Source organism: Antechinus flavipes, chromosome 1, assembly GCF_016432865.1.
Source record: "Antechinus flavipes isolate AdamAnt ecotype Samford, QLD, Australia chromosome 1, AdamAnt_v2, whole genome shotgun sequence".
NCBI classification, from domain to species: domain Eukaryota; kingdom Metazoa; phylum Chordata; class Mammalia; order Dasyuromorphia; family Dasyuridae; genus Antechinus; species Antechinus flavipes.
In genome coordinates this window covers 445,552,903-445,841,260 of record NC_067398.1, presented here as the reverse complement: position 1 = coordinate 445,841,260, position 288,358 = coordinate 445,552,903, and the positions used below count along the sequence as shown (strand labels likewise).

General features: G+C 33.0%; 1 protein-coding gene and 1 long non-coding RNA gene across 5 annotated transcripts; one reads left to right on the top strand and one right to left on the bottom strand.

The window, feature by feature from the left end:
- Window positions 1-85,886: 85,886 nt before the first annotated feature.
- HNF4G (hepatocyte nuclear factor 4 gamma) lies at window positions 85,887-255,260 on the top strand. 4 transcript variants are annotated; one of them, XM_051970015.1, is made up of 12 exons: window positions 85,887-86,663; window positions 115,364-115,493; window positions 166,717-166,813; window positions 234,246-234,417; window positions 236,247-236,341; window positions 239,200-239,306; window positions 243,594-243,749; window positions 246,516-246,603; window positions 247,780-247,932; window positions 248,615-248,851; window positions 249,875-249,997; window positions 253,160-255,260. In XM_051970015.1, exons 3-12 carry the CDS (start codon window positions 166,735-166,737, stop codon window positions 253,279-253,281), a joined length of 1,332 nt encoding a protein of 443 aa, XP_051825975.1. In that variant the 5' UTR covers window positions 85,887-86,663; window positions 115,364-115,493; window positions 166,717-166,734; the 3' UTR covers window positions 253,282-255,260. The 4 variants fall into 4 exon arrangements, with proteins under 4 accessions (XP_051825975.1, XP_051825977.1, XP_051825976.1 ...); XM_051970016.1 differs by lacking the exon at window positions 166,717-166,813 and having other exon boundaries at window positions 85,890-86,663; XM_051970017.1 differs by lacking the exons at window positions 115,364-115,493; window positions 166,717-166,813 and having other exon boundaries at window positions 85,888-86,663.
- Window positions 118,662-190,258, bottom strand: LOC127543753 (uncharacterized). The gene is made up of 3 exons (XR_007949299.1): window positions 190,175-190,258; window positions 140,987-141,098; window positions 118,662-118,862 (listed from the first exon to the last, which is right to left on the bottom strand). It is a non-coding gene; the product is annotated as an uncharacterized LOC127543753 (long non-coding RNA).
- Window positions 255,261-288,358: the final 33,098 nt, after the last annotated feature.

The window sequence follows — 288,358 nt, the reverse complement described above, 5'->3', positions numbered from 1 at the left end:
GTGCCCTGGGGCAGTGGGATTGTGTCCCAGGACTGAAGCCCTGCCTAGTTCCCTACTCTGGCAATGAATATCTGGTGTCAAAGTAGTGCACACAATTGAAGACATTTGAAGCAGAAGCCAAGACTAAGGAGTGGAGGAAATGAAACAGCTGCATTATTCAAATGTACTGAGGACAAATTTTGCCCCTGGAAAATTGTACTCAGAATTCCAGGTATTTCCATAAAGCCAATTGATTCCAGGTGTTATTGAAGATCATTCATTCATTAATGCAATATTTATTGAGTGCCTACTGTGTACAAATACAAGGCTAAAGCCAGAATGTGTTCGGAGTTTTCCTTCACTTCTGGAATCCTTCCCAATTCCAAATGGTAAGTATTTATTATTGATATATTTTTAGACATTTGCAAACTCAGCATTTTCTCCAGTATAATTATTGGTTGAGAAATTGGTATGTTAACGTGCTACATTTCTGTGTAATTACCATCTACACTCTATTTTGGAGTTTGCTTTTAAGCCACGAAATTGAACTCCAGCTCTCAGTGGTAATGTTTGTGGAAAATTCCATATGTTTTAAAAAGCTTTTGACCCAGATTTCTTAGTGTTTTCTTAAAGTGGATTTTCCAAGCTTTAACTAAAGACCTGTAAAGTAAAATATATTCATAAGAAATCAAGGAAAATTGAATTTCAATACATTGTTTCTTGAAGTAGAAGATCCCCCAATCCTAGGGGAAAAAAATAACCCTGTTGAAAGGTCAGTACAGTCCCTCTCTGATGGTTTATGTCTCCTAGTTCCATGATTAACTGAAAATGTGCAAATAATTCATATGGTTCAAATAGAATAAATCCAAAGTTCAAATATCCAGGTTTATTTTCAAAACCTGTTCAACTAAAACTCAAGACGTTTCAATGAAATAAGGACTTAATGTTTCTATGGGGTTGGGGATAGAGAGGAAAGTGGTATTAACTTCGCAAGTGAGTGTCTTGTTGTTAATCATTTCAATTCCACCGGCTTTTACAAGGCTACTGTAATGACCAAAGCATGAAGCTAGGGGCTGAAGATAAAAACAAACAAACAAACAAAAAGCAGAGCCAGAACTAGGACAAAACAAGGAATCACCTAAGATGCAATGTGAAAGAGATAAAACATGAATGTTTTTATATGGTGGCTAATTTGTAAGAAGTTGCATATGTTGTAGTGAAGATTCTGAAGAACAGAAATCAACAAGTCACAATTTATAAATCTTATACAATGTACAACTCAAACAGCTGTTGTGTTATGGTCATTTCAAAGTGATTTATGTTTTCAAAATGAATCAGTTTCCATCGATTTTATGCACATCTTTTGCAAACTTTTTTCTCTGGCTGCTTCTTTCATTCCCCCCCAGCCCCCACTTTTTCCTCAATGGATTGGGGAAACTCTTTTCTGAAATATCTCCTAAAATAACTCACAGCCCTATTTCTCTCCTTTCAGTCAGATTCATTGAGTCTGCTTAGTGACATTAAAAAAAATTAAAAATCTTTGAAGAAATATTGGAATTTTTGAATCAGAATGGGCATGTAGTTCAAATGGTACTCCAAAATAATTACAACCTCCAATGACAAGTGGACATCCAATGTTTAATTGATACTTCTAATGAAAGAATAAACTTTTTTCTAAAATCTCTTACATGTTAGAATGTGAGCTCCTTAACTTTTTGGACTACCTAGTTTTCTCCTTGAATCTCTTGAATCTAATAAGGGATGTGTAATGTACTTAGTAAGTTCTTTAAAAAATGCCTTTTCATTTATTCATTCACTCATTTACCCATCCATTCATTCCTGAGTTAGCTCATTTACTCATATCTCTAGTTATTAAGTTTTTGTCCTTGAACAAGTTTAAACAGGCCCATTTGCATTGTTCATGGAGAACTATGCGGAATGGTTCTCTTCCCTGTCCCATATGTCAGACGCCTTTCAAATGCTTGAAGATAAGGATTAAAAATAACCATCCCTCATCCTTCAATCTAATCTTCTTCAGGATTACATCTTCAATTCCTTCCTTGTATCTCATATGGCATGATTTCAAGGTCTTTCATTTTTCCAATTGCTCTCCACTTTATTAACATTTTTCCTAAAATGTGATTCCTTGAATTGAACACAATAGACCAAATACAATCTCATCTGGGGAGTATGGATCAAAAGATCAATTCTCAGGTTCTGAACACTGCCTTTTTAAGTACAATCCAGAATATGTCAGGTACTTTTGCTGTCGTAACACATTAATAACTCATATTAAGTTTTCAGTTCACTAAAACAATTAAATGATGCAAAGGATTGGGTGCTGGGCCTGATGTCAAGAAGGCCAGTTTTCAGATTTGACTTAGACATTTATTAGCTGTGTGGTATCCGATAAATCATTCAAATTCTCTGCCTTAGTTTCCTCAGCTGCAAAAATGAGAATAGAAATATTATCTATCTCACAGGTCTCTTGTGAGGAAAAAAAAGTGTAAAGTGCTTAACATGTCTGGCATTTCATAGATAATATAGAAATGCTTATTGTGCACCCTTTCCCCTCTAAAACCTTTAAATAATTTCAGCTGAACGGTTCTCTAGTCACATCCCTCCCATTGTCTCTGTGAATTTTATTTTTAATTAAAGTATAATAGTAATTTGATGAATTTTGATCTCATTTGATTCAATCCAATGTTCTAACCTGCTAAGATCTTTTGTATCCTGATTCTCTTTCTCAAAGTGCCAGTGATTTTTCCCATCTCTATTATCTACTATTATGAAAAGCATGTCATCTATCTTTTTGTCTGAATCATTTATAAGTACATTGAATAGCTTGAGCCAAGTATAGATTGCAAGGACACCATACTGGAGATCTCCTTCCTAAAGGAGACTGAACTATTAATAACTAAATGATTAAATGATAAAGCCCTTTTGACTTCTCACATCTTTCTAATTTTTTGTGGCAAAAATATTCTCAAAGACATTGAGAATTGCTTTTTTAAAATATAAGAAAACAACCTTCTTTTGATCTATTAGTTTAGAAATTATGAATCAGGAAAGAAAATAAAATTCACATGGCCTGACCTATTCTCATAAAAGCCATTCTGAGTCTTTTTGTCCATTTCTTACTTTTCTAGGTCCACTGACCATCCTTTTAATAATACTGGAATTTCCCCTGGACTCAAAGTCAAATTCATTGATCTACAGTTTATAAATTACATATTTCCCCACCTCTAAAAAAAAAAAAAAACACAACATTTAACCTTTTCCAAACCTGCACTATTTTTTGAAAACTTTCATCTGTCAAATGTTGAGATGTTGTCAGGGATCACCTCCTTATTATTCATTTTGTTCTGTCTCTTATAGTCCAAATATCATTGTTCTTAAGAAAGGGGGAAAAACAGAAGCAAAATAATTAATCAGGTCAGCCACCTCTATTTATTTGATTAGCATTAAGTTATCACTGCTATCATTTTTCAAGTGACAGTTTCCAAATGTTTTCACTTCTATAATTAGAATTTTAAAATAGATTTTTCGTTGTTTTTTTCATCTTCACTTAATTGAAGTTTAGCATCCCAACACTATTATTATAAGACTGAATCATGCATTTGTATTATTTTTCCATTTTCTGTTATTTCCCCTATTATCTAAAATCTTTCATAATCTAAGTTGTAAGAATTCCCTGGTCTCCTTAGATAACTTTGTCTTTTCCTCCATGTTAATATTTTTCTTCTTTGCATCTTCAGAATTTCATTTTTAAAAGCTTCCCATTAAATAGTCCATGTTTGAGTGGTTGTGGGAAAGTTCATTACTGGTAATATTATGAATTGGTATAATCATTTGCAAAGCAAATTGGAATTATATAAAATGACAATGAAATAAATGATTATTATATTAATGACCAATAATTTTAGAAGATCCAGAGTTCTTCCCTTCTACTAAAATCCTGATTTTTAAAAGTTCAGTCTCTTGAGGGACATTGCCGATGATGAAATTGAACTACCTTTGTTGTTCAGATCCCATTTAGGTAGAGTAACCATTGTTTCTGCTCCACTTGGATAGTACACATTTTTTTTTTAACAAACTGCTGATAGCTGGAGGTAGTCTGAGTATAGCAATTAAATCTCTCTGTTCAAGAGTGACATGATGTCACTCTCAGTGTCTCATTGAACACCTATTCTTCAAAAGATATACAAACTATCAGTCTGCCATGATTGTTTTTGGTTTAAGAGAGTCAGCCAAATGACCATCCTTTTATTAATAGTGTGCTAGCCTTATTAATAAAATGATTAAATTATCTAGAAACTGTATCTAAACATTACAATTTTTTTAAACATCACAACTTACTGTGTTTCCGCGATAATAAGACACTGTCTTATTATTTTTTTGGACAGAAAAACACCAGAGGACTTATTTTCAGAGGAGGGCTTATTTTAATGAACATTGACAGCAATTTTAATTAACAGGTAAATGTGAACAAAAAAAAGTACCTTTATTCAATAATGATCATGTCATCTTCTTCAACAACATCGTCATAAGTGTCCATACCCTGAATTCCGTCCTGAATGTCTTGCACCTCTATTTCCTTCAGAAGAAGTGGACCCAATCTGTCATGTCCAGCAATATAGCTCTCTTTAAATGAACATGTCTTGTCCAGGTCACCTGCTCGTAGTGCCTTGGCGACACAGCTGTCGGTAATTTTATCCCATGACTTCTTCACCCAAGTCACGACTTCTTGCAGACAGGGCTTCACAAAGTTTCCACGCTGATTTCTTTCCATTCTATTTTCAATGTAATCATTGACTTCCATGTGCAAATGGTCCTTGAATGGCTTATGCAATATCAAGGGTCTGGAGATAGGCAGTCATTCCTGCAGGAATCATTACTTGGTCTATTCTTCTCTCTGCAAGGAAGTTCTTCATTTCTTTAGTGCGGTGAGTGCTGGCTGAGTTCTTCTTTTATCCTCCATCATGCCCCCTCACTCCCGCTTACATACCGGGTTTTTATGTTGTCCTGCCTCAGCTCTCCTCCGCGGCACTGCTCTCAATGGCTCCAGCAAGCAAATCACTGGGGAAGAACAGGATGACGCGCTCACTACTGCAGCTCTGATTGGATGCAGCTAGGAGCAGCGTGCATTTCACCCAGGGAGGGGGAAGGTGGGGTAGGGGGAGCGGTGCATAAAGAGGGTACAATAATGTAGTGTGTAGCGCAGGGGATCCCCTTCATTACAGTAGCAATCTCAATAGGGCTTATTTTCGGGGGAGGGCTTATTTTGGTTGAATCTTACACAGTAAGGGGAGGGCTTATTTTCAGGATAGGTCTTATTATCGGGGAAACACGGTAGAATGTCATATCTTATGACCTAGAGATTACATTATTGTGTTTATATCTCCAAATAGGCTATTGATAAGAAAATCCCCACATATACCAAAATATTTATAATAACCTTTTTGTGATAGTAAATAATTGGAAATAAAGTAAATGTCCATCACTTAGAGATTGATTAAACAAACTGTGGTGTTTGCATGTAACTAATATTACGGTGCTTTACAAAAGATGCATGTATTGAATACATAGAAGCATGGAAAGATATACACAACTGTTATAGAAAGAAGTAAGCAGAACCAAAAAAATCAGTACATGTAATGACTACAACAATATAAATGGAAAGAAAACAGGCACACACATATATACACATCAAAGAGGAATGCTGCTATACTTTAACATATTTAACATGTATGGGAGAACCTGCCATTTAAGGGAGGGGATGGAGGGAAGGAGGGGAAAGATTGAAACAGGTTTTTGCAAGGGTCAGTGTTGAAAAATTACCCATGCATATGTTTTGTAAAACATATAAAAAGCAATAATAAAAAAGAAAGGCACCATAATAAAAAAAAAGAAGAATGCTGCAAAATTATAAAGAACATGTGTAATTTAAAAGAAGAGATATTAAAGAATATTTCCACTCCATGTTTGTGGAAGTAGGAGGTCCACAAGTATTGTACATTGCTCATATTTTTAGAACTTTTTTGACTTACTGATTATTATGCTTGTGTGTGCTTATATGTTTGTGTGTGTATCTGTCTTTAAAACATACTATTTATTATATGGGCTTTTTAAAAGGTGAAAATAGTATTTGTTCTCAGGGAATTCACAATGTAATGGGGAAGACGAATTTGTACAATCATGTACAAATTACATATAATAACAGGAAGACAAAGAATGTCTCCTTAAAGAAGGAGACATTTTAATTGAAACTTGAAGGAAGATAAGGGAAGCCTGAGGTGAGGAGGGAGAGCACGTTAGGCATTGAAGAGAGATAGTGAAAATGTCCAGAGTTGGGAGATTAAGTTTCTTATGGAGGCCATTGTTACTAAACTGCTCCATATATGAAGAGGAATAAAGTTTAAGAACATAGGGAAATTAGGAATGGGCCAAGTAATGAAGGATTTTAAAATCCAAAATATTTTGTACTTAATGTTTAGGGTAATCTAGCATTAAGGAAATTTATTAAATGAACAGTGGTTAGGCTTGCACTTTAGGAATGTCGCATTAATAGCTGAGAGTAAGATGTACTAGGGAGAGACTTAAGTTAGGGTGACGAATCAGAAGGCTCCAGAATTAGTTCACAAGTTAATTATGATGACTTGTACCAGTTGGCAATGTCAAAAGAGAGGTGGAATACAGAAGACATTTTATAAAAATAAAATAATTAGGAAATAGCAATCTGCAAATAGGAGCTGAAAGAAAATAAGAAACCAAGGATGATATTTAGAGTTGAGCCTAAATAGCTGAAAATATTGTGGTATCTTTCACAGTAATAAGAGGATAATGATGATGATGACAATGATGAATGACTGGAAAGAGGAATGTTTTCGGGAAAGGAAAATGAGTTCAGTTTGGGATGTATTGAGTTTCAGGTATATACAAGACAACCTGTTGGTTATGGCCAACAGCAAATAAGCAGTTGTGGTCAACTCAGAAATTAAAATTAGATAAGTATATCTATAATCATCAGTATAAAGATGATCATTAAAACATTGGGAGTTGATGACATCACCAATAAAATAGTATAGAGTGAGAAAAAAAGAGGATCCATCAAGGAACTGGAAACTGAGTGGATGCCCATCAGTTGGAAAATGGTAGAATAAGTTATGATATATCAATGTTATAGAATATTTTTGTTCTATAAGAAACTATCAGCAGGATGATTTCAGAAAGGCCTGGAGAAACTTACATGAACTGATGCTAAGTGAAGTGAGTAGAACTAAGAAAACATAGTACACAGCAACAACGGATTTATGTGGTGATCAACTCTAATGAATGTGGCTCTTTTCAATAAGTTGGTGATTCGGGTCAATTCCAATAGAGTTGAGATGGAGAAAATCATCCTAAAACAGGACCATGGGAACTAAAGTTGAATCACAACATAGTATTTCACCTTTTTCATTGTTGTTTGCTTACTTTTTGTTTTCTTTTTTTCTTTTTCCCTTTTTGATTTGATTTTTTTTTTGTGTGTAGCATGATAATTGTGGAAATATCTATAGAATTAATTGTACATGTTTAATATATATTGGATTACTTGCTGTCTAGGAGAGGAAATGGGGAAAGGAAGAGAGAAAAAAATTGGAACACAAGATTTTTGTTGAAAACTATTTTTGCATATATTTTGAAAATAAAAAGTTATTTTAAAAAAAGGAAAATTGAGAAGGAAAATACAGTGCCAGTGTGGATCAAGAAGAAGTAGATTAAGAATCTGACAGCAACCACAGATAATGAAGCCAAAGCAGACAGATATCCAAATCAGTCATCAAATCAGCTGAGGACTTTAGGTTTATTCAGCAAGCACACATTAATAGGCAACAACAATTGATGTAGTTAAAGCTCTCTAATCTTTCCAAGGTTGGCTTTTGTATAATTGGATTATAATTGTCCAGAAGAATCAAGAAGGGACATGGAATCAACTTTCTAATTTTTAACTGACTGGTATTATAATAAACTAGATACTTACCTTTCAAGTACTCATTGAAAAAAAAAGAAAAGAAAAGAAAAGAAAAGAGGGCCTGGGACAGATTTGGAAGATACCTGTGGTTAATAGGCATAACCTGGATGAGATCAAAGAAGACTAAGAAGTAGTGGTCAGATATATAGAAGGAAAACAGGAGAGAACAGTGTTACAAAAGCCTAGAAAATATCAAAGAGAAAAAAATAATCAATAGTGGCAAAGGATTCAGAGAGGTTCAGAAGGCTAAAGATTCAGCATAGGTAATTAGATTTAATAAGAGATTATTGGTAACTTTGAAGAAAGCAATTTCAGTTTAATGATAAGGTCAGAAGCTAGAAGGCAGAGGCTTTGGTAAAGAATAAGAGGAAATAGAGGAACTGATGGTAGAGGATCTTTGAAAGGACTTTAACCAGATATAGAATGATACCTGGTAGAGATAGAAAAATCAAGTAAGGTTATTGTTTCTTGTTTTTTGTTTTTTTTGGATGGAGAGATATTTTGGAGCAGAGGAGCAGATAGTTTATAAGAACAAATTGAAAGTAAACAAGAATGGGGATGATAAAGAAGCCAATCTGCTAGAGATGAGATGAAGTGGTATTACTTGTGCATGTGAAAGGAAATTGTCGTGATAAAGAGAAAGATCACCAATTTGTGAGACTGAAGTGTTGGAAATCGTGAGAAAAGCCATATTGAATATGAGTTGAAGAGGAGGGAAGAAAGGGAGCTCTTGATGAATTGTCTCATTTTTTCCCCAGAAAATATGATACTAGGTCATGTTCTAGCAAAGGGATGTTTGAGGAGGAATAAAAAGGTTTGTAAAAGTCACTGTACTGAGTGGGATAATGAATTAATGAAGGAAGTATAAGGGTCACTTTGAGAGATTAAGAGACCAGCTGAGATTAGTGACATAAATTTGTAATGGAGTCAATCAGCAAAGTTTTGTGATATTCTCCTGTTTCATTTCTCATTACATGAATAGGAGTAAAGGCTAAGATTTGCAGGAGTCATATAAGGCTGAGGCCTTTCAGAGCAAGACTGGTGGTGGGATAGGAGTCAATTTCTTGGGGGGGACAGAGATAGAGATGAATTGGTTCATTAACAAATCAAGATAGTGAAGGGAAATGAGTATTAACTAGTGTAGGAATCGTGGCCTGAGAAAGAAATGAGGAATAGAAGAGTTAGAGTTTATGAGGAAGACAAAGAACAAGAGTTGTAAGATAGAGGGAAAGATGAAATGGTCAAAGATTATGATCTCATAACGGGATTTTATGGTTCATGAACACAGAATATGGGCAAGTGATGGATAGATCAAGTGTGTAGTTGAGTAGATCATAAAGGCATTGAGTGAGTAGGGTAACTAGAAACTGAAGGTGTTTGAGGAAGTATCTATTTCTTTATATCTCTATATCGTGTGTGTGTGTGTGTGTGTGTGTGTGTATGTGTGTGTGTGTGTGTGTAAGTCACCTGGTCTGAGGACAAAGGAAAAACAGTGAGTCAGTCACTTAACCAATTAAAAAAGGAAGAAGAAAAAGGGCAGCTAGGTGGCACAATGGATAGAGCACCAACCCTGAAGTCAGGAGGATCTGAGCTCAAATCTGACCTCAGATACTTAACACTTCCTAGCTGTGTGACCAAGTGACCAAGTCACTTAACCCCAATTGTCTCAGCGCACGAGTGCGAGAGAGAGAGAGAGAGAGAGAGAGAGAGAGAGAGAGAGAGAGAGAGAGAGAGAGAGAAAGGAAGAATATGTTCAAAATTGGTAGATAGGAACTACCAGAATCTTGACAGAGTGAAAAATATAGATGTGAGTAAGCCACAAAAGAGGAGATGTTAGTGAGTGGTAGTAGAAGGAAATCTGAAAGTGGAAACGGGAAGCAAGAGATTTTTGAGACCTCCACCAGGATTTTTGAGTCTGGGTTGGGAGACAGGTTATCAATGGAAAATGTAACCAGTGCTGAAAAGGGTAGCCAGGGATGTACTTTTATCAGAAGAGAGTCAATTCTCCATTAGTTCACAAAGATGAAAAGCAAAAAAAAAAAAAAAAAAAATGGAAAAGAAATTTAAAATATTTCCTAATTTACTTGCCCCAGTTTTAATTCTCTTTCTTGTCCATTTTCCTTGTACTACCTACTTCATATATCTCTTATAGTCTATTAAAATAAGATGAACTTCTTGAGGATAGAATTTACTTCATTTTCTTCTTTGAGTCCCTATACCTGCACTCTGCACATAGCACATACTTGATAAATGTTTTCTCATTTGCATTTAATTGAATTTACTTGAAGTGCACAAATGATTTTTGTCTTTGTTGCTGCGATCTGTGTTGATAGTTCAAGGATAAAAGATATGGCTGATATAGTAAAAGTACAAGAGAATCTGTAATACACGCTGGTTGCCTATAACATCAGTTTCAAAGTCTTTAGATTGTCAATCTGACTGAGTCCACTTTATTTATCCAACTTTATATTTCATCGCAGCTTAAATATGATGAATTTTCCTGTCTAGTCAAACAATAAGAAGTAAGGATTTAGAGCTAGAAAAGACCTCATGTAGTCCAAACCCCTCATATTACAGGTCTAGAAACTAAGTCAGGCTCACAAGGTGAAGCAATACATAGTACACCTTACACAGTTAAGGGTACATATTACACAGGGCAGAGCTAAGATTCAAATCCTTCTGAATACAAATTCAACATCCTTCTCATTGTACAGTTATTTTCAATTTCCCTTACTTTTTTTCTTCTAGGGATCATTCTCATTACTCATCATAAGTAGGCTACCTTCCCCATGCTCCTCTTTCTTTTGAAAGTATCCTCCCTTTCCCTTTTGGCAAATCCCAATTCCATCTATCCATCACTTTCCTTTCTTGAAACATCTTGATTCTCCACTCCCACAGGTGACTTTGTTCACTGAATATTGTATAGCTTGGACCAAAACAGTTTTTGCTTTGAATTTTCTTTTTTTCTTTTATTTCATCTATAAATATGCTTTCCAGTGAATTATAAGCTTCTTGAGGTCAGGTACTGCATCATCTAGTTGCTTTGGGCACATGGTAAGTGTTTAAATATTTCTTGATTTAACCACACATTTAACAAAATTGAAATGGAGACTGCAGGGGCCAATGACTTGAATATAGAAAAAATATATAAAATAAAAACCTGTTACAATGTATACACTGATAGTCCTTGCAGAGTAGTGGTAATAAATGATAGTGGTCTTTAACTTAATAAAATATTTTTCAAATATTTCTCATGGGATTTTGAAAAATAAAATTGTTAACAATTATTTCTCAGATCAATGACAACATGTGGGGCTGTCTCTGTGTGTGTGCATGTGTGTGTATGTGTGTGTATTTGAAACCCAAAGCTATTCTTTGCTTTATTAAAACCAAAGATTTATTTCCCACAATTCTCATTTTAAGACCTATTCTGAATGAATAGATAATTGCACTGAACTACAGGAAAACATTTAACTCTCTGATTTGAAGTTGATTGAGCTTCTTTCTTTAAAGACTTACTTAATCCTATGATGGTAAACCAGCAAATTAGTTAGTCACTTGAGTGCCCAAGGTCTCTATGTCTTATGTATGTGTGTCTTCTAATTCTTTTTTTTTTAAAGATGTTATTGAATGTATGTATTTACATACACATTGAAATGTGCTCTGAATAACCTTACTATTTTTTTTTCTTTAGAGAATAGCTATACTTTTTTTTGACAGGCTTAGATCATAAATATTCATAACAAGTATTCAATGTTGACAAGATTTTCTTGAATAGTCTGGGGGAGAGTAATTTCCATTTATTTTAGCAATGGCTGGAACTGATAACTGGACTGGTCAAGAATATCTAGAAATATGAAATATTATCCATTTAAAACAACTGAGCCCCAGGTATGACATCTTTGGAGGACAAAAAGATTACAGCCTTGAGATGGTAATGAGAATGGTTTATATTTGTAATTCTTCATTCATACTGCAAGCTTGTCATGAAAATGAATGGCCTGCAGTTCTGTGCCATTTCCCATTCCTGTCTCATCATGATAATAAGACATCAGAAGTTTAATGTCCAATATAATCTGAAATACAATTGCATGTGAAGATGTGGGGGGTACTAAAACACTTGATACTTCTGTTTACCTGTAGATCCTAGTTATATTCATTTCCCTGTAGTTATTCCCCCATCTTTATCCAGAGAGAATTGCTGGAAATTGAATTAGAACTCTATAATATGTAAATTTCAATAACCAAAAGGCAAATGACAGGTGTCTGTTTTTCCCAGGCCTCCCAGAAGGTAGAATATTTGTATTCAAACTCAGAGGTGCAAAAAGGCAACATTTCATACTGTGACCACAAGTAGGATTTAAAGTAAAGATTATTTCTCTAAAAGAATGGAAGTCAGCTTTTAGTAGACTGAAACTCTCTTGCATGTCTATATATCAAGCATTTGGATGTATTAGATTTTATTCTTTCCTGTTAGATAAGATTTCCAGTTAATACTAAATTATCCAAATCAAATTAATATTCAAACCCCTATTATATTTTTAAGCATATATAGAATTAAATTGGAAAAAATCAGAATTTAAAAATAGGCAAAGCTTTACCAATGGCAAATTTCAACAAATCTAAGAAGTATGAAAAATATCTAAAAGGTGGATTTACATACAAGTTAGGGCTCTGATATATATGAAATGGAAAGACAAGTAAAATTACAGGAAAGAAGTAAAAATTTAGAAAGACATCAAAGCACAATAAAGCTTTAAAGCACATGTGGGTAAATTTTGAAATAACATTATTTTAACATTTTGGTTAAGGACAAATGTTGTATTGTTATTATATGACTTTGTTCTTGAAGAGGATCATGACATCAGGGAGATGATACACACAAATGAGTTGAATTTAAGTGAGAGTGAGCTATAGGAAATACCCAGAAAGGATGTTTCAGGGAGGGCTGAGAAAATGTTATCAGATTTACAGCGATAGAATAGTAAGTTTCAACTAGACACGTTTGAACCTGGCCTCTGGCTCCCTCTTCTATTTTGTGTTTCTTTGATTGTAGATTACTGAAGAGCAATCTTAAAATTCTTATTTTCTTGTTAGGTGAAGAGCGGAATTTCTACATCTAATATAAAATGAACTCAAATCCAGGCTTGGCTTCCCAGAAGATATATACCTGAGAGGAACTATTTGGATAGTACAGAGCCAAAGTGAAATGGCACATGCCTGTTTAGCAGTCCCACCAAATGCTTTTTCTTATGGTTTTTAAATGTCAGTCTCTTAAAGGTGTAATAATATATTTTTTTAATTATTAAGCTTTATTTTGATAAATATGGGCTTAGAGGTCTTCAGTGTCTTATTTTCTTTTGTGAAAAGGAAATATATTCTAACTTAATTTATACTATATTTGAAATACCTTTCTCTCTCCCCTTTCAAGGATATGTTAGACCTCAACCAAACTAAACATTTAATTATATTTTCCCTGGGAGAACCAGGATTAGGGTATATTAAGCTAATCAGTATGAGAAAAAGTACCTAATGCTTCTCATTATAAGGCAGGATGCCCTGGAATTGAATTCAATATGATCACATATGTAAGTCTAGAACAAAGAGGTCCCTTAGCTGAGAGTAAAAGAATACAATGACCCCTTAATCTTGGGTATGAGCTACAGTTTTTAATCATTATATTTGCATAATCTTCCACATGAAAATCAGCCTAATTTAGTAGATAGAGAAGTTATCTCCAAATCAGCAAGACCTGGGTTCAAATTCTGAATCAGAAATACTCTGGCTATATAAACACAGGCAAGTTATTTAAATCTCTTAGTACCCCCAAACAATACTCTCAAAATGGATCTTGCTGAAAAGGTTCAGATGGGTATTGATAAAAGTTTCTTACCAGGACTTCCATAAATCCATGAAATGAGAGATCTGATAAAAACAAATAAACAAATACTGCAAATATTTTTATGGTGATCTCTTTGCAAATAGATATCATGAGCATTATAATATAATTTGACCAACTGTCCTAAGTTACTCACTGCTCTTGGACACAGAATAAAAGTAATTTTGCTAATTCCTCCATTTCTAACTGCCAAGGAAAAACCTGTGACCAATCTTTCCATTTAACTTCAACGTCCTAGTTTTTTTTTGTTTTTTTTTTCTGTTTTCAGATTTAAATGATGGTAAGAATGCCAAGATTGAATTAATTCAGTTGGTCTGATAGTATATCTACTTTCTTTCCATTGCATAGTATGAATCCTTTAGGAAGGATTTGTTAAAATGCAATACTACTTGTCATTGAACACATATCTTATCTATAGAAAAGTGACAGCTAACTTTAAGTTTGCAAAAAGTCTAAAAGCTTCCTGATTCTTACTATGCTCTGGCTCCATTTTTGTCATTCTGTGAAAGTGGAAGGGGACTGTATAGAACTCTAGTTTTATCGTATGTCTCTTTATTTCATGAGTAACCATGGTAGAAACACTCATTGCCAAGTATCTACTATGTTCCAAACACTATGCTAAATGCTTTACAAATATTTCAGAGCCTCACAACATTTCTGAGAGATAGGTGCTATTATTATCCCCATTTTACAGTTGAGGAAAGGTATAGCAAACAGAGGTTAAAGTGATTTGCTCAAGATCATGCAACTATTATTCTATTCTGGGAGAATGTTCATACCATGTTGAGTCATCAGTGTAGAACTTTATTGTAGTAATGTCATATATCTTGAAATGGAATAAAAACTCATTTTCTTCACTAATATGTTGCCTTCATTATGAAATAATTTTAAATGAAACTTATAATAAGGAGAAAAAATTAAAATCATGAACTACTGGGCCCTGATTTTAATTTTTGTCAATTAACACATTTCACAAACTAATCTAACGAAAAGTAATATTTCAACTTTTTAAATAGTCTGTGCAATAGACTATTAGCTGACAATCAGTGGTGAGGTTTTCTGATTTAGTCAAATATTCTGGATTTTTAAAATTATATCGATGTTAATTTTCAAGAACAAGGATATCAGAGATTATATTTAACAATAGTATATTTCACCTTTGGCATTTTTGATGAGTCAAAAGATATTTCATTGCATTGCCCTGAGATTATCACTATGAAAACCAATTACCTTCCAGAGGTCAATGTACAGAATTATCATTCAATAGCACATTCTAATGAATAGAACACTAAATAGCACAGAATTTTTTTTACATTTGTAATATTTCCCTAATATGTAATTTCATCCAGGATAATCAGTCCACCAATTCAATCCAGATTATAAGGCAACATAAATTGTCATCTTTTGAAACTTGTTTATATATTTTCATAAATCTTTCACAAAAAGTTTACTAAATGCACAGAGGCTTTTCTCTAGTTCTTTTAGTATCAGGGGAATAATAATGTAGGGCTTAAGTTGTCTACCTGTTGTCTTTCATTCTATGTCCAGCTCAACTTTTTTCTATTTATGCCCTAAATTCTATCTTTTATACAGTTCTTTAAACTCAATTGTTGATAAGATGATGCCACTCACTAATGTGCACTATATGGATTTTCAGGGCTTTGGGGATTAAGTATAATTCTGATTCTTCTGAGATTATGCTGTCACATGATTTGAAGTCATATAGCAGCACAGGGAGAATCATGATATGAAAGACATGGACTTTTCTTTCAGTGAACAATTTTACATCATTTAAAATGGAAGTCAATTTCTCACATGTAATCCAGTTCAATATTTTCTCCCTATAAAATTCTGAATTCATTCTATTATCCATTAACCATAGAAGACACACATGTACATAAACACATATATAGTATATATGTTTGTATGTGTATATAGACACTCTCTATATAGATACACATATATTTACATGTGTACATTATATAGTAAACATGTACACACATGCATAAATATATTATTTGTATGATTGTATATGTGTATGTATTGTATGTGTTTGTATATGGTAACTCACCAAACTGAGCATCCAGAATCATGTTATAATCTGATTGATAAATATTTTTCAACTACTTTGTTTTCCTAATGTGGATAATGGAAGCAATACCTTTCTTGTTACTGTATTTGATACAATCTAAAAATGATAACAGCTTTACTAAAATACTACCTTAGCAATGAGAATACCTTCCATTGAAATCTTTCTAATGTAAACATAGTAGTAATAGTACAATTTATGTGAATACACATAGAATACATGATATTGTTATATGTAAAATAACAAAAAGAAACATTATCAGGTACATAAGATTAACTTTTATGAAGCATAATTTATGTGTACATAAACATATCATTTAATAGTTGATTCTTCCATAGTGTAACCTTCCAATAGTCTAGGATGTTCTTCTAGAGTTCTTGCCATAACTTGAGTACCAAGAGAGCTATCTTTCATTTTCCTCTTGATTTCACTGCATGACTAGCCCTCTTCTTTTTTTCCAAGAAAACATTCATCTGGTTATATCTTTTACATAATATTATTATTACCATGAATTCATATATCATATATTCATAGAAATACCACAAAGGCCAACTCCTCCCCATATTTTAGAGTTAAGAGAACTGAAATCCAGAAAAGTCAGAATTTTTTTCTCTTTACATTTGTTCTAATGCAAATACTCTTCTCATTTATTGTTAGTTTTGTACATTAGACACTGTGATACTGAATCAAAATATTCTTGTTTTATTGTCACTGATGAAGTTATTTAGTTTGCTATCTCAACAAATCATTTTCCATTTTTCATCTTTGATTATTGATTTTTTCAATTCTATCTTAAAATGTCCTCAGAATGATGTGATTTTACCAGGTCTCTTGCCAAGCTTTCAGTAAGCTATACATTTTTTCTTCCTTTTTCCTTCATTTCCTGAAACAAGACTGTTCATAATCCAAACTGGTGTTGCCTCTGGCAGCTTTCTCTTTCCATTTAGCAAGGGAATCAAATATTTGCTGCCTATAATAGTTTCTAAATTTTTTTGGTCTCTTCATTGTGATAATTGATTTACGTTTACTAAATGTCTTAGGAAATGGTAATAATCTATGTTTTATAGGATCTTGTATCTGTTTGCCATCTTTTAACTTTAATTTTAATTCAAACACTTCAGGTTGGAGTTATATGAATTGCATGCCATATAATTTTGCTCTTTAAATTTTTTTTTTCATTTAGACTCAGTATTGATTTTTATCTTTGATGTAAAAGAGCAAAGGTTTGATTGTATGGAAAGAGTTGGTACAACAATGATTATTCTCTCACTGGTAAATAGTTATTTCCTACCTATTATGATAATATAAATTCATTTTTTCTGATGTAAGATTGAAAACTACTGGTGAGCCCAGGGAACTGAGATAATCTCTCTTTCCCAATTCACTAAGGGATCCTCAGCACAATACTTGAGATATTCATTTTGATTTGACTCTACACTAAACTTAAGTAAATAGTTTATAATAGATTGAATCCTGAGGAGGCCTGCCCTCTACAAGGAGGAGCAAGGATCATTTACTGTCACATTTTTGCTTGTTAGATTCCCCACAATTTTCCCAGGAGTAAAAGAATGCCAACAGCTTGTACTCATGTCCAAGGTCTCCATCAAAAAGAGGTAATAGAAAGATTCTCAATGTAGAATATTATTTAGTTGTGGGATACTTCCTAGACATAAGAGAAATGCTAAAAATATATTGATAATAAGCACAAATTTTACAAATAAATTTAAACAGTAGTATTAATTACCATAATATTCTGCCAGGACATCAGTACCTAAAACTATCTATATCTAAAATAGTTTGCATGCCTGTTGATTAGGCATTTTACATTTCATCTTGGCTCTGTACTGTTCAAGCAAATTTTAAGCATCACTTGTCAATCTAGATAAAAAGATAGACTCATCCTCTTGTTGGTGATCATAATTTCCAAGAAGAAATGCTTCTTATTTCAGTCAACTTTGAGCCAGGAATCCAAGATCTGTACAGCTCTCAAACTTCAAGTTATATCTAAAATTGGAAACATTTATTTCAAGATTAATGTTCAATTGCTTACTTGGAAAAAGAAATACAAAGCAGAAAAGGCCTCCAGAATTTCACTTGAAAGTTTAACTAAGTAGAATCTTTTGTATACAACTATGCAAATTACTTGGTACAAGAAATAACTTTGATATAATTTTGTGACTTTAATGGTGATGCATATGTGATCTTACTGACATTGGGCTAATGCAGAAGTCCAATGAGATGAAATCAAATTGAACTTATTTCCTAATATTTACTTCATTTCTCTTGTTTCAGTTCTGGATTTTCTTATTCACACACATATGCAGAGTTTATTACTTTATTTCCATCTTATACTGTATTTTTTGATTCTGTGGTTTTCAAGAATGGATATTTCTTCAAAGAAATATAATAAAGTTATAGCTCTCAGGGTAGCTAGATGCTGCAGTGGATAAAGCACTAGTCCTGGATACTAGAAGACCTGAGTTCCATGATAGACTCATACACTTAATACACTTAATAGTTGTGTGACCCTGGGCAAGTCAATTAACCCCAATTGCCTCTCCAACACCCCCCTCCAAGTTACGGTTCTTAAAGAGTACACTTCAATGACTTATAAATATTGTAGCAGCATGTTAGTGAACATGTCAAAAATGTCAAGTATCGCTAAAAAAAATTAGTCCAATCTAAGTCAAAATGAATGTCTGATTAAAAATGGAAAAAGAACACTAAAAATTAGAAAATTATATTTATAAAACAACTCAATCCTTAATAAACAAAAAATCCTAGATCCTGGAAGGTTTATGTATTGTTTTCTTTTCCTTTTTATTTAGATAGTTCTTTTGAAGTTGGAAGAACAATGGAAAGATTAGTTTTAGGAGGGTTTTTTTCACATTTTTTTTAAAAGCTGCTAACTATTTTTGTAAGAAAAAAGTGTCATGGGTAAAATATTACAAAGACTGAAGTACTAAAAAATAAAAAAAAAAGACTAACATACTCAGAAGTCTTACTTTTTTCTTCAAGACCAATCAAGTAATCCTATAAGATCTAAACAAGAGCTAAACATCTTTATCAAACTGTAAGACACACAGTTAAAAAAAAAAAAAAAAAAAGACTTTTAAGGCTTAAATGTTCAAACTGAAAATTTGACAACTGACTGTACTAAGATATTTTTAGCTAGCTCTCACAAATCAGTGTGAGCTAGTTTCAGTGCATCTATACTTAGAAGCTACAATTATTTGCGTATATGTAAATATATGCATACATACATATATGCTGCAGAAAGAGAGAGATACAGAGAGAGAAAGAAGGGAGGGAGGGAGGGAGAGAAAATTTGAGCATTATAATAAAAGATAAGCAAACATTCCCTGAAAGGGTTCTCAGAAAAAAAGACACGGTGTTTTTCTGCTATCATATAACATAATTTTATGGAGTTATGTACATGTGTATATAAATACATTTAATATATCATATATATCTTATTTATATTTATGTATGCATAAATAGTATCTTATATAAAATGTAAAGTAAATATGAAGAGGCTTATCCTCAAAGATTTTTGTCCCTAAGAAGTGAATTATTTTGGCCATGACAACTCTAGAAATTACAGATATGATGTGATGAAGAAAGTCAGATCAAAATGTTTATGATGATTTTTGATGATAAATTTTTACAGTTTCATATATATAACTTTATTTGAGATACAATTCAAATAACTTTTATTTCTTAAGTGCTCAATGATCAATGTAAAATCTCTGTTAAACTGTCAATTTCCTTGAGATTAATTTTTTCTTCATTTAATTGCATTTATCTCATTGGTCATCTTACTTAAGAGCTATTACATCAATATAGTGCTTAAGTAGGTTGGAATACATGCTGTTTGACTTTACTCTCTGGGCCCAGATTCTAATTGCTGCATTTATTAAGCCATATTTGTAAGGTGCTAATCAAATAACAAATAATTATGCAATCAATTAATTCTATATAGTCCAATGCTAGGGTGGAGAATGAGATGTGCAAAAAAAGACAAAGTCACAGTGGGCAGGAAGCTTCTAATCTACTTGAGAAGACAGCTTAATTCTACAGCCTTTTCTCCATTGATTATTTCCTATTGATTCTGTATATAACTTGTTTGTACATAATGATTTGTATGTTCTCTTCTCCATTATGTTGTTAGTTTGTCAAGGGTTGAAACAGTCTTTTTCTTTGTGCTCCCAGTTCTTAGCACAGTGTGTGGAACTTAATAGAACATAAATGCTTATTCACTGTCAATGGAGACAATGAGCAGTCATGATAAGATAGGTCAATAATGCCTTGCTTATTTGGCATAAGAGAATTACATTTTCAGCAGGAATGAAATTTCCAAGCATCTAAAGCCTTCCTCTTTTTTTTTTTTTTTTCCTTCCCTGTGACTTTTTTCTGGATAAGAAATTCTTCAAAAGATACCTAGAAATTCAGATTAGTAACTAACTCATTTATAATTCACATTCTTAGAGTTGTTGAGATGGCAATGAAGAGTTAAGAGCTATGCTCGAGACATATTGACAACAGTTAATAAGATAAGACTTAAACACAGGTCTTTTTGACTTTGGGCATTTGGGTGGTTCAGTAACTTAACACATGACTTAGCATCAGAAAAAAAAATCAGTTCAAATTTGGCTTTAGATACTATTAACCCTATATTACCTGGGCAAGTCACTTAACACTCTACTTTAGTTTCCTCATTTATAAAATGAGCTAGAGAAGCAAAATGGCAAAGCACTCCAGTGTCTCTGCCAAGAAAATCCCAGATGAGGTCATAAAGAGTTAGACATGACTAAAATGACTAAACAACAATTCCTGACTTCAAGGAAAGATGATTGGTATACAATGCTGTCTCTTTAACAAAACTTCCTCTTTTTAACATGGGTAAAATTTTGAAATAACTGAAACCCATTAAAATGACAAAATGTGTTTGTTTGTTTTTATTAACATAACCATTATAGAGAAGCAGGATTACAGAATGGATAGAGCCTTCATTGGCGCCAGACTAACATAACTCCAAGTCTTCTCTTTGACTGTTGCCCCAGTTAAATCATTTACTTTCTGAATGCTCAATGTACTCAATTCAGCTCTCTGAGACTAAATGGCTCTGAAAGTGCCAATATGCATTTGTGGGAGAGTTTCCTCAGCCAGAAGGAAATTCCCTATACAAGTGAAGTCACATGCCCAGTACCTTTTTTCTGTCTACTATTATAGATGGAGATATTTTTTAAATGTATTATATAATTCTTTCATTTCTTATATGAGAAGATAGGGAATAAACAAATTATACTGAAAATCATTTAACTTTTTTTGGAGATTCTGGGTCAATGTAGACAATATCATTTACTTCACTGTATCACGGTTACCTCAGTGTTTATGGAAGTTTATGGAGTTTCCTCCCCAAGCCAATCTAAACTAAATTGTCCTATGATACTATTCTTTAAATGTACGGACATACACAAACATATATAAAATTTCTCTCTTTGCTTTAATAACTCAAATCATCCACCTTCCATAATCTTATCTCCTAGACCATAGAAGATTGGTTAAAGTCATGAATCTAAAAAAATTGGTTCATAGCAAATTAATTAAATTCCACCTCAACTTGGCCCTCAATGAAAAGTAAAAACTTTTATTTCTCTCTTAAATTCTTCCTATTACCTTATCTTCCCTGCAGTGGTTTCAAATCTTTTCTTCTTTCCTTGCAGACACAACTTAACTATTCACCTATTGTATTAGTAGATATCCAGTCATAAAGTTAAATGATTGCTAGGCTTTTCAGATATAGGCCCTGCATTTGAATTGTCTTCAGCTATCTTCTAGCTGTATAATCATTGACAAGATACTAAAGCTCTCAGTCTTTAATCTCCTCATCACTGAATTGGAAATAATACTATCTACCTTCCAGTACTATTATGAAGAAAATTCCTTGCAAACTATAATTTTATACATTATGTATCAAACATCTATTATGAATTCCCTTCTACTCCCAGCTTCACCAGTCTCTCCATGCTGCCAACAATCTCCTCTACCATTACTGCAGTCTCAGAGAATTAAGTTACTCTTCTCTATGTCAATGCTAACCCTTCTACTTGTGCCTTTGATTCCATCTCATCCCATTTTGAGGGGCCTGACCTATTGAACCTTCCTTCCTTTTCCTTTTCAATTTTTTTCTTTTCCACTGGCTCCTCTTCCATAGTTTACAAATATTCTCAGTTTCTGCTCTTTTGAGTATTTCTTTCCTTTCACTTGCTAGGCTAATTAAAAAAAAAAAAAAAGCATCTGTTTCACTCCTCAACTCCTTGACACTTGATTATATATATATATATTATATATATGTATATATATATACATATATATATGTATATATATATACATATATATACATATATATATATATATTTATATACACACACACACATATATATGTATCTCCATAGACATATAGATTCATATGGATGCAATATGTGTGTATATAGAGTATCCATATCCAAAAGCTATTAAATCTTAAAGCTGTACTTTGGAGTGTTTTGGATAGCCTTTATCTATACCTATGTCTATGTCTTGACATAGAGAGGTATATAAGTTTATATGTGTGTATAAATAATACGTATATATGCATGTGGTCCTTTTTGTTCAGTCATGTCCAACTCTATATGATCCCATGGATTATGTCAATGTTTTCTTGGCAAAGATTAGCTAGCACATAGGATATATAAACATCCTATATTTGTATTATATAGGACATTATATATCCTATATAAATATATATATATGACACATAAATAAATATGGTGCTTAATGATTTTCTTGCTATTATCTCTTTTTCTTGGGCAGTGTTTATGCTATTTGAGGGATCACAGACTTTGACTTGCTTGCAGCTGTTTGATCTACTGAGTATCAAGAAACTTTCCTTACCGATATTCTGCTGGTTCTCCTTCAATCTAGTCATACAGTTGCAAAGGTGTCAGGCTTATATTTACTACCAATTTTATTAGGTTGTTTTTAAGAAGCATCACATAAAGGAAATGTGTTAGGAAATAAAAACAATCAGCTTTTTATTAAAATCACTAAGCAGACCCTCCAATGATAGACAGTTATCCTTATTAAAAAGATGAGCTATCCAAATAATGAAAAATTTTCAGATACTTTGTTATTGGAAATATGGATGTCCCTCACACATTCATCTATTCAATGCTCACAATGTGATTACAGTGGGTGATAAGGGAAACCAGATAATAATGGGTACCATTTTTTTCTTTTCCTTATCATGTAGAAAGGTAGTCTATTAAAGACATATCTGGCATAACAAGGTCTACTGATTATTTCCAGCATCCATTAATCTTTTTAGCTAATTCTAGTTTCTATTATGTTACATTAAAAGAAAATAATATGTCCCTGAAGTGCAAGAGGTGTATGTCCATCCTAGAGAGGAATGTGTACAGCCAAAAGAGAAACTTCTTGTGATTTGCTGGGAGATATTATCTAAAGGGCATATATACCATCCTAGGCTTAAGACTGCTAGTTCTCTTATCTAATTCTACCCCATGAGTAGGGTTTGAACATTTACCATCACAGCAATCTATTTGAAATGCTTGCATGAGGTCAAATTATATTGCATAAAAATCCTTATTACATAACCAGTCATCAGATTTGATATCTGTAGAACATAACAAAAAGTCCAAGAACTTATTGAATATGGCCACTGAGAGCAAATTCAGTTTTCCTCCTTTTTCTTCCTCTTCCCTTTTCTCCTTATTTTGTATGTTTCTCTTTTTTTTTAACTTTCCAAAACCCTTTTGTCTTTCATTTTCAAAAGGGAACTGATGTTATCATAGGGTAATGTCTTGACTCACATATGAATTGGATTTAAGGGAGTCAGAATTACACAAAGTCATCAATCTCACTCTCTCTTCCAGAATCATGAAAGTACAGTTGCAAGACAAAAATCAACACAACTGGTGATGACCTGGGATACAGTGGATGAGCTTGGCATTTTTAATGTCTCTCCAAGCCCTAAGAGCTTTATATCAGCTGTTTCAACTGTCTTCATGGCCATCAGAATAAATAGTTCTCATCTCTCATTGATGAGATGCCCCAGTCTCATTAGACTAGGACAAATCTTCATATGCTTGGGACAGACATACCTCTAACTCACCAAGAGATCTGAGGTCTGTCAAATCTCAACCTGCTTTTCCTGTCTGCAGAGATGGTTTGCCAGGATGTGAATGCTATACATATACAGTATGTTGGAGTTACAGGTAAAAGTTAAATGCCTAATAAACACCAAAAGTGGATGAGCAGCGCTATACAGGCTCAGCAAGCCCCCATCCAAGTGGTGCTAGTCCACTTAGAACATCTCATACATAGTGAATCAACCATTACTAAGTGTTGGGAATAGAAAGAAAAGTTAAAATGCAATGTGGTCCCTTCTATCAAGGAAGTTACATCCAAATAGAAGAGACATGAAGATAACTATGGACATAGAAAATAGAAAAAGTGTAAATAGAAAGTAATCTCAGAGATTAAGGCTTAGTAATAGAAGAGGGTAGGAGAAATGTTAAAAGAAAGACCTCTTGTACACCCTGTGATTTGACCTGAAGCTAAAAAGAACCAGATAAGCAAATGTAGTTCATGTGAACTAAGAGTTTAGCTATGTCTTTACCAAGAGCTACTTCCGAGGTTGGGAGTAAATCTTTAATCCCATTGGCTCAATCCCCAGCAGTGTGCCACCTTTAAATGTTAGCATTTGACAGTAAATCTAGCCAAATATTCTTAAGTAGCTTTTAGAAAAGAGTTTTAAGGTGGTACAATAACAATTGGTACAAAACAGACACATTCCTCAAAGGCCTATGACACATTTTCCCACAAGTATATATTGAGTCTAGGGAATTGTAGGTTCCATTTAGAAACAACAAATGGTGAACTGAAATTCATATCTCCTTGCTGTAGAAGACTTTTTCTCCCACTTATGGGAGAAGTTCCCCTTAATCATGCAGTTTTATCCTTTTCTCTCAATTCACATACTGCTGCCAGGTGATCTAGGACTTCCAGTTAGGGCACTGAAGGGAAGATGGAAAATCAAACGTTTTTCCATTAGACTCTTCAAACTGGAAAGGCCATTCTCTAGTCAAAGGGGAGGAAGAAAGGGATCTGTCCAAGGCCAAAAAGGCCATCAAATCCCCTCTCCTAATGGTTCCTTCTCAGTAGTGTATTAAAAACCCACATTTGTTCCAGTTTTTGGAATTTAATCCCTTCTCAGCTTGTATATTTTTGTAAAGACAGTTTCTGGAACTTGGTCACGATTTCTCTGTGTTTCTGAACATTATTATTGTGAAAACAGCTTTCAAATTCAAAATCTTTTCAAAGTTATTTTAATTGATATATTCTCATCTAGCTAAGTAAAGGGTGTTAAAATGACTGTGGTGAAGATAATAGGGAATCACTCAATTTGTTAAATAGATGGGATATGTAGTCAGACCTACATTTTAGAAAAGTCATTTTAGCAGCTAAGTAGAGGATTAAGTTGGAGTGAGGTGAGGCTTGAGTCAGAGAGATCAATTGCAAGACTACTACAATAGCCAAGGGATGAAATAATAAAGTACATGAGTAGTGGTTATGGAAATGATGAAGGGGATGTGTTTGTGTTTGTGAATGTGTATGTGTGTGCATATATATGTATATGTATGTATATACATATTATTTATTTAGTTTTATTAAGTTAAGATTATTTAGTTATTTAGTTAAGATGAGTGCAAATGACAAATTAAGGATGATGCTAATATAAAGATCTTGGGTGACTAGGAACATGTGGTGTAAGGAAGATGATAGTGTACTTGATGGTAATAGTAAAGTTGGGGAAAATAGGTTTGGTGGGGAATAGGCTCTATTTTAGACATGTTGTTTTTGAGATGGTTATGGGACATCTAATTTGAGGTGTTCAAAGGACAATTGGTGAGGTCATGGACAGAGATTAAGATTGGATATATAGAAATGGAAAACATCTTTAGAGAGATGACAATTAAATCCATGGAAGCTGAGGGGATCTCCAATCAAGTTTATGAAGAGAGAAAAGACAAAACCTTAGAGGACACTCACAGTGTGAAAGATGGTTTCCTTTTCTGAATGGGTTGGATTTATAATTAATGAAATCCCTTCCAGTTCTCAAATGGTGATTCTATAATTCTGTAAAGAGAATTTTAGTCTAATTATTATATAATATCTTATGGTTTGCTGAAATAGGTTAATATAAATATGATATTACTCATTTAATAGATAAGGAAATTCAGTCTCAGAGAGGTTATTTACCCATAGTCCTAGAGCAAAATACCATCGATAGAACTTGAATTTTTATCTTCTGTCCCCAAGATCAATATTAGTTCTCCATTCACCTTCTGGCTCCCCTTTGATTTATCATAAAAATTAGCTCATAATTAGTTTCTCAAAATTATCTTACTAGTTTGGATTCTTTCCTTTTTATTTCCCATTTATTTATTTTATTTCCATTTATCCATTTATTTCCTTTATTTTCCCAAGAAAAATATGCAAGCATTTTTTTGTCTCTTCCTCAAGGTTCTTTAACCTTGCCACTAGGGAGGCAGTTTGCTATAAGGGAAAAAGATTTCAAATTCAGAGATTCAGAGTCAAGAAACAATTCCATTGCCAGCATGGACATGAACAAGTCACTTGTCCTCTCAAAATCTTAGTTTCCTTATAGGTAGAATGTAAATAATATGCATGCAATCTACCTCATGAGGCTGTAAGAAAGCACAAGATAAATTCCTAAAATAATACATAAATGTGAACTGTTTTTATATTGTCAGATTAAAACATACATATCCAGCACAGTGCCTTATACATAGTAGGTGCTTTATGAATGTTTGTGGAAGTGAACACAAAAATCAAATGATCCTTTCTAAGGTACTATATAGCTCCAACAATATTTTAAACTACGGTGATAAGCTCAGTAGTTTTTCTTTAACCATGAACTATAATTACTGTGACTTTCCAGTTTTTATAAAACAGGTCAAAATTACATTTCAAAAGTGAGATGTTGCCTTAATGTTTCCTTAAATGAACTGTTGACAAGCCTTTGGAACTCTCTAATAGTAAATTTGGTTTCTCTTGTGGCAAAGTTTCTTCCATTCAAATTGTTAAAATATAGTCATCACATAAACCTTGGTCCAAAATTTTCATTTCTCTTTTTGAAATGTCACTGAAAGGGTTTTTGTCCCTACAGTCTGACTAAACTTATAGGTGAATATTTTTAAAAACCGATTGCTGAAACATATCTCCTTTGATTCACTGGTAAAGAGAAAAGAAGGGCAAGATGATTCTGCTTTTATTTACCCTGGCATCAACTCAAAATAAGCCTTAAAATTACTTTTTGGTGAACAAATAGTGTGGTTTCTCCATCAAAAGGTTATTTGTTATAAAAGAGCTTTATTCTGTAAGACATCGGGAACATTCACTGTTTAATTGGAGCCACCAAGCTGTTGGCCAGTATGAGGTCAAAGTCATGGCACTTTATGAGGTTTCATGTCCTGATTATAAAAGAAACAGCAAGAGGAACAGAACCAATTTCTTTCCCTGGGGATTCCCTTGAGTTCAGTTACACCAAGAAAAAATAAACCCTAAACTAGAAGACTGAATATGCTTTATTAACAATTTAAGGATTTGCTAAAACACACTGGAGAAGGTTAGACCATAGTGGGGGGAGAAGTTGTTGTTTTGTTGTGACTTAACCCTCTATATTGGGGAGAGGGAAGAATTAAATCCTGCAACTCTAATTTCTTTTCTCAATAGTAACATGAAGACAATTTTAAATTCTTTTTTTTCTATTTGTTGGTCTTATTTATTAAAGAAGATCATAGATTTTAGGTTGAAAAAGAACCATAAAAATAATCTAGTCTTCCTTCTCATTTTATAAAGTGTCTTGCTCAATGTTATCCAAGTAGTATAATTGTCAGAGATGAAATTCAAGTCCAGGCCACAGAATGTTATCAAATAACAAAGTTTTAAATCTATTCCTTACCTGAACAAGAATCCCCATAGAATACTCCATACATAGTCATTCAGCTTCGGCCTGAAAAATCTCTTCAGTGTTAGAGAACAACTACCTACTGAGGCAGTCTCTGTCAGTTTTAATTAGGAAACTAGGTTTAGAGCTAGAAAGAGTTTACCTATCACCCAAGCACTTCATAATATAGATGAGGAGATTGGTCTAGAGAGGCCCAATGATATGCCTAAGGCCACATAAATAGGTACAGTATTGTGGTCCAGTTAATAACAGATATGAAATTTGAATCCAACATCTCTGTCTTTTAACCCATCTCTCTTTCTATTATACCATGATGACCCATGATATAGCTTTCATTGTGTGCTCTAGGGAATTTTCCTTTCACCACTCTTTTTTGGTAGTTCTACATAGAACCCTTAAAATAATATGATAAGGTTACCTCTATTTCCTTGTATTTATAGTCCTACATGGCCATTACTACTGAAGATGTACTACTCTCTCAACTCCAAGAAAACATTGATGATATACATTATCCAACTTCTAATAAATGTTTGACAGACTCAAGCTACAGCTTGAGACATGTGTATATGTATACAAATATGGATATACAAATATGTGTGAATGCATATTGCTATTCACACATATATATGCATTCATAAATACATAGATACATATGTGTGTATATATACATCTGGCAAATATGTCGATTTGTTTTTCTTGGTTATGCTTATTCGCCACAAAGATTATGGTTTTTATTCAGAGGGACAGTTAGAAGGGAGCTAGCAGTAGTACAATAATGTCATATATTTCAGGGGAGGAAGAAAAAAGTCACTGAAGCATTTTAAATGCCCAGCAAAAGGAATTCAAAAGGGAATACAGACAATAAGGATAACTTTGAAAGTAATATGTTAAGATATATTTTTGAGTATATATCTTATGAAGAGTAAGATTCATAAGTAATCACATACTAACATGTGATCCTCTTCTGTTCTACTTTATATATGTCCTCTATACTTTATGTTCATTACAATATATTTTAAATGAATTTTAAAAATGAATAAAATATATATATATATACATATATATATATATTTTAAATGAATTATCATCTTTCTTTCATATAAGTTTCTGAATTCTAGGACCTAGAAAGTCATCATTCTTCCTGCCTAACAGGAACAAAAAGCAATCTGGAAACTCATGACAGTTTAGTGACAGAAAAACTATTTATTGGTAAGTGTAGCCTTTATACAAGAGCATTGTTACCAGATCACTCTTAAGAGTATTGTTTATATCTGTCTGGCATAGCCAGTCTCATAGCTTCACAAGAAGGCATTAGGTATCATTACCATGTGGCAGTTCTATATTCCAGAAATGAGAAGCATTTCCTCCTTACTTATAAAAGTCAAAGGTCTTATAAAGACCCTTTTCTAGTTGATGTTCCATTAAAAAAAAAAAAAGATGTTAAATTAAGGATCACTGGATAAAATTTTATTGTTCTAATTGATAATGATTTGAAAGGGCATTCAAAACCATCTCAATGGGAAAAAAAAAATCTCAATGAATATACACTCATGAAATTAAAAATAAAATCAGAAAAAAATCTCTTACCAAATGTATTCTTTTTTAAAAGTTACAATTAAAATCAATTTTGATTTTGTCAGATAAGTTATATGAACTGATTACATTATACATTATATGTCATTATAATAAGCACGAGGCTCAGTTAACAATGTCCTTAATTTTGAAATTAAACACATGAGCATATGGGGGAATGATAGATTCTTCTTAGGATATATATTTCCGATAAAGTTGCATTGCTCTTATTATATTGCACTTATCATTTAATAATAAATTACTTGGTAGTAACATATATGATTATTCTTCAAAAATTATATTTATTATAGTACCTGCCAAAATGTTTAATCACAAAAATTTCCCCAGTTTTCCTTTTATTTTTGCTTTTTCCCTCTAACTTTGTCAACAAGAAAAAAAAAAAAGGTCAAATAGATAAAATGGAAAATTAAACAATTGTTAAAGGTATTTGATTAATGCAGATAGACTTGTCATGATAATTCAGAATAAAGATTTCTCCTTTTTCTTTAACAGCCTATTTTCCTCTCCTTTCAGGCTTCCCTTTGTCCCTTTAGCCTAGTCCCATTACGATTATTCCCATCAGTTCTTAACATCTTATCCTCACTCATACAAATACAGCCTAAAGTAAGAAACAGTTTTTTGATGGACCTTCATTTCCTCATCTGTAAAATGAAAGGGGCTGTTCCAGATTTTCTCCAGGGTGATTCCATGAAATATGATATAAAACAGTGGGCATGTTGAGGGTTTATAACTATTACACATTTTCATACCAAATTGACCTTACCTGAAAATTCATTACATTTTTTCAGAGCAGTTTTCAAAGATGGGACTACATAAAATCTTTCAGAACTTCATAAATACTGTTGAAGGAAATTAAAATGTGTCCTTTTAGTAGATACTTCTAAAAAGAAAAAGGACACATATGGCCATCTGGTGGTTACTAGAGGAAACACTTCTGAATTTTATCTTCATTCCATTCAAATCTATTGGAAAACATTTTCAAATCTAATATGGAATCATTGCAGTTTTTGGCTAGAATGAAAAATAAGCCAAACCATCATTTTACAAATGGGGAAACTGAGGCCAAGAGATTTTAACATTTGTAATTAAATTTTGTGAATTATTGCCTTGACTGCTGATTTTTTTTTTAAAGGCAAACCAGAAATATATTCCAATATAAAGAAATCTATTTCAAGCTCTACTTTAAAGATAGAATTTATAGAGGGGCATTTTGCAGCTAATTAAGGCATATTTATATCATGTGAATGAGTACACATAATCTTTGCATTATATCATGTAAAATATATTCCGTGATATTTGAACTTGTGATTTACTAAGAATTTAAAATGTTGACATTTGTAGGCTAACATTTTAAAGTGGCATATATTTCCCTGAACTTAATCAATAAAGATGTCTTTTAGTGCACACCATGGATAAGAAATCATGTAAAATTTTGTAGAGGAGACAAAGAGGCATAAGGATAAAAGAACTAAATATAAACTAGCATAGTTAAAATTGACTGCTAAAAAGTATCAGAAATCAGCACAAAAGGAAAATTATAATCATCTATGATGCTAAATAAATATAACTACACATGATAAAATGTTTTATATTACTATTAAATGCTATACTATACATGTAATTTTCAAAAAAATTAAATTGCTGTTGTACTAAGAATTGACATCCCTACCAAAAAGCTCTAAGCGAGGAAAGGAATATGACCATAATGGAATGAAGAAAAATTTGGGAATATACTGAACAAAATTTGAATATAGAGGAATAAACTTTGGGAGGAAAAGTATGCTGTATAAATCTAGAAAGAAATGCCTGAGTAGTGCATGTCAACATATGGAGAAAGGGATTCAAGGGTTATTGTAAATGATGGACCAAATTTGTTAACAGAATGCTCCAGTTTCCTAAAAGGAAGTGATCATCCTGATATATATAAACAAAAAGTTGTTTTGTTTTTTTTTAAGACTAAAAATTAATTACCATTGCATGGATCTTCAAGGGTTTCTGATTTCTTTGCTGCAAGTACTTTCTTCAGTCACAGATTCCATCCTTACTGTATCTTCTATCATTTCCAGAAGGAGTTTTGTCAAAATAAACAAACAAATAAATCAATAAAACAAAACATAGATTTAGTACTTGAAAGAAACTTAAGGGTATTCTAATCCCACAAAGGAAAATTGAGTTTGTAGAATCACCAATCAGAGATATAGAGTTAAACAAGGATCTTAGAAGTCATTTAATCCAATTCTTTCATTTTATAGATAAGGAAACTAAAGTTCAGAAAAGTTGATTCATTTAAGGTTACACATGCACACACATACATGTATGTATGTATATGGGGAGAGAGAGAAAAAATGGGAGAAGTGGGGTTTGAATCCAGGCCATTTGACTCAAAATCAGTTCTTTCAATTTCACTGTTCAATGTTCCCCCATGTGCCTTAGGGTCTGGCACTTCACCAACTAACCACACTGAGGTTCAGATAAGAGGCACACTGAAGTAGTAAAGCCTGTATCTAAAGGCTTTCTGGACAGGTTCCTTTTCAGATTCATAGATCCTGCTAGAGTTTGTTTTCTATTCTGTCCTTCTAGCCTTAGGAGTTCAGGGATACCGCTATTCTGTAATGAAGAATTGTAATAAGATGGCAAAACATTTCAGTGTTATACATTACACATTTTATTAATAATACAATTTTACAATATTATAAAGGCTAAGTAAATCCTCTATGAGCACCCAAGACTTTGTGTGCTATTAGTTAAAAATGGCTATTTTCCTAGAAAGATGATCCTAGTCAAAATGTGCATTGATTTGCTATTTAAATTCAAAAATAAAACAAAAGTATTCCTAGTGAAGTTCATTGTCAACTTAAAGCAGCTAATGGAGAACATATTTTTGGCCAACTAAGAATATATACCATTCTGATGGAGTTTAATCATACAACCTGATGGAGAAAGATTAGTAAATACAACAAAGAACAATGAATGAAAACCCTGAAAGTAAAAATATTATTTTTCTAGATATAATTGAATGACCTAAATGGTATAAAAAAGTAGTCTTGTATAGTTTTTTTAAATGCATTTAATCTCTTCTTTTAGAAATGCTAGCTGCTAAACAGTAATATCTACCCTTTTAAGAGAGTCTCGGGAGAGTAATAAATGCAATAAAATAATTTTTTAAAAAATATTTATAAAAAGGGTTATACTGGCAAATGGTTAAATGAGTTTTCCCAAAAAAATTCACAACATACTTTTTTTTTAGGTGATTATAAATTTTTTTATTAATTTTAAATTTTATTTTATTTAATAATAACTTTGTATTGACAGAATCCATGCCAGGATAATTTTTTTACAACATTATCCCTTGCACTCACTTATGTTTCGTTTTTTTCCCCTCCCTCCCTCCACCCCCCCCAAGATGGCAAGCAGTCCTCTATATATGTTAAATATGCACAACATACTTTTAAGTTTAATTTAATTTTGAATATTTTCTCCATCACTTCTTTAAGTGTAGACAATCAGCAAAACAATAAATTAAGCCCTGATTCATAGTGTTTGCCAATTTCCAAATGAAAATTTAACAATAAGCTCTCTTTCTAATTTGAGCTTTCTGGCACAACCTGGCAAGGGTATTTTTAAAATAACTATCAGAGAAATAAAGCACTTACAAATCACTATTGCCAAAACTGATTAGGTGAGTTCTCTATTATCTCCTCTGGTTCTAGAAACCACCCACTAAGGAAAATATAGCTTTTTTTTTGTCTGTGTATGCAATGGCAAGAAAAGGTGACCGATAAATGAATTCAAGAACATTGGTGAAATAGTGATCCAGAATCAAGTCTCTTCCCTTGGGTGAGCTTACTGCCTTCATCTCTTGGTTGAGCTAGGTTACTGTGCATGCAATAGAAATGTTCCTTTATTCTGTAGTGTCTGGTATATACTCTCTTCAGTATATGTTTTCTTATTTCTTTTTCTTTAATTTTTCCCCCAAGGAGAAGTTCCTCAAAGTTTCTGGTAAAGCAAGCTGGGGATACGAATATGACAGAGTCTGCCAATTCTTTTCATATTGGCTTCTTCACAGAGTCTTTTTCTTCAATAACCTAAATTACATTTGGTATCTTGTATTTTCTCTCTCTGAAAGTCAAAAGTACCTGAAAAAAATGGCAGAGCCCAAAGAGTATGAAGAAATAAAGCTCTCTGTTCTGCACTTCTAAACAGCCTTAGGATATTGATTTCTATCATTGAGGAGAGACTTTTACATCTATGGTCTTTGGAATTTCTGATATACATATACATATATGTGTGTGTGTGTGTGTGTAATTTCTGATATACATACATATATATATATATGTGTGTGTGTGTGTGTGTGTGTGTGTATACATTTCCATATATACTCATTGCCTCCCCAGATAAACTATAAGTTACCAAAAGGAGGAACTATTTTTGCATTATCTTTATATTCCCAAAACCTTGCACAAATAATTGGCATGTGCTTATTTACTTAATAAATGCTTATGTTTTGATATATTTTCCTGATAAAATATTAGTTAATAAAATGCTTTATTAAACATATATTATGCCCTATGTACAAATGAGATACAATAGAATAAAAAGCTGTTTATAAAGTATCTTTTCCTCATTTAAATTATCCCCTAAGTGTTCCTGAAATGTGGTTAAATAGAAAAAAGTTCAAACCCATATTTATTATAGGCTACGTACCTCTTACTAACAATATGTCCTATCTTCTTTTGTTCCCTGCATCATTCTAAGAATATATTGGCATAAATCTGGAACAGAAATGTTGAATTCTAATATATATATATTATATACATATGTGTGTATACATATATGTATATGTAATTCCTATCATAGATAAATACAATATCTTTGAAAATTGAATTACTATTTTAAAAATGGATCCAGGCTATGGTTAAAAGAAAAGAGTAGTGTTCTCAATTCCAAGGGAAAAAAATTATTCTTAAGCTCAGAGAATTAGAAAAAGAAAACAAAATGAAAGAGATTGAGGCAACCTTTACCCTGACCTAAATGTCAGTAGAAAGAACCAGGAACTTATTAAAATAAAATAAAAAATAATAGCAATTAATACTCCTTGAGATCATCCTGACTTTAAAATCAAATGATATTGACTTTGTTCAAAAGATAACAATGATTCAACACTTCTTTTAATATCACCTGATTATGGCCAATTTCAATTGGTATAAGTTTGCTCACAAGCAAAATTAATAAGATAATAATGACTGCCTTCAGTTGAATATTGTAATAAAAGTAAATGAATATATGATTGAAGTTAGGAATGATAGCTAAGGACACTGTTTCTCTGTATAGAAAAGACATCCAAGTGGCTTTTTGCCCATTTTAAAGAAATGCAAGATTAAATATACTTTGCAATTATTCCTTGGCTCAACCTCACCTGAGAGATTCTAGTTTCCAATTCTCTCTCTCTCTCTCTCTCTCTCTCTCTCTCTCTCTCTCTCTCTCTCTCGCAATGAGACTCTTCTCTCCTTTATCCTAAGGTACCTGCTTCTGGATATCCTCATTATTGACTCTCCATTTCAAATGTATCCCTTATACCACAAATCATATTCTCTAACAAGACATAATCCACTTTGTGTCCATCAGCCACATTATACGCTACTTATTCCTAAGGAAGACATATCTTCTCCTGTCTATCAGTGCTTTCCAAGGCCTACTTTTTTTCTCAACTCACAGGCTACTTGTCATAACTACTACTAGTCATAAGTAGCAATGTTAGCACTTAAGGCAAATCCATTTTCAGAGCATGGACATAGCATAAGATTTATGGGAAGGAGCAAGGTCACCTCCATGTTACAATGAAACATCAAAGACTTAACAATAGTGGACCAATGATAGATCTGTTGCCTAAAGTACACTACTAAATTCACGAAACTCATCACCTATATCAAACAATTAATCAACAATCATTCATTAAGTTTTGTATATGTACCAGGTACTTTGCTAACCATTGGGGAAAACCAGCTCCTGCAATTAAAGGAGGTAAGTTTCTACAGAGAAACAATATGTTTGCATATTGCCCCTGGAAATGAGATATTTTTTTAGTTGCTTCTAAATAATTTGGGTATTAAAAACATTATGTAAAAAATGAACAGTTTTCAAGAGGCCTTATTTTCAGAACTAAGTTTACCAAAATATATGGTTTGCAGTCAATTTTTTTAGACCATAATACTCTCAAAGAAAAACTAATAGGGAGCTAAAGGCAGAGAGATTATAATCCGGTCAGTTATGGGCAGTTTGCCCTCATTAACAACCCTTCAAATATGAAAGTAAATATTCCTTCTGATAAGTCTATCATAATTTCTTATTTAGTTACATAGATATAATTTTCTCTTCCCATATTCCAGTGCCTAAGAAATGAACATAATTGTAGTCATGTCTAAATAAGAAAAAGAAGATAATAGAGAGAGAGAGAGATCAAAAAAGATTTTGGTCCTTGTAAATGGTTGAGTAGATGCACTGAGGTCGGACAACCAAGCACTTAAGGCTAACTACTGATAGGAAAATACTCTATTAGCATATGCTTGGAAAATGGTCCTTTCTACTATTCTGTGCTGGATCCATCTTTTGGTGTATACGGATAATTGTAGGAGGGATTAGGAGATGTAATAAGACAAACCAGGGCCACTTTGGTGGTAGATAAGGAGAAGGGAGGTCATGGACAGCTTGTGTCCATTCCCTTCACTTCTACTCCTAAAAACCAAGAATTAAAAACCAAGGACTTTTGCTTTACACAGTAGAATCACTAAAAGTTCCATTCTAGACTTTCTCACAATTGACAGTTAAAACTAGTCACTCTTCTGTCAATCTCATATCCTTGCCCTAGTACTATGGAATGGTGATCTTTATTTCAGATTCTTCAAACATCACTATCTGTTTTGACAATACTTTTTTTTTTAATTATGCACTCATTTTCTTCATTATAAAATTATTTATTAAGAATAATCCTTTCTCAGAAACTTGTCAGCCACATGATTCTGCACAAATCACTTAACCTTTGCCTCCTTGAGTATACTAATCTGAAAAATGGGGATAATTATTGATAATAAATACTTCCCATACAAGATTGTTCTGAGGATCAAATGAAATAATATTTGTAAAGTGTGTTAAAGCATTATAAAAATATTAATTATTATTAATTAGTATTCAGTATGAAAGAAGATCTACAGAGAATAATCAAAAGATAATTCAATCTGAATTGTCTCACAAGAACATTACATTCAGTTAAGATAATTAATAATGAAACATCCAAGATTAGAATCCTGATGTCAAAGTTCTTGATCAAATACTCTATCAAATTCCATGATACTGAACAAATATAATTACTAACAGCCCTAGTTTGCCCATATTTCAAATAAATAAATGCTTTCTAAATGATAATCATTACTGTTCAGTCATTTTTGACTCTTTGGGACCCCATTTGACGTTTTCTTGGAAAAGATTGAGGGAAACAGTTAAGTTATTTACCTTGGTTTACAAACTATTAAAGTCATAGTGTCCAGGACTGGATTTGAACTCAGGTTTTCCCGAGTTAGAATCTAGAGCTCTACCCAGTATGCCACCTAGATGCCTCAAAGTCCAGCCATAATATCTAAGGATATTTCCTGATCCTTATAAAACTAAGAAATACTTTTTCTAGAAAATCATATTGTGTCCCTTTTCAAATAACTCTTATCTCTCTTCAACTTGTGCTACTCTTTAGAATTCAGTAGGATTTCTGGCACTAGATGAGATTGTGATTCATTAGAGTCATACTTTTAGCTCTATACAATTTGCAAAATACTTTCCTCCCAAACACAATGTATTCACAATGTAATGTAAATATTAGGATATTGTCTTTATTTTGTCAATTAATTAAATTTCAATTTAATTAAGTTAAAATTAAATTAATTTGTTACTATGACAGCAAGGACTTCAACACTGATTCCCTATCAGTGGCTGATTTCTCACTCATCTCCCCTGTCCCTCTTGTTCCTCCCTGACTTCAGACTGTTAGGATCCCTGATATTTTAATGTGACTCAGATCCCCAGGTTAGGGGATGAAATGGTGCTTTTGAAGTAAATCTCAGAAGAATGCAGAAAGAGTACTACTGCACTCTAGGGTTTGAGGCAGAGTACTGATTTGAGAGAGAGAGAGAGTAGAAGTCACAAGTTGCTCTCAAGAGAGGAAGAAAGGATGCCCTTTCATTGACATTACTGCCTGAGGCTTAGTTCTGAAATTCTCTTGCTTAAATTCAGCCTTGAAAAGAGACAGCCTACTCCCCCTGTCTCTGGTCATTCGCCTATACTTCAGGAAGTGAAATTAGTAGACCCCGGAATTTAAAGATCATTTCTTTACCCCTAAATAGAGAGGGGAAGAGAAAGATACTAATCAGTGAACAAAACAAGAAGAGGAAGAAAAAAAGAGATTTCTCTGTCCTTTCCTCTTACTGCAGGGACATAAATATCCCAACTCTTGTCTCTGCCACCAAAGTTACTTTTGCTGTGAATTTCCACAGTAACCATGAACACTTCCTTTTCTCTAGAGCTCTTCTTCTAGTTCTTGGAGCTTTGATTAACAGTGGAATTAAGAACTTTTGATATATGTTTCTATCACATTTTTTTTAAACATTGGGCCACATAAACTATACCAGTTTAACTTTACCTTGAGAAAATCCATAATGGGCCCATTGAAATGAGGAAATGATAAAAAAAAAAAAAAAAATAAGATTAGATTAGGAGAGTCAAAGACAGACTTAATTTTATGTGGGACCTAATTTTTTTATTGTTGTTTTCAGTAACATGTTGAAAATATTTAAATAAGAAATGGTTTTTGTTTTTGTTTTTAATGGCTACTTGACTTGGAAGGAACTCTTTCCCTCAGGAATACTAAAATCAGCACATTTAAGTGAGTTCACTTTATATTATCTGAGATGCTTTGTACACTTGAATAATATTGGATTTACTTGAAGTGTTTTTTGAAATGTAAGTACATCTGCTCACTTTATTTTTCATAATACATTTGTTTATCCAACTTATTACAAGTATGAAGTATCTGAAAGACACAAAAAGAAACAATTTTCATTTTTCATGAAAAAAAGAAAAGGAATTGTCTAGAGACATATGTAGATGTCTAATTTACCAAATTAGCTTGAAAAAGAAATATGCTAAAAAAACAAACAAACAAAAAAAAAAAAAAAACGATTTGAGAGCAGGTAACAGAATACAGACATATAAGACAGTTTTTAAAAAATATCAGGAATATTGAGGAAAAAAAGTGGGGGAGGGAATCGTGCGTGTGTGTGTGTGTGTGTGTGTGTGTGTGTGTGTATGTGTGTGTGTGTTTGAAAGGGGGGTTCTGTTGATGAAAGGGGATTTCTACTTGCTTGAAACTTCTTACTACTTCAATTTAATTGTTCAAGCAGACAATAAGAAAGTCTCCATATACATCAAAATATTTATAGCAGCACTTTTTGTGCTAGTAAATAATTGTAAACAGAATAGATACCCATCAACGGAAGAATAGGTAAACAAATTGGCATGCATACAAATAATAGAATATCACTGCACTATAAGAAATGATGGATATAGAAAAGGATGGAAAGATTTTATATACCTTGATGCAGAGTGAAGAAAATAAGAGCCTAAGGAAAAAAATAGTCTCTGACTTCAACACTGTAAATGGAAAAGAAAACTACAAAATAATTGAAACTCAATATTGCAAAATTATAAAGATCATACTTGGCCCCAAAGATGAGATATGAGAAAATACCTCTCTCTCCCTCCCTCACTGCTCCACTTCTTTGTAGAGGGTGATGACCACAGGTGTGGGATACTGCATATACTTTTTGATGTTGATTGGATATTGCTTTTCTTTTTAGAAAATTTTGTTATTTGTCTGGAAGGGGAAAAAAGGAGAGAAAGGAGAAGGTAAGGATTTAGAAGGGAATCAATCTAATCTTTTCTCTTTGTATTTCACAAATATCTAGGTATAACAATCAACTATCTGGCACTTTAATTTGTGGATGGAAGGAACTGTTTTTTAATAAGAGCAAAACCCTCATACTTGAAATGTTTATATAGAAAGCTTAGTTTCTGTCAATGATATTTAATGGCTTTTAAAATCAAAGATTCAAAATAGATACTAGGGCTAAGCTCAGCTAGACTCTGAGACTGGCTATAGCATAATGTCTTTGTCAAAGGAAGAGCGTTATGTATTGAGGCCTATAGATAGTGCAATGGATAGAGCTCTGAAACCTAAGTCAAGAAGAACTGAGTTCAAATATAAACTCAGACACTTACTAGCTAGCTACAGGACTCCAGGCAAGTCACTTAATGCTGTTTGTCTCAGTTTCTTCATCAGTAAAATGATTTGGAGAAGGAAATAGCAAACCACTTAAGCATCTTTGCCACAAATATCCAAATGAGCTCACGTAGAATCATGCACAATGAAAGTAACCAAACAACAACAATAACAAGATGAAGTACAGAAAAATTTCTGGGATTTATAATCTGAGTCCCTGGGAATAAATTTTGAATCTATTACTTACTAATAATTTGACTTTTAAAAATATTCTAGCCTCGCTATGCCTTACTATACTCATAAACAAAATAAGAATAATATTTGCACAATCTACTTCATATAGTTGTTTTAAAGAGTTATGTGATTTATAATGTGTGTGATGTGCTTGGAAGATCTGAAATCTATATACAGTTCAGTAAATCTAAGGCAGCTTTATATAGGATGTAGCTGTAATTTGGAAGTCTGATCTAAAAATAATCACTAGATCTTCTACTTAGTATCAAGAGCTTCTTTACATTTAAAGAATAATTAAATTGAAATGAAATCTAAGAAAATCTTAATTTATAAAACACCCTGACTACTGATATTGGAACAACTTTAAAAGTACTTATAAGAATAATTACTATGTATTGGATTGGGGGAATACAAAAACAAGATAAAATTAGCCTCTACCCTAATTCAAGAAAAATGAATTATCTATTATGTGCAAAGAACTGTGATAGATGCTAGAAGTTCTTTTTTTTTAATTAAAAAAATACATTTTCTCTTTTCATAGAACTTAAATCTAATATAAGGGAGATTATATGCACACAAAATAGACGATACAAAACAGAATGTAGAATGTGTAAAGGAAAAGGCAAGATAGAGCAAAAGTGTGCTGATAAATGTTTTACAACTGGTTCTAGAAAGAAAAATATATGTACAATATGCTTTTGTGTTTAATCTGCTCATCTTTCTTACATCTATACAATTAATAAAACAATAACTGAAGCTCTTATTTGCAGCATTTAGTGATTTTCCGATAGAAATGTGCACAGTGAAAATTTAATATTCAGTTCTTGTGAACCAGTACAATTGCCTCCAGTATATCCCTAGATAAGGTTTTGTAACAGACCACCTAAGATGGAGGGATTGGTGGAGATAGTAAGAATATGCTTCTGTGGGAAGATGTTTTGTGTTCCTTTAGATGGCAGCAGCCTCTTTTCCTTGGATACATAGAGAAAATGGGCTGAGTCTTTAAAATGAGCAGACTGGGATCAGAAAAAAGAAAAGGGGAGAGAGAAATAGAATTTGTAACTCAAAACTTAAAAAAAGAAAAAGAATGTTAATTTTTTTTCCATTCAAGTTGGGGAAAAAATATTATTTTAAAAATTCCAACAGATGGGAACAGTATCTCCTCTTTTTGGAAGTGACCTGCTTAACAGTAAATCTGTTATAGATATATAAAGAATTTCATAGGAGTTAGAACTAGAAAGCTCCTTATAGATTATCTGGTTTAATTATTTCATTTTACACATAAAAATTATGCATGATCATATAAGCAGTAAAAGGCAAAGTTTTCTCATTTATAATCTATTGATCATGAGGAAGGACAGGCCACTTTCTTCTAAGAGGATCAGAAAAGACGTTATGGTAAAACTTAAAATAAAAGAGATATTTCAATATCTTATAAGAGGTAGAGCACATAAAGAGGTAGTGCATTCCAACCCTTAGGAACACATTAATGTCATTTCTGCATCATTACAATCTATGAGCCTAAGCAAAGTCACAAGGTATTATTATTCCTTTTTAACACGTAAGATTGCTTCAGCTTTGGTATTCATACTTATTCAACACTTTCTGCCCCTCTTGTTAACCCGAAGAATAGGACAAAGAACTCCTCCCAAGTTTCCATTTAAAGAAGCCTCACAGAGAAGACAGCCCTTCATTTCCCATCATCTGTATTGCTTTGACTATACTCCATTGTATGCCCCATTGCCACTATGTCTTTCACATAGTACCTTCTCTTTATTTCTTTGTTGTTGTTGTCTTCACTCTGTTAGATGGTAAGCTCTCTGAAAGCAAAGACTACTTTCTTTTCTTTTCTTTTTTGCATGGCCAGAACTTGGCACATGGTAGGGACTTAACATATATTTATTGATAACTAATGAATGAATGAATGAGAAAAATGGAAACTCATAGTTTATTTAATTTGCCAAATCACATAGCTACTAAGAATTTGATTTTATAGATTCCTAACTCCAAGTTCATCATTCTGTCTCAATGCTGCCTTTATGATTTTTTATAGATGCAGAAAAAAAGAAAGAATGAAATCAAGGAAGAGAGTGGATAAGAGGACTTCTGTCAAATAAAACTGTATATATATGTTGGACCTAATTTTCCAGATGGCCTTGCAAAGAAGTCTGCACTTAATCCAGCTGACAATGGAGAAGAAATGATAGCTTTTGAACTTCAGCATTATCAGACACATAAATTAGAAAGTTCATTTTTGCAGACACATGGAAGATGAATATAAGAGGGTAGAGGCTGAAGTCAGAGAGACAATTTAGGAGGTTATCACATTAGAAAGAGATTACTAACAAGACCTCAACTGTAGTGGCCACTGTGTGAACAGGAAGGTGAGAATGGTTGTAAAATCAATATGAACGATTCTTGCTGATAGGAACCCACATAAAACCACCAGAAAGATAGAGATTTTTCTCTTCCCCTTATAGTCCTAGCTCACTTCTGTTAACTCTTGAGTTAAATGTCAAAATTTATCTCTATTCTCAAATTGAACTTTAGTGACTAGATCTATCTTCTTTTAACATCTTGGAACTATGTTCATAAGATCAAGTGCATTAACAATATTTAAATTTAATTAAACAAATATACAGAATTTAAAGTAACAGTTGTAAATTGTTAAATGCAGAATTTCTAAAGTTCTTCCGCTAATTTGCATGAGAAAGTTTTTTTTTTTTTAATAAAGCAAGAATTTTAAACACTTCTAGGATAGGATCCTAAATTCACATAGAATCATTTTCCTAATCTTTCAGAATCTTAATTTTTTTTCTGAACCTGACAACTTAACTAATACGAATATAAGCACTATTTATATGATAGAGCAGGACTTCTTAAACTTTTGCCATTCAAGACCTCTTTTTATTCAAGAAATTTTTATTTGACCCAGGATATATAGATATATAAAATGGATATACCAATCAAACATTTACTGATAATAAATTATAATTTCTTAACACGCACATTCAGTTTTGCAACCCTATATGGGCATGCAACTCACAATTTAAGTAGCTTTGCCATAGAACATGGTAAAGGTGAGGAGCAGGATGAAACATTGTTTGTTTGTTTGTTTCCCAAAAGTTCATTTTTTAAAAAAATTTATTTTAACTGCTCACTAAGGGAAATTGAGTTTGCCCCAAACATAAAGGAATATATATCATTGTCAAGCATTTCAACCAAGAACTTTTTACAGCATTCATAACTTCCAAGGCAATTAATCTCTATTTTCTCTCCCATAATCCATTTAATGGAAGAAAATAGAAGTAGCCAAGCTATCAATATTAATAATCAATAAACATGTATTAAACAGTTAATATATGCCAGTCGTTATGCTAAGTTATGGTGATACAAAAAAGAAGCAAAAGATGTCTATAATATAATATTATACATAATATATATATAATAATATATGATATAATAATCTTATAATATGATGGATATGAAGTTCTCCAGGTGAGATCTCACTTTATGCTGTTTATTTTCCCATGATTAATTTTATTCATTTTTCTTTTATTTGCTAACATAAAAAATGTTGTGAATGTGTATTTTAATTCTTTTATCTTTAGAGTATATATCAGAAATGGAATCATTAAGTCTAAAGATATGGGCAACTAAGTTACTTTTCTTACATAATTTAAAATTATTTTCCTAAGCAGTTGGACCAATTCACAAGTCAAACAATATCGTGTAAGTATGTTTATCCTTTAGTCATCCTTAATTATTTTCATCTTTGTTTGGTGTGAAGTAAATCTCAGATTTGTTTTAATTTGCATTTATCTTAAAATTGGTGATTTTCAGCAATCAACAAATTCAGCAAAAAAACATGTTTGAGTATAGGGGGCAGCGGTAGCAGTAGGAGGGGCGGAGCAGAGGAGGGTTTGTTAACAGCAGCCACAGCTACAATGCATGGGCGCTGGAAACCGCGAATGAACAGCCCTATCACGCTGCTCAAGATCTAAGAGCTATGTCAGCGCCAGAGACAGCGCAGAGTGTGCGCATGCGCAGTCCTCACAGCCTGGTCAGCCGCGCTCGAGCGCATCGCGACTTCAGCCTGTAACAACTGCGCCATTGCCATGGGGGTCGCGCGCACGCCGCGCATTCTGCTCGCCTTCACTGGCAAGTGTTGCACGTGACCATCTTGCTGGTTCTACTGACCCATGGTAGACTGTGGAATATTTGCTGGTGGAGATGCTTCCAGAAGACTAACAGCTAGAAAAAGAGGCATTCAAAGATGTCTATGATGATCTCAACCGCTTGAATGTTACGTAGATGGAGAGTGTTTTAAGAAAGTGAAAAATGTAGTTTAAAGAAAAATGGGATAATGTTGACAGATTCCTAATACCGGGAGGAATCATCAGAATATCCATTCTGTGTCATCAGGATTATGACAAACGGGATCAAACTATTAACCAAAATCAAGGGCTCTTAAAATTGCATCTCTTTTAAATTCCTTTTTACAGAATGCCCTGAATCTTTGGAATTGGCTCGTCTGCTGCAAGAAAAAAAAAAAAAAAAAAGTCAAACATTTTGTACCAAAAAACGTGCAAAATGTGTACAATTTTGTACAAGAAAATGTCTTGCCACAAAGATTTGACTGTTATTCAGCATTGGAGCTGCCAAACATGTGTTGGAGTTGTCTGTAACATCCAGTACTGCTGTAGTGATGAACAAGATGGGACAAGGATTCTGGAAAGTGCTACAAAACCATAAAGCATTTCCTCTTTGTTTGAATCACAAATATTCAGCATGCATTTGTGGCTCTGGAAGTAGTCTCTCTGAAAAGTAGCAGTGTGGTTTTATGTGCTGTATATTTGTTTCAGCTTGACAGGAAAGTTTTGTAAATGTTCCTTTAAGTAGTTGATCTACTGAACTTTAAAATGTGAATTTGTCAACTTTTTCATAGAAATGTTATTAGATATGGCAAAAATAAATAAAATAAGATAAAATAAAAACAAAGTTCTAAGTAGATTAGAAGGGGGTTATCAGGTGAATTTTCTCCAGATGGATTTAAGTCAAAACTATTTTCCCAGCATCAAGAACCCTAAAGCCAGCCTTCATTCCTTTTTTTCAAATTCTACCAAGATGAATTGTGCCTCACTTCACTTACATACACTTACTTGAATTGTTTTAAGGGAGAACACTAGTGATAATGTCAAAAGCCACTATATATGACTGAAGCTAGGAATGTTGTTTTGACTGAAAACTTGTATGTCATTCTGTAGGCATAGAATCTATAGAATGTAAAATAACACATATGAACTTAAATAGCATTGCAATGGCCAAATGAACACTCCATCATCTATTTTTTAAAAAAACTCTTAAAAAAAACAAATAAACAAAAAGAGGGCCCAGCCCTTGTGTTCTCCTAGTGATATGAAGGGGGAAGAAGCTGGTTGTATGGCAGGAGCTCTGTATATGTGTCTGTGGGTCTAAATGGGAGTGCATGTGTGTATGTGTACATGCATGAACAAGGGTCTTAGAAAGGGCTACTTCATTATATGTAAATATGAATGCCACTGTAATAATGCATGCACAATAAACAAAAGAAAAATTTTGGCTATAACTCACAAATCTTCTTTTAAATACTATCCATTTCTATATTGGACAATAGGTCTTGGTAGTCTATTTTGTTTTTTTATCTACAAATATATGTAAAGTTTATACATAATGTTGAATATATACATATGCAAATACATTCATACATACATGTATGTATAAACATATACATACACATATATGTATAAGTTGTGTGTTTATATATAAAATATACATATAGTATCCATAATACACATATATATTTATATATAAAATTCTATAACTTGAATGCCAAATTTTTGCTAGGTATAGTTATCAGTTCTCTGCCATTGACATCTTTTCTTATTGTTCATGTAGAATTCATATTATTCTTGTAAAGAAAAAAAGAACCTTTTCTCTGAAGTCAGAGGTCATGAGTTCAACTTCCATCTTTGAGGTTTATTATCTGTTTGACACAGAACAAGTTATTTAACCTCCCTTACTCTCACTTCATTTGTGAAATGAAGGTCTTTAACTAGCCTGATTCTGAGAATTCTTTCAGCTCTAAGTCTCTTATTCTATGATAAATTCTAAATAGGCAGACTTTGTGCTTAATAAATCCATAAATTCTACTAAACTGAAATAGTTTAAGATATTAGATTGGAGAGGTGACATCCAAAAAATCTTGAGAGACTAGAATGTAGAAATAACTATAATAAATTAAAATTGAAGAAAAAATGTAAAATCTTACCCTTGGGGTCAAAAAATCAGTTTTCCAAATGAAAGATGAACAAAATATGCCTGATCATTGGTTTTAAAAAATCTGTCAGTTTTAGTTAACCACAAGCTCAATATAGGTCACCTTTGAAATAAGATAAGAACAGAACTTGTGATTTGACTTGTATAGTAATTTTCAGATGAGGAAACTCCCCCTAATGATGCAACGTGACACCATTTCTATAATTTAAGAGTTGACTCTAGCACAGGAAGCTTAAGTGATCTGTACAGGTAAATATGTATCTGATATGAGGCTCAAACCAGCTCATATGTGTCTGAGATGAAACTCAAAGTTTCCGGATTTCTAGGCTGGCTCTCCTGCAAGTATAAAATGTTGCCTCTCTTCCATGGTAGCCAAATAGCTTGTTCTTAATCTTAAAAGGCACAGAATTACTGGGACCATGTATATAATACTCCCAACATACTCTGCCTTTGTTATAAACATCACAGAATCAGTGATTTTAAGATGAGACCAATTGCAGAATATAAGGTGCTTGTTGGCAGCAAATGTCATATTTTCATCTTTGTATTCCCAAAATTGAACACAATGGTTTGCATAAAGTAGGAACATATTAATAAGCAGATTATATTCAAGTTGCCTAGAGTACTGAGAGAGTAAATGATTTGTCCAGAGTCATTATGTATAAGGTAGGACATTTGTTTCCCCCAACCTCCAGGGAAATAGTTTTCCTAGTAGCCTCATTATGTATTTTATTCTTATTCTCACTCCTTTATCTCTGTCTCTTTTTATTTTTCTATCTGTCTCTATCGCTCTGTGTCTCTATCACTCTTCCTTCTTCCTCCTCTACTTCTCTCTTCCTCATCTCTCCTCCCTTTCCTTCCCTTCCTCTCTATTTCTATTTTCCCTCACTCTTTCCCTTTCTCCCTCTCACCCATTATTCAGTTAAATTTGTCTCAAAATTTGATTTGAATGCAGGTTTTGTGCTATATGCCCTGTGGTATCAAAATCAATAATTATTGTTTGAGACATGTATCACTGGGTAATGTCCAGAAGATAGTGGTCATGGTGGTATAAGGTGAAAACCCTCAAGATCATGCCATATAAAAATTGATTTATGGAACTAGGGATGTTTAACTGGAGAATCCTTATTGGGAAATGATACCCTGCAATTAAGATTTGTATATTAATATGAAAGAGGGCATTAACTTGTTTTGTTTGGTTTCCACAGAAACAAATGTAGTATATTTTTCAAAGAGGTAAATTTAAATTTGCTATAAAGAAAAATTTCTTAACAATTAGTAACTCAAAAATGGAAATAATTTTCCCAGGGTAAGTGATACCCCCCTCCCTGGAGATATTCAAACGCTTTTTGAAAACTTTTTGGACATAGCATAGAAAAGATTTTTATTTAGATATGAATTGGACCAGATGTCACATAAGGTCTCTTCCAATTTAGATTCAAATTCTTTGCAGCATTGCCTTGATCATTTTTCCTTAGCTTCAGTTTTTCTTACTGTAAAATAGAGGAGTTTAACTAGATGATTTTTAATGTGCCTTCTATTCTTAAATTTTATGAATTGAAAAGGACTTTCCACAAGAATTGTTTAAGTTGAATAGAAGGACGAATTTTCAAGTGGTAATAGCATATGCTTTAATAGTGTTTTACAGGTTGGCAAAGCTTTTTCTCCATGGTGAGACTAAAAGGTAAGTAATGGAAATTTTCTAACTGTCATTTTACATATAAGGAAACTGAGGTTAAGAATTGCCTTTGGTCACAAACCTATTTTTTTTTTCTTCTTTTTCAGAAGGTGCTCAAACCCAATTCTTTCCATAAGGAGAAGGGAAAGAGAATATCATTAATAAAATGAATTAGAGCAGGAAAAGGCAAACCACACTGCAATATATTTGCCAAGACAATCCCAACTGGGCTCAGAAGGAATTGGATACAACCAAAAAGTGATTCAAGTAATGGGTTAATATCATGTTTGAATGAAGACATCAAACTGGTGAGTCTTTGGGAAGTAGAAGTGAAAGTTGAAAAATGTAGTGGATCAAAAACCCCACATTGATGGGATAGAAAGGGTAGGGAAAGAGGAAGAGAAAAGGAGAAATGTAAAAAGAAAGATCATCTTTCTTTGCTGTTGCAGAAACAGACAGGTTTAAAGAGTTTTTAAGGAAAAGCTTGGTTTCTTACTACTTCTGCTGTGTTGGTGGAAAGAGGTCTTTTGTTTTCCAAGGCTATCAGTCCATCCTCCTTTACAACATTAAATTAACTTTTTTTCCTCTTCACTTTAACAGCAAAGGATGTTATTACTTTCACTGAGGTCACTGAAAGGGTAATACTAGTCTTGGTGATGTTAATGAAAAGGTACAGTGGTGACATGAGTTAATTATATAGTTACCACACAATTACCAATTTATGTTCTGCTGATGTTTGGTGAGAGGAGAGTCAAGATCCCATGATGTGCACTGAATGCTATATGACAAAGCTTAATATTTGAAAAGTGCTATGCAGAATGTGTCATCTTTATTAACAGATTTATTTGCATCAATAGAGAATTATAAAAGTGTAAATTTTCTCTTATTTATTGTCTTTCTAATACTACTGCCTCAAGAATAGAACTACACATTTCCTGACTTTTCTTTGGCAATTCATTGTGAATCTATTCTGAGAGATTAAATGTTGTAGAGGAGAGAATGTAGAACCTCAGGTCAAGAAGGATCTAAGTTCTCATCCTACCACTGTTTCCCAATCTACTATTGAAACCTGGTAATTGTATGACCATGGAGAAGTCATCTGATCATTTTCAGTTTCCATGATTTAGCTCATTTGTTAAATGGGTGTAGTGATATGAACTTCACAGATTGCTGAACTTGTATGAGATAAAGTACTCTATCAATATTTAGCTGTTGTTCATAATTCAAACATACAATGACCAGCCTCTAGAAAAAGTTTAAGTCTTTGTTGCACTATAGAAAGCTTTAATTTATCCTTTTATTCAAGGCATTTAAAGAAATTTTCAAGGTGAGCACCACATTGTGCCAAGTATTATATACTATGTTGCGGTGGTTTTCTTCTTTTAAATATTATATATAGATGGTTCTCTCTGGGAGAAAGCAGATTTCTCAGGGAGGTTTTTTGGAGGCATCCTTAGTTGCAGTTGAAAGTAATAATCACCCAAAATGCAGCCAGCTGGTAAAAGTTCAGATCTTTTATTGCCTCCAATATAGCCCAGTTAAGTTAGAGTCCTATCTCTATGCTTGGTTCCAAGAGCTCCCTCCAAATGTCTCCAAATCCAAAGGTTTTGTCCTTCAGCCTCTGCCTCTGCTTTCTTTAGCCTCCAGCCAGCACAAAGATGGAATGAATCTCTTGTCTCCTTCACTTGGGGCTCGGCTAGCTTTCTGGAGAGTCTTTCAGACCAGCTTGGTCTCAGTGGGGAAGTGCAGGAGCCCAGCCACCACAGTTTTGTGAGATGAGGATAAATCTGGCTGTGCCTCTGAGAGAGCCTTCTCAGTCTTCAGCTCCACTCTCCCCAAGAGTGTCTGTCTATTTTATATGAGAGAGAGGAATTGTGGGATACAAGAGAGAGGGATTATGGGTTTTCTCCCATAGTGCTCTCTGGCCCTAAGAACTTCAAGAGTGAATTCACAAAGTTACACAGTTAACTTTGTGAATCTCTCATACTTGTGAACTCCAATGAGTAAAGGTGTAAACACAAGCATTGTACTAATTAGTTCTACTTAGTACCTTGTTTCAGATTCTGGCCCAAAACATCTTCTTGTAAGATCAGATCAATAATCTATCAACTCTAATGAGTTAGCAGTTTGTAAAGATTCCAACATCTCCCCCTTTCTTTTGTTTTAGAACATAAGGTGGTCATGACCTCCCCGACTTCTCAAGGAGGTGAGAACCCCCCAAAAAGGTGATCACGCCTTCCCTGACACCTCAGGAAGGGAGATGAAAACAGCAAAGGAAATAGGAAGATTTCTATTAGTGAGTTTCTGAAGGGGCTCACTTAAAACAGGTACAAATAAATCCATAAATATGGGCCAGAGCTTGAAACAGATATACATGGTATACATGAATTCATCAATAAGGGAGGCATTATACATAATTTACATAAGCACACAGCAATATAACACAGGCTAGAAGTAATGTAACAAAAACATGAATCAACATGAAAATTTAAGTACTGCAATAGTCTCATCAACAATTTTTCATCTCAAGAAATCCAATGATTCTTGCAATTACATAAAACACATTAGCACATAGCAATATAACACAGGCTAGTAGTAATGTAACAAATAACATGAATCAACCTGAGAATTTACACATGTCCATAAATCCTAGAAATAGTGCAAAATAAATCCATTGATCATTAGTTCATGTGCCAGGAATTCAATAGTTCCTGTAAGCTCTGAAGTACTGCAATAGTCTTGTCAACAATTTTTCATCTCAAGGAATCCAATGATTCTTGCTGGTTTTTCAAGAACTAAAAGTCTCATCTTGTGTTAGGAAATCCAATGATTCCTGAAGATTTTAAAATTCCTTTTAACAATCTCATTGTCAGCCATCTGATTCTTTTGCAAACCTCATTGGCATTTTCCTTAGCCAAATGTCTAGTCATTATTTCTGTTGCTGCATTGTCTCCAATGGTTCTTATTACAGCTGTTTAAATTACAGTCTATGGCTTCATGAAGCTTAAAGAACATCACATAATGATGAAGATGATAGGTACATTAAAAACAAGAGTGGTCAGTAACATTGGCCTTCTTATTCTTTGAACGCCAGCCCATCCTCCCACTTTAAATGTTTCAAATGGTTCCCTCCTATTCCTGGAACTTTCTCCCTTATCATCTCTGTCTCCTTGATTTCTTTTGAGTCTCAGCTAAAGTGCTACCTTCTGCAAACAGCCTTTTAAGGTCCTCCCTAATTTTTATGTCTTCCCTCTGATATTATTTCTAATGTATCCTAGAATCCTTTATGTATATAGTTGTTTTTCTCTCTCATTATAAATGTGAGTTCCTTGAGAGCAAGGACTTTTCTGCCTTTCTTCCTATTCCTAGCCCTTAGTACAGTACCTGACACAAAATAGAAGCTTAATAAATGTTTTTATGACTTTACTTAACTGGGTTTGATATCAGGAATCAGTGGCAAAGGAACACTCATCAACTCTAATCATCAATGACCCACCCACTCATTTCCTCTCTCAACTCTTTAAGATGGGAGGAAACTGTCTCATACTTCTTTATTCCTCATATTATTGAGCACAGTCACCTGCAGAGTGAGCACTTAATATAGTTTTGGTTCATTATTTTCAAGACTTGAAATCTTTCCTGACAAAGAAATAACCCCCACACTTCCATTACCTTCTTTTAATTCTCAAAGCAATCACATGAAGGCTGGAGTCAAAGACCAGGAGAAGTGCTTGCCCACTGTCCCAATTAGAACATTGGAATCTTTTTTAGTTTCTTTCTACTTGATCCTTAGCAAGCTAATTCCTACCTCTTGCTCCTCTGATCTTTATGATTCATTACTTCCTTCTACCTAGGTGAAAATCCCCTTTCCCTGCTCTCTCTCTCTCTCTCTCTCTCTCTCTCTCTCTCTCTCTCTCTCTCTCTCTCTCTCTCTCTCTCTCTCTCTCTCTCTCTCTCTCTCTCTCTCTCTCTCTCTCTTTCTCCCCAAATTCCCAGTAGTCCCTATCAGCCCTAGCATTCTCTAATTGCCATCTAGTTCTGTTCTCCATTGCTACTGTGCCCTCTGAAACCCTACTTTATTATCAACAAATGCCCCTTCATCCTAGATCCTTTCCTCCCATTGTTCTTCTTCTAGTACAAGAGATAAATCATAATCATAGAGTTTATAGCCTAAGAATTTTAATATTTACAATACAAGACAAAAATGATAAGTACATTAAGAATAAAGTGGCAGCAAAGCTGAAGGATATAAAATAAACCCATGTAAATCATCAGCATCTCTACATATTACCAACAGTCTACCAGCCAGAACCAGAAAGAGACATTACATTTAAAATAATTGAAAACAATATGAAATACATTAAGTCTATCTGCCAAATCCAGGATCTATATGAACACAACTGTAAAACTTTTTTTCCTACAAATAAAATCAGGTTTAAATGACTAGAAAATGTTTAATTTCTCTAGGGTAGACTGAGCCAGTATATATTATTAGAAATATATTAGAAATAATATACTTATTTCTATGCCATACCAATAAAACTACCAAAAATTATTTTATACAGGTAGAAAAAAATAACAAAATTCATATAGAAGAGTAAAATGTCATGAATTTCGACAGAATTAATGAAAAAATGTGAAGGAAAACAGCCAAATTGCATGTTATTGAACTGTATGACAAATTGCCATCATCAAAACAATCTGGTACTGGTTAAGAAATAAAATGGTAAATCAGTGGAATAGATAAGGTACAATACGCACTAGGAGATGTGACCTTAGCAATCTTGTATTTGATAAACACAAAGGTCCAAACTTTTGGACAAGACCTCACTATTTGAAAAGCTGCTGGGAAAACTAGAAAGCAAATTTAGCAGAAACTAGATATAGGACCAAGGTCAAAATTAGGACATGATTTAAACATAAAGGGTGATACTTTTATCAAATTAGGGTAGCACAAAATAATTTACCTATCAGCTATATGAACAAAGGAAGAATTTATTATCAAACAAGAGTTAGCAAGCATTATGGAATATAAAATGGATAATTTTCATTACATTAAATTAAAAAGTTTATGTGTAAACAAAACAAGTGCAATGAAGATTAGAAGGAAAACAGAAATCTGAGAGGAAGTTTTTTATTTTTTTTTAAATAAAGCCCTCACTTCTCAAATATATAGAGAACTGAGTAAAATTTATAAGAATATAAGTCATTCCTCAATAGATAAATTACTAAAGGATATGAAACTGTTAGTTTTCAAATGGAGAAACCAAAGTTCTCTGTAGTACTATGAAAAAATGCCCTAAATAACTACTGACTAGATAAACAGAAATTAAAACAACTTTGAGCTACTTCACAATTCTTAGATTAGCTAATGGAACAGAAAAGGAAAATGACAAATGTTGAAGGGCATGTGAGAAAATTGAAACACTAAGCATTGTTAATGGAATTGTGAACTGCTCCCAACATTCTGGAGAGCAATTTGGAATTGTTTTTAAAAGGTCATAAAACTATGCATATCCTTTGATGTAGATACCACTAATAGGTCTGTATCCCAAAGATGAAAAATAAAAATAAAAATAAAAAAGGAAAAGGATCTATATGTACAAAAATGTTTATAGCAACTTTTTTGTGGTGGCAAAGAATTGAAAATTGAGGGGATATTCATTAATTGAGGGATGGCTGAACAAGTTGTGGTCTATTATTAGGATGGAATATATCTATAAAAAATGATGAGCAGGATGCTTTCAGAAAAACCTAAAAAGACTTACATGAACTGATGCTAAGTGAAGTGAGTAGAATTAGAACACTGTACACAGTAACACCAATATAATATAATGATTAATTGTGAGTGACTTGGCTAATTTCAATAATACAAAGATGCAAGACAATTCTGAAGGATTTAAGATGAAAAATGCTATCCACTTCCAGAAAAGACTGATGTAATGGAATCTGAATGCAGATTGAAACGTACTTTTTTTTTTTTAATTTTACTTTTATTGTTTTTTTAATCTGTTTCTCCCTACCACATGACTAACATGAAAATACGCTTTGAATGGCTGCCCATTTATAACCTTAATCAAATCACTTGGTCTCTCAATAAAGGGGGAGGGAAAGGAAAAAGAGAAGAAAATTTGAACCTTAGAAATATTATAAAGAAAGGTTAAAAAATTTTACATGTTATTGGAAAGTAAAATATTAAAGCTTTTTTAGTAATTAAAAAAAAGAAAGAAGGAATTTCAGAGAAATGAAAAAATAGAATAGAGTGGCCAGTACTTGGCCTCCTTACTTTTTCTTGAGTATCACATTCCATTTTCCCTTTTCATTGAAATTTAGATTATTTTCCCTAAAGATACCACATCACTTGGTATCCATGTTGGTTCCTCTTTCTTTCCACTGTCATAATACCTTGACATCTTCAGTGAAGAGGAAGTAACAAACTCTGGCTTCTACCTTTTATTTTCAGATAATGCCATTATCACTCATGCATGTCCTTTTCTCATTCATAGTTGGTTCTATTGTCTTCAGTTCTATGTAGTTATCATTTATGAGCCCATAAGCATTTTCCATCCTCCCTAACATGTTTGATTCTAGGATCAATTTCTTCACCACTATCATGTTTGTTTCCTTCAAAAATTTTGCCCTCAAAGATTGTCCTCTTCAATAAGACTTCTGTCTCCAATCTTCTTCAAATATAGTCATTCCTTACCCCTCACTCAGATGAATTTGTCCCAAATGCTATAGTTATTAGTTAATTAAGAAAGATGAATAAAAAATGAAGTACCATGTTTAAAAAAACTTTTTGTAAAACTATTGGTTAATATTTGAGATTATTCCTTTTTTTAATTGTTAAAAAACAACAATTATAATCACTTTTGGAAGGTGTGGAAACATATAAGTTCATATTTAGAAATATTGGCCCTCTATGACCTAGAACAAGAGATTCTACAACTCTGGGCTTCTGTTGTTGCATTGCAAAATAATTGGGGTTGGTCCTGATAATATTTAAAATGAATTCAAAACTTTATGGTTTTATAGCTCTATGTCTCCATGGTGCTTGAACTATGAACTCTTATTTCTAAAGTAACAAAATACTTTGAATGTGTGTGTGTGGGTGTGTGTGGGTGTGTGGGTATGTGTGTGTGGGTGTTTATGGGAATTTGCATTTTTGAGGGTAAAATAGCAGTCAAGAGTTTGAGATTTTTAATTTTTTGTTCACATTTTTTGACTTTTTTTTTTTGGACAAAAAGCACTAATTCTAATGTCAGAAAACTGGTTTAGGATCCCTCCTTTAACAATTATTGCATATGGGATTTAGGGCAAGTCACAAGCCATCTTGAATAAGTTTTCTTAGATGTAAGATGGAAAAAAATAATATTTAAAATACCTCTTGAGTTTGATGTGAAGAGAGCTTTGGAAAATGAATATAAGGTTTTTTATTACTATGAGAATGTGATACTTATCCTCTTATTATTATTCTATTAGTAGTATTTTAATTAGTAAATGTCTATTTCATTTTTAAGATTTTCTTTTTTGTTTTGTTTTTTTACTTTACTGAATGTTCTTATAGAAATGTCCATTCAGTCTGATAACATTTTCATGTATAATATCTTCATGAACATTTGCATGTCAGTGCATCATAGACCAGCAAATAGGGTTCTATATGTATAAAGAATGATTAGGAGTTTTTTTTTTTTTCCCAAACATCCCAAAATTTAGCATAAAAGAACTATCTAATTAGTTTAATTACATTAAAAGTTAATATAGTTATTTTTTTAAAAGCTGAGGGGCCAGAGGACTTTGACAGAACACAGGCAACTTCCAATGATTTGCTGTCTGAAGGATTAGCCGACACCCCTCTTAGTAGATTGTTGGAATCCTTACTAACTGCTAAGTAATTAGAGTTGATCTAATCTTACAAGAAGTTGTTTTGGCCAGAACCTGAAACAAGGTACTAAGTAGAACTAATCAAGACAAGGCTTGTGTTCCCACCTTTACTCATTGGACTCCACAAGTATGCTAGCTTCACAAAGTACACTTTCTAACTTCAAGAGAGTTCACACCTCCCTTAAAGTCATTGGGCCAGAGAGCACTATGGGAGAAAACCCATAATCCCATTCTCTCAGAAGAGGCAGATAAAAAGCCAGCGATGAAGGATCTATGGCAGAATACATTTTTTCCTCTTGGCTGGCTGATCGCGCTAGACTCGAGAGAAACGACTCTGCTGCAGAGAACACTTTTGACGGACTTCAGTGGAGCTACGCCAGAAGCCCTCTCTCTGCGGCAAATTGGTGCCTGGGCCCCCCAGAAGGAGATAAGAGAGATCTTCCATCTCTGTTGGAGGCAGAAGAAGGCAGAGGCAGAGGCTGAAGGACAGAACCTTTGGATTTGGAGACATCCGAAGGGCTCTAAGCCTCTAAACCGGCTGTCCTCTGAGAACAAACTCCAACATTTGAACTCTAACATTTGGCGCCCAAGCGTGGGAACCAAGGACCCTACTTTCACTGAAGAAGTCTCCAGTGACCAGGAACTGAGTGAGTACAACCTTTTTTGGCTGAAATGGGACAGATCCTAGGTAAAGATTCTCCATCCCCCACCCCAACCCCCCCAACCCCAGACCCACCCAGGAGTGGTGCTATAGAAAGCCTGCTTAAGCTGATAGAAGATCAAGGGCTACTTGTAACTTGGGGACAAGCAGCTAGACTTCTGGCTACATTAAAACGCACCTCCCCTTGGCTCTTAGAGGAAGAGAAAATCTCTCTAAAAAACTGGGCATTGGTTGGTCAACAGCTCTCCGCATATTACAATGAAAACGGTCCTCGTTCAGTTTCCATTGAAGTATTCTTTTTATATAATACGATACAGATGGCCTTAAAATACCGTACTTGTTCTAGGAAAAAAGGAAAAAACTCTAGGAATAGCCAAAAGGGGAAGCCTGAGATAAAGGAGGAAGACAAAGAACAGATTAATGGCCATATCCCCACAGGGCAGGGAGACTTAAGTGAGGCTCAAGGGTGGGGTGAATCTGAGGCAGCCTCAGCCCCACCTGAGGAGCAGGTAATTGACTTTCCTTCATCAACTCCACCCTCCTGGATGGAGGGAGGAGGGGTAGTGGGGGGGGCAGTGACAGCACCCAGAGTGGCAGATTTTATTGGCCATGGCTCCAAATTTTGCACATGGATCTCCATTAAAGATAACCAGACTACTGCATAATTGGCAATGGATTTTTGAAGAGAAGGTTTCTAAGGTTCCTCTTGAAGGACCAACCATCTTTACAGATGCAGCCAAACAAAATATTTGTGCTGTATACTCTCATGATCTAACCGTAAAAAGAGTAGTCAGAACTCCTTTTCAGTCCACTCAGCAGAACGAATTATATGCGATCATGCTAGCTCTCACTTATTACCCAGGCGACATAAATATAATATCTGATTCAGCCTATTCAGTAGGTGTGGTACAAAGAATTGCCACAGCCCAAATAAAATTTGCAGCTTCTAATATATATCAGCTCTTTAAGGAACTTCAAGAGCAAGTGAGAAAGCATCCAGGAAAGATTTATATCCTGCATGTCCATTCACATAGTGGACTTCCAGGTCCTATTTTTGATGGAAATTCAAAGGCAGATAGCCTTTTAACTATGTTGGCCAGTACGCCTTTATTTCAGGAGGCCCAGGAATCCCATTCTAAATACCATCAGGCTGCTCGAGCTTTGCGTTTACAGTTTGGGATTACAAAAGAAGAAGCTAGGAGCATAGTGAAAAGCTGTACAGCTTGCCTTCCCTTCCACGCTCCTACACTGCCTCCAGGGAAGAACCCTCGTGGTTTGAGACCCAATGAAATCTGGCAAATGGATGTGACTCATTATAAATCTTTTGGTCGTCTGTCTTTTATCCACGTTGTGGTAGACACCTTTTCAGGATTCACTTTTGCCATACCAGCAGCAAAAGAGACAGCCCGAGTGGTCACTGAATTCCTCATTCAAGCATTCGCAATTATGGGTGTGCCACAAGAAATAAAAACAGATAATGGACCGGCATATACCTCCAAACATTTTGAACACTTTTGTGCACAATATAAGATTCTACACACTACTGGCATACCCTTCAATCCTCAAGGTCAAGCAATAGTAGAAAGAAGAAACAGAGACATTAAGACACTCCTCCAAAAACAAAAGAAAGGAGGAGCCACGGGTAACCCTAGAGAACTTCTAAATTTAGTTCTCTATACCATTAATTTTTTAATCTTTGATAAAGATGCACTGGCTCCAGCAGATAGGTTTTATAACCCACCAGAAGAGCAGTGTCCAGTGCGAGCAGCTCCACTATCTTTAGATAATCGCCAGGTGATGTGGAGAGACCCAGAAAGTGGTGAATGGAAGGGACCAGATAGGCTAACTGCTTGGGGGAGAGGATTTGCTTGCATCTCTACAGGTGGAGAAGGAATCAGATGGGTGCCTACGAGCCGCATTCGCCTTGTCCATCGTAGAAAGATGGAGCAGACCCTTGAAACAAAGGAGAAGACCCAAGAAATATCGGGTGGTTCTGTTGCTGATTGTGCTCATAAGAATTATTAGATTTCTGGCACATGAACTAATGGACAATGGAATCCTATTGGACTGTTTCTAGGACTTATGGACATGTGTAAATTTTCAGATTGATTCTTGTTATTTGTTACATTACTACTAGCCTGTGTTATATTGCTATGTGCTCATGTAAATTATGTATAATGCCTCCCATATTGATGGATTTATGTATACCATGTATATCTGTTACAAAGTTCTGGCCCATATTGATGGATTTATGTGTACCCCCTCAGAAACCCCCTATGTTTTAAAACAAAAGAAAGGGGGAGATGTTGGAATCCTTACTAACTGCTAAGTAATTAGAGTTGATCTAATCTTACAAGAAGTTGTTTTGGCCAGAACCTGAAACAAGGTACTAAGTAGAACTAATCAAGACAAGGCTTGTGTTCCCACCTTTACTCATTGGACTCCACAAGTATGCTAGCTTCACAAAGTACACTTTCTAACTTCAAGAGAGTTCACACCTCCCTTAAAGTCATTGGGCCAGAGAGCACTATGGGAGAAAACCCATAATCCCATTCTCTCAGAAGAGGCAGATAAAAAGCCAGCGATGAAGGATCTATGGCAGAATACATTTTTTCCTCTTGGCTGGCTGATCGCGCTAGACTCGAGAGAAACGACTCTGCTGCAGAGAACACTTTTGACGGACTTCAGTGGAGCTACGCCAGAAGCCCTCTCTCTGCGGCAAATTGGTGCCTGGGCCCCCCAGAAGGAGATAAGAGAGATCTTCCATCTCTGTTGGAGGCAGAAGAAGGCAGAGGCAGAGGCTGAAGGACAGAACCTTTGGATTTGGAGACATCCGAAGGGCTCTAAGCCTCTAAACCGGCTGTCCTCTGAGAACAAACTCCAACATTTGAACTCTAACAGTAGATCAATAAAACAATTTGCTCAGCAAAGAGGGCATCTCAGGAAGATTAATGAGTTCAAGACTTTAAAAAGCTATATAGCACTAGAGATGTAAGTTACCTTGACTTTGTGTGTTCCTTTCATTACTAAACTGAGGGAAGTTACCACCACAATTTTCCCAAGTCCCCAGCCTAGGTTTCATTCTTGACTCTTCACAGTCATCCTTTTACCTTATACCCAATCTATTACTAAAGCTTATAGATTTCATCCTTGTAACATCTCTCAGATGTGCCTTCTTCCCTCTGAGACTGCCAGCCCCAACACTGGACTACTGCAATAATCCATTGATTGTTCTACTTGCCACAAGTCTCTCCCTACTACTCTACTGCATTCTCTATTTAGCTACCAAAGGGATTTTCCAAAAGCTGAGATGTGATATTTTATATTTCATATTCAATAAATTCCAGTGGCTTCTTCTCACATTAGCATTCAAAGTCTTTCATAACCTACACCTCCCATTGTACTTACCTTTCCAGTCTTGAACTTCACAACTCAAATTTCCACATATTCTGATACACTGACTTGACCTACATATATTTTCTTGAGTGAGATGCTCTATCTTTCTCCCTCAGGCATTTTCAATGACTTTCCTCTTTACCTTGGAATGTTCTCCCTCCTCATGTTTTCTTCTTGGATTCCCTGGATTCCTTCAAATTCTAGCTAAAACCCCACTTTCTGCAGAAAGTGTTTCCCATTCACTTTTAATTCTAGTGCTTTCTCTTTGTTGAATTTTTCCTATTTATCCACATAGAGTTGGTTCATATTTGTTATCTATCCCATTAAATGTGAGCTTCTCCATGGCAGGGATAGTTTCTGCCTTTTTTTGTGCTTCCATTATTTAGCTCTGTACCTGGCATGCAATAGGTGCTTGATAAATGCTTACTGACTGACTAAACTGTATGTGCTGATGTGGATGATGTAGACACAGATAACAGTAAGCAGCAAAAGTTACAAAAGTTAGGGTTAGGTCATAATGGTCATTCTCTTTAGCAAAAGATAAACTTATTTAGGGGAAGAGATTACAGACAATCTGAAGGGACAGAATAGACACCAGGAAAAGTAAATACTATGTAATAGGTAACCCACCCAATAAATTTCAGAGATCTCTCAAGGTATAAAGAAAAAGTTTTATTCTTTTCTCATGAGAAGCAGGTGTCAGTCTCACCATGGCCCTGAGCATAAGCAGGATAAGCAATATATATATTATATATTCCCTGATACAACATTAATCTCACCCCTACCCTTCCCCCTCCACTGGCTCATCTTCATTGGCCGAGAATGTGTCCTTACATTCTAAGCACAAAAGCTATTTCCAAACAGTGAATGGGGAAACAGCACATAAATTCAAATTTAAACAAAAATGTCTCTCACTGACTCTGAGATATGTGTTCTCAATGTATAGGCTGGGTAGATAAGAGGTCAGTTTGTTCTGCACATTCCCAGAATTGTTCTGTCCACCCATATCCTGGGAATTATTTGCCAGGGAGAAAAGGCAGGGGAAAACAAGAACTTGCTGCCATCGCTTGGTTAACTTATAGTATCCTTTTGAAGAAATATCAAACTTTTCCCATTCAATATGAAATAGAATGGAGCAACATATGAAAAACAAGTTCCTCAATGGAACTCACAATTACGCAGTAGAAAGGGAGCACTCCATGAGGTTGGAGCATGCCTTAACCAGAAGGCTAAATCCTGAAAGGGACTTAGCATCCTAAAAGTTAGCTGTAAGGAGAAGTGGGGTTGAGAAGCATAAAGGAGTTAGGGGAGATAACCACATAGCATGGGGGAGGTAAGGAGAAAGACAACATGAGGCAGAATGCTGTGGTAGACTAACCTAAAGGAAGATAGCAGCCATGGGATGGCCCATAAGTATATTTATAGGGAAAATGTAACTTCAGGGACATGACTGGGATTTCTGACAAGGCATGGCAAGGTGAGGCTTCTTTGAGACCCCTATAGAGAGTGGGACTCAGGGGTTTGACATAATTTGGCTTTCTGACTGGACAACCTCTCCAGAAGATGGGAACTATGAAGCTAAAAGATTTCTATCAATGCCTTCTCCCTATATGCTTTAGGGATCAACTCTTTATTTCTCTCTGTCCAACACACCATTTGACCTCATTATGTGATTTTCCATTTATGAATTCAATGAACAACTGTACTTCTTATAGTCTCTATATTTATTATTAGGAAAATTGTCCCAAGATTTTCTGAGTTTTTGGTTGTGTCTTGTTTTGTTTTTGATGGGAGGCAAATGTTTTATTGCTACTTTTCCTAATGTGTCATTTAAATAAATGTCTTTACTTTGAATGTCAAAAGACATCTGGAGTCATTCATGAATAATCTTTATAGGAGTAGCAAAACCATAGAACCCTAGATTCTGGGCTTGCCTTCATTTAAGAGAACTTATTTTGCAAGTACAACCTTGGGAGTAGCCCAAAGGATCATGGTTTGACTTCCATATAAGAATATATGCAAGAGGGGGAGATAATGGATGGATGAGATGCTATTCACTAAGCAGGAGAAGCTGTTAAAGCATTCAAGTTACACAAAAAAAGAATTGGTGGTTAGAGACCCTCTGTGGAAAAGAAATGAAGGACTATCTTAGAACAACTACTTTGATGGACTCGTCAACATAAGAAATGGATATAATTTCATGTACAAAAATAATATTAAAGAAGATAGGTTACTATTTGCTTCCACACTGAACCTTAAGGACATTGTTGCCTTTTCTTTTAGTTTGTAACTGAAATCTATATGTACTTGAATTTCCTTGGTTATAATGTGAGCTGCTAAAAAGCTGAGTATACTGCCTCACTTTTTCACATAGCAGTGTTTTTCACATAGGTCACTACTATTATAGATTAGACATACAATAAGTTATAATGGTTTAAAGAAAGGTAACATATAGTCCCTGGTCTTAAGGAACTTACCTTCTAAAGGTAAAAGGTAAAAAAAGTACTTTGGAACATTTGTGTACAAACAAAATGTACACAGGAAAAATGTTTTGGTTTTTGCCCTTTCATTCATTCAACTAGAACTGCAGAAAAAGAACTAACAAAACCTGAGATGAATAGCCCCCAGGCATGTGGTCTGGGTGAGCATTATCTCCGGATATATAGCCTGGGAGATAAGAATTTAAAAGAGCACTTGCCTGAAGCTTAGAAAAGTAGAATGAGTATTCTCCAGCCAGCTTCAAAAGAAGCCTGAGGGAAATGGAAGAAGTAGCTTTAGGACTGAATTATGGCTTCAGGGCCTACCTAGACAATGATTAACATTGTCTCCAGGAAAGCTGACGTGGCTGAAAGCTAGAAGGTGGAGCATTAATGATCAATGGCCACCTAGCCTTGCCCAGTAAGAGTGACAGCTGAGGAGACAAGGAGATGCAATGTCTCTAGAAACTCAATATGACTCTCTGAGATATATTGTCATGTCCTCATAGGTTTAGACTTGGTAGGAATTTCAGAGACTATCCAGGCCCATTTCTCACACTGGACTGCTTGTTTATCTTTGTAGCTTGAATCCCCTCTCCACTCTTAACACTAGAAAATGGTGTTTTTCCCTACTGGAGAGAGGGGGAAAGGATTCTACGAATGGAGTTCTTTTTCACTGGTTTAGGGGGGATTGAGTTATTTTTTTTTTGTTTGCATTTTTCTTGTTAGTTACATTACTTTAAGATAGCATTAAATCCTTTACTATCTGGTTTCTGAGGATTTATCTAATTTTCAAATAGATTCTACAGTGGATAGAGCTTTGAGATAGGGATAAATTTTCTTTCTTTTCTAATAAATATAGCCCCAACATGGAGTTTCCCACGGGTACAGTAGGAAAGCCCTATTAGACTTATATAAGTTTTGTGTTCCTACTTCATACAAAAGAAAAAAAAAATATTGAAAAGGATCATAGACCTGAACTAGAAGGAATTTTAATATGTAATCTAGTACAATCTATTCATTTTACAAATAAGTAAACTAAGGTCCATGTAGACTAAGCAATTTGCCTGTGGTCAAACAAGTACAAAATGAAAGATGAAATTTAATAAATTGTTTTCTGAAAAATGGATTCAGGAGAGATTACAAAGTGGCTGCTGCTATTGTGTCATAAACTTCTTTCTCCTCCTCTTTCTCCTCCTTCTCCGGATGTGGGACAATTGTAATGTGGTACAATTTTTAGGAATACTATACTAATGCAATTTTCTGGAATGCTATCTGACAGGTCCCAGGTATTAAAAGCCCCAGAATGCCAGGTGCTGCCAGATCTTGGGAATGATGTAAAGCAGACTCCAAACTAATGCTGTATTTAGGTTATCTTGCTCAGGTTACCTTGCATGGCCAAGTTGCTAAGCCCAAAAGAATGTCAGCTCTCAAGATACTAGCCAGCTGGTCAGTGATAACCTGGTTTATGAAACAAATGAGTGTCAATAATGAGGTATCCAAAGTTGATGCAGGTGCAGTATAGAATTGGATGCTCACTTGACCTAGTAACATTTCAGGCCCAAAGCACATTTTGGGATGGTTCCTCCAGTGCCCCCAATTCTGCCCAAGAAACTATGAATAATGCAACCGAGCACAATGTAAGAACTTGATCACTCTTCTGCTCCATCTCTAAGCCATTAAATTAGCATATCAGTGACTAAAGACCTGGTATTTCACACTTTTTGGTATAAATTTAACTGCTTACTCCTTGCTTGGTAATTTCTTTTGAAATTTGGCCCATTGTTAATAGTGTAAATAACCTTTGTCTCTTAATTTGGAGATGATTTGAGCCTGAGAATTCTATCACTATACCAGTGACACTGATCTGGAGACGCCAACATTTTTGGATTTTTTTACCCCCATCACTAATAAGAAATACCTATCATTTATTTAGCACTTACTATGTGCCAGTCATTATGCTAAGCAATTTACAATTATTATTTCATTTAATCTAAGACTGTGAACTTACCTTCTTTCACCTCTCTCCCACCATTTAGTTTATCCAAGAATTTTCTTTCGTATGCAAATAACTATTAGGGTCTCATAGTCATTTTATACAAATTCTATATAAATTAGGGTTCTATCTTCTCTGTCCCCAGAACATGAAAATCTCTCTGGAGAGAGCCTAATGCACATTTATCTTTATTAAATGGATGTGCACACTCAGATTACTTACTTTAATCCTCTAATCTCATCCTGAGGGAAACTCCAAACTTTCCAGGAATGGGATTTGGAAACTAACACAAAGCTACTGGAGAACAACACCTAGATACATCAACAAACCAAAGCTTTTGGAATATGGGACACATTCACAAATCATTAGTGTGCAACATGACATGTTCCATATCATCCCTCTGATTCAGGTTACTTTGAAAGCTTGGTCTCTCAAACTGAAACTCCAATTTCTTGTCCTTTCTCTACTCTTTGTACTTGGAATCGTTGTTCTCTACTTTTTGTACTTGGAATATGTAGAACTCCAAACAACCAGGAATCAGAATTCTAATCATACCTTGTATGTATTTTGTAGACAGCATCTCTCATCTTCTCTCTAAAAAGTGAAAGCCAAAAGATGAAGAGAACCTTCTTCAACAAAGCTTTCCCTAATTCCTTCCCTTAAGAAAGCCCAGTGCAATGAGTAATAAATCTTCACCAGAGAAGAGGCCCTTTTGCAAATGGACTTTGAGCATTGGTTTACATTCATTTGTATCTTGTATAAACCTATGTAATGAGAGCAATCAAAGTTTTGTTGCTTCTTTTGTTTCCATAAATGCCTTTGCTTATGTGGAACTGCATCATTAGACTTGACATCAATGCACTGGGTACAGCCCTGAAAAATGCAATTGAAAAATCGAACAGTTTTGAGCCCTGAATTATGTCTAAATAGGGAAATAATAATTCCTGAATGGTCTGATGACATAGAAGAAAAAAGAAGTAATTAGTCAACAAGTCTTTAATTTATTAAACACCTCCTATAGGGACAAGAGATGACACAGTGGATAGAGTCAGGAGGAATACTTCCTAGCTATACAAACCTTGGGCAGGCCATTTAACTCTAATTGATTAACAAAAGAAAAAAAGAAAGATGTATTCATGTAATGCTCTCTTCTCTAAAATATAATGTTCTTTGGGAGCAGATTTCTTGGGGGGCTTCTGAAGGCAGCCTTAGTTTCAGTTCAGTATAATAATCACCTCAAATGTAGCCAGGAGTTAAAGTCCAGATCCTTTATTGTCTCCTTCAAAATAGCTAGGTTAGCTTTCTTAGAGGCCTATCCCTCTCTTTGGTTCTGAGAGCTCTTGCAGCTAGTCCTTTGTCTCTTCCAGCTTCAGCCTCTAGCTCCCTCTGAATCCAAAGCCTCCAGCCAGCACAAAGGTGGAAGTTGGAATGAATCTGACTCCTCCTCCAAGAATGGGCTTGTGGGCTTCTGACTTGTGAATCTCCCGAAATCTCTAGTGGACTTGTCCTTTAGTGGGCTCCTCCTTATATATTCTCTCTTAAAGGTGTGAACTCTAATGTGTGAACTAATTACATAAGCATTGTCTCTATCAATTCCAGTGACTTAGCACCTTGTTTCAAGTTCTAGCCCATAACTTATCCATCTATTAAGAACCTCTCAGGCACTGTGCTAAATGCTGAAGATGAAAACTCAGAAGATTGTTACTGCTTTCAAGGAGCTTTCAGTCTAATGTGGGAAGGTAACATACAAACAACTATGTAGAAACAAGCTGCTGCTATTGTGTCATAGACCCCCTTTCTCCTACTCTTTCTCCTCCTTCTCCTGATGTGGGACAATTGTAATGTGGTACAATTTTTAGGAATACTATGCTAATGCAATTTTCTGGAATGCTATAGTGCTGAGTGATGTTACTATGTGTATGTCACAATAGGTTCTTAAAAATGTTTTTTTTTTTTAATTTATTGATCAGGAAAGGCATTATGTAGAAGATAGGATTTTAAATAGAATTTAGAGGAAGCCAGGAATTAGACATGAGGAGGGAGAAGATTTCAGATATGAGGAACAGCCTTGTTTGGGGAAAAATAAGAGGTCAAGTTTCTTCCCATCTCCTGGCTTTCATTTTTTAGAGAGAAGATGGAGGGTACTACCTACAAAGTACATACAAGATAACTCTAGAGAGGAAGTCACTTACATGGAGTGGAGGAATTAGGCAAGGCCTCTGGCAAAAGGGGCACTGGAGACAAGTATTGAAGGAAAGTGGGGATTCTAATAGAGGTGACCAAGGAAAACATTCCAGACAGGGAGAACAGCAAGGGTAAAGTCAAGGAGATAGGAGATGAAATGTTGAATGTGAAGCACAGCAAGTTAATCACAATGACTGAACTGTGGAGTTTATGGAGGGGAACAATATATGTAGCCAACACATGAACAAAATATGTCTGAGAAGAAGAAAGTCATGACTCCTGATCTGAGAATCCTCTACTGAGAAAAGAGGTGTGCTGTCTATACCAAGTTGCCAAGCTCCTATCTTCCCATTTTTAAGACAGGCACTTGACCTTGTCCCTAAAAGCTACAAGTTGGAGATTGGAGATATTGGTCTGCTCTTTCCTGGCCATCTCCACTATCCCCATTTCCCTCTGAAGATGAGTCCCTAAAAGATTGGAATATTAAATGACTTGTGCTCTGAACTACTAATACTTTGGAGCAGATAATGACACTATTGGGGTGTTTTCTTTTAGTTCTATTGATTTTTTCTTCACTTAGATCACTAGGGAAACCTTTCCTTTGCTGTGCCCAATATTCTACTAGTCTAATTTTCAATAAGTATGTATGTCATTGCATGAAGGTTTTATCAATTTTACCACAGAGTTCTCGCCAAAACATCAATGCCTTAAGAATGACAAGAAAGGGTAACTCCATTTTTATCAACCTAGTAATGACATGTGATCAAGTTTACCTGGAAGGGAACTTTAAGAAAACCTAGTGTTGTCATGGCTTAATGAAGGATAATACAAGTTTATATATTACAACTCCATCTACAAATATTGAGGGAAAGTAGATTATTAAAAGCAGTATTATTTCATAAAACAGCAAAAGAAAAAGGACAAGAAAAATGATGAATCTGCAGAAAAATTAATATGAGACTTAACTGGTTCATTATTTTTAATTGTGTCCAGCTCTTCCTGAACTCATTTGGGGTTTTCTTGACATAGATACTGGAGTGATTTGCTATTGTCTTTTCCAGGTTATTTTACAGATGAGGAAACCATGGCAAGCAGGGTTAAGTGATTTGCCTATAGTCACACAGATGTAAGTGTATAAGACTGAATTTGAACACAGGAAGATAAGTCTTCCAAATTCCAGGCAGAGGGCTCTTTCCATTCAACTTAGAGAATTTAAATAACTTTTCTAGATGAAATTGGAAGATAACAAAGGGAACAAACCTGAAACAGAAATATGTGTTTCATAGTCATATATTGTCATTTTAAATAACATTGGACATACTAGAGTCAGCCTCTAACATTTCAGCACTTGATATGCTATATGAAGAAGAGGAAATTGTAATTTTCAAAGTCCTGAAACTTTTCAAAGTATTTTTATTGGGTAAAATACAAAAATTGTACTAGGTTTTATTCCTACAATTTTTATTTTGTTTATTTGGAAATAAGATCATTGAATATTCTGGGAAATTACATTAGAAATAAAGAATTGAGTACTAAAGAAGGATTAATTGAAGTAATTTAGAATTTTTTTGATTTTTTTATAGATCAATATAATTCTATTAACTCATCCAAAATGAGTCTCCACATCTCCAATTGATAAATGGTCAAAGAATATGTATGAATAGACAATTTTTACATGATGAAATTAAAGCCATCAATAGTCATAAGAAAAAAAATGTTCTAAATCACTATTGATTAGAAAAAATGCAAATTAAAACAATTCTGAGGTACCACTTCACACCTCTCAAATTGTCTAAAATGATAGGAAAAGACAATGATAAATGCTGGAGGGGATAGGGAAAACTGGGATACTAATGCACTGTTGGTGGAATTGTGAAATGATCCAACTATTCTGGAGATCAAGCTGGAACTATGTTCAAAGAGCTACAAAACTGTGCATACCCTTTGACTGCTATTGGGTCCAGGTAACCTAAGGAAATCATAAAAGAGGGAAAAGGACCTACATGTGCAAAAATGTTTGTAGCAGTTCTTTTTGTGGCAACAAAGAATTGGAAAATGAGTAGATACCCAGAACTGGCAAATGGCTGGATAAACTGTGGCATACATGGAATATTATTGTTCTATAATGATAAATTATCATTATAGATGAATTATCAATGAAAAAAATGATGAATAAGCTGATTTTTAGAAAATCCTGGAAAAATTTGTGAATTGATGTTGAGTAAAACATGCAGGGCAATGCTTTGTACATAATAACAGCAAGAATGTGGGATGCTCAACTATGAAAGACTTGGTTGTTCTCAGTGGTTCAATGATCCGTAACAATCCCAATAGACTTTGGACAGAAAATGCCATTTGCATACAGAAAAAGAGCATTGGAGATTGAATGTAAATCGATATATTCTATGTTCTCTTCTTTATTCTGTGTTTTTTTCTTCCCCATGATTTTTCCCTTTTGTTCTGATTTTTCTCTCTTGACATGATTCATAAAGCAGCGTGTATTGAAATAAATGATTTTTTAAACAAATGAATCTCCACATAAAAAGATAAGATTTGGTCAAATATTTCTTTTTGAAAAAAACTTTTTTTTAACAAACAAACTAATTTTATTTTTTTATTTATTTTTAATAATACCTTTTTATTTTTCAAAATACAAAGATAGTTTTAAGCATTTACCCTGGCAAAATCTTGTGCTCCATATTTTTCTCCCTCCCTCCCCATCTTTCCTCTCCTCTTGACAAGTAGTCCAATATAGGTTAAATGTGAATTTTTCTAAAGATATTTCCACATTCCCAGTCTTCCCACATCCCTTCCAACATTTATCTTCTTTTTCTTTTTATTAAGGCTTTTTTATTTACAAAACATATTCATGGGTAATTGTTGGAATCCTTACTAACTGCTAAGTAATTAGAGTTGATCTAATCTTACAAGAAGTTGTTTTGGCCAGAACCTGAAACAAGGTACTAAGTAGAACTAATCAAGACAAGGCTTGTGTTCCCACCTTTACTCAAAGTCCACACCTTAAAGCTCTTTGGGCCAGAGAGCACTATGGGAGAAAACCCATAATCCCATTCTCTCAGAAGGTTCACATATAAGGCGAGACAGCCATTCCAGAATACATTTTTTCCTCTTGGCTGGCTGATCGCGCTAGACTCGAGAGAAACGACTCTGCTGCAGAGAACATTTTTGACGGACTTCAGTGGAGCTACGCCAGAAGCCCTCTCTCCGCGGCAAATTGGTGGCTGGGCCCCCCAGAAGGATATAAGAGAGATCTTCCATCTCTGTTGGAGACAGAAGAAGGCAGAGGCAGAGGCTGAAGGACAGAACCTTTGGATTTGGAGACATCCGAAGGGCTCTAAGCCTCTAAACCGGCTGTCCCCTGAGAACAAACTCCAACATTTGAACTCTAACAGGTAATTTTTACAACATTGACCCTTGCAAAACATTTTGTTCAAATTTTACCCTCCTTTCCTCCACTTTCTCACCTAGCTGGCAGGTAGTCCAATACATTTTAAATCCAATATGTGTGTGTGTGTTTATTTATTTATTTATTTATTTATTTATACAGTTATCTTGCTGCACAAGAAAAATCAGATCAAGAAGAAAAAACTGAAAAAGCAAACAAAATGCAAGCAAATAACAACAGAGAGAGTGAGAATGCTATGTTGTACCCCACACTTTGTTCCCACAGTCCTCTCTCTGGGTGTAGATGGCTCTCTTCTTCACTGAACAAATAGAACTGGTTTGAAACATCTCATTGTTGAAGAAAGTCATGTCCATCAGAATTGATCATTGTATAATCTTGTTGTTGCCATGTATAATGATCTCCTGGTTCTGCTCATTTCACTTAGCATCAGTTCATGTAAGACTCTCCAGTCCTCTCTGAAATCATCCTGCTCTTACAGAACAATAATATTCCATAGCCTTCATATACCATAATTTATTCAGCCATTCTTCAATTGATGGACCACTCAGTTTCCAGTTTCTTTCAACTACAAAAAGGGCTGCCACAAACATTTTTGAACATGTGGGTCCCTTTCTCTCTTTAGGATCTCTTTAGGATATAATCCCAGTAGAAACACTGCTAGATCAAAGGGTATACACAATTTGAAAATTTTTTGAGCATAGTTCCGAAATGCTCTCCAGAATGGCTGGATCCGTTCACAGTTCCACCAACAATCTATCAGTGTCCCAGTTTTCCCACATTCCCTCCAATCTTGGTCATTATCATTTCCTGTCACCTAAGCCAATCTGAGAGGTGTATAGTAGTATCTCAGATTAACATTTATCTTTATTTTTCCTATCATCTTAGTCAATCTGAGAAGTGTGAAGTTGTCTCAATTTGCATTTCTCTAATCAATAGTGATTTTAGAGCCTTTTTCATATGACTAAAAATAGTTTCAATTTCTTCATCTAAAAATGTTCTGCTCATATCTGTTAGCCTTTATCAATTGTAGTATGGCTTTTATTCTTATAAATTTGAGTCAATTTTCTATATATTTTAGAAATGAGGCCATTATTAGAACCCTTGGATATAAAATTTTTTCCCAGTTTTCTGCTTCCCTTCTAATCTTGGCTGCATTAGTTTTGTTTGTACAAAACCTTTTTAACTTAATATAATCAAAATTATCCATTTGGCATTTCAGAATATTCTCTAGTGCTTCTAAGGCTTCTTCACAGATGTGACAAGTAAACTATCCTTTGTTCTCCTAATTTGCTTTATGTTTAAATCATAAAGCCATTTTGGCCTTATTTCAGGATCGGATGTTAGGTCTGGGTTGATGCCTAGTTGCTACCATACAATTTTTTAATTTTCCCAACAATTTTTATCAAATAGCCAGTTATTTTTTTCCATAGCTGAAGTCTGGATCCATTAAATACCAGATTACTAAAGTCATTGATTATTGTGTTTTGTGAACCTAATCTATGCCACTGATCTACTACTGTATTTCTTAACCAATACAAAATTGTTTTGATGACTACTGCTTTATAATATAGTTTTGAGAATTCAAATTATTTCCAAATTCCAGAGAAATTCATATTAAGACAACTCAGATAAAACTGCTCACATCTCAGATTGGCTAAGGTGACAGGAAAAGATAATGATAAATATTGGAGGGGATGTAGGTAAAATGGGACGCTAATAGGTTGTTGGAATTGTGAACTGATCCAACCATAGCATATAGCTATGGGCTATGAAATTGTGCATACCCTTTGGTCCAGCAATGTCTCTACTAGGTCTGTATCCCAAAAAGATCATAAAAAAGGGGAAAAGGATCCACATATGCAAAAAATGTTTGTAGCAGTCCTTTTTTGTAGTGGCAAGGAACTGGAAATTGAGTGGATTACCATCATTTGGAGAATGGCTGAATAAACTATATGAATGTTATGAAATAGTATTGTTCTGTAAGAAATGATCAGCAGGATGATTTTAGAGAGGCTTGGAGAGACTTACATAAATTGATGCTAAGTGAAGTTAGTAGAATCAAGAAAACTTTGTACAGAGCAAAACCAAAATTATATGATGATTAATGATGGACATGACTCTTTTCAACAATGAGGTGATTTAGGCCAATTCCAATAGATTTGTTTGCATCCAGAAAGAGGACTGTGGGAACTGAATGTGTATCACAACATTATTTTCATCTTTTTTATTGTTGTTTGCTTTTTGTTTCCTTTTTCCTTTTTTCCCTTTTTGATCTGATTTTTCTTGTACATCATGATAATTGTGGAAATATGTATAAAAGAAACATGGGAATGGGGGAAAGGGATCTCCGGGAGATCTCCTTCAGGGAGAAAAATTTGGAACACAAGGTTTTGCAAGAGTGAATGTTGAAAAGTATCTTTGCATATATTTTCAAAATAAAAAGCTATTATTTAAAAAAATTTGAAGGTAAAAAAAAATATATTGATCATGTAGCCCATGTTACTCAAGTACAAGTGATTTAAAACACTAAACTGTTTGACTGAATTAGACTTCAAAAAATTAGACTATATAGGAGATATAGATGCTTTGATGGTATATCATGGAAGAGCCAGTATTTATAATTGTATTTATATAGAGTATAGTATTTATAATTCACATTGAGAGAATCAGATGAGAAAACAGATTCAGAGAAGGAAATACAGTAAGTTCATACAGATAGTAAGCCTAAGTGCCAGGATCTGAACCTGGATCTTCTGACAGTAGAGTTGACAAGTAATCTTTTAACCACACTATGCTGACTCTCAAATAATATTGTTGATTTGTAAAATACATATGAAGTCACTTATGGTCTTCAAATGTTTAGTTTTGCTGGACTGGTGGGGAAAAAAGTTAGACCTAAGACATTTAAAGAGTTAATGGCAAAATTAAAGCAATATATTCCTTGTTAAAGAAATTAGGCAATAAAAGGAAGAAAAGAAACCAAATGCAATTACTATCAGGGTCATAATAAAGTTATTGCTGTTGTTTTCTCCAAAATGTTACTGCTGAAAGAAACTTGCCCAGGAAAACACAACTAATAAGTATCTGAGGCCAAATATAGACTCAGATCTTCTGACTCCAGTCCTGGTACTCCTATCCACCGTATCATGTGGCTGCCCAAAATTATATTTGTGGGAAAAGTGAAAAAGTCTTTAGAGAACAAGGTATTTAATATGTCTTCTGGAGAAAGTCAATTCCTATATAATTTAATATTCCATGCAAGGGAAAGCACTGGTGAAAAGATTTGTTTTGGAAAAGTGTTACATGATGTATTGAGAGTGGAGGAAAAGAACAGCATAGTTTAGTTCCATGAAAGTCCTCAATATTTTCTCCTAAAATACATGCTTTTCAGGAATCTAATGAACAACAAAAAATAGAAGAGAAAAACTGGAAACAAATGAGCAGTTTGGCAATTGTTGAAATAATTTAAATTACCTTAGAAACAAAAGATTAGCTCATAGAGCTAAACTATTATAATATGAAAAAGTCAAAGCAATTCTAAATTTCATAAGCAGAACCTACTACATTTTATGTCACTGAAACCAAATTTGTCAAATTTTATTTTGATACTTTCACTATAAAAACAATAATAATAAAATAAAATTTGTAAATCCAGAATGAGATGAACATTTTATTATAAGATGATGGGAGGAAAAAAGGAGAATGTCTGAATCTGTTAAATTATCATTTATCCTCTCTTTTTTAAAAGTTTTTTTTTAATTGATATTTTTTTTCTGTTACCTAGAGTTTCTCTTCCTCTCCACTTTTCCAGGAACCAATCACTTATAACATTTTTAAAGGAAAAAGAAGAAAATATAAATATCAGTAAACTGACCAATCCACTGGGGAAAAAAAATCTCATTTTTGATGCAATGTTCTGCACCCACAGCTCAGCCTTCTAGAAAGAAGGAAGGGGAAGTATTTTTTCATACTTTTTCTTTTGGGCCAACCTTGTTACTTATAATTTTCCAGAATTAACTGAGAATAGGGAAGGAAAATAATAACAGAAAAGAGTTGTATGTGTGTGTATGTATGTGTGTGTGTGTGTGTGGGGGGGGGGTGTCTGTGTATGGAACTACAATGAAAGATTGTTGTTTGTACTTCATTCTCAGAGGACCAAAGACATAAGGTTAGTTATGCCTTGACTTACAAGTGAAATGAATTTAAACGAGGCAGAACTGTGCAAAGTAATCAGCCTTAGTCTCTCCTCCTGACTCATTGGAGGCCAATGACAAGAAGATATGTCAAGACTGTTGGCAATGGTCCCTATTGGAAGAAAAAGAAGTCAAAGAAGGAAGAGTACTTTAATATACAGACACAAGATGATAATAGCTGATCAAAAAAAAAAAAAAAAAAAAAAGGAAGTAACTCCTGGTTGGTCAATTCCTATTCTATTTCTTATTCTCTGCAAAGAATTACCTTTACATTTAAAAAAGAAGAAGAAAAATAAATGGCCAGAGTTAATTCTAATAATAATATTAAGTAGATCATAAGAAAGCATTTATCTGCCCTTGATAAATACAAGTCACTTGGCCCAGACGAAGTACCTTCTTAGGCCCCCAAAATACTAGCATACATGATAGTTGAGTCACTGTCAGTGTTATCTGGAAATATCCTGGAAAATGGAAGTCATTCCCCAAAATGGAAAAGGGTAAAATTTAAAAAGCTTTTTGAAAAAAGAATCTATAAACTACAAAATATTAAGATTTTGATTCCTCGGAAACGCCTACAAAGTATCATTAAAGTAATCATTGTTTAATATCTAGACAGAGACAACTTGGCTTGATCATGATAATTTTCAAACCAAAGAATTTTATTTCCTGAATGAGTAGATGAGCAGAATTCTACAGAAATGATATACAATACTTTGAATTTAACAAAGCTTTCAATAAAGGAATTCCTGCTATTCTCATGGAGAAGATGGAAAAACAAAGATTCCATGATAATAAAATTAAATGGATTTAAAATGATTGAGGTGAGCCCAAAGAGTAAGTTGTTAATGGTTTTAAGTATCAATACTGAAGAAGTTCTACAATGCAATGAAGGGGTTCTGTATTTGATCTTGTGTTACTCAACATTTTAAATCAATGACTTGGATGAAGGTATATATGATATTCTTATGAAATGACACAAAACTGAGAAAAATAACTGACTCATCAGATGATAGTCAACATCCAAAATGATCTTGACAAGTTCCAGTATTGAACTGAATTTAATATAATAAATTCATTGTGGATAGTTCTTCAATTGGTTACCATAAAATCAACTAAACAAAAAAAAAAGGGGGGGGGACTACAGATAAACAGCAAATATTCTAAAAATAATTTGTAAATATTAGAGGACTACAAGCTCAATATGAGTAAAAAGAATAATTTGGAAGTTAAAAATGTCAGAAAAATTGAGTTATTCAATTTTCAAAATTGAAGAGGTGATAATTTCACTCTTTTACCTCATCAATCACTGCAATATTTAATTGAGTTTTGAATATCATAGTATTATAAGATAAATTTTATGTCAAATATTTAACAAAGACAACTAGGACAATTAAGTGAAATGATGTGTTAGCACCCAGGATACCTTAGAATCAGCTGGAGTCAGGATAAGCAAAAGTCCTTAGTCTTTATTCTTGTTTTTTAGGGGTAAAAGCAAAGGGGATGGAAACAGGATCTCCGCAACCTCCTTCTTTGTCCACCACCAAAGTGACTCTGGCTAGTCTTACTCCACCCCCTAGTCCCTCCTACAATTCTCTGTATACGCCAATCATTTAGCCAGCACAGGATAGTGGGAAGGGCCATTTTCCAAGCATATGTCCATACAGTATTGTCCAATTGGTAGTTAGGCTCAAGTGCTCGGCTGTCCTGATCCCAGTGCATGGACTCAAGAGTTTCAGCCCTCTACAATTAAGGGACTTGAGTTTGTGAAATATGATGATGAATTGAAGGAATTGGGGCAGTTTAGACTGAAAAGACACACTCTTTTTTAGTAAGAAAATGCTACCTCCACAGCTGGATAGAGAAAGGGATATATAGATACAAAACAATTCTTCTTGGAGAGATCATGTTTTTTTCAAGGATAAAGACAAGTATTTATTTAGTACCCACTATATGCTAAGTGCTTTACACATAATATCTCATTGACCTTCACAACAAACCTTTATTATCATCATTTTACAATTGAGGAAACTGAGGCAGATAGAAGTTGAGTGACTTACTTAGAATCATGCAATAAGTGCCTGAGACGAGATTTGAACTCAAGTCTTCTTACCTTCAAACTCAGTGCTCTATTCATAATGTCATAATGGGGAAGAGGGGGTATATGACAATTTGCACAAAGATAAATAAGTATAAAACAAAAGCAGTCATTTCAGATTGATAGATCAAATAGGGAGGAGAGGAAGAGCTATGGAAAAGGCCTGGCAAAAGAAAAGATCCTTGATTTGGATCTTGAAAAGATAAATGGATTCTAAAAGATAAGGAGGAAGAGAATTCCATATATTTTCTACACCTTGTACAAAAGGAAGAGGGTGTGCAAGAGATAGCAGGAAACAGAACATCATATTAGAAAACAGATCATAGTGAACTATGGAACTATGATAAAAATATAAAAGGGGGGGCAGGGAGTAGTGTGAAATCAAGAAGAAATCCTGAAGGACTTTAATTTGTCAGAATATTTTATATTTTATCCCAGAGGCAACAGGGAGCCTTGGAATCTTCTTGAGACAGTGGGTGACAGAATCAGACTTGTGTTTTAAGATTATTAATTTGGCATTCATGAGAAAGAGTAGAATAGAAAGGGGGAAAATTGGAAGAGAAAAATAAAGATGTTATTGCAAAAATTTAGGATCTAGTTTATAAATTCCAAGTAGTGTGATGGTTATATAAGTGGAATTATGAAGAAGGAATCTATATAACTTTCTTAAATGGTTTAAATAAAACAAAGTAACAGGCTAAAAACAAAAGTCACAACAATGGCAGTGGTTACAGTAAAAAGTATAGTGCTATAGCAAATCTCTTAACAAATCACCAGATATTTTTAAATCACCTCTTTCTTCAGAAATATGTTTTTCATACAACAATGATATTTTGGATTCAAGAAACATGAAGATTAAAGAAACTGAATATTAGTCATTTAAAAGAAGAACCAGAATTGAAAAGTAAGGACAAAGTTCTTTATCTAAATTTGTATCTAGAAGGGAAAATCTTGTTTTACAAATGTTCCACATATTAGCCTTGAAATTTTAGAAAGCTTTTGTTCTTATTTAAGATCTCTACATTTAAGTAAATGCATATGTATAAAACAATTGTCCTCCAAATAGATACAAAATATCATTTTTTTTTCTTCAATGAAATTCAATTTTGTTATATGATATTCTTTTACTTCAGTGGAAAGAATGTCATACTATAATATTAGCAGAAAACATGGAACAAATTAAAAGATCTAGACTTTGTACCTTTGATTTGTGAGTTGTAATGGCAAGATAGGAGAATTTGCATGAGAAATAAACAAATAAACATTGATATGAGTCATTTAAGGAGAAAACATTCCTGGACTGAATAAGCTAATTTTGTTCAGAGAGAAAATATTTCTGAATAATTAGAAAACTGGGAGCCTGTAGCAGAAGTAAATAATCAGATTAGTATCAACAAAAAGGTAACTAGTCATAGCTAAATTATATCTAGATAAAAATTGTAAGTCAAATTTGAATGAAGAGAATTATGCATTTTTTAAATGCTGATAAAAATAGGGACAAGTAGATGAATGTAACAGTAGTGTTTCCAATCATATACTTGCTGTAATTAAATACCTAAATATCTTACTTTTCAACAGAATATTAAGAATTTTATTTTGCTGGTGATTTTAAAATTAGGATAATTCATGCCTAATTTTCTGATTTTTTTGATGGGGGCTCCTGGAGAAAAGACTGCCTCTACAAATTCAGATTGTTCTACAGTTTTGGGTGTTAGAAGTTATGTGGAAGTTCTAAGAAATTAGATGAATTACATGGAGTCGCATAGTATTGTCAGAAGAAAGTTTTGAATCCATTTCTTTCTGAGATTAATGCTATCTCACTCTCTTACTAACACACAACTTCTCACAGGTCAGTGATATTCAAATAGATCTCTATCATTAATTTGGATATTCTCTCTAAAGATAAAGAACACAGTTCACATATGCCTCTCCAGTCTGTTTGAGTCTTGTCTTTATCCTCCTATAATTTCAACATGGGCATACATCCAAGTTCTGTGTCCTTTCTTGATTCCTTCTGACATAGTGAATATGCCAGTGAAGAATGTGGATTCTCCACTTATTATTCCTTTATCTTGTCACATACCATCTTCTCTATACATTATACATTTCCCTTGATTACAACTGATTTTTTTTTCAATATCCTTTATTTGTCAGAAGATACAGTTCACTTAAAATCACCACAAGTCTTTTCATTGTCATTTAAAGTTCTTTGGAGACTGTTTTTTCAATCTTGTGATCACACAACACCAGTAGAATTCTGGGCTATTGAGTATTCTCTGGCACCTCTCTTTCACAGAAAAAGGTCAGCTACATTTCTTCATAAATATCTTAGAAATTCCCCTGAAGAGAAGCAGTGGGTTTTCTCTAATGATTTTGGCTTCATCTAAGTCTGCTACCCTAACTAGGTGACAGTGGGTGAGTATTAGGTCTGAAGTCAGGAAGATTTCTTCCTAAGATCAAATCTGGCCTCATAGTAGTTGTGTGAATCTGGATTTCAAATTGCTAATTCTAATCGTCTCAGTTTCCCATTTATAAAATGAGCTGGAGAAAAAAAATGGCAAATCGCCCCAGTATCTTTGCCAAGAAAATCTTAAATGGAATCACAAAGAGTTGGATATGCTTGAATGATAACAAACCCTATGTGTTAGCTACTTTCATAATTCCATTTATCCAAATAATAATAAATAGCTTCCATAAAGGCATATTTAATTTAGATAGATAACAATAACAGAAGTATAAACATTTTCCCTACTTACACTTTGAGAAATATGTATTTTTTTTAGTCCCTAGGGAGAATGGGCTCAAACAAGAGAGTTTCTACATATCACTTTTTCAACCAAGTTCATGTCTAACTGCCTGAGTAAGTCCTTGTCTCAGCTAACCTGGGCTGGACTGGAAAATGTACTCTTTGCTCCTTGGTTATTGATGCTGAGCTAGCTCCAATATTTAGTAAGAATAGACTGTCAGAAACCCAGACTCCTCAAATCCCAAATGACACACAGTTTTTTTTTCCTCCTAATTTTCTGAAACCCACAAGGTTAAAGCTTTCAACTTCCTTCACCTAAAATGTAAGAATCAAGGTCAAGTTAGACACTGAGAGGTTATACATGGGTTTATATGTTAACATCAGATGGGGAGAAGACTTGAGGTTTCTCCTTTTTAGTATTGTTTCTCATCATAAATAATCAAGGGGAAAAAAAAAAAAGATGTCATTTGAAGAAGAGAGACCAAACTAAGGAAGGAAGTATAACCAAGAGAGAAGAGGCCAAGACTCTTTTCAGGTCATCTAGTCCTTTTGAAAACAATTGCTTAGCCAATTAAAAATTATTTTACTCATTACCTGGTGATCAGATTGGAATGATTTCTAGCATTTCTACAAATGCACATTAAAGTTTTTTTTTATATTATTTGTTTACATAGTCAATAAATTAAATGGCTACTTCATATAACAACCTTACTACATTACCTTGGACTATCTTTAACATAAACTACCTATAAATGGAGTTTTAAATTCTGATGAGAAAGACTTTTATCCACTATAGTTTCAAGGATTTGTAGAAGCCTTTTTGAAATGAAGTAAATTATAAATATAGCCTTTGAAAACAAGTTAGGGTATGTTAAATTTGGTAAAAAGAAGGATTAGTTGTAGTATTGTCATTTATAAGCATAAGGTTAATTCATTGGCCTCATACTATACATTATTAATGTCATTAAGACATTCATCAATGTAAAGAGGAGATTAACCTACCCACGGGGGGGGAGGGGGACCTTCCACCTTTGACATTTTCTGAATCTTTGCTGCCTGGTTTATAATATGTGGATAATAAATATTTGTGAAATTGAATGAAATGTTTAGTTATCCCAATAAGCATAAAGAGCTTAAGAGAAAGAGCCTGAGTCTGAAAATGTTTACGATGAAAGTTTAGATTGTAAGAACAATAGAGCTATAATACCTTTTTAATACTTTTTTATTTCTTTTACTGGAGCTTCAGAAGGTATTTTCCCCCTTCCTTTCATTTCCCAGACTTGCTTTGATTTGTGCATGTGAAAGCATGGAAAGGATAATGAGTAACTTGAGAAGGATGGCATTAGTGTTTTCCCTTATGCCCACTAGATGGCATGTATAGGTTTCCAAATACCTTTACAAGTAAGAGTTCGTGTCACCTTGGCTTTGCCAGAATTGTACGGGAGAACTGATTTGGTTAAATCAATTCATAAAAATTAGAGTTTTCAAAGTTGGTAACTTCAGAAATCACCATCCTGTTTTCTAACTTCTCAACATTTTAAGGGGGGAGAAGCTGATAAATATAGTTTCTAATAAAGCTTTTAAGTTCATGTTATATCTATCTGGGGGTAGAAGAGCAAAAACAGCTCCTGGGAATACTACTCTCCATCACTAAATTTATAGCTTGAAATCCTCTAAGAAATCCTTGCTTAAATGTGCACATAATTTCCCTATGGGACTTGAAAACTTTTTTTTTTTTTTTCTTGAGGAAGATTGTTCCAAATTTGTGTTTATTATTCATCTAATCTTTTTCTTCTTTTCTTTTCATAGTGTAAGGTTCTGGGGATCCCTGTTAAGCAAGGGGATGTTGGAAATTACATTGCAAATTGATAATCGATTCACTTTTTTTTTTTTTTTTTGATGACAACAGAAAAAAAAAACCTACATGGAATACAAAAATTAGTGTTTATTCTTTCACCTGTACTATTTTGATTATCATTTTATGTTTTCTGCTTTAAAAATTTGGCTTTAAGTAGCTAGTCTCCCCTCGAAGCTTTATGACTTTCTTTGTGGGGACTAGAGAATGGGAAATGCAAAGTCCCAATTTCTATTGTAAAAAGTGTTCATTTCAGAGAAGGGTGTGTTCTGCAAATACAGCACCCACAGATAGTTGCCTAGGGCACACAATACATCTTTGCATTACACCTTGAGCCAGCGTATTCATATCACCTCATTTTTATTACACGTATCATAAATGACTGTAAAAGTTTGCAAATCTTTCAGAAAGACCTTGGCAATTAATTCTTAGGCAGGAAACCTACCAGAAGCCTCCCTCCTCCCCCCCCCCCCCATATTTTCCAACTGTAAGCGTTTAAAAATATGTTTGGGGTATTAGAACTTCTCACTGATACTGATAGTCCATTTTTCTTGTTTGATGTAGAAAACCTTTTAGAGTTTCTATTCAAAACTGTTTCCGGGAACGATTTCCGGTACTGGTTATGAATTCATGTTCACTGGTACACTATATAAAGGACATTTGTGTGGCCCTAGGCAGTCCTTATCATGATGATTCCTGCTCTATTTGTATGCTTGGTAAGGATGAGTGTTTAAAGGGTGTGGAGTAGGGCTAAAGCCCCTGGCTGAAGAATCCTCGCCTTGGAAGCCATGACCACTGCTGTTTACACGTCTTGTTAAGGCCCGACTAGGTCAGGGCACAATTCTGTAAGTGATCGGTGCGTAACAATGGGAACGAGCCCTCTTCTGCCACATTATACAATTTAATGAGAGAAAAGTGACCAAGCTGGGAAAGGCTCTCCAGATCAATGATTGACGAGAGGCAGGGAAAGGGAAATCCAGAAGACCTGGGCACAAGTCACAGACTTCGGCCTCAGGCTCTTGCTACCTGGCTATAAAGAGCTCGCTGGAGGCAATTGATCAGAGAGCCCCTGCACTACAGCGGATTCCGATCCTAGGAAATGGCCCCAAGGCCCTCGTCACCAAGGTGCTGGAGAGACGTGGAAGGCGCCAGACAGTTTTATAGTGCGAGTAGAGCTTTATAGAGGCTTCGAATTGGGCTGTGTTCTCAAGTTAAAGTCGCAATCATTTTTTTGAAAAACGAGTGCATATGTAACATGTATGTTGTATGTATGTGTACATGTATATTTGTGTATATGTATGTGTCTTGTGCACTTACGCAGTGGTTGGGTATTTATGGGAAGGGGAATAAGGGGAGATACAACAAAGTTGTTCACAGCAACGAAGTAAAGGGCGGTCGGCCCAGATTCGAGGTAATCTGGTTTTAACGTGACTGCAAGTGGTCTTTGACTGTTCCCCCATCCCCCAAAGCCTCACTCGGGAAACAAAAGCACACCCCCCTAGTGGCTTGATATCTCTGACTTCTCTCTCTGATGAATAAAACATCCAGAGGCCTCAGGAGGGTTTTCGAAATTCACGCGGAAGCTGGTTCACCAGGCGCTTTGCCCCCAGGGTCAAAACACGACCCCATTCGTTACATTACGGAACCGCCTGATGCTAGACCTCTTACGATTTGGTTAATTTCAATCTGGTCCCCACTGCGGCTTTCCCCTCTCACAGTCTATTAAACCGAAGTCCCTTTGAAGTGATCCAGAGAAAACCTCTTTAGTAGCCAGCCCGCCCGCGGGAAAGGACAGTGTCTGTACCAAACAAACGTTCTCGGTAATTCTTAAAATCTGAGACTGAGCAAGTCAGTCAGTACTGACCCTTCCGTTAGTCTGATATCAAATGTTAAAATGCACTTTCAGAGAAAGGTCAGGCAAGGTATAATGATTCCTTGCAGTGCTTTTATTTATTTATTTGGATGGGGGTGGGGCATATCTGTGCTGAGATCATCGGAAGATTGCGATGTTTCGGTCTTATAAAGCGGCCAATAGTCCTAGACATTTTAATACATTGGAAATTAAGTTTCAAATATGTGTGTGTGGGAGGGCGAGGGGTATATATCGTGCCTTCGCTCTCCTTTCCACACCTGGAGTCTCATTACCTGAACACACTTACCCTTTCCCCTTTATCTTATTTTAATTAACATCTCAATTGTTCTTAGAATAATTAAAAACACTCATTAAAAGAGATGACCCTTGGACTATTCTTTTTGAAAGGCTAACTGAAGTAGGAAAAAAATTTAATAGGCTAAAAAGACTGAAATGAAAAGTATAGTTGCAAGGTGTTTTTTTTTTTTTATAACAAAATTTTGATTCTGTCAATTTTTGACTCAAATTGAGTCAAAGATAGTTTCGCTTTATTTTTTGTTACCCCCTCTGTAACTCCAGTACTAACCAGAAACTAATTTTTTTTTTCCTCAAGGAAATCTTTCCCATTAATAATCATCCCCTTTCCCCCTCCCTAAAGAAAATGAATCAAGGTGCAGCTTTCTCTAGGGAGCAAGATTTTTCATCTGCTGCAGTTTACACCCATGCCCATCTAGAGTGGTAATAAATTATTGTAAGGTTGGAAATAAGTGATGATCGGCAGCGGGTGAGTTGGTCTTAGTTTATTTACTGGAAATTGCCAAATCCAGCAAACAACAGCTGCTTCTCTGATCAGCCTACAGCTTTCCCAATTGTCACAGTGTCAATTCTATGATCTCCGTACTTCCCTCCCATTTTTTAAAAAATTAAACTTATTATTATTATTATTATTTTTGCTACACCCGAATAGTGGATGAACTCTAATAGCTAACCCTTTTAACTTACTTAAAAAAAAAAAACAAAAATAACTAGCCTTTTAAAGAAATGTAACGCGTTAAATATTAATTACCCAATTCTTTTATGCACATTACATCTTAAATTTTAAGTTTTCTGATAATTATAATTCGTACAGTAAATTTATTGGGTGAAATTTGTATTTGTTTTATCAAAGTAATTTTAACCAAACAAAATGATGTTTCTTTTTGAAGAGGATCAATACGTTCATTCAAAAACAAAATGTTTTATTAAGCGTTTCATGTGAAGAATATTGTGCTAGAAACTGACGGTTAGCCCCTAATTTAAATAAGTTAAACACTTTTAAAAAATTAAGTTCCCGTCATATTTAAAGTTTAAAACGTCACTGTTCCCCCCCTCAAGGGGTTTATAATCTACTAGGAGAGTTAGGTTCAATGTATGTGTGTGTATGTATGTATATATATATATAACTATTGACACCAAATTGAACGTGAGATGGCATGGATACAGATCTCAAGTAAATAACAAGACTATATATACTAATATCTATTTTAAGATTAGTGTTCCAAAGTCGCGTAGCAAAATGCTAATATGGAAACAATCCGAATACAAAACTATTTCTTTGCTGGATAAGTCAGACTTTTTTTTGGCATTTAAGTATACATCAGAATGAAATTGGGAGAATAGGTTTTAGATTTAGATTTGTAGCTTTGGTATAGGAAACTTTATCTTTTGCGTTTTGGGATTCATCCCATCATTAATTTCATTATCAAATAGACAATAGCAAATCAAACAATAACACAAACAAACCTAAAATGTCAACAAGAGATATTTAAACAACATTTCCATAAAAATAAAAGCTAAAGATCTCCATAATTAAATATAAGTTGCTAATTTTCATTGAAGATTGCAACTTCCCTCCTGCGACTATTAGGCGTCTCGAAATGGAAAAGCCGCCCCTATTGCATCACAGTTCGTACACAAGGAGGTATTAGTTATGAAGGACCAAAGAATGTGTTTTGTTTAGGGAGTTCAGATGTTCTTAATATGATCTCTCCCCTTTGTTCTGATTTCAAAAACAGCCAACAACTTGTTTTTAAGAGTCTTTCAGCAAGAGATTCAGTGGAGGAAACTGAGAAAGTTTAGTAAACCTGATCTAAAAAGAAAAAGAAAATCCCCTGATCCTTTGATCTACTTGGCATTGTTATATTCGACTTAAAATAACATCCACCTCCGAAATTGGGGGTGGGGGGAACCAAACAAATCTGGAGGATTTTGTTACTATTTATCTCATGAAGATAATTACGCGTTTGACCTAAAGTCACTAATTCTTGCAAACACGCGTTTAAATAGTGAAGTTTTCTCAATGTTCTTGGCATTTTATGTACAGTATGAGAAAGTCTATCTATCTCTTATTGATACTGAGCAATCCTTCTGGACTTCTTTGGTTCCTTGAGTATAGGATAACTCGGAACAAAGGAGGTGAAGAGAGAACAGACATGTAATTAGCCGAATAGGCAAGAGAGACTGCAAAATAACCTGACTCAGAAGACTGAATGGGCCCAGGAAAATCACCCATTCTTGTCAGAAAAGTGACTATTTTCATGTTTGCTGAATGGCGATTCTGCGGGCCCAAGGTGGATTTGGACCATCTTGCTTCAGCTTCAACAGCGGGGTCAGATCATAGATTAGTCTCCAGGGGCCCCCACTTGATACCTTTTATTGATAATTCCACTCCCATAGTGGTAGACTTTATTGAATTGGGATTAAAAAGGTACCTGGGAGGGAATGTCAGGCACCCCCTTTCCCCCAAAAGCCTCAGGAGAGAGGACGAAAGACTCTTCCCTACCACTCCAGAGTTCCCAGAGAATTTCGAATGCATCACTCGAGTAGCGACGACTCACGTGGGCTGGGCAGTGGCGAGCGTATTATGCACCTAGGGCCACTACTTCTGGGCTGAACCTGGAGGCGTGCCTGCGATGGTTGCCCTCAGGAAGTGAGAGCGCTTTACCAAGGTGGGGGAGTTTGGAGTTATGATGGGAAAATGTTGCTCTAGAATGCCCTAGCAGACACATACTTCGGTTTTGTTGGTAATTCTGGAGTGACCGGCGATGTTCGGTGGCAGGTGCAGCAAGGAGGAGCAATTTCTGGACAAGCTCATTCCGTGCACTTGGCAAAGGGAAACTAACAGCACTTGGGGTCCCGGGGCGCTCTAGCCTTCAGAAGGCTAGGGTTGGAACTGGCCGACCCGCCCGCTACTTGCCCAGGGGCCTTGGGAACAGGGAAATGAGCCGGCAGTGGCCACTGCGGCAGCTTTCAGTTTTCATTGAGACTGCTAGTTACTGTTTAACATCCCCACCCACGTTTCAGTTTGTTTAGTAAATCGATCGGTCCGTAGGACTCGGGCTGCTGCCCTGTCGCCATTGAACAAAGCGAATACTCACTAGAGCATATGGTAAAGTCTTTTCTAAAGACTTAAAAAAAAAGAAAGAAAAAGAGAAAAAGGAAAGGGGAAAGGAGAAAGAACGAAACAACTTAACCTTCCCTCTTAGCGCTTTTCCTCCGCGCAAATCCATCCCCCCACCCCAGGTTTCTGCAAACTGCTTCCACCCAGAAAAGAGCAGTGCTGGCCACAGTTGGAGCGGGGGTGGGTAGGGGAATCTACTCCTGGGAGATGCCGCTGCTATTGCCCAGCTGATTGAGACGCCTGAACCCCAAGGAACGAGCGACTCCTCAGTTCAGGTGAGTTTCCTCCGGACATCGGACTGCAGTAGCAGCAGAGTGAGGAGCTTTAAGCAGCTTTCCTCTAGTCTGGGGGCTGAGCCCACGTGCCTTGCGTGGCGCTCCCAGTCTGCCTCCTTGGGACTTGGGAAAGGGAAGCCTACTAAGAGGGGCTGAACGTTTACACAGTGTGCTTCAGATCCGTCCGCAAATGTGAGCGAAGTAACTGGAGCCTACCCTTGTTCCCTCCTATGACGGGCCTGAGGAGGAAGCAGATTTGGGGAAGGGAGTGGGGAGGAGAGATGTTTCCAGAGCAAAACAGAGCAAAGAAAAAGTTGGGTTGCTTGGGTGGAGGTAAGAACAATGGTAGCTGCAGGTGAGTCACGTGCCATTCGGGTAGCTGGGGGAGTTCTTTGGTCTAGGGGAGGAGCAGGGGCACGTGGGTGCCTGGGCCTGGTTGGGGGCGTTGGTTGTGGTGGTGCAGATGTGAGAGCTATGGGGCCCTCGGATACTAACCAGGTAGGCCCGTTTTTCAAGACAAGAGTTGCCTTTCCTTTCACTAAGCACTTTATCATCTCACAAGTAGCTCTTAGAAATGCTCTTGGAAGAGCTTTTGGCAAGAGTACCATTTATAACATATCATACTTTATGCACATATGTATATGTGGACTTTAATGGATTTGAATATGAATACAGACGTTTTCTAAAATCATAGATGTTAAACTTTGCAGAGACAAAAGAGATTATCTAGAGGAAGGGAACAAATATTTATTAAATACTTAATGCTTTACAAATACCTTATTTGATCCTCATAGAAATATTGTGAAGCAGGTGCTGTTGTTATTCCCATTTTACAATTCAAGAAACTAAGGCAGACAGATTCAATGACTTCCCAATGGTTGTATATCTAGTAAGTGTCTAAGGCCTAATTCCAGCTTAGGTTTTTCTGAGTACAGGGCCACTATGGCACCATCTGCTTCCATAGCATTTAGTACAATCTCCTCATGTATAAGGAAATTGGGGTACAAAGAAATCCATTTGTTTGTGTGAAGTAACATGGCTAATTGAGAGGCTAAAATCTGTTTCTTATATGATCTCATTTTCTTTCCACTAGATCATTTCATGGTTATATGTAACTTTTCCCATATGTATGTATATCAAATATATGTCTAATATGTTTGTGATACTTTAGTTTCGCATAGTTTGAAAAACCTTTTAAAAATTTAAACTCGAATATATGGAGAGTGATCACATGTTTACCTGGATGTAAGTCAACATGTGACAAAATGTTAGGATTCCATGAGAAGAATGTGTGTCTGTGTGTGTTGATACATGCACCTTTTAAGGCATACCTCCAGTGAACTCACTGTCCATTGGCAGGAAAGCTTATGTCCATATTTCTTTAAAAAGTAAAATTCACTTCCAATCTGGATTTTATCAACTAGGACTAGAAGATGCAGAATCACAGAAACTTTTAATGTTAATGGGATGTCTTAAAACAATATGTAGTTGCTACCCTTTGTTCTTTTGTTACCTTTCTCATCTGAGTTACAATCCATTATCTCCCTCTTATTTGATTTTTGATACCTTTACTAAGAATTGTTTCTTCTTCCTATATATATATATAGTCATGCTTTCTCCACAAATCAAATATGGATGACTGCACATTTCTTTTCTTTTTCATTGGTGATTATATTAATAATGATAAAGATGAGACAAAGATAATAGTAGTAATAATTATTATGACTGCCTTTTATTTACTAGTTTACATCCATTTAACTTATTGATTCCCAAAACAAGTTGTGAGGTAAATTCAGCATATATTTGCATTTAGCAGATGAGGAATTTGGAAGCAACAAGTTTAAGTGACTTGCTCATAACTATACAAATAGTAAAAACCAGACAGGATTTGATCCTAAATCATGTCATCATCCATAGTCAATACAAATGTTTGTCTTACATCTTTTCCAATCAAATCCAAAGCTGGATTACTCAGAGTATTTACCTGCTGTATACAACACACACACACACACACACACACACACACACACCCCTATCTTTCTTTCCCTCTTTCTCTCTGTCCTCCTGTGTGTGAGACATACACACAGAGGTATACTTTTAAAACTAAAAAGGGAATGGCAATGATCTGTCATTCTGTAAAACTGCTTAATAGCCTGGAAATTTAGGAATTTATAGTGTGTTTTGTGGTATCTGATCTTGACCCTAACTGATGAATTTAATTACCTTCAGACATACTAGTCCTTTCTTGCTGTTAGTGGCACATATACCAACTCACTAGTGTCTAGTATAGCTGTAGAGACTTCTTATTAGCCTTTACCTGGTCTCTAGGAATTTATTTATCCATATATCCTTAAGACCCCAACCTCTTGGCAATTTATCATGCTTCTCCTCCTGGAACATCAATCTAGAAACCAGAGAAATTCACATTACAGGATAGCCTAGTGTTCTGCTACTCACATTCACAGTTAGTTAAAAAAGAAAAACTGTTTTCTTACAATTATTCTGTGCTATTTAGTATGTCTGTGACAGGCAGCAAGTCACAGTCTTCTTGGAGAAATAAATTTCCTTATTCGCAAAATAAAGGTGTAGACTCAGTGATCTCCAGGTTTCCTCTGACCTATAAATCTATGATTCTATTCTCAGGAAGCATATTCCAGGTATTCCTTGTAGCATATTTTTCCATACTTGATCATGTAGGCCCAATTGCCCCTTTTTGTTTCTTCTATAAGAAGAGTGGTGCTGGATCAAATTGTTTCCTTACACTAGAAACTAGAAGTGTTGCTGGGGTAAATGCCCCCCTTATTCCCTTTTGCTTTAATCCACTTAAGTTGGAGAGAGCCAATGGATCACAGCAGTAGGGATATTTGCCTCTCCCTGCCTATATTAGAATCAGTTTCCTGATTGTGAGTAGCCCTTTAAAATTGGTTGATGCAACTTGGTGTACCAAAATGTACATGAATCCCATGTAGAAATGGAAGTCAGAGGAAGTGGAGTACAATATGAAATGTTTTCTTGCAATCTATTTAAATATGATACATCTATAGTATATTGCATTCATATTTGTAGAGGCAATTTGGCAAGGAATAGAGTGCCTGATCTAGAGTAAGAAGTTCTGAGTTCAAATGTGATATCTAATGCTTAATAATTGTGTGACTAGTAAGGACTGTCTCCGTCTTAGCAGTAAAAAAATACTAGCACTTATCTTATGTGTTTGCTTTGAGAATAAAATGAGGCAATATTTGTAAATGTGCTTAGCACAGTGCTTGAAACATAGTAGGTACTAAATAAATGCTGATTCCTTCCCCCCTTTCCTATTGATTGATAGCTTAATTTATATGACCCTTATAACTAACATAACTAATAGCATAAAACATTTACCAAATAGGAAGAAAATAAAAGTAGCCATGAAATAATGGTTATCATACATATTTTAACGCATCCTTCCTTAAATATAACCTTTCATATTTGAACAATATGAATTGTTATTAAAGGCCAGCCTGAAAATAGGGCCTTACTATGCCTTACTAGAAGTCCTTTGTATTTGTAAATATCTGAGGATCCCTGATTGTAGTTGTTGCCATTTGCTGCTTTTTTGGTTGGTCTGTGGTTCTTAGTCTTTTTGATGTTTTTGTGTAGAATGAATCACTCCACTGCCATTTGAAAAACAGTTTCAAATAAGCTGATGCACAACTGTGGAATGCTGGAACTCCTTAGAAACAGAGAGATTTTTAGTCTTTAGTTTTTTGAGTTAGAACTGGATGCTCATCTTGGTAAGATGTATCAAAGTGGATTCTAGAGATTTTAAAGTGCCTTAGCCCTCTGAGTTTCTGTGATTCTGTTAACCCGGCATACAACAATGAGCCCTTTTATATTTTTTCAATCATTTTCTTTACAGGAACTAGTTAAGTAGTCTATTAGTATAATAATAGCTAACGTTTATGTAGCACTTTAAATTTTGCAAATTGTTCATTTTATCCTTACAACCACCCTGGGAAATAAGTGCTGTTATTGTCTCCATTTTACAGATGCTGAAACTAAGGTTATTTCTATAAGTTTCTAGGCCAAATTTGAACTCAAGTTTTCCTGATTCCAATTCTAGTAGTCTATACTTAATTGTCCAAAAGAGCGGCTTCAATATGGTTATATTGGATGCAATATCTATGGTAGGTTCAAGGATCATTACTTCATATAAAATTCAGCATGTGACCACTGTTGTTTTAATCCAGAATTTTATTATATATTTTTGAGAATGGATCTCCTATGATGGAAATACCATGGCCATTCATAAATCTGATTCCACTACTGATTAGTATGGAAGCTTTGACCTGAGACATTTTTTCGATTTAGATCAATTTATTCTTTTTTAGAAATGTTGGGACCTCACCATATTCTAGAATTGGCATGTGATTGACTTTAGTTTTACTGTGGCCCAGAACCCCCAAATTCAAGCAATCTACCAACTATAGTTTCCCTAATAGTCAGTAAACATTGAATCAATAAACATTTATTACATGCTTATTATGTGCCAGGTGTCTTGTCACTATGCCTGCTTGAGCTGAAACTTTAAGAATCTATTTTTCTCAGGCTTAGGGAATATTGTCTTTTCTTGAGTCAGTTTTCTTTTTTTGCTACTTTTTTTTGTATTTTGTATGATGCTTATTTTTGAACAATTCTGAAGATGTGTTGTCAATTCAATTCAACAAATAATTAGTGTTATATAGAATAGTTTCTCAACTTTTTTTGCACTCAGGAACCCTATACAATCTCAAAAATTTTTAAAAGCTCCCCAAAGAGCTTTAGTTTATGTGGGTTTTATCTACAGCTATTTACACATCTTAGAAATCAAAATATATTAGAATTATAATGGAAATAGTTTTGATCTGCTGGATCTGATGAAAGTGTACCTGGACCATACTTTGTGAACCAGTCTTAAGAAGAATTCACAAAACCACAGATTCCTAGAGTTGGATGGCACCTAAATAAACACCTAGTACATATCATCATCTCTTTCCTTCCAAAAAGATCATTGCAAAAACACATTCAACAAGTGGTCATCCAGGTTCCTAGTAAAGATCTTCTATAATGAAGTACCCAGTATACTCATATACATTCAGCCTGTCACACTTTTTGAGTAATATAATAGGAAGTTTTTTTTAATGTTTGTTTCCCCACCCCAGGTCAACTTAAAATTTGCTTCTTAGTAATTTCCTTGTGAGATTAAAAAAGAGTAAACCTACATTACTCTTCTGCCTGATAGTCTTTTAATAAACTAAATATAGTCATCATATTCCTCATGAATTTTCTCTTCTCCAGATTAAACATCTCTTTTTATTTAAATTGATTCTCCTATGACATGGATTCCAGGTGCTTCACCATCTTGAATTATCTTTTTCTGGATATTCTCATTTTATCAAGGGCTTCCTAAATTGTAGTGCCTAAAAATAAACATAACACTCTAGATACCATCTAACCAACACAAAATACAGTAAGAATTATTACTTTCTTATTCTTGGGATGACATCTTTCACATTAGGTTATTGGGTGCCACATCATACTATTGATTCATTGAGCCTAAGAAACTGTTTGTCTAAGCTAGACTCCCTCATTGTGAACAAGCAGCAGAAAAACCTACTTCTTGGAGCAGATGGCTCACTGTAAATAATAGACTAAACAACAACAACAACAACAACATGAAACTACAAAGTCCTACTTTGCATACATTTTCTTGGTTATAGAGAAAAATTTTCACACCAAAAGGCCTGTAATGACAGTGATTAAAAAACAATTGAAGTTCAAGACAGCTAAAAACATCAAATGATTTTATATCACAAATGAATTACATCCTAGGTTGCAGAAATAGTTTTCAGATATAATTGCTGAACTGTTTTAAGTTATACTAAGAAAGGATGGAACAAAGGAGGGGATGGGCTGTGGGATTAGAGAATGATCAATGATTTCCTGAATTTTCCAGAAAAAAGAAGAAATGTTTTACTACTAGCACGTTTTCCTTCTCTAACAAAATTTTAGAATGAATTATTTCCTTTTTTTTTCGTTTGTGAATCCGTAGAAAGGAAATGGGGTAATCTCTTGTACCAATTAGGAACTAGTTATGACATTCTAACTAATTCCTTTTTTCACTTGTTTATAAGACGGGCAGATGAGAGAATGTCTGTAAGTATACTATAACGATTTAAGGAAGGGAGTTGACAGTAGCCATTCAGAATATCTTTAGGGGAGGAATAGAGAAATGTTGCTGTATGCTAAAGTTTAGGGGGTCCCATAGCTGTTTGAAGGACTGGATTTATAGTGATGTCAACCTAGAAGTACAAATAATCATTCTCTCGTGTTGTATTGCAGGATCTTGTCTTTTGGACCATCCTGTTCAACATAGTTACTAGCAATGTGAATGTGGACATAGATTGAAAACTGTTAAATCTATAGAGTCCACAAATCTATGTTAGCTAATTAGTAATTTGAAAGAATCAAGTTTGGTTAAGGTCTCAGCAAAGAAATAAAGGGACTAAATGTAATTTGATGAAATTTTAAGGGGATGAATATTATGATTGATAATTAAATTAATAATCGCATAGTAGAAGAGATATCATCAGATAAAATTCATGGTGGGATTGGGGTAGGGAAGCAATGACAGATCACACTCTAAATTCACTTTGAATAGTGTAATGAAACAGCTTTTAGAAAGTATGAATTTTGGGGGGACCACATTGATAGAAATGAAATTGTAGTTCTATTGTACTTTAACCTAATTAGACCATATATGGAGTATTTTGCATGTAATATTTTACTGGGAATAGTGAAAACAGTAATCTATGTCTAGGTCAGGAGGCAGGTAGGATGACGAAGGAACTAAAAATTTTGTCAATATGATGGTTGAATGAACAATATGGAAGTGTTTAATATGAAGATATATGAGGTAGACAGTAGCTGCCTTCATCTATTCCAAGTCTTGTCACACAGAAGAACAATTACATTTATTTTTTCATCTGCCTGTAGCACAAAACTAAGACTAAAAACTGAGTGTTATAGGAAAACAACTTTATTTTCAATATATGGAAAATCTTAAAATATTTTCCAAAAATGAAATGAAATGGTTTATGAATAATGAGTTCCTTATCATTGGTGATGTTCTAGTAGAATTCATTACTGAGGATGTTTTAGTTGGGATTCATTTGGGGTTAAAAGATTGAACTAGAATTAATCTTTAATTTCAATAATTTCAAGATGCAAATTATTTGATGTGTAGAAGTTGATATATATAATTTGTTTTTTCTTAATAATTCATAATATTTTATTATAACAAAATTTAAGATCTGAAAAGGTTCAGTGTAGACATTTAATTCCGTCCTTGCTTGAAACAAAATTCCTACTACTGATATCTAAAAGTAGTTATCTATCCATTGATTATGGATTTACACTGAGATGCAACTCACCATCTAATTAATTGTTTATAATCTTTAATTGGTGCTTTTCCAGAACAGAGTTATCAGAACACTTTTCACATAATCATCTGCCTTATTGACTTGTAGTAAAACTCATAACCCTCACAACAAGCTTCTCACAGGCCCAGATGCATTGCCTAATAATAACTTTATTTCATTATTTACTTGTTCATTCACTACATTTTTATTTCTTTCATCAATATTTTCCAATTACATGTTTAAAAAATACCTTGAATAATCATTAAATTTTTTTTGAGTTCCAAATTTTTCTCTCCCTTCTGTCTTTACCACCTTCTTGAGAAATAAGCAATTTGATATAAATTATACATGTAAAGTCATGCAAAACATCTTCATTTTAGCCATATTGAAAAAGAAAACAGACACACACCCACGAAAAGTAAAGTAAAAAAAAGTATGCTTTAAACTGCATTCAGAGATGGTTTATTCTCTCTGTAGACTAGATAAAATTTTTCAACATGAGTTCTTCGGATTTGTCTTCATGCATTGTCTTGATCAGAATAGCTAAGTGTTTCACAGGGAATCATCTTAACAATGTTCTAGCAATTCTTTCTTGGTTCTTCTCATTTCATTTTACATGATTTCATGTAAGTCTTCTCAGGTTGTTCTAAAACCATTGTGCTCATCATTTCTTAGAGCATAATAGTATTCAATCATAATTTTGTGTCCTAACTTATCAAATCATTCCTCAATTGATGAACATTCCCTCAATCTCCAATTTTTTGTCACCACTAAAGGAACTGTGGTAAATATTTCTGTATAATACTTTTCCCTTTTCTTTGATCTCTTTAGAATGCTGACTTTGTAGTACTGTTGTGAGTCAAAGAATTGGCACAGTTTTATAGTTCTTTGGGCATAGTTGCAAATAATTTTTCACAATGGTTGAACTAATTGGTAACTCCACCATCACTACATTTGTGTCCTAATTTTTCCATATTCCATTTAACTTTGTACTTTTTATTTTCTGTCATGTAAGCCAATCTGATAGATATGAAGTGATATAGCAGAGTGTTTTAACTGACATTTCTCTAATAAGTACTAATTTAGTGCATTATTTCATGTGACTATTGATAGCTTTGATTTCTTCTAAAAATTGCTTGGTCATATTATCTTTTGACCATTTACCAGCTGGGGAATAGCTCTTATTTTTATACATTTTTCTCAGTTCCCTTTATGTTTGAGAAAGGAGGTTTTTATCAAAGAAACATGTTCTAAAATCCTACTCCCACCCTAATTTCCAGTTTTAATTTTGACTGCACTAATTTTGTTTTTGCAGAGGCTTTTTAATTTTATGTAATCAATATTATCTATTTTACTTTCCATGATTCTCTCTTTTTTTTGGTGGTTTTTGTTTTGTTTACCCCTAGTCTTGATGCTTTTGAAGTTAGTTTGAATTTTAATTCTGATACTTAGCTATGGCCTTGAAGCGGTCCCTTCATTTATCTTTCCCTTAGTTTTAATTGTTATAAACTTTTCTCTTATGCATAAATCTGATGGGTACATGTTTACATACTCCCTAGTTTACTTATGCTATCCATCACTCTTTTTGTCTAGATCATTTATCCATTTTGACCTTATCTTGATACATGAGATACTGATCTGTGCCTAGTTTCTGCTTTCCAGTTTTCTCAGCAATTTTTGTCAGACATTGAGTTGTGATTCTAAAAGCTTGGGTCTTTGTGTTTATCAAACATTAGTACAGTCACCTCCTAACAATAACTTTTACATTAAATTGAACTTTAAAAAATAAAATTATAGCAAAATGAATTTAAGCAGTCTTGACTTAACCATACTTGGATATTCTATATGTGATGCCATAAATTATGTCTTGAATAATACCAAGAATCAGCATTGAAATTGCTGTGATGTTTTTTGGGTAAAGAATTTGATAATTGTGAAAAATTGCTGATCATTATTTTTATTAGGTTAACATGTAGACATTTTGAGACTATTCTATGCACACTATTACTGCTACTAACTGTTAGTGATGTAGCATCTCAGTCGACAACAGACTGAATGAAAGGCAATAGATTGTAATGGCAGTCTTGCTGCCTTTTTTTTTGGGTGAGGCACTTGGGGTTAAGTGACTTGCTCAGGGTCACACAGTCAGGAAGTGTTAAGAGTCTGAGGCCAGATTTGAAATCAGATCCTCCTGACTTCAGGGCTGGTGCTTTCTCTACTACATGAATAGCTGCCCCTAGTCTTGCTAACGTATTAGCATGTATTAGTATTACTTTGAATACTAATTCTGATACTTAGCTATGTCCTTGAGGCAGTCCCTACATTTGTCTTTCCCTTAGTTTTGATAGTTACAAGAGTATATTTGATTATAGTACTTACCGCTCAAACAATGGAAGAATCATAGTCATAGCTATTCTGGAAAAAAAAAAAAAAAACAAGGCTATGGAATAGTCATCTTTTTATCTAATTTGTAAATCTTGGCATGTATGTCTTCAAGTCATGAGCTTTTTCTTATGATTCTAGGCATAGCAGTATAATGTTCCTTACTGTTGAATGATGATGTCTATTATGTTGTACTTTATTTGTGCTCTTGGATTTTCAGGTTGTTAAGAGATCACTGAAGTATCCTTGTTATTCAACTCACAGGGTTATTATATGAATCAGATGAGATAGTGAATGTAAAATACTGCAAACTTTAAAGTTCTTTATACATGTGAGCTATTATTACTATATATTTTTTCTGAACTACTTAAGTGGTCATTGGTATGCTCATCTCTGTAGTTAAGAAAAATACACAGTATATACAATATGTAACTATATACACAAATATACATATATTTACACCCATTTACAAAGTACTTTCAAATTTAAATACATTACATGTATATATTGTATATATTCAAAATTATATGTAATGTATTTAAATTTAAGGTGGTCTCTAATGAATTCCCAAGTTTTTTTTTTAAATTTCAGATTAGCAGCTACACATATTTCTTACCTATATGTGTCAAAAACCAAATTAAAGTGGTGACATATTTTTATATCTTAATCTATAGTTATTGTATTACATTGATAGTGCAGTATTTTCTTAGGTGTAAATAAATACATGATTTCCTGCTCATTTTCATCAATTGGACTTGGTAGCATTAATTTTATTTTATTTTTGTGACACAGGTATCTACCTCAAACAATTTTTGTCTGGATTTCCTTACTACTATTGTCTAATGAGTTGAGGATTTAGATGGAATTAAGATTAGTGCAGAGAAGAGGAGATTCTGTTAGATTGTATTTGTGGCTACACATATGTTCTTGAAAATGGATTACAGAGTTGGAGGAATTGGAAATGAAACATCCTCACAGATTTATGGGTATTTTATGAACTGAAAAATATTGGTGAATATTGGTTTATGATGCTCATAGTATTTATTAGTGCATGAAAAATGAAAAAAAAAGAAAAATAGGGAATTTGTTTCAATTTGGGGAAATACACTTGGGATTCTACAAATCCAGAGGATTGCCTAGATTCTCTAAAGAACCTTTGTAGGTATTCTCATTCTACCCTGTATTCACTTAGATTTGATAGATACCAAAAGTGAATTAAAAATTGGTAAACAGGGGCTAGTTTTCTTTTATTAAAAATAAAAATCACTAATTGCCATCACTAGGATATTAAAAAATCATTATGACCATTTCATGTGCTTTCTTACTTTCGTTTGTTGCTGTCAGAGGTAGAAAGCACTTAAATTCTCTGTTCAGACACAATATGTTTCCATGTCCTTTGCCCTCTCTGGAGTGTTCAAGGAAGAAGAAGAAGAAGAAAAGACTTAAAAGTGCTTTGTATTTTATTTTATTTTTGTCTGGTCTTCAGTACTCTGACTTTTTCTTCTTCCTGTCTCACTGATGCACACCAACCCTGCCTCAGGCTGACTTCAGTAACATGAAAAAAAATCATGGGCAGAACAAGATCTTATTCAGTGATCTCCTGAATGTACTCTTTTTTTTTGTGGCTATGCTGGAAGATTTGAAATTTCCTATTTTACTTCTTTTCATCATTTCTAACCATTCTAAAATAAAAATTTCATGTACTGGCAAATCTGATTCTAATCCAGAATATTTGAATGTTTGCATTTTTAACTCTAATATTTAAAGTAAAACAATATAGTCTCCTTCCAAACAAATATAATAATAGATATTTGTCAGTCAAATTTAAAAAATTGTCCATGTGAATACCTTGATTTTCATTGCTAGTTATCTTATGCATCCTACATGGCAGCTTAGTTTGGAAATAAGTTTATTGATATAGCATCACTCATTTATTTATTGGCATATAATTATACAATTAAATCAGTTCTACAATTTTTACTCATTACTTTTTATGTGGATGGCATAAACACAAAACACAAAAAATGTCATATCTTTTTGGGGAACTTACATTTTAATGAGTTGCAACATGAGTATAGGTATGTATAATTCGGAGTAAGGGGTTGAGGGAAGAAAACAAAGACCTCTAGGAATATTTCAAGAAGAGATCACTAATAGGTTGTGTGATCAGGGAAGACTATTTCAGGACCTAGGATCTGAGCTAACAAACCTTGAAAGAAGTTAGATACTTGGAAAGGTAAATATGTACCTCTAGGCACAGAGGAGAGTTTTCACAAAGTATGAAGTTAGAAAGCAGAACAAAAAGGACACTTTTGTTGGCAAAAAGTGTATGTGAAGATGAGTTGAAAAAGGCTTTAGAGTTAGATAAGAACTATTTTGGGGGAGTTTCTTGACTGTTTTGGAGTAGCATAAACATAGACCTGTGCCCAAGGATGATGATGATGATGATGATGATTTGACAGCTGTATGGAAAAACTGTATTTTATGAATATAGTGTTCCATTTATCCAGATTAAAAAATGGTAAGGGCTGGAAATAAGTGTTAGACATATGAATGGAGAAAAAGGGAGAAATATAAAAACTATTATCAGGATTGGTATTTAGGGAGTGAGGAAGAAGGAAGAGTCAAGGATGATACTGAGAATACAACTTTTGGTGACTGAAAGGATAGTAATGTTCCTTAGACAAACAGTGAATTTTGGAGGTATATATAGAGGAAGAAATCTAGCCTTATAGGTTTAGATTTAAGACCAGGAAATACTTTAGGAATCATCAAGTTTTATCCTTCACTTTATATCTGAGGCAATTTACTCTTAGATAGATTAAGTTGTTTTACCAAGATGCTACACATAAGAACTGGAAAAGCTAAAATGTGAACCCTGATCTTCCGATTCAGAATCCTGCTTTGTTTCATCCATGCTTTGCTGCTTCATTTTCTATGCATTCAGTTTATCAGAGTTATCTAGATTTCAAATATGAGCATTGACATAATAATTCTCATCCTTGTGAGCAGCATAAAGGTTAATAGCTTCACATTACTCATCGTCATTTTGAAATAACATACTGGCAAATAACATATATAAATTATTTCCACATTTTAAATTTATCATTATGTAAAGGTTTAATTTTTACCATCTTTTTGGATAAAATTACAAAGAAATTATAGCTATTAATTTAGATCTATCTTTGGGAATCATTTGTTCTTTTGTGAATCATATTAGAATTTCACTAAAATCAGATGTCCATTTTCATTGCTAGAAAATTAGTATTTATGAAATTTCCCATATAAAACAACTTCTAAAGAGAATTGTGATCCTTGAGACATATTGGAATATTTGGTTAAAAAGTAGAAAAATTAATTGAAAAGCCCATTAATTAATTCATGAATAAGAAAAATCATTGTATGTATGCATGCATTCATGTATGTACTGATGACATAATATCTTTTGGAGAAACTTAAACTTTAATGAATCATATATGTGACTATATACTTATTTAATGGAACCTAGAGTTTCAAACTTGATGATTAGCTAATTCAGTACTCTCTGTGATACATCTCTCCTGTATAAAATATTCCTATTAAATGTCCTTTCATCTTGTCTGAAAAAGCTTTTTTCCGTTTTTTTTTTTTTTTTGATCAGTTGTCCAATGCTTGAGACTAAGAGTTGGGATTTATTCCTATCAAACAACATAAATTGAAAATACATTTTAAAAGTTCAAAATAGTAACTCTGAAAATAAAATTTCCTAATAAGTATCTTATGTCAGCACTTTTCAATCTGCATTTTTGCTTAGGTCTGGTAATATAAAACACTTCCATAGAGCACTAGGGTCTGGATTCAGGATGATATGAGTTTAAATCTTGTCTGTGGGAGTTTGGAAACATCACTTAACCTCAGCCTCTTCAACTGTAAAATGGTCACAGGGTAAGGATTAAATGAGATTATATTTTTAAACCTCTTAGTAAAATTCTTGGCACATATTAGGCATTAGAAAATATTATTCCCTTTCCTTCCTCTTCTCCCACTTCATTTTGCTGAACTCTGTGGGAGACCTTGAAATAGTTAAAATATACTTTAATACTCACAATTACATTTAATTTAAAATTTTTCATAATTTTCTTTATTATTAATTTCTATTTTCAGTATCATTTATAACTGGAAAATGACACAAAGCTGTAGCAATTAAATAACAGAATATAACTAATTTTTTATTAAAGGAAAGGTTGCAGATAAACCTGGAACAGAAAAAACAGAAAGAAAATTAGAGAACAATTTACTTAATAAATGTAGATGCAAAAATTCTAAATAAAATACTAGCCAAAAGATTAAAATAATATGTCACAAAGATAAATGGTAGCCAAGTAGCTTCAAACAAAGAATCCAGTGATTTTTAAGATAAGAAACACCATTGGCATAATCGATAATGTAAAGAACAAAAGTAACAAAAGCATATGCTTATATCAGTAGAGGGAGAAAAGGTTTTTGACAAAATACAATACTCATTCTTATTAAAAACATGTGAAAGCATAGCATAAGTGGAATTTTTCCTTAAAATGATAAGTGTTATCTACCTAACATTATCAACAAGTATTATTTGCAATGGGAATAACATAGAAGCCTTCCCATAAGATCAGGAATGCAACAAAGATGCCCGTTATCACCAATATTTTTTTAATATTGTATTATAAATCCTAACAATAGCAATAAAAGAATGTGAAGAAATAGAAGAAATCAGAATGGTCAGTGAGGTAATAAAATGAATCTCTTTTTGCTCACAATATGATGATATACTTGGAAATTTTTTAGAGTTTCAATTAAAAAGTTAATTGGAATAAAAATTTTATCGTAGTAGCAGAATACAAAATAAACTTACACAAATCACTAACATTTCTATATATCACCAATAAACTCTGCAAGAAGAGATAGTAAGAGATATCCCATTTTAAATAATTATAGACTATCTAAAATATCTATAAGTATATTGCTAAGAAAAGCCCAGGATTACATGACTATAATTATAAAACTTTTTTGATAATAAAAGTTAGATTTAAATAATTAGGGAAATATTAATAGTTGTACATTGGAGAGCAAAGCCAATATAATGAAAATGATATTTCCACCTAAAGTAATCCACTTAGTCAATGGCATCCCATTTAAGTTATCAAACTTATTTTATTGAGCTAAAATAATAAAATTCACTTGGAAGAACAAAAGGTCAAGAATATTAAAGGAATTAATGAACAACAAGGTAAAGAAAGAAGTTTTAGTAGTATGAGATCTTAAACTGTATTATAAGGCAGTAATTATCAAAACTACCAGATAAGAAATAGAAAGGTGGAATCAGTTGAACATAGTAGACATGCAATACATATTAGAAAATGATTATAGTAACCTTTTATCAAGGATGGATGTGATTAAATGAGCAAAACAAGATTTCATGAAGATTTTAAGAAAAGTTATTGAAATAATAAAATAGTGCAGAGATTACTATCTTGCTTCTGTAGCTTTGAGATGGCACCATAGATTCAATTTAAAATATTCTGATCATTCTAATGAGCTAAAGCACAGTATGCATTAATAATAATTAAGATTTTCTATAGCATTTAACATTTAAAATATCATAATAATAGTATCTTCCTCCCAGGAAGGATTTTTAGGATCAAAATGAGATATTTGTGTGGTAATTTGCCAGCCTTAGCTATATAAAATGTTACCTGTCCATCTGGGTATCAATGTTATTATTAGCATGAAAGCATAATAGATAACAAAATTCATCTGGAAGAACAAAAGGTCAAGAATTTCAAGGGAATGAAGGAAAAATAATGCCATGAAGGTGACCTAGCTGTGACAGATCTAAAACTGTATTATATAAAATAGCTGTCAAAAAAAAAAACATTTAGTACTGGCTAAGAAATAGAGTAGTTTATCAGTGAAATAAATTAGGTTCACAGGACAAAATAGTCAATAACTAGAAATCTAGTGTTTGGCAAACCCAAAGGCCTCAGCTTTTGGGATGAGAATTCTCTATTTGACAAAAACTGCTGGGAAATTGGAAATTAATATGGCAGAAACTTGGCATTGATCCACATCTAACATCATATACCAAGATAAGGTTGAAATGGGTTAATGATTTAGACATAAAGAGTGATTTTGAAGCAATTGAAACCATTTCTACTCATATGAAAAGGTGCTCTAAATCATTATTGATCAGAGAAATGGAAATTAAGAGAATCTGAGATAGCCCTACACACCGGTCAGATTGGCTAAGATGACAGGAAAATGATGAATGTTGGAGGGAAATGTGGGAAAACTGGGACACTGATACATTGTTGGTGGAACTGTGAACGGATCCAACCATTGTGGAGTGCAATTTTGGAACTATGCTCAAAAAGTTATCAAACTGTGCATACCCTTTGATCCAGCAGTGTTTCTACTGGGCTTATACCCCAAAGAGATACTAAAGAAGGGAAAGGGACCTGTATGTGCCAAAATGTTTGTGGCAGCCCTGTCTGTAGTGGCTAGAAGCTGGAAAATGAATGGATGCCCATCAATTGGAGAATGGTTGAGTAAATTGTGGTATATGATCGTTATGGAATATTATTGTTCTATAAGAAACAGTCAGCAGGTTGATTTCAGAAAGGCCTGGAGAGACTTTCATGAACTGATACTAAATAAAATGAGCAGAACCAGGAGATCCCTGTATATGGCAACAAGAAGATTCTTCAATGATCAGTTCTCATCGACATGGCTCTTTTCAACAATGAGACGATTCAGGCCAGTTCCAATGATCTCGTGATGAAGAAAATCATTTACACCCAGAAAGAGGACTGTGGGAACTGAGTATGAATCACAACATAGTGTTTTTCACTTCTTTTGTGGTTGTTTCCTAGAATTTTATTTTTCTCATTTTTTTTCTTTTTGATTTGATTTTTCTTGTGCAGCAAGATAATTGTATAAATACGTATGCCTATATTGAATTTACATATATATATATATATTTTAAATGTTTAACATATATTGGATTACTTGCCATCTAGAAGATGGGGTATGGGGAGGGGGGAAATTGGAACACAAGGTTTTGCAGGGGTCAGTGGTAAAAAATTATCCTTGCATATGTTTTGAAAATAAAAAGCTTCAATAAAGAAAGAAAAAATATAATAGAATAAAATATATACTTTTCTCTTTGGATAAGTAGTGTCCAAAGAAGGGCTTTAAGGAAGAACTTCATTTTCCTCCAAAACCTATCGAAACATGAGCAAATGTTAATAAAAAATGAAAGAATGTTGACTTTTAAGAATATCTTATTACTTTGGATGAGAGTTACTGTAATTTTTCTTGCCTTATTTAATCAAAGTATTTGTTTTAAATTGTTATTTTTACTGATACCTTTAGTTTTTATGTCACATTTATTTCTAAGTGTAGGAAATAAATTTAATGAGATTTAAAAAGTAAAGAAGAAAAACATTTGCCAAAACTCACTAAGATATTAACTGTCTAGCATATTCATATTCAAGATATTATAATTTGTGTCAATATTTCATAAAAGTAGAAATTGTTTTATAGAAAAATAAGAACTTTGAATAGTGGTAGAAAGAAAATGAAAAAAAAAGACAAGTTTAATTAGTCATCCAACAAACACTTATTATTTACCTACTACAAACCAGGCCCCATTTAGTCCATTAACCCTAAAAATCTAAGACAATGTATTCAGAACATTAATTGGATTACCATTTACCAATTATCCATTGTTGGAAGCAATCTCATGGGTCACCTAGACTATTCAGTAACTAACCAGAAATCTTTTATACTACATCCAAAGAAAGCAGTTAGAAAGCCTCTTCCTGAGGACTTTTAGGTGGCTTTTGATCAGCCCTAAATAATGAAATATATAGATTAAGGTAAGGAGTTCTAAGGGATAAAGGAAATACGTAAATAGAGAAAACCAGGTTTAATCTACCTTTCTTTATAATTCCCTGAGGAAGTATCCAAAACAATCTTTAGAAAAAAAAATCCCCTCAAAACAGAAAAAAACCCAAAACATTAGTTTGGTAGACATGAGGTTTAGTATAGTTTTATTATCTCTTCCAAATGGAAAATCTTACTAACGTCCAATTTTGAAATCTTATGCACCAAAGGTAACCCCAAGTTCTTGAAATGTATGAACATGACACACATATACTGTTATAGCCTACCAAATAGGGAAAAACTCAAAATACATAAGCTTGACAGTGGATTAGCTCTGTTGTCTGAGGACTAGCCTAGTGAGGTAGAGAATCATTTCCAAAAGGTTTGTTATTATATAATGACTTTTTTACTCTTTGGCAGAGAGGAAATCATGTCAACTTATGAAACGATGCAGATGTAGTAGAATCATAATGTAGGTTGGTGTGAGGGATGCTGCCACAATGAGATAATAGAGACTGAAACAAAGTACTGAAATTTTTTTTCTTCTCCTCATACATTTATGTGTGTGATTTGATATGCATACAGATACATGTTCACATGCATGTGTGATTGAATATATTTGTAGGTATATATATATATATATATGTACACAATATCTATGTATATATACATACACAGCCAGGTCTTGTCATTATATGTTACAGGTAGTTCTGTGTTTAGGAATGTATAGTCTATGTAGATATATGGTTAGGAACTTGAGGTGTGTGTGTATGTGTGTGAAAAGAAAGATCTATAGATATATCTATTATTTATCTATATAGATAGATAATTTGTGGTTGGAGAAATAACAACTCAAATATAACCTGTCATATATGAAAAGTTTTTATTGTAGACATCTGACAAATTTTAAAATTTAAGTTGCTTACATAATTTCTTTCATTAACAAAATTTATATACAGTAAATATATTTAAAGAGAAAGATGAATTATATAAGAATACTCTTATTCTAAACCCAATAAAAAAAAGGCCAGTGACTTTTCATCATCTGAGAATATTTTAGTGTTGAAAGTTTTTATTAATTAATATAAACACAGGAAAAAAGCATTAAAGAAACTGATATCAGGTATAAATGGGAAATATATAGAGTATAGTTTTATATGAGTTTTTGTTAGTATTTTGTTGTGATAAGCTTTTATTTTATTAAAACATGTGCACATTGCATTGTACATGCAAAGGTGAACTTAGCCATCAAATATTTTCCTACAAGCACTTCCCTGAAGTGAAAAACCTTTAACAAAGCTAATTATGACAGCTCTGTAATCACAGTCATACTTTTATGACCCACATGAATCTTCCTGTACCCACATATGAGATGAGGCATTGCAACCATTTTGAATCATTCTAAACTAATTGAAATGTCAATACAATTTTAAAAAATCAAGTGTCAGATCATTTCAGTTATGATAAACAAAGTAAGCAAAACAATGAACCAATTAGGTGTCAACTTAATTTAACAAATGTTGATTGAATGTTTACTATATCTATAAGCTGTTTTGATTGAGGAGTAAGACAGTTCTTACTCTGAAGGAATTTATAAAGAATAAATATGTACACAAATAATAACATATTCCAACTGGTGTTAATAACAATAATAATAGTGACTAGCATTTTGTTCAGTTGTTTTTTTAGTCATGTCTGACTTGATGACCTCATTTGGTTTTTTTCCCCTGGTAGAGATAATTTGATTTGCTTGGTTTTTTTTTTCCTCCAGCTCATTTTACAGATGAGTTAACTTACACAAACAGGGTTAAGTCACTTGCACAGAGTCATGTATCTACTAATTGTCTAAGGCCATATTTGAGCTCAGGAATATTAGTCTTTCTGACTCTACACCCAGAACTCTATCCATTGTGTCATTTAGTGGTCCTGACTTGACCAGAGTCCTATAACTAGTCCAGATTTAAACGTGTAGATAATCCTGAGTCAAAGTCCAGTACTTTATTTGCTAGGCTACCTAACTGCCTCTAGTGTCATGTGATGGGATGATTAAGAGGATAGAGTCATCACATAAGGCAATAGTTTCATTGATGTTTTCATGGAAGTGGGTTACATTTGGCTTGTACTTTGAGGATAGGTACAATTTCAAAAGGCAGAGATGGGGGTAATAATAAGTAGGAGTTATTAATCATTAAAATTTTATTTAGATAATTGTTCAATGATAGGAAATATAGGAGAATTATTTTTTAATTTTTGATCACTATCTTAAATTTAGACAAAACTGAGATCCTTAATGGTTTTTAATAGTACTATATAACTATAATCTTAATCCCAGATCAGCTAAGAAATGACCAAATAGATATATCTCTCTATAAAAAGATGCTAATTTTTGCTAGTTATATATGTGCAATTCTCTCCCTCTTTTCTCCATCCACCCTTGATTCTTTACCTTACGCCTTTCTAATTATAGCATATTATGTTAGGTACAAAATCTTATTGTGGCATTTGAGAAGAAACTGGTTGCCATATCACTGTAGTGATGATGATTACCTAGAATTGACTATGTAAGTTCAATTAAGTATTCCAGATTGATTGTGATAGGTACATGCACGAATTATTCTTTCCAGATCTTTGTTGTTGAAAAAAAGACTTTTTTGTTCATGCAGAAAAGGAGAGAGAAAAAGTATTGTGCCATCAAGTCCTTTTGGAATTAGAAAACAGTGAAAATTCAAGTGACACTCATGACAAAATCATGAACCATGTTTCATTTTGTAGAAATCCTTTTTATTTCTTTTTTATTATACTATTCTTCTGGTGCCTCAAGGCTCTCCATCTAGCTTCTCATATTACCTGAGTAGTTCCATGATTGGGTTTGAATAAATTGACTAAGAAATTGACTAACTTATGCAGAAATATTTTATTATTTTAGGGATAGCTGGACATTATTTCTCTTAGATTGTAGGGAAAAGAGATTTTGAAGTGAATGTAGTCTCTGCCTTGATAGTAAAGTTAGCACAGTGTCAGATGATATTTGAAGATAACTTTTTGCCATGGCCTTGTCAACTTCTGTAAAACCACAAACACACACAGATATTAAAGTACAAAGTACAATATCTTTACTAGAAAGTTTCACATTATTAATATTTATTTAGAGTTTTCCAAGTAGAATCTTAACAAGGACTGCAGTAAAAAAAAATACTAAGCTTTTCACACTTTCAAAAAAAAATCACTCAAAAACACCCCCAACCCAGTCTTATGACAAAAGTTGAAAATAATCAGTCTTTTTTTATAAAGTTATTTCTATGAACAGTATTTTCAAATTGCAGAAGTATAATCATGTAAGAGCTTCAGCTTCTTTAAAATAAAACATTGGAGTAGGATAGGAAACAATTTATTTGCTTTTAAGAAGTCATATTTGCTTTTATTCTTTTTAATATGATTGTATTGCTCTTAACTTTTTTTCCTCTGGAAATTTATTTCTTGATAATTTAAAATGACTCAAATTTATCTGTTTTTATTAATAGCAGTAGTACTCTCTGTATAAATCAAGATACCTTACTTATTTTCTTTTCCTTTGTATGTGCAGGCAATAGGATTGTTAATGTGGAGGGACTTGGATGAGCAGTGTTGAATTTAGAAACACGTTTTAACATCTCCTCTTCCAACTCACTATATATCTCTGGGTATTTTGCACCTTTATGACTAAACCATGCTAGGCCCTGGTTATGTAAAAAGGGATAGTTCAGTAAAATATACAAATTTAAAATCCCCATTAGAAAAAAAACATACAATTAGTGCCTTGACTTCTCTCTTAACTAAAAATCTCTGTAACTAGGCTTCTTTATTTTTATTCAAGTGAAATGGATCTCTTCAAAGTTCACTTAATTCCCAATTTGACCTTTTCTCTATCTTCATCTTAAACTCCCAGCAATATCTGGCATGATCAGTTACCTCCTACTGTATATTTTCTTTTCTTAAGGTTTTTAATGATACTGTTCTCTTCTGGGTTTTCTCCAATCTGGCTGAATGTTTCTCGTAAGGTTCCCTTTCTCATTCTTCATCCATATCATTTAGACTAACAATGAATGTCTCTCAAAGGCCTTTCCTGGATGCCTTCTCTTTTTTTTTGCTATATGTTACTTTGCTTAGTAAACTCATCAGTTCTCATATTATCATGTCTATGTGAATGAATCCAAAACCTATATATCTATTTCTTATCTTCTGAGTTAAAATGCATCTCTAATTGTCTCTTGAACATCTCAAATTAGCTAACCCATAAAGGGTATCTCAAGCTCATCATGTCTAAAACGTGATTAATTATCCTTCCCCCCACCATATACTTCACTATTTTTAACTTCCCTATTACCATCAAAAGCACCACCATTCTCCCCATTACCCAAGCCTATAACTTCACTATTTATCCTAACCTCAGTATAATCCTCTTCATTCTCAAAATTCAAGGAGAGAATATGGTAAATAGCAGAAAAAAATAATTTTCATATTACAGCGCCCCAGTCAGGATTATATAATATTTAGCTCTATTATAGGCAAGGGCAGGAAGTTTAGAACATGATTTTCTGGAAAGCAAATGATATAGGATTACAGCCAAGAATTATCTACCCTATAAAACTGACTATAAACTTATAAAGGGAAAAATTTATATTTAATGAAATAGAAGACTTTCAAACATTTGTAATTGGAAGACCAGATCTTGAATGGAAAATTTGATATTCAAACACAGTTCAAAAACATAAAAAGGTAAATGTGAAAGGAAAAATTATAATGATACCACAATATTAAACTATTTGTGTTTGATAATCTTAGAAGAAGAATGGAAGCTAAAGAAAGAAGAATGCACTTGGAGAATAGGGAAGGGAGAGGAAGAATAGGAAAAATTGATTCCACAGTAAAAAAGACACGCAGGAAAGATCTTTTACAGTAGAAGGGATAGAGGATAGAGCAATTCTTGAATCTTATTCTCATTTGAATTGGTTCAAGAAAAAAACGTATATAAACATATAGTTGGTTTTAGAAATTTATCCTACTCAACTTGGAAAGTAGGAGGGAAGAGACTAAAAGAAATGAAGGTGGTAAAAGCAAGGGAAGATTAAGGGAGGTAAGTGTCAAAGGCTGGATTTAAACTCTTCTCATTCTGACTCCAAGGCTAGTACTCTATCCACTACACCACCCAGACCAATCCCCCCAAAGACAGAAAATAGAACTCTAGTATCTTTAGTCTTTGATCTCAAATCTTTGTAAGCAAAAGAGTTCTGACACTTTGAAGACAATTTCCCATATTTTGCATGATGGTGTCCTGTTTTTGTGCCCCTAGCATAACCTACACTTCTCTCCTGAATTTTGTCTTATTTATTCAGCTGTCATTTACATGCTGATAGAACTTTGTAGTACTGAAAAAAGAGGTTTGCAAGGCTTATCATAGAAATAAATTAACTGTCCTAAAGCATTGTAGGAGCCTGTGATTGTTTCTGTCCCCTCTGTCCCTACTATCAAGTGAATTGTGGCATCTCTTTTTAGCCATGTATTATATTAATGCTAAGACTTTTCATATCATCCTGAGCTCAAGAGTTGAGATTTCTTTGAATATTATGAACACAAATTTTGAATGTTGTTAATATGAAGTGCAATGTAGAGCAAAATTGAAAGCATACAAAGTCCTAACTAATAACCTTCAGGTTATTACTTGAACTCCCTCTACATGATTTCCTTTATTTGGGTGTCAAATTGTTGTATTAGGCTTTTCTAGCATTCAGTGAGTGTTTGCAATCAAATGTAGAAAAAAGGAATTGAGCTATAGCATAAATTTCTATTTTTCTTTTTTGTAATCCAAAAATAATCCTCATGGGCATCATGTACATCCAAGTGAGTCCCTCCTACATTTATTTTCTAGAGACTAAGTTGAGTTTCTGTGACAACCACACTAACACTCCAGATACCTCAGAATCAGCCAGAGTCAGGATAAGCAAAAGTCCTACTCTTTCTTCTTGGTCTTAGACACAGGATTGAATAGGATGGAAGCAGAATCTTCGCAACTGACTTCTCCCTCATCTGTTGCCCAAGAGAATGACCGTGGCTAGTGTTACTCCACCCCCTAGTCCCTCCCACAATCCTCTATACATCAATCATTGAGCCAGCACAGATAGTGGAAAGGACCATTTTCCAAGCATATGCCCATAGAGTATTGTCCATTCGGTAGTTAGCCTCAAGTGCTCGGCAGTCCTGACCTCAGTGCATCGACTCAATAGTTTCAGCCCTCAACAAGTTTCCTTTTTAAAAAGCTCTGTGATAAAATTCAATCACTAAATATTTTTGGAACATCCATAATAAAAAGTTACAGTATTTGGTATTGTTTAGAATACAAAGATGTACAAGACAAAGTCCCTGCACTGCAGTAGCTTATAGATTAGTAAAGGATTATACAAGTAAAGTAAGATTGTTTTTCATATTAATCAGTATATAAAAACCATATAAATAATATAAACTACAAGATACAGGACCATAGAGGAAGATAATACTACTCAACTATTTTGTATATTATTTTCTTGCTCCCAGAAAAGGAAGGGATTTATTACAAAATTATGTGATCCAGTGAACACTTCTGGCCATATAAATTAGGGAACATGTAATGGAAAAAATGGTTTATGTATAAGTCCTTAAAGTTACATGTATAAGATTGTTACATGGAGATGAAAGAGAGAAGACAGGGTTTAAGTTTAAGGGAATGACATGGAAAAAATTTTGAGGAAGGAAAGGATAGTATATGTTCAGGGAATAATGAATGATATAGAGCCCTTTCTTGGGAATTAAGTATATTAAGACTAGAAACAGACTGGGGCCAAATTGCAGAAGGTCTTGGAAGACAGGGTAAGTAAGGTTCTAGATATTTTTCAGGGAAGTTCAGCAGATATCAGAGATTTTTCTTTCTTCTTTTTTTTTTTTTTAAGTAGAGGAGTGACATTCATAGCAACGTGTATTATTCTGGATACATGCACACACATACATATGCATGCACACACATACATATTTATACACAAACATATTTATATACAAACATACACATGCATATATTTGGATTTCGAGCTAAGAAGAGAAGAGGTGGTCCGGAAGCCAGGAGACCATGTGAAAGATTACTGAAATAGTTCAAATATAAAGTGATTATAGATTAAATTAGTGTAATAATGAGAAAATAAAGCAAAGACCTGCAAAAGTAGTTTTATCTACATATCTTTATCTATATATGTATTTCTATTGATGAGAATTAGCTAATTTTTAGGAAGAAGGTAAAAATTAAGAATTGGAAAGAGAAGGATCATTGAAGTTGAAAGTTGTCAGAAGAACAAAGAATTTGACAAGGCAAATTCACAGAGAAAATGGTGGTGATTAGTATCAATTATTGGTTGAAATAGAGGAAAATTAAAGAGGCCAAACCAATTAATATGCTTACAGTTTAGTTAGTCATGTTGCCAGGTCACCGGCTAAAAGTGATGGAAATAGACATTGGATTTGATGTTTAAATATCATAATAAGTACTGTGTATGTACTTAGCATAGAGACAAAACACATGTATAGATGTCCATATGTGCATATGTACACATACAGTTGCTACTTTCTCCAGAGATTCAGACTTATATTTACAAGCATGTATTTGACATTTTATCTTGACCTGGCTGATTTTTTAAAGTTAAAGATGAAAAAATGTTTTTTCTCAAATTGAGCTCATTTTAGCTTTTACATTATTGTTAACAATGACATAATGTTTATATAGTGCTTGAAAGTTCACAAAGTCCTTTCTTCACTAAAACCAGAGGAAATAGTGGTAGTATTAATAGTCCATATTTTATAGAAAGGTTAAGAAATTAGTCCGAAGTTTTCCAGAAATTTCAGTCCTTTAACTAGAATTCTCTTCCTCTTCATCTCCATAGTCGTTGTTTTGGTCTCTATCTCTGTCTTTCAGTCTCTGTCTTAGTCTCTGTGTGTGTCTGTGTCTGTGTCTGTGTTTCTCTGTCTCTTCCTCCCCTCCTTCTCCTGCACACACAAGTACACATCCATACAGACATACACATATACTCTTGCTGGCAGAAATTTGAATTAAACTTTAATGCCAAGTTCAGTGGACATGTTTTCTATTAATAGCTTCTTGGACAGTGGTGGCCAAACAATTGTCCAGAAGTAGTGAAAAAAAAGCAAACTCCTTTCTTAAACAAAGTGAATGAAAGGTATAATTCTTCTATTAAACAGCAATGTAAAAAAAAGTGTTGTCAGCTGAAATTTGAAATTTAGTTAAGATGAAGAAATAAAGGAACCACCCTCTGGAAAACATTGAAGGATATCTGCAAACAATAGAAAAAGAATCCATCAGGCTCAGGGGAATGGGCTGAGAGAACAGAGACAGAATATTGAAATGAATAGGATTAATAAGGAAACATTGTGATAGTAAGAAGGTTGAAACAGGAGTTGCTAATGGGGATGAAGGAAGTATAAAGTTTCCAGGTAGGCCAGTTACATATTTAGAAGAGAAACAAAAACGAGTCTTTAATTGTCTACTTTGAAGAAATAGCTATTATATTGTCATTACAAATTATATTGTAATTATATTATGTTAATTATATTTCTTATATTAATGACAGGAAGAAGGAGAATTATAGGTAAAATAGAAGGAAGTGTTGATCGACTTCTACTCCAGTGATCCAAATGAAATGTTAATGAGGGACAATATTGATTAGGAGTCAATGGGAGACAATCTTCAATGTTTTGAAGTAGGGAAGGGGCAGACTTGAACATGACTACAGTCAGGAAGGTTAGATTTTATCTTGTTCCTATCAAAATTGCATAGCATGGAAAAGTGGATTTGAAATTATTTTGAATAGATGTAGACTCTACTGATAGAAAGTGCTTCTTGAAGGCTTAACCCTCTTTTCTCATAATATAATCAAAATATGAAGGTTGTGTTTTAAAAATAATTTTATGCATTGTTTTCCTTTTAGCAGATAGCACATGAAGCTGTTTTTCTCCCCAGTATTCCTATAAGAATATTCTATGATAAAGCAATTTATATTGCCAGTAATTTCATAAAATGTAAGAGAAAGGTTAGAAAAAGGCAAAAGCCTTTAAGATATTTCCCCTTGTCTTCTAAATGTCATTATGTCATTCATCTTCTAGAAGAAAAAAGAAGATAATTTTGGAGAAATTTGGACTAATCATTATTCTTAATTCCAAATGTCCGATCTGTTGCCAAAAGGTGCTACTATAACATCTTCTAGAACCTATTATTTCCTCTGAACCTCTTTTATACTCCTTCGAAAGTTATCATCGCTATTTGTCATTATGACAAAATAGTAAAATCTCCTCATTTCCTATCATGATAAAGATAAAGATCTTATTTTTAGAAGTAATTACTTAAATTTCTTAAAGAAGACCTGGCATCTTATGAACATAGTTTGAATATTAACCTCATATAGGCTTATGTGGTAGATGACTTTCCCTTTTCACCACGTTCATCTACAGTTACTGCTCTGTAAGAATAAGGGCTTAAAATAATGTATCATTTTGGGGTATCTAGGAATTGACAAATCCACCAACTTTAACCAACTTGCATCTAGATCAGCTGACACAGGAACCAGTCATGATTCCCTGCAGTCAACAGCAATGCACACAAAACAGTGAAGTTACACAAAGAAATGTGAAAGGACCTTGGTATTATGAGGAAATGGAGGCCATCTTAGTTGAAGGGCAAGACATATAGTATTAATAATAGACTAAAGATTCAAATAAAAAAATACATGGGAAACAGGTTTTTTTTTTTTGGACTAACTGGTAAAAAGCATTGGGTTTGCAGTTGGAAAATAAAGTTTGAATTCCATTTCTGTTATATGGTATATATATTTTCTTCATGTAGTCACTTAACATCTCTTGGTCTCATTTTCCTGATCCACTAAAGTAATAGATGTGGCTAGATGGTACCAATAGCTTTAAGGCTATAATGCTATTATCAACCATTTCTTCTTAGATAACTTTAAGCCAATACACAAAGCTGAATGGCTTCCAACTGAATCCTTCTGAGGAGCAAGTTATGAATAATGACCATCTTTAAATGATATGGGAACCTATAAATGGTTCCCATGTTGATTCTTATAGACTGTAGATTGCAATATGAATGCTTTTGATGTTGGCCAAGGGGTAGAGAGGGAAAATCATGACTCACAGGTAGAGAAAGGACACTTTTTCCATTAGTGCCCAGGTGCTGATTCATAAGGACCTAACTGACTCAGAACCATGGATAGCAACAAGTCCTGTGGCTTGATTTAAACAGTCTTGCTTTTAAAATACAGTCTTCAATTTTTGTCAGGATAACATTCCTAGAAAACTACATGAAAGAAAACAATTTGAATGTCATTATGTTGAATTTATAGGAAATAAGGAAATAAGGGATTAGATTTGCATGGTTACTTCAAATAAAAATCTTTTACTAGAGATTGCAAAAAATATACTTTTCTGTATACAATTCTTTATAACAAAATATTAATTTTGATAATATATCCTTTTTTATAACATAGTAAATATGAAATAATCCACAAAAAATACAGTATTTAAAATAAAATTGGTAACAAGGAAAACATTTTTTCTTGCTAGTCATTCCCTAGAATTTCTTTGACTTTTTGTGCTAGCATCTTGATAAAAAAATCAATTTCAGACCACATTCACTATTCATAACATATAAAATTTACCATAACATAAATACTGTACAGCAAGTAAAACTACTAAAATATTTTAAAACTTGAATGTTGACTTCTATTATGTTAGATAGTTGTGTGAGGGTGTTGTACTATACTATATACTTCTATAAGGCTCTCTAGTTGCCTTTTGAAAACCAAAGGAGAGATTGCTAGAATTTTATTTGCTGCTATTAGAAGACACCAAGATTGTAAAGGTCTCAACATCACCTCTTAAACTCTGTCTTTCAAGGCTGATGGATGGCGTTGGAGATAGTGAAGGACATACCTGTGACATACCCATGAAATAATCTGTCAGTGATGTCTGCTTCCTGAACTGTTTGAGATTATTAAGGATCTCTGAGTATGGGAGCATAGAAGAGGTGAGTTGATATGTAATCTTTCTTTGAGAAATGATCCATTTGGATCCCTACTCTATTTCAATCAGTATTAATCATTTTTATATTTTATATAAATCGTATAGAGATGATTAGATAAGACAGGTAATTTTAGTAGGCCTCAAACTTTAATCCCAACAATTATTATGTGTTTACCAGCCACAAGAATGCTAACAAAAATATCTCCATACTGTTGTGCTCAAATTCTGTGTCCAAACTCAGCATAGATTGGCTGCATTTATCACTTGTAAAGTCCCCCAACTTATTTTTGTACTTCCAGATTACCCACTCTAGAATAAGAAAGAGAACATTTTATGACCATTTTATCACCACTTAGTCACCAGAGATGACTTCTGCCTTGCCTATTTTATGACCAGTTAGTCATCTTTCGTCCAACTCTTGACTCCCTAGATAATTTGTTTAGCTAATGCATCATTTTTTGGTTCTCAAAAAACATATGTCAATCAATGAGATTTTGTATTTTATGTAGCCATTCCAGAGCATTCGGGTATTGAATCTGACACTAAATCCTGTCAAAACAAGGTCTTGGGGACCAGGAGCATCTCAGATGATAAGGAAAATGTAAGGATCACTTCATTAGAAAGGGCCACAGACACTAAATAAGTACTATTGATTTGGAGTTCTGCCTCAGTGACTTTTCTTCCAGATAGGACAATTTCAGACCTTTTATTCAGTAGATTGAATGGGCAATTTCAATTAATTTTTAAAAATTTGAACATATCTAATGCAGAATTTATTTTTTAACTTGTCTTCTCAATATGAGGAGGAATATGATTTGGAATTGAAATTAAATAAAATGGAATATAGTTTTAAAACAAACTACAAACTATTCAGTCAGTGGTTAAGAATTTAGAGAATTTAATAAAAAGGATAATGCTAAATCCTCAACATTTAAATGGTTTAATTTTAGCAACTTTAAGCATTCACATTTTATTAGTAATTTCATTTTTACTTTCACATTGTCAACTGCATATATTTGTAGCTTGAGGCTACAATTGAGGATGGAATTGGCAGCCTTGACCTCCCTAGTCAAGCTAGGTCTGGCTAGGGTAATAGCAGCTGCAATCATGCCAGCAGGAAGCTTATATAATGCTAAACCCTATCACTGAAAATCTTTTCAGTGGGCTTAGAGTGCGAAAGAATTGCACTATACTTTAGGGGCATAATTGTTACAAAAAACTAGAGTTTTAACAGCAAAATATGAAAATATGCTGTAACGAATGGGCAAACAAGACCAGTGAAGCTCCTTGTAGGATATCGGCTATTCCACAAACTTGTGCATATCCCGTGTTTCATTTTTCCCTCTGCTGCACATAGCCACAAATGTTTGTGGTATTTTATGAGCTATTTTAATGTGCATCTCTCTAAATTGATTTAGAGTGGTTTATATATAAATATATATGGTTATTGATAACTTGGATTTCTTCTGAGTACTTCATATTTATATCATTTTGGGAAAGGCTCTTATTCTTATAAATTTACTCAGTACTGAACTTATTTTAGAACTGAAACATTTATCAGAGAAACTTGATGTAAGGATTTTTTCCTATTTTTCTACTGTGTTTTATGTTTTGGTTCTGTTAGTTTTGTCTGTACAGAGATTTTAAAAAAATAATTGAAATTGCTCATTCAACCTACTAACAACTTTTTTATCTTTTGTTTGGTATAAAACTCTCCCTTTCATATTTATGACATTTTTTATATGTTCCTCTAATTAGTTTATGATATATTCTCAACGACAACATTAGAAATATAGTAATAATGACTGTATCCAAATTTACTCATTTGGTGCATATCTTGGCACAAGGTTCTAAATTTGAGTTTCTGCAAGAATACTTTCTATTTTCCTAATTTAAAAAAAATAGTTGAGTTTTTGACTCTCTAGCAAGGATCTTTGGGTTTATAAGTTCTAGGATACAACTTTGCTTATTTGCTTTTATATATTGTACACCTAATCTATTCCATGGATCAAACCACTCTGTTTTCTACACAGTACTGTATTTTTTTTTAGTCATCATGGCTTTGAGGAATAGTTTGTGTTCTGGTATTGTTAAACCCTTTCATTCTTGTTATTTTTCATTAATTATTTTATATTTTTTATTTATGTAGATGAATTATTTTATTTTTTTCTCAGTCTATGAAGCAATTCTTTGGTAGCTTAACTGGTATGACATTGAATAAGTAAATTACTTTAGATAGTATTGTCATTTTATCATATTGAGTCAATTTATCCAGAAACAATGACTATTTCTCTAATTATTTAAATCTCTCTTTGCATAAAGAATGCTTGATAATTATGCTCATATAGTTCCTGTATATGTATTAGGAAGTAAACTCCCAAGTAGTTTATGCTGTCTGCAAGCTATTTTAAATGGATTTTCTCTGTCTCTTTCTGTTATATTTTGTTAATAATATACAAAAATGATGATGATTTATGTAGAATTATATTTAAAAGTGATATCTTTGCTGAAGTTAGTTATTTCCATTAATTAACTCTGGGGTTTTTAAATAAGTTTCTCTTTGCCTGTGGTTATTTCTTCTACTAAATATTTAAAGAATAGTTAATTCCAGCATTACATAAACTTTTGGAAAATAGAAGAAAGGGTCCTATTAAATTCCTTCTAAATCATATATGAGAGTTTGATACGAGGGAGATCCAAAATATAAGGGAAATTATAAATCAATATCCTTAATGAATATTGATGCAAAAGTTTTAAATCAAATTTTATTAATTAGACTATAGCAACATATTATATAGATCATATAAAATGACAAGACTATTTTATACAAGGAATGCAGAACTGCTTCTAAATTAGAAAACCTGTCAATATGATTGACAATATTAATAAAAATAATATGATTGTGACAATAAATGCAGGAAAAAAACTATTGACAATATACAATACCCATTTATATTAAAAACAATAGAAAGCATGGGAATAAATGAAATTTAAAAAAAATGATTAATAGTACCCATCTAAAATACAAAGAATCAACCTTATCTATTATGAGAATAAGCTAGATACTTTTCTAAGAAGATTAGGGGTAAAGCAAGGATGTCTTTTTTTCACCATTAGTATTATATGTTCTAGGAATGCTAACTATAGCAAAAAAGCAAAAAAAAACCCTCACTGACTTTTTTCCTTTTGGATTTATTGATCAGAATTTGATGTGGTACATTTTTATATTTTTGTAGGGAGCTTTGTTGAGACAGCTAATTTACATTTATTTCTACTTTGTCATTTTGACTCCTTGTTGGCATAGTTTACAGCAAAGAAGTATATTTTTTAGACAACTTGATATCCTGCAGCTAATACATACTTCATTGGACCCCTGTATTGAAAAAAAAGAAATATCAGTAATTTGTAAAATGCTGTGTTATTTAATCAGTTTCTCAAGAAGATTTTATTACATGACTATTCTGTCCAGAGATTGTATTAGGTAGTGTACATACAAAGATTAAAAACAAAACAATACATTATCTTAGACCCTTATATTTCTTGGTTACTGATATGATGTGTTGTCTAATGATGAGCTCAGATATTGTTGTCACTATGGTGGCAGCAGGGCAATGGATTTTTCAGACAAAATAGCTCATAAATATCACCTATGGAGCAAACAGGAATCAGTGATCTCTGTGTTTTTTGAACTTATGATCTATTTCAATGAGATAATGAATTTTTTGACATTTAAATGTTGTATTAGTTTTTCCCTTTTTTTGGGGGGAGGCATATATAGCTTAGGTGGCTAAGTAAAGATTCATGTAAAAGGTATTGTTTGAAGTAATCTTTGAAGGAGACTAAAGATCCGATGACATAGAGAAGGAAGGATGTTTTTCAAGGAAGGTAGACAACTTATGCAAAGGAATAGAGAGAAGATATGTGAGTATTGTTTGTTAATCATGTCAATAAAAATGCTTGGACTGGATAGTAGAATGCATGAAGGAGAATATTAAATAACAAGATTAGATAGATAAGTTGTAGACAGTTTATAAAAGGCTTTAAATGTCACGCAGAATATTTTTTATTTTAAACTTAGAGAGACAGTGAGCCATTGCTTTTCTTGAGAAAAGAAAGTTACATACTGAGACCTCTTTAGGAAGGTTCTTTTGATGAGATAAAGAGGATGGATTAAAGAGAATGAAATGTTGATAAAGCAATAGTAATTAGAATGCCAGTTAGTAATTGACTATTAGTAAGTCTATGTGAGAGGTGATGAGAATCTAAGTTTTGTGAATAAGATAGTAATGTAAGTGTCCTCTGACAGAACAGAGAAAACGTCAACATATTGGGAGCCATGATTTTGAATAGACATGGACTTAAAATGTATTTTCCACTTTGAGTACTACTTTAGGAGTTCTAAGTATGAAAGGGAATGTTCTAGATCCTGCTTGAAACTCAACTGTAATAGTGATTTCTCATTACTAATAGTAGTGACACATAAGGCATATAAAAATTGGGAATGCTGTGAATTAATGTAGCATATTCAATATGCTACATATCAAACATATTTAGATAGGTTAAGGTTCTGGGAAAATTGGAAAATGGTATGGCAGAAACTAGGTATTGACCAATTGCTAATGCCTTATATCAAGATAAGTTTGAAATGGGTTCATGATTTCTATATAAAGAGTAATAATATAAGCAAATTAGAAAAAAAAAAAAAACAAAGGATAGTCTTCCTTTTGTATCTGTGGAGAAGGAAAAAAATTTATGGCCAAAGAAGAACTAGAGTATATTATGAAAAGCAAAATATGTAATTTTGATTATATTAAATTAAATCTTTTCATACAAATAAAACCAATGCAGACAAGATTAGAAGGGAAGTAGAAAACTGGGGAAAATGTTTACATTTTTTCTGATTAAGGGTTCTGATAAAAGCCTCATTTCTCAAATATATAAAGAATGTGCTCAAATTTATAAGAATACAAGCCTGTATTGATAAATAGTCAAAGGATATGAACCCAATTTTCAGTTGAAGAAATTAAAAACTATTTCTAGCCTTATTAAAAAATGCTCTAAATCACTATTGATCAGAGAAATTAAGACAACTCTGAGGTACCACTACACACCTCTCAGATTGACTAAGATGACAGGAAAAGATAATGACAATTGTTGGAGGGGATGTGGGAAAATGGAAACACAAATATTCGTGGAGCTGTGAACCGATTCATCCAAGGAGATCAATATGGAATTACACCCAAAGGGCTATCCAATTGTGCATATTTTACTTTGATCCAGCAGTGTCTCTACTGGGCCTGTTTCCCAAAAAGATCATTAAAAAAGGAAAAGGACGCACATGTCAAAACTTTTTGTAGTGACTAGGAACTGGAAATTGAATGCATACCCATCAGTTGGAGAATGGTTGAATTAGCTATGGCATATAAATGTTATGGAATGTTACTGTTCTATAAGGAACGATTAGTAGGATGATTTCAAAAGGCCTGGAGAGACTTAAATGAACTGATGCCAGGTGAAGTGAGTAGAACCAAAAGAACACTGTACATAGCAACAACATTATGTATGATCAATTCTGATGGATGTGGTTCTTTTCAATAATCAGGTGATTCAGGCAAATTCCAATAGACTTGTGATGGAGAGAGTCATTTGCATCCGGAAGGACTATGGATACTGAATATGGATCGCAATATAGTATTTTCACTTTTTTGTTATTGTTTGCTTGTTTTTTGCTTTTTTTTCTCATTTTTTCTCCTTTTTGATCTGATTTTTTTGTGCACTATGTTAATTGTGGAAATTTGTACAAAAGAATTGTACATGTTTAGCATATATTGGATTACTTGCTGTTTAGGAGAGAGGGTAGAAGAAAGCTAGGGAGAAAAAAAATGTAACACAAGGTTTTACAAGGGTGAATGTTGGAAGCTGTCTTTGCATAAATTTTGAAATAAAAAGCTGCTATTTAAAAAAAAGATAGGTTAAGGTTTCAAAGAGCAAACACTTATTTAACAGAGTTGACTTCCCTTTTGATAGTATGTTTTTTCTCAGGTACATATGCAGTTTACTGTGGAATTATGAAGTATGTGATATTATTAATAACTCATATTTTTAAGATTTGTGAAATGCCTAAGATAAAATCCACAGCAATATGATAATCAAATTCTGGAACTCTCAGGTCAAGGAGAAAACATTGCAAGCATGCAGTAAGAAATATTTCAAATATAGTGGAACCATAATCAGGACATAAAGTTTAACAGTTTATACATTAAAGGATCAGAGAACTTGAATTATAATATTACAGAAAGCAATGGAGCTAAAATCACAACCAAGAATTACCTATCCAGCAAAACTGAGTATAATCCTTCAAAGGAAAAGACACATATTCAGTGAAATAGAAGACTCTGAAGCATTTGTGATAAAAAACACCAGAGCTGAATAGAAAATTGGACTTTCAAATATAGGACTTAGGAAAAGAATAAGAGGAATAATCAGGGAAAGGAAATCCTAAGGGACTTAAAAGTATAGGTTAATCATGTTCATTCCTACATGGGAGGAAGATACTTGAAACTCATAAAAACTCATTTTTATGGCAATGAGGAGTGTATATAGACAGAGGGCACGGTTGTAAGTTGAATATGAGATGATATCTAAAAAAATTAAGGAGTGAGAGGGCAATTACTGGGAGAGAGGGAAAGGGAGAAGTGGAATGGTATAAATTATCTTCCATAAAAGAGGCAAGAAAAAGCTTTTATAATGGAGAAGAAGAAGAGGAAAGCAAGGGGAGTCAGTGAACCTTACTCTCATCAGATTTGGCTCAAAGAGGAAATATTCAGTCAGTATGGGCATAGAAATCTATCTTTCCCTGCAGGAAAGTAAGAGAGGAAAGGAATGTAAAAAGGGAGGAGAGTTATAGAGGAGAGGGCATAGTGAGTAAGGGAGAAGTCAGAAGCAACACACTTTTGAGGAAGGAGAGAGAGAATAGTACTACACAGATAAGAAAAGCTATAGGAATTGTGAAAAGAATTTTGAAGTAAGTTTCTTTGAAGAAGACCTCATTTCTCAAGTGTATAGGGAACTGAATCAATTTATTAAAAAAAAAGGGGGGGCATTTCCCAGTTGATAAATGATCAAAAGATATGATCTATGTCTAAAAGGTTGTTAAATCATACATATCTTTAGACCCAATAATACCTCTTATAGGCGAACATCCCAGAAAAGATTAAAAAAAAAGAAAATGACTTATATGCACAAAAATATTCATAGCAGCTCTTTTTTCAGAGAAAGAATTGAAAATTGAGGGGATTCCCATCAATTGGGAATGGATGAATAAACTGTGTTATGTTACTATGATAGAATACTATTGTTCTATAAGAAATAATGAGTAGGATGCTTGTAGAAAAACCTGAAAGCCCTCCATGAGCTTATGCAAAGTAAATTGCGTCATATACAAAGTAATAGTAATGTTGTAGAATGATCCACTATGAATGACTGTTATTCTCAGCAATACAACAATCCAGGACTATTCTGAAGTGTTTAAAATGAAAAATGCTATTCATGCTCAGAGAAAGAACTGATTGTGTCTAAATACAGATTGAAGCACACTTTGATTTTTAAAAAATTTTATTTTTCTTGAGTGTTTTTTTGGGGGGGTGTTTTTGTTAGTTTTGCAGCATGACTTTTATGGAAATGTTTTGCATAACTTCACATGTACCTTCTCAACAGGGAGATGGTACAAAGGAAAAGAAAGAATCTGTAACTCAAAAGTTTTAACAAATGTAAATATATATATTATATATGTATTGTGCACACACACACACGTGTGTGTGTGTATGTGTATATGTAAAGTATTTTTCTATGAAATAGGAAGTATAACTGTTATCCACCTTTCTCATTTACACTGTTAAAAACTGCGTTTAAATGGCTCCTCTAGTTAACTGGCTTCAGTGTTTGAATCTAAGTCCTAAGTCTTTTGATAATTCTGGTTAACTTAGAAGTTATATGAACTATATCATCTCTGAAGGAAAAAATTGGGAGGATTTGACTGTTTATTACTTCAATTCTGCATTTGAGATTACATCCATAATCATACTATTAGTGGGTGGTCCCAAAAGGCTCATTAATATGAATACACTTTAATCTCCAGTTATTTTGTCAGAATTTGAAACTTTATCCTGCTTGTATATTTGAGTCTAAATAGCATTTACCTCATGTAAAAGCAACTGGTTATTTCCCTTGGGGAGTAGGGTGAGAAGAAAGTATGCTAAACAATGAGCAGAACCTAAAGATTCTAGATAGAGATTTCACACAAGAACAGATTTTAATCAGTAGATCTGTTTTACATTGGAATAAGTTTTTAATAGTAATGAACTCTCTGTCAATGAAAGTGTCCAAGTAGGGAGAGCATGACCAGAATATTAAAACAGTAGCTCTCTAAGGAACTTAAAAAATAAGAACATAAAATTCCTAGCCTTCTGTAGAAGTTTTTTAGAGTTATGCTGGGAAAACTGGAAAATTGTACTCTTTTCTCTCTGTGTGTATTTGTTTCTTTTTTTAAACTAAGGTTCTCTATATTATATAAACATAGAAAAATTACATTCAAAACAACTGACAACTCAATACTGTTTTCATAGTTGTTTACAGCCAGCATTTAATATTAGTTTTAAAACTTGACATTGAAGATTACACAATAATGTATAGAAATTAATTTTTTGTTTTCAAATGGGGAGTTGGCAAAGTTTTGTCACACACCTCTAAGAAGTGAATCAGGAAGTAAGGCAGTCAGTATTGTTTCTCTCACAATTTTCCTTGTATTCCTGTTCAATATTTACAAACTTCCTCATTATACTAAGCTCAGTGTATTAAAACTGCCTGATCAGATAGCCCTATAGGACTAGCATAGACAGATTGAGGATGAGGAATCCTATGCTTTTACTTATGATCTCTAGTCATATTCTGGTGGCAGGATATTTGAAAATCTCATATAAATAGATCACTAAACTACAAGTTAAGAGACGTATCTGTATGCTACTTCCATTTCTGCTACCAACATTTTTGTGATCTCTTGAAAGCTACATAATCTTTTTTGGGATCTATTTCTTTTATATTTGTCTTAATTTTCTTCAAAATGTTGGGAAAGTTAATTGAAAGATTTATCAATGATTTTGAACTACTTATTAAAGTTCTACAAAATATATGTATTTTAAATAGTTTATTTCATTACATATTTCCCAATTACATTACATTTTTTGACATTCATTTTTTAAAGATTTTGAATTCCAAATTCTCTTTCTCTCTCCTGCCCTTCCCCCAAGCCTTGAGGAGGCAAGAAATGAGTATATATGTGGCCATGCAAAATATATTTCCATATTAGCCTTGTTACAAAAGAAAATACAAAACCCCAAGTAAAATAAACTGGAAAAAACATTAGTAGTTTTATAGTTTTCTTATCTCCTCCTGTCATCAGTGCTGTTACCCATCTTTCTGTTAGTTATCAAGCTAAAGACATATTAAGAGTGGTAGTATCGGAGCAAAATTACTCTGCAGGGAGTGTCTTCTGAAACTAGAACTGGTTTCAACAGGTTATATGAACTTTCCCACCTTATGATTACAGCAGCTAAGTGGTGTATAAGACTATAAAGTACACTCCTTATCTGACCATAGATGAAGGCTCTCTTGTTCAGAAGTACAAATCTTTCTGAACTTTCTGCGTGCCCATTATCTATAAGTCTGAAATGTATTCTGCGTATCACTTAATGAAATCATATAGAACTAATAATAATATTTAGTTTTGCAGCAGTTATGTAGATTTAGCACATAATGAGGTACAGAGAGAATCAAATGAGTATTTATTAAGTGCTTTCTAAGAATAAAAATAATAGTTCATGTTTAATCAGTCCCTTGCAGTTTACAAAGAGCTTTAGTCATATATATATATGTATATAAACACCTGTTTGGTAGTACCACTACTACAACCTCTATTTTGCAGTGTAGAAGTAGGGTTTCAGAGACATAGAATGATTTTTTTCCCCAAATTCACACAGGTAGAACATACCAGAGCTCATTCTAAAAGCATGATCTTTTAACTCCCAATTTAATATTCTTTAAACTACCAATCTAATGAAATTGAAATTTAAACTAGGGGTGAGGAAGAAGTATCTGAAAAGTAGATATTGGACCACTGAAAAAAGATTTTTTTCATGGCACTATATATATATATATATATATATATATATATATTATATATATATATATATATATATATATATATATACATACATACATATATATATGTATTATCATTTTCTTCTTGAAGTACATTTTTCTGATAGAATACTGATAGAATTCTGATAGAATGTGAAAGAGAGAAGATATTTCTCTTTATACATATGGTTTATTTTATACATATTAGCATATCTGGGACTATTTTTTAAAAGATCAGTTCTATTTTTAAGATTTCATAGGAAAGAATCTTAGAAATTTTCCATTAAAAGACATAGAAAGGAATTTCTCTTTGCATCTCTTGCTGTTGGGTTTTGTTGGTGATGTATAAAAATGCTGAGGATTTATGGGGATTTATTTTGTAGCCAGCTACTTTGCTAAAATTATGAATTATTTCCAATAGCTTTTTAGTAGAATCTCTGGGGTTCTCTAGGTATACCATCATATCATCTGCAAAGAGTGAGTTTCCTCATTGCCTACTCTAATTCCTTTAATATCTTTCTCGACTCTTATTGCCGAGGCTAGTGTTTCTAATACGATATTAAATAATAATGGTGATAGTGGGCAACCTTGCTTCACTCCAGATCTTACTGGGAAAGGTTCCAGTTTTTCCCCATTGCATATGATGCTTACTGATGGTTTTAAATATATGCTCCTGACTATTTTAAGGAAAAGTCCATTTATTCCTATGCTCTCAAGTGTTTTTATTAGGAATGGATGTTGGATTTTATCAAATGCTTTTTCTGCATCTATTGAGATGATCATATGGTTTTTGTTAATTTGATTATTAATATGGCCAATTATATTGATAGTTTTCCTAATATTGAACCAGCCCTGCATTCCTGGTATAAATCCTACTTGGTCATTGTTCTGTAAGAAATGACCAGCAGGATGAATATAGAGAGGACTGGCGAGACTTACATGAACTGATGCTAAGTGAAATGAGCAGAACCAGAAGATCATTATACACTTCGACAACGATATTGTATGAGTACATATTTTGATGGAAGTGGATTTCTTTGACAAAGAGACCTGAGTTTCAATTGATAAATAACGGACAAAAGCAGCTACACCCAAAGAAAGAACACTGGGAAACGAATGTGAACTATCTGCATTTTTGTTTTTCTTCCCGGGTTATTTATACCTTCTGAATCCAATTCTCCCTATGCAACAAGAGAACTGTTCGGTTCTGCAAACATATATTGTATCTAGGATATACTGCAACATATCCAACATATAAAAGACTACTTGCCATCTAGGGGAGGGGGTGGAGGGAGGGAGGGAAAAAAAATCAGAACAGAAACGAGTGTCAATATAAAGTAATTATTAAATAAAAAAATAAAAATAAATAAAAATAAAAAAAAGACATAGAAAGATCTCAACTATTTTTGCTAATGTGAATTTTGAATTCTAATGTTACATGTTTTAAAGAGAATAATAATCTCACATGTATAATATGGAATGCAGCTATCTGAGAGAAGCTATTTAAGTGAATGAATGAAAAATAGAATGAATTAAATTTTTACTAATCTGAATTTATAGGATCTATTGAGAGTATATTGCATTTTGACAGTATATTATATATTGTATGTTCCTAAGCATTATGGTAGAGATAAAGAAAGGAATTTTTATATGTTTATGTGCATTAAATTATGAAATGGTAGTTTGAAGGCCCTTTGACTATGGTAGCTATCATATGCTGAAGATATTTTGTGGATCAGGATATTCTATAAACTATATTTCAAAATCCTCTAGCAGCATATTTGCTTTTATTTTATTTTTTTTGAAGCATATGTTTGAAACTAGGTGACATAGAGAATAGGTTGCAGAGCCTGTAGTCAGGAAGGCCTAAGTTTAAATTTTGCTTTTGATATTTACTAGCTGTGTGATCCTGAGTGAGCCACTTAATATAAATTAACCTGTTTTTCATCTCTAAAATAATTATTTAACCTGTACTTCTGAGGGTTATTGTGAAAATCATGTGATGTAATAGTAAAATGTTCTGACTAGTGCCTGACACATGCACAGTAAGAATTATACAGATGTTAGCGACTATTATAACTATTACTTTTTATTGTGCTGAATGGTCACTTGTTAGTTATATTTTCAGGGTTAAGGGAGAGAGACCTTTAGGGGAAGAAGTCATTTCCCCAATAACACTTAACTCCCTCTGATATCTCCATGGCCACCTGATACTCTACTGGAGGAATGATGACTCCATCTATATTGTATAATCCTCCTTCTGTATTGGAACTCCCCTTAGTGAGCTTTCTCAGCTTACAGTTAAAGAGATCTTTCTCTTATCCACTTTACACCAAAAAGGAGAAAATTCTCAGATGAATTTTGCTATATAACTCTTAGAATCCATCAATTCCACATATATTTAAACTGAATTCTTTGACTACTCTCATCTAATGTCTTCTGCTTTGTTTAAATGTCATCTGACTTTTGATCACAAATCTATTTTATTTCATTGATACTGTCATGAAACTCTGGTCAAGCAAGTGTCTCCAGAACTCAAACTTCCTTGATACTAGGGTAAGAGAATCCTTAACCTTTTGATTATTCTATTTTATATAAATAGCAATAGTTATATTCCTTAGAGCAAAAGATAGATGATTCAAATACAGGGACTACAATTTCAGATCAAGTATTATTTCTCTGCTTCCAGAGTTGTCACTATAGCTCCACAGATTTGTTTTTTGATGACAGTCCAAATGTAACCATTTTATTTCCTAATGCTTGGCAACTAGTATTAATATATGTTTATTGATTACTTCACATTATATATGTCACTTAGAATTTGTTTTATGAATGAATGAAACAATAAAACTGCTTTCTTCATAGCATCCTTGTAAGATGGATCAAATCTTTTTTTATCCAAAGTGGATTAATAAAAATACCTGTGCTTTATCCATAGCAAGCAATTAGTGGGTGTTAGAGTTGAGCCTTAAACCAAGGTCTTTTGATCCAACCCTCTTGGCCTATCAGGCCTAATCCATTTCCATTTTTCAAGTGAGGATGGTTTGAAGCCTGCAATACTTGCTTTTGATAGAAATGGGTTAAATTCAGTCAGCTATGACAAGGGTTATTAGTGAAATATTTCTTCCAGGTTAGAGGTCATATGGGCTTAGATCAAAAGATTTTGGTAATAGGCATGTGCATAATAATGGAAAAATAGACAAGACATTATCTTGGGAAGAGAATCAATTGTTGTTGACATGACAAGTGCTAGCTTATTTGTCTACTTCTTTTCTTCCTCCTCCTCTCCCTCTGTCTCCTCATCCTCCTCGTTCTCTTCCTCGTCTAGCTTGGCGTGCTGGAAGTAGTATTTACTTATGGTGTGGAACTGTATTTCTTGATACTGTAGAAAGCTAAGTAGAGCTACAGTAGGGCTAGATCTGATCAAGTGTTCATGGTAGCTCATACTATAATATGATGAGCCTCCAAGAAAAGAGGACTAACAGGCTGTCTAAGGAAGAACAAACCATCTCAACTTGAAAGTGAAATAGGCAATTTTTTTTCTAATTAGTATTAGAATTAGGCACATTCATCAACATGGGTGAATCAAGAAGATCCAGCATAGAATTGTGCCCAGTTCTAATGTCTTAGCATGTAATTTTGGGAAAAAAGAATATAAACTGTTATTAAAAAAACAAAAAAAAACAAAGAAGAATCGGTGAGATCAGATTAAGGAAAGGGACAGAGAAATTAGATACCAAAAAAGAACATTTTCATAGAAAAGCAGATGACATAAAGAAAATTGTATATGAGAATATGAATCTTTATTTCAGACAGCTTGTTTTTAAAGCATATGATAAATTATACATATTGATTTCAAAACTGTTCCCTTTGTATTTCTTTTTGAGTTTCCATCTGTTTTTGATGCATAGTTCTTAAAATGTTTCTGTGTGTGTGTGTGTGTGTGTGTGTGTGTGTGTGTGTTAATCAATAACGACTATTTTGGTGGAAAAGTAAATAGGATTGAAAAAATGTAGGGAGGATATACTGGTAGATAGAAATACATTTATTTAAACTAGGAAAAGGGTAATACTAATTTGTAAAATACATTCATACCATAGTTATGTCCAACAATGTATATCTCTGCACCTTATGCCCATCTTCTATCAGGAGGTGGGTAATATGCTTTATCAGTGAGTCCTTTGGAAATTGCTCATCACCCACATTACCCACATAAAAACTATAATTTTGAACAGTATTCTTACATTTCTCAACACATTTTAAAAAACATTATTATTGGCCTTATTTAAATTGTTTTGCTGGTTCTGCATACTTCATCAGTTCATATTATACAGAATTATTCTCCCTCTCTTCCAGCCGTCTACTAATCACTGGGAAGGCAAACAATATGATGTCAATTATCCATAAGAAGTTATGCAAATCATATTTCTATATTAATAATTTTTAAAAGCAAGAAAAATAAAGAAAATGAAAGACATATACTTCAGTTTGCACTCAAAGTTCATCAATTCTCTTTCTGGAGGTGGATAACGTTTTTTCATCTTGAGCTTTGTGAAATTGTCTTGGATCATTATATCAACAAGAGTAGCCAGATCTTTCACATTTTGTCATCATTACAATATTCTTATTACTGTACACTGTGATCTCCTGGTTTTACTCATGTAACTTTTATTTGTATCAATTCATATAGGCGTTACTAAGATTTTTTTATGAAACTACCCCTCTCATAATTTCTTATAGCACAGTGGTACTCCATCACAATTATATACCACAACTTTGATTTCTAATTCTTTGTCACCACAAAAATAACTGTTGTAAATATTTTTGTATACCTAGGTCTTTTTACTTTTTCTCTGATTTCTTTGGTAGACAAATCAGTAATGGTATTTCTGGATCAAAGAATACACATAGTTTTATGGTCTTTCAGGCATACTTCCAAATTATTTTCTATAATGGCTGGATCTATATACAACTCTCCCAGTAGTTCATTAGTGTAGCTGTTTTTGTTTATTTCTTCCAGCATTTGTCATTTCAGATAGATTTAATGTTGTACCTTAGAATTGTTTCAATTTCCATGTCTTCAAGCAATAGTGACTCAGAGTATTTGTTTTCATATGCCTATAGAGAGCTTTGATTTCTTTTTCTGCAAATTGCCTATTTGTATCCTTTGACTATTTATCATTTGGGGAATAACACTTATTTTTTAAAATAAATTTGACTCAGTTTTTTATTAAATATATGTTTGAGAAATGAGGTCTTTATTAGACAAAAATGCTATAAATGTTTTAAATTACTTCATTGTCTATGAACTTTTTATCAAAATATAATTCCCTGGTTATCTCTATAAATTAGATCTATTTTTATTTTTGCTTTGTATGAGATCATCATTGCCTTTTTTCCTCAGCAAAAGTATATTAGATTTCTCTTCAGCCCTTCATTTTAATTCTGTACATCTTTCTGTTTTGGATTGTCTCTAGTACATAATATTGTTGGATCTTGGTTGCTAATCCATTCTGCTATCTACTTCTGTTTTATGGGTGAGATCATTACTTTGCCACTCATAGTTATGATTGCTGTGTACTTCTCTCTATCCCATTTTCTTCTGTTTTTTTTCTCTCTCCCTCTTTTATCCTGTTTTTTACTCAAAAGTCTATTTTGATTGTAAATATGGTTTACTTTAATCTGCCCTCTCCTTTATTATACTCCTCCTTTTTCCTTTTCCTTTCCACTCCAATTTTCTTTCTGGTTTAAGTTACACTTCTATTCATAGCAGAATGTGTGTGCATATGCATGTGTGTTCAAGAATCATGCGCCATCACCCCATTTTTACCCTCCATTGTAATAGCTACTTATTGAATGCTATTTTATTGAGAAAAGTTTCCTCTTTTTACCTCTCCCTTCTCTCTTTTCTTTGTGCATCTCATTTTCTTACCCTTTCAATTTTTTTGGAGATCATTCTAACATGATCACTTCACATCCATGATTGCTATCTATGTAAACTTCTTTTAACTAATAATGATAAAGTTGTTAGGAATCACATGTATCATCTTTTCCATACAAGAATGCAAACAATTTAATTTTATTGAGACTCATTATTATTCTTTCATGTTTACGTTTTTATGCTTTTCTTGAATCTTGTTTGAATATCAAATTTTTTATTCAGCTCTAGTCATTTTGTCAATAATGCTTGAAAGTCATCTGTGTCCTTCAGTTTATATTTTTCCCACTAAAGGAACACACTCAGTTTTTCTGGATAGATGATTCTTGGTTGTAATCCTAGCTTCTTTGCCCTCCAGAATATCATATTCCAAGCCCCTTGCTCCTTTAATATGGAAATGTTTAAATTTTGTGTGATTTTGACTGTGGCTCCATGATATTTGAATTGTTTCTTTCTGGATGTTTTCACTATTTTTTCTTTGACCTGGGAGCTCTGGAATTTGCTAAAATATTCATAGGAATTTTCATTTTGGGATCTCTGGGAGATGATTGGTACACTTTTACCCTCTGGATCTAATTTATTGGGACAATTTTCCTTGATAATTTCTTAATTATTTTGTCTAGGTTCCTTTTGTGATCATGGCTTTCAGGTTGTTTAACAATTCTTTAATCATCTCTCCTATATTTTTCCATTTTTTATTTTTTAAATTTTGTTTTTCATATACATTGTTTTTATGAATCATGTTGGGAGAGGAAAAAAATGGGAAAAGCCATAAGAGAGGAAAAAAAAGAAAAATGAAATTAACATAATATGTGTTGATTTACAGTCAATCTGCATAGTTCTTTTTCTGAGCACAGATGGCATTTTCTATCTAAAATCTATTGGGATTGCTTTGGGTCACTGAACCACTGAGAAGAACTGTCTTTTATAGTTGATCATTGCACATTCTTACTTTTATTGTGTACAAAATATTCCCGGTTCTGCTTGTTTTGCTCAGCATCAGTTCATGTAAATCCTTCCAGGCCTTTCTAAAATCATCTTATTCATTATTTTTTATAGAACAATAATATTCTATTATCTTCATGTATTACAAATTATTCAGCCATTTCCCAATTGATGGCCGGGACATCTACTCATTTTCCAATTCTTTAATACCAAAAAAAAGAGCTACTACAAACATTTTTGCACATGCAGGTTCTTTCACCTCCTTTATGATTTCCTTGGAATACAAATCCAGTAGTGACACTATTGGATCAAAAGCAATGCACAGTTTGACAGATATTTGGGCAAAGTTCCAGAGTGCTCTCCAGAATGGTTGAATCATCTCATATTTTTCAAGAAAGTTTTTTAATTGAGGTATTTAACATTTTCTTTTATTTTTCCTTTGTTTTATTGTTTTTTGATGACTTATGAAGACATTAACTTTTACTAACCCAGTTCTAATTTTTTAAGGAAATATTTTCTCCAGTGAGATTTTGTATCTTTTTACATTTGGTCAGTTCTATGTTTTTAAAGAGTTCTTTTCTTCAACTCTTTAAAGAGTTCTTTTTTTTTGTGCCTTTTTTTTTTTTTTACCATTGGACAATTTTTATTTTTTAGAGTGTTATCTTTTCCAGTATTTTTTGTGCCTCTTTTTACCAAGCTGTTAATTTTCTCTTAATAATTTTCTTTAATTAGTCTCATTTATTTTTTCAGTTTCTCTGCAGCTATCCTTACTTCTTTCTTTAACTTTTACAGGAATTCTTTTTGGGCTTGATATCAATTCACTTTTCTTTAAGGCTTTGAGTGTAGCAGTTTTGATTTTATTGTCTTCTTTTGAGTTTATGATTTTTTCTGCGTTTTGATCTCCCCTCTCACCACAGTAACTTTCTATGGGCAAGTTGTTGTTATTGCTTGCATGTTCTATTTGGCTGCCCATTGAACTTTATATTTAAGTTGTTCTCTGTTCACCTTAGGTGAGGAGGCACTGTCTCAAGCTTCAGGTTTTTTGTGTAGCCATTTTCAGTACTAGTAGTTTGAAAGTTTTTGTTGTTTCCATTTTTCAGGGGAAAGAATGACACTCACAACTAGGTGAATAAGGAAAAATCCCTTAGAGAAACTGATGATTAAGTTCATCCTGGAAAGGAGGTTAGGGTTTTATATGCAGGGTAGCATATAAAAAGCATAGAATTAAATTTTTAAAAATATGGAATAGAGACTAGCAAGTAATCCAGTTTAGTTCCAAAGTAGAATATGTATTAGAGAGTAATTTATATTCGGTCTGGAAAGATACTTGATGATAATTCTCGGTAAATTTTTTAAAAAATTACTTAACTTGGGATATTATAAATGTCAGATTGAGTGACTGAATTTTCATTGTTGATATTATATATAGGAAACAAAGTATGAAGTAGAATAAGAATGTTGGCCAAAGTTTTGGAATGAGCATAGCTTCATATTTTTTTTCTATATGGTGCATTAAACTGAGATAAGAGAGGGAGAACAGATGTTTGAAAGATTTGTAATTGTTTGCTTTTGTTTTTACTCTATAGCTTATGATAGCAAAACATTTTTCTAAAGAATGAGATATTGTTATAAGGCTTAGTGACAAAGAATCTTTAAATCTGTAAAAGATATCTAGTTGATTTCTCATTTTATAGTCAAAGAAACTGAGTCATAGAGCTTTACCAAAAGGCTCTCAACAAATAAAGTTGATATTTAAAGCTAGGTCTTTTGATTACTATAAACATCCTTTCAGATGTACAGAACACACTTCATTCAGCAATAACTTATTGAGAAAAATAATAGAAAATTGAATCTTTGTCAGAAGAGTTTAGATAACATGATCAAGAGGAAGAAATAAGGTAATAAATTTGGAAAAATAAACTGCGTTGTTTCTTTTTATAAATTGTTTCTCTAAGTTATAACTTAGGAACCAACAATCTTTTTTTTTTTTTCAAGTTGTGCTAGAGGATTTTTCTTTAAGAACCCTACTTATACTTCCTGGGAAAGATGTTTTGGTTCATGTCTGTCCTTTATCATAGATATTTACAGTTGATGACTATCAGTCAGACAATACTCATGAATATTGTTAGCTCCAAAATAACTATATATAGAGAATCTAGCTGTGATCATCTTTATTATAAACTGGATTTACTTTTTTAACAATTTGTATCATCTTGTATCATGCAGAACATTAACAACAGGCTTTACTTGTAGTATATACTCAATTAATATTTGATGAATAGTGAATGAATGAATATCATGTAGTGGATAGAGTACTCCATTATGAGACATACTATACTATGTATAAGCATAAGCAAGCCATTCAGTTTTCCACAAATAAAGTAAATCATGAAAACTTGATCAAATCATATTTCAGACAAGTGTCTGAATGATCGTTTTGTAACTTCGAGCCTGTTAATTTGCTTTTGCCCTTCCAGCTTCCTCATATGTAAAAATAGGGATAATAATAGCACCTAACTTCAAATACTGTTTATGAAGATAAATGATATATTTATCTCACACTCTGTAAACTATAGATTTATAAATCGCTACATAAATATTCTGTTAACATGTGTATTATCTACTCTTTGTATTTTCTATTTCATAGAATTGTGTTAAGAAACAAACCAATGTGTGTGAAGGGTACTGTAATCCTTTGTTGTTCAATAGTTCAATGTTGTCTAGATTCTTCTTGACCATATCATGTCAGTACTGATTATGGAGTTTTCTTGGCAAAGTTACCAGAGTGGTATACGATTTCCTTTTCCAGTGGATTAAAATATAAATTAAGTGATTTATAAAGAATTAGGAAAAAAAACGCAAAACAAAAATTAGAAATAAAATTTAGCCAAACCAAACATTTCACACAGAAATTTGACATTATGCTTCATTCTTATGGACCTCCACTCCTACTTCCACAAAGAAATAGGGGGAAATAGCTTCACATATACCTCTATGGAACCACGCTTGTTAAATCTAATTATGCAATATTCATTATCCTTTTTTTGTGTAATTTTTTCCTGATTATATGTAAAATTAAATTTTAGTAATCAATTAAAAGAAAATTCAAGTTTCAAAGTTTCTTCTTTTCCTCCCATTTGATTGAGAATACCAGTGATTTGTTATAGATTATGTATGTACCACAATGCAAAACTTATTTCCATGTTTTCCATTTTCTAATTTCCAAAACATTACAAAAGAAAACATAGGCCACCCCCCCCCAAATCCACAAAAAATAAATTTTAAAAAAGGATGTTTTGATCTGCATTAAGACTTCATTGATTCTTGGAAATGGATAGTATTTTTCATCCTAAGTCCTTCAAAATTGTCTTCAATCATGGTATTGCTGAGAACAGTTAAGACATATTAGGTTGGCTAATACAAAAGAAAAGAAAAATGACAAATATTGGAAGGCATATGATAAAACTGAGACATTAATGCACTGTTGGTAGAGTTGTAAATTCAGTCATTTTGGAAAGCAATTTGGAACTATAGATAAATGACTTTAAAACCATGTCCAAAATGACTGAATTTACAACTCTACCAGCAGTGCATTAATGTCTCAGTTTTATCATATGCCTTCCAATATTTGTCATTTTTCTTTTCTTTTGTATTAGCCAACCTAATAAGTAGGGGATGGTGTATTAGAGTGGCTTTAATTTGTATTTCTCTGATTAAGAGCATTTATATTTACATTACATTTTTTTGACCATAAATAGCTTTGATTATTTTGTCTGAGAACTGATTGATCACATCCTTTGACCATTTATCAATTGGATAATGATATGAATCCTAATAAGTGTGACTCAAGTCTCTATATAGTTTTAGCGAAACTTGCTGTAAAAAGTTTCAAGTTATGCTTATTGTGTATTTTTCTCCATCCTATTCTTCCCCTCCCCATTTATTCAACTTTCTATTATGTCTTTTCATTCTGTCCAACCTCAAGTATTTTGTTTGTATACCACTTCTCTTCATTTGCGTTCCTTTATATTATATAGCTACTCTCTTTTCTTACTCTTCCCCTCCGACTTTCTTGTGGTGGAAGGTAGGTTTCTATACCCAATTGAGTGTGTATGTTATTCCTTCTTTGAGTCAATTCTGTTGAAAGTAGGGTCGAAGCACTTAAACCATGCCCCCTTCACATTCTCCATCTTCCTTTTCATTATAAAAGCTCTTTTGTGTCTCTTTTATGTAATATAATTTATCTTTCCCCTAACATTAATTCCTCCTTATCCTAGGGCATTCCTCTTTCTCACTCTTGAATTTTATTATTCATATTCAAGTCACATCCGGGGCTTCTGTTTACATAGACTCCTAATTGCCCTATCAATGAGAAACTCCTTAGCAGTTATAAGTATCATCTTCCCAGGAATGTAACAATTTAACCTTTTTGATCTTTTATGGTTTTTCTTTCCTGTTTATCTTTTTAAGGTTTTAAGTCTTGTGTTTCAAAGTCATTTTTAAAAAATCAGCTCTGGTCTTTTAATCAGAAATATTTGAAAGTCCTTTATTTCATTGAATGTGATTTTTCCCCCCTGAGGAGTTATACTCGGTTTTTCAGGGAAGATAATTTTTGGTTTTTAATTCCGGTTCCTTTGTCCTATGAAATAACATATCCCAAGCTCTCTGACCTTTTAATATAGAAGATGCTAAGTTTTATGTTATCCTAACTTTGGATTGAATTGTTTCTTTCTGATTGCTTGCAATATTTTGTTTTAACTTGGAAGTTCTGGAACTTGGCTATTGCTAGCAGTTTTCATTTGGGGATCTTTTTCAGGAGGTGATTGATTTATGGATTTTCTCAGTTTCAGTTTTAGTCTCTGTTTTAGAATATCTGGGAAGTTTTCCTTGATATTTTCTGGAAAGAGTTTATCTAGGCTCTTTTTTTGATCATGGCTTTCAGGCAATTCAGTAATTCTTAATTTACCTCTTCAATCCATTTTCAAGGTCAGTTTTTTTTTTTTCTAATAAGATATTTCAAGTTTTCTTCTTTTTTTTTTCATTCTTTTGATTTTGTTTGATTGTTTCTTGATGTCTTATAGAGTTAGCTTTCACTTGACCAATTCTAATTTTTAAGAATTATTTTCTTCAGTGATATTTAGTACCATTTTTTTCTCTTTGACTAATTCTATTTTTCTTCAGTGAATTTTTGTACAATTTTTTTTTTCATGAGGTCAGTACTGCACTTTAAGGACTTCTCTTCTGCAACTTTTTGGATATCCTTTTCCATTTGGCCAATTCTATTTTTTAAGAATTCCTCTCTTCAGTGGATTTTGTCTTCTTCTTCTTCTTTTTCTTCATCTGCTTCCTTTTTTTCCTTCTGCTTCTTTCTTTTTCTTTTTTCTTCCTTTTTTCTTCCTTTTTTCTTTCTTCTTCTACCTTTTTCTTCCTTCTTCCTTTTTTCTTTCTTTCTCTTCTTCCCTCTAAAACATATCTTTCTTTTTCTTCTTCTACCTTCATCCTTTTTTCATCCTTTTCTTCTTCTTCCTTCTTTCTTCTTCTTCTTCTTCCTCTTCCTCCTCCTTCCTCCTCCTTTGCTCCTTCCTCCTTCCACCTCCTTTTCCTCCTTCTCCTTTTCTTTGTCCTTCTCCTTTTTTTTTCTTTCTTCTTCATATTTCTTCTGGTACTTTTTAGTCCCTCCTTTACCAAGTTGTTGTCTCATTTTTGCTTTACTTTCATTAGTTTTTCTGATTTTCCTCCATCTCTATTATTCGATTTTTAAAATGTTTTAAAATGTTTCTTTTCAGCTTGAGACAGATTTTCTTTCTTTTTCTTTTTTTTTTTTTTTTTTTTTTTGAGGCTTTTGATGTAGCAGCTTTGACTTTTTTTTTTTTTTAACATAGTAACTTTTCATAGAGTGATTTTTTTCCTGGTTGTTTGCTCATTTTCCCTGCCTGTTTACTGACTTTTAAATTCATGTTAAATTTGGCCTCTGTTCACCTTGGGATTGAGAGGGCAATATTCAAAGCCCCAAGTCTTATTGTGCAAGTGTTTTTAGAGCTGAGTATGGGGATCTGTACATTTTCAGTTCTTCTAAGTATGTTCTAAGGAAAGGGCTGTTTATCATATTTGTGTTCTATGAATGACCATGTTGTCTTGGAACTGTGACTAGGGGCTCTTCTATGGCATAAGCTCTGGTGTGCTAGTTCTTCTCACTCTGGTACCCATTACTCTAATCTGGATTTATATATGGGCATTGCATCAGAATCCTACACTCAGTATAGGGACACCTATTATCTCTGTCTCTCTCTCTCTCTTTTTGCAGAGGCATTTGGGATTAAGTGACTTGCCCAGTGTCATACATCTAGGCAATGTTAAGTGTCTGATTCAGATTTGAACTCAGGTCCCCCTGACTTCAGGGCTGGGGCTCTATCCACTGAACCACCTAGCTGCCCCTATAATCTCTTTTTGACTAGTTGTCTGACCTTCTTACTGTCTGTGGGTTTAGTGATCTGGAAATCACTGTAATTCATTTGCCTCCAGAGCATACGGCTGACTTGCTGAGTTGCAGCCAACTTCTATCATATGTGGATACTGCCTTTGCTAGACTAAGCTCTACCCTCACCCTGGCATAATAGATCTTTTTTTGCCAATTTTCTAACTTGTCTTGAGCTGGAAAATTGTTCCATCTATTCTTTTGTGGGTTCTTCCACTCCAGATTTTTATTTTGAATCATAATTTTTAAGTTATTTGGAGAGAAATTTGGGAAGGCTCAGGCAAGTCCCTGCCTTTTTTCTACCATCATAGCTTCTCACTGCAATATTCATTATGGATGATTTAGTGTTTTGTTTTTTTTTTTTTTTTTTCTATTTTCATTGTTTTAGTTATTGTGCATATTGTTTTACTAACTCTATTTAGTTCACTTTATATTAGTTCCTGTAATTTTTTCTGTGTTTATATGTATTTACCATACTTATCATTTCTTGCACCAAAGCAATATTGCATGATAATTTATTTAATTTAATTTTTTTGCATTCTTCATTTAAATACTGCTATAAGTATTTAATGTAATTGGACACTTTCTTTTGTTTTAATTACTTGGTTAGAATTTCTGGGTCAGAGGTTATAGACTTAATTTATTTGCATAATTCCAATTTACTTTTGAAAATGATTATACAAATTCACAGCTTCACCAACAGTGTATGTGTATGCCTGATTTCCATTCCCCCTTCATTTTCATCTTATGTCTTGCTTATGTTTTGCTGAGTGTGAGGCAAAATCTTGGAGTTGTTATCTTGGGTTATAAATGTGGTAATGGTGGCTATAATGTAGATGGTAAGGTTGAGAATAGTTATGGTAGGATTGATATGTACAACAATTGCTATTCAGCCTATGTGTGCGATGGATGAGTAGGCTAGGATTTTTCGTAGATGGGTTTGGTTTAGTCCTCCCCATCCACCTAAGATGGCAGATAAGATTGCAAAAGTGAATTTTCATTTCTTTTAATTTTATTAATTTGGAGTATTTGTCAGTATGGTTGTGGATAGATTTGATAAGTGTTTTGGGCATTGGGATAAGGCAATTGGGATTAAGTGATTTGTCCAAGGTAATATAACTAGTAAATTAGGTGTCTGAATTCAGGTCCTCGTGACTTGAAGTCCTCTATTCTACTCACTGCCCCATCTATCTGCCTTTTGATAACTCTTTTGAGAACTGTTCACATCTTTTGATGAACAGTCAATTGTTAATGTTGTTTAATCTCACTTTTCCGTTCTTTTGCATCTATCACCTAGTAATAATCTTTTCCCCCTAAAAATAGAATTGTTTAATAAATCCTCAATATGTACTAGTATCATATAAAAATAAAATTCTTTGATGATAAGAAAACAGACATTAAGTGTCTGCATGATATAACTTCTGATGAAATATATTTTATATCTAAAATTGCTTGGCTCAGATTTTTCAAGTTTAGTCTAAAGGTTACCTATAGAACAACTATATAGTATATCCTAAAATAAATCATAATAACTTAAAATTACCTTACTTATACTTTGATTAATTATACTTAATTATGCTAAATATACTTTTATTAGTATTTGCAAATAAATAAAATAAGACAAAATTTAATTTAACAAATAATTATCAAATAGCTCTTATGAACAGAGCACTGTAATCGATATTGGGAGGATATTGGAGGCAGTTCTAACCAATACTTTTAATTCAGGTGTGACTTTAGGTAGAAACGAAATATTCCTAAGTCATTGAAAAGTTAACAAAAAGAAGTTTTACTTTTTCCCAATAGCAAATATTTCCAAGAAAGACACGGTAGTTTCCCTCATTACCAAATGGAAATAATACCAATAGCAAATTTTTCCAAGAAAGACACGGTAGTTTCCCTCATTACCAAATGGAAGGATATTGTAAAGGACATGGAAGCTTACCTAATCGTCAGAAATTCATGAAGTTGGAAGATTCTAGATTCCATTTTGCTAAGTTGACCATGCAGTGAGATGCCAGAAGTTACTTTGTTTTCTTCTAGGGAACTCATTCCTACTGTGGGAGAGAAAAAGAAGAGATGGAATTGACTCATATTATGGAGAAATGCTGATAGATATTAGTTTAATTACAGGGGATATATATAACTTAAAGAATAATGAATTTCTCATTTTATGGAACTAAGGGTATAAACTGTTGAAATTTTCAGTGCAAGAAACCAATATTGGGACATTCATAATAATTGGTAGAACTGAATTAATTAATCTATTTTGACAAGCCATCAGGAATTATGCTCAAAAGAATTATAACATCCACATATTTTATATATTATACATATATAATTTGTAATTGACCCAGCAATATTACTATTAGTTTGTTCACAAGGTGATCACAGAAAGGAAAAATAAACTATATGTTTTAAAATATTTATAACAGTCTTTCTTTGTGCTGGCAAAGAACTGAAAATTGACTGAATACCTATCAATTAAGGAATGCCTAAACAGGTTGTGATATAATATTGTGATGGAATACTACAGTGCTGTTAAGAAATGATGAGAAGGTTGATTTTAGACATACTTCCATGAAAGACTTGAATGAAATAATGAAGAATGAAATGAGTAGAGCCAAGACAACATATTAACAGCAATAATTTGGGAAGAACAATTTTGAATGAATGTGTCATTCTGAATATTTGATATATTTAAATAAATTATGAGGGAAGATTTTATTCACCTCCAGAAAAAGAACTGATAAATAAAAGTATGCATAGTATGTTTTTACATATACTTGTCTTGTATGTGTGTGTGTGTGTGTGTGTGTGTGTGTGTAAGAAATGGTGGCCTTCTTTAGACTGAGGTTGGGGAATGAGGGAGAGATGGAGATAGTTTTGAACTTAAAATGTAACAAATAAATAAATTTTTTAAAACGCATGGGAGAGAACAGAAGAAATTTCAAAGGGAGATAGGCAAGCCATCTTTGGAATTAGCATCTTAAATTTATTATGCACTTTAAAGTATTGAACATTAGACAATTTCAAATCATTTTCTATACAATCCTTTTTTCTTCTTTTTAAGTAGTAATATTCACTTTTGATTTATTTATTGATATTTCTCAGATTCAGAAGAATAAATTAAAATACTTAGGGTAAAATTAAATAAAAAAAGAAATTAATATGATGCCAATCTAAAAAAACAGTATTGAGAAGAGAATAAAATAAAAGTCAATAAAAGAATAGATATATAATAACGAGTTACTTCCCTTAGGAGTGGGTATGCTTATTGAAAATTTTCTGTTTTAGTAATGATTCTATTTAAGGAAGGATGAATTAGAAACAAATTTACTCTTAAACACTGCATTAATAATGTTATTAAGAGTTTCCATTAATTATATTTGCCAATTTTCCAGATATACAAACTTCATATCTTAGCTAATTGATATTAAGACAGCACTTTAAGGTTAGCAAAATTCTTCACATGCATAATTTATTTTATTAAATTCACATAACACACTGTGGAGTAGTTTATAAAAATATCTTTTTTTTTTAGCTGTGGAAATGGACACTCAGAGTGTTTGACTAATTTGACTGTGGGTCATATAGCTAGTAAATATCAGAAGATGCATTTGAATACATAGGTCTATTGCTTCGTTAGTAAATTTATTAGTCAAATTTATTGAGAATTCTGTTGTATTTTAACACTTTAAGCCTTTGAAAAGTCATCTTATATGTATTAAGGGAATACCTAATATCCTTAATGAAAATGAAGGCAGAACTGTTTCATATACAGTATATCTATTAGAAATACATTAGTATTCATAGTGACATTTGTATAAAAGTAACTTTTTTTAACCTCTTGAGTAGATAGCATAATTTTGAAAAACCTTTAGTTAACTTTAGAGGTGGTTCATTGAAGTGAATAAGCTCATTTTTATTTAAGAATATCTTTGTAGACTTCCTTGCATTTAAAGTAATAAATACTATTTGTTGTTACTGATTTTTAAAGAGTTAATGTCCACACATTATTTTATTTAATTATCTCAGTCTCTAAATGGGTAGGTGCTACACAAATTAGCATCAAAGCAGGCCTTATTTCATTGGTACAAGGAGCTTCTGTACGAATTAACTCTCTCCAAATGTATGTCAGTACCTTTTCTATAGATTATAATTTGAGAGAGCTTCCTAGAGCATTGAAAAATTAAGTTTCTTGCCTAGGGTCACAGATATTAGCTTTTGCACTCAAATCTTCTTGCTTCTGCATCTAGCCTTCTATATACATTATAGCCTACTTCTTAATATTTTTTACTAAAAAAATTTACTAGTGAGACAATTTCTCCCTTCTTCTAATATTATATAATACAAGTAAATAGGTTCAGAATTAGGAACATAGGACATACCTACAAAAATGAGAAAAAAAATTAAATTGAACCCAAGTACTGATAGTGATTTGTGTACTTATTAGGTTGAGAAATTATGGAGACTCTTTCAGAGCACTTGAGTTCCAGGAATTTTTTGACATGTTTTGCATGTGTTGTAAATTTAAAGATACTATTCATATGTCACATATTCATTTATATATTCTATTATGCATTGTATATTATCATAACACTGAACAAGGTAAATTCATGAGGCAATGCACCTAAGGGAGTGACTATTCCAGTCAGTAAAATATCATAATGAATAATATTTATGTATTATAACGCATATAAATCATGACAATAAATTAATTATCAGGATTTCTTCAGTTTAGAAAACTCTTTTACAATTGAATTTACAACCACTCTATGATTCAATAGTTTTTCTTTGAGATTGCTACAACTGAAAACTACCACAGTTAAACTTAGAGTTAAGCCTATACAAATTTATTTGGATTGGTCCTAGGATAACAAAAATCAGCTACCCCAAACTCCACATTCTTCTAGCTTGTAAGAACCTGTAAGTTACTGTGCCTCATTAGCCTATTAGACCTAAAAATTATTTTACACTCTAATGAAGTATCAGAATATGACATTAATAGGGGAAGTTTCCCTCACTTTTGTGATTATCATCATTAGTGAGAATATCATTTCTAAATCTAACATAGCACTTTAAGGTTTGAGAAGAGCTTTTATTTCTTTTGATCTTATAATAATAATTTAGCCAGATTTCCCTCAGAACCTACTTTACTCTTTCTGCTAATGCTGAATAAGGAACCTTTACTGCATGGCATGTGATACTTTAGTTTGGTGCATCCACAGACTGATACATAGATAAAAACCAAGACAAAGTTCACAATTGACTTCCATACTGCTCTGGACAAACTTAGGATAATTATAGTCTCACAGAAACATCTGAGATTCTTTTCAATCACCCCGTCATAATTGGTCAGGGACTTTTCAGATTTACTTGACTCTTCATGACTTCCATTCAGAATTTTCTTGGCAAAGATGATAACTAGAATAATTTTCCATTTTCCATTTCCTTTTTCAGTTTATTTTATAAATGAGGATATTGATTATGCAGGATAAAATGACTTTCCCAGGTCACACAGCTAGTAAGTATCCGAGGTCAGATTTAAATTCAGGAAGATGAGTCTTCTTGACTGCAGGCTTTGCACATTGTCTACTACACCACCTAGCTGCCCCTGTATAACTGACAATAAAATCTGAGCTAGAAAGTAGTTTGACTATGTAACTTTTCTGCTTAAAAGAAAAGTGACTCCTTATCAAGTAAAAAGACGAGTAGATATTTTTACTGTTCTTATGGCCTCTCAAACCTATTTAAAATGAAAATTATATATGAGATAAAGAATTTCAGATGTTATTGGGTCTGTATCCCAAAGAAATCATAGCAGAGGGAAAAGCACCCAAATGTATAAAAATATTTGTAGCAGCTCTTTTTATAGTGACAAAGAAGTGGAAATTGAGTCTATGCCCACAGTTAGGGTATCGCTGAATAGTTATGATATAAAAATGTGGAATTTGATTGTTCTATAAGAAATGATGAATAGGCTTATTTCAAAAAGGTCTGGAGAATCTTACATTTACTGATAACTGAGTGAAGTGTGCAGAACCAGAACATTGTATGCAGTAACAGTAAGTTTATGTTATGATCAAATATGAAGACTTAGCCCTTCTCAGCAGTTCAATGAACTAATATAATTCCAATAGATTTGGCATAGAAAATGTCATCCACATTTAGAGAGAGAATTATGGAAACTGAATGTGAATCAAAGCATATAATTTTTATCTTTTTTTGTCTTGTCATTTTTTCCCTTTCATTCTGTTTTTCTTTCATAACATGACTAATATGAAATTATATTTAAAAGAATTGCATATATTTAATTTATATCAACTTACTTGCTGTCTTGTGGAGGGGGCAACTAAGGGAGAGAGAGGGAGAAAAATTTGGAATACAAAGTCTTACAAAAATGAAAGTTAAAAATTATTTTTATGCATTTGAAAAATAAAATACTGTTGAAAATTTAACTAGGAAAAGAATTCTAAGTGTCTCTACTCTCTAGAACTTACAGAAAGCTTAATAAGTTAAGCTTGATAGATGGACAAAAATCTAATCCTTAATCATTCCATCTTTCTCTGTCCACTGCAATTTGGCAGTGCTGTAGAAGCTTGACTATGAACTTGCAACAGAATTCAACTGTACTTCTTTTCTTTCTACTGTCTAGAAAACCAAAAGAAAAAAGTTTGCTCTGTTATTACAGGATTCTGCTGCAATTTTATTTAGATACAGAAGTAAGAAAAAAAAATGGAAGTGGGGTGGGAAATCAAAGTAAAGGAAGCTTGTCTAAAACAAAAGGCCTGGAATCCAGCTAAAGCTGATTCCATTCCTCCCCCATCTCCATTCTCACCTCTTCTTTTCCCCTCCTCCCTCCAGATTTTATCTGAGCAAAGACTAAAGTTAGTGGAATTTGGGGAAGGGGGGACTGGAGAGATCTTTAAGATCCAGTCCCCAGGAAAACTAACATCCTAGGTGACAGAAAGTAAGCAGTGGAGGAATATAAAGAGGAAAAAGACTGAAATTGCCAAAGTTCTTAAGAGGTAGAATACCCACTAAAAGACCTGGAGCATAAGCAGAAAAAGCAACAGGGAAGCTAATAATAAAAGAAGAAAAAATGGCTCCACATCAGAGAAAAAAGCTGTCGTTTAAGAATAATATTTTAAGACAAATAAAAATGAATTAAAATCTGATGAGGCAGAACATCCTGTGGATTCGTAAGAGAGCATGGAATCACTGCATGATGTTCTTATATAGTGTAAAACGGAATCATTTTCACATGAGGGAAGCAGAAACAAAAGAGACGATGGAATATTTATAGACAGATTTGTTAAGAAATACATATTATTCTCTTGGTAGCATGATGCTTCCTACCCCTTCTTAAATTTAAATTGTACTGATACTTTACTGTGATTAAAAAAAAGATATCTTATATTCCCAAAGGCTCTCCTGGTGGAGCCCAAACAGTGCTAACTTTTCTCAGGTTGGAAATGCTTTGATTTATGAGCCTATATAGTGACTATATATATATATATATGGCACTATGGAAGAAGCACTATAGCTGAGTTCTCCTAACATTCCCCACTAAGAAACTTTAAAATTGTGCCTCAAATTGAATTCTGGAGAGCCTTACAGAGCATTAGGGTGAAACATTTCTCCATCTCAAGACAATTTTGGAGGCTGGAAAGAGATTTTTGTGACAGTGGTGTGGGGACTGGTTGAGAATGAATGTGGTGGCAATTCCAATCAAAAATACTGGAGGTAACAAAAGCAACAGCATTAGTTTTGGAAGCACTCACACCAGAGACTGTAAGGGGCTCTGGCAATTGTATAGAGACTATTCCAAACCTCTGTGCTAACACTAGATGCAGAATATGGTGACATCTGGCCATCCGATTGCCTATGTCTACCAGATGCCTATAGCCTTATAGTTACAGGGCAACATGGAGCACTTACAATGACAGGGAAACAATAGTCCTGCAGAGATAGCTTGAGGATGCAAGTAAGCAGAAACCACAAATCTCTGTAGATCATACCACTTAGTAGCCTTCCATCTCCCCTCGCCCCCCCCCAATTAATTCTGAAACAGCAGCTTGAAAAATCCCTACCTTGGGAATAGAACTTAGTTTTAGCATAAAGTCCAAGATATAGTCTTGGGATATAGTCTGGGAAAAAGAGAACTTGACCATAAAAAGCTATTGGAAAGATCAAGGCACAAACTTAGAAGAAATGATGTCTAAACAGTGACAAACAAAACCTCAAAGAAAAATGTGAATTGGATACAGAGCCAATGAGAATTCTTGGAAGTACTGAAAAATGACCTTAAAATCAAATAATAGTGATAGATGAAAAATTAGATAAAGAAATTGATGAAAGAAAATTATGAAAACAATTAATAGCTTGGTAAAAGTGGCACAGAAAACACTGAAAAAATCACCTTGAGAAACAAATTTGACCAAATGATGAAAAAGGCACAAAAGGTCATTGAAGAAATTAATTCCATAAGAATTAGAATTGGACAGGTGGAAGCTGACGACTCCATAAAACATTGAGAAACGATCAAAGTCAAAATAATTTATTTTAAAAGAAGAAAAATAGGAAATGTTTCCTTGGAAAATCAACTGGCTTGGAATTTAGATAGAATAGAGATAATTTTATAATTATTAGAATGCTTAAAAACCATCATTTAAAGGAAGCCTAGCAATCATATTTCAAGACCTCTTAATGGAAAATTTCTCCAATAATTTAGCTCCAAAGGGCAAAATAGAAATTGAAAAATTCAAATTAAGTTTTACTTCCAATTGAATTGGTTCAAAGAGAGAAGAATATTTATATATGTTCAATTAGCTGTAGAAATTTCTCTTATCCAGCAGGGAAGTAGAAGGAAAAGGGAATAAGAGAAAGAAGGAATAAAGGGAGGGCAAATAAGGGAGGCAGTGGTCAGAATAAAATGGATATTTGAAGAGAGACAGGGTAAAAAAAAGAGAGAGAAAGATAAATTGAAAAATAAAATGCATAGTTAGGAATCATAATTGTGAACATGAATGGGATGATCTCATCCCTAAAACTGAAGCAGATAGTACAATGGATTTAAAACCAGAATCCAGCCATATGCTGCTTAGAATATATTTGAAAGAGACACACAAAGAGTTAAAATAAAATGCTTCAGCAGAATCTATTATGTTTTTAACTGAGTTTAAAATGTCAAAAGTAGCATTCATAATTTCAGACAAAGCAAAGATGAAAATAGACCTTCTTAAAAGATATAAGCAGGAAAATTACATCTTGCAAATGGCATCATAATCAGTGGATTGAGATCAATGTTAAACATATATACATAGTATATATAGTAAATATATAAATAGTAAAACAAATAGTAAATAGTAAATAGTAAAACATCAGATTTCTTAAAGACAATGTTAAATGAGTCAGGGCATGAAAACAGAATATTATGTGTGTGAGTGTGTGTGTGTGAGTGTGTGTATGTGTGTGTATGTAAACTTTCCCTTCTTTGAACTAGATAAATCTAATTGTAAAGTAAATAGAAAGTTAAGGAGATAAAAATAATTATAGAAAATTTAGTTAGAATAGATTTCTTGAGAAAACCAAATAGGAATAGAAAGAAATATTCCTTTTTCTCACATATAGATGGCACCTTCACAAAAACTGACAATGTATTAGGATATAAAAATCTCAGAAATAAATTTAGAAAAGTAGAACTGTCACATGGGTTTTTTCAAACCACAATGCAATAAAAATTACATTCCATAAAGGGCCATTCAATGTTAAAAGTTAATTGGAAACTAAATAATCTAATACTTAAGAATGAGTGAGTCAATCAGAGAAAAAACTCAAAAATTTCATTAAAGAGAACAACAATATTAAGGCAGCATACCAAAATTTGTGAGATGCAGGACTTATGGGAAAAATTTAAATCTCTAAATTCTTAACCTTAAAAAAAAAAGAAAAAACAGATTAACAAATTGGACATGCAACTAAAGAAACTAGAAAAAGAACAAATTAAATATTCTCAATTAAACTTCAAAATAGAAATCCTGAAAACCAAGGGAGAAATGAATAAGATTGAAAGTTCAAAAAAGTCATTGAACTAATGTAGAAAACTAGGAGCTCATTTTATGAAATAATAAACCAGAACAACAAAATAGATAAATTATGGGCTAATTGGTTAAAAATAAAAAAGAAAATCAAATTACCAATATCAAAAGTGAAAAGGATAACCACATCATCAGAGAAGATAAAATTAAAATATTTGTTAAATTATTTAACCCACTTTCATTCCAGTAAACAAATGTTATAAATTTTTAAATCAATCTGTGAAATGTTCGAATATTTATAAGTATCTTAATTGCCTAGATTAACAGAAAAAGTAGAATATTTGTAAAGGGCTGAAATTCTGAATCAGACAAACAAGCACTTAAGGCTAATTACTTATTGGACAATACTCTATTAGCATATGCTTGGAAAATGGCCCTTCCCACTATTCTGTGCTGGCTCAATCTTTTGGTGTATACAGAGAATTGTAGGAGGGACTGGTGGGGTAGAGTAAGATAAGCCAGAGTCACTTTTGTGGTAGACGAGGAGAAGGGAGGTAGTGGAAAGATTTTGTCCATTTCCTTCAATTCCCCCTACTAAAGACCAAGAATAAAAAGCAAGGACTTTTTGTTTATCCTGACTTCAGCTGATTCTAAGGCATCCAGGGTGCTAACCCGGACTTCACAAATATAAAAAACCCTATTTTAGAAAAAAATTAAATAAACCATAAATGTGTTCTCTAAAAAAAATTGTCCCCAACATCAGAAGAATTCTACCAAATATTTAAAGAACAATTACCTATAATACTATTTTAACTATTAAAAAATATAATAAAGAAGGAAAGCATCCAAATTCATTTTATTATGCAAATACAATTTTGATGCCTAATTCTGGAAGAGGAAAAACAGAGAAAGAAAACAATAAGCCAATTTTTCTAAGGAGGATTAACCCCCCCAAATCTGAACCAAATACTGGCAAGGATATGACAACATATTATCATTATCATGCACTATAATCAGGTGGTTTTATACCAGGAATGCAGGGTTGCATCAATATTAAGAAAACTATGAGTTCACCACATCATTAACAAAAACAACAAAAATTATATGATTATATCAATAGATGCAGAAAAGGCTTTTGACAAAAGACAATATCCATCCCTAATTAAAAAAAACCCACTGGAGAGTATAGAAATCAAAGGAACCTTTCTTAAAATAAGCAATATCCATTTAAAACCAAGAGCAAATATTATCTGTAACAGGGATGAGTTAGAAGCCTTCCCAATAAGATTATAGATAACATAAGATATCAACTAGGCTATCTATGATCACCATTATTATTTAAGATACTAGAAATGCTAGTATTACAATAAGAAAAAGAAATCAAAGGGATTAAAATTAAAAAATGAAACAAAAATAAAATTCAAGTAAACTATCAAAAAGGGTTTCTAGTTCCTGGCCTAGTTTCTACTATACTAGTTTCCAATTTTCCCAGCAGTTTTTGTCAAATAGTGAATTCTTATCCCAAAAGCTGGGCTTTTGGGGTTTGTCAAACACTAGATTACTATAGTTATTGGCTATTTTGTCCTGTGAACCTAATCTATTCCACTGATCAACTACTCTATTTCTTAGCCAGTACCAAATGATTTTGATGACTGCTGCTTTATAATATAGTTCTACGTCTGGCACAGCTAGGCCACCTTTATTTGCATTTTTTCATGAATTCCCTTGAAATTCTTGACCTTTTGTTCTTCCAGATTGTGAAGTATGGATTAGTTCTTTGGAGAGCCTCGGAGTCAGCCAGAGTCAGGATAAATTAAAGTCCTTAGTCTTTAGGGGGAGAATAAAGGAGACAGACAAACTGCCATGTGGTTTGCCAATGATGTATCCTGGATTCTTGAGTCCAAAGTCACCAACTTCTCTCTTTCTTGTCTTGCAGCAAAGTGACTCTTTGGCTCCTCTCCAGACCTTGCCTATGATTGTCTTAACACCAAACATTCAGTAAGCATCAAACAGTGAGAAGAGCCATTTATCCAAATATATGATAATAGAGTCATTTTCTCACATTGAATGGGTAATTAACCTTAAATGCTCAGTTGTCTGATACAAGTACACCTTTTTCAGAGTTTCAACCCTCTACACAGATGAACTTTGTTATTATTTTTTCTAGATGTGAAAGATAATTTCTTGGGAGTTTGATTGGTATGACAGTATTTTTGCATATTTTTTGTTGATAATGCAATAGAATTTCATATAAATTGATAAACTTATCATATCCTAAATCTTGGAATTTTCTAACAATTCTTTTCTTCCTTTGTAATATAGTCATTATATTGATTTAAGAGCTGGAAATAAGTAATGTGAATATAGGCAAAATCAAAGACAGAAAGATGAATGTAGTTTCCCAGATCATCTGAGGCCAAAGGCTAATTATTTTTATTTTAATAACTCATTAGGAAAGGGAAATACTTGAGTCTTTTACTAACGTGTTTCTTTTCATTCTTTTTTCTTTTTTGCTGAGGCAATAGGGGTCAAGTGACTTGCCCAGGGTCACACAGTCAGGAAGTGTTAAGTTTCAGAAATCAAATTTGAACTTGGGTCTTTCTGACTTCAGGGTTGGTGCTCTATCCACTGCACCAAATAGGTGCCCCCAAAATCTTTAATATAGATGTTTAATTGTAATAGACTCAATTAACTAGAAAGGGGCCATTTGTTTAATGGAAGTTTGCACCATGAGGATGAATATAAACTGCTATCCTGAACTTTCTACATGTCTGCTATATAGGACAGTGATATTTAAGTACTCCTTTTCAGTGAATTTTAAGTTGCTTGGTGACTTTGATATCTCCTGGTAATCCTAGATAGCCTAAAAATATCTAGAAATGTGAAGATAAATTGAAAAGAACAACCCCTTTGGATATATGATTATACATTTTGCTGAGATTTTTCTGTTTTATACATAGTTCCTTCACTAATATGTAGTTTTCTTATATCATCAGGGGATTATACAGAATTGGGTATCTGTTGTGGAGGCAGTGTTCCCCTTTTATTTACAACTTTGAGAAAACCGTCAAAACACTTTTATAAAACAATTACCAACTAAATTACTCCAACTTTTTAGACATCCAGGAAACAAAATCAACCTATGTTGATAAAGAAAAATTGAATAAATGGAAAAGATGATCTTATAATATCTGTTAGTTCATGAGTCCTGCAGTGAGCCAGTTAATTGAAATTACAATCTATAGCCACATGTAAATGTAGAAATTACTGCCTGGCTTGTGCCAGAACATTTTGTTACATTAATTGGCTACTAGGTGATCAATGTGTTTAACCACAGTAACTCATGCTGACCATCTATTAAAGCATAGAGAAGTTGTGTTCTGCATCAGTGAAGGAAACACCATCAAGGGAAAAATCATAGATCTTTGAAACATTGAAGTAATTATCTCCTTTAGATATATGATATGATGAGAAGACAAAAATCTTATGCTTTTGATTCTCACGAACATCTGTGGTAAAACTCTAACCCTTAACATACTCTACAATAAAAATACATTTTCTGTAGTAAACTATGAATTTACTATGGTAGAGGGGAAAGACCACCGAGATAAAGAGAGAAAGTGTAACAGAACGAAAATGAGAGAGCCAGGAATATATACATAGAAACAATGTATGTTTAAATGAGAGAGAGAAAGAGAAAGATAAGAGAAATGTGTGCATATATACCTTTATATATGCAGATATTGGAGATTAGCACATAAACTTCTTTGTCATATATAGCAACTATCAACAAATCCCCCCTCCCTAGAAAATTTTGATTGAGTTATACATTTGTAATTACATTTCCCTCAAATCCACCAACATTCAAGGTCCCTTGGATTATAGTTGAAAAATCAGATTTAAAATGAGAATGGGTTAAATCATCCCAGTTTCAGTATTTTCTTTTTTTATCAAAAGACATATTACTTCACTTTCAGCTCTCCTTATGGTCCTTGTCACAACTGCATGGCTTTTAATCACTCATACATTCCATGAGTTACTGTGCTGCTGCAACTTTAATAATGTGCTAGTTTGTTTGGAGGATCTCCCCGATAAAGACCTGACAATCTTTCAGGGGATGATGAGACACTCAAAATAAAGGATGCTCTCAGGGTCAAAGTAGTTTGGCATAGTATTATTTTTCACACATATAAAGAACATTAAAATACTGATTTTTTCATCTTTTTCTTTTATCAAGTTTGTGATGAAAACCAAGAAGATTTGAAATTTGAAATTATTCTAGTGATAGTAACTACTATATATCATGAGAGCAAAGAAACATATGTAACCAGTCCTTGTTCTAATCATAAGATTGTCAACTTGTCCTTTTCTATCAAGTTCTATGCTACATCCATGTCATTAATTTCTTATACAGCTCCTTTGTTATCAAAACAAGCAACATTGTTAAATAAAGCAAATATAACTATATCTTTTATGCAGTAAATATATTACTGAAAGGGTATGTGTGTATATTCATGAACAAACACATATATAAGTATGGATTTGTAGGTGTGCATGTGTATCTATACATATAGATATACACATGTAACTATGGGTAAGTGTGTGCATGTATATAAACATGTGTACGTACACATATATACATGTTCCAATCACAGGTTAAGGGCATTAGCTATTCAGCATATTTTTACCTCCTCAGTGATAGTCATTTTTGTACCTTCTCAGTGATAGTCATGATGTATTTTTCTATTATTTACATCAATAATTTCTCTTTTGTGTTTTCTTAAATGTGTTTGTGAATATATAGCAAGCATGTCATGAAGTTCTATAGATATTTTCATTATATTAAAATTTTAGAATATGTAGTAAATAAATATGGATAATAACAATAAATGAGTACAGAGAGGAAAGTAGGAAGAAAGGAAAGAAGGAAGCAAGGGAGTGAAGAAGGAAGGAGAAAAGAAGAAAAAAGAGAAAGACAGAAGCTACAATTTTTGAAATTATCATATACCACAATTTGTTTAGCTATCTCCCACTTGATGGGTATGCCCTGAGATTCTAATTCTTTGTCTCCACAAAAAAAGAGCTATAAATATTTTGGTACATATTGTTTTTTTTTTCCTTTTTCTTTGATCTCTTTGAGGTACAGGAGTATTTCTGGGTCAAAGAATATGCAGAGTTTTATGACCCTTTGGGCATAGTTACAAATTGTTCTCCAGAAGTGCACCTAATTTTTCAAATAGCTTTCAACATTTGTCATTTTTCTTGTTAGTCAATCTGGTAAACATGGAACAGTACCTGAAAGATGTTTTAATTTACATTTTTAAAACATTTTAGAGCATTTTTTTAATATAGCAATTTATAACTTTGATTTTTTTCTTCTGAAAACCATCTATTTATATCCTTTGACCATTTATCATTTGGAAAGTGGATCTTATTTTTCTAATTTTGGCTCAGTTCCACATATATTTAAGAAATGAGATTTTTATCAGAGATATTTGCTATAATTTCCCTCAGTTTCATGCTTTCTTTTTAAGTTCAATTGTATTGCTTTTGTTTCTGAAAAACCTTTTCAAATTAATGTAATGAAATTTTTTCTTTGAACCTCCTGTAACTCTTTTTGCTTTATTTAATCATGAATTTTCCTTCATCCATAGATCTGAAGATAATTTTCACCTTCTCTAATTTATTTATGATAACCCTTTTAATATCTAAATTGATGGGTTTGTGAAGAGTCAGAGATGACTGAAATGAGTCAATAATGAAGACAAAATGTTCCTAATACCAAACTAACCCTATATTTCTGGTATAAATATCACCTTCTCATGTGATCTTTGTGGTACATTATTGTAATTTCCTTGTTAATATTTTATTTAAATTTTTTTGGTCTAAATTCATTTGTGAAATTGATCTATAGTTTTTTTTTTTTCTCTGATTTTGCTTTCTCTGCTTTAGGATTAAAATCGTATTTGTATCAGAGATAGCATTGGAAGGATTGTTCTTTACTTTTTTTCAAATGGTTTCTGTAGTTTGTGAACAAATTGTTTTTTAAATGTTTGGTAAAATTAACTTGTAAACAGAGTTCATGCATGGCATATTCAACTTATTTTCCTAAGATTAGCTTATTTACATATCCTAGTCCCTCTTCTGTTAATCTGGCCAATTTGTATTTTTTTCAAATATTCAAAAATTTCAGTTTTATTGGCATAATGTTGGGCAAATTACTTTAATTTCATCTTAATTGGTTATATTTACCTTTTTTGATTTTTGATTCTGGTAATTTGATTTTCTTCTTTTTAAAAATTAAATTAACCAATTGTTTATTTTATTTTTTTTGATAAAACAAGTTCCCAATTTCATTTATCAGTTGGCTGTTTTTTATGTAAATTTTATTCATCTCTTCTTTGATTTTCAGAATTTCTATGTGGGTTTAATTGTAAGTTTTCATATAGTATTTTCTAGTGATTTTTTTTTAGTTGCATGCCCCAATTTTTCAGTTTGTTTTTTCTTTCTAAGTGTAAGTGTTGAAGAATACAAAAGTTTTCCTAAGTTCTGTAATGTCTAGCTGGTTAAGTGACGGATCTGGAAAGCTGACTTTAAATCTAGCCTCAGACACTTACTATCAGTGTGATTTAACTTCTGCCTTAGTCCAGTGGGAAAAGAAATAATAAAACACTCCAGTATCATTGCCAATAAAACTCTTATGAATAGTATGGTCCACAAAGTCATTAAGATTTAAAAGTTAATGAACATCAAAAATTTATTTTTCATCATCCTGAAATTTTGGTATGTTGTAACTTTAATGAAATAATTGTTTTTTTTTTTTCTGTCATTTGCTTTTTAATCAACACATTCTTTAGGATAATTAATCCAATTAATTTTTAGTCTATCTTTTTAAGGCCTTTTATTAAATGTAAGTTTTATTGCATCTTCGTTTGAAGTAATTCTTCTATTGATTTCCATTTTATGGATCATATGTTTTTCTTTTGACACTACCTCCCTTATTCCTTATTTTTGCTTTTCTACATTTGTTTTTGAGGTTTGTATTGCCCAAATACATGGTTAATTTTTATAAAAGTACAATTAGAGTTGAGAAAAAGTCATATTCCTCTCTATTCCCATTCAGTATTCTCCAGAGGTCTATCATATATTATTTTTTCTAGGTTTCTATTTAATTTATTAGCTTCTTATGAATATTATCTTAGGTTTTAGAGGCAAAAGTAGATATCCCCTCACTAATTTAATTTTATTGTCTATTTCCTTTTCAAATTTGGAAATTACATCATTTGGTGTATATATGTTCAATATTGATATTAATGCAATTGTCTATAGTACCTTTTAGCAATATATGAGTTTCCTGCCTTTCTTTTTTAATTATGTCTACTTTTGCTTTTTGTTTGTCTGGAATTATAATTGCTAATCTCTTTTTTGAAGCATAATAGATTTTGCTCTAAGCCCTTATTTTAACTTCATGTCAGTGTTTCTGTTTCAGATGTGTCTCTTGAAAACAACACATTTTGGGATTTTGGATTATAATCCATTCTTCTATTGACTTCCATTTTATGGATGATATGTTTTTCTTTTGACACTACCTTCCTTATTCCTCTTTATTTTTTACTATCTTCCTCCTTTTCTTTTATGCCTTTTTTGTTCTATTTCGTTGTTGGGTAGATAGGCTTTATATACCTTTTGAGAGCTGGTGAGAAAGACAGAGGAATGGGGAGAATTGAGAAAGAGAAGTAGAAAGAGAGGGAGAGGGAGAGAGAGAGAGAAGGGGAGAAGAGAGGGAGAGGAAAAGGAAGAATTCAGGCTTGGTTCAATTAGCATTGTTATTTGAAGCTGCAAGTTTGGAATTGTGATCAGGGATCTTACTTTGTGAATTCACACCTCCATAATCCCACTCGCAGAGGAGGAGTCAACCTTTGGGTTCATGTGCAAAAAATGTTTGTAACAGCTCTTTTTGTGATAGCAAAGAATTGAAAAATGTATAGATGCCCATAAATTAGGCAATGGCTGAATAAATTGTCACATATGGAGATAATGGAATATTATTCTACAAGAAATCATGAACGAGATATTTTAGAAGGACCTGGAAAGATCTATATAATGGATGCTGAGCAAAACAAGCAGAACCAGAAATACATTGTCTGCAATAACCACAAAAATGCGTGATTATCATTTATGAAAGAATTGAGTCTTCTCAGTGGTTCAGCCATCCAAAGTAATCCCAATAGACTTTGGACAGAAAATGCCATCTGCATCCATAAAAAAGAACTATGGATACTGAATGTAAATCAACACATGGTATATTCACTTCTTTTTGCTATTGTTGTTGTTGTTTTTTTTTTTTTTTAATCTCCCATGGTTTTTCTTTTTTGCTGATTTTTCTCTCTCAACATGATTCATAAAGCAATGTCTATTAAAAATAAATAAATTTAAAAAATAAAAATTAGAAAAATAAAATAAATAATATCTAGGGGACTTTCTTGACTATGGGTACAGCTGATAGTGGCTGGCAATTCTTTCGCCTCTATGCAGTTATGAGTTATCTTTCCAGGACAGAGAGAATTAGTTGTCAATCACAAGGAAGCAAGATCCCTAATCACAATTCCAAAGCAATTAGCAATTGTGGCAGCAAGGCATGAGTGTCTTGTTAGAAGATGTTAGAATTCTTACAAGGTGCTAAGTTGGGGTGTTCTCTTCTTTTAAATAATATATGATCATTCTCTGGGAGCAGGTTTCTTGGCGAGGTTTCTGGAGGCAGCCTTAGTTTAAGTTCAACGTAATAAACACCTCAAATGCAGGCTTTTGATAAAATCCAAATGTTTATTTTCTCCTTCCAAGTCTTGTTTCTTTCCTTGGGCCCAATTAGCTTTCTTAGAGGCCTCTCTCCCTCCTTGGTTCCAAGAGCTCTTGCAGTTTGTCTTTTGGCTCTTCCAGCTTCTGCCTCTAGCTCAACTCTGACTCAATCTCTTCCACTGACTGACTGACTGACTGAAGCTCTAAGAACTTCTTATATATGATCTCTTAAAGGTGTGAACCCAAAGATTGACTCCTCCTCTGTGAGTGGGATTATGGGAGGTGTGAATTTACAAAGTTACAAAGTTTTGTGTATCTCCCATACTTGTGAACTCCAATGTGTGAGCCAAGGTGTGAATTCTCAAAGGTGTAAACTCAAGCATTGTTTCTACCAATTCCATTGAGTTATCACCTTGTTTCAAGTTCTGGCTCATAACACTAAGTGAGTGGAATTGATAGAGACAATAATTATCTAATTTAGCATGGTACTTAACAGTTCACTAATGTACTTAGTACTTATTAGAGTTCACACCTTTAAGAGAGCATATATAAGGAGGAGCCCACTAAAGGACAAGCCCACTAAGACACAAGCCCATTCTCAGAGGTGGAGTCAGATTCATTCCATATTCCTCCTTTGTGTTGGCTGGAGACTCAGAGGGAGCTAGAGGCTGAAGCTGACAGAGGCAAAGGACTAGGGGCAAGAGCTCTCGGAACCAAGGAGAGAGATAGGCCTCTAAGAAAACTAAACAAGTCCAAGGAAGGTGACAAGACTTAAAAGGAAACAATAAGGAATTGGACTTTAACTCCTTGCTGAATTTGAGGTGATTATTACTTTGAGCTGAAACTAAGGCTGCTCTCAGAAACCCCCCAAGAAACTTGCTGTCAGAGAACATTATATTTTAGAGAAGAACATTGCAAGTGTCCCTTCCTGAATAAAGATCAGAGTAAAGACTAAGAGAGCAATGACCATACTTCTCCAAGAATCAGACCACCTTAAAAGCAAAAACTTTCAGGTTCCTAAAACTATTTCTGAAAATAAGAATATAATAAAGCCTGTAACTTAGAAAGGTATTTCTCTCCCTCTATTTCCCCATCAACTGAACGGAAACCAACTTTAACATAAATTTCAAAGTCAACAAACAGATTGGAAGATGAGCAAAGAACAAATTAATAGTTGATCTTAAAACCAATAACAGTGATAGGATATGAAAAGAGCTGCAAGCAAAGCTTCAAATAACAATGCTAACTGAACCAAGCCTGAACTATCCTGGAAGAGTTAAAAAAAAAAAAAAAAAAGCCTAGTAGAGGAAAAATTAGGAAAAGAAGAAGTGAGCAGGCTGAAATAAAATTATGAAAACAAAATGAACAGTTTGGTGAAAAAAGGCATATATCCATACCCTTGCTCCCAACCCCACACAAATCAATGCTGGAGCAAATAACGCTTTTAAAACCACAATTGATCAAATGGAAAAAAAGAGTACAAAATCTCACCAAAAAACAATTCCTTAAAAATTGGAATTGGGCAAATGAAAATAAATGACTCCATTAAACATCAATAAACAATAAAACAGTTAAAAGAATAAAAAAGAAGAAATGTATAATAGCTTTTTGGGAAAACAACTGATTAGGAAAAATCGATCAAGAAAAAAGTAATTTAAAAATTACTGGACAACTTGAAAGACATGACAAAAAAATGAAAAGCCTAGATATCATATTCCAAGAAATCATCAAGGAAAGTGCCCTAATATTTTAGACTTAGAGGATAAAATAAAATTGAAATAATCCACCATTGAAATAAAAATTGAAAGAATCCCCCAAAGATCTCGTGAAAGAGATTCCAAAATGAAAAACTCCACAAATATTCTAGTCAAATTCCAGAGCTCCTAGGTCAAAAAGAAAATACTTTAAACAATCAGGGAAAAACAAAGAAACAACTATTTAAATATTGTTGAACAATGGTCAGGATCATATAAAATTTAATGACTTTATATTAAAACAGAAGAGGGAAATTTCATTCTGGAAGGCAAATTACAATTATCTGCTTAGAAAAACTGAGTATAGATAAAACTAAGATGGTGGAGAATAGACAGACAGATGAGTAGCATAAACAGGTAAAAATGAAATAAGGAAAAAAAAAAACTGTTTTTTTAAAAGGTTAAACTCTTTACATCCCTACATGGGAAGATGACACATTTAACTCTTGAGAACTACCTTTGTTAAGTGTATACTTAGAGAATATAGGTATAATTTAACTTTACTGTGATGATATAAAAAAAGAAGCTACAGGTGAAAAAGGGATTGTACTGGAAGAACAGGAAGGGGAGAAAAAATGAAGTAAATTACATCACATGAAGAAGCAAAAAAAATCTTTTACAGTTGAGAGAAAGAAAGCAGGGGCATTAGTATTGTGTAATACTAATTGGATTTGGATCAAAGAGAACATCAAACATATTTAGTTTAATACAGAAATTTATCTCATCTTATAGTGAAGTAGAAGGAGAAAGGATAAGGGAAAGAAGAAGCTAAAAGAAGAGATAACAAGTAGAAGGGGAAAGGAATAAGAAAGGGGGAGAGGTTGTAAAAGGGAAGGATAGAATGAGGGAGGTGGTGGTCAAAAGAAAAATATTGATGAGGAGGGAAAGGGGGAAACAGAATAATATAACTTGGGGAAATATAAGGTGGTGGGAAATAAAGAATTAATCATTTTATCTGTGAATGTGAATGAGATGAGCTCTCTCCTAAAATGAAAGCAACTGGATTAAAAGCCAGAATCCTACAATATGTGTTGATTACAAGAAACACATTTCAAATTTCTTCAAATTGAAACCATTTCTAGTCACATGATCAAATGCTCTAAATCATTATTGGTCAGAGAAATATAGCTTTTTTTATCATTATAGCTTTTTATTTCAAGATATATGCATGGGTAATTTTTCAGCATTGACAATTTCAAAACCTTTTATTCCAACTTTTCCCCTCCTTCCTTCCACTCCTTCTCCCAGATGGCAGGTTGACCAATTAATGTTAAATATGTTAAAATATAAGTTAAATACCTTATATGTATACATGTTCAAACAATTATTTTGCTGTTCAAAAAGAATCAGACTTTGAAATAGTATACAATTAGCCTGTGAAGGAAATCAAAAATGCAGGTGGACAAAAATAGAGGGATTGGGAATTCTAGGTGGTGGTTCATAGTCATCTCCCAGAGTTCTTTTGCTGAGAGTAGCTGGTTCAATTTATTACTGCTCTATTGGAACTGATTTGTTGAAGATGGCCACGTCCATCAGAATTGATCATCATATAGTTTCGTTGTTGAGGTATATAATGATCTCCTGGTCCTGCTCATTTCACTCGGAATCAGTTCATGTAAGTCTCTCCAGGCCTTTCTGAAATCCTCCTGCTGGTCATTTCTTACCGAACAATAATATTCCATAATATTCATATACCGCAATTTATTCAGCCATTCTCCAATTGATGGGCATCCATTCAGTTTCCAGTTTTTGACCACTACAAACAGGGTTGCCACAAACATTTTGGCACATACAGATCTCTTTCCCTTCTTTAAGGTCTCTTTGGGACATAAGCCCAGTAGTAACACTGCTGGATCAAAGGGTATGCACAGTTTGATAACTTTTTGAGCATAGTTCCAAATTGCTCTCCAGAATGGCTGGATGTGTTCACAATTCCACCAACAATGTATCAGTGTCCCTGTTTTCCCACATCTCCTCCAACATTCTGCATTATCTTTCCCTGTCATTCTAGCCAGAATGACTAGCCAGTCTGACAGGTGTGTAGTGGTATCTCAGAGTTGTCTTAATTTGCACAGAGAAATATAACTTAAGGCAACTCTGAGGTACCACTATATGTCTCTCAGATAGGCACAGATGACAAGAAAAGATAAATGTTAGAGGGGATGTGCAAAAACTAGGACACTAGTACATTGTTGTTGGTGTCATTATCTGATCCAACTGCTGTGGAGAACAATTTGGAATTATATCTAAAGGACCATCAAATTGTGTATACTCTTTGATCCAGCAGTATCTCTACTAGGCCTGTATTTTTAAAAAAGATCATAAAAAGTGAAAAGAACCCACAAGTGCTAAAACATTTGTAGCAGCCCTTTTTTAGTGACTGGATACTGAAAACTAAGTGAATACCCATCAGTTAGAGAATGGCTGAATAAATTATGGTATAATAATGTTATGGAATATTATTGTTCTATAAGAAACAGCACGTTGATTTCAGAAATGCCTAGAGAGACACGAACTAGTGCTAAGTGAATTGAGTAGATCCAAGAGAGCACTGTACATAGCCACAATATTATAAGATGATCAATTCGGATGGATATGACTGTTTTCAATAGCAAGATGATTCAGGCTAGTTCCAATGGTTTTGGGATGGCTAGAGCCATCTGAACCAGAAAGAAGGTTGTGGGACTCAGTGTGGATCACAACATAGTATATTTTTTTTGTTCTTTGCTTGCCTTTTGTTTTCTTTCTCATTTTTTCCCTTTTTGATCTTATTTTTCTTGTCCAGCATGATAATTGTCGAAACTATGTATAAAAAATTTGTACATATTTAACATATATTGGATTACTTGCTGTCTAAGGGAGATGGTGGGTGGAATGGAGGGAGAAAAAAAATTTGAAGCACAAGGCTTTGCAGGGGTCAATGTTGAAAACTTTCTATGCATATGTTTAAAAATAAAAAGCTTTTTAAAAACTTTAGTATAATTTTTCAGAAGAAAAAAAGTAGATCTTTAATGAAATAGAGAGCTCTGGAGCATTCTTGATGAAAAGACCAGAATCAAATAGAAAATGCAACATTTAAGCACAAGATACAAGAAAAGCATTACAATTTAAATATGCAAGAGTAATTATAAATATATCAATAAAGTTAAACAGTTTACATTTCTATATATGAAGATGATACATATAACTCCTAAGTACTTTACCATTATTAGGGCTGTTAAAAGAGTTTACATAGAAAGCATAGATATGAGTTTCTTATATTGGAATGATCTAAAAAAAAGGAAAGCATGAAAAAGAGAGATGCTCTGGAGATTAAGGAAGGGAGTGTTACAGTGGGGAAGAATTCCTCATGAAAATGGCATTCAATGAAGAGCTTTTACAATGGAGATTGAAAATGGGTGATGGCACATCGTGTTTGAACCTTTCATTAGAATTTGTTCAACATGGGAAGGAAAAAAATATATGCACAAACACACAGATACACACACAGACATGTATACACACACACACACACACACACGTCCACTTGTTATAGAAATGTAACATACCCATTAGGGAAATAGGTGGGGAAGGGAATAAGACAAAGGGAGAGTATGATAAAAGGAAGAGCAGATTAAGGGAAGCAGTAGTTAGAAGCCAGATAAACTTTTTTGGAGGAACAAGATAAAAATAGAAAGAGGAAGAAACTAGAAAATAGAATAGAAGGAAATAATATGTGGTAATTATAAATGTGACTGTTAATGGAATAAGTTTATCCTTAAAATGGAAGCAGATAATAGAATGAATGGTTTAGGAACTGGAATCCCATAATATGTTGCTTGGAAGAGACATATTTGAAATAGAAATGCACACATTAGAAAAAGTGTAATGTTAATATATTGTTGTTGGAATCCTGAACTGATGCATTTATTCTGGAGAGTAATTTTGAACTATACCCAAAGGGATAAAAATGTGCATACAATTTGATCTAGTAATACCATTATTAGGTCTGTATCCTGAAGAGATCATAAAAAGGGAAAAGAACTATGCATAAAACTATTAATAATAGCTATTTTTGGTGGCAAAGAATTGAAAATTGAGTAATTGTCCATCACATGGAGAATGGCTGAACAAGTTGTGGCATAAGAATGTAATGTAAAACTATTCTATAAAAAAATGAACTGATTGATTTCAGAAAAAACTGGAAATACGTGAAATGATGCTGAATGAATTGAACAGAACTAGTAAAACATTGTATGCAATAATGTCAATATTGTTTGGGATCAAGTTTGATAGACTTAGCTCTTCTAAGCAATGCAAATCTCCAAGACAATTACAAAAGATGTATGATGTAAAATGGTATCCACATCCAGAGGAAGAGCTATTAGAGTCTGAATTTAGATTGAAACTATTTTCACTTTTCTTTGTTTTTTCTTTATCATTTTCCCCCCTTATTCTGATTTTTCTTCCACAATAAGACTTAATGTGGAAATATGATTAATATAATTGTTCAAATATAATCTATATCAAATTGTTTTCTGTCTTAGGGAGAGGGGAGAGAGAAAGTCAGAAAGGTTTGGAACTTAAAATTTTATAAAAGTGAATGATGAAAATTATCTTTACATGTAAGTGAAAAAATATCATTCAGTCAAAAACCCCACAAAGACGGAGTTAAAAAAAAGAACTAAAACAGAATCTAATAAGCTTCAGCTGAAACAAAAAAGACAGGGGTAGCAATCATGATCTTAGATAAAGCAAAAGTAAAAATAGACCTAATTAATAGAGATAATTAGGGAAACTATATTTTGATAAAACATACTGAAGACATTGGAGTAAAATACAAAATAGTTAAAGTAAGTTATTTTGAAAAGGGCTCATTTCTCAAATAAATACAGGATATAGAAAAAAATTGACATAATAAAATAAAACCATTACTCTAATCAATAAGTGGTTAGAGGATACAGTTTTCAAAAAGAGAAGTCAAAACTATCAAAAATATATAAAAATACCATAAAATGTATTGACTGAAGAAATGTAGATTAAAACAATCTGAGATACAACTATCAAAGAAATGATAGTTGTTGTAGGGGATGAAGGAAAAATAGGTACACTAATAAATTGTTGGTGGAATTGTGTAGAAGTAGCTATTTTGGAGAATAATTGATACCCACAAGGCTAAAAAATGCTACATAACCTTTGAATCAGTGATATCATTACTAGGTCTATATCCCAAAGATATCAAAGGAAAAGGAAAAGGACCTATTTGTACAAAAATATTTATGGGAATTATTTTTTTTTTGGTGGTAGCAAACAATTGGAAATTGAGAATATGCCCATCAATGGGGAAATGATTGAGCAAGTTGTGGCATATGACTATGAGGGAGTACTGTTTTAAAATTTAATTTATTTTTTCTTCAATTTTAATTCCCAAAGTGTCTTTTTCCTTCACGTCTCATTTTGCACTAAAAAAGGCCATCTCTCTCGCTCTCTCTCTTTTGCTCTCTTGTCTTACTCTCTTTCTCACTCTGGTTCTCTGGCTTGCTCTGGCTCTTTCTGTCTCTCTCTCTTTGTTTCTCTCTCACACACATATACATACCCTCTATTATCATCCATCTATCTATAGGTGTTTTAAATGGTGATGTTTTGTGACCATATGACTCACACACATACTTTTTGTGTGTTTGAGTAGGAAGAGAGAAAGAGCAATAGATCAAAACACACATGCATACATGTGTGTATGTGTATATATATATATCACATATATACACACACATATCCATACACTTATATGCCCTTGGACTTAAACATATATCTATGTATACATTTTACATAGATAAATAGAAGCTCTTCTGTGAGTATGAAAATGGTGACATGTAAAACTATATTATACATACTTCTGTTTCCAGTTTTGTCTCTGAAAGGGCATAACATCTGCATAAGCATTTTGTAATTGATTTGAATATTTATATTACTTAGAATAGCTTAGTTCTTCACAGATATTTTTCAAACAATATTGCTGTTACTATATACATCTTTCTCTTAGTTTTATTCATTTTACTCTTTATTATTTCGTGCACATCTTTCCATGTTTTTTCTAATCAATCTACTAATTTCTTACAGATTCCACTGCAATCATGTATCACAACTTGTTTAGTCATTTCCCAGTTAATGGATATCCCCACAATGCTATCACAAAGAGGGCTGCTATAAATATTTGAGAATATATAAGTTCTTTAGGTTTCTTTTTTCTGGTCATTTTGGGAAATAGACTTAATAGAGTTATTGTTGGGTTAGAGGGTATACACAGTTTTATAACTCCTTAGCCATAATTCCATAATTGTTCTCCAAAATGATTGGCTGAGTTCAGGTTCCACTAATAGTATATTAATGTCCTAGTGAGAGAGTACTATTGCTCTGTAGGAAATAAGGAGACAGGTGGTTTAGAAAAACAAGGGAAGACCTGTGTGAACTGATACAAAGTACACAGTGCTGAAAGTTCATTGTGCACAACAGCAATATTGTATTGATGATCAACAGAAAGACTTGATGACTTTGATCAATACAATGATCCAAGATGATTTCAAAGAACTCATGATAAAAAATAGTGTCTCCACAAAGAGAGAATTCATGAACTATGAATGTTAATTGGAGTATAATTTTCTTACTGTCTTTATTTTTCTTGATTTTTTTGAATATGACTAATATGGAAATATATTTTACATGATTTCATATATATAATTGATATCATCCATCCAATTTCTGGGGTTTTTATGCCACTCTAAAAAGAACTACTACAGATATTTTTGTACATCTTTTTCCTTTTTGATCTCTTTGGAATATTTCAATTTATATTTTCCTTTGAAACTTTGCTTAGAGATTTTTTAGATTATTGTCTTTTAAGTATGTGTATTGAGTTTCCCTTTCAGGCTAAAAACTTTATACATGCAGGTAGTATTATTGTTGTTTGTTTATTTTCCTAGGTAACTTCTTGAATTTGGACTTTATAGTACATTTGAATAATCCTTACCTCAGTATTAGAAAGACAAGGGAGAGATGGCAACTGTACTGTATTTCAGCCTTTAAATTTCCTGTTATTTTCACAGCGAGGTCAAAGGGCCTATATGCTTTCAGTCTTCAAAGGTGGTGTGATTTGGGGAGAAGTCTGCTGTTTTCCTCATCTGTGTTCTGGTTCTTCTTCAGGTAAGGTCTCTGGCAATCATAATCTTTCTTTGTTTTTTAGCTATCAGTGGTCCCCATGTAGTACTTTTACTCTCCTGTGTCCATAAACACTCCTTTCCAATTTCGAACTAAGACCCCTACGTGGTTAAGACTCTTGCTCCCTTGTAATTGCGCCCTTCCTTCCACTTTGGGACTCTAATCCGGAACTTGACAATGGGCAATGAAATGATCAAATGGCACCCTTTTTGGTTTCTAGTACTAGCTTAGGGGAACCCTGTAATCAATTTTTTTTTTCTTTTTTTCCTTATTTTATTTGAAAAAACAGAATAAGAAAAAAAAAGAAAAACAGAAAAGGAATGAAAAACAAATAAATCAAAACAAAAGAGAACATTATTATGTGCTTAGCAAAACATCAGGGAGGATTAAAAATATATAACAACAAATTATCAGATGAAGGAAGTATATATATATATATATATATATATATATATATATATATATATATATATATATATATATGTAGAATACATTATATTCATGAATGTCCATTTTTTCTGTACTTCCTTATAATTTATTCTTTGGTTCTCTGCTAGGCACCTTATTTATTTTATTATTTTTTCCCCTTTTCATTCCTCCCATCATCCCCAAGGAAGCTACAGTTAAGAAAAGATATATTTATATATACTTTTGTAGATATGTACATATACATACTTCCACACAACACCTTATAAACACACATCTTTCCTATTCCTGCTGACACTGCTTAAATTCTGCTCCATAACTTACCTTGCTGTTATTTTACCTCCCTTTAAGGATCCCTCCCATCTTTTTCCCTAACACTTGGCTTCTCCAATCTGCCCATCCCTCTCCTCTTATTTCTTTATTAGTACAATAGTGTTTTTTTTTTTTTTGCTTTCAGTTTTATTAATTTTCCCTCTTATTTTCAGAATTTTAAATTAGATATTTAACTGGGGGTTTTAAATGGGTTCCTTTTCTAGCTTTTTTAGTTGCATGCACAATTCATTGATCTCTTTCTGTTTTAAGCAAGTAAGCCTCTAGTGATATAAAACTTTCCCTAAGAACTGCTTTCTTTGGTTGCATTCCACAAATTTTGGTATGTTGCCTCATTATTGTCATTCTTTTGGATGAAATTATTGATTGTGTCTATGATTTGTTGTTACATCCATTTATTCTTTAGGATCAAATTATTTAATTTCCAATTATTTTTGGTCTATTTTCCCCTGGACTTTTATTACATGCAATTTTTTATTGCAGCATGTCTGAAAAGGATGCATTTACTATTTCTGCCTTTCTGCATTTGATTTTGATGTTTTTATGCTCTAATATATAGTCAATTTTTATGTAGGTTCCATGAACCACTAAGAAAAAGGCGCAATCCTTTCTGTCTCCATTCACTTTCTCCAAAGGTCTATCAAACCTAACTTTTCTAAAATTCTATTTATCTCCTTAACTTCTTTCTTATTTATTTTGTAGTTTGATTCATCTAGTTCTCTGAGAAATAAAGATTGAGATCCCCCACTATTATAGTTTTGCTATTTCTTTTTGCAGCTCTCAATTTCTCCTCTAGGAACTTATATGTTGTATCTGTGTCACTTAGTGCATATATGTTTAATATTGCTATTACTTCATTATCTATGGTACCCTTTAGCAAGATGTAGTTTCCTTCCCTATCTCTTTTAATTAGATCTATTTTTACTTTTGCTTGATCTGAGATCAATATCATTATCCCTGCTTTTTTAATTTCACTTTAATTTCACTTGAATAGATTCTGCTCCAGCCCTTTACCTTCACTCTGTATGTCCCCCTTATTTCTTTATAGATTTTGGAGGATGCTATACCCTTCATGATATATTTGCAGTATTGTCTATTGAACCCATTCCCAATATGAGTAGGTTTTTAGAACTGAGTCTTGCTTCCTCATCTGTCTCTTTGTCCATTCTTCCTCTGAACCTCATTTGTATAATTTGATTACTCTTTTTACCTTAACTCTGCCATTCTTTCTTTTGAGCTACCCTGTTGTTGATGTGAATCTTAAACATTTTTTTTTAAAGCCAACATAAACAATTTGTCCATGTTTAAACACTTTGTCCATGTTGGGTTGCTTAAAATTGATCTTTGATATTGGCTCTTATATGTTCAGTTTTCCATTAAATTCAGGTTTGGTTGATAAAAAGTCCTGAAAATTTGCAAGTTTTTTGATGGTCCATTTTTTCTCATTCAGGATAATATAAATAATTAATTACTGGATATGATATTTTTGGTCACAGGCCTAGCTCTTTTGATTGTCAATAGATATGATTTCAGGACCTACAGTCTTTTACTGAAGCTGCTCATAAGTCTTGTACAATTCTAATTGTAGCTCCAGCATATTTGAATTGGTATTTTTTTTTGTTTGTTTCTTACAAAATTTTCTCTTTGATTTGGGGTTTTTGAAATTTGGAAATAATATTCTTATGTATTTTCCACACAGGATTTCTTTGAAATGATGATTAGCGGATTTTTTCTATTTCTACTTTCTACATGAAGAACTCATGTTCTTCAACTCAAGGACAATTTTCTTGGATTATTTCCTGCATTATTATGTCAAGGTTCTCTTTTTGGTCACAACTTTCTAGCAATCCAATTTTTCTCATATTTTCTCCTCTAGATCTGTTCTTTCCAGATCTGTTGTCTTTCATATAAAACATTTCACATTGTTTTATTTTCTCATTCTTTTTATTTTGTTATTTCTTGATCTCTCATAGCTTCACTGGCTTCTCCTTGCCCAATTCTAAATTTTCAAAGAATTTTTTCATCTCTGAGACTCTATCTTCTTTTCTAGTTGGTTAATTTTTTTTTCATAATCTTGTTTTTCTTGGTTTTAACTTAATTTTTTCCCCTTAATAGCACTCATTTGATTTTTAATTTTTTAAAATTTCTTTTATAAATTCTTTTTGGATAGGGAACCATTTCACATTACTCTTTGGGGTAGAAACTTTTTTTTAACTGAAGTATCCTCTTCTGAAGATGAACCTCGATCTTCCTTGTTCCCATGGTATGTTTCAGTAGTAGGGTTCTTTGTTCTCTGCAAGTTCAGTTTTTTAAATAACAATTATTGGTGTAAATATCTTTAATTGTGGGATGGAAATGATGCCTCAAGCTTTCCTTCAGCTGTCCCCTCTGACCAAGAATCCCAAACGAGGAGCTCCACCCTCCTGCAAGTGATCACAGCCAACAGCATAAATGCCCTGCTGCTACTTTCCTTATGGGTGTTCTGGTTCCTTCTCATTCAGGGCCAAGTCTTTGCAGCACAGCTGGGCCTATTATTACCAATCAGTTGAGGTTCACTAAATGTTCCCCTACTCAAACCCTGACTCTGCAAAATGTCTGAGAAGTGAAAGTCTCTGTGGTTCCTATTGAGAACCACACCTACCTAGCCCGAGGGGTCCCCACTTGACTAGGTGTTTCCATCCAGCTAGCCTGGGAGGTTTTTGCACTTTACAGGGGTTAATCCCAGCCTGGGGGCTTTCTTTAGAAGGATACCTGTTCTGCCCCAAATCTTGTTTTTTCACCTTTCTATCTTCTGCCCTGAAGTGCAAATGTGTTCTATTTGTGGGGAAAACCTGGAGAGCTTGAAATTTACTACCCTAGGCCACAGTCTTTCCAGGATCATCCTATAATCACTTTTTAATCTGGTATACAATACTTTAATTATCTCTGAGTTCTAAGTGCTCCTAGTACCATTGCTTTTGCTGCTATCACTTTAGCATCCTACAAATCTCACAGCAGATAAATCTTTTTGTGATCCAAATTCTTGACTAGCCCCCATCTGACTATTCATGGAGCCTTCTTTCTGTCTATATAAGCGGCTCTGGGTTGTAAAAAAAGATTCCTTGTGGTTTTTATTGTTGTTGTTGGTTTTCCTGCTTACAATCTGCTTTGACATGTTTTTTAAAATTGTTTTGAGGAGAATATTGGTTGAGCACTGGAAAAGTGCTCACTTTATTCCACTATTTGGGTTATACCCTGGAATTACTTTTATAGAGTAAACATTGCATTGAATTATTTGCATTTGTAATTTTCTAAGCAACATTAATTTAGTGTTTACTCTGTACAAATTCCTGTCAAATAAAGAGAAAAAAAACAGTACTTTTCATATCTGCAATGAGCTTTTATTTTGATAGGGCAGGTAACATATATACACATCTATACAATTCTGTATAGGGTTTAAATTACATATATTCCATGATTTTATACTTGGCTTACAGAAACTTAGAAGAAAAGGTATCCTCTTCAGCCATCACTGAGGGAGATTCATTTATAGCCATGGTCATAGCTGAGATATCTTTGGGGGCAGTAGTATGGTCTTGGGGGAATTAGTAGTAGCATGTACTAGATGAAACGTGTGGTGAAAGAGCATCTAATTTTCCTCTACATGAATTACTAAGTGACATATACTTCCTTGTGAAAAGATATATCGACTTTAAGACATGACATGTAAGAAAGAATATGAATAGACATAGGATTATTTTGAGATGATGAGGGTTGGGTTAGCCTGCATCACATCTATTGACTAGAGTTATCAAAAAATGAATCAGAATAATTGACATTAGGCTTCTGAGCCTGGTTAATTTTGTGTAAATTGGTAAGAGCTCTTTTAAAGCTACAGATAATTTTAAAATCACTGCCAAGATTATACTTTATTAGCTTTTTGCAAGACAGAAATTACAATATATTACTGTTATTATATAATATATTATAACAATATTAATTATATATGTATATATTATGACAATATTAATTATATATGTATATATTTATTTATACATATGTATATATGCATACATAATATACATATATATTTTTATATATATATATATAATACACACACATATACATACAAATTAGTGGAAGGAGAAATGTTTTCAGAGCTGATTCTAATACATATTATCTTGTGATCTGGGAACATTTACTGAACTTTTCAGTGCTTTAGGCCTCAATATCTTCCAGGGGTCCTCAAACTTTTTAAAAAGGGGGCCAGTTCACTGTCCCTCAGACTGTTGGAGGGCGGGACTATAGTAAAAACAAAAACTTTGTTTTGTGGGCCTTTCAATAAAGACACTTCATAGCCCTAGGTGAGGGGGATAAACATGCTCAGGTGCTGCATCTGGCCCATGGGCCGTAGTTTGAGGACCCCTGAAATTTCCTAAAGAAAGCCTCTTGCCAAAGAAAAGAGGAAAAATCACCTACCCTACTTTGTAGCTCTTTGAGGAAAAGCTCTTATAACAATGTAACATCTGTTAGTCCTTTTACACCATTTTACTTCTCTCTCTCCTCTTCACTTATGCCATTCTTTTTTTTTTTTAAAGGTAAAGGATATGTATAGGGGCATACATGTACCCACACGTGCAATCATTGACATACAGGCACTAAGTGGTTACTCTCTGGTTCCAGATATGAGCAGGTTCAAAGGTCTCTCATTTAAGTCTCACAACTAAATCAACATGCAGGGTTATCATTATTTTGCTCTTGTTCTTTCATTTTATGACTCTACTAATGGTTTCGGGATTAGCTGTGTTAATGAGTCATGAAAATATCCAGTTTTAAAGAATTGGAAGGTGTAAAGAAAAGTGTCTGCTTACAAGAGAATATTCTTTTTGTTAACCATAAACTACAAAGGTAAAGAAAGCCAATAATATTGCTCTTACCTGTCTCACTTTCTATATATTCTAATGTTGTTTGTAATCACTATGTTGAGGGTGAAGTTTCCAAATTCCCAAAGTGAAAATCCCATTTTTTCTTAGCTTGTGTATACTGGAATACACAATTCTAGCATATAAAATGGGAGGTCACATAGATGCAGCTCAACAAAACTGTTTTGCCATACTTAACTAGTGCAGATGACCATTTCCCTTTCAGATAAAATTGGTTTCTGTCACTTAACTTTCTTCCATATTTATGTTATCAAATAATATTTCATAACCATTTGCAAAGTCATTATTCAGTATATAGCACTGGTCAAAAGATATGCCTTTTAATTCTCAAGGAGATAGTCCTTTGCAAAATAAATTAAATAGTAAGAAAAAGTTTTGGTAATGCAGCTAGCAGGTGTTTCCATCTGGAACAGGTTTAAACATTTAGAATTGAAAGCAAAACCAAAGGTAATATACAGAATTGCTTATTCTAATGATGTATCTTGATCCTGATTCAAAACAATATGTCTTCTGCCCATTTGACTTGCTTTCTCTTTTATCAGAATCTGCCTTTTTAACTGTCTCTCTCTCTAAATTGGAAAACCAAAAAAAATTCTTCTCTTGTCTGCTTCAGTGTAGATCAAAAGTACCAAATATGACAGAAATCAACTCCTACCTCTCAGTTCATGAAACCCAGTACTTCTAGAGTTGTGGGGCTTAAGAAAAGTGGTGTTGGTTTAATACTACAGTTCCTGATATAGATAGATGTTTCAGAATATTTTTTTCCTGGGATAAGGGGAAATCAAGATAATACTTGATTATATTAATCTCCTATAGTGTTAGGTGTAAAGATTTCATTTAGTTGAGTGACCCAGCATAATAGCTTTCTTACTGAATATTGGGATAATAATAATAAATATTATTACTGTTGTGAGTCTTGAATATGTACTAAATTCATGACTGATAACTGTGATTTAAAATGGTCAAAGCTTCCTTCTTTCTGTCACCACCTGACTAATTGTTTAGGTTATTAATATTTATACAGACATGGAATGAGTATATTAAAATAGAATTACTTGCCAATTTTGTCATGCTTGGTATTTTTTTCCCTATCTCCAATTTTGGAAATTGCTTCCATTTGAAGTATCTTGGTACATTGACTTTGAAGTCAGGAAGAGCTGGGTTTGAGTCCTGCCTTTGACACATAGAAGTTGTGTTACACTAATCAAGTAACTTATCTCTCAGCCCTCCAGAAGACTATTATTCTAAGTTGAAGAGAAGAAATTGATCTTCATTGGTAGTTTTCTTTTTGTGATTTTGAGTTTCACTTTAATAATAAAACATATAAACATGTTGTTTCCTAGTTAATGTTAATACACATCTGATGCTGGCACAATACTGTTCAAAATTCTCTAGAGATTTTCCATTGCCTTTCTTTTTTTTTTTTTTCTGTTGTTTGCTCCTTTTTTTTAATATTTTATTTTATTTTATTTAATAATAACTTTATATTGACAGAATCTATGCCAGGGTAATTTTTTCCATTGCCTATCTAATGAAATGGAGATTTCCTTTAGCATTCAAGATTCTATACAATCTAGCTTCAGCTTATTTCTGTTGTAGCTCACACTTCTCCCTTAGCCCATTTCTCATACCCCTTCTTCAAAAATGTGTGTATATATATGTATACACGTATGTATACACACATGTGTGTATGTATGTATATATATGTATGTATGTAGAGGATTCATACCTATGATCTTTTGTAAAGCTTTAAAAAAAATTCTCAGCACCTTTCCTACAGTAGATGTGTTTTTTGTGTATTGACTTATTAATTTGTAACATATGACATCATTTTTCTCTAGGAAAAATAGTTCAAGGAAAGGGGAAGATGGCATCTCTACTTATTGACTATGCTTTTTTTTTCTAGTCTGCATACAAATATATTTATATGTCTCTCTCTCTCTGTATATAAGCATGCATGCAAGTGTATGAGTGTTAGGGATATTGCAGAAGCAACCAGACTCTGATTCCTAAATATTCTACAGACTAAAAGTGAGGATATTCGGTAAGTGGTGATGTCCTCCCTCCCCCCTTTTTGGAACCACTGTCATTATGGAAAAAATGGTGAGAGCACATATTCTAAATTAGCAATTTAATATACAAAGAAATTCATCTACTATAGATAGGGTACTGAGCAACTAAAAAATAACTTTACATCAGTCCTATGTCTGTATCAGCATCCTATCCACCTATCCACCTCTGTCTCTAGTTTATCCTATGCCTAAAATTTTAGTGTAGAAATAGCAAGAACATTTTTTTTTTGTGAGTCAGATTTGCTCAGAGACATTTATTTATGAGTTCTGAAGTAAGGTTTGTCTGTAAATTCTAAATGTCCACCTTATTTTATTATATTTAGTCAGTGTTTGTCTTTCTCAGGTCCTCTTTATTAGGATTACCCAAACTTCCCTTAGTTTAGGGCCATGAGTTCATTGTTCTGGTCTAAAACAATTGGTCTGCAAAATTGAGACTCATTGTCATTGCTGCAGCTCTGTGTGTGTGTGTGTGTGTGTGTGTGTGTGTGTATGTGCACGCGCGCATGTCTGTGCATGTAGGTATGCACTCACCAATGCAATTTACATTAATCTCTTAAACAAAGGAATATGATTTTATTATCTAGAATGATAGTGACTCTTTGCCCTTGAACTAGTAACAGATTCATATATCTAATAATGACTTGCCTAATATGAATTAAATCAACCCCATTTTCATACTTTGCTGATACAAGTTCTATTTTAAAATGCAGATTACACTTCACCTAAGTACTATTGTCTTCGAGAAAAAGGATATTTTTTCATCGTCGCTTCTATGTACACTGTTCAGCAATTTTTTGATACTTTTTTGTCTCTTCATTCTCACATATTATCCTTCCACATTTACTTGAAGATAGTATTTCAAGAAGTGGCAGAAATTCAGCAGTTTCTTTTTTTTTTTTCCCTTCCAAGCAATGAGGAAAAAAAAAAATCCAGCAATATTGTATGATGAGTTAAGCATTTTCTTTAGGATTTCTTTTTTTATCTCAAGTAGAACCTTTACAACTTGAAAGCAGAGCAGAAACTCAGTATTCTTAGTTTTAATAATCCAAGGAGCTTATTTTCATTTTCTCCAGCAGAAGTGAAAAAGATACCTTTCATGAGTTGGAAAATGTAGTTTAGTATTTTGAAATTAATTATAATTTTATATATAGTAATAAAAATATAATAGTCTTACTTGGTTAACTGTAGCCTAGCTTATGGGACTTTTAATTTTCCCCCATTATTGAACTAGGAATTTTAGCCCTTACTTTAGAATGTAGGTGGCTTGTTTACTAGAAGTTGGGTAAGATAGGGAATATATGTCGAGAGATTTATTTCCTCTGAACTACCATTAAAGTGAATGTGATTTTTTGCATGAAATCTAAGCGATTGGGAGTATCTTGGGTTTATGGATTATCTCCAGTTATTTTGAGCAGAATTATAAACTTTGATTTTGAAAATCATGTATAAGGATGATTATATTTATTTTCATAAAATTTCTCTTGATAATTAGCCTTTTCTAAGTGTGTGATATCTAAGAAATTTTTAAAAATTAACTTGAAAATAGAAAATCTTTTATTATGGGCTAAGGAAGATACATTCATGTAAAATTAGAAATTCTTTGATACTTAAATTAATTTCTCCATTTCTCCATTTTATAGTTGAGGAAATTGAGACAGAGGTTAGGTGACTTGCACAGGGTTACATAGCAAGTAAGTGGCTGAGGATTAATTAGAATTTATGTTTTCCTAACTCAAGTTTCAGCACTTTATCTACTTGAACTTTGTGAAAATGCTTAACCTGTAAAATGAGACACTATATGTGTGTATGTAAGTGTGTATATATGTATGTGTATATTACATATATATATGTACATGTCATCTTTTCTCATTCTAAAATTCATAACTGTAGTTTTAATATAAATTATTGTTCATATCATATTTCTCCTATACTAATTCAGTCATAGTCAGTGAACATTTATTAAATGTCTACTGTGTACCTGAAATTTTGCTAAGGGCTGGGGATAAAAATAAAAGACCCTGTTCTTACTGGAGGACATAACACATAAAAAGAAACTGAAAAATCTGATGTGGATTGTTGGGAGAATGTTGTATGGCATTATGATATCATAGGGAAAGGGTAATGATCTAAAATTGTGTGAGTTTCTGAATTTATTAAATTTTGCATAATGAAGCATTTCTGGAAATAATGAAGTCCAGGGAAGTATTATCTTGCTGATCACTTGACTTTTTTTCTCCTCTTGCCTATTATAAACAATTTCAAATGTAAATTTTAGGACATTCAGGTATATGTATCACTTTTATTCCAAGCTTTTCTTATAGTACTACTAATATAGAAAATCTAAAAACTATAGACTATTAAGAAATCTTACTCATTATTTAATCCAATCTATGTATTAAATATGTTGAAAACTGAAATCCAGAGATATGCATTAAGTTGCCCAAAGTCATTTTAGTAGTGATAGGATTAATAGTAAAATCTATGTTTCCTAACTCTAGTGGAATATGTCTTCCACATACAAAATATCAAGTAGCTAGTGTAAATTTATTATCTTTATCTTTTAGTTAAGTATTCACTCTAAACATTATCTTACTCTCCAAAAATATTTTTATAGGTTCCAAGGCATTTCAAAAATTAAATTTGATGCATTCTTATCACATCACTTATCATATCACATCTCTATATTTTTAAATTTAACATCAATAAACATGGAAACCAATTTGTGGCTTTAGAGATTCAATTAGCAAACTTTTATTAAGTGAAATAACACCTAACACTTGACAATATTCTGTGTGTGTGTATTTGACTAGATTTGACTAAAAATAAATCCAAAATCTTTGAGGTACATTGGTTGTCAAAGAAAGACTAACACCTCTGGCATGAGGACTTGTTGAGCTCTTTTCAGGACTGCTTGTCTACCTTTGGTATTTATCATACTAAGCTCTCTTAAGAAGATGTAGCATGTGCTCTGGACTCAACCCCACTGAAATCATCTTAACAGACAGGCTAAAACAAGCTGAGGCAACTGGTGGTCCTTAAATGCAAGTGAGTAAGGGAGAGGTCTACTCCAAGCATGTAAAGACATCTTCCAGCAGAATGAATGGATGGATGAGAACAATTTGTTCCAATGGCTGTGAAGATGGCTGAAGCAGGTGTAATAGAGAGCTTATAGCTTGGTCAGGCATCGGAGAAATCAAGGTCATCCAAAGCATTGCTGGATACCATGACTTTTGTCCTGCCCCTGGACTTTGGTGATTCTGGAAGAGAGAATGAAGCTGATAACTTTGCACAACTGTGTCTCACTTAAATCCAATTCATGAATAAATCAACATATCATCAGTGTTGTCATTGGTCTTCTTCAAAAAAGAAGGATGAAGGACAGTTAGATGGTACAGTGGATAGAGTACCAGTCCTGAAATTAGGAAGGCTTGAGTTCAAATCTGGCCTCAGACATTTAACACTTAGTAGCTATGTGACTCTGGACAAGTCACTTCACTCCAGTTGCTTCTCAAAAACAGAGATAAAACAAAAAGAAAGAATGGACAACAACAATTAAATCTCCATCAAGTAAATGCAAATTAATTTCAATAGGTAGGAGTTAAGCGGAGGGCTGTTTCACTCTGGTGTTCAGAAAAGGCCTCGGGTATGACATAATCCCTGACCCAAGATAGGAATTTCAAGAGTTAGAAATGAGAAAGGAGAAAATGCCATATATAGAAGATAGCTTGTGAGAGAACTCAGAATGATAGCTGGAATGTCATATATAGGGAAGAGTAAATAGATCAATTTGATGGAATGTAGATGAGAATATGAGAAGTAGTGTGGAATCAGCGTGGAAAAGATAGAGATTGTAGAAGGGTTTGAATTTAGTGCAGTCTTTAGTTTTGGCATCTTAGAATTTGCCATATATGGTGTCTAGATATTGTTATTTCATCATGTGCACTTAGCATATAAGTTTGTTTGTCTTAGATCTTGCTATTTAATTATATATATATATATATATATATATATATATATATATATATATATATATATATATAAAGTATGTCAAAATTTTGAGTTTGGACCTGCAATTTAATTTATATATGAGATTCTAAGTGGAACTCATCTTCCAGGCTAATAACATCTCTGCTTCTCATAGTTTTAAACAGGTACCTAGAATGTTGAAAGTTTAGGTGACTTGCTTAGGGTCTCATATTCAGTATGCATTAGATATCAAACTTGAATCCAGTGCTTCCTGCCTCCAAGGCTCTTTCCTTATGCACTATGCCATGCTACCTCTTTCTTCACAGTGGTTTAATGTTGCCTTTTCCTGTCTCTCTCCATATACCTATTGGATCCAAGTCAATCATTTAATCTATGTGACATGTCACTTGGTAGTATATTTTTGGAAATTGTTTCCTCAGGAGCTTCAGTGGAAGCAGCCAACCTGAGATATTGACTCCGTAGAAAAACCTGACAGCTTAGTCTCTATATTGATCCCAGACAAATCCGAGTACAGCTCACTACCACAGTCTTGTAAGTGGCCACTGCCAAGGTTATATACATTGTCTTTGTAAGCTGTTTATGACTAGGATAAAGACTTATTTTTTTCTTGTTAGCCTGTGCATATTACTGGTGTCTCAGGTTATGTCAAAAGCTTTGCAAAACGTTTTCTTTTTCCTATATAATATACTAGTATTCTTTTCTCTTCTTTCTACTTTATATTAAACAGGATGATTTGTACTTCGGTCTGCTACATTTTGTAGGATGTTATATCAAAACAAAATCTCAATTTGAAATTATAGAATTCAGACCTATAAGGGAACCTGGAGATCATCTAGGGTAGTCATCTCATTTTACAGATGATTCAGTTGAGACCCACTGAAATTGTACTTTCAGAGAAGAAGTCATTACTACAGGGATTACATTGATGTCAGACATTGTGCTAAGCCCTGGAGGCCCTACCTATTGGCAGAGTCAAGATTTTCAATTCATTTTCCTTTCTACTATACAACAGTGCCCCCCCTTTTTTTAAGAATATAGATTTGTAGTGTTCTGGTTGGTTTTCTGGAGGTCTTTGGGGCAGCCTTCTTTTCAGCAGAATAATCACTACAAGAATAGCCAGGGATAAAGTCCAAATTCTTTATTATCTCCTTCACAGTCTATTTTCTTTGCTTGGGGCCTGGGCCAGCTTTCTTGAGGTTCTCCAGAATGTGTCTTGGTTTCTCTGGGGGAGGCAGGAGGATCACCACCACAGTCTCTGCCTTGAAGTCTCTCTCAGCTGGAGGGGTTATTCTCTGGTTTCCAGTCACCACAAAGGTGGGAGATAGAATGAATCTGTCTGACTGAGTTTGTCCCAGCTTATATGCAGTTTACTGACTATAAACTAATCATTATATCACTAGGGAACTATTATTTGATGTAAGATTAAATAATTCATAGTGAACTAGAGAACTATTAATTACCATGCTAAACTAGATAATTATTGTCTTATCAATTCCACTGACTTAATACCTTGTAAAAATCCTTGTTTTAAGTACAGAGTCCTGGCCCATAGATTAATTTAAAAAATTATAATTCAAAAAGGCAAAATAAAATTATTTTAATCAACCATCCATGGGGGAAAATGTTGATTTATTAAACAAAACAACAATAAAATAGGCAAGTTGTAATTCTACCATAAAAAAAGAAACATTATTTTAAATTTGAAAATTGTCAACTACATAGGAACTAAAGAATTTCAGTAGGGATATAAGAGGCTGTCTATCTAGTTTGACATACTTCACCTAGAATCTTGTATATAACATCTCTTTTTTGAATTTACTCTGTGCCTTACTCATATTTAAATTCATTCTTATAATCACTAAAACTGTCCTGACCATCAGCACTGTCCTGGACATCTCTTTTTCATATTTTAACACTAATGAATCAGTACAACATATCTGCCTCTCTGCCTTTGAATCCTTGTTTGAATCCCACTTATTCTTTTCTTTCTGAGCCTTAGATAACCCTTTGGTGATCCTACTCTTAAGCTATGGAATTTTGCTGAAGGAAGTCATATAAATATATTGACTGGAAATACTGTAAATTTGCACTGTCTAATCTTAACTGGACCATTACTGTTTCATGAGAATCCTTTTACTCTTTCATGATTGCTCCCTATGGCAACTTGATTCAACATTCTTTTCCTTTTTTTAGCTACTTGTATCTATTCCTGCCCTTTCCTATCACATGGTAATATTCACCAAAAATTTTGACATGATTCCTTTTCTTTCCATTTGAATGATGGATTGAAAGAGGGGATTATTCTCAACATTGAGGCCAGTATCTCTACTTTTGTACTCTTGTGTGCATCCTCTCCCAACTTTTTGGTGGTAGAAACTTGCCCTCATGTCTATTCCTCCTTTCTTACAATCATTTATATTTGTCTCTTCCCTCAAACTATCATGCTATATATTTTTCTATCCTTTAATTGACAAAATCTTACAAATAAACTGCCTATAGCTATAATAAGTTAATGCTATTTTCATCACCACAACATAAGACAGAAATCCCAAGTTGAATTGGAATTTTCAGGTTTAAAAAAAAATACATATTCTTGCTGATCATCTTGATGATGCCCATTTACTGATTATATTTGGACCTGTTAGAGGTCAGTGACTACAACTTCCTCATTCTACACATAGAAAATTGAGGCCCAGTGAGCCAAAGTGACTTGGGCTAAGGACTGTGCAAGTAGTAAATATAAAGTGGAAATTCTATACATTATTCATTTCATAGGAAAGACTTCTCTCTTAGCTAAAAGTAGTTTTTTCTCAACTTTAGAGTCAAGAAATTAAATTGATTGAACTCTTCTTCTATAAATGTTCACTATTAATCTTTAGGAGTTTTTATGACATCACTTTGTGTTTTCAGTCTCCTTGATATAATAGGTTGGTTGATGTTTTTCTCCCCATTTCTTTGTCATAATTACTCTGGGAGAGGAATATATTTGGAAATGAAGATTACATATAATTATATGTAATTTTAAAAATTCATGAAATGTTGTACATTTTATGAATACTCAGCACTTCAATCTTGCTTTTTCTTCAGGCTTTCTTATTTTTTCTAATGTCCCTATCATTCACTTCATCTCAAATGTTTAAAACATTATATTTATCTTTCCCATTTCTCACCACTTCACACATTTTATCACTTAAAATACAATTAAAAAATCCTACCTTTCAATATCCCTAGCATCCCTTTTCCTCTATCTTCAGAGCCACCATCCAAGTGAAGGTCCATATTGCCATCTATTGAGATTATTGCAACATCCATTCTAATTAGCTATACTTCTATTCATACCTTCATCCTTGTAATCCATCTTTACACTATTGCTATATTGTTTTTTTATACATAAATTCATTCACATCAGTCATTTACTCAAAAACTAACTTATTCTTATTCACCAAACCAATTTCCAATGACTGATACTCAAAAATTTCTACTCTTCCTTTTCAGCGTTAATTTCCCTTTTCCCTATTGTATGCTTCCAGGGGAAAATAATAACAACAAATCATGACTTCTTTCCTCTTTACTATAAAAATGCTATATTTTCCCATCCCTGGATCTTGGTTCACACTGTTCCTAATGCCTGGCATATTAGAATTATTTAAATCTTTACCTAGATACTGAGGTATACCTATATATATATACTCTTCACTACTTTGGTGTAGATATGGATCTTATTTGTTAATGTTATTCCTGAAATTGTTCATCTATGAGTTTATTTAGCACACAAGACGTCTTTTCATTAGTTTAATATCTTTGAGTTTCCAGTGTAACTCCTGGTTTGCCTTTCTGCTATTTCTCATTCTTATTCCATGACTAGGCCACCTACTTTTTTTGGATTCCATGTTATTAATAATGTATTTAGTATTAATAATCATAGGTAGCTTTTTAGACCTTTGTAAAATTTATAACACATTATATTCACAACTACCTTAAACCTAGGTTTTCTTGAATTCAAGTCTAGTACTTCATCCACTATACTATTCTTATTAAGGATATATTTTGTTGTTGAATTTGTCCTCAAGCTGTATTTATTTATGAAACTTTTCTTTTTCATTAGCTTGAAAGCAAATTTAGGGGATTTCATCCTTCCCTGTAGAATAATTTCTTTCTTTTAGAGAACAACAAAGATTTTGCCTAAAGCTCCACCAACTATATATAGCAGAAGATAAGCTACAATGACAAACTAGTGCCAATTACTTCTTCAGTTTTCATTTATTCTTCAATTGCTATACTGTTCTCCATCATTAATCTTTTCTCTTCCCCCATAATCCTAACTAAATTATTTTTCATTTGAAAGTACATGCAGATTTATTTTTTTTTTTTGGATTACAAGTAGCTATTTCTTCTTTAGGGTATCTCCCTCCTTCTTCAGGAAAAAAAAAAATCTTTTTTCTACTCAAAGTTCCTGCTGCCCTTCTTGCTCTGTTCTACTCCACAATCTTTCTCTCTTTCTCTCTCTCTCTCTTTCTCTCTCTCTCTCTCTCTCTCTCTCTCTCTCTCTCTCTCTCTCTCTCTCCCTCTCCCCACCCCTCTCTCTCCTCCTTTTTTTTCTTGTAAAAACGAAACAAAATATAACAAAACATACCAATTTTTTTTTGAAACTGAAGTGGAATTCATGAAGAGGTATGATTTTTCCTTATTGAACTTCTTAAGTCAGAAATGATACATGACCATTTATAGTATATGGTATAGCAGGGTTTTATTATTATTATTATAGATTGGATTAAATGGCTAAGATTCCTTTGGATTCTAGAATTCTGGAATTCTGTTCAGAAGTGTTGTTTGACATATAAAAAAATCTGTCTTTAATTGTATCCATTCTGTATACTGGCGAAAAGTCAAAAGCTGTGACTGGAAGAACATTTTGTCATTAGTTAAATGATACCATGTCTTATTACATAACCATGCTTAAAAATCAAGTTCTAACCATTGACTGAGCATGGAATGCTAATCATAATGGAGAAATTGAAAGAGGTGTAAATCACAGGAAACGGTACATCTAACAAATAATCTATTGGGAAAAATAACAATTTATCTAACAGTACAGCTTAAGTGAAGTACAGTATTATTAATTCAGGACAGGAAATCTTTATTTCATCTTAATAAACATCATCAAGTTCTTCCTGTTTTTCTCAGAATTGCTCCCTGATCCTCCCTAGATGTCTTGATCTTTTATTGTCCCATTTATTTTCTCTGGATTCCTAGATGTAGCTGTATTCATGACTGTTCTTTTATTTTTTGCTAACATACATTCATAGGATTTTTATGGTTTGTTTTTAGGAAAGAAGGATCTCTTTATTTGTGAATATTCTAGTTCATTTAATTTCAAATTAGATTTTAAATTAAACAGCATTTAATATTTTCAGATTTTTTGTAATATATAACTGGGGCAAGTTAACATTTACTGTGCTATGTAATTAAACAATTAAACAATTAAATTACAGAACAATTTAAACAATTGTTTTGTTTAACAATTAAACAATTAAACAACAATTAAAAACAGAATTTAGATTTTTTTTTTAGCCATATATACTCTTTATCATATTTAAGATTTTGGAACAGTATATTAATTGTTAGAGGCCACTCAGATTCTTTTACTTCATTGTAAAAATAACAATATTTTTCATTTACAGAACACACACATGCACACTAGATGTATCTCTATTCCCTGTTTTCCCTGTAATATTTTCTGTAAAAATTTTAATTGAATCATTCGTATTGACATCCGTGCTAATTATATACAGAATAAGAATATTTGGGATAGAGATCCATTGTTGTTAGTGGACAAATGATATGATGCTCCTAGGTGATAAAAAGCAATGCTATTAAATTCCTATTTTTCATTTCATCTTTTCCTTCAAGAAAGATATTTCAACTGAAAAATTTGGAACAATTCTAGTTATAAGAGGATTGAAGTCTGTATTGGTTATGGATGACCAAAGTTAAAACACACTTTGTCCTGCCAGTGTTAATTCTTTGATTCATCCAACCTGATATTGTGCATGATATACTCTATATAAATAGATAAGGCAATAATTATACAGTTCTTTTATACTCTTTTCCATTAAAAAAAAAATCAGTTCTTTCATGGTCAGCTCTGTTTCTTCTTAGCCCACATAAAAATTCTCCAGGAGACAAGTAATATTATTTTATACTTCTATCTTTTTTAAGCCTTGCAACTTTTTGTTGTAATCCACACAGTCAAAGTCTTGGTTTAGTTGATCAAATAGATGTATTTTTTTTTAATTTCCTTGCTTTTTCCATAATCTAAAAAATGTTGGCAATTTGGTCTCTAGTTGCTTTGCTTCTTCAGATACCAGTCTGCCCATTTGGTAGTTCTCAGTTCATATCCTGCTTGGTATTTAAAATGAGCAGAGTTATTTGGTAATTTGATTATCATTTGTCATTGCCTTTCTTCATGTTTGAGATGCGAACTGTTTTTTTTTTGTTGTTGTTGTTGTTTTGTTTTCTCACTTCCTTCAAGTCTGAATTTTGCACTAATACATTCATGATTTAAGCCACAGTTAGTTTCGGGTATTGTTTTAACTGAGTGTATGGAGCTTCTCCACCTTTGGAAGCAAAGTATACATACAATCAATCTTTTTTTTTTTTTTTTTCTTCTTGTTGATCATCTGGTGATATACTCATGATGAGTCACTTCTGAGATTTTTGAAAAAGAATATTTGCTATGATCTGCAAGTTTTCTTGACAAAACTCTACTAGTCCCTTCCCTATTAGTCATTTTGGAGAGAGAGGATTTTTGTTATGAAATGATTAATGCTTTAAAAAAATGTAATGATTGAAAAAAAAGTGGGAAAGATAGAAAGTGATCAGCTATTATAAATGAATTAACTTCTTTAGTTCAAGATCTGTTAGCTATGAAGATAATCAAAATATCTATAGATATGATTTTCGTGCAGAATGAGAGAAGGTATAAAAAATTGGATGTATCCAAATTTTTTGCTAGTTTTTAAAATGAGGATAAAAGCAGAACCCACCAATTTTAACTCATGAGCTTGACATCAATTTCTGAAAGAAAAAAAAATTATAGAGAAAAGCATTTAATTGTTTTACCTAAAAGCTTGAAAAGATAGCATTGTTTATTAGCAACCATCATCATCAGATCACTAGGATGAAATCATAGTAATGAAAATTCATTTCTCTTTTATGATATATCAGGAGAATGCATGTATAATATATACATGAATTAAAGGAAAGACTCTCATGATATCCTTGTCAACAAGATTTGAATCTAGATCTTAATGGCATCAAGCCCACCACTATGACATATTTTCTCAAATTGCATAAATCAATATCTTTATTGTCTATTTTGTTTATGTATCTATTTATCATCATAGGAGTCTTTCAAGGTGTCCTGGATCTTTTTCTTAGTCTATAATACTTCACTTAGTGATTTCATCAGTTCCTGTGGATTCGATTATCATTCTATCCTTGATGATTCCCAAATCTACTTCTGCCCCAAACACTCTGCTGACCTTTATTCTCACATCTCTAATTTCCTTTCAGATATCTCTAATTAGAGATCCAGTAGACATCTTAAATTTAATATGTCCAAAATACACTAAGGTACATGATGATCATGATACTCCCCTACTCAATAAATTCCACTGGCTCCTATTTGCCTCAGAATCAAGTATAGAATGTTCTGTTTGATGCTCAAAGCCCTCCATAACCTTCACAACCCTTTCCTACCTTTCTAGTCTTCTTAAATATTACTCCCAATAAACATTCTTCAAATCAGTGAAACTAGCCTACTTGTTATTCCATGATGAAGACAATTAAGTCTCTCAGTTCTTGCCATTCTCTCTGCCCTGCATATTTAGGAAGAACACTTTCCCTCTTGCTCCCACAACTTCCTGACTTTATTTAATTCCCAAGTAAAAGCTCACCTTCTACAAGAAGCTTCCCACAATCCATCATAATTCCAGTACCATCTTTCTCTTAAATATTTCCTGTTTATCCTGCATGTATCTAGCTTTATATATATTTATATGCATGTTGTCTTACCTATCAAAATACAGACTCCTTGAGGAAAGGCAGTGTTTTTATTTATTTATTTATTTTGTACATTCTGTACTTGGCACAAAGCCTGGAACAAAGTAAGTCTTTAACAAATCTTTATTGACACTTAGATGTATATATACATACATGTGTATAATATATATATATAATACACATATATGTACATGTACATGCTTGTATATATGCATATGTATTTTTAAGAAAGGACAAGGGTAAGACAAATACAGATTTGTTCATCAAATCTTAGAATGTTAAAATTAGTGAGTAGTTCATAAACTCTTGATAGATATATGTATGCATCTATCTAATACAAATAAAAGGAGTCATAATTTTGTATGCCAAGAAATAAAATTAAAGAACATTTAACCTGCGTGATGGTAATCTGTCAATTGATAAATATTTATTAAGCAGAAACTGTGTGCCATATAGTGTGTGGGCTCCTGGGAATAACAAGACAGTAAAATGAAATAACCCTTGCCCTTAAGGAGCTTACATTTTATCAAGGGAGATGGCATGTACATCAATGATTATTGCCAAATAAGTGAAAGTTAATTTTGGATGGAAGCACTAACAATTTAGGGAGGAGAATTAGGGCTTGTCTCATCTAGAAGGCATTTAGATGGTGTAGTATTTAAAGTACTGCGCCTAGGGGCAACTAGGATAATACTTTGGATAGAGCACTAACTCAGAAATCTTGAGGACCTTAGCACTTAACACTTCCTACCTGTAGGACTCTGGGCAAGTCACTTAATCTCAATTGCCTCCAGGGGGAAAAACAAATAAAAACAAACAAACAAACAACAACAACAACAAACTCCACCAAAAACCAACCAGATAAGAACAACAAAAAAATAAAGACTTGAGCCTGAAATTAGGTGACAGACATGAGATAAAATTAGTCCAAACCACTAGTTATGTGACCCTGGACTATTCACAGACCCCCTCTGTCTGTTTCCTAAGGTGAGAATAATAATAATAATGTCTCCATAGTCGTGGGGATATTTATAGATAGTTTTGTAAACTTTTAATGTGATATAAAAAGTATTATTTATTGTCATTATTATCACTATCACTGTTGTTATTCTTGAAAGTGCCATTTGAATTGAGCTTTGAAGGATGTGAGGAATTCTAGGATGCAGGAGTTAATGCATTTTGGGCCCATGACAGTGGATAAAACAACACTATATATGAGGAATAGTAAGAAATCCAGTTCAAATGGTTTTTAGAGCATGCAAAATAGGATCATGTATATTAAATCTGGAAAGAGATGTTGGGTTTATTCAGAAGTGACATGGTCATCCACCTATATTTAAGAAACATGGTATTACTAACTATATGCAGAATGAATTAGGCTAATATTGTTTTAGTCTAGGAGGAATCCCTCACTCCATTTTTTTTTTTTGGTCATTTTATTCCTGCATAAATTGAATTTAATTGAAGCAGACTAATAAAATTGTCAGCCTCACTTTTTCTTCCAGAGTCATCACTGTCCAGTGGCAGGACAGAATTAAGGAGACTGATGATGACTCAATACCCTCTTTGCTTGTCTTCGTGGCTGTTGAAGAGAATTGTTCTCATCCACCCATTCCACTAGGGAAGTCTTCACACATTTGTAATAGATAACCCCCTAACTCACCCTGGGTTTTGAATGGTATATTGGAGTATGGCCACTGTGCATGGTACAGCTCACCTTTGTGGCAGCCACAGGGGCATGGAAAGGCAAATTACATACAGATATATATTTTTTTCCTTTTGTTTTTTGACTGGATTTCATCAGTATATAGAGAACTCCCTCTGCAATGTTGATTATGATTTGCTTTATAATCTCAATTAATCTGAAACAAACAAACAACAAGAAACCCAACCCATTTTAAAAGCACTTATATGCTGATGGTTTTCTAAATAATGGAGATACAGAGAAAAAGAAAAAACAATCCTTTTCCTTAGATAATTTAAATTTAATAAGAAGACAAATGTGCACATTAATAGGTACATATGAGATACATTGGACAGTCAAGTAAATAGAGTTTTGGACCTGAAATCAGGAAGATTCATCTTCTTGAATTCAAATATGTCCTTCAATACTTACTAATGGTATGACTCAGTTCCTCATCTGTAAAATGAGGTAAAGAAGGAAGTAGCAAACACTTTAGTAGCTATGCCAAGAAAATCTCAAATGGTGTCAAATGATCTGACATTACTGAATAACAGCAAAATGAGATCCATAGGAGTAAATAAATAGCTTAGAGGGATATTTCTAACTAGAGTGGTATAGAGTAAGGTAGTGGTGCTGCTGGTAGTAGTAGTGATGGTGTAGTGGCTGAGTTTGGCCTCTTATGAAAATTGTAATTTGAACTGAGTCTTGGAGAAAGGTAAGCATTCTTTTTGTACTCCCAGAATAAATTCAAATTTGTAATCTACTAGAGAGAAGAATTTTACCTTTAAATTTTCAGTCCAGGTTATATTGCAGGATGTTCCTTGTATGGATATGAAAGATGAAATAATTTTCACGAGGAACAGCCCATGAACCAGTATTACTGAATAGTAGAATGCAAAGAGGGCAATGCTGTGAAATAATTATAATTATAAAATGGAATGAAATTTAAATATCGGAGGGTCTTATCTTAATTCCAGAAGTAATATATCCCTGGGAGTTGTTGAGTAGGGAGAATGACATGGTTAATATCTGGACTTCAGAAGAATCTCTTTGTAGGCGTGTGGAAGATTAGATTAGAGTTGTGAAGAGATTTGAGAAACCAATTAGAATGCCTTTGAGAGATTGAAGAGCACCTTGTGAATATTTTAGGAATACCCTAACATAATTAAATAAATGAAAAACGGTTTAGAAATTTTAGGAGAAAGGATACGTTTGGAGGATAAAGGGAAAAGGTGAATTGACTTTTTCCCCATCTAAACTCTGAGAGAGCAAAAGAACATATATAGAGAGATGGCTAGCAGATAGAATGGATCTTTAGATTTGACTAGAGTTTAAGGCTGGATGTACAAGCAAACAGGGGATAGAGAAATGTGATATCTTAATTTCTTACAAGTAATATTGAAATTGGGATAAATTTCTATGTATTTTTTCAAAATACTTTATGCTTTTATTAAACCCTTGTTCTGAATAATTATTTCTGTCTTATCGAAGGGTGATTTTTTTGAACAAAACTCTTGGGGATGGGGATGGATGGGTATTGATAGTTTAATTCTGGTAAATTTAGCACCTTGCCTTAGCTTTCATATTCCCTCTAGCTCTGTAAAAACAATACAGAAAGGAGAAAGGCTAGAACCAAACAAAACTATAAAACTTGAAATAATTTTCTTCTAAAAGAAATGTCTTGTGTATACTAAAAATGAAAAATTTATGGTTCCCTAAAAAATGAGAAAAAAATTTTTTTAAATATATCTATAATTAGTCTCTATCTTCCAAATCCTCAGTGTCCCAATCTCAAGTTCATTTCATCGTGCTTCCAGAATAAATTCAAATTTGCAACCTACTAGAGAGAAGAATGTTTTACCTTTAAATTTTCAGTCCAGGTTATACTGCAAGCTTCTGTAACTGGAAAGCAGAAAAGATATTCACTGTGGCATGTACAAGCTTGAGAATTCTTGTTCCTTGTAGTTTACTTAGTATAAAATCTTTAAGGAAGAATGTGATGAGTCTGTCAAACCATTAGTTAAATTTTAAATATTTTCTAGATATAGTAACTTTGAATAATTAACTCTGCTTAACACTCAATGATGTGTCGACTGACCCATATCAGGCTGTTTATAATCCCTGACACAATTCATTTAACTTTAATGAATCAAAAATAAATTGATGAAAAAAGAACTAATGAATCCAGTATCAATGAACATTTAAGATCCTTTGAACAAGCTGTATATTTTAGCTCTGCTCCCCATTCATTATAATGAATTTGAATTTTTCTACTAAGGCAAACATATTTTCATTTATAAAACCTAGACATTTTTATTAAGTTGACAAAGAAAATTTAAACAACAATTTAAATTTAGTTGATTCACATAGGTAAATACATTTCTTTAGCTTTGTAATATAGATACCAGTCAGAGCCCTGCCTAGAAGTCAGATAATTGTTTCTGCAGAAGTCTAAAGGCCACTTTATATAAGCCCAATTTTGGGCTTTACTATGTCCAACTTAACTTTTAAAATGTAAAGATTTTGTTTACAAATTAACTTGAGTAGAATATTATCAGTAGATTTATGAAGTGAAATTCTTATTACTAAATGTTGACTTTAATAAGCAGAAAATTTTATCTTGAGTTGTAAATAGTTGTTTTTATCTTGCTCTTGAACTCTTCCCTCATTTCGCTCCTCTGCATAACTCTGCTAGTGATTCTCTGATTAATTTTTGAATGTGCATGACAGAGAAATAAGTTACCTTATCTGAGGAAATAATTAACAAACCACTGCATTCTCAGGTCCTTTAATTCCTTCAGAAACTTACATTTCCTGGTTGTAACTATGTTTTCTTTATTCAAATCCTTATCAATTTCATAACTGAAAATAAATCCACAAAATTTAATTATAATTACTACAAATTGAGCACAGTGTAAACTTGAGAGTACTTTTTATGTTAACCCCCTCCCAGCCTCTTTTTCCCTTTCTACAACATAGCCAAGAATTGCTATATGGAGATGGTGTTTATCCATAGAACTCTTATTCAAGATTTTTCTGAAGCCAAATAGAGGCAAGAATTCTTTCTGGGCTGACAGCTACTGATTTTGTGCTTTCATGGAAAAGTAAATAGAGTCAAATAGTAAATACAGTGAGGGAATATAGAAAAGCTATTTTGGCAATCAGGAATATACTTCTCTGGACCAGAAAAAAAGAGTAACATTGCTTTACAGCTCTCAGCACTAAATGCTTTTCTAATCTGATAGACTAAATAGAAGTGGCTTTATTATTTATAAACCATTTTTAATCTTAATGCTATAAAACATATGTTGGGAAAATGGAAAGAAATTTATTAGTTTATTATTCATGTAGTTACTTAGGATTTTTATTTTTAATTTTTAAAATTTTGACCAACATTTTTTTTTATGTTTATATATTCTTCTTACATACCCTGATCACTAGGACTAGTAAATCCTATTTCTTTCTTCCTCCTTTCTATACTGAGGTACTCCTCTTTAACTCTTCTTTTTTCTTTCAGTTTATTCAATTTTATTTTTAATTTACATAATAAAGAATGAAGGTACTCTTAGAAGTTTATTCTTTCATTTTTAATTTTATTAGCCATTAATGACATTAAGGTTTTAAAGGAACACTTGTTTATTGTCCCCCTTTAAAAAATATTACAATAGAAACACAGAACTCCTAATTTTTTGTATATTATGTCTTATGTTTTCCTCTGTCTTTCAATATTTTGAGTTCGTTTTAATATTTTGATATCTCATGAAATCATTGATTTCTATTTGTTTTGTTCTAATTTTTAGAGATGTCATTTATTAAGTTTTACCATTTTAAAGTTACTTATTCTCCTTCCAATTATTTTCTTTAGAGTTTTAATATAATTTTAAAAATCACTTGCTTCATTTCTTCTAGGAAATCACATATACCTTTTGAAATTTTTTTTGCCTTGGAATATCTAATTCTAGTTATTATGGAGGTGTTTGTAATACTTGTTTATATCAAGTATATACATATATATATTCCTTTTCTATCAATTGCCCATAAAATAAAATAAAGAATTAGTGTAGTGACACTAGCCTTTATATTTTGGAACAAGGCATTCTTTCTTATGAGTCTGGGCATTTTTACCTGATGCGCTGCAAGTTGGGTCTCTTTCTTCCCATCTATACTTCCTACCTTTTCTGTTTTCCATCATCTCTGATTATATACCAACTGATGTGAAAAGCCTTCCTTAGTCCCTTTTAATACTTATACCTAATTGGAGTGACAACATATAAACAACTCTAGCATAAATTGGGGATACTCTCAGTAGGAATATATTAAAATTAAACAAGACTTTGAAAGGCTTCTTATAGAAAGTAAATCTTTGGCTAAGAGCTGAAGAAAGGCAGAGATAAAGAACAAGAGTAGTCCAGGCATAGGGGAAAGCCAGTGACAATGTTTGGAGTTTGCAAATGGCTTAAGCATATAGTTCAGAGAAAATCATGTCATTGAGCAGAATATTTAGTAGTATGTAAAGTGTAAATGACCAAAAGGATAGGAAAGGTACAGGTTATTGTTGGGATACAGGAGCCACCTGCCAGTGGCTCCTGGAGGTATAACTCAGACCTGTAGAATGGATCTCTTCATGTAAGAGGATAATGATGATGATACAAGGACACTGAGAGGCAGTTGCATTCTCTGACCTCTTTCCTCTTCCCTCTGCCTCCAATTTATTTCATTCCTAATCCACAATATTATATTATATTATTTAATATATATTATACTATTGTCACTCCTTCAAGTGATATGATTTACAGCTGTGGAGGCTCTGAGAGAATTGACCTGACCCTTTACTCAGGCATGGGCCTTAACAGATATAATGATGGACTTTGAAAGTCAGAGGATTTTATATTTGATCCTGGAAGTTTATTGAAAAGAAGGGATGATGTGGTCTGGCTTAAACAAGAGAAATTTAATAGCTGAATATTTGTAATATGGCATAGGGAGAGACAATATGGAGAGTTCAACTAGAAGCTTATTGGAGTAGTCTAGGTGTTGGATAATGAAGGTCTGCACCTAAATGGTCCCATTGTCAGAGGAGTTAAAGGGGCTTATAAGAGATATTTTAAGAAACATTTTAAAAACTTTTGATCTTTTTTTAATTGATTTTGATTAGTGCTATGTCTTACTTTTTAGAATAATTAAAAACACATAATTAAAAACACAACTAAATGAGTATTTAGCAAATCATTTCATCAGTTTTTTTATTTGTTTGTTTGTTTGTTTGTTTTTTGGTTTGTTTGTTTGTTTTTTTTTTTTTTCCCCTTTATAAAACAAGTGTCATAAGATCCTGGAATGGTGTCAGGGAAGGTTGGTAAATTTCAAGCTCTCCTCCCTCATATTTGTGCCTCAGGGCAAACATTGGCTGGGTGGGTGGGGAGAATGGAGAAAACTGGTAGAAGAAGAAAGGCCTGAGGCTGGGTATTAATCTGTCTGAAGTGCAAACAACTCCAGGCTAGCTTCTCAGAAACTTCAGGTGAGGCCCCCTGGGGCTAGCTGAGTATGGCTGGAGCCTCAGCAGGAACCATAGAGACTTTCACCTCAGGACTATTTGTGGATTCTGAGTTTGAGTCTGGGAAACCTGAGAGAACCTCTGCTGATTGGGAATGCCAGACCCAGCTGGGCTGCTGAGATGCCCTGCATGAAAAGGAACCAATGCCTAATAAGTACAGAAACGGAGGGGCAGGGATGCTGCTGACTATGAGCACTTGCAGGAGGGTGGAGCTCTTGGTTTGGTGTTTCTGGTCAGAGTGGAGAGCTGAAGGGAAGCTTGAGGCACCATTCTCCCATCCTTTGATTAGAGATGATTGCAAAGAAGAAAGACCCCCACCTTTGAAACATATGGGAACAGGGAAGACCAGGATTCATCTTCAGAAGAGGACACAGTAATAAAAAAAAAAAAAAGTTTCTGTCCCAAAGAGTAATGTGAAATGGCTCCCTGCTTAGAGATAGTTTATACTGGAACTCAAAAAAGAATTCAAAAGTCAAATGAGAGAGACTGAGAAAAAACTTAAAAAAAAAAAATCCTAGAGAAACAAGAAACTTATGAAAAACTTATGAAAAGTTAAATAACTAGAAAAAGAGATACAGAGTCTCAAAGATGAAAATAATGCTTTCAAAATTAGAATTGGGAGCCAATGAAGGTTTGAGAGACTAAGAAATAACAAAACAGATTATAAAGAATGAGAAAATAGGACAGAATATAAGAAAAATGATAAATCTGGAGAACCAATCAAGAAGAGAAAATATAGGAAATAACTGAACTGCCAGAAAGTTGTGGCCAAAAAGGGAACCTTGAAAGAATAATGCAGGAAATAATCCAAGAACCTTGACCTGGAGTGATATAACATGAGGGGAATTATATACATATGCAACTTATATCTATTGATCACCACCTCAAAGAGATCTTGTGTAGAAAACCCATAGGAATATTATTGCCAAATTTTGAAACCCTCAGATCAAAGAGAAAATTTTGTAATAAATAAGAAAAAACAATTCAAATATGCTGGAGCTACAATTAGAATTATACAGGAATTATCAGCAGCAACAGTAAAAGATCGCAGATCCTGGAATCTTATCTTATTACAATCAAAAGAACCAGGCCTGCTGCCTAAAATATCATATCGAGCAAAATTATCTATAATTCTGAATGAGAAAAAATGGGCATTCAAATGAACTTACAGGTTTTTAGGACTTTCTATCAACCAACCCCAAACTTAGCAGAAAATTTAACATATAACAGCCAATTTGAAAGATCAGTTTTAAGTAATTTAACATGGGCAAAGTGTTTATAGACAAATCATTTATTTTTTTTATATATGTATGTGTATATATATACATGTATGTATATAAGATTCACATCAATAATACAGTAGTTCAACAGAAAGACTGACAGAGTTAAGGTAAAAACAGCAATCGTGTTATACAAATGATGTGCAGAGGAATAATAGACATAGACATTGGATGGGGAAGGAGGGCTCATAGTTCTGAAATCTTACTCATATCAAGAATGAGTTCAATGGGCAACACTGCAAATATATCATAAAGAGTATAGGGCTCTCCAAAATCTATAAAGAAATAAGGGGGGAGGTGGAGCCAAGATGGCAGAGAGGAAACACCCATCTATCAAAGCTCTTCCTTGCCCTCAGACTACTTCTTTTATGAAACAACCTCAGAATTAGTGCTTGACTGAAAAAACCCACAAATATTGGGAGTATAACACATTACCAAAAGAAGGTATCCTTGAAATTCTCCAGAAAAGGTCTGTCTTTGCTCATGGGTGGGGATGGTTGGACCAGGTGCAGCATCAGGGAAGATAGCAGTGAGAGCATGAAAGGCAGCTCACGCTGAGCAGACTGGAGTGGGGGGTGGGGGGTGGTCTCAATTAGTGGAAAATTTAGGGGGAGAACTTTACCACAGTGTGAGCTTTTTTGCTCTGGCAGCAAGCCAGTAGATTAGTAAAGAAGCTATAAACACAGGGGGTAAAGACTATAACCCTAAAACACTAGAGTCTCTTGGGACCTGGCCATATCCACCCAGCACCAGGAGGGACTCAGCATGCGCTGATAACAGCGCAGATGCTGACCACAGCCTAGACGCTAATCCCAGTACAGATACTGATCCCAGTGCAGCCATTGCTGTCCTACTACTGCTTCACTGCTATTTCCTGTTGTTGGTAGAGGAAGCTTGGTAACACCACACTGCCCTAAAAGCAGTTAATTTTTTTTGGTTTTGTTTTTTTTGGTCAAAATGAGTAAAAAGTTGAAGTGGGCTCTAACTATAAATAGCTTCTATATGGATAGAGAGCAGACTACAAACCTTGAGGAGACTAAAAACAGATTGTCTTTAGATGAAACCCCAAAGGGGTATATGATCTAGTCCCCACCACACAAGGCTCTCATAGAAGAAATTAAAAAGGCTCTTAAAAGAGAACTAGAAGAAAAATGGGGAAAGGAAAGGGAAGCTTTGCAAGAGAGTCTGGATAAAGCATGTAACTCATTAAAAGATAGAATGGATAAAGAAATCAACTCTCTGAAAAAAAGAATTAGTGAATTGGAAAAAGAAAATAGCTCTCTAAAAAATAAAATTGGCGAAATGGAAAAAATTCCAAAGAACAAAACAACTCATTTAAAAACTCAATTGGACAATAACAAAAAGAAATAAAAAAGAAAATAAAGAAAATAATACCTTAAAAATCAGAATTGAACAAATGTCAATGAATGACTCAAGGAGACATGAAGAATCAGTCAAGCAACCCCCTCTCCTTTACCCCCCCCCCAAAAAAATGAAAGAATAAAAAAAATGTTAAATATCTATTTGGGAAAACAATACACCTAGAAAATAGATCTAGGAGAGATAATCTGAGAATTATTGAGCTTTCTGAAAATTATAATGAAAAATAAAGAGCCTAGACATCATTTTTCAGGAAATCATCAAAGAGAACTGCCCAGATGTTATAGAAACAAAGGATAAAATAGATATTGAAAGAATTCATTGATTACCTATTGAAAGAGATTCCAAAATCAAAACTCCAAAATTCCAAAATCCAAAACTCCAATTGTGGGTAAATTTCAGAACTACCAGACCAAGGAAAAAATATTACAAACATCTAGGGAAAAAAACAAAAAACAATTCAAATACAGAGGAGCCACAATAAGGATTACTAGCACGTCCACATTAAAGGATTGAAGGGCCTAGAATCTGATATTCCAAAATGCTAAGGAACTTGGTATGCAGGCAAGAATAACTTATCCAGCCAAAATGAGCATTTTTTTCCCAGGAAGAAGAGAGACATTCAATGAAATAAGTGAATTCAATCTATTTCTGAAGAAAAAACTGGAAGTAAACAAAAAGTTTGACTCAAGAGAAACATAAAAAGGAAACAAAAAAGAAATCTTGGAAACTATATTTCTGTTATGAGTATATATAAAGAATACATGTATAATTCGGTTTTACTGTATATTATAAAAAAAGAAGCTAGGTGGAAAGGAAGTTGTACCAGAAAAAGGGAAAAGTGGAGATAATACATTTCATGAAGAGGCAAAGGAAACCTACTATATCTGAGGGGAAAGAAGGGAGGGGGATGAACATAGTCTGTATCTTACTCTCATCAGAATTGGCTCAAAGAGAAAAATATTAGACATATTCAATTTGCAAAGAAACTTCTACCACCTCATTGAAAAGTGGGAGGGGAAAAGTGAAAAGGAAAAGAGTAAACTAAATAGAAGGGAATACAGGAATTGTAAGGAAAAGGTGTAAGAAAAGGGAAGGGACTCTAAGGCAGGGGGAGGGATCCCAAAGAGGGAGAGCTGCATGAGGCAAGTGGTGCTCACAAATTTAATACTGGGGAGGGGGAGAAGGGGGAAAGAAAGGAGAAAAGCATAATCTGGGGTTGACAAGATGGCAGGAAATACCAAATTAGTAATTTTAACCATAAATATGAATGGGGTACCCCCCCCCCATAAAGCAGAGGAGGATAGCAGACTGAATTAAAAGTCAGAATCCTACAATTTGTTGAAACACACCTGAAGAAGGATGATACATAGAGAGTAAAGGTAAAAGGCTGGAGCAGAATCTAATATGTAGCAGTTGAAGTCAAAAAAGCAGGGATAATCATTCTGGTTTCAGATCAAGCAAAAGCAAAAATTGATCTATATAAAAGAGATAAGGAAGAGCACTATATCTGGCTAAAGGATAATACAGATAATGAAGCAATATCAACATTAACCATATGCACCAAGTGGTGTAGCATCTAAATTCTTAAAGGAGAGAATTCTTAAGAGAGTTGCCAGAAGAATTAGACAGCAAAACTATAATAGTGGGAGATCTCAACCTTGCACTCTCAGAACTAGATAAATCCAACCACAAAATAAATAAGAAAGAAGTTAGTGAAGTAAATAGAATACTAAAAAAGTTAGGTATGATAGATCTTTGAAGAAGACTAAATGGAGACAGAAAGGAGTATACTTTCTTTTTAGCACTTCATGGAAACTGTACAAAAATTGACCATATATTAGGACATACACATATCAAATTCAAATGCAGTAAGGCAGAAATAGCAAATGCATCATTTTCAGATCATGGGCAGAGTTATTTTGCCCAACTTTATGCCAATAAATTTGATAACTTAAATGAAATGGATGAATACCTTCAAAAATATAGGTTGCCCAGATTAACAGAGAAAGAAGTAAATTGGTTAAATTTTCCATTTTAGAAAAAGTAGAACAAGCTGTTAATAAACTCCCTAAGAACAAATCCCCAGGACCAGATGGATTTACATGTGAATTCTATCAAACCTTTAAAGAACAATTAACTCCAGATAAAAATCACATTCAATAAAAAGCCATGGGAAAATAGACCAAAAAGTAATTGGAAACTAAATAATCTCATCCTAAAGAATGATTGGGGAAACAGCAAATCATAGACACAATTAATAATTTCACCCAAGAGAATGACAATAAAGAGGCATCATACCAAAATGTGTGGGATGCAGCCAAAGCAGTAATAAGAAGAAATTTTATATCTCTACTTTGCATAAAATAGAGAAAGACAAAATCAATGAATTAGGATTGCAACTAAAAAGCTAGAAAAATATCAAATAAAAACCCCCAGTCAAATACTAAACTTGAAATTCTAAAACTAAAAGGAGAGATTAATAAAGTTGAAAGTTAAAAAAAAAAAGTTGAATTAATAAATGAAACTAAGAGTTGGTTTTATGAAAAAAAATCAACAAAATAGATAAACCCTTGGTAAATTTGAGTAAAAGAAGGAAGGAGGAAAATCAAATTGTTAGTCTTAAAAATGAAAAGGGAGAAATTGCCACTAACGAAGAGGAAATTAGAGCAATAATTAGGAGTTACTTTGCCCAACTTTATGCCAATAAATTTGATAACTTAAATGAAATGGATGAATACCTTCAAAAATATAGATTGCCCAGATTAACAGAGGAAGAAGTAAATTGGTTAAATTTTCCATTTTAGAAAAAGTAGAACAAGCTGTTAATAAACTCCCTAAGAACAAATCCCTGGGACCAGATGGATTTACATATGAGAACAATTAACTCCAATGCTATATAAACTATTTGAAAAAATATGGATTGAAGGAGTCCTACCAGATTACTTTTATGACACAGACATGGTACTGGTACCCAAACCAAGTAGGATGAAAACACTGAAAGAAAATTATAGACAAATCTCCCTAATGAACATTTATGTAAAAATCTTATATAAAATACTAGCAAAAAGACTATGGAAAATCATCTCCAGAATAATACATCATGACCAAGTAGGATTTATGCCAGGAATGCAGGGCTGGTTCAATATTAGGAAAAGTATTAGTATAATTGACTATATCAATAACCAAATTAACAAAAACTATATGATCATCTCAATAGATACAGAAAAAACATTGATAAAATCCAACATCTATTCCTAATAAAAACACTTGCGAGTATAGGAATAAATGGACTGTCAATAAGCATCATATGCAATGGGGAAAACTGGAACCTTTCCCAATAAAATCAGGAGTGAAACAAGGTTGCCTGCTATCACCATTACTATTCAATATTGTATTAGAAATGCTAGCTTTGGCAATAAGAGTTGAGAAAGAGATTAAAGGAATTAGAGTAGGCAATCAGGAAACCAAATTATCTTTGCTGATAATATGATGGTATACTTAGAGAACCCCAGAGATTCTACTAAAAAGTTATTAGAAATAATCCACAACTTTAGCAAAGTTGCAGAATACAAAATAAATCCACACAAAGCCTCAGCATTTTTATACATCACCACAAAATCCAACAGTAAGAGAAACAAAGAGAAATTACATTTAAAATAACTGTTGATAGTATAAAATTTTTGGGAATCCATCTGCCAAAGGAAAGTCAGGAACTATATGAGCAAAACTACAAAACACTTTCCACACAAATAATTCCTCAGATCTAAACAATTGGAAAAATATTAAGTTCTCTTGGATAGGCCAAGTAAATATAATAAAGATGGCAATAATACCTAAACTAATCTATTTATTTAGTGCTATACCAATCAGACTCCCAAGAAACTATTTTAATGAACTAGAAAAAATAACATCAAAATTCATATGGAAGAACAAAAGGTCAATAATATCAAGAGAACTAATGATAAAAAAAAAAAAATGAAGGTGGCCTAGCTGTACCTGATCTAAAACTATATTATAAAGCAGCGGTCACCAAAACCATTTGATATTGGCTAAGAAATAGATTAGTTGATCAGTGGAATAGGTTAGGTTCACAAGACAAAATAGTCAATAAATATAGCAATCTAGTGTTTGACAAACCCAAAGATCCCAACTCTTGGGATAAGAATTCACTATTTGGCAAAAACTCCTGGGAAAACTGGAAATTAGTATGGCAGAAACTAGGCATGTACCCACACTTAATACCATGCACCAAGATAAGATCAAAATGGGTTCATGAGTTAGGCATAAAGAATGAAATTAAAAATAAATTAGAAGAATATAGGGTAGTTTTCCTTTCAGACTTGTGGAGGAGGAAGGAATTTCTAATGAAAGAACTAGAGATTATTATTGATCCCAAAATAGAAAATTTGATTATATCAAGTTAAAAACCTTTTGCACAAACAAAACTAATGCAGACAAGATTAGAAGGGAAGAAATAAACTGGGAAAACATTTTTACAGTTAAAGCTTCTGGTAAAGTCTTCATTTCCAAAATATATAGTGAATTGACTCTAATTTATAAGAAATCAAGCCATTCTCCAATTGATAGTCAATAGATATGAACAGACAATTATCAGATGATGAAATTGAAACTATTTCTGCTCATGTGAGAGAGTGCTCCAAATCATTATTAATCAGAGAAATGCAAATTATGACATTTCTGAGGTACCACTACACACCTGTCAGATTGGCTAAGATGACAGGAAAAGATAATGACGAATGTTGGCAAGGATGCAAGAAAAGTTGGACACTGAGACATTGTTGGTGGAACTGTGAACAGATCCAGCCATTCTGGAGAACAATTTGGAACTATGCTCAAAAAGTTATCAAACTGTGCTTACCCTTTGATACAGCAGTGTTACTACTGTGCTTATATCCCAAAGAGATATTAAAGAAGGGAGAGGGACTTGTATGTACAAAAATGTTTGTGGTAGCCCTTTTCGTAGTGGTTAGAAACTGGAAATTGGCTGGGTAAATCATGGTATATGAACGTTATGGAATATTATTGTTCTGTCAGAAATGACGAATAAGATGAATACAGAGAGTCTTGGAGAGACTTACATAAACTGATGCTAAGTGAAATGAGCCAAACCAGGAGATCATTATACACTTCAACAACAATACTGTATGAGGATTAATTCTGATGGAAGTGGCTATCTTCAGCCATGAGAGGATCTAATTCAGTTCTAGTTGATCACTGATGAACACAACCAGCTATACCCAGAGAAAGAACACTGGGAAATGAGTGTGAACTGCTTGCATTTTTGCTTTTCTTCCCAGGTTATTTTTATCTGTCTAAATTTGATTTTTCTTTTGCAACAAGAGAACTATATAAATATGTACACACATATTGTATTTAAGATATACTTTAACATGTTTAATATGTATGAAACTGCCTGCTATCTAGGGGATGGGGTGGAGGGAAGGAAGGGAAAAGTTGGAACGGAAGTGATCGCAAGGAACAACGTTGAAAAGTTACCCATACATGTGTTCTGTCACTAAAAAGCTATAATAATAAAAAAAAAAGTAAGGGGGGTAGTGGAGCCAAGATGGCAGAGAGTAGGCAGGTCTTTATAAGAGGTCTTCCTGGCATCCTTCAGATCAATACCACATCTAGCTTCAGAACTGGTTTTGAAGTGACAGAATCCACAAATATTTGGAGTGTAAAAAATATCCAGAAGAAGATATTTTAAAAGAACTTCAGAAAAATTCTGTTTCAGTTGGGCACAGGAGGAGGTTGCCTGTGGTATTCTTTTTCTTCTTAAAAATATATAATATAAGATGGTTCTCTGTGGGAGAAGGTTGGGTTTCTCGGGGAGGTTTTCCTGGAGGCAGCCTTAGTTGCAGTTGAAAATAATAATCACCCAAAAATGCAGCCAGCTAGTAAAAAAGCAAATGTTTATTTTCTTCTTTCAAAATAGCCCGGTTAGTTGAGGCCTATCTCTCTGCTTGGTTCTAAGAGCTCTTGCAGCTTTGTCCTTTGCTTCTGCCTCTGCTTTCTTCAGCCTCCAGAGCCAGCACCAAGTTGAATCTGTCTTGCCTCTAAGAGAGGGCTTCTGGCTCTCAATCTCCCAGAGTGCTCCTCTCTGACCCTAGTCAATGTTCTGAAGTAACTCCTCACTCAGAGAGGGCTTCTGGCTGAACTCACTTGACTCTCCCCTCTCAATCTAAATTCAGCTGAATTCGTTCCCAAAGTAACTAACTAATCAGAAGCTAAGAGCCTCTTTATATATGATTTCCCAAAGGTTAACTCCTCCTTCTGGAGGCACACCTAAGGAAGGTGTGAATTCACAAAGTTACAAAGTTTGTTTTGTGAATCTCCCATACTTGTGAACTCCAGTGAGTACTAGTGTGAACACAAGCATTGTATTAATTAGTTCTACTTAGTACCTTGTTTCTTCTGGCCCATAACATCTCCTTATAGGATCAGATTAATCATACTGAACCATGCTAAATTAGATAATTATTGTCTCTATCAACTCTAATGACTTAACAGTTTGTAAAGATTCCAACAGTTGCCAAACATAGGGACCCATGACAGTAGGGTATCTACACACTGAGAAATCTATTGGGAAGTTCTTAACCAAAAAAAAGCACCATTTGCTACTCTGTCCTGATTTAGAAGTCAATGGATTAGCAGATTAACTATGAGATATCCAATGGAAATATAAAAGGCAAATAGTGAGCTTCTGAACCCCAGAATCACATGGGACTTGTCCATGCCTACCCAGTACAGGAAGGAAGTCAGTGGCACCAGCCCGGAGCAGCATAAAGCCACTGTCACTAGTAGGAGAGGCTTGGAACAATCTCCCCTTTGCTCTTAGAGCAGAACTCAGCCTTTAAAAAGTGAGCAAAAAGTACTCTTAGCATAACTAGTATTGATGGAGACAGAACATATTTTAAATCCTGAGGACTCTAAAGACAATCTTTTTCAGATGAAACCCCAAAGTGTAATATGAGTTGGTCCCCAAGTCACAAGACTTTCCTGGAAGAATTAAAAATGAATCTTAAATTACAGAAGAAAATTGGGGAAAGAAAATGAGAACTATGCAAGAGAGTTGGAAAATGAAACAAAAAAATTATTGAAAGAAAATTCCTTAGAAATGGATTTTTGTGCAGTGTAAAATACAAAATATATTTGATGAAATGGAAAAAGCATATCACTCCTTACAAAATAAATTTTAAAAAATCAATTTGCTGAAAAACAGAATTTGTGAAATAGGGAAAAAATGCAATGAATAAAACACTTCATTTAAAAGTTCAGTTGGTCAAATGAAAAAAGATAAAAATGCTAATTGAAGAAAATAATTCACTAAAAATGAGAATTGAACAAATGGAAGTAACTGAATCAGTGATACATCAAGAATCAGTCAAATGAAACAAAAAAGTGAAAAAATAAAAGAAAGTGTAAAATACCTCTTTGGAAAAACAAATGACCTGATCCAGGAGAAAATAAATCCAGGAGAGATAATCTAAGAATTATTGGACTACTTGAAAAAATAATGATCAAGGAAGAACTAGATGGTGCAGTGGATAGAGTACCAGCCCTGAAATTAGGAGGACCTGAATTCAAATCTGGCCTCAGACACTTAACTCTTCCTAGCTGTGTGACCTTAGACAAATCATTTAACCCCAGTTGCCTCAGCAAACAAACAAAGGGAAAAAAATGATGAAAAAAAGAGCCTAGACATCATTTTTCAGGAAATCTTCAATTTTTTAAAAAAAATTACCCTGATGTCCTAGAACAAGAGGATAAAATAACCATTGAAAGGATTTACTAATCACCTCCTAAAAGAAACTCCAAAATGAAAAGTCCAAGGAATATCGTTGCTAAATTTCAGAATTATCAGATTAAGGAGAAAATATTGCAAGAAGCCAGAAAGAAATAATTCAAATATTGAGTAGACACAATTAAGATTACCCAGAACCTAGCGGGTTCCACTTTACATGACCTGGAATCTGATATTCTGAAAGTTAAAGGAAATTGAATTGAACTATCCAGCAAAACTAAGCATTATCTTTCAGGGTAAAAGATGGACATTGAGCGAAACAAGTGAATTTCATTTATTTCTGATGAAAAGACCAGAGTAAAACAGAAAATTATATCTTCAAATATGAAATTCTCAAGAGAAGCCTAAAAAGGTAAAAAGGAAAGAAGAAAAAACCCAACAACTTTCTTTTAACAGTTAAGTTTACATCCCTATATGGGAAGATGATATGTTTAACTCTTGAGAACTGTATCTATGTTATGGGTATACTTAGAGCTTACAGGTATAATTTGATATTATAGTGATGATATAAAAAAGAACTAGAGGTAGAAAGGGTATTGCACTGGAAGAAGAGGAAAATGGAGTTAAAATGGGGTAAATTGCGTTTCATGAAGAGACAAAAAAGACCTATTAAAATTGAGGGAAAGACAGAAGCTGTGTGAGCATTGTATGAATCTTGCTCTCATCAGATTTGGCTCAAAGAGAGAATATCAAACATATTTAGCTTCACAGAGAAACTTGTCTCACTCTAAAAGGAAGTAGGAAGGGAAAGGGAAAAGGAAAGGGGGAGTCTAATAGAAGAAAGAAATGAAATAGAAGGGGAAAGATATATGAAAGAGGGAGGGCACTGATACATTGTTGGTGGAACTGAGAACGGATCCAACCATTCTGGAGAGCAATTTGGAACCTCTTTTTCAGAGGGTTCCTTTTTCAGGAAAAGGGGAGGGCTATTTTAGGAGATGGTGGTCAGCAGCAAAATACTGGGGAAGAGAGAAAGGGGGAGAGAAAAGAAAAAAGTACAACTTGGGGAAAACAACATGGTAGGAAATAGTAATTTTAACTGTGAATGGGATAAACTATCTCATAAAACAGAAGCAGATAGCATAGTGGATTAAAAGTCATTGATAATTAGGGGCTATTTTGCCTAACTTTATGTTGATAAATGAGATAATCTAAGTGAAATGGATGAATAGTTACAAAATATAGATTGCCCAGGTTAACAGAAGAGGAAATAAATTATTTAAATAGTCCCATTTTAGAAAAAGAAATAGAACAAGTTATTAATCAACTCCCTAAGAAAAATCTCCAGGGTCAGATGGATTTACATATGAATTCTACCAACATTTAAAGAGCAATCAATTCTAATGTTATGCAAACTATCTGAAAAATAGGGAAAGAAGGAGCTTTACCAAATTCCTTTTATGATACAGATATGGTTCTGATACCTAAACCAGGTAGGGTCAAAAGAGATTAAAAAAATGATAGATCAATGTCCCTAATGAATATTGATGCAAAAATCTTAAATAAATTTTAGCAAAGATATCATGACCAAGTAGGATTTATACCAGGAACGCAGGGCTGGTTCAATATTAGGGGAACTATTTGCTTAATTGATTATGTCAGTAACCAAACTAACAAAAATCATATGATTATCTCATAGATGCAGAAAAAGCATTTGAGAAAATCCAACATGCATTCTTATTAAAAACACTAGACAATATAGGAATACATGGATTTTTCCTTAAAATTATCAGTGGCATCCATTTAAAACCATGAGCAAGCTTCATATGTAATGGGGATAAAGTATAACTATTCCCAATAAGATTAGGGATTAAATGTGATTGCCTATAATCACTATTCCTATTCAATATTGTATTAGAAATGTTAGCTTTAGCAATAAGAGAAAAAAAAAATGAAAGAAATTAGAGTAGTTCATGAAGAAATCAAATTATCATTCTTTGCAGATGATATGATGAAATACTTAGAGAATCCCAGAGAATCAACTAAAGCATTATTAAAAAATAATTTACAACTTTAGCAAAGTTGCAGATGTAAAATAAATCCATATAAATCATCAGCATTTTTGTATATTATCAACAAAATCCAGCAACAAGAGATACAAAAAGAATTTCAATTTAAAATAACTTTAGCTAATACAAAATATTTGGGATTCTACCTACCAAGACAAAGTCAGTAACTATATGAACACAATAATAAAAAAGTTCATCTGGAAGAACAAAAAGTGAAGAATTCAAGTGAATTAATGAAAAAAATGCAAATGAAGGTAGCCTAGCTGTACTAGACCTAAAACTATTATAAAGCAGCAGTCATCAAAACCATTTGGTACTGGCTAAGAAATAGTCGATTAGTGAAATAGGTTAGGTCCCAAAACACAATAGTCAATGATTATAGTAATCTAGTTTTTGACAAACCCTAAGACCCCAGTTTCTGGGATAAGATCTCACTATGTGACAAAAACTGTTGAAAAAATTGGAAATTTGTATGGCAGAAGCTAAGATTTGATTCACACTTAACATGCTATTAATAAGTTCAAAATGGGTTGATGATTGAGACATAAAAAGTGATATTTAAGCACATTAGGAGAAAAAAGGATAATTTACTTCTCAGATCTGTGAAAAAGGAAGGACTTTGTGACCAAAGAAGAACTGGAGTACATTATTGAATGCAAAATGGATAATGTTGGTTATATTAAATTAAAAAAGGTTCTGTACAACCAAAACTAATGCAGAGAAAATTAGACTATCTGGTTTTTCTTGTGCAGAATGATAATTGTGGAAATATGTATAAAAGAATCCCACATGTTTAAAATATATTGGATTATTTGCCATCTGGGGAGGGAATTGGAGAAAGGGAAGAAAATAATTTGGAACACAAGAGTTTGCAAGGGATGAATGTTGAAAATTATCTGTCTATGTTTTGAAAATAAAAAGCTTTAATAATTTTAAAAACATAAATAAGGTGTGGAAGGATGGCTGGAGGGGAAAGCAAAGAGTTAGGGAAGACAAGGGAAGGATCCAAGATAGAGCGGAGGTTAAATTATATTAAGGTAAGTTTTAGAGCAGAATTTAATTAAAGAAGCAGCAAGGATAGGAAAGAGATATGGGTGGGAGTTGTCTATGTATCTACATATCTATCTATATATATATACACATAAATATATCTTTTCTTAAATGTAGCTTGCTTTGGAGTGGTGAAGAATGAAATGAGAATGAAAGGGGGAAAACATCAAAGTGATAAATAACGTAAACAACAGAGAAACAAAGAACAATTTATAACTAAGAAAAGAAAAAATGATCATTCATGAATATAATTTCTCATACTAATATAATATTTTCTTGATATGGTAATTTGTTATATATTTTGAATCCTCCCTGATATTTTACTGGGTACATCACAATGTTCTCTTTTGTTTTTATTCTTTTTTTTTTTTAACAAAAAAATAAAATAAATAAAAATGAGTTCTAAAAAGTAAATGTGTTAGATCATGCAAGAAAAGCATCATTAATCCAAATATATTTTGCTTCAAGCTGATTTTTGCAATATTCCCAATTACTCATAGCATACCCTTCAAATATTCATCAAGAAATGAAATTTATGAGAATGGAATTCAGTTAGTTTTCATAAAATTCATTTGGTACAAATTCTACAATGTGCAGTGTTGCCTGACTGAAATGCTTCAGGTTGTGAATTCTCCATGAATTTACAGAAATTAAATGTCTATTCTCATTGATCATTTCTTGAAGTCACTGAATATTAGTAGACAGCCATATAGAATGATAGGAGCCATCTTGCAGCCTCCTTGGAAACAACAAGAGAAGTAAACATATACTGAACTAGAAATAAACATGTGCTGGACTTGGGTTTTTAGCAAAAATATTTGATCTGTTATAAATTTTAAAACAAAGTCCACAATGAAGGATATTTCTGGGCATTTAAATATTCTTTTTGTGGTGTGGGAGCAATATATCCTAACAAGAATAGACTCTTTCTCACAAGCTCAATGAAATTCTAATGTGAATTGCTCTGATGTGAAGTCACACTATTCATTTTCTGACTGAACAGACACAGTTCAGGCATGTTCATAATGGTGCTATGGTGGTGACAGCTGAAAAGATAACAAGCCTCGCCTCAAAAAGCCCTGAGTGGGCAATGAGAGCTTCGAGAGCTGCAGGAACAAAGTTAACATGAAATCTCACATGCTTTTTTCCTCACCCAAAGTGGAGACCAAACTGTCAATGAGTGATGCTCAAAAACAGAGCCTTTCTTGTTGTGTACAGCCAGCCCTCCTGGAGAGAAGAAGGGAAGATACAATGCTATCACCTTCATCTTCTGTCTATAATTGTAGATATGCCATTTCACAAAAAGTATTTTGGCAGAAAGGATTGTTCACAGAATTGTGAATGTCTGCTTGGTTTCACCCATGTAAGGATTTTACTTTTTTTTTTTTTTTTAAAGCTATGAACTTTGTATAAATGTTCTATTTACTGTGTCAATATAAACTCACTTTAAATCAGAGATGTTAAATGTACTAGTTATATGATTAACAAAATCACTTTGTCAAATTTGAACTTGCATTAATATTTTTGAAAAAGTAAATGTTTTGTTGTTCTATAATTTGTTATTATTAAATGAACTATAGAATTGTGTTTTCAGCATTATTCTATTACAAAAAGCATGATACTTTTTGTTTTGTCTACATATTTAAGGCAGCTTTGGTATGTTTAAATTTTTCATTCAACTATGTCTTTAACATGCTATGATGACAGTATTCACAAAGAATGCTCTAATTATATTAGCAGTTTCGACTGTGCATTCATTCTTGAAATTTGAATAATTTTAAATGTTTTCAAACTTGAGGTTTTGTACAGAAACAGAAGTAGGAAGAGAGAAACTTTGAATTACTGTTATTACATGCTTTTCTTCTGAACATTGTTAGATGTACCACTTTCCATATTCAGTCTCAAGATGTGTATCTCTTGAAAGAATGGTTCTTCAAGTAAACTTCTAGTTCAGTACTTGTTATGATAAATATTTAAATATGATCTAAGTTGTGCATTAATCTGTCATGGTTTTGTCCTAACAGCTAGCCACAAATTTCCCCCAGAGGTCACTATGATTCAGACTTGTTATTTTTATGTTTTGGACTAGAGATATAGATTTAGGGCACTCAGTGAGGGAGCTTCCTTTGTGAATGTAGATCCAAAACTATTTAGCAATTTACTGTGTTAGGGAGTTGCCTGAGGCATTAAGAGATTAAGTGACATGACTCTTTTCACACTGCCAGTATATGCCAGAGGCAGTACTTGATTGAACCAGGAGTGTATTTAAATATTAGGTGAAAATACCATTGTGATTGTTAGCTCATAAGTATATTTGAAGAAATAAGAAGAGAATAACTATTCTCCTTAACTCCTTATCTTTTCCCCCAATAATCATATTTCTAAACTTTTTCTCCTTCCTCAAATTCTCACCTACTATACCATGACATTAAACTTAGAAAAAATTATTTAAACCCCTATTTTGTAGAGAAGATTGAGGTTCTAAGATCTGAACTCCCTCAATGAACTTTCCTCCATTCCTCAAAATATCTTGGAACCCTAACTTTCTATTACACTTTCCTTTGGTCACAAGAGGTATCTCTAGTGACACTATACTTGATTTTTCTACCCATATTATTGAAAGAATCCTAAGTAGGGTGGGGCAATAGGGCTTCTCTTAAGGTTGTAATTCATAGGGCTATGGCAGCACCACCCTCTGGAGTATTTCCTTCTTTGTCCAACTATGACTCTGTGGAATTGTTGGTGTCTACTTCCTGGAAATGATTCTACCTCCTTCAGCAGTTTAGAAACTTTTTAATGTAGTAAATAAACGTCCTCCTTTGCAACAGAAGCAACCTAGGTAAATATGTGCGTATGCTCCTTGGCCCAGTATTGCCATTTGCTTTTAAGTTAAAACATAGAGAAGGGGAGGAAGAGAGTTACAGAGAATTAGAGACAGAGAGAGAAAGACAGACAGACAGACAGACACAGAGACAGAAACAGGGAGACAGAAAGGAAGACAGAGAGAGGGAGACAGAGAGAGAGAAAGGAGGGAGGAGAAGAAGAGAAGGAATGGGAAAGAAGAAGGAGAAGGCAAGGGAGAAAACAGTGTAACATATAAATAATTAAAAATGTAACTACAGCTTTGCTATTTGATTCCATTCTATCTTGCATTCTCCTCTAAAAGAGCAAAACAGTTTTTAATGAGTTAAAAAGCTAGTACATAAAGCCATGAAAGGTGAGAAGAGGTGATACTTGGAGAAGAGAAGGCACAGAAATAGAAATAACATAATAGAATCTCAGAAATGGAAGAGATCTGTGAGGTATTTTATTATAAACTAAATCTAAAAATGATTTTCCTCTACAATATAACTGACTCAAGGAATCTATTAATAGGGTAAACTTTTTAGAAAACCTTAAGTTATTAATTTATTTTTCTAGTCTTCCACCCATAATCTCAGTTCTTTTCCAATTCATCCTTCTAACACTCTCATTTAATTTTAAAAATTATTTTAACTCTTCATTTCTAATATAATTATAGGTAAATTTGTACTCAAATTTTGTGTTTGTTGTTGTTTATTTCTGTATTTTTTTTCCCTGTGACGTTCATTTGAAGAATTTTTGGAGTCATTCTCTTTTCCTTTTATTTTTTTTTTTCTCTAGTCTTCCTATTTCAGATTTTGTTTCTAGGTTTCCTTCTTTCTGGAAGGAATGTCTATATGTTACCTAGAGTTTGGTATTCTCTTGGGTCTTGTTGTCCCTTTCTTTGTGTACTGAATGCTGATGGTACCTTTAGATTCTAAGTTTTGAAAATCCCTGACTAGGGTTTGGGTCTGAACAAAAGAAGTAGGTGTGTTTGCTCTTGGTTGTTGAGATAGTATAGGATTTCTTAAGCTTTTTCCACTTTTTGTGACCCCCTTTTGCCTGAGATATTGTTATGTAATTTTAGGGTACATGTATATAAAACAGGTTTACAAATAAAACATTTATTGATAATAAATCATATAAAATTTTTCTCTCATTTACACTCAAAATGATTTTTTTACAGTTGTTTTTATGATTTTTGGCTTCTGGATTCTCTCTCTTATCCCTAGCCACAATTAAGAAAACATAAGTGAAGTTAGGCAAAATATTAAAAAATTCTTTGGTGTAAGTATAATTTTGCCATTCTAATGAGATGAACGTACTTGTTTATTTTTACATAAAGAATTAAATCTTAGTAGAATATTTGATACTTTTTACTGTTACCAAACTTTTCATGACCCCAACATTCGACTGATTGACCCCCGTTGGGGTTTGGATCCATAGTTTAAGAAGCTTTGCTATGGTAGATTTTTGCTCAAACACCAATCACCACCAGCTTGCTGAAAGGCTCAGAAAATTCAGAGAAGCAGAATTTCAAGTACTTTTTTTTTTCTTAAGTCACTGACCTGTGATTTAGTTGGTAGGCTAGCTTCACTGAGGCCTAAATTGGTGACTGGACTCCAGTATCGCAATCATTTAGCTGCTGTCTGTTCCTGTTCCTTGCCTAGTCTCAAATTTCAAATCCATATTCCTTTCCTTATCCTTTACCCCTTGCTAAAGATCCCCTCCTTACTCTAGATATTTGACCTGAGCATGTTTGACAAAGATGCTTGTTACTTCTAGCTGAGCAGCAGAAATCTTTCCGGTTTGGAATTTAGACATCTTCTTGCCCCAGTTCACAACTTCAGGCCCTTGCTCAGTTCCTGCACTGGAAGATTCTACTCAGGAGAGATCCAGTTCTCTTAAGTAGATTTAGTCCTTAGGGTCTTCAGAACTTTATCTAGTTCTCTATGTAGACTGGACCTAGCACAATTACTGATTTTTCTTTGGATTTTCTGATCAAGACTTGGTCAAATGTGTTTTCTAGGTCTTTGAGGAGTAGTTGCAGGGAAGAGCTAGGCTATACTCTTCCCTTACTCTGTCTTGGCTAGTTCTTTAATTTCTTTTTTCTGCCTGAAATTTTGTGTTGATGAATTTCTAATCTATATCACTTAATAATTTTTAAAGGATAATTTTTTGTGATGATTTTCTTGTGATGGGGCCTTGTTTTGAATTGTCAATAATCTTGCCTGGAATTCACTCTAAATTTTTTCCATCATGCCCCAGAAATCTCTCTATCCTGGAAGCTTTCTCCATCTCTGGAATTGCCACACTGACTCTCCACTCCTGTGACCTCAACCTTTGATTTGAAAGCTTTTCATAGACTTTTCATTGAAGAAGGATGCTTAGGCTAGCTATGTCCTCCTTCTTTTCCAGACTTCACTTTGGACTTTTTAAAAAAACATTCTCCCTAACTATCCACTCACACTACCTTTTCTTTCCTTTTACATATGGCCTTCATTTAATATAGAATGTAAGATCTTTGAAAGCCCAATCTTTTGTTTTTGTTTGGTTTTAGTTGTATTTTTAGTAATTATTAAATTCCTTGCACATAGTACGTACTTAATAAATGCTTGTTGACTGAGTGATCTTACACATATCAATTTTTGTAAATAAATTCACGTTTCAGTAACTTATTTGATTGTTTCTTGTTGTTTGTTTGGTTTTTTTTTTTTGTTTGTTTGTTTTGTCTAAGCATTGTTGGTTAAATTTACGTGCTTTTAATGTTATCTTTGGAAGGATTTTTGGTTCCACTCTTGCCTAAGATTCATTTGGAGGGAAATGACTTTCAGTTCATTTCAACAAATGACCTTTTCCTGTACCAGTCTCTTTTCTGACCTCCAGTTTTACATTTTCTACCCCTTTTCAGATATCTGAAACTGGATGTCCAGTAGATAACTTAAACTCAATATGTCTAAAATGGAATATACTACCTTTCTCCCAAATTCTCTGTGTGCTATCTTTCCAATCTCATTTTCTTAGTCCCTCATGCTCACAATCTAGGAATCATTCTGAATTCCTTACTATCTCTCACTCCCCCCCCCATCCAAATTGTTGCTAAATTTTACCTTTGTAATCATTCTCAAATATGTCCCTTTCTCTCCTTTGACATCACACCAAGGCAAATAGGTTTAATCGACTTACCCATTGTCACACAGATAGTAAGTACCCATGGTCACACAGTTGGATTTGAACTCAGCAAGATGAACCTTCCTGACATCATGTCAGGCATGCTATCTCTTGTGCCATCTAATTGCCCCATTTAGCATTCAAAAGCCTTCATAAACTAATCCTATCCCAGTATCTTCACACCTTACTTCCCAACACACCAGTTCAGTGACACTGGCCTCCTGGATGTTCTACAAAAAGTACATTCCTTCTCTTGACTCCCTGCATTTTCTCTGTATGTTCCCCCAATCTGAAATGCTCTCTGTCCTCCTCTTCAACTACAGACCTTCCTGACTTCATTTAAGTCCAAATTAAAACTGCATTTTCTATAGGAAGCCTTCAGTGATTCCTCAACCTATTTTTCCTGTAAATAGATTGCTTTGTCTCTGTTTGAATATAGTCTCCCACATTAAGTTATAAGATCCCTGAAAGCATGGATTGTCTTTTGCTTTTTTTTTTTTTTTCTTTGTATCAGCAGCTCTTAGCACTCTGTGCCTCACACTTAATAAGAACTTAATAAATGCTTATTGATTGATTTAAGAGAGGTGATAATGGATTTGTAGTTGAGTAGGATCATAATGGATTTAAACTGTCTTCCTGAATAATATGATATTTTATGAGTTTTTCTTGATATTATTGAATTGATGGTATGCTTTAAATAGTAGAAATCTTGTCATATGTATATCAAATACTCCAATATTTTCACCATTTTTTATCTATTTTATATATATATGATATATCACAGAGACATGAGTATACAACCAAGACAAGAGTTTTTCAGTTATAAATAAAGGCAGTATTGTGTTGACAATTATTTGGGGATGGTTAATTCAGTAATTAACAAATTGATAGTACTCTTTATATCCCTAGGACTTTTTGCCATTTTTGCCACTTTTTTGGTGTTCTTTTGTATTTTGTGCTCTTAAGTATTTATAGTGTGTGTGTGTGTGTGTGTGTGTGTGTGTGTGTGTGTATGTGTGTGTGTGTGTGTGTAAGAGACAGAGGTACAGAGATAAAAGTTGTGAGTGTTTTGCACAGGTATATAAATATATACTTGTCCTATATTTGGAACTGGGTCCTTAAGTTTTAATAAGAATATGATACTTTGTTCATTATGTGATCAGCAAGCAAGTTTTTTTCTTTCTCATTCAATTTAACTTTATTGTGTAGAACTTCTTGCAGTCACATAATGATCAGAAATTTTCTATATCCTCTTTTTTAGGAGATATTTCTTTCTTATTTGCTTTTCAGAGTTTATATGTAGTTTTGGATTGATATTGAATTATTTATTCTTATTCCCTCACATAATAAATATAGAAATATTATTGTATGTCTTTAAAGAAATTTCTTGGAAGATAATGCCAAAATTGTTTATTTATTATGCCACTGAGATACTTTCCAAGTTCTATCCTACATATTCATTTGTATAAGCATGGTTCTTTATTATTACAAATACTTAAACATTTTAATTGTGTTATCTAAGGATAATAGAATTAAATGTTTTTAATAGTATGGTATTAGTAGTTCCTAGCAAAATTTGTTCCTTTCTCTTTATGCTCCTTCCTTTATAATTTAGCCAAATAGAAATATCATAAATTTTAGTGGGGATTTTATTATTTAGCAATATATGATTATGAATTTGGATTGATAACATATTTTATAGTGTATTCAATAACCGTTTTGTTATTTATGGAATTTAACATTGAGTCATTCTAAGACTTTTTCTACTCTTTATGGACTAGGTAGAATTCAATATTTCCTCTTCTTACTTTGTCCAAAAGAAAGCCCTTTTGATCCTCTGTTATTTGGTAAGGATTTAGCAGCTCAGAGAAATCAATGCAGACTTCTGTACATGAACAGTTTATTTTTTTCTTTGTAAATTCTTGAATGAAAGCTTTAAACTTCTCATGGGTGTCTTTATCTTTAATCCAGCCAATGTAGAAAGGTATAATGATTAGTTTCTTTGCAAATTGGTTGCCAGCTAATTTCAAACTACAGGCATTGTGGGAAAGGGATATTTGGATGAAGATGTGTTTGAAGATGTGACAACAGTGTATTTGTTGTTTTATTTATTTGCTTCTTTGTTTCCATATGTTTCCAAATAAGTTCTTGGACGCCATTATGAACACCATGATGCCAATATCATGATATGGATTTACCGAGGTACTAGGCATGCTATTGATGCATTGTTGAATCTTCTGGAGAATTCTGTCGCTTCAGTGATGGAAAAAAGAGCTTAAGCTAAAATGGTGTTACATTGGGATTAAGAATGAACTAGAAATAAAATGATAGAATATCAGAGTCATAGGGAGCTTAAGGATAAGGTAGTCAAAAAAAAAAAACATTTATAACATCCTAAGAAATTGTTAAGGACATGTAGGTAGTGCAGTGAATAGAGTGCTGTGTCCAGGGTAAGGAAAACATCTAAATTTAAATCTGACACATGTTTGACTCTGGGCAAATCACTTAACCCTATTTGCCTCAATTTCCTCATTCATAAAATGATCTGGAGAAGGAAATGACAAACCACTCTAGTATCTTTGCTAGAAAAACCCCACACAGGTCATGAAGAGTCAGACAGAACAAAAATGACTTAAAAATAATAATGATTAATTTTTTTCTTTTTTTTATTAAAGCTTTTTATTTACAAGGTATATGAATGGGTCATTTTTCCTACATTGACCCTTGCCTGACTTTTTATTGCAAATTTTCCCCTTCTTCCCCTTATTCTCTTCCCCATCTGGTATGTAGTCCAGTACGTGTTAAATATGTTGAAATACATGTTACATCCAATATGTGTATACATATTTATATTGTTATCTGGTTGAGCAAGAATAATCAGATCAAGAAGGAAGAAGAAGAAAAACAGAAAAAAAGACAAAATGCAAGCAAATAACAGAGTGAAAATGCTATTTTGTGTTCCACCCTTTGTTCCCACGGTTCTCTCTCTCGGTGTAGGTGGTTCTCTTCATCACTGCACAAGTGGCACTGGTTTGAATCATCTCAATGTTGAAGAGAGCCACATCCGGTAGAGTTGATCATCATATAGTCTTGTTGTTGCCATATATAATGATCTCCTGATTCTGCTCATTTTACTTTGCATTCTACTTTACTTGCATTACTTTACTCTCCAAACCTCTCTGAAATCATCCTGCTGGTCGTTTCTTACAGAAGAATAATATTCCATAGCATTCATATACCATAATTTATTCAGTCATTCTCCAATTGATGCGTATCCATTCAGTTTCCAGTTTTCTGACACTACAAAGAGAGCTGCCACAAATATTTTTGCACATGTGGGACCCTCTTTGGAATATAATCCCAATAGAAACACTGTTGGATCAAAGGATATGCACAGTTTGATAGCTTTTTGTGCATAGTTCCAAAATGCTCTCTGGAATGTTCTTTTATCTTTTCCTATCATCTTAGCCAATCTGACAGGTGTATAGTGATATCTCAGAGTTGTATTAATTTGCATTTCTCTGCTCAATAATGATTTGGAGGACATTTTCATGTGGCTACAAATAGTTTTAATTTCTTAATCTTGTCTGTTTCCTTTGACCATTTATCAATTGGAGAAGAGCTTGAACTATTATAAATTATAAATAAAAATTATTTTTAAAACTATATAAATAAATAAATTATAAATTTATATATAAATATAAATAAATAAAATATTATAAATTATAAATAAATTATAAATTATAAAATTCTCTATACATTTTAGAAATGAGGCCTTTATCAGATCCTTTGGATGTAAAAAACGTTTTCCCAGGTTGTTGTTTCCCTTCTAATCTTGTCTGCATTAGTTTTGTTTGTACAAAAACTTTTTAACTTAACATAATCAAAATTATCTACTTTTTGATCAATAATGATCTCTAGTTCTTCTTTGGTCACAAATTTCTTCATCCTCCAGAAATTTGAGAGATAAACTATCCTATGTTCTTCTGATTTCTTTATAGTATCCTTCTTGACGTTTAACTCATGAACTCATTTCGACCTTATCTTGTATATAGTGTTAGGTGTGGATCTGTGCTTACTTTTTGCCATATAAGTTTCCAATTTTCCTAGCAATTTTTGTCAGATTGTGAATTCTTATCCCAAAAGATGGGGCTTTTCAGTTTATCAAATACTAGATTGTTATAGTCATTGGCTATTTTGTTCTGTGAGCCTAACCTATTCCACTGATCAACTAGTCTATTTCTTAGCCAGTACCAAATGGTTTTGATGACCACTGCTTTATAATATTCTTTTAGATCTGGTGTAGGTAGGCCAACTTCATTAGCTTTTCTCTTCATTAATTCCTTTGAAATTCTTGATCTTTTGTTCTTTCAGATGAATTTTGTTGTTATTTTTTCTAGTTGAGTAAAACTGTTTCTTGGGAGATGATTGGTATAGCACTAAACAATAGATTAGTTTAGGGAGTATTGTCATCTTTATTATATTTGTTCAATGTATCTATGGGCACTTGATATTTTTCCAGCTGTTTAGATCTGGCTTTATTTGTGTGGAAAGTAGTTTGTACTTTTGCTTATATAGTTCCTGAGTTTCCCTTGGCAGATAAATTCCCAAATATTTTATATTATCAACAGTTATTTTAAATGGAATTTTTCATTGTATCTCTTGCTGTTGGATTTTGTTAGTGATGTATAAGAATGCTGATGATTTATGAGGATTTATTTTGCATCCTGCAACTTTGCTAAAATTGTGGATTATTTCTAATAGCTTTTTAGTTGATTCTCTGGGGTTCTCTTAAATATACCATCACAATATCTGAAAAGAGTGATAATTTGGTTTCCTCATTACTTACTTTAATTCCTTTAATTTCTTTTTCTTCTCTTATTGCCAAGACTAGCATTTCTAATACAATATTGAATAGTAATGGTGATAGTGGATAACCTTATTTCACCCCTGATCTTAATGGGAATGGTTCTGATTTATTCCCATTACATATGATGCTTGCTGATGGTTTTAAATAGATGCTACTGATTATTTTAAGGAAAAGTCCACTTATTACTATACTTACTAGTGTTTTAAACAGGAATGAGTGTTGGATTTTATCAAATGCTTTTTCTACATCTATTGAAATAATCATATGGTTTTTGTTAACTTGGTTACTGATATAATCAATTATGCAAATAGTTTTCCTAATATTGAACCAATCCTGCATTCCTGGTATAAATACTACTTGGTCCTGGTGTATTATCCTGGGGTGATTATCTGTAATTTCTTTGCTAATATTTTGTTTTAAGATTTTTACATCAATATTCATTAGGGAGATGGGTCTATCATTTTCTTTCTCTGTTTTCATCCTACCTGGTTTAAGTATCAATACCATATCTGTATCATAAATGGAATTTGGTAGGAATCCTTCATTCCCTATTTTTTCAAATGTTTTTTTATAATATTGGAGTTAATTGTTTTTTTAATGTTTGGTAGAATTCACATGTAAATCCATCTGGTCCTGGTGATTTTTTCTTAGAGAGTTGATTAATAGCTTGTTCTATTTCTTTTTCTAAAATGGGATTTTTTAAGTAATTTTTTTCTCTTCTGTTAATCTTGTCAATTTATATTTTTGTAGGTATTCCTCCATTTCTCTTAGGTTGTCAAATTTATTAGTATCAAATTGGGCAAATTAACTCCTGATAATTGCTCTAGTTTCCTTTTCATTATTGGATAGTTCTCCCTTTTCATTTTTGAGACTAACAATTTGATATTCTTTACTTTTTCTAATCAAATTAACTATTATCTATTTTGTTGTTTTTTTTTTTTTCATAGAACCAACTCTTAGTTTTATTTATTAATTAAATAGTTTTTTTTTTTTTTTTTTTTTTTAGTTTCAGTTTTATTGATCTCTCCTTTTATTTTTAGAATTCCAAGTTTGGTATTTGATTAGGGTTTTAAAATTTGTTCTTTTTCTAACTTTTTTAGTTGCAAGTTCAATTTATTGATCTTCTCTTTCTCTATTTTATGGAAGTAAGCCTCTACAAATATAAATTTTCCCTTATTATCACTTTGGCTGCATCTGACAAATTTTGGTATGTTGTTTCATTATTGTCATTCTCTTGGATGAAATTATTGATTGTGTCTATGCTTTGCTATTTCACCCATTCATTCTTTAGCATGAGATTATTTAGTTTCCAATTTCTTTTTGGTCTATTTTTTCCTGGCACTTTATTGAATGTAATTTTTGTTGCATCGTCATCTGAAAAAAATGCATTTACTATTTTTGACTTTCTGCATTTGATTTTGATTTTTCTATAGGTTTCATGAATTTCTGAGAAGAAAGTATACTTTCTGTCTCCATTCAATTTTCTCCAAGAATCTCTCATATGTAGTTTTTCTAGTATTCTATTTACCTCTTTAACTTCTTTCTTATTTATTTTGTGGTTTCATTTATCTAGTTCTGAGAGAGCATGGTTGATATGTTCCACTATTATAGTTTTGCTTTCTGTTTCTTTTTTCAACTCTCTGAACTTCTCATTTAGGAATTTAAATGCTATACCATTTGGTGCATATATGTTTAATGTTGATATTGCTTCATTATCTAGGTTATACTTTAGCAAAATATACTTTCATTCATTTTGTCTTTTAATCATATCAATTTTTGCTTTTGCTTGATCTGAGCTGAAGGTGGCTATCCCTGCTTTTTTTTTTTTTTTTTTTTTTTTTTTTAACTTCACTTGAAGCATTATAGACTCCACTCCAGCCTTTTACCTTTACTCTGTATGCAGCACTCTGCTTTAAATGTGTTTCCTGTAAACAACATATTGTAGAATTCTGGCTTTTAATCCAGTTTGCTATCTGCTTACTTTTTATGGGGAGAGTTCACCCCCTTCACTTTTACAGTTAAAATTACTAATTTTGTATTTTCTGACATCTTATTAATGCTAAATTATACTTTTCTTTCCTTTTCCCCTTTTCCTCCTCCCCAGTATTTTACTTATGAGCACTACTTGCCTCAAGTAGTCCTCCCCTTTTAGAGATCCTCCCCATTTCTTATAAATTTTCCCTACTGTTTCTCTTTTCCCTTTCATTTAGCCTACCTTTACACTTTTCCCTTTTCCCCTCCCAATTTTCTATAAGATGAGAGATGTTTCTCAGTGAAACCAAATATATCTAATATTCTTTCTTTGGAGCAAATCTGATAAGAGTAAGATTCACACAATATTTTCTTTTTTCATTTTATCAAATCTATATTTGAATGAGTTATATGCTTTTCCCATTTCACTAAGTCTGTTTTGTAGTGAATTTTCTTCAAATAATTTCTGTATTGTCTTTTTCAGACCCTCTTGCAAAGTTTTCATTACCTTTCACCATTTTTCTTCTACTTAACTTTTAAGATCCTTTTAAAATTTCTTCTAGGAGAGCTTTGTGTGATGGGGACCACTTTATATCACCTTTTTGGGCTTCATCTGGAGACAATCTGTCTTTAGTCTCCTCCGGATTTGAACTCTATTCTTCTCTGTCACCATAAAATATTGTTAGAGTCCTCTTTAGTTTTTTTCTCATTTCTTTTTTTTTTTTTTAAATTAAGGTCTGCCTTTAGGGCAGGAGAATTTTCCACGTCACTGCAGGGCTGGGTCAGTGCTGATTCAATCTCAGTGCTGGGTGGGTGTAGTCAGGTCCCCTGAGATTCTGGCGTTTTGGCATTCACTATTGATATTTTGTGTTTGTATTGGATGTTTTATAACTTCTCTGCTGATCATCTAGCTTGCAACCAGAGCAGAGTGGCCCGCACTGCTGTAGATTCCTGTAGATTCGTCCCTATAGAGATTGTCCGCCTTGTGGAGTCTGCAATGCTGAGGGAGTCAAAAATGCCCTGGGGCTCTGTGCTGTCTGAGCTGGCATTTGTGGTCAGTTTTTTTGCATTAGGCTGCCTCCCTCCTGTTTCAGATTGAAATAGACCTTTTCTGGTCTGTTTCCTCAAGTAAATTCTCTGCTACTTGGCACTGCCTTGGGACTCTATGTTGTCTGCACTGGTGCTTCTCAGCTGTTTGCACTGGCTGCCTCCCTCCCCTTTCCAATTGAAACAGATCTTTTCTGGTGGTCTTTGAAATTATCTTCTGCTGATAATTTGTTGCACTCCCAATATTTGTGGGTTCTGCCAGTCCAGAGCTAATTCAGAGACTGGGTTTCGTAATTATTGTGAGGATTGTAAAGAAGGTCAGAGAGAAATGTGTGTTGTCTCCACCATCTTGCTTCCACCCATGGAAGTCTCACAATGATTAATTTTTATACAGCCTCTGCTTGAAGTCCTCCAGTTATGACTAATTTAGTACTCTATAATGAGGCTTATTTTTTTTTTTTGATCAGCTTTAATTGTTTAGATTTTTCTTTTATACTGAACCAGAAACTGCTTTTCTGTAACTTACTTTTGTTTTGCCTTACTCCTTATCAGGGCTAACCCCTCTAACTGAACAAGGAAATATATTCCACTGTCTCCTTCAATACGTTATCCCATTCTATCACCTATCTTCAGTTTCCTCCAGTTTACTGGCACTTTTCATACTTCCTGAAAACATGCTCATGTGTACTGTATAATCAAAAACATTCAAATTGATCAAAAACGTCTAGATAGACGCACCAGCCCTGAATTCAGAAATTCCTGAGTTCAGATGTGGCCTTAGACACTTAATACTTCCTAACTGTGTGACCCTGGGCAACCTGTATCAGACAAATAGATAGATAGATAGATAGATAGATAGATAGATAGATAGATAGATAGATAGAAAATGCTATCTACAGTGTGTTCTTCCACTTTCTCTTCTCTCACAATTTGGCCCCATCATTCAATCAAAACGGCTTTCTTCAAAGTTATCAATGATCTCTTAATTGCCAAATCCATTATCCCTTTAGATATCCTTATTTTTCTTGATCTCTTCATAGCTTTCGACTCAGATGATAACTTCTCTTTGATACTCTCTTTTAAATCACTTCTCAATCAGATTGCTTCTATTTGGTCTCCTTTGCTGAATCCCCATTCCAAACATGCTTTTAATCACAGATGTGACATAGGATTCTGTCCTAAAACCTCTTCCAGCTCTATATTGCTTCAGTTGGTGAAATCATTATCTCTAATGAGTTTAATTACCATCTTTATGCTGAGAATTCCCAAATCTACCCATTCTACCCTATCCTTTCTGTTTACCCCCAATCTCAAATTTTCAACTGCCTTTAAGATTTATTGAATTGAATGTCCCGTAAACAGCTTAAACTAAACATATCTAAAACAAAACTTACTATCTTTCTTCTTACCTTCCTCCCCAACACACACTTTTAACTTTCCTGTTTCTTTCTCCAGTGACACCATCCTTCCAGTTTCTCAAACTCTCCACTGACATCCTTGATTTATGACTATCTTTCACCTTTCATATCCACTCTGTTACCAAAGTCTATCTTTCCCCCTTTCAACATCTCTCTAATATACCCTTCTCTCTCCTCTAACACTGACAACCACTTTGATTCAGGTCCACATCAGTGGAGGTCTGAACTATTTCAATAGACAGTAACTACTAAAGCTCAGAGTAGAAACCAGGCCTTCTAAATTGAAACTCAGCACTCTTTCCACTATAACCATAGTTTCAAAAGTATAAGAATAAGCAACAGAATGTAGAATCTCTCCAGCACAACTCTAGTTGTTGAAACCTTTTGAGAATATTGGAGAAAAGTTAAAGGAAACCTTTCCTATCTGTCACTAGGAAATGCTTAATTCAAAAGTTTTTACTACAAGATGATTTAACAAAAATTCTTCTAATCTTTTTGTTTTGTTTTAACCTTGAGATATTTTTGTTTTGTAAATAAATCTATAATGTCACTTCTAATAATATATTTTATAGATATTAATTCTCTTAAAGTGTACTCTTTGGAAGGACAAGTGTCCTACTAAAATCATTCTATCTTTTAAATATAATCATATTTGTCTAGATCTATTTGGCACAATTATTTGATTTGGGTGAATATTTAAAACATTTTGACAATGATGAAGAAGAATTTTTACCTTTGTATTTTGCTAATAATGTCCTGTCTTATGTCTTGTTTGGTTTTCTTAGGATTCATATTGCTCAGCTATAAATGCTATTACATTTATTTTATTTGAAACATATTGTCTTATAAAATTGTCGAATGTCAAGAATATAAAATTGAATTTGCTTGAACAATTTATCAGCATTTGATGTGAAACATCCATCATACCAAATTAATAGTCAACCAAACTCCTGCTTTTATTGACCCTTTGAACCTCTAAAATCATGCCATGTGACATGAAGATATACATACTGCTTTGCCTTTGGCATTCAGAGGTAACACTGAAATTTTATTCTCTAGTGTAATCCAAAGTGTAGAAGTAAAATAACAGCAACTCTTCTAGCAAAGTTGGTCATTTGTATAAGTGGGCTTTCATTTGGATTAATACACACACATATGTGTATACACACACATACACACAGTGACAAGAAAGAGAAAGAGAGAGAGAGATTAGTTATGTCTTTTAATTCAAAATTGAGTTGTAATATACTTGCTCAAACTGATCATCTCTGAATGTTATACAAAAACATCTATCTGCTCATTGCTAAATGTTTCACTGACTTTATCCTCTATGATAGCATTGATGATCTAAACCAGAAATTATTTCTTTTCTTCCATTTTAAATTAAGCAGTGTGAAGTATCCAGCTAGGACCAGCTGTCATAAATGATCTCACCAGCAGTGCTGAATTGCAATGGCTATAATGATAATGCCCATTGTAAAAAGCCCTGTAGGAAATGCAAATATACTATCACATTCAGACCTGCTACTGATGCCTTTTTTTTTTCAAACCCGTATAATCTTTTTGATTTCAGTTAATAATTTAGTCCTAATCACCACCTTATCTTCTGAAAAGGAGAGTCTGTTTTGAATCATGAGGCACCTGACCTTGAGAGGAGATTTAATATATACAGTGTACTCTTGAGCTTTCATGTATCACCTCTTGGTTCCTATGCATAATTTCTCTTGATCCATGAAAAGATCAGCTGGGATGATACTTCTTCTGGTTTCTGTTTTGATATTTGTTGTAATAATGCTCTAATGGTTTTTATTCCCTTAAGCTTAAATTGGAACTTTTTTAAGTCTGCACTTTAAATTTTTCAAAAAAATTGTTACTAAATATGGCATCATAGATTAGGAAGTGAGTGGTACATTTGAAATAATTTAGTATAGACCTTCATTTTTACAAGTGAGAAACTGAGTTCAGAATTTGATGTGGTAAAGATGTAGACTTGGGACCTTAAAAACAACTATTAACTGCTATTTTCTAATAAGAACATTATTATATTATGAAGAATTAATAATTTGAATTGGAATCATAGCTTTAAATGTATTAAAACATTTAAAATACAAACGGGCATTTTGCTTTTGTGTCATTTAATGAATTGTATTTATAAATGAAGAAATAAGTTGAATAAATTAGGAATTTGAAGATAATTTATGTTCTAGAGTGAGTTATTGAATTATATAAAGGAGTTATAAAAATCTCAAAATTTATTTAAATTCTACATTAAATATATTTTATCTAACATTTCTACATGGGGTAGATCTGTGTGGATTAAAAAATAAAATTAAACAAGACCTATTGGTGCATGTCGTCTGTTATTCCTTGTTACTGGAGAGGACAAAATCTAATTGAATGTCCATATTAAGTCTGCAATGAATATAATGGGCACTCTAATGCCTATAACCTGGAAATGTGAAACTGCCAGGTTGCTTAAGAACAACAGATGAAGATCAGAAACAGAACATATCAAAATGCGTCAGTAAACTGTAGAATCTGATCATGGGGAAATGGGGCATTGAGAGAGAGAGTCAGAGACAGAATAAAAAAAAGGAATGATGGATGAATTTCTAGCTCCAAACTTCTTAAGAAATACTACACTCTCAATGCAATCAGTATTCTTGATTTTAGGTAGAAAATTATGAATCCTACTGGAAACAGAATTATTATATTTTTTATTAAAGTTTATTTTCAAAACATGCATAGATAATTTTGAACATTCACCTTTGCAAAACCTTGTTTTCCATTTTTTTCCCCTCCATTCCTCCTATTCTCACCCCAGACGGCAAGTCCTCCAATATGTATTAAACATGTGCAATTCTTCTATACATAAGAAATTATTTTATAATATCATTTTTATATCTTTCTTAGTAAATACTTAGCAGTATAAGAAATTAATATTAAACATTAGAAATGCCATCAACTGAAGACTAGAATTTGTTTTTGCTAATATTGTTGTTTTAACATCTCAATATTTCTAAGAAGAATAATCCAGGGCATTTTAATTTCAGGATAATAGTGGTATTTTGGTAAGTAGAGAAACAAGGAAGGGTCTTTAGAAAATTAATGGGTACTTGGAAAAAGAGAAGACAGTTTTGATTTGGTATGGATTGTATCTTTGTGATGAGTAGAATTGTTTAAATTTCATTTGCTTCTTATCATACACTTAAGTAGACTTAAGTGAATTTAGATTTTTATTCTTCACCATGTAGATTTTGACATTTAAGCTTGGGTTATATATCACATTTACAAAACGTAGAAAGTATATAAATGAAAATAATAGATCTGCCTTTGGGATTTGTGTTAGTTTTCCCTCAATGAACTAAAAGGGGTTGGAACCAGAGGCAAGCTTCCATGCATTTCAAAATGATGTTTTAAAAATGAATCTGAGAATTTTTAATATTATTTTCCATGAAAAGACTTTTATGGAAGTAACCTTGATTTTTATTAGCTTGTGTTCTATTTTAAATCACGCTTTGATGGAATGATTAAATCTAATATAAAGTATAGAGCAAGTTAACAGGCTTAATAGTCCTAAAGATAAGATAGGAATGTTTCTGCTATTATCTTGAACAGTCAATAATGAACTGAGTTTTGTTTTCTTTAACTATCATGCCATTTTCAACCCTTGCTGCATTACTCAAAATAATTTTAAAATAACATGATATTTTGTATGTCACTTAACAGAATCATTTCTCCCGGAGGAACATCTTTCAGGTTGGCTGGTTATTCCATTTGAAATCAACTGCTTGGCTGGAAGTAATATTTCCTTGGAGTTTAAGGCAGTTGACCTGACAGACTCTTAAAAATACATCTCCTATAATTCATGAGGTCACAGTTAAGTTTAAAATGACATTTTGTTCACCTCATGGAAGGTCTTCTGCAAACTGACCATAGTGGAGGGCCACTTAGGGATCCAAATTCTAGTACATTTTGCACCTATTGTCTCTTTCCTATCCCATAGGAGATACATTATAAAAAGAGACAATCTAAATTCCAAAATATCTACATTGACTTCACAACTTTATTCATTTCTCCTTAAAACACATTTCACAGTAAAATAAAAGTAGCAGTTTAACAAAACATTGATGCTGGGCTCTTCCCACTCCATCCCCAAATTCCAAAGCACTCCTGTTTTAAATTATGTTAGGAAATATGTCAGGTGCAATAAGATACAGTACTTGAAGTCAAAAAGACCTGGAATCATATCCGCCCCCCCCAAATACTTATGATTCTTGGTAAGTAGTTTACTCATCTGTAAACTCCAAGGCTTGGAATCAGTCTCTAAAGTTCCTTCCCACTTCAAATCTGTTATTTTAGGAATTTAAATATATACAGAGAAAGTTGTGCATAAACATGTGTATAAATAAATATTTCTGTAGTACCCCTTCCATAGACTACCTAATACTTGTAGATTCCAATTTGATTCCAAACATCTGAGTGACCATTATAACATCTTAAAGGTGCTAGATAGGATGTCATTCCTAAAACTATAATGTACAGATTCTTGTTAATAAATTAGCTAGAAGAAAAGTCATATCAAAATGGCAGAATAAGAATGAAAAATAGAAAGTATCCCAAGCTCTAGAAAAAAACATTTTGCAAATTTCACACACCCACACACATAAAGTATCAGTGGGAAGAACTGGTATGCAAAATTAGTACACTAATAGAAAGTTACACTCAGAGATAATAGGATCATGTACATAGAGTTATCAAAGACCGAAAAGGTAATCGATTCCAACTCCATTGTATAGATGAGGAAATTGAGGTTGAGAAAGATAACTGGCTTATCCCAAATCTCTTAGACTTCCTAGACACAGATATTAAACATCAGAAGCAAGATTTGAATCCAGATCTTTTAATTCTAGAGACAGTGCTCTTTTATGATACTATTACTATCTTATACATGGCCAAAGCAACTCACAGTAACTATCATAAGGGAATTTATGTTCTTTTTCTTTCCATTGTGCTCTCATGATTATTCCCTCAGTGCACATCGTCTCATAAGTGCAAAGTTGCTCTACTGGAATTGCTAACAGAAATTGGAAAGGAAGAGAAATCCTTCTCAGCCTTCTTGTACACCAAATGAGGCTCAAAGGAAAACAGTGATCCCCTCTCAAGAACTGAGTTTTTCTTCCATAGTTGGCTCACTTCTTAACTGCCAGTTGTAACTCTATAAAGAGTGTTTCTATAAAGTTGCATGGCTTTCTTTTTAAAGGTCTGAAGAAGTAAGGCGGATCCTTTAGTCATCAAATGTCTAGTTGTCTTATAATTTTCCCAAGTTTATTCAAGCTCTTCCTACCTTCTAATTAAGTAAAATACAAACTTTCCTTCCATTTCTTTTATACTTCTTTAAAATATACACTATGTGTGTGTGTTTGTGTGTGTGTGTGTGTGTCCTACTTCCCTACTTCACACAAAAAAGAAAAGAGACTTTACATACTGCAAACGCTGACCTTAGCTTTACTGTAATTCCTGGCAAATATATTGAACTTAATATTCATTAACATTTTGGTTATTGAACATTTATAAAAGGAACTTAATCTTACAGAGTCAGTATAGATTCATGAAGGACAGTGTTACTCATAAAGAATTTAATTTCCTTTTTTGACAGTCATTAGAATGATATATTACTGAAACACTTCAGAATTTGAGTTTCCCAGTGTTTATATCATTACTAAGGAAAATATAGATAATTATGGTCTAAATAGTAGAACAGTTATGAAAATTGCTGTTGTTTGTCCTTTGTTCTTGAAAAGAACCATGACATGCAAGTGAATTGGATTTAAGTGAGGGAGGGCTGGGCAAGGTCACCTGCCTCAATTTTTCCCCACACTTGGGGTCCATTGGCAACATGTAGATTAGAATGATTTGGAGGTGGCCCTGGAAGAGGAAGACCTTCACCTTTTTTAAGCCAACATCTTTAACAGGTTTCAGTTTGACTGTGACCTAATCTGTGATTAGGGATAGGTAAGAAATAAGGCAGAGAATGGCATTTTTACCAAGTGAAAAAAAATCATCCTGGGAAGGGAAGAATCTCAGTCTGACCAAAACAGAAAAATTGCTATTACATTCATTCTGAGCCAATCTACTCAAACTGAGTGGGTTTTGACCTGGAATCTTTTGTTGATCAGGCAATGAGAACTAGAGTGATTTAAGATTAAGGCGTGGTCCTAGCTGGGAAACTCTAAGAAGCAGAAATAGGCTAGGTGTAATTGATGGTGATGGGTTGTTAATAATTGTATCAATGCTGAAATGATGAGCTATGTCAGAAGATAGTGGGCTCCCTCTCATATGGAATTTTTAAAAAGTCCCGAATGGGACTATTCATAAGGCATATATATTATAAAGGGAATTCTTGACTTATTGTATAAACTAGATGCCCTCTATGGTCCTTTCTATTCCTGAAACTCTATGATTCTGTGATTGATAGAAGTGTACTTCTTCATATAGACAATTTACAAAGCATGTTTCTCACAGTGAATTACTACTATAATTAGCAGGAGTATAATTTTTTTTTTGATTCAATGAGTATAAATCTTAAAATAAAACCTGGTTTGTGTAGGAGGGCATATACAAACAGTGAACTAGTCTTCATGTTATTTAAGTTGTCCATATTTGTCACAGTATATGTATCTATATATACATATATATACTCCATATATATATTCCATATATAAACACACACATGTATATGTATATATTATAAGTTCTAGAATTTTCTTTTTTTTCCCTGTTGGCAATAGATAACCACAGTGGGTTTTTGAGTATAGATGGTTTGTTAACAAGTTGTGTCCTAGGAAAATCTTTTTGGTATATCTGTGAGTTCTACAACTAGATTGTTGTCTTTGTGAGTAAAGAGAAAATTTGATGTGAGGCAGATTGTATTGTAGACTCAATAGGACTTAGTAACTGATTTGATTTGTAGAATTAGGTAGAAGAAATAGTCAAATACAACTTTATCATTTGGAGCTTGAGATGGTAAAGATAATGGGAGGACCATAAGAAGGAATCAGAAAATTGAAGAAAGGTCAATTTCAGGGAAAAATAATGGTTAAAACATTGGACTGTAGAGCCTAAGTGAATGTTTATTATTAGATAATACTAGTTATGTTTTTTTTTTTTATTTGCTGCTTGTCTGGAATGTGTTTACTATTATTTAGATGGATTTGAAAATAATTTTTGACATTTCTATATTGCATTATATTCTCTTTTGAAGTTAATAAAGATGGAAAATAGTTGTTAAATAATTCTTAAGATATTTTTGTAATAAAATTTAATCATTATAACTTCTAGTCTGGAAATAGATCTACATGAAAAAGATAATTGCTCTAAAGTTGGTATCATTTGATCTAAGAATTCATTGTAGTTTATCATTTTCATGTCCATACTTAGTTCAGCTACTCTAAAGTGAGAACTGAGAAACTCACAAGCAAGTGGCCCAAGGAAGATCTAAAATGGCATGTGAAGCTTGTTTTGTTTTCAATCTGTTTTTAATAATTTAAAGTTAACTGTAACTGAGTAACTTATGTGCTGCAAGGAGATGAGTTGTAAAATGGTAAACTTTCTGCATGCTTCATTCTACTCTTTCATTTTCTCTTCTTGTATATATAGAAAAATATTCTGAAGAGTCTAATTTAGTTTAGTGAGAAGAAATAAGAATCAAATTTAAAAAGGACATATAAATAATGTTAATATTAATTCAATGAGTTAATTATTAAAATGTATAAAAATGATCTATCATCTCTCTAAAAATAGATTTAATATAATTCCTAAGTATCATAGTACCTACAGTGGGAAGAGCACGCACTGCTTTAGAATGTGGAATAAATGGATGTTCCCAACTTTGTTAAATATTGGTTATCTGAATTTAGAGAGGTTTTTGGATTCTTCCAATTTCAGAATTCTTTATCTAAAAAAAGTTTAAATTTGGTTAAATTTATTCTCTTAAAGATCGTTTTCAACTCTTTAAAAATAATCAGATTTCAAAATAATTTGTATAATTCTAAGATCCATGTAACTAAGGGACTTTGTTTTTATACCTAAGCATAACAAAAAGGACTTGACACTATTGCTATTGTGAGCTCTTACACCATGTTCACATTTTATGAATTTCCTTCTGTTTATAGATAAGGGCAATGGAATTCATTAATATGCCACAAAGTAAGAACAAAATATTTTAAAATTTGTTTACATATGACAGACTTTTATTTATATGGGCTTAAGAAGAGTCTTATGGCTTTAAATTGAATTATGAATTTGAATAGAAAGGTTGCCACCAGAATTAAGGCAGTGCTATAAAAAATTAAAAAAAATTAATGGAAAGAACAGTGTGTAGTATTTTCATTAGACCCATAGTACAGGACAATTTAATAAAGACAATTGAGGGTGCCAACTAATCTAACAAATTAATAAAATATTTGATAAAATATGCCTCATCTTGATTTACATAGGCCCTTTAAGGTCAAGGACTATTTTTCATTATATTCCCATTGCTTAAAAGATAGTACTTTATACATATCAGAGAATTTAAATCTTCATTAATTTGAAATGTATTGAAGAAAAAATAAATACAACCTACTGTTATTAATTCTGTATTTATTGATTTATATATAACTTAGATGGTCCCCAAATCCACCATTGTTCTTTTGTACATCATTCAAAAATATGAAACATTTAAAACTTTCCATTTCTGTGAAAATATAATTCATTTTGTCATAATAGAATAGAATTAGACCTGTTTAGGACCTCATGTGCCATCTAGACCAATCCTCTTATTTTACATATGAAAATTGGAATGTATAAGTGATTCTGGTAGTTACAGGGAAAGATTTGAACCCATGTCCCTTGACTCCAAATCCAGTGCATTTTCTACTTTTCCATCTTGCTTCTCATAATGATGATCATGTCATCTAGCTCAATACATAGAAAGATATCATTTACACTATGTGATTCCTTTCATTTAAAATCTCAAATCCTTTTCTAAAAGCCTAAAAACCATTACCCTCACTTTGTAGATGGGAACATTTGATACTGAGCTTTACTCTAGCAAGAGAAACATGGAGTACTAAATTTAGGTTGTGTCATAGACAGTTACCCTTATCCTGAGGCCTTAATAATTCCTGAAAAAGATTTCTTAGATTTATGTATGGGATAAATAAGGCCATTTGTAATTATTATCAAGTATCAATTACTCCTTTAGCACTAAAACTAATTTGGTTCATTTCAGAATTTTTTAAATTTCAGAATTTCAAACTGCAGTTTAAAACCCCAAAGTTTTTTTTTTTTTTTTTAACCTCACTGTCAATGACATCAGTTATCTATTGCTATAAATCAATTTAAGAAATCTTGCTGGCCCACTAAGTATTTCTGATAAGGGCAGTTGTTCCATGAAACATTCCAAGATTATCACAAGAAATTGCTTTCATAGACCATAAAAGAAGGGGAAAAAAAACCCAGCAAGCAGAAAATGCCTGGCAGAAACAGTTTACAGTTTTACAGCTCCTCCCATTGCAGCACATAAGTCACTAAGTTACAGTTAACTTTGGATGATCAATCCATTGCAAGCAAAACAGGAATCTCACACTGCCTACCCTGGAGCTGTTGGGCCATTTGCTGTGATTTTCCCAATTCAATGATGAGGGGATCGGAACCAATTCTGGACATGGAGATAGCAAACTACAGTGAAGTCTTAGACCCAACTTATACAACTTTGGAGTTTGAAACTATGCAGATTCTCTACAGTTCAGGTGGTGAGTTCTCGTTTCCTCACTGTATGTCATAAAGGAAGACATTAATAGGAAAAGTTATACTGGGCAAAACAACTTGGTAGTAGTGTGTTAGTGGAGAATGTGGGAACTTCTTTTATAGTAACAAATCAGGTTCTTTACATTTCACCACAGAATCCAAATTAACAGCATTAAGCATAGGTTTATGTAAAAAAGAAAATCCTTGGTCCAGGTAATGAAGGTACAGAGCCTTGTCATAGCTAGTTATATGGGAGTTAGGAAAAGGAGGCTTTCAGCAGCTATTTGATTGACTGTGAGTTATATAGCAAGAAATAATGATTATTTTATTACTGAATATTTTGGGGACAGTGTTAGACATTATAAGTAAAACAAAGTTTCATAGGTATTTTGGAAATTTTGCTGATTACCTGGTCCCATTAGTTATCATCTTTGGAAGTCTCATTTGCTATTAATGAGAAAATACTATACACACAAATATGTTATTTACTTTTTTCTATAGATCAATAATATGGTAGGGACTGAAGTTTTTATCAGAATGGCTCTTTACAAGCTAATGTTTAGCCAAAAGAAGCTCTTGGTATTTTTCTAGTGTAACATTTTAACTTTAAATCAGATTGTAGTTAGTAATGGTAAATGTCTTTATGGAATTTAGTTTGCCATTATCTTTTAAATTGGTAATATACTTTATCAAATAAACAATCCTGTCGAGAAGGATTTTGAAATTATAATTCTGTTAACTGTATTACTAATTATAATTCATGAAGTTATCTGAAAGTAAGTCTAGTATCATGTATAAATCAATAATCTAATATTCTTTTAAAAGCATGATTTTCTCAAGTAAATTTTTTTCCTAAAAATTATCTTTTTCCATATTTTTCTTCAATAAGAAAAATGGTGTAGCTTAAATAAGCTTGTACTGAAGTTCTTCATTTAAATTTTGTCTCCTTACTAACTGTGAATCAATACATGCAGTGATGAATAATGTAAATTATGCTATAATTTACATATGATTAATTAGCAACCACAATGAGTAAAATTTCCTATTCAACTTGTATAGTTTTTTTATATCAAAAGAAAACATACATTAATGACACAATAAAAAGTTGTTAGGAAATAGTCAGCAAAATGCTTCATTTTCATCCTTTCACAAACCATATCATAAGTCATTGTCAGATTAATTCAGTTGAAAAAAGGAATGTTCTTATGAGGTTATATAGAACATGATGTTTAGAAATGTCTAATTTCTCATGTTTTAATTTCTTCCATTTATTACTCTTAAAAGCAACTTTAAACAAAATTTAATTTATTGTGAATGATATATTGTCATATATTTATAAAATTTTTAAAAATGATTTTAAGTATGAAATATAATATAGTGGATTGAAAACTGGAGTGAGATCTGAGAAACCTGGGTTCTATTTTCATCTCTGTAGCTAACTTATTGTGTGACTTTGGAATAGTCATTGAACTATTCTAGGTTTTATTTTCACTATTTGCAAAATGAAAAACTTAGAAAAAAAATCTCTAAGAATCCTTCTAGTTCCAAAACTATGTGAATATTTTTGGTTTATTGTTATCTACATTAAAATAGCTCTGAAATCTTAGTAGATACCAATGAATATCAGATCAAAAAGTGAAGAATATGTGAGATAAATTTACTGAAGAAATCAATTTAAGTAATGTACTTCAATTAGAATATGTTATTTTCTTCCCCAAAAGACGGTTCTGCTACTGAACAAACCAGCATGAATACTCCAGACAACGGGGTCAACAGTCTTTGTGCCATATGTGGAGATCGAGCAACTGGAAAGCATTATGGTGCCTCAAGTTGTGATGGGTGCAAAGGTTTCTTCAGGCGGAGCATTCGAAAGAGTCATGTTTATTCCTGCAGGTACTTTAAATGACCCATTTTGCAGAATTAAGTTTAACATAGCAGTTTTCTAGAAAAAGTTTTGGAGGTTCCTAGATTTATAAGAGAAATACTTCTGTAACATGGTGTTACAAACTCAGTAGCTTTTTCTAACTGAAGTGTAAAGGATGTAAAGGTATAGATTATTCTTGCAGTTTGTTAGTATTTAGGAAAACATACTAACTTTTGGAACTAAAAAGTAAAATTAATTTCTACCATATTTTTCCTCAAGCAAATTGATATTATTCAAATTAGATTGTGACCACAGGAAATAAAATTCACAGATCAATTTTTGAAAGTCTTATGTAACATACTGTTGCATTTTCTTTTTCTTGTATGTGAGAAGTAATATATTGTTGGGGAAAGAATAATAAAATTCTTACCATCCACAAAATGTATCCTTAAATTTTCTAGGTCTTGATATCCTTTGTAAAACAAGGATATTAACATTCATGGTACCTAACTCACACAAATTTTGTGAGGAAAACAAAACTGCTGTATTATTGTGAACTGTTATGTTTAAAGATTAATTTTTTTTCATTTCAAATTCGTTTCCTTAGCTTTTCACCTTAAATTCTCATCCCATCATATATAGTTTTTCCACTTCTAGAGTGTCAAAATGATAATTTGTCTCTTTCTCTACTTAGTATTATTGGTTACCTAGAATTTTACTCATCTGAATTTCCTAATTTGTGGGTTTTCTTAAATCTTATTAAAATATAACCCCATTGAGTGAAATAGTTTTTTTCTTCGTGGTTTGAGACAAAACCACCTTTATTTTCTTGAATTATTTAACAGTACCTTTGCCTCTCAATTTCCAACCATATGTATTTTAAGTGGCAAAGCAATTTCTTTGAGTTCTAGAATGTAATAGACTCTTATTCTCATGGGAAATGACTAATGAAGTCATGGAGGAAAAACAATTATGTAGATTACCACTTCAAACTATTATGATTAAGTATATATATACTTTTGCATTTGTTAAACTTCTTCAAAGTTAAACTTCAAGTTGGCTTTAATTTCTTTTGATTTGTAATTGATTGTAGAAATATGATTAGAAAAACAAGAAAAATAACATATATACACACATTTTATGTGTGTGTGTGGGTGTGTGTGTGTGTGTGTATTCTACCTTCTCACAAATGATTTAGTGAAGTTAAGTGATTTAGTCATTATCATCCAGCTGACATAATGAGAGGTGGGGGCAAAACTTGAAGTAAAAATCTTTTATTACCAGTTTATTGCTTGCTCTTCCCAACACACTTCTTTGTCATGTGTGATACTGAATCCTTTCTATTCTGCAAGTATCATGGTAGAGGAAGCTTACTTAGGACCTTTAATGACTCATGAGAGCTATTATCATGTCTATGTGGAAATAACTATATAAACAGGGTGATGGTTATAACTCATTATAATGGCTCCATGAAGGTTGGGACTTATATTTTCTAGGTCTGGGATGGTCATGGTATGCTATACATAGATCAGAGTTAATAGGAATAACTAAGTTTTTTCATTGCATCCTACTTAATTATACATCTTTGAACTCAGTATTTTAATATATATGGATATACTATACATTAAATGCACTAAATATTTTACTAAATGTATAATAATATACTATATATATTTAATAAAATAATTCATTTAATTTTAATATATGTATATATTTCATAGGTATATGTGGATATGTATATGCATATATACACATATACATATTCACATATATATTGTGGTCTAAGTATCTATTTCTATTACTACATAGAATTTAACAGAAGAAAAAATAATTTATTGTCTTTTTCTTAATGAAATAGGTTCAGCCGACAGTGTGTTGTTGACAAAGACAAGAGGAATCAATGTAGATATTGTCGTTTAAAAAAGTGTTTTCGAGCAGGAATGAAGAAAGAAGGTAATGTTTCTTTTGTCAGAATATGCCTAGAAACATAATCATCACTCAAATGAGGTCTTAGATTTAGTGTTGAGAAAAGAAAAGACAAAATAACTCTTAGTAGGTAGGTAATAGTGACTTTACCAAGATGCTTTTAACAATGGATCATCTATTTTTTATTTCAAATAATGGTATTATATAAATTCACTTTGAGATTAAATAATACATTTAAAATGATCTGTTTGATGTATTAATCTACATTCTAAGTAGATCATGTATAAGAGCATATTTGTTAAAGTCAGAGCATTTGAAAACTTATAATAGAAATAATATTTTTTGCTCATCAGTTTCATAGCATGTATCCCACATACAAAGCAGGGTCCTCATGAAATACTGAACTAAAGAGTTTCCACCTCAAAGTGACAAATTTACCATTTTTATATTTCTCTGTTTAAATTTTCCAAATTTCACTTATTTTTGTCAGCACAGTGTTATCTTCCCGAAAAGCAGAAAATTTAAAACATTTAACCTTTGGTAATAGTGTTCTATTTGCAATTTTCCCCTCCAAACTCTTTATAAAAGCTCATACTAACTTATAAGATTAACTGGTGATTTTGTAAATGATTCTCATCCAGTCTTAGCACCAACCTTAATTCTTCACCTTGGTTCCTTAAAAAAACAGTTGAGGTACTTTACTTTTTAATGTACATTTATATTATATGGATGTGTAAATGTATATTAAGAACTTATGAAATGTAAATGATTACTTTTGTGTTACAATAACATGGAAATCATAGTTTCTACTTTACCTAGAATTTTTTAAGTATTAATTCCAATGAGAAAGTTTTAAAAATAGAGAATTTTTTCTTAATGAATTTTCTTAAAGAGTCACATGAAGATTACTTCATGCAAACATAAGATGGACAGGAATGAATTCATAAGATTAAAAAAAACTGAATAGTTTTTGACGATATTAGATTTTAAAAATTTGATAAGATTTCACTTAAATGAAACTCAGAATGTCATTATTTAATACCTCATTTATTTTTGTTATATGTAAATTATGTTACTCTACAAATTATGAAGTGCTTTAGAGGGAAAAAGCTGGAATCTACAAGCAAAATATTCTTTAACTATAATAGAACTTCAGAATCTTTCCAATGTAAAACTTAGCCTTTTAAGAACCATAGGTTCTCTTCTTAGCTCACATAATTTATTATTAATATATGGTAGAATGCAGAGTTGTAAAGGAGCTCAGTGATTATCTAATCTGAGCACTATATTTTACAGATAAGGTGACAGTTATCTAGGTGAGTTAAGGAATTTACCCAAGCTTATATAATAAGTAGCAGAATCAAGATTCAAACTCAGGCCCTCTGATTGTAGAACCGATGCTTTTTCTAACAATGTTAACATTGACTGTTAGTGTTGGGCGTGCTTCTTCTAAATTCTGCTATGTAACTAGGTTGATTCAAATCAAATGACTTCATCATCTAACTAAATCTTCATAACAAAGGATGAAATATACACACATCTGTCTCTCTCTCTCTCTCTCTCTCTCTCTCTCTCTCTCTCTCTCTCTCTCCTCTCTCTCTCTCTCTCTCTTCCTGTCTTAAATTTCTCATCTATCTTCTGCAATATAGTCAGTTAATCTATATAATCTAAGTTTCCAGAATTGTTAACATAGGTGATTCAAGTGAAAGACTACTTGGAGACTAAAGGGTATCATCCTGAATAAAGTAGAAGTAATTGTGTACATTTCAAGCAAAAGATGTCAGTACTCATTTTTTTCTGCTATCTTATATGACTTAATATAATCATTCTTCATGCTTCTTTCTCCTTCTTTATCTAAATATGGATGAAATGTAATTTTATGTAATTTGTCTTCCCCTTTCTCCAGTTGAATGAAATAAGCTTAGTTTCTTTCAGTCCATCCAGGTGGAGTCACTGAGTTTTCTTAGCTTTCAAGAACTCTTTTTTTCTTTATTTTTCTGCACTCCAGAGGGGGAAAAAGTCATCTGCTTGAAACTATGTCTTTCATTAATATTTAGTCAACTCCTTAAGAATTCAGGGTCCCAAGGAGAACATTAGATTATAGTCTTAAAATGACCATATTAATATATTTCGTTTATTTCTTATTCTTGCTCTAGTATTTTTCACAGAAGAAAAGAAATTTTAGAATTTCCATGACTCATCTTCTGACAGTGAATATGTTCTACTCTTTGACCTAGTCAGAATCACAAACAATTCTCTTTCTCTTGTTATCTTATAGTTTTATTAACTTAGAAAGGAGTAGAATGCAGACTGTTCAAGATATAGCAGGGCACAATTGGCTGACCCAACATTTTTGCAGTGTGTGGTAACATGAAACACCTTAAACCTCAATGTTTCATTGTCTCTAGAGAAAGGACTGTCTACTGTTACTTTTAAAGCAACAAATACTAGCTAAAAGAACATAAATCATACTTTCCTACATTCCTGGGTTGCCCTACTGAGGGCTTTCAACAACTTAGCAATATGGTCTTGGGAGAAAAAAAAGAAGATTCCACTTATAATTGAAAGATCTTGTTCCAAATTCTTGTTCTAGTTCTACTACTGATTAACTTTGTGACTTTGGGCAAGTAAATTAACTTCTATGAGTTTCAATTTCTTTTTCTGTAAAATGTGGATGTTATATTATCTACTAAATAAATTATCTACTTAAAAATTTATTCCCCAAGGTTGCTTTAGAATCAAATGAAGTAATGAAGGTTTGGTAAACTTTTTAACACTATATAAGTGTAAAGTATTATTATTATTTCCATATTCCCATATCCCTGCCACATACTTTCATACACATACATTTCAAGTAATTAAATCATATGATTGTTGCATTCCAGCTGTGCAAAATGAACGAGATAGGATAAGCACAAGGAGAAATAACTTTGAAGGCAGCAACATTCCTTCTATTAATACATTGGCACAAGCTGAAGCTCTTTCTCGTCAGGTATGTGCTGGATACATGTCACCATCATCTTGTTTCGCAGGAAACAAATGTTTTGTCACCATGACAATGTTTCATTTGGAAGGTTACAGAATGAGCCAGATGTAAGGTTGATGTGATGGAGGCTGGGTTTCTTAGAAATTAAGGTACTTTATTTGAAGATACACTGCCAAGTTTGAAGAAGTCACTTGAAATAAGCTTATTTTAAATTATTTTGGTGTCAAGTTGCAGGTCATGATGAAACTAGGAAAAAGCTGGAGTTCTAGGGTCTAGCATTCTCAGAAACTAAAGGAAGGGTGAGGAGGTGGAAAGTACAAGGAATGAACTCAGTCTCAGGTGAAGGCTTTGGTTTTCTATCCTGGCTGTCTTTAATTAGAAGGGAGTGAAGATAGAAAGAAATTCAAACTGACTAATCAGTCCAAACACTTAGACTTTCTTGGAGTATAATATGTTGATCTCTTATTGAGAGCTTGACCATGAATTTCTATGAATTTTTCCTCATAAATCCTTTGGTCTTCCTTTTAAGACCTAAATCTTACCTCTGTGGGGTTGCAGAATGAGAATCAGCAGGGTTCTCTGCAACTGATTTTTATTTTGAGGGGAAGCGAGTTATTTATAATGCTTAAAAATAGTTTGTAGATGAAGCAATTGAGAGAAAATAAGAAGGTATTTTTTTGAGGAATCATGAATTTGAAGAGAAATTTCCATGGAAGCCTTGTAATTCTTGATTCATAATATTTTTACTTGGGAGTGAAAGAAATAAATAAAATGAACCCATAATTTTATTTCTGTAAGTATAAGTAGAATAACCATTTTGACTCCCATCCTCTATGTTTATTTACCCTGCTAAATTTAGTAATATTATTTCTAACTTGGATAGAACCAGAAATTCAAAAAGAAGTACCTCCATCAGGAAACATTTCTCAGCAGTCTAGGATAGAATCAGTTTTGCTTCTACATTTAATGAATTGGAATATCTAGAATGAAGCATATGCCAGGAGACACTTTTTATTCTCAGGTTTAGATAATAATGATTAATGAATATATGCAAGTATATCATGTTAGAATTATTATTTTCATGTGATGACATTTTAAAAATAGAAGTTTAGAACTTCAAATCATAAGTTTTGCATATTACTAGACGATTTTGGATATATTTATTTCTATCAATCAATAAGCATTTATTAAGCCCTGTGAGACATTGTGCTAAAGCCTAGGGATATAAAGAAAGGCATGAGAAAGTCCCTTCTCTCAAAGATTTCACATTCTAATGAGAAAGACAGCATGCAGGCAATTATCTAAATAAGACCTATAAATTGAATATAATCAATAGAGGGAAGACACTGGAAATAAGGACAATAAGGGAAGGTTTCTTATAGGACAGGATTTTAGTTGACACTTGAAAGAAACCAGGGAATCCAGAGAAGAAGAAAGGGAGTATTTCAGGCAAGTGGGACAGCCAGTGAAAATGCTAGGAAGGGTGAGAGATGGAGTTTCTTCCTTGAGGAATAGCAAAAGGATTCTCAGAGTCCTAATACTATTTACTATCTGGAATATAATCGGGTCTCAGAAATAATTATTGAATTAAGTTGAAGCCCACCACTAATTTTCCTATAAATTAGTTGTTTTATTACTCTCTCAAAAACAATAAGTGCATCAATGAACAATTTTAAGGCTAAAATTATAACTGATGGTTTTGGCACCTGTAATAAGTAGTATGAATTACTCCCCAAATTGAACTTTGTAATCAATTATGTAAAATAGCATTTAATGACAAATTTTGTTAACAGGATGGAAGATTAATTGTGGTATAGGTTTCCAGATGGGTATTATTTAAAATTGTGTCTTACTATTTTCTTCAATTATTTTGCTAACTGTTCATCTCAGTTATTAAATATTTTTCCATTCAGATGCCAGCATTATAGTTTTATAATTACTCCATCTTAATCACATCTTTAATTATGTTTAATGTAAGTTTTATTCCCATAGTATATAGAAAGTGTTAAACAGTAAATATTTGTTAAATTTAAATGAGTTAAATTGCTCTACCTCTTTCAGACATAAACCCTTAACAGTGTTGGCAAAATTATACAGAGCTTTAACATTTACAGAATCCTTTACAAATATTGTCTCATTTGATCTTCAAACCCACCCTGAGAGGTATTGTTATTATTCCTATTGTACACATGAGGAAACTGAAACAAACAGTGGTTAAGTGACTTGCTTAGGTCACAAAGCTTACTAAGTGTCTGAGTTAGGATTTGAATTCATATCATAATAACTCTCAAGTGTTACACCAAGCTGCCAGTATATCTGCTGGACTTTTAGGAGCGCTACTGTTGTTCTGACTTTGTTTCTGAAACTTTTCTTGTCCCTTTGATACAGTTTGCCAACTGAAACCATTTTTTCTCAGAAACTTTAACAATTTCTTATTAAATTTATGTAGTTGAAACTTTTTTTTTACTTATTCAGAAAGAAAATCTTAGTTTTTAACTATTCTTGGACTATAAGTCTAGGTAAACAGCTATTTTTCCATGAAGAGTAACCTGTCATCCCTCCCCACCTGAACTCCCTTCCCCCAAAATTGAAAATGTCCAGTATTACAAATCAGTAAGTATAAATTGAGTATGTTCCAGACAGTTGGCTAGGTTCTGGGGATACAAATAATGACTCAAACAATCCTTATTTGTATGGAGATGATGTTCTTACAGAGGAGACCACACTTACATATATAACTAAGTATATAATAAATGTTGTGTTGCTTATCCTTTATACTTGAAGAGGATCAATAACATCATGATGTTGGGGTCAAAGTCAATGAGCAAATATTAATTTTTTTCCTTGAGATCCTAAAGAAAAAATATATTTGTTATTTGATCACTTTAAAGTAATAGTGTGTGTGTGTATGTGTGTGTGTGTGTGTGTGTGTGTGTGAGTGTGTGATTGAATAGTGCTGTTACTCGTTGTTCCTAGGGCATAGAGAGATATGAGTTATTCTTTTTTTTAAGTCAAAGAACTACTTAGGTAAAAACTTCTAAAAGAAAAATCATAGAATAAGGATCACAATGTCATTATTTGTTAAATGTATACTTTAAAGAGCTCTGCCCCCAGCTGTAGTTGATCAGTCCAAATACAAGCTTGGAAGACTCTACCACAGGTTGAGCACAACTAGTTCTGTTGAACATTTGGGATAAAGACGTCTCTAGATTTGCACATCTTATATTTGCTTTGTGTTACTATGATTCTCTTGCTCACAGAGCTCAGCACCTTCTTTGATGTAGGCATGTCATGCTAGGCAGTCCTGTGCTAGTATCCCATGTCTTAAAATCAGTGTTAAAGTTCTTGAGAGAGAATATGAGAGCATCCTTTTATTGCTTCTTCTGACCTCCACAAGAGTACTTGCCCTGTGCAAGCTCTCTGTAAAAAGAGTTGTTAGATAAATGTTCATTTGATTGAGGCTTTATGTGCAACCCATCTGAGTTGTGCTTTCTGCAATAGAGTTTGAATACTTGGCAGTACAGCACAAGAGAGAATCTTAATATTGGGCACCTTATCTTGCCAGGTAATCTTCAGAATCTTCCTATAATTCAGTTTTCAGGCATAACACTGATAGATTGTCTAGGTTTCACAGGCATACACAATGAAGTCAGTACAAAGGAATAAATATAAAGAGAACAAATGCAAAGTAGTCACATGCAAGATGGTTTAAGAGGGTGAAGACTAGTAGTTTTGGGAATTAGGAAAGAATTCAGAAATGTTCAGAAAATGTTACTTGATTTACTTTTTTTTATAGGATGATAATTCTCTGAGGTAAAAGAACCAAAGGAGAAAATAGATTTAAGTCATGTAGGATGACATTGTAAAAGAATAGAGATGGGAGATAATAGATTGGGAATCTTGTTAGATGGAGAGCAGAATGTGAACAAGGAGTTAATTACAATGAGGCTAGAAAAATAAGTTGGTTAACACATGAGGAACAAAATATCAAAAACTATATCACCAAAATAACTGAACTATGTATGATGCACTATCAAGTAATCTTACAAATGTACAAATATACATGACATAACAGGATTTTGCACTACTAATTTATTATTTGTTAACTTGAATTTCACTTTTCAATAACTTCAGTCATGAAAGCAAAGAAGAAACATTTACATAATTTCAGTGTATTTTTATTTTGATGATCATAACTTCGGTGACTTCTGTTTAAATTGACAAATAGTAATTGACAATACTAAATTTTAAAGTGTTTTATATAACTGCTGAATATGATGTTCTTCTTGTTAGATTCCAGTTTCAAGTCCCAGTGCAAATACTGACATTAATGTTAAGAAAATTGCAAGTATCGGTGATGTCTGTGAATCTATGAAACAGCAGCTATTAGTCCTGGTGGAGTGGGCTAAATATATTCCTGCCTTTTGTGAGTTACCATTGGATGATCAGGTATACATTAAGCCAATCATGAAAACCACATGTGAACTATTGGGTTAAAATGTTTCTGTTCTTTCTGTTAGATTGACAAGTAGCTTTTATTATTTCTGATAAGGTTCAAAGGATTTTCCTAGAGCCAACAATCAGACATTTCCTTTTCCATGAGATATTAGAGAAAATGTATATATGATTATTTGATCACTTTATTTTGCTTTTTTGATCACTTATTCTGCTTTTTTTTTTTTTTTTTTTTTTTTTTGCTGAGGCAATTGGGGTAAAGTGAGTTGCCCAAGATCACACAGCAAGAAAGTGTCAAGTGTATGAGGGCGGATTTGCACTCAGGTCCTCCTGACTTCAGCGCTGGTGCTCTATCCACTGTGCCACCTAGCTACCCTTATCTCATCACTTTAAATGAATATTTCGTGTGTGTGTGTGTGTGTGTGTGTGTGTGTGTGTGAATAGTGCTACCGGTTGTTTCTAAGGCTCTGGGCGATATCTATTTTTTTTTCTAGTAAGTCAAAGAATTACTTGGGTTAAAACATGTAAAAGAAATGTTAGCATAAAGACCACAATGTCATTATTAATTAAATGTACATTTTGGAGAATTCTGAAATTTATTATGTAAAAGAAATCCTAGAGACTATTTTAATATCTGTGAGTAGTGAGCTTGCCAAATAAAATGGGTTGACCTCTTATCAGGAATGTTATAGGGGAAATTCATGCTTTAGATGAAGGTTGAACTAGCTGACTTCTGATAAGACTTCAAATTTCGAGATTCTATTTAAATAATTAGGATGAGGAGACTTCAGAGCAGAATGGAAAGAGCTAGACTTCCAGTCCTGATTCTATTTCCACCCAAATGGCTCATCATGACCAAATACATTCTTGGATTTCTCTGACTTGGTTTCCTTATCTACAGTGTGAAACACTAAACTGCCCTGATATCCTCTGAGTCTCTTCTCCAAAATATAAATATTGTAGTTCTCAGTGAGGGAGAAATGAGTAGTGAAAAGAAAGACTCTCAAAATGTTGATATTCAATGTAGATCTCAAGTTATAAGGCTATGAGGATAACTCAGAAAGATTTGTCAGCATGATGTAAAACCCACTCCAGGATATTGTCAAAGGACATCACGAGTGTCCAGTGTTTCAGTAGTACATGCTTATTCTTGTGCTCTTCTAGAACTTAGATGCTTCCTTCCTGATATTCATTAGTGTTAATGATTTACTGGCTTTTATGTGAGTCTTTTAAAGATGTCAAATTAACTTAACTTACAGAAAATAAAGAATCTAAATAGTAACAAATTTAAAAATATTTTTCCTCTAAGTGTTGTGCACTAAGTTTTTGAACTGAAGTTGATGGATTTATAAAATCTGTTGAGCAATTCAAGTTAGATATTTAGTTTCACATATATTTAAAAACCCTCTATATCCTGTTTCTAATAAGTTAATCATTTCTCTTACATGATATAGATGAAAAAAAATCTATGCTTTCCTTATTCTCCTATATTTAATATCCCCAGATAATATATCACACCCAGTGTAGTGATATATCCACACCCCTTTGCAAATGATCTTTATCTTTGTGGCCTAGAATTAAGGAATTTTTAAAAAAGATCTAAAGCCTTTCAAATTACAGCTAGAATAATATATTATTTATATACCTGAAAAATAAATTTGCATGGGAAATTTAACTTAAATTTTGAAGAGATTGTCTCCCCAAGTAGTAAGAACTACAAAATTGGAATGATTTTAAAAACGTTCCTCATAACTACCTTCCTGGTATGAATCACATTTATTGACCTGTCATAAAGATAACTTTGTTCTATAGGTTTTGTTAGAGTTTGGATAGTGAAAATGCTGAGACATGCCAATATCATAACCTAAATAACACGAACAGGATTTTAACATTTACATACAGTATTTTTCACTGATATTTTTCCTAAGAATAATTTCTGATATGTGGACAGGAAAATAAAATATATAACTTATTTGTTTCTTCCCCTTCCTCCCGCCTTCTCCCCCAGACAGCAAATAATCCAAAATATGTTGAACATATACAGTTCTTCTATACATATTTCTATATTTATCATGCTGACTCATTTTTTAAAGGTAGAAATGAAGCTATATCCTAAAAGTAGCTTCCATTTATTAATATGCTTCCTCATTAAATGTACAGCAAGTATGATTTCATAATAACCATTTATAACCACTTGCCCTGTGCCTCACACAATAACTTAATATAGGGTGAGTACTTAATAAATGTTTCTAAAATGCTAAGGATGTGAATTAATAATTATTAATATGAATATAAAAGGTAGATATTAAAAATTGTGATTGGGAGATTGGGACCCTTAAGATCCTGATTTTAAGGCTAGAATCCCAGGATATTTTTATTATTATAGTCATTTAAAAAAAAAAAAAACTAGTGGACCACCTTGTACAAAGAAGTCTATAAAGTAATCAGCTTATTATTATACTACATAGTTTATTTGTTACTTAGTATGATTATTAAGGAGCTAGAAGACATAGTGGATAGAGTTTTAAGTTTGGAATCAGGAAGACCTAGGTTCAAATACTAACACTTACTAGCTATTTGACTGTAGGTAAGTAAATTAGTTTTTTCAGCTTGTTTCTTCATATGTAAATGGAAATAATAATAGCATCTAATTGATAGGATATTTTTTGAAGATAAAATTGTCTGTTAAATGATCTTAAGCCCTAAAGTATTGTATAATAATGATAATTAATAACAATAAACTTTGTCTTTTTCATTAAGGTCGCACTTTTAAGAGCGCATGCAGGAGAGCACCTGTTGCTTGGTGCCACAAAGAGATCCATGATGTATAAAGACATTTTACTTTTGGGTAAGAATCTAGTGAGTGCTATCATACACAAAGCCTGGCACATTTTCTTGTGTAGGTTTTGGATTAAACACATTTTTGTGTGATTAACTAATTAATAAAAGTTCCCATATATTTTATTATGATTAATGTATTTATTTTGGGTCTTAAAAATGAAGATGATTACTCGGATACACAAATGCTATAAATCAAGACTTTATTTTGTTGATTGTATCAATTTAAGAAAATAATGAAGGATGTATTACTAGTAAAAATTAAACTTAAAAGAGTGGTGTGCAGTTTTGAAAGGCCAGTTGTTAAATATTAAAAGCAACATTGAACATCAATAAAATTGTATAATCATGAAGCTAAATATACTGTTGGGATGGAGAGAAATTGTCATTATGCCTTTGTAAACTGCTTTATCCTGGCATTTTTGTGTAAGTGATTTTTTACAGCATACAGAAAAGGAAGTATGTAACATATTCTCCAATTAAGATATATTTTATATAGATTTACTTCATATGGATGAAAACCTCCATTTCTTCATATTTTATTAATAATGATTACCTGATGTTAACATTTCAATGGTTATTGCATAATATAATCCATCACTTGTATTTACAGAATGGGAAAATTAAAAAGTACACAGGGAGCATTCAATTTAAGTATCATATTAATCTTTGAAAGTTAAAACTATTTTCTTTGGCTTCTAAGAATCGTCATGCAATAGTGATTATTTGGAAGCACATCTAACACCCAAAGGAGTCTCAGCTCTTATTTTCCTTCAGTGTAACCTATAAGGACTTTTTAGTTTTTATATATTTTTCATTAATGATTTAGACATTGAGAGATAACTGACAGAACTGAAAGTTAATCATTATGATTTGCTTTCCTTTTCAAATTCTTAGCTAATTATTAGACTTTTCTCCAATGTTATCACCAGTGACTAAAATTATTTAAATACATGTGATCACATTATAAATATTATAAATATGATGTGGTCTGAGTAGTTTTTCCCTGATTTTGTGTGTGTGTGTGTGTGTGTGTGTGTGTGTGTGTGTGTGTGTGTGTGTATGCTAGTAGTTGGAACTGTTTGCTGGGTTCTTCCAAAGTTTAACCATTTTAAAAGTATTTTGGATTTTAAAAAAAAAATACTTGATGATAATATATTGTTTCTAATATGTTTTCCTTCTCTAGGTAACAACTGCATCATTCATCGCAACAGCTGTGAGGTAGAGATCAGTCGTGTGGCCAATCGTGTTCTAGATGAACTAGTCCGCCCATTTCAGGAAATTCAAATTGATGACAATGAATATGCTTGTCTGAAGGCAATTGTATTTTTTGATCCAGGTTTGTATTCAGAAGTTCTTCTTCCTCCCCCTCCTCTTCCTCTTCCTCCTCCCCCTCCTCTTCTTCTTCCTCTTTCCCCTCCTCTTCCTCCCCCTCCTCTTCCTCTTCCTCCTTCCCCTCTTCTTCCTCCCCCTCCTCTTCCTCTTCCTTCTCCTCTTCTCCTCCTCCTCCTCCTGCTCCTCCTCCTGCTCTTCCTCCTCCTGCTACTATTCCTCCTCTTCCTCCTGCTCTTTCTCCCCTCCTCCACTTCCTCCTCCTTCTCCTCTTCTTCCTCTTTCTGCTCCTCCTGCTGATCCTCCTATCCCTCTTTCTTCCCCTCTTTCTCTTTCTCCTCCTCCTCCCCCTCCTTCTCTTCTTTTTTTTAAAGAAAATCATAATGAAGTGATTTATTAAGTTGATTTTATTATAATATTTTTGTCATGCTATACTTTGTTTTACCTCAACTCAAATGCTAAAATATCTCATAATAATAGATTTAAAGGGGACCTAAGTGGCCATTATATTCAACCCTTTCATTATACAGAGAAGAAAACAGGTCAGTGAAGTAAATAGATTTGGCTAAGGATCCCCAGTAAGATTTTAACTCAGGACTTCCTGCATAAAATTTCTGAACCCTATCTGCCATACTGGCTTTCTTGCTACAAATCCAATTGGTAATTTCTTTTCTTTTTTTTTCCTCCAGATGCAAAAGGTTTAAGTGACCCAATGAAAATAAAGAACATGCGATTTCAAGTTCAGATCAGTTTAGAGGACTACATCAATGACAGACAATATGATTCAAGGGGAAGGTTTGGCGAGTTGCTCTTGCTCCTGCCTACATTGCAGAGTATCACTTGGCAAATGATTGAGCAAATACAGTTTGTCAAACTCCTCGGGATGGTTAAAATTGACAATTTACTTCAGGAAATGTTACTGGGAGGTAAACATTGTATAAACATAAGGATTTCTATGATATTCAATTATGCTATATTAAGTATTTATGAATTAGTTTGTCCTCATCTTTTGGCAATATTTATTTTACTCTTTGAAGTCTCTGTGACTGCTTATTCTTTCCTTTTTCAATGATAGTTATAATTTAATTTCCATATGTTTTGAAGAAAACTTTGTGATTGTGTAGATATAAAGATATTTGAAATATATTCAGATGAATACATGTATAGTTATGTCACATTTGTTCTACGTGAATTGTTTTCATAGTAGTTAGACCCTTCAAAACATTGTGAATATGATTAACTTTTTTTTTATACTATTGCCAAGAATGTGATAGTGTTTTATATAATTTATGTTCTGTTAATTCACAACTTTAAGGGCACTGGAATTGCAATGCCACATAACAATTTGTTATAAATACCTTTTAAAATTGTGCAATAGTAGCAAAAATTACTTAAAATATACTGAAAGAGAAAAACATAAAACATTCTATTAATAAGTTTAATGAAAGGAATTTAGTTAAAATTATTTATAAATATTTACTTTTATCTAGATTAAGTTCAATATAAAATTTCTCCCCCTTATAATGTCTACACAACTTTATGTGATGCATACTGTATATTCTTGTGCCCTTATTCCACACTATACAGAGGTAATGTTATTAAAATTATGTCAAATATTACTAACCAGAGGATAGTGCTTCTTAGAATTCCCTTAATGGCAAGCAAGCTCCATTATAATTCCAGGAAGAGATATACAAGGTCCTTTATAAATATAAAGCATTATAAAATGTAGTATTAATTTAAGCAGTGTACTTATAGCAGATGTACTTATAGAAGTGTACAAATAGGCATTGTACTTAAAATGGTAGTGTTCTCCTAATTTGCTATTGAATTCTCAAAAGGCAGATTGCAATAACAGCAATTTTTGAAATGCCAATAAGAATATTTGCTCCAAAATAAACTTGCTATCCAAATTATTACTAACACCAGAATATTCATTATATGTTTAGGTGCTTCTAATGATACTAGCCATCTTCATCATCCTATGCATCCTCATTTATCCCAGGATCCACTAACTGGACAAACTATACTTGTAAACTCTATGTCAACTCCAGTGCATACAGAACAGATCTGTAAGTACTAAATAAACTTTCCATCATAGTATCTCTTAAGCTTTGACTTGCTAATCTTTTGCATTTGGTGAAAAGCTTGTAAGATAGAAAGAAAAAAAAATTGCTTTCTTGTTTCTGTTTAAGGATTGGGTCATGCAGCAAATTGGTTAACCTCCTGACATCTGAATTTGTCTATTATAAGATGATAATGAGGCAGCCTGCCCTTTTCTAACTAACTGACATATTTATTAGGAGAAAAAAATGAGAAAATATGAAAATACTTTGAAGCTAAAAGTACTCTGTCAATATAATGATTCATTTTTAAAAATATTTTCATCTGATCCAAACACATAAAATCTATATAAGCTGCAGGAATCCACCACATACACTTTTCTATTGATGGGAGAATGATCATTTAATTTTATGACAGATATACTAAGAAGTATCCTTTTCTGAATCAGTGCCAAGATATGACTAATTCCAAATTCCTTAAAACATCCAACCTGTATATATCAAATTACTGCAGTCAATGAGATAGACGATTTCATTTTAATGTTTCCATTTATATTACTTTTAACTCGGATACTAAATAGTCAATTTCAATGTAATTTAATCACAATTCTTAAAAGATAGCAATTTAAGAAATTATAAGACAGGGGCAGCTAGTTGGTATAGTGGATAGATCACCAGCCCTGAATTCAGGAGGACTTGAGTTCAAATCTGGTTTCAGACACTTAACACTTCCCAGCCCAAGTGACCTTGGCCAAGTCATTTACCCCCAATTGCCTCAACAAAAAATAAAAAATAAAAAAAAAACAATTAAAAAAAAACTATATGACTAAACAGTTCTTTAGGATAACTTAGAAACATTAATTTTGTTTCATATTTCCAAAAATGATACCAGTTTCTGCCTTTTGTATGTAGGTCAACTGAAAAAGAGAATTTTTCTAACTAACCAAAATCTATGTAGACGACTATGGCAAAGCTATTCCTAAATGATCTGGGTTATTTGTAAACTTTGAAAATAAATCATGCCAGCATATTCATAAGTATAAAATGATAACTAATAGCACAGTCGTATCTTATCATTAACTAGAAAATTGATATTTTCCATATAATTAAAAAATATGTCTTGTATCTTCTGAAAATTAGATCTGCTATTCAAAATAACATTTAAGTCTCATTATTCTCCCTCTTTCTTTTTCTTTTCTTATAAACTAATATTTAATTAAAAGATCACTTTATATTTTTTCCCTTGTAACATTTTTGTTTTTGTGTATTTGACAAATTAAGAACCCGGATTTAACTTTTAAGACCTTAATCTCCTACAGATACATGTTACCCTATTAGATATCATATTGCCTCCAGACATAAATCCATAGAAAATAGCCAGAAAAAAAATAAGGCCAATAACATATTTCTGAGCAAATCTGTAGGGTTGTTTTTAATAGTCAATGATAACACACTGAAAAAATAGGGAATATTAAGGTTACTAAGGTTAACAAAGACTTTGTTAAAGAATGAGAACCATCTTTTTTTTTTTTTTTTTTAAGTAGCACATAGTAAGAAGGCATTAGCTGATTTAAATTCTGTCTTTGGCAACAAAGTATCAAGTTATAGTTTTTACAGATTTTAAATTCTTTTTTTAGCATCTTGGGTTTGGAAGACACTTTTGAGGTTATGTAGCATAATCTACACATTTTACAATTGAGCAAAGGAAAAGGATTTAACCCACAATCACACTCAATTAGGAATAAAGGAGCAGAGGCTAGTTCTCTCCCTCTAGAGCCCATGTTCTCTCAGCTATTCCAAGTTCTGTTCTCTGTCGAAGAGTGACCTGTTCTAGGTGAAAGAATCTATATTTTATGTTACCTATCAGCAATGACAATAAATGACTAGGAGAAATTCATTGTAAGTTACAATGATTTAGTTTTATATTAAAGTCTCACTTATTTCATCATAACTATAGAAGAATCATATAATGGAAAAATCAGTTATAGACAGTTTTAAAAGAAACATCCAAAAAGATGAGGAGAGAAACAAGAATAATGCCATTCTTTTTAATGCATTAACAAATAGAAATCATGTGTGCCTTAGCCAAAGATTTTTCTTCCAAATTGCTTCTTAGGACTGGAAAAACTGTGTGGTCTAACAGAATAATACAGACCTGGGTTACAATCCAGCCTCAGAAACTTATTAGCCTCAGTTTTTTCATCTGTAAAAATGAGCTGGAGAAAGAAATTGCAAACCACTGGATTACCTTTACCAAGAAAATATCAAATAGGATCACAAAAAGTTGGATGACTGAAACAATTAAATAAATAGGAGAATGAAAGAGGAGCTTTCAGTTAAAAGATCTGGGCTTAAATTCTGCCTCAGGTACTCAATAGTTGTGTGACTAAGTAAATAATTTAAACTTTGAGGGCTCAGTTTCCTCATTTATAAAATGAAAATAATAAAATTCATACAATTTAACTAGTGGGTTTTGAGAAAGTACTTTCCAAATCTTAAAGCAATATAGAAATATGACAATATATTTATTTACCTTTTTGTAGACAGTCATTTCCCATTTGCATTGTCAGCTTACTTAGCAAACACATCATGTCTGAACTATTAAAAATTCAGGAATACATAGAATCTAAATTAATAAAATTTCATTATATGAATGAGAAGATGGTAAATAGTTAAGATGATAAGTGTCTATGATTTTATGACTCTTCATATGCCAAGCTTTTCTACATGTAGTACTTAGAGAATTAAATACATATTTATTTATTGATTATTTTGTTGAGGCAATTGGGGTTAGTTGACTTGCCCAGGGTCATACAGCTAGGAAGTGTTATGTGTCTGAGGCTAGATTTGACCTCTTCAGGGCTGGTGTTCTATCCACTACACCAACTAGCTGCCCCCTTAAATACACAAGATGAATGTTAAGATTTATGACTTGATTTTATTTTGACTTGCAAACTTTTTTGTAGTTATTTATCTCTAAAAATCTAAGGAAAGCAAAAAACAAATAGCTTTCATTTTTTAAATTTCTACATTATGCAAAATCGTGTTTGTACAGCATAAAGCAACATATACTGGCATAATCCTGGACAATGTACAATGTTATGATGTGTGCTAAAATATTATTAATATTTCCAATCAGTTTTCTTAAATAAATTTCTACTTATTTTACAGCAACTCCTGAAACCCCGTTACCTTCCCCACCTCAAGGCTCTGGACAAGAACCGTACAAAATACCCACAAACCAGGCTTCAGTCATTTCACATCAGTCTATTCCCAAACAAAAGCAATTGTGATAATACTTATTGCTTTCTTTTTTTTTTAACATGCACTGCTTAAATGTGAATAATAGGTGATATTAGAAATATTTTAGAATAGTGATTAAGGTTAACCCTTAGGCAAGGGATTATGGTGCTGTTTTAAAAGGGTTTCCTATTATCTATTTTTTTTAAATCTTTGAAAACTTTAAGAGATAAACTAATAATACAACTCTGAGTTTGGATGTAATGTTTTAACTTGTTCTAAGGTGCCTTTGCACTGTTTTGGACCAGTTAAGTCTGATATGCTACTTGCAGATAACTTCTTAATATTCTTTAAAATCTGTAAATAATTTCTTCATAGAGACAAGATGCATAACTAAGTGTACTTTTTGTGGTGAATAGTCGACTAGAAAACCTCAGTTAAAACATGAAGGAAGGCTTGATAAATTATAAACTTCTTGATTAATAAATAAAGCAGTTATTGTATAATGGAACCAATTTCATATAACTTTGGGCATTGGTTGACCTTGAAGCCTATCTTTCACTCAACAGTTCCATGCATTTGATCCAAAAACATCTTTTGCTAGCTTTAACTTTGGAAGATTCAAGAAGTCTATTTCATTCACCTAAAATTTTCAAAGAAGCATAAGGAACATGAAATACTTGAGTTACACTCTGTTTATATGTCTATCTGCACATGAATGGGTAAATGTGTTCACTGATAAATGATTGACCCATAGTATTATTTGTCCTTTTTAAACATACTTTTATATGGGACAAAATCTTAAATTTTTAATGAAAGTAAAAAAGGGAATATCTATAGTGCTTTGAGAAATGTTCATAGAGAAACCCATTCAGTTCAGTAGATTTTCAGAAAGCACATGGCAAGGAGCCGAAGTGATAGCCTAACCTGTCATACCAAGCCATAGTATAGTTTCTAGAGATAATTGTGCTTTTCTTTTATCTGTAAAAAAAGGAATATCCTTGCACTTTAATCAGACAGTCCAAAATTCTTATATTGTGCACTTAGCAATTCTAACATTTTGTCCTTGTCATGACTGCACTAAAGGATAAGAAGATATTATTGGAGTGTCCCCAAAACAGTTTTCTACTTGTCAGTTCTCAAGCCCAGTTTGGGTTAGCTTGCATCCTAAAGGTTGCAGAAGAGACTCTGGCCATTCCAATGCTATAATTTTCTGAATGGCTTCATTTATATGTCTTTAAGTGAATGTATATGGCTCTTTAAGTGAAATTAAGTTCTGAGAAACAAAAACTTTAAAAGCTCAGAGAGATTTCATAGAAAAACAACAAAATGCCTTTAAATGATGTGTCCTTCTTTGTGGGTTGCTAAATATACCTGTAAAGTTGAGAAGAGAAAAATTATCTGAATTTATAATTTTTGGATATTTGTCTTAGAGTGTTTTCTTTTTATATGTGTAAGGAATCTTTGATCTATGTAGGTGACTATGCCTTTTTGTTAATTTTTGATTCTTTTTATATTGTTCTAGTTTTAAGACACATTGGAATATGACTTAAATATGTAATATGGAAATAATTTTTAATATGTTGTATAAATATATTCAGATACATTTACCAAGCAGCTAAACTATTGAACTTAAAATATTGGGTATTCACAACTCAATATCATCAGGGAATATAAATGATAGAATATTTTTATATACTGAACTGCCAAAATAAAAAGGGTGGATAAAGGTATATTAAAAGTTTCAGGATATTTTCAATTATAAATAAAGTTATCTATTTTATACAGTGCAAAAACCCTTTTCCTATAATGAAAATGAATAATTTATTGTGAAATATTGATTTATTTTATAAATGTAAAATTATTTTTATAAATTACCTTGTTAAAATCAAAAACAACTAGATTTGTTAAATGTTAAATTATAGTGAAATGAAAACATTTTTCCCCAACTGTGATACCATGTTGTTTCCCTAGGCTTTCAAAATAAATGAAAAAAAAAAAACAAACAGAAAAAATAAATGTCTCAAAAGGACTATTTTTCAGCTAGTAATAAATTGTGTTATTAGTACACTAATTTTCATCACTTTTTCTGTACCCACATATTGTTGGAATCCTTACTAACTGCTAACTAATTAGAGTTGATCTAATCTTACAAGAAGATGTTTTGGGCAGAACCTGAAACAAGGTACTAAGTAGAACTAATTAATACAAGGCTTGTGTTCACACCTTTACTCATTGGAGTTCAATGAGTTCATACCTCCCTTGAAACTCTTTGGGCCAGAGAGCACTATGGGAGAAAACCCATAATCCTTCTCTCTGGAAGGAGCATAAATAGGCCAATGGGCCAGTCGAAGAAGTTCTTGAGAGGAAGAAGCTACAAGTCAGGATTTCAGCAGAATTACGCCAGAAGCCCTCTCTTCAAGGCAAGACAGATTCAACTTGGTACTGGCTCTGGAGGCTGAAGAAAGCAGAGGCAGAAGCAAAGGACAAAGCGGCAAGAGCTCTTGGAACCAAGCAGAGAGATAGGCCTCTAAGCTAACTGGGCTATATTGGAGATAATAAAAGATCTGAACTTTTATCACCTGGCCGCGTTTTGAGAAGAAAAAGATCACAACAACATATAGAAATATATTTCATGAGATCTGATATTAGTTTTATTATATATGAAGAAAATGAATTAGTAAATTCTAAGTCAGACTTAGAAATATCTAAAGAAATCACATATACATGCATTTGTATTTCAATATTCTTTTTAAATGTTATTCTGCAAAGCCTATAATTTTGGCTTATATTTTAAAAGAATTTAACCTTCTCAAATTAATAACCAAGAAATACTTTGCTTCTAAATGTTTGTAGCATCATGTGTTTAATTGGTTAATTGGTTAGTTTCCTCTTTACTCTAACAATATCCTGCTTGACCCTATTCTTAACAATTCTTTCTACTGTTAAAAAATATTAACACATGTTTAGACTTTACCTCTTATTAAAATGAAAGTACTTACTTATTTAGTTATTTCACTGATACAAGATTCCCAGTCCCTGTGGCTCCTTTTGTTTTCCCATGGCTAACAGGTAATGGGAGAAGGTATATTATTTTTTACTGCTTTACTTGAAAAATTTCATTGTTCATCAATGTCTTGCTAAAAGTTAGTTAAGACCCTTGGTTTCTAGCATTTCAACCAAAGAGTAGATGCCAAGTGATATAATAGATTCTATAAGTAAAACACACACACACACACACAAAACAAAGACAAAATGAAACAGCACCTGCCCTCAAGAAGCCTATATGCTTTATTTAACACCTAAGAAAGCATCAATAACTAGTTGGGATTACGTGACAGCTTTTTTCTGTGATCAGTATCTCTCATTTGATATAAGGAGCAACTGGGGGAAAAGTGACTTGTTCAAGATCACACCTCTAGTAGGCATTTTTATGTCATCTGTAAACACAGTGAAGATGTCATTTAAATTATTATTCAAAATGTCAATCCAATAATTCTTGGTCTACCAGAAAATCTTACTTTGTTATTAATTCCAACACTACCAAATGGCCTTTCCACTAGATAATTAAGTGACTCAGCATAGACTTTGAGGAAGGAAAAAAAAAGCAAAGAACTTGAGCAATAGTAGAAAGACAGGAAGTTCTTGTTTTGTTCTAATAAGCATATCATGCATGGATTACTGATTTGAGTTAGCACAAATTGATTAGTATAAGCAGATGAAGCTAGATGTTTTAGTTGACCTATCTTTTATTGCAAAAGAATTTGTTTCATGAGTTCATCATGTGTTGATCCCATAACTTAATAAGAATTTTAACAGAGGTATCTAAAACCAGAAGGTACTTTCTTGGGAAGAAAGAGATTTGTCCTTACTACAGATCTTTAAACATAGGCTGGATGACCATCTGTTAGGAATCTAGTAAAGTTCATTCTTAATCAAGTTACAAGATGGTCAATAGATAGTCTGAGGTCTTTTTATTGTAATTTTGTGAAAATTAGAACAAAGAATTTAATTACAAAATTTTAGTATGGGAAGAAACCACGACAACTATTTTAATCTATATCTGAAAATAATCCCTACCATAACATACAACAGGGATCATCAAGCCACTAGTTAGAGATCTTAACTTTTTAAATGTATTATTGTTATGAACATAACAAACATCAATAAATACAGAGACGAAACGCTAATCTATTACCTTTCTGCCAAGAGGAAGGAAGGCTATTTTATCATCAGTTTTCTTTTCAAAGTACTCTTTTTTTTTTTTTTTTTTACTCTTCAAGATAAAATGACAGGCCCTCTGTATCTGAATTCCAAGAAACAAGTTACATTCCAATCTTTAATTTTTTTTCTTAAAAAGTCATTTAGTTGTAAGCCACTGAACCCACATGGACCAGTTCCAATCTTTGGAACAGGCTTCCAAAGGGTAATGTTTTTATTTTTATCTAATTGTCACTACCAGGAATTAATCCAGGAAAATCTCTAAATATACTTTAGGTATTGAATGTCCTAGGCTGATCCAGATGTGGGTTACAAACTCCTAAATTCCCAATCAAGCACTCAGGGTAGCAATGTGTAAGGATAGAACAGCACCTTTATTTCATCATGCCAAAATACAAAAGATGCAAAGAACTTGCAAAAGCTCATAAAAGATGCAGAGACAAATGCAACTTTCAATTATTCTGCAACCTTTCCATAAGAAAAGAACTAAACTAAAGATTGTTGTTTTAACATTCTTCCAAGTCTTTCCTACAAAAATCAACCCAAATCCTTTCCAAACAAAATCCTTCAATATCTATATTTCTTTCTTTAGACTACTACCCAGAAGATATGTGAAATTTAATATTTCTACCAAAAGTGTTCCCTTCCTTTCAGTCATTTACTATTTGAATAATTCATAATGACAGGAATGGTGATGTCAAGATCATTTTGTCTTGTTCCATGCTATCCACATATAATCATCAGTCAGTAATTTATTAAATACTTTCATTTATATCAGGTACTGTGGTAAAGACTGGAATACAGACAACAATTAAAACAGCAATAAGAACAACACATTCTTAGGAAACCAAAAGAAATAAGAATACTACTGTTGAACAATAGTACTCATTGGCATACATTATTCGAATTCTTTGATACTTCCATTATAAAAATTTTCATTAGCTTGAATCTTTCTTTTGTGAATACAGACTGCAGTCCCTATATAACTCCCTATATAGTTTAATACTTTCTCAGAGGTATAGTTTTCAAAAATGATTAACCTAGATAATAATAATATCTACCATATTTTACATTCTCACATTTCTATTTTGAGTTTTCCTTATATAAATCTAGTGATGAATTAATGTGTAATTATTCAGGACACATCCATGTCGCTTATCACTGAGATCTTCCTCAAACCCTTTCTAGCTAACATGGTAAGCACTAAAACAGCCTTGACCAATTGATTAGTGGAAGGCTCCAGAAGTAATATTCTGCTATCAGACATTTCTATGCTACAATGAAATGTCATAAGAGATTTTGGCTTATACATGAGTCCATTTTAATGAAAATGATCTTCACTTATGCAACTTAGATCTTTCAAAGAAAATTATTTATTCTTCTAAATGTATCTATTCTTCTAAATAAGAAAGGCATATGAATTATGAAAGTAAATTAGTACCATTATGTTAGACTAAATTTAGAAGAATTTAGGCTCATTGATGAGTTATAGAATTTATAACTCATAGAATCAAATATTGATGGCAAAAAGATCATCAAGGTCATCAAATCTGAAACTCATCCCTTTTTATTTATATAGGAGGAAATTGAGAATGATAGAAAGTAAGTGGCTTATCCAAAGACACACAAATAATAAGGATAAAACACATTATGGAAATCTAAGTCTGATTCCAAAGCCAGTACTTTTTCCATTATAAGAGGAATCTAATCCAATTCTCATCAGTCGATCAATTAAGAAACATTTATTATCTCTGCTAAATTCTGGGGATACAAAAAGTGGCAAAAGACTATCCTTGTCAGCAAGGAGCAGATAATCAAATGGAGGAGAAAACAAAAATAAATGTGTATAAATTATATACAGCATAAATAGGAAATGATTAAATAAGCAAAGGAAACAGAATCAAGAGGTGTTAGGAAAGACTAGTTATACTAAGAAATCCACATATAATTCCAATGATCATCCAGTTTTTGCCTGAAGACTCTTAATGGTAAAGACCTCATTATATTTCAGAGAAGTTTGGGAGCATCTCTATTTATTAGAAAAGTGTGTATTTGTTTTCCTTATATTAAGCCAAAACTATCTTCCTATAATTTCTTACATTGATACTAGTTCTGCCTTTCTGGGTTAAATTAAACAAGTATAATAATTATTCCATACTCATGGTTAGAGACATAGTGAAATATTTCTTCTTTTACAGTTTCTGAAACCTTACTTAGAATAGTGAACTATTCTAAATTTTTCTGTGGATTTGGATGCTCTTTTGTAAAGTTCCAGGAAGACATAATGTGCAAAAAAAAAAAAATTGAATACTTTCTACAAGAAGGCTCAAAGATTTCATTCAATCAATTATCAATATTTATTGTTTATTGAATTAAGTTTCTATTTCAAGAGATAGCATATATACATATAATTATTCACTGAATAACAAGGATCTTTTATGTTATATAACAAGATAAGAATGCGCATAACCTCTCATATCGCTCCAAAATAGACATTAAAAAACAGGGAGAAAATAGTTATCTCCATGGTCTAGAACACCAAAAAACAAAACAAAAAAAACATTCTTTTCTTTTAATTAAAGCTTTTTATTTATAAAACATATGCACAGGTAATTTTTTTTAACATTGACCCTTGTAAAAACTTCTGTTCTAAATTATCCTTTCCTTCTGCCCACACCCTCCCCTAGATGGCAAGCAGTCCAATATAGGTTAAATATGTTAAATCCAATATATGTATACATATTTATACAGTTATCTTGCTGCACGAGAAAAATCGGATCAAGAAGGAAAAACATTTGGAAAGAAAACAAAATGCAAGCAAACAACAACAGAAAGAGTGAGAATGCTATATTATAATGTCCAGACTAGCTCCCTGGAGGGCCTTAGGATCAGCCAGAGTTAGGATAAATCAAAGTCCTTGGTCTTTAGGGGAAGAAGTGAAGGAGGCAGGCAAACTGCCACATGGCTTGCCAAAAATATATCCTGGATTCTGAGGTCCAGAGTCTCCAGCCTTGTCTTGCCCCCAAGTGCCTCTGACTTCTCTCCCCAAGCCCTCCAGTCTTTCCTAGAATTACCTCATTATCACCTATTCAGCAGGGGCCAATCATGAGGACAACCATCATCTAAATATATGCTAATAGAGCCATTATCTTACATCAAATAGGTAATTAATCTTAAATGCTCTCTTGTCTGATTCAAGCACACCCTTTTTAGAGTTTCAGCCCTCTACACTATATTGTGGTTCACACACAGCTCCCACAATCCTATTTTTGCTCTTTACATCATTAACAACTAGAATTGGTTTGAATCATTTCATTGTTGAAGAGAGCCATGTCCATCAGAATTGATCATTGTATAGTCGTCTTGTTGTAGTGTATAATGATCTCCTGGTTCTGATCATTTCACTTAGCATCAGTTCATGTAAGTCTCTTCAGGTCTCTCTGAATGCTGATCATTTCTTAGACAACAATAATATTCCTTAACATTCATATACCACAATTTACTCAACCATTCTCCAATTGATGGGCATCCATTTGGTTTCCAGTTTCTTGCCACTACAAACAGGGCTGCCACAAATATTTTTGCACATGTGGGTCCCTTTCCCCGCTTTAAGATCTCTTTGGGATATAAGCCCAATAGAAACACTTCTGGGTCAAAAGGTATACACAGTTTGATAGCTTTTTGAGCATAATTCCAGATTGTTCTCCAAAATGGTTGGATCCATTCACAGTTCCAATAACAATGTATCAGTGTCCCAGTTTTCCCACATCCCCTCCAACATTCGTCATTATCTTTTCCTGTCATTTTAGCCAATCTGAGAAGTGTGTAATGATATCTCAAAGTTATCTTGATTTGCAGTTGTCTGATCAATAGTAATTTGGACCACCTTTTCATATGATTACAAATAGTTTCAATTTCTTCATCTGAAAATTGTCTGTTCATATCCTTTGACCATTTATCAATTGGAGAATAGCTTGAATTCTTCTAACTTAGAGTCAATTCTCTATATATTTTAGGAATGAGGCCTTTATCAGAACCTATGAATGTAAAAATGTTTTCCCAGTTTATTGGTTTCCTTCTAATCTTGTCTGAATTAGTTTTGTTTGTACAAAAACTTTTTAACTTAATATAATCAAAATTATCTATTTTGTGATAAATAATGATCTCTAGTTCTTTGGTCACAAATTCCTTCCTCCTCCATAGATCTGATAGATAAACTATCCTATGTTCTTCTAATTTGTTTATAATATCATTTTTTATGTCTAGATCATGAACCCATTTTCACTTTATCTTGTATACAGTGTTAGGTGTGGGTGAATGCCAAGTTTCTGCCATACTAGTTTATAATTTTCCCAGCAATTTTTGTCAAATAGTGAATTCTTATATCAAAAGCTGGGTTCTTTTGGTTTGTAAGACACTAGATTGCTTTAGTCATTCACTATTTTGTTCTATGACCCTAACCTATACCATTGATCAGCTGCTCTATTTCTTAGCCAGTTTTAAATGGTTTTGATGAACCACTGGTACAGCTAGACTATCTTCATTTGCTTTTTTTTTTTTTTTTTATTAATTCCCTTGAAATTCTTGACTTTTGTTGTTATTATTTCTATGTCAGTAAAATAGTTTCTTGGGAGTTTGATTGGTATAGCATTAAATAAATGAATTAGTTTAGGTAGTATTATCATCTTTATTATATTTGCTAGACCTATTCAAGAGCACTTGATATTTTTCCAATTGTTTAGATATAACTGTATTTGTGTGGAAAGTATTGTTTAGTTTTGCTCATATAGTTCCTGACTTTTCCTTGGCATATAGATTTCTAAATATTTTATACTATCAAGAGTTATTTTAAATGGAATTTATTTTTGTATCTCTTGCTGTTGGGTTTTGATAGTGATGTATAAAAATGCTGATGATTCTGTGGATTTATTTTGTATCCTGCAACTTTGCTAGTTATGGCTTATTTCTAATAAATTTTAGTTGGTTCTCTAGGGTTCTGTAAGTATACCATTATATCATCTGCAAAGAGTGATAATTTGGTTTCCGCATTACCTACTTTAATTCCTTTAATCTCTTTTTCTTCTCATTGCCAAAGCTAGCATTTCTTTTTTTTTTTTTGCCTCAATTTTTAAAATTTATTTTTATTTTAAAAAAAAATTCCTTCCTTCCCCCTCCCCTCCCCCAACTTTTGCAACTCCCAGCTTGGCTAGCCATCATCCTGATGATCAGGATTTTGAGGATCAGAATAAGACACCTGCAGGGAACAAAGGGAAAAGAACATGCTATTGCATGCCCCACACCACCACCCACTTTTTTTTCTCTTTTGGGTTTTTCTTTTTCTTTTCTTTCTTTTTTTTTATTATAGCTTTTTATTGACAGAACATGTACATCAGTAATTTTTACAACATTGTCCCTTGCAGTCACTTCTATTCCAACTTTTCCCTTCCCTTCCTCTACCTTCTCCCCTAGATGGCAGACGGTCTCATACATGTTAAATATCTTAAAGTATATCTTAGATACAACATATGTGGGCAGATCCATACAATTCTCTTGATGCATAAGAAAAATTGGATTCAGAAGGTAAAAATAACCTGGGAAGAAAAACAAAAATGCAAGTAGTCCACATTCATATTCCAGTGTTCTTTCTCTGGGTATAGCTGATTCTGTCCATCATCGATCGATTGGAACTGAGTTAGATCTTCTCTTTGTCAAAGATATCCACTTCCATCAGAATACATCCTCATACAGTATTGTTGTTGAAGTGTATAATGGTCTCCTGGTTCTGCTCATTTCACTCAGCATCAGGTCACGTAAGTCTCATATTTTTGTAGGTATTCCTCCATTTCACTTTGGTTATCAAATTTATTGGCATAAAGTCGGGCAAAGTAACTCATAATTATTGCTCCAATTTCTTCTTCATTGGTGGAAAGTTCTCCTTTTTCATTTTTGAGGCTAACAATTTGATTTTCTTCTTTCCTTTTTCTAATCAAATTAACTAAAGTTTTATCTATTTTGTTGGTTTCTTCATAAAATCAACTCTTAGCTTTATTTATTAATTCAATAGTTTTTTTTTTACTTTCAATTTTATTATTCTCTCCTTTTATTTTTATAATTTCAAGTATTTGATTGGGGGGTTTTAATTTGTTCTTTTTCTAGCTTTTTACTTGTAGGCCCAATTCATTGATCTTCTCTTTCTGTATTTTATGTAAATAAGCCTCTAGAGATATACAATTTCCTCTTATCAACATGTTGGCTGTATCCCACAAATTTTGGCATTTTGTCACATTATTGTCATTCTCTTGGATGAAATTATTGATTGTGTCTGTGATTTGCTGTTTCACTCATTCATTCTTTAGGATAAGGTTATTTAGTTTCCAAAAACTTTTTGGTCTTATTTTCCCCTGGCCTTTCATTGAAAGTAATTTTTATTGCATTGTAATATGAAAAAATGCATTTACTATTTCTGCCTTTCTCCATTTGATTTTCAGTCTTTATGTCCTAATATATGGTCAATTTTGGTATAGGTTCAAGGGACCTGTATGTGCCAAAATGTTTGTAGCAGCCCTGTTTGTAGTGGCTAGAAACTGGAAAATGAATGGATGCCCATCAATTGGAGAATGGCTGGGTAAATTGTGGTATATGAATGTTATAGAATATTATTGCTCTGTAAGGAATGACCAGCAGGATGAATACAGAGAGGCTTGGAGAGACCTACATGGACTGATGCTAAGTGAAATGAGCAGAACCAGGAGATCATTATACACTTTGACAACGATATTGTATGAGGATGTATTCTGATGGAAGTGGATTTCTATGACAAAGAGACCTAACTGAGTTTCAATGGATAAATGATGGACAGAAACAGCTACACCCAAAGAAGGAACACTGAGAAATGAATGTGAACTATTTGCATTTTTGATTTTCTTCCCGAGTTATTTTTACCTTCTGAATCCAATTCTCCCTGTGCAGCGGGAGAACTGTTCGGTTCTGCAAATATGTATTGTATCTAGGATATACTGCAACATATTTAACATATATATAGGACTGCTTGCCATCTTGGGGGGGGGTGGAGGGAGGGAGGGGAAAAAACGAAACATAAGCGATTGCAAGGGATAATGTTATAAAAAAAATTATCCTGGCATGGATTCTGTCAATACAAAGTTATTATTAAATAAAATAAAATTTAAAATTAAAAAAAAATTTTTTTTGGTATAGGTTCCATGAGCTGCTGAGAAGAACATGTATTCCTTTCTGTCTCCACCTGTTTCACTGAATGTCCATCTTTTACCCAGAAAGAAAATTCTCAGTTTAGCAGGGTAATTTATTCTTGGCTACATTCCAAGCTTCTTCAGCTTTTGGAATATCAGATTCCAGGCCCTTCAGTCCTTTAAAGTGTTAGTTGCTAGATCCTGGATAATCCTTATAATGGCTCCTCGGTATTAAAATTGTTTGTTTCTGACTGTTTGTAATATTTTTCTTTGGCCCAATATTCCTTAGAGTTTTAATTTTGGGCTCTCTTTCAGGAGGTGTTTGATGAATTTTTTCAATGGTTATTTTACCTTCTGATTCTATGATTCTATGAACTGCCTAGGGGTTGTTCTCTTTTATTATCTCCTGAAAAATAGTATCTAGTATCTAGTATTCTTTTTTCATCATGGTTTTCAGGGAGCCCAATTACCCTTAGATTATCTCTCCTAGATCTATTTTCCAAGTCTTTTTCCCAAATAGGAATTTTACATTTTTTTCTATTTTTTTCATTTTTTAAATTTTGCTTGATTGATTCTTGTTGTTTCATTGAGTCTTTCATTTCCATTTGTTCATTTCTGAATTTTAGTGAGTTATGTTCTTCATTTACTTTTTTAAAACTTCTTTTTGTATTTGTCCAATTGAATTTTTAAATAAGTTGTTTTGTTCTATGGAATTTTTTTTCCATTACACAAATTCTGTTTTTTAAGGAGTTATGTTTTTTTTTTTTTTCATTTCACAAATTTTGTTTTTTAAGGAGTTATTTTCTTTCTCTGTTTCACAAATTCTGTTTTTCTGGGAGTTGTTTTCTTTTTCCATTTTATCAAATCTATCTTTTAATGAGTTATATGCCTTTTCCAAACCCTCTTGCAAAGTTTTCATTTCCTTTCCTCATTTTTCTTCTAGTTTTCTTTAAAAATCCTTTTTCATTTCTTCTAGGAGAGTCTTATATGATGGGGAACAAGTTACATCACCTTTTGGGACTTCATCTGGAGACGATCTGCTTTTATTCTCTTTGAGGATTGAAATCTGTTATTTTTCACCATAAAAACTGTCTATGGTTAAAGTTTTCTTTGTTTTTTTTTTTTTTTTTTTGCTCATTTTTTAAAAAGTTAGGGTCTGCTTTTAAGGCAAGGAAGGTTTCCCTCACCTGCTTGCACTTGGCCTGCCTCCCTCTATTTCCAAATGCAGCAGACTTTTTCTGGCGATCTTTGAAATTATCTTCTGCTGGTGATTTGTTGCACTCCCAATATTCATGAATTCTTCCAGTCCAGAACTAATTCAGAGGATAGATTTGCTAATTAGTCTGAGGGTTGTAGGAGAAAGTCAGAAAGAAAAGTATGTCCTCTTCACCACCTTGGCTCCGCCCCACAAGGTGAAAAATTCTTAGAAAGACCTGAAAAGTAATACAATTTTCAAGCACCGGTCAAGAAAAACATAGGAAGAATTGATGAATTCAGCAGTCATAAGCAACAACAAAAGAGTGATGGTTGAAAGGCTATTAAGAAACTTCTTTCTAAATGTACACAAAAAATCAGTAAAGACAGAAGTCAGGTGAAGGTGATAGTGAAGAATAATGGCTGGGACATAATAAACTGAAACCTCCTGACACTTGGCTTACAGGTGAATCAATGTTGTTGTTGTTATTTGGGGGGACCAAATTACACAATGTGAGGGTATAAGAAAAGGGTAAGAATAAAAGGAGGTTAGAGGAGAATGTGTTATGTGTCTTGTGTAGGCCAAGGGCTAGTAATGGGGGGAGGTGATTCTTGTAGTCTCTTAGGAAGAGAAGATCCTAAAGAAGAGAGGATGAGTAGTCAGAAATTGGGTCAGGAACTGGAAAAAATGGTAAAGGAATCCTTGTTTTGGTAACGGTGCTGGTGGAGTGCCACTAATGAATGGTCCTATGGGAAAAATTCTCTTTTATAAAGGAGGTGGAAATCTTGTGCTGGATTTTGTGGGAAATTAATGCTTAGAGAAACCACCCATCATGACTATGGTGGTAGTGGAATAGGAGCATCTGAATGTAACGACTGCGCTAGCACCCAGGACACCCCAGAATCAGCGGGAATCAGGATAAGCAAAAGACCTCAAGATCAATCTCTTGGTCCCCAGACGCAGGATTGAACAGGATGGATGCAGAATCTCTGCGACTACCTTCCCTCTTGTCTACCGCCAAGAGTGTGTCCCCCTCGCTAGTCTTACTCTACCCTTTGTCCCTCCTACAATCCTCTATACACCAATCATTGAGCCAGTATGGATAGGGGAAAGGACCATTTTCCAAGCATATGCCCATAGAGTACTGACCAATCAGTAGTTAGTCTCAAGCGCTCAACAGTCCCAACCTCAGTGCATCAATCAATAGTTTCAGCCCTCTATCTGGAACCTATGGAAGTAGAAGAACATGGACCCAGGAAGAGAGTTTGAGGCAAAAAATTGAGGTAATAAGGGAGAGTGTAAACACTAATGGTGGAATGCATAATTAGGAATGGAGGGGATTTTGTTATAGAAGGCAGTATCAGTCAGCTGCATAAATTGGTCTTTTTTTGTGAGTGAAGCACAAAAAAAAAAAAAAAAGACAATGGTAGAGATATGAGGAGCAAGTAATATAAAGCAATGGCAGAAATTTTTTAGAGGGGATACTCCCAGAATGGGTATTATGGGGCCAAATTACAGTCATTCATTACAAATTGGTATCCCTACCTTTCATTACAGTCATCTAGGTGAGAAGTGAGATGAACTAAAGTGACAGCTCTGTATATACAGAGAAAGGGTTGGATGAAATAATGTTCTATATGTGAAAATGAAAAAAAAAATTCAACAAATGACTGCATTTATAGTGAGGGAAATGGGGACATGATAATTCTGAATTAAGAACTGACAAAAAAGAAGGGTTGTGCTTTTGACAGAAATAAAGAAATTTGGAAGCTATGAGAGTTTGGGAGGGAAGATAATGAGTCCTGCTCTGAACATGCTGAGTTTGAGATCTATCAAATAGAAGAGATGTTTTGTAATAATAGAGGAAGTGCAATAACTATAAAAACAAGTGGATAAGACTCAGTTATAATTACCACATTAATCATTTACATGGAGATCAATATTGTGAACATACTTGAAACATTTATTTTCTTTAGTAGATTAATTATCTCTCTTGTTTATTCTCTTGACATTGTTGCTTTGCTTAGAAAATAATTTTTACACAGATAATATAAAGACAAGCTTCAAATCAGTTTAGTTCTAAATGTCAACATTAGAAATTAATGAATATTAAATGAATGAAGCTTTATGGCATAAAATTACACACATAGAAAGAAAGATAGCTGTCTCTGACATATATCATCTATATGATCATGGATGCATGACTGAAACTCTTGGAATTCCTAACATTATTCTTAATATTATAATGATAATCTATGTCTTTGAAAGGAATTTCCAAGCAGAAATTGCCCAACATCAATGTTCCAAAATTCAGAAATTTAAAATAGTATAGTACATGCCAAGAATCCTTAACTTGGGATCCATAAATTATCTTTTAAAATATTTTAATAATAGGATTTCAATATAATTTTTGTAAAGCTACTTATTTTATTTTATATGTTTTAAAAACATTATTCCAGGGGGTTTAAATGCTTTATTTGAAGGCCAAAGGGAGGTATGACAGAAGAAGAGATAAGAACTTTTTGATATACATTCATATACAAAATACACACACATATAATGATAGATTATATCATTAGTAACCTAATTATAATATGTATATGTAAATATATATCTACATCAATGTTGCAAATGTAAGTTGTGATACCTAACTTATACAAAAATTCATTAGCAAATAAAAAATAACTTTGTTAAATAGTGAATGTGAATTTATTTTTCCTCATTTGACATTTTAAACAACAAATATTATGAATATTTGTTTTCTTTATTAAATTTTCCTTCAATATTCAGTCCTATCTTTCTTCCATGTAATCATCCTATAAAACAAGAGAAAAAGAAAAAAAATAGTACAACCAATTAATGTATGAGAAAAGCTTAAAAAGATGTGCAATGTATTATACGTATTGATACTATTTTTGCAAAATGGTAGCAAGGGAGTATATTCTCATACTTTAAAAATCATGTTTATTCTTCATCATCCTGCAACATTTCTTTTTTAGTTGTTATGTATGTATGTGATGATTTACATTATGTCCAACTATTTTGCTATCACAAAAAGTGTCAATGTAAATATTTTGATTTATATAAACATTTTCTTTTTATCAAGATCCTCCATCTGTTATAAATATAGTTTTAGAATATTTGGATCAAAGAGTCTGGAAATTTTAGACATCCTATTTACATAATACCAAATTGTTTTTCCAAAAAGTAATTTATAGCTCTAACAACAGTATAATAGTGTAGCTTTCTTCCCATCACCCATCCAATAATGACCAATTACATCTTTTGTCATCTCTATCAATTATAAGATTATGCCAGGATTGTTTTGATTTTCTTTTCTCTTATTATTAGAAATTTGGAACATTCTTGCTTATGACTGTGAACAATTTTTTTGATAATTGTTTGGTCATATTCATTGACCATTTGTCTATTGTTTTCTATTAAGGAATAGCTTTTGCTTATATATACTTATATGCACAACTACATATGTTTATATGTATATATCATCTTTCCCTTTTAGCCTCCTCTCCTCCTACTTTCCACCATAAAGTATCATACCCTTATCTATAGATGCTCTTAAAAGCATTTATTTTTTTTTCTTTTGTATCTCCAGACCATCCCAAGAAATTTTGGGGTTTACTGTCTAGATTTCTTTCTTCAGGACCAGTCTTAAATGAAAAACTAACCTGATTGTCATTGGTCACCAATAGGTTCTAGGAAAGCCCTTTTTAGTCATTGTTTAGGTCCTGATTGATTCAGATTGAACTGTCCAGAATTCCTAAGGGTCTTCCTCTCTCCAGTTCATTCATTCGTTCATTCATTCATTTAGATTATTTTTGATTAAATGAAAGAGGAAATACTTTGCCTCAATTGCTACCTAACCTTAATTAGTGAGACCTATTGAAAATCATAGCTAAAAGGCAAGGTCTCCCATTTCCTCCAGGGTCATCTACAGTCATCTTGTTCTCTAACTTGCCACTGAACCCAGATGGCTTTAGAGGAAAAAAATAAGGCAAGTGACCTTTCACAGCCCTCCCTCACTCAAATCTAATTTACTTCCATGTCATGGTATCACTTCCCTGATGTCATGATTCTCTTCAAAATGTTGGACAAACAATAACAACATCTTCTAGTACTCTGTTTCTATTTGAGTTCAACATCACTTCTCTTAACAACATAAAAATATATCATTTTAAGTTGAACTTTGGGTGCTTAATGATATTTTTTAAAGAGCTTGAATTATGATGTGTACAATTTGTTGATCACTTGTTCTATGTACATAGTGACATAGATATCAGACATACTGGATCCCAAGAATATGTTGATTAGCCTAGATAAGAATAAAATTGGTCATGAAAGTAATCTACCATAATCAGAGTATTTATCCATATAATCTAAATGTTACAACTAAATACGTTAAGAACAAGAATTTTGAAAGATTGTTTGAATTATAATAACCATTGAAATTAAGATATTTACTAAAATCTGTATGTTTAGTATATGAAGAGTACAAATCAATTATGGGAAATATTCAGGCTTGCCTAAAATATAATTTATACAGTGCAAGGTGATTATATAAATTTGTTGGATCAGCAAGATGCCAGAAATCTACATAGTGGAGTAAAGGCATGACAATAAAGTTTCCATTTAGAGATGTCTCAATATGGTCATCCACATCAGAATTTTTCTTTTTTAAAAAAAATGAATTTCCTTGGAAAATTCTTAAAATTCATTAAAACAAAAAGATACCATTGGCATTCACCCTCCAAGTGAATAGGATATTTAATGCAGCCTAATGTCTATATTTGGAATCATTAATTGTTCACTGCTTCTTTCCATCTCTTCCTGGAACAGGGTTCAAATTTCTCTGTGTTTCTGTGTCTGTCTCTATTATCACACCTCTTTCTTCCTCTCCCCCTTCCTCTCTCTCACACATGCTCTCGCTCTCTCTCCTTCCCTTCTTCCTTCCCTCCTTTCCCCTCTCTCCTTCCCCTCTCTCTTTCCCCCTTTCTCTATCTCTCTTTCTCACTCTCTGCCACTCTTCTTTCTCCTTACACACTTCATCAGCATCATCAACTTCATCGTCTTCTGTCCATTTTCCTCCCCTGACATGTACAGCTACTTCCATGCTGGCTAACAGTATTTTGGGGGAAAACTATAGCTGTGCTTCCCATTATTCTCCTTGTAGACTATAACCTTCTTGCTTGCTGCATTTCTTCTCTACATTATTCTTCTTCACAATTTCCCATGCTTTTCAGTGCTCCGATACATGTTAATATATGTTATCTAGTTATAGTATCAAATTATTTGGATGTTTGGAAACCATTTAATCCAATCCCCTCATTTTTAGGTGAGGAAGTTGAGCCCCAGAAAGGCTAAATAATTTCTCCAAGAATACATACGTAACAGGTTCTCTATCTACACATATGCATGCACATACTTATAGAACCAAACCCTCATTCTTTTATCACCTTATTTACATAATAAATGATAAAACTAAGGGCCTCCTTTTCCTAAAGTCTCTGTTGCTTTTTCATACAGCATTAACCATGAACTATCAAGCTAGAAGTTTACTAATTACTCATTCTTTATATTTCCTCAGTAACAGTTCTTCAAGAAAGACTTTCTTGTGTTAAGCTTAAGAGTTCTAATTGATATAAAATTAACATTTCCCTCATTAAAATTTTATCATATTTGATTCATCCATTCAAATCTCAATACCTTTTTCATAATTTTGAGTAAGTGATACAGGGTTGCCCAACATTACCATTAAATTTAGTTAATTTATCCAAGTCATGGATAAAAAAAAAATTTTCAACAGTATGAGACCAAGGGCAAAAATATGAGCAGTATATTAGAGAACCCCCACAATATTTACATCAAAATTATATCCAGGTCTATTCTCTGGTTATATCATCTAAACCAGGGGTCCTCAAACTACTTCCCGCAGGCCAGATGCAGCAGCTGAGGACGTTTATTCCCCTCATCCAGGGCTATGAAGTTTCTTTATTTAAAGGCCCACAAAACAAAGTTTCTGTTTTTACTATAGTCCAGCCCTCCAACAGTCTGAGGGACAGTGAACTGGCCCCCTATTTAAAAAGTTTGAGCAACTCTGATCTAAACAGTTCAAATTCAACAAATTCAACTTTGCAATTTTTATCCTGTTTCTATCTTGACCATGAGAATAACATGTTAATACTAGTGATTTGCTAAATTCTTTGCCAAATTCTTACAATACTGGTATTTTTCTCATCTGAAAGGGATAGGACATTGAGGAGCCATGACAGGTTTCATTCATTGGTATTGAACTTATGAGAAAGAACATAAGATTATGTCTTGTCTACCTGATTATAAAACCTTAGCATGAAATGTCCTCATTTCCAATGTGGGATGATCATTTTATTTTCTGAGCCAATTCGGGTTAAGTGACTTGCCCAGGGTCACACAGCTAGGAAGTATTAAGTATCTGAGGCCAGATTTGGATTTCAACTCAGGTCCTCTTGACTTCAGGGCAAGTGCTCTATCCTCTATCCACTGTGCTATCTAGCTGCCCCTGGGATGATCATTTAATAGGGACTTACTAGATATGAGTTACATTTTGAATTTACTTTTAAAATTCATGAAAAAAAATATTAGGCAGTTTTTTTTTTTTAACAATTCCAATGCTTAGAAGACCACGGGTTTAGCTTCATTTCCTACAAAATTCTCAATGTCTTTTATGTTTAACTATACTAGTTTATCTATACTAGTTTTATATATTTCTTATATATTTCTCAACATGTCAGATTAATCATCTTCCCCAACAGTTAAAACAACACAAAAGCATAAATCTCCAGTAGACTGGAATCACTTGAGGCATGTCTTAAAACAAGAACTGTAATAAAACAATCACAACCACAATAAAAGAGGCAAGCAGAGCATCTGACTTAGAAATATTCTAAATGACTTAAATTTAATAAAGGTAAATAAATAAACTTCTCAAGAAATGGAATATTTTCTCTAATGTTTCTAGATCATAACATCAAAAAAGAAATATATAACAAATTTATAATAGTTGAAGCTCTATCAGCCAGAGGAAAAAGACAGAAACATCCCAGAAAGAGGGAAAAAAACTATTCCAAATAATTGAACAGAAATTAAGTTTCTTTTCTTCTTTTTTTTCTTTTTTTTTTTTTGGGGGGGGGGGAGGCAATCAGGGTTAAGTGACTTGCCCAAAGTCACACAGCTAGGAAATGTTAAGTGTTTGAGGCCAGATTTGAACTCAGATCCTCCTGAATTCATGACTGGTATTCTATCCACTATGGTACTAGATGTCCCAAACAGAAATTAATATCGGAAAATTTCCCTCACTTTTCCTATGCTAATCCACTATTTTTATGAACTAGGATCTGCCAGAACACGTCATCTCACAACATTTAGTTTTAGGATCTAACTATGGAAAATTCCTTTTCATTCCTTCTATCCCAAAGTTTAGTCACTTAGTCTGAATCCCTCTATTTCTTCAAAAGAAGGAAAACACTTATTTTCTACCCATGTAGAAGGGGAGCGAAAGAGAAGATGTATGTAATTAGAAATTGACCTTCAATCAGGAATCTTCTCATACATTTTATTCTTAGGAGGAAAGTAAATCTAAATAGGGAATGCAAAAAAATAATAATTCACTGTAGTCTCCATAAGTGAAAATGTATGAGACATAATAAATAAAGGAGAAGTAACAAAAAGTGAGAATAGAAACTAAAAAAAATCATATTGGGAATATTAAGGAAAAAACTTGAGTTGTTACATCTAAGAGAGAAAAGATAGATGTAAACTTCAATCCCACACAGATAAATTAATAGTAAGATTCATATAGATGGAAATTGAAATGAATATGAATTTTTGTATTATGCTAGAAGACATTGAATAAATGTTACATACTGAAGAAAAATGAAACAAAAACCCTTAAAAAAAACAATTTTCTGATTTCCTTAGTTATAACATTTGAAACATTTCATAGCTACATAAAGAAAAAATATAACTTTTACCAAGAAGATATGAGGATGGAAATTAAATATAACATTAGAGCTCTCATGGCAGAAATTAAATGAGCTAAACAGTACAATAGACAATTGAGAATACTCAGTATAGAATCACTCCAAAGTTGTAAATGCCTTGAGAAAGAGAATATATTTTAGATGCAAAAACACCAGAGAGAATGAAAATTTCAGCAAAGAGAAGCCTGAGATAAAATCTTTGAAAGAGCAAATGCATTCAATGCAAGCAAAAGCAATTGATTGTGAAGATATGGTGTTTTAAAAGACTTAAAAAATTGAACCTTTTACTGCAAAAAATAATATGGAAAAACTTTCTATGAATTTTGCATATAAACCTTGAAGTGCTAATTAATATAATTAATCCCCCAAATTCTACATTTGAAATTTCAAACAATTTAGTGGTTAAATTTCACAATTTTAATTAAAGAATAATTCCATTTACAATTGTTCATGTAGGAGTTATGAAGGAAAGTCCATTCAGATAACTGATGATTATTCCATTGTGAAATTTCAGAGGGAATCTTGGAACCAAATAGTCCAATAAATCAAACAATTTTGTATTAAAAATCTACATGCCAGGAATCATTGGATTCCAACTAATTGGAGAAAAAAAATTTAAAATGAGACATCCCTGCCACCAAATAATTTACATTCTATGGGAAGAGGAATTATAGAAGTTAATATAATAGATGGTTCCAGTGGTATACATTCGGTAGTTATATGCAACAAGGTGCTTTTTCATTCTCTTGATTACTGTTCTGATAGAGAACAGCAGGGCTGTTCAGACAATTAGATGGGGCTAGTGGATCCATTCTATTATTTCTCTGACAGATGATGCTTCAGTTACCTGAGTAACTTCCTTCATCATGTTGATGCTCAAAGAGCTTGTATGAAACTAAGGTACCTCATCTTCAAAAGAAGTCTAATAATAAAATTAGAAATATACCCCAACATCATAGAAAATTCAAAATATCTCTCATATAATTGTCTAGCCCTTTTCTAATAGGCTATTCTCAATTAATAACTATAATATCTAGAATTTGATTGTATATAGTTTATTAACACAATCAGGTGTCATAGAGTTTACTAGATGATGAGGTAAGAGAAAAATGTATCAGACAAAATTGAAGAATAAAGATTAATAGTCAGGAAGCTAGTTAGAAAGTACCAGAAGTCAATGAGTATTGAAAGCGGGTCTCTGCCTGCAACTGTTTTGAAGGGCCCATTCAGGTTTTTCTTTTATTTATAAAGTGATAGGTCAGGCTATAGGCTCCTAATAAGCATTCAACACTGTGGTCCAGAGTATATAAGTTAATTCTGTCCAACAATCATTTGTCAATCAGTATATAAAGTATTATGCTGTATTGTATAATGTATATTGTAGAAATATAAAAAGGGGAAACAGATTTTGCATTCATGTCACTTAAATTCTTCATACAGAAAAATAAAATAAGAGATAATTTGAAGAGAGAGAAAGAGACAAAGAGACAGAGACAGAGACAGAGAAAGATAGACAGAGACAGAGTACTAAGAGATAGGAAGATTTAACAAAGATAGCCCTTTCTCACTTAAATCCAATTCACTTACATGGCATCACCTCCCTCATGTCATGTTCCTCTTTGAGAACCAAGGACAAACATTTACAATATAGTGGGATAGATCTAGATTTGAATAGAACTTCAGGGTCAGATTTGTCCACTTCATTTGTTTTGTGAATGAGGAAACCCAGACCTGGTTTTATGACTGGTCCAAGGTCTCATAAGTATATCAGAGGTGGGATAGGAGACCAATTCCTTTGATTTCTGAGCCAGGCTCCTCCATCATTTATGGAAATCTGAAGGAAGCTAAAGATTATAAGAGAATGAGAAGACATTTGTATCCCATACAAAAGCAACTGAATGAGGAGTTTAAGGAATAGCAAATTGGTTAGTTGGGTATGGAAAATTGGTCAAAATGCAGATTATAACCTCTATATAAGAATAGATAAGTCTTGAGAGTTACCTGAACTCAGAGAGATTAAGTGATTTGTTCATGATAACATAGTTAATAAGTTACTAAGGCAGTATTTGAGCAAGGCTTTCCTGACTCCAAATTCAGCATTCTTTCTACTAAACTAAATTGTTCCTCCCTGAAGAGTAGTAATGTGAAATAAAATAGTATTGAGCCCAATAGAAAAGGTAACAAGGTATCAGGAAGTTCTGGAACTAGGAAATTTAGTCTGGTCAGTGTACATTATGGAGGTTTGCCAACAGGTAGCAAAACTCCAGTTTTGAAGTTATGATTAGGAGGACAACTCAAGGAACAGGACTATAGGAACAGGACCAGAGAAAGAATCAAGGAGAGCTTCTAGACTTGGAGTTCAAGTCATATGCTTGTTTTCTCAAAGGGTAATAATACAAATGTCCAGCTGAATATTGGGAGTGGGAGAAGTACTAGGACTGATCTGATATTAGATTACCTATTTTAATTTCTCTAACAAAGGAAAACAATTGGTCAGAGTCTGTATAACTCTAAACCTAAAAGGGCACATTATATACTCCTGACTTAAAAGGTTAAAGACAGGAAGAGGTAAGGTTCATTTACATATAATGCTACTTGGCTATTAAATTTTCTGTATTTTTAAGGGAAAGAAATTAAAGTAAAAATAAATCACACACACACACACACATATATATAAATACAACATGCATGAGATAATGAGAAAACCCAACAAATAACTTTTGAACTGAAAATAACATATGTGATGGAGAGCAGAGCCAAGATGGTAGAGAAGATACACATTTCTTTCTGACCTCAACTCACGTTCCTCCAGTTAATTACCAAATTCAGCCTCTGAATTAGTTTTAGAATGGCAGAACCCACAAATATTGGGAGTGCAACAAATAACCAGCAGATGATAATTCTGAAGCTCTCCCGAAAATTTTGAAGCTCTCCTGTTTCAATCAGGACAGAAGGAAGTGGAACAAGCGCAAGCAGACTGAGCACAGATGCTGAGTGCAAGCAACACACAGACCTGGGGCAGCAAGGACTTCCTGCAGTGGAGAATCCATAGGGAAGAATCTACAGCGGTGTTGGCTACTCTGCCCTGGTTGCAAGCCAGTAGATCAGCAGAGAAGTTATAAAACATCCAACACAAACACAAAAGGTGAACCCCAAAGTGTTAGAATTTCATGGGACCTGGTCACGCCCACCCAGCATCAGAAGAAAGTAAGCACTGACCCAGCACAGCCACTGCCACTTGTAGAGGAAGCTTAGACAATCTCCCTTACCCTAAAAGCAGATCTCAACTTTAAAAAAAAAGTAAAAAAAAAAAAAAAGCAAAAAGGACTCTAACTATAGATAGTTTTTATGGTGAAAGAGAAGAACAGATTTCAAATCCTGAGGAGAATAAAAGCAGATTGTCTCCAGATGAAGCCCCAAAGGGTAATATCAATAGATCCCTGTCACACAAGACTCTACTAGAAAAAATTTAAAAGGATTTTAAACGAGAGCTAGAAGAAAAATGGGGAAAGGAAAGGAAAACTTTGCAAGATGGGTTTGGAAAAGGCAAAACAAAAATTAAATTATGTAAATAAAATTCACTACAAAATAGACTTAGTGAAAAGAAAAATGCATATAACTCATTAAAAGATAGATTTGATAAAATGGAAAAAGAAAAAAAATCCATTAAAAACAGAATTTGTGAAATGGAAAAAAAAATTCATAGAACAAAATAATTCATTTAAAAATTCAATTGGACAAATACAAAAAGAAGTAAAAAAACAAACAAATAAATAAATAATTTACAAAAAATCAGAACTGAACAAATGGAAATGAATGGCAAAATGAGACATCAAGAATCAGTCAAACAAAATCAAAAAAAAAAGAAAAAAGAAAAAAAAAAGAAAATTCCAATTTGGGAAAACAATTGACCTGGAAAATAGATCTACGAAAGACAATCTAAGGATTATTGGACTCTGAAAGCCACAAAAAGGTTTGTCCAGGTTCTAAACATGTCCTTGCTTTAGATTTCCAATCACTAGGGGTTAAAATTTCATAAGCCAAATTCTCTAATACCATCTTAACATATGACGATATAGCCCCATAAAGAGTGCAAGCATTTTAAAAATCTTTGATAATTTCCAGATAAAAAGGAGTGTATCTTCTCCTTTCTTGACCTGAAGAGTCAAACTTTTGAATAACAGGATATGCTTCTATTAAATCAGATATATCCTGTCCTAGTGCCTTTTGTAATTTTGTCATAGGCTGCTTCATAGGTGGTGCTGATTGTGTCATTGCCCTTCCCCCTCCTCCTTCTCCCTCCACCCATGAAGGGTTAATTGAGGGAGATAGGTCAGGGGATGGGGAATGCCCTAATGGCTCCTGCTGTGAACACCACACTCCTTAATTTCCTCAGCCTTGTATTTAACTCCATTCTTGTCTAATTCTTCATGCTTTTCACCTAGTTTGTTAGTAAACTCCCCCCCTGCACTTTCTTCTTTTTCCTTATTCTATAATTTATGTAATTCCCTGAAGCCAATTGTATTAAGTTTTATATATATATATAACCATTGTATCATCAATTCTACTGAGTTAGCACCTTATGCGAATCCTTGTTTCAAGTACAGAGTTCTGGCCTGTAACAAGAGAAATACAAATTAAGACAACTCTGAGATACCACTACACACCTCTCAGATTGGCTAAGATGACAGGAAAAGATAATGAAGAATGCTGGAGGAGCTGTGGGGAAATTGGACACTGATACATTGTTGGTGGAGTTGTGAATGGATCCAACCATTCTGAAGAGCAATTTGGAACTATGCTCAAAATTTATCAAACTGTTCATACTCTTTGATCCAGCAGTGTTTTTACTCAACTTATATTGCAAAGAAATCTAAAAGTTGGGAAAAGGACCCACATGTGCAAAAATATTTGTAGCAGTCCCCTTTGTAGTGGCAAGAAACTGGAAATTGTATGGCCATTAATTGGAGAATGACTAAATAAGTTATGGTATGTGAATATAATAGAATATTATTGCTTTATAAGAAATGATTAGCAGGATGATTTCAGAGAAACCTGGAGAGACTTACATGAGCTGATGCTAAGTGAAATGAGCAGAACCAAGAGGTCATTACACATGGAAACAACAAGACTAAATGAAGATCAATTCTGATGGACGTTGCTCTCTTCAACAATGAGATGATTGAAATTAGTTCCAATTGTTCATTGATGAAGAAAGCCATCTATATCCAGAGATATATCTATATCTATATCTGTGGGAACTGAGTGTGGTTCATGACATAGCATTTTCAGTCTTATTTTGTTGCTTATTTTCATTTTATTTTGCTTCTTTTTAAAAAATGGTTTGATTTGATTTTCTTGTGCAGCACAATAATTGTATAAATATATATGCATACATTAGATTTAGCAAATATTTCTACCATGTTTAACGTATATTGGGCTACTTGCCATCTAGGGGAGAGGATGGAGGAATTGAGGGAAAATTGGAACACAAAATTTTGCAAAGGTTACTGTTGAAGAAATTGTCCATGACTATGTTTTGAAAAATAAACAGCTTTAATTAAAAAAAAGAAAATATGCAAAGTGAGTAAATCCAATAAAACATTTTATACAGAAAGAACAAGATTATATGAAGATCAATTAATTCTGATGCATGTGACTCTTTTCAGCAATAAGGTGATTCAGGTTAATCCAATGTATTTTTAATGGAGAGAACCACTTGCACCTGGAGAGAGGATGTATGGATTGAGTGTGGAGCACCACATAGTAGTTTCACTTTTTTGTTGTTGTTTGCTTGCATTTTGTTTTCCTTCTCATTTTTTTTCTTTTTTTATCTGATTTTCCTCGTACAGCATGATAAATGTAGAAATATGTTTAGAAGATTTGCACATGTTTAACATATATTGGATTACTTGATATGTAGGTGACTGTTATGGGCCAGAACTCTGTAGTTGAAACAAGAATTCTTACAAGATGCTAACTCAGTGGAATTGATAAAGACAGTGGTTATTTAGTTTAGCATGGTGATTAATAGTTCTCTAGTTCAGTACATGTACTTAGTACCTAATATAGTTTTACAAGACTGACACCTATTCCACAAGATTCACACCTATGATAATGTAATTGTAATAGAGCTTATAAGATGGGACAAACTCAGCCAGACAGATTCATTCCATCTCACACCATTGTGGTGGCAAGCCTGTCCTCCTTCATTTCTCCACTAAGACCAAGGTGAGCCTGGCACAGACTTGGAAAGGGCTGAAGACAAAGTAGGAGAAGACAAAGGGCTGGAGGCTGGAGCACAAGCTCTTGGACTGAGATAGACTTCAAGATAGAGACCTTCGTGGTGGTTCTCCTGCCTCACTCACAGAAACCAAGACATGTCAGGGGACTTCAAGAAAGCTGACCTGGAACCCAAGCAAGGAAACTAGATTGCGAAGGACATAATAAAGGATTTGGACTTTAGCACCTGGCTATTCTTTTTTTTTTAAATTTTATTTAATACTAACTTTATATTGACAGAATCCATGCCAGGGTAATTTTTTTACAACATTATCCCTTGCACTCATTTCTGTTCCAATTTTTCCCCTCCCTCCCTCCACCCCCTCCCCTAAATGGCAAGCAGTCCTTTATATGTTAGATATGTTGCAGTATATCCTAGATACAATATATGTTTGCAGAACCGAACAGTTCTCTTATTGCACAGGGAGAATTGGATTCAGAAGGTAAAAATAACCTGGGAAGAAAAACAAAGATGCAGATAGTTCACATTCGTTTCCCAGTGTTCTTTCTTTGGGTGTAACTGCTTCTGTCCATCATTTATCAATTGAAACTCAATTAGGTCTCTTTGTCAAAGAAATCCACTTCCATCAGAATACATCCTCATACAGTATTGTTGTTGCAATACATAATAATCTCCTGGTTCTGCTCATTTCACTTAGCATCAGTTCATGTAAGTCTGGCCAGTCCTCTCTGTATTCATCCTGCTGGTCATTTCTTACAGAACAATAATATTCCATAACATTCATATACTACAATTTACCCAGCCATTCTCCAATTGATGGGCATCCATTCATTTTCCAGCTTTTAGCCACTACAAACAGGGCTGACACAAACATTTTGGCATATACAGGTCCCTTTCCCTTCTTTAGTATCTCTTTGGGGTATAAGCCCAATAGAAACACTGCTGGATCAAAGGGTATGCACAGTTTGATAACTTTTTGGGCATAATTCCAGATTGCTTTCCAGAATGGTTGGATTCGTTCACAGTTCCACCAACAATGCATCAGTGTCCCAGTTTTCCCGCATCCCCTCCAACATTCATCATTATTTTTTCCTGTCATCTTAGCCAATCTGACAGGTGTGTAGTGGTATCTCAGAGTTGTCTTAATTTGCATTTCTCTGATCAATAATGATTTGGAACACTTTCATATGAGTGGTAATGGTTTCAATTTCATCATCTGAAACATTGTCTGTTCATATCCTTTGACCATTTATCAATTGGAGAATGGCTTGGTTTCTTATAAATTAGAGTCAGTTCTCTATATATTTTGGAAATGAGGCCTTTATCAGAACCTTTAACTGTGAAGATATTTTCCAGTTTGTTGCTTCCCTTCTAATCTTGTTTGCATTAGTTTTGTTTGTACAAAGGCTTTTTAATTTGATGTAATCAAAATTTTCTATTTTGTGATCAGTAATGGTCTCTAGTTCATCTTTGGTCACAAATTTCTTTCTCTTCCACAAGTCTGAGAGATAAACTATCCTATGTTCCGCTAATTTATTTATAATCTCGTTCTTTATGCCTAGGTCATGGACCCATTTTGATCTTATCTTGGTATATGGTGTTAAGTGTGGGTCCATGCCTAATTTCTGCCATACTAATTTCCAATTATCCCAGGAGTTTTTATCAAATAATGAATTCTTATCCCAAAAGTTAGGATCTTTGGGTTTGTCAAACACAAGATTGCTATAGTTGACTATTCTGTCTTGTGAACCTAACCTTTTCCACTGATCAACTAATCTATTTCTTAGCCAATACCAAATGGTTTTGGTGACTGCTGCTTTATAATATAATTTTAGATCAGGTACAGCTAGGCCACCTTCATTTGATTTTTTTTTTTCATTAATTCCCTTGAGATTCTCGACTTTTTATTGTTCCATATGAATTTTGTTGTTATTTTTTCTAGATCATTAAAGTATTTTCTTGGAAGTCTGATTGGTATAGCACTAAATAAATAGATTAGTTTAGGGAGTATTGTCATCTTTATTATATTCGCTCTGCCTATCCAAGAGCACTTAATATTTTTCCAATTATTTACGTCTGACTTTATTTGTGTGGAAACTTTTTTGTAATTTTGCTCATATAATCCCTGACTTTCCTTTGGTAGATAGATTCCCAAATATTTTATGCTATCAACATTTATTCTGAATGGAATTTCTCTTTATATCTCTTGCTGTTGGATTTTGTTGGAGATGTATAAAAATGCTGAGGATTTATGGGGATTTATTTTGTATCCTGCTACTTTGCTAAAATTATGAATTATTTCTAATAGCTTTTTAGTAGAATCTCTGGGGTTCTCTAGAGCACCTGGCTATTCTCATGGTGATTAATCAACTGAAATGAAGACTGGTCCAGCCATCTCCAGAAAATCAACAAGAATACTACAGGTGAGGAGGTAGGAGAAAGGAAGGGAGAAAAAAAATTTGAACACAAGATTCTGCAAGGGTGAATGTTGAAAACTATCTATGCATATGTTTTTAAAATTAAAAAAAAACTTTAAAATTAAATTTTAAAAATAATATGTGAGAGAAGATGCATGTGGTAGAAATTAAGAGATATTCTTGAATCCCTTTTGTCCAAAATGTGTACTATCAGAGAACTATAGCATTCATCAGCTCATTAGATGAACACTCTGCAGAGGAGACATTTTTCTACTCTGGGTTTTCAGTGTGTCTGATCACAATAAAAGAGGATAATCTGAAACTGTCTTCCAAGGGAAATGGTATAGTCTCTATCAAGAGTATCCTTGGATTTTTCCAGCTCAAGGTGCTAATTATTGCCCTCTCTCTAATTTACACTTATTGGCAAATTCCTTTGAAAGTGTCTCCTAAAAGAATTGACTTTCTCACCTCAGCTAAACCATTATAAGCCAACTAAGGTTACATATAGGTCTTTCACAAGCTTCTTGCCCCATGGATCAGAGTGCTGTCACTTAAGTTCATAGGGCTACATGTGATGAGAGGTCTCTTTGCTGGGAGATAATCTTTATCTTTGAGAGACTTAAAGCACAAAAACAGTTTTATGCAGTTCAATAGGTTCTGAATCTTAAGCCAGGTTAAAGAAATCTAGGTAATTTTTTTTCTGTTTTGCTTTTTGAACATATTTCAATATTAGTCTGAGGATCTCAGCTTATCCTCACAACAGCCCTTGTAGGTAGTATTATCTCTACTTTGCATAAAGGAGACTGAGACATACAGAAGTTAAATGAGTTGCCTAAAGTCACACAACTAATCAGTGTCTGAATTTAAATTTAAATTCTGGTCTTTCTGACTCCAGGTCTGTCACTCTTTTCATTGTGTCACCTATATGTTTCTATTAATAGTTCAATCTTGACCAAGAATGTAAACTTCTTGAAAGAAAACAGCGTATTTGTGTCTGTAGATTTAGTGTAGTGCCTCTCATATAGAAACAAACAAAACTATTTTATTAAATACTTACTATTTAACAAACATTTTGCTAAGCACTGGAAATAAAAATACAAATAAAAAGATTGCCCCTTCTCTCAAGTAATTACCTTTTAATGGAGAAAGACAATACATAAAATAAATATGAAAAAGATGTGTGTCTGAGAGAAGGTACCCAGCATAGTAGAGAAATTTGGATGGCAACTTGAAAATGAATGAGGCATGGCTGACTTGGGGACTCTTCTTAAATGGAGATTCTCTGAGGGGTCACCTAATCAGAAAAAGAGGTCACTGGGGCCAAAGGGTCTTTCCATGTATGAATTCCATGTTTGAAATGAGGCTTCTGGATGAAGATCTGAGGCACTGTAGAGACCATCTTTACTACAGCCTGGAGAAGAATGAATAGTATATCCAATAAATGCTTGCTTATAAACTGATTGGTTTCCAATCTGATTCAAATTCTTTTTATTCTTCTCTATACAACATTCTAATATTCATGATGTTCCAAAAAATATTGCACAAAATGCAAGGCAAATTCATTTAAAAACTATTCTCTCCCTTAATTATTAGCAGCATTTCCTGATAATAATGTCTTTAAAATATTTCCTAGAGAATCTGGTGCATTGACATAATTTTGGTCTTTTAATATTGTTACCTTATAATTTTGAAGGTAGCTAATATAGCTTTAGCATATATCAATTAATATCCCTACCTTTGTGGGGAACCTATAACTTTTTAGTATTTTTTGGTAAATAAAACGACTTTTTGTCATACAAATATCATGCCAAAAACATATTTGTGTTAGCTTGATTAAGTCAGGCTTCTAGCAGCCCATCAAGTAAAAGTACAGATAGGAATGTCTTAGAACTTAAAAATGAAAGCTAGGGGGAAGAAATGATCCTGCAAATTAGTTTCACTTTGAATGCCACTGGCCTCTTATTTTAATTTTATGGTAATCAATACCACAAGGAATTTGGGAGTGTTAATGGACTTAGGTCTGATGTCTTGAGGTTGCATTATTATTCACTTTTTCTCTTCCTGATGCAAAATTATGTTTCTCAAATAAAAAATACTTTAAAGATGCATAATGCCCTCAAAATAGGATAACAGATCACTTTTCATCTCTTTTAGCTTAATCTCCCATGAGAGAGAGTATATAGGGTTTTTTTTTTTCCTTTTTAGTGTCAGGATCCATGGTAACTGTAACATTAATCTTGGAGGTAAGAATATAAGCCCTCCAACCAGTAAAGCCCCCAAGGTATTGAACACTCAGCACAATAAAAGTTGCCTGAGTATAAAAAGCAAAGAAAGTATACTTCTTTGTGTGACAAAGAAAAGGTGCCAATGATGACTGGCACTTTCAAGTTTCTTGATAGGCATACTGAAAAGCAGTGGATGAGTGAAGAAAATAGGGAAATAGTGATAGCTAACTTTGGAGAGAAAGATTTGAAACTTTGAACCACGACTTTGGTCTATTTAGAGGCAACCAATTCTCACAGTCAGGAAGTAAGAAAACCCTCCCCAGTAGGATATTTTAAAAATACCATCAATGGAATGTTTGCATATCTCTGGCTGCTCTTTAAGTACCCCCCAAGACATTTACTTGTCATTCTCCTGTGCCCACTTTTCCCCTCAGTACTGGTCTATTGTTCTCTCCTGTGTGAATACCAGGACTTTCATTTTCAGTTCTTCCTTGTCTCTAGAACAGGAAATGACAAGCAGATTTTAAGCTAGATACTCCTTCATTGATACATAGCAAGTACTTTTTTGTGAGTCAACAATAAGTTTATAAATCTTTGTTAAGGTTTATAATGTAGTCAAATACATACATATATGTATATATAATATGTATAATGTGTATACATGTATATACATATACTTATATGTCCATATATCTATATAGTATATATGTACACATAATTACCCAGTATATGTATGTATATATTCATACTTATATATACACATATGTACACATACATGTATACACATACATAATCTTTTCAAGTATGCTTGTAGCTAAAAGTCCTAAACCTTTTGTTGGATAAAGGTGATAAATCAATCACTGTTATTTTTCTACTCATTGCTGAAAGTTAACTTGAAATTTATTCTACCAGGAATTAACTGTCCAAATATGATGTCCTGTCATATGGAAAACATAGATTTTAGGGAAAATCCTGATAGAATATAAACAGTGGGCTGGGGTGAAAGGAAATAAATATGACAGGTCTAAGAGCAAAAGCTGGGGATTTGGGAGTAATGGAAAGATATATACATGACGTCTCAGGACCCTCTGAAAATTGAGTAATGGGCTATCTTGGGAAAACATAATCACAAATGACAATACTAAACTAGTATATAAGAAATGTTTTCTACAAAGCTCCAAAAGTCAATGGTTCCTCTCTCTTATGCTAAAACTAAAGTTATCACTTTGATGCCATAACCACTATTTTAGAACATAAACCTCTTTAGCGTCAATTGTTTGGGTCATTCTCTGATTTCCAATTTTATCACTGAGTGAAAGAGACAGACAATTTCAAATTTTTCTGTCTAGGGAAAAAAAAGTCAGTAGATATGGCAGTCAAGAGAATGCTGGGTCTGGGGTAAGGAAGACCTAAGTTCAAATCTGGACTAAAAATTTTACTACATATATAACCTTGGATAACTCATTTAATTTCTGTTTGCCTCAGTTTCCTCAGCTATAAGATGAATATGTTAGTATCTACCTCACAGAGTTATAAATATCAAATAAGATGACATTTGTAAAATGCTTAGCACAGTGCACATAGTATACGTTAATAAATGTTCATTTACTTTATTTTCCCCCTTATGAGAAAGGTCAATAATGGCAATTTCACAGCACACAAAATCACAGTTTCCAAACAAAATTACTTTTATTTCTTATTTATATTTTTACCTGTAGAGAAGATTCAACAATTGCATCTTTTAGAGATCACTCAATAAGAAAGGAACTCAATGGTCAGCTATTCCAATAGCAATTAGAATGAATAAAAGAAATAAATTAAAAATAATTCATTAAATACTTACCATGTGCTTGGAACATGCTAAGTACCAGGGACCTAAATACAAAATAAGATTGTTGTCACTCTTAAGAAATTTTAATAATCTTATAGAAGAAGACAACTTATTTTAGGATCATAAGCCTCAGTCTTTGCTCCAAATCCCTGCACCAGCCTGGGATCCCAGAAACCTGTTATCTACTGACATAGCACCAGGACCCTTTTCATTACTCTTGACACCATCTCATAGACCAGACTTTACCAACTCAATATTAAAACCAAATGTTTCTACTTCCTTCCTTCAGACTTGACTCCTCTAGGCCATATCTCTTCCTTTGAGGAAGGCTTCCCAGGGTCTTACAAAACACAATTTCACCATTTGTCACATGGTGTTAACTTTAGGAATGACTGTGAAAAGGTTAATCTTTTGGCTCCCTCAATAGACATCTCTTTATCACTAAAACTCATATCTCAATGGTGAATATATTCCTTTCTCCTCATATTCCCTCAGTTTCAGAGATTTTGAACATCTAATTCTCAATTAAAAAAAAAAAAACCCTCACTTCCATGTCCAACTGTGTGTTACCTCACTCCTATTCTCCCCATCCTTCAGTGTTCTAGTTCATATATGACTGATCTTTGCTGTGCTCTCTGGACTGTCTGGTCCATAGTTAAGATATTTGCTTTCCTTTTTCTTTTTCATTTCTTCTGTACTTCCAGAGACTCACTGAGACCTAGTTTCTTTTTAACTACACTGTATATTTAATTGTACCCAATTTTTAAAATACAGCTTTCACTTTTACTCACACCCCTGACTTACTGCTTATAATGATAGAATTGGAATACTCTATGTTTCTTTTGGTTAGTTTAAGATTATCCCACCACTAACCAATATCCTTTTCCTTGAAGTTCACAATATCCAAATACATTAATTAATATAGATTTCAGTGGCCATTATCATCCAAAGAGATAATTTCTTTCTCTTCTAATGAATTCAGTACCTAGTTTAGTTTTCCTCACTAAAACTCCTACTCTTACATTAGGGAACTCCAGTGAAATTATTGATGTTCTTCAGTGACCCTAATTTCTTCAAATCTTAATCTACATGATTTTCATAACTTACTTCTTCAGTGCAACTTCATTAAGTATGGAGATAGTGATACTCTTGATCTTACATTAATCCACAAATGTATTACTTCCAAGTTCATAAACTCTCAGGTGAAACCTGATAATAATCTTTTTTAAAATTTAATTTTTCTGTGATTTATAAACTAATTCAGTTTTTCTTCTCTCATTATGAATTCCAATCTCTCTTCTCCTTGTTTTTTTTTTTTTCTGATCTTGATCCATTTTTCAGCTGGTTCAACTTTACATTATGTTCAATAGTCAAATCCCTTGGGCTCTTGTCAGACAATCACAACTTGACAATTGACATGGATTGTTCCCATGGTCTTCCTCCTTTTCTTGAGTGGCGGAATGAAATTGAAAAAAAATCATGGGACTGTTTAGATTATATGTACAACAAATGTATATTTTACTCAATATCAATAATTCATCAAGTAATACCTTGCTAACCCTAATTCTTGAGTGACTTCTACAGTCCTATTTATATGCTGCTGAATACAGCAGGAGAAAATCATGCAACTGTGCTGACTGGATATACACGAAATTGTCATATATTTTCAACTGGATCCTTGCTAAGGTAAGGCAATTCTATATATTTCCATAATCAGTTCATTATCCTACTTGCTTCAGAATTTCTTCCAAAATTT

Coding starts and splice junctions, on each gene's coding strand:
- HNF4G (XM_051970014.1), top strand. CDS start 232,412: ATGATGAGGGGATCGGAACCAATTCTGGACATGGAGATAGCAAACTAC. Junction 234,418..236,246: donor AGTCATGTTTATTCCTGCAG/GTACTTTAAATG, acceptor TTAATGAAATAG/GTTCAGCCGACAGTGTGTTG. Junction 239,307..243,593: donor CTGAAGCTCTTTCTCGTCAG/GTATGTGCTGGA, acceptor TCTTCTTGTTAG/ATTCCAGTTTCAAGTCCCAG.